The sequence below is a fragment of the Daldinia loculata genome (genome assembly GCF_022478755.1).
Source record: "Daldinia loculata strain CBS 113971 unplaced genomic scaffold F4817scaffold_6, whole genome shotgun sequence".
In the NCBI taxonomy this organism is placed as follows: domain Eukaryota; kingdom Fungi; phylum Ascomycota; class Sordariomycetes; order Xylariales; family Hypoxylaceae; genus Daldinia; species Daldinia loculata.
In genome coordinates, this window is record NW_026054860.1 from 1 (window position 1) to 260,282 (window position 260,282).

The 260,282-nt window shown below is 46.7% G+C and overlaps 80 protein-coding genes across 80 annotated transcripts in view; 45 read left to right on the forward strand and 35 right to left on the reverse strand.

Annotated features, from left to right (window-relative positions):
- Positions 1-3,447: 3,447 nt before the first annotated feature.
- F4817DRAFT_326674 (PLC-like phosphodiesterase) lies at positions 3,448-5,275 on the reverse strand. Its single transcript, XM_049301929.1, has one exon. It carries the CDS (start codon positions 5,043-5,045, stop codon positions 3,636-3,638), a length of 1,410 nt encoding a protein of 469 aa, XP_049162309.1. The 5' UTR covers positions 5,046-5,275; the 3' UTR covers positions 3,448-3,635.
- Positions 5,276-5,598: 323 nt separating this feature from the next.
- On the forward strand, positions 5,599-7,629 carry F4817DRAFT_326676 (uncharacterized protein). Its single transcript, XM_049301930.1, has 3 exons — positions 5,599-5,850; positions 5,901-6,831; positions 6,883-7,629. Exons 1-3 carry the CDS (start codon positions 5,725-5,727, stop codon positions 7,326-7,328), a joined length of 1,503 nt encoding a protein of 500 aa, XP_049162310.1. The 5' UTR covers positions 5,599-5,724; the 3' UTR covers positions 7,329-7,629.
- Positions 7,630-7,674: 45 nt separating this feature from the next.
- F4817DRAFT_326679 (RNA-binding domain-containing protein) lies at positions 7,675-9,389 on the forward strand. The gene is made up of 8 exons (XM_049301931.1): positions 7,675-7,819; positions 7,913-7,999; positions 8,218-8,249; positions 8,306-8,340; positions 8,395-8,443; positions 8,496-8,562; positions 8,619-8,766; positions 8,833-9,389. Exons 1-8 carry the CDS (start codon positions 7,781-7,783, stop codon positions 9,312-9,314), a joined length of 939 nt encoding a protein of 312 aa, XP_049162311.1. The 5' UTR covers positions 7,675-7,780; the 3' UTR covers positions 9,315-9,389.
- Positions 9,390-9,444: 55 nt separating this feature from the next.
- F4817DRAFT_236389 (6-phosphogluconate dehydrogenase C-terminal domain-like protein) lies at positions 9,445-10,790 on the reverse strand. Its single transcript, XM_049298973.1, has 2 exons — positions 10,498-10,790; positions 9,445-10,425 (listed from the first exon to the last, which is right to left on the reverse strand). The coding sequence occupies exons 1-2, from the start codon at positions 10,611-10,613 to the stop codon at positions 9,576-9,578; spliced, it is 966 nt and encodes a 321-aa protein (XP_049162312.1). The 5' UTR covers positions 10,614-10,790; the 3' UTR covers positions 9,445-9,575.
- A 1,518-nt stretch (positions 10,791-12,308) lies between these two features.
- On the forward strand, positions 12,309-14,391 carry F4817DRAFT_236408 (cytochrome P450). Its single transcript, XM_049298974.1, has 2 exons — positions 12,309-12,784; positions 12,838-14,391. Exons 1-2 carry the CDS (start codon positions 12,510-12,512, stop codon positions 14,234-14,236), a joined length of 1,674 nt encoding a protein of 557 aa, XP_049162313.1. The 5' UTR covers positions 12,309-12,509; the 3' UTR covers positions 14,237-14,391.
- An 88-nt stretch (positions 14,392-14,479) lies between these two features.
- F4817DRAFT_326683 (NAD(P)-binding protein) lies at positions 14,480-15,906 on the reverse strand. The gene is made up of 4 exons (XM_049301932.1): positions 15,835-15,906; positions 15,121-15,754; positions 14,828-15,050; positions 14,480-14,716 (listed from the first exon to the last, which is right to left on the reverse strand). Exons 2-4 carry the CDS (start codon positions 15,637-15,639, stop codon positions 14,547-14,549), a joined length of 912 nt encoding a protein of 303 aa, XP_049162314.1. The 5' UTR covers positions 15,640-15,754; positions 15,835-15,906; the 3' UTR covers positions 14,480-14,546.
- Positions 15,907-16,031: 125 nt separating this feature from the next.
- F4817DRAFT_326684 (uncharacterized protein) lies at positions 16,032-18,011 on the forward strand. The gene has a single exon (XM_049301933.1). It carries the CDS (start codon positions 16,204-16,206, stop codon positions 17,542-17,544), a length of 1,341 nt encoding a protein of 446 aa, XP_049162315.1. The 5' UTR covers positions 16,032-16,203; the 3' UTR covers positions 17,545-18,011.
- A 516-nt stretch (positions 18,012-18,527) lies between these two features.
- On the reverse strand, positions 18,528-20,433 carry F4817DRAFT_326685 (uncharacterized protein). The gene is made up of 2 exons (XM_049301934.1): positions 20,050-20,433; positions 18,528-19,990 (listed from the first exon to the last, which is right to left on the reverse strand). The coding sequence occupies exons 1-2, from the start codon at positions 20,176-20,178 to the stop codon at positions 19,055-19,057; spliced, it is 1,065 nt and encodes a 354-aa protein (XP_049162316.1). The 5' UTR covers positions 20,179-20,433; the 3' UTR covers positions 18,528-19,054.
- A 571-nt stretch (positions 20,434-21,004) lies between these two features.
- On the forward strand, positions 21,005-23,654 carry F4817DRAFT_356487 (S-adenosyl-L-methionine-dependent methyltransferase; the record flags this gene model as incomplete). Its single annotated transcript, XM_049305798.1, has 3 exons — positions 21,005-21,260; positions 21,313-22,061; positions 22,740-23,654. The coding sequence occupies 3 exons, from the start codon at positions 21,005-21,007 to the stop codon at positions 23,652-23,654; spliced, it is 1,920 nt and encodes a 639-aa protein (XP_049162317.1).
- Positions 23,655-23,891: 237 nt separating this feature from the next.
- On the forward strand, positions 23,892-25,708 carry F4817DRAFT_236493 (phosphoglycerate mutase-like protein). The gene is made up of 5 exons (XM_049298976.1): positions 23,892-24,071; positions 24,456-24,584; positions 24,650-25,117; positions 25,284-25,577; positions 25,646-25,708. The coding sequence occupies exons 2-4, from the start codon at positions 24,512-24,514 to the stop codon at positions 25,421-25,423; spliced, it is 681 nt and encodes a 226-aa protein (XP_049162318.1). The 5' UTR covers positions 23,892-24,071; positions 24,456-24,511; the 3' UTR covers positions 25,424-25,577; positions 25,646-25,708.
- On the forward strand, positions 25,462-27,090 carry F4817DRAFT_236490 (uncharacterized protein). Its single transcript, XM_049298975.1, has 2 exons — positions 25,462-25,577; positions 25,646-27,090. Exon 2 carries the CDS (start codon positions 25,926-25,928, stop codon positions 26,841-26,843), a length of 918 nt encoding a protein of 305 aa, XP_049162319.1. The 5' UTR covers positions 25,462-25,577; positions 25,646-25,925; the 3' UTR covers positions 26,844-27,090.
- A 1,400-nt stretch (positions 27,091-28,490) lies between these two features.
- On the reverse strand, positions 28,491-32,915 carry F4817DRAFT_326698 (uncharacterized protein). The gene is made up of 5 exons (XM_049301935.1): positions 31,152-32,915; positions 30,528-31,083; positions 30,191-30,472; positions 29,362-30,132; positions 28,491-29,245 (listed from the first exon to the last, which is right to left on the reverse strand). The coding sequence occupies exons 1-5, from the start codon at positions 32,583-32,585 to the stop codon at positions 28,653-28,655; spliced, it is 3,636 nt and encodes a 1,211-aa protein (XP_049162320.1). The 5' UTR covers positions 32,586-32,915; the 3' UTR covers positions 28,491-28,652.
- Positions 32,916-33,126: 211 nt separating this feature from the next.
- F4817DRAFT_326701 (DUF292-domain-containing protein) lies at positions 33,127-34,563 on the forward strand. The gene is made up of 2 exons (XM_049301936.1): positions 33,127-33,326; positions 33,417-34,563. Exons 1-2 carry the CDS (start codon positions 33,303-33,305, stop codon positions 34,281-34,283), a joined length of 891 nt encoding a protein of 296 aa, XP_049162321.1. The 5' UTR covers positions 33,127-33,302; the 3' UTR covers positions 34,284-34,563.
- A 729-nt stretch (positions 34,564-35,292) lies between these two features.
- On the forward strand, positions 35,293-37,210 carry F4817DRAFT_312448 (uncharacterized protein; the record flags this gene model as incomplete). Its single annotated transcript, XM_049300126.1, has 2 exons — positions 35,293-36,112; positions 36,165-37,210. 2 exons carry the CDS (start codon positions 35,293-35,295, stop codon positions 37,208-37,210), a joined length of 1,866 nt encoding a protein of 621 aa, XP_049162322.1.
- A 182-nt stretch (positions 37,211-37,392) lies between these two features.
- On the reverse strand, positions 37,393-38,705 carry F4817DRAFT_326706 (AP-2 complex subunit sigma). Its single transcript, XM_049301937.1, has 2 exons — positions 38,583-38,705; positions 37,393-38,516 (listed from the first exon to the last, which is right to left on the reverse strand). The coding sequence occupies exons 1-2, from the start codon at positions 38,612-38,614 to the stop codon at positions 38,117-38,119; spliced, it is 432 nt and encodes a 143-aa protein (XP_049162323.1). The 5' UTR covers positions 38,615-38,705; the 3' UTR covers positions 37,393-38,116.
- A 166-nt stretch (positions 38,706-38,871) lies between these two features.
- F4817DRAFT_326708 (NAD(P)-binding protein) lies at positions 38,872-40,751 on the reverse strand. The gene is made up of 2 exons (XM_049301938.1): positions 39,999-40,751; positions 38,872-39,945 (listed from the first exon to the last, which is right to left on the reverse strand). Exons 1-2 carry the CDS (start codon positions 40,072-40,074, stop codon positions 39,026-39,028), a joined length of 996 nt encoding a protein of 331 aa, XP_049162324.1. The 5' UTR covers positions 40,075-40,751; the 3' UTR covers positions 38,872-39,025.
- Positions 40,752-41,323: 572 nt separating this feature from the next.
- Positions 41,324-44,093, forward strand: F4817DRAFT_236573 (uncharacterized protein). The gene is made up of 3 exons (XM_049298977.1): positions 41,324-42,202; positions 42,253-42,315; positions 42,380-44,093. The coding sequence occupies exons 1-3, from the start codon at positions 42,013-42,015 to the stop codon at positions 43,870-43,872; spliced, it is 1,746 nt and encodes a 581-aa protein (XP_049162325.1). The 5' UTR covers positions 41,324-42,012; the 3' UTR covers positions 43,873-44,093.
- A 4,019-nt stretch (positions 44,094-48,112) lies between these two features.
- Positions 48,113-50,407, reverse strand: F4817DRAFT_326716 (uncharacterized protein; the record flags this gene model as incomplete). Its single annotated transcript, XM_049301939.1, has 3 exons — positions 49,558-50,407; positions 48,924-49,490; positions 48,113-48,872 (listed from the first exon to the last, which is right to left on the reverse strand). Coding segments are annotated over exons 1-3 (992 nt in total), but the record flags the coding sequence as incomplete, so codon positions are not given.
- A 5,907-nt stretch (positions 50,408-56,314) lies between these two features.
- Positions 56,315-58,363, forward strand: F4817DRAFT_326724 (FAD dependent oxidoreductase). The gene is made up of 4 exons (XM_049301940.1): positions 56,315-56,884; positions 56,945-57,082; positions 57,136-57,233; positions 57,285-58,363. The coding sequence occupies exons 1-4, from the start codon at positions 56,862-56,864 to the stop codon at positions 58,100-58,102; spliced, it is 1,077 nt and encodes a 358-aa protein (XP_049162327.1). The 5' UTR covers positions 56,315-56,861; the 3' UTR covers positions 58,103-58,363.
- Positions 58,364-58,522: 159 nt separating this feature from the next.
- On the forward strand, positions 58,523-59,942 carry F4817DRAFT_312454 (glycosyltransferase family 58 protein; the record flags this gene model as incomplete). Its single annotated transcript, XM_049300127.1, has 3 exons — positions 58,523-58,673; positions 58,739-58,983; positions 59,043-59,942. 3 exons carry the CDS (start codon positions 58,523-58,525, stop codon positions 59,940-59,942), a joined length of 1,296 nt encoding a protein of 431 aa, XP_049162328.1.
- A 13-nt stretch (positions 59,943-59,955) lies between these two features.
- On the reverse strand, positions 59,956-60,916 carry F4817DRAFT_236684 (nucleic acid-binding protein). Its single transcript, XM_049298978.1, has 3 exons — positions 60,675-60,916; positions 60,122-60,615; positions 59,956-60,065 (listed from the first exon to the last, which is right to left on the reverse strand). Exons 2-3 carry the CDS (start codon positions 60,430-60,432, stop codon positions 59,969-59,971), a joined length of 408 nt encoding a protein of 135 aa, XP_049162329.1. The 5' UTR covers positions 60,433-60,615; positions 60,675-60,916; the 3' UTR covers positions 59,956-59,968.
- Positions 60,917-60,927: 11 nt separating this feature from the next.
- Positions 60,928-63,709, forward strand: F4817DRAFT_326731 (ankyrin). The gene has a single exon (XM_049301941.1). It carries the CDS (start codon positions 61,201-61,203, stop codon positions 63,451-63,453), a length of 2,253 nt encoding a protein of 750 aa, XP_049162330.1. The 5' UTR covers positions 60,928-61,200; the 3' UTR covers positions 63,454-63,709.
- A 1,331-nt stretch (positions 63,710-65,040) lies between these two features.
- On the forward strand, positions 65,041-65,850 carry F4817DRAFT_236700 (uncharacterized protein). The gene is made up of 2 exons (XM_049298979.1): positions 65,041-65,585; positions 65,649-65,850. The coding sequence occupies exons 1-2, from the start codon at positions 65,215-65,217 to the stop codon at positions 65,749-65,751; spliced, it is 474 nt and encodes a 157-aa protein (XP_049162331.1). The 5' UTR covers positions 65,041-65,214; the 3' UTR covers positions 65,752-65,850.
- Positions 65,851-67,813: 1,963 nt separating this feature from the next.
- Positions 67,814-69,304, forward strand: F4817DRAFT_326733 (uncharacterized protein). The gene has a single exon (XM_049301942.1). The coding sequence runs from the start codon at positions 68,274-68,276 to the stop codon at positions 69,162-69,164; it is 891 nt and encodes a 296-aa protein (XP_049162332.1). The 5' UTR covers positions 67,814-68,273; the 3' UTR covers positions 69,165-69,304.
- Positions 69,305-69,351: 47 nt separating this feature from the next.
- F4817DRAFT_326734 (cytochrome P450) lies at positions 69,352-71,852 on the forward strand. The gene is made up of 6 exons (XM_049301943.1): positions 69,352-69,733; positions 69,816-70,293; positions 70,353-70,421; positions 70,488-71,155; positions 71,286-71,318; positions 71,390-71,852. The coding sequence occupies exons 1-6, from the start codon at positions 69,574-69,576 to the stop codon at positions 71,527-71,529; spliced, it is 1,548 nt and encodes a 515-aa protein (XP_049162333.1). The 5' UTR covers positions 69,352-69,573; the 3' UTR covers positions 71,530-71,852.
- Positions 71,853-72,048: 196 nt separating this feature from the next.
- F4817DRAFT_326738 (origin recognition complex subunit 4 C-terminus-domain-containing protein) lies at positions 72,049-75,076 on the forward strand. Its single transcript, XM_049301944.1, has 4 exons — positions 72,049-73,572; positions 73,628-73,789; positions 73,840-74,271; positions 74,329-75,076. Exons 1-4 carry the CDS (start codon positions 72,196-72,198, stop codon positions 74,902-74,904), a joined length of 2,547 nt encoding a protein of 848 aa, XP_049162334.1. The 5' UTR covers positions 72,049-72,195; the 3' UTR covers positions 74,905-75,076.
- Positions 75,077-75,924: 848 nt separating this feature from the next.
- F4817DRAFT_312461 (uncharacterized protein) lies at positions 75,925-76,939 on the forward strand (the record flags this gene model as incomplete). Its single annotated transcript, XM_049300128.1, has 2 exons — positions 75,925-76,341; positions 76,424-76,939. The coding sequence occupies 2 exons, from the start codon at positions 75,925-75,927 to the stop codon at positions 76,937-76,939; spliced, it is 933 nt and encodes a 310-aa protein (XP_049162335.1).
- Positions 76,940-89,198: 12,259 nt separating this feature from the next.
- On the forward strand, positions 89,199-92,058 carry F4817DRAFT_236881 (RGS-domain-containing protein). The gene is made up of 3 exons (XM_049298980.1): positions 89,199-90,167; positions 90,305-91,639; positions 91,693-92,058. Exons 1-3 carry the CDS (start codon positions 89,520-89,522, stop codon positions 91,816-91,818), a joined length of 2,109 nt encoding a protein of 702 aa, XP_049162336.1. The 5' UTR covers positions 89,199-89,519; the 3' UTR covers positions 91,819-92,058.
- A 653-nt stretch (positions 92,059-92,711) lies between these two features.
- On the forward strand, positions 92,712-94,428 carry F4817DRAFT_236899 (uncharacterized protein). The gene is made up of 2 exons (XM_049298981.1): positions 92,712-93,363; positions 93,449-94,428. Exons 1-2 carry the CDS (start codon positions 93,091-93,093, stop codon positions 93,953-93,955), a joined length of 780 nt encoding a protein of 259 aa, XP_049162337.1. The 5' UTR covers positions 92,712-93,090; the 3' UTR covers positions 93,956-94,428.
- Positions 94,429-95,191: 763 nt separating this feature from the next.
- On the reverse strand, positions 95,192-96,495 carry F4817DRAFT_312465 (CDC73-domain-containing protein; the record flags this gene model as incomplete). The annotated part of the gene is made up of 2 exons (XM_049300129.1): positions 95,192-95,857; positions 95,908-96,495. The coding sequence occupies 2 exons, from the start codon at positions 96,493-96,495 to the stop codon at positions 95,192-95,194; spliced, it is 1,254 nt and encodes a 417-aa protein (XP_049162338.1).
- Positions 96,496-96,799: 304 nt separating this feature from the next.
- Positions 96,800-98,653, reverse strand: F4817DRAFT_326763 (TAP42-like protein). The gene is made up of 2 exons (XM_049301945.1): positions 98,388-98,653; positions 96,800-98,260 (listed from the first exon to the last, which is right to left on the reverse strand). Exon 2 carries the CDS (start codon positions 98,011-98,013, stop codon positions 96,925-96,927), a length of 1,089 nt encoding a protein of 362 aa, XP_049162339.1. The 5' UTR covers positions 98,014-98,260; positions 98,388-98,653; the 3' UTR covers positions 96,800-96,924.
- Positions 98,654-98,818: 165 nt separating this feature from the next.
- On the forward strand, positions 98,819-103,981 carry F4817DRAFT_326766 (uncharacterized protein). Its single transcript, XM_049301946.1, has 5 exons — positions 98,819-99,289; positions 99,360-99,463; positions 99,516-100,487; positions 100,538-102,103; positions 102,156-103,981. Exons 1-5 carry the CDS (start codon positions 98,986-98,988, stop codon positions 103,761-103,763), a joined length of 4,554 nt encoding a protein of 1,517 aa, XP_049162340.1. The 5' UTR covers positions 98,819-98,985; the 3' UTR covers positions 103,764-103,981.
- Positions 103,982-104,201: 220 nt separating this feature from the next.
- Positions 104,202-107,861, reverse strand: F4817DRAFT_326767 (uncharacterized protein). Its single transcript, XM_049301947.1, has 3 exons — positions 107,267-107,861; positions 105,899-107,203; positions 104,202-105,836 (listed from the first exon to the last, which is right to left on the reverse strand). The coding sequence occupies exons 1-3, from the start codon at positions 107,370-107,372 to the stop codon at positions 104,728-104,730; spliced, it is 2,520 nt and encodes an 839-aa protein (XP_049162341.1). The 5' UTR covers positions 107,373-107,861; the 3' UTR covers positions 104,202-104,727.
- A 2,499-nt stretch (positions 107,862-110,360) lies between these two features.
- F4817DRAFT_326770 (uncharacterized protein) lies at positions 110,361-113,005 on the forward strand. Its single transcript, XM_049301948.1, has 3 exons — positions 110,361-111,208; positions 111,331-112,450; positions 112,527-113,005. Exons 1-3 carry the CDS (start codon positions 110,830-110,832, stop codon positions 112,843-112,845), a joined length of 1,818 nt encoding a protein of 605 aa, XP_049162342.1. The 5' UTR covers positions 110,361-110,829; the 3' UTR covers positions 112,846-113,005.
- A 28-nt stretch (positions 113,006-113,033) lies between these two features.
- Positions 113,034-114,443, reverse strand: F4817DRAFT_326774 (ubiquitin carboxyl-terminal hydrolase). Its single transcript, XM_049301949.1, has 2 exons — positions 113,838-114,443; positions 113,034-113,745 (listed from the first exon to the last, which is right to left on the reverse strand). Exons 1-2 carry the CDS (start codon positions 114,211-114,213, stop codon positions 113,375-113,377), a joined length of 747 nt encoding a protein of 248 aa, XP_049162343.1. The 5' UTR covers positions 114,214-114,443; the 3' UTR covers positions 113,034-113,374.
- Positions 114,444-114,636: 193 nt separating this feature from the next.
- F4817DRAFT_326775 (uncharacterized protein) lies at positions 114,637-116,414 on the reverse strand. Its single transcript, XM_049301950.1, has one exon. The coding sequence runs from the start codon at positions 115,902-115,904 to the stop codon at positions 114,903-114,905; it is 1,002 nt and encodes a 333-aa protein (XP_049162344.1). The 5' UTR covers positions 115,905-116,414; the 3' UTR covers positions 114,637-114,902.
- A 1,891-nt stretch (positions 116,415-118,305) lies between these two features.
- On the forward strand, positions 118,306-122,129 carry F4817DRAFT_326778 (alpha/beta-hydrolase). Its single transcript, XM_049301951.1, has 2 exons — positions 118,306-120,754; positions 120,811-122,129. The coding sequence occupies exons 1-2, from the start codon at positions 119,050-119,052 to the stop codon at positions 121,740-121,742; spliced, it is 2,637 nt and encodes an 878-aa protein (XP_049162345.1). The 5' UTR covers positions 118,306-119,049; the 3' UTR covers positions 121,743-122,129.
- A 475-nt stretch (positions 122,130-122,604) lies between these two features.
- F4817DRAFT_236992 (SNF5-domain-containing protein) lies at positions 122,605-124,790 on the forward strand. Its single transcript, XM_049298983.1, has 2 exons — positions 122,605-124,353; positions 124,411-124,790. Exons 1-2 carry the CDS (start codon positions 122,698-122,700, stop codon positions 124,504-124,506), a joined length of 1,752 nt encoding a protein of 583 aa, XP_049162346.1. The 5' UTR covers positions 122,605-122,697; the 3' UTR covers positions 124,507-124,790.
- On the reverse strand, positions 124,791-126,461 carry F4817DRAFT_236981 (DUF1295-domain-containing protein). The gene has a single exon (XM_049298982.1). The coding sequence runs from the start codon at positions 125,927-125,929 to the stop codon at positions 125,075-125,077; it is 855 nt and encodes a 284-aa protein (XP_049162347.1). The 5' UTR covers positions 125,930-126,461; the 3' UTR covers positions 124,791-125,074.
- Positions 126,462-127,815: 1,354 nt separating this feature from the next.
- On the forward strand, positions 127,816-129,036 carry F4817DRAFT_356514 (uncharacterized protein; the record flags this gene model as incomplete). The annotated part of the gene is made up of 1 exon (XM_049305799.1): positions 127,816-129,036. One exon carries the CDS (start codon positions 127,816-127,818, stop codon positions 129,034-129,036), a length of 1,221 nt encoding a protein of 406 aa, XP_049162348.1.
- A 674-nt stretch (positions 129,037-129,710) lies between these two features.
- Positions 129,711-130,976, forward strand: F4817DRAFT_356515 (uncharacterized protein; the record flags this gene model as incomplete). The annotated part of the gene is made up of 2 exons (XM_049305800.1): positions 129,711-130,314; positions 130,354-130,976. 2 exons carry the CDS (start codon positions 129,711-129,713, stop codon positions 130,974-130,976), a joined length of 1,227 nt encoding a protein of 408 aa, XP_049162349.1.
- A 160-nt stretch (positions 130,977-131,136) lies between these two features.
- F4817DRAFT_237079 (fungal-specific transcription factor domain-containing protein) lies at positions 131,137-133,993 on the reverse strand. The gene is made up of 6 exons (XM_049298984.1): positions 133,613-133,993; positions 133,526-133,545; positions 133,370-133,470; positions 133,083-133,310; positions 132,416-133,021; positions 131,137-132,361 (listed from the first exon to the last, which is right to left on the reverse strand). Exons 1-6 carry the CDS (start codon positions 133,680-133,682, stop codon positions 131,443-131,445), a joined length of 1,944 nt encoding a protein of 647 aa, XP_049162350.1. The 5' UTR covers positions 133,683-133,993; the 3' UTR covers positions 131,137-131,442.
- A 6,080-nt stretch (positions 133,994-140,073) lies between these two features.
- On the forward strand, positions 140,074-142,209 carry F4817DRAFT_237144 (general substrate transporter). The gene is made up of 6 exons (XM_049298985.1): positions 140,074-140,198; positions 140,343-140,384; positions 140,445-140,556; positions 140,628-140,714; positions 140,781-140,931; positions 140,999-142,209. Exons 2-6 carry the CDS (start codon positions 140,356-140,358, stop codon positions 142,159-142,161), a joined length of 1,542 nt encoding a protein of 513 aa, XP_049162351.1. The 5' UTR covers positions 140,074-140,198; positions 140,343-140,355; the 3' UTR covers positions 142,162-142,209.
- Positions 142,210-142,281: 72 nt separating this feature from the next.
- Positions 142,282-144,214, reverse strand: F4817DRAFT_312480 (MFS general substrate transporter; the record flags this gene model as incomplete). Its single annotated transcript, XM_049300130.1, has 6 exons — positions 142,282-142,305; positions 142,362-142,715; positions 142,832-142,906; positions 142,960-143,392; positions 143,513-143,843; positions 143,896-144,214. 6 exons carry the CDS (start codon positions 144,212-144,214, stop codon positions 142,282-142,284), a joined length of 1,536 nt encoding a protein of 511 aa, XP_049162352.1.
- A 410-nt stretch (positions 144,215-144,624) lies between these two features.
- Positions 144,625-146,697, forward strand: F4817DRAFT_326818 (uncharacterized protein). The gene is made up of 4 exons (XM_049301952.1): positions 144,625-145,256; positions 145,310-145,453; positions 145,548-145,706; positions 145,771-146,697. Exons 1-4 carry the CDS (start codon positions 144,935-144,937, stop codon positions 146,433-146,435), a joined length of 1,290 nt encoding a protein of 429 aa, XP_049162353.1. The 5' UTR covers positions 144,625-144,934; the 3' UTR covers positions 146,436-146,697.
- A 257-nt stretch (positions 146,698-146,954) lies between these two features.
- On the forward strand, positions 146,955-149,987 carry F4817DRAFT_237249 (uncharacterized protein). The gene is made up of 3 exons (XM_049298987.1): positions 146,955-147,365; positions 147,429-149,574; positions 149,630-149,987. Exons 1-2 carry the CDS (start codon positions 147,193-147,195, stop codon positions 149,434-149,436), a joined length of 2,181 nt encoding a protein of 726 aa, XP_049162354.1. The 5' UTR covers positions 146,955-147,192; the 3' UTR covers positions 149,437-149,574; positions 149,630-149,987.
- Positions 149,961-152,088, forward strand: F4817DRAFT_237237 (uncharacterized protein). Its single transcript, XM_049298986.1, has 3 exons — positions 149,961-150,223; positions 150,291-150,962; positions 151,019-152,088. The coding sequence occupies exons 2-3, from the start codon at positions 150,551-150,553 to the stop codon at positions 151,837-151,839; spliced, it is 1,233 nt and encodes a 410-aa protein (XP_049162355.1). The 5' UTR covers positions 149,961-150,223; positions 150,291-150,550; the 3' UTR covers positions 151,840-152,088.
- Positions 152,089-152,127: 39 nt separating this feature from the next.
- Positions 152,128-153,388, forward strand: F4817DRAFT_237264 (uncharacterized protein). The gene has a single exon (XM_049298988.1). The coding sequence runs from the start codon at positions 152,418-152,420 to the stop codon at positions 153,105-153,107; it is 690 nt and encodes a 229-aa protein (XP_049162356.1). The 5' UTR covers positions 152,128-152,417; the 3' UTR covers positions 153,108-153,388.
- Positions 153,389-153,669: 281 nt separating this feature from the next.
- Positions 153,670-157,942, reverse strand: F4817DRAFT_312485 (phospholipid-translocating P-type ATPase; the record flags this gene model as incomplete). Its single annotated transcript, XM_049300131.1, has 2 exons — positions 153,670-154,120; positions 154,173-157,942. 2 exons carry the CDS (start codon positions 157,940-157,942, stop codon positions 153,670-153,672), a joined length of 4,221 nt encoding a protein of 1,406 aa, XP_049162357.1.
- A 1,237-nt stretch (positions 157,943-159,179) lies between these two features.
- Positions 159,180-162,615, forward strand: F4817DRAFT_326827 (uncharacterized protein). The gene is made up of 5 exons (XM_049301953.1): positions 159,180-160,852; positions 160,903-160,980; positions 161,034-161,206; positions 161,263-161,888; positions 161,948-162,615. Exons 1-5 carry the CDS (start codon positions 159,394-159,396, stop codon positions 161,988-161,990), a joined length of 2,379 nt encoding a protein of 792 aa, XP_049162358.1. The 5' UTR covers positions 159,180-159,393; the 3' UTR covers positions 161,991-162,615.
- Positions 162,616-163,787: 1,172 nt separating this feature from the next.
- On the forward strand, positions 163,788-164,141 carry F4817DRAFT_312487 (uncharacterized protein; the record flags this gene model as incomplete). The annotated part of the gene is made up of 1 exon (XM_049300132.1): positions 163,788-164,141. One exon carries the CDS (start codon positions 163,788-163,790, stop codon positions 164,139-164,141), a length of 354 nt encoding a protein of 117 aa, XP_049162359.1.
- Positions 164,142-165,101: 960 nt separating this feature from the next.
- On the forward strand, positions 165,102-166,715 carry F4817DRAFT_368042 (FAD-binding domain-containing protein; the record flags this gene model as incomplete). Its single annotated transcript, XM_049307198.1, has 3 exons — positions 165,102-165,561; positions 165,624-166,167; positions 166,223-166,715. 3 exons carry the CDS (start codon positions 165,102-165,104, stop codon positions 166,713-166,715), a joined length of 1,497 nt encoding a protein of 498 aa, XP_049162360.1.
- Positions 166,716-166,720: 5 nt separating this feature from the next.
- On the reverse strand, positions 166,721-168,798 carry F4817DRAFT_326828 (ribonuclease M). The gene has a single exon (XM_049301954.1). The coding sequence runs from the start codon at positions 168,264-168,266 to the stop codon at positions 167,028-167,030; it is 1,239 nt and encodes a 412-aa protein (XP_049162361.1). The 5' UTR covers positions 168,267-168,798; the 3' UTR covers positions 166,721-167,027.
- A 588-nt stretch (positions 168,799-169,386) lies between these two features.
- On the reverse strand, positions 169,387-169,692 carry F4817DRAFT_312490 (uncharacterized protein; the record flags this gene model as incomplete). The annotated part of the gene is made up of 1 exon (XM_049300133.1): positions 169,387-169,692. The coding sequence occupies one exon, from the start codon at positions 169,690-169,692 to the stop codon at positions 169,387-169,389; it is 306 nt and encodes a 101-aa protein (XP_049162362.1).
- Positions 169,693-170,378: 686 nt separating this feature from the next.
- F4817DRAFT_326830 (uncharacterized protein) lies at positions 170,379-170,646 on the reverse strand. The gene has a single exon (XM_049301955.1). The coding sequence runs from the start codon at positions 170,634-170,636 to the stop codon at positions 170,388-170,390; it is 249 nt and encodes an 82-aa protein (XP_049162363.1). The 5' UTR covers positions 170,637-170,646; the 3' UTR covers positions 170,379-170,387.
- Positions 170,647-171,950: 1,304 nt separating this feature from the next.
- Positions 171,951-173,709, forward strand: F4817DRAFT_312492 (calcium-dependent phosphotriesterase; the record flags this gene model as incomplete). Its single annotated transcript, XM_049300134.1, has 8 exons — positions 171,951-172,226; positions 172,286-172,443; positions 172,502-172,692; positions 172,750-172,857; positions 172,912-173,121; positions 173,191-173,287; positions 173,342-173,421; positions 173,492-173,709. 8 exons carry the CDS (start codon positions 171,951-171,953, stop codon positions 173,707-173,709), a joined length of 1,338 nt encoding a protein of 445 aa, XP_049162364.1.
- Positions 173,710-173,777: 68 nt separating this feature from the next.
- Positions 173,778-175,182, reverse strand: F4817DRAFT_237362 (NAD(P)-binding protein). Its single transcript, XM_049298989.1, has 2 exons — positions 175,056-175,182; positions 173,778-174,980 (listed from the first exon to the last, which is right to left on the reverse strand). The coding sequence occupies exon 2, from the start codon at positions 174,793-174,795 to the stop codon at positions 173,815-173,817; it is 981 nt and encodes a 326-aa protein (XP_049162365.1). The 5' UTR covers positions 174,796-174,980; positions 175,056-175,182; the 3' UTR covers positions 173,778-173,814.
- A 1,118-nt stretch (positions 175,183-176,300) lies between these two features.
- F4817DRAFT_368043 (uncharacterized protein) lies at positions 176,301-177,521 on the reverse strand (the record flags this gene model as incomplete). The annotated part of the gene is made up of 1 exon (XM_049307199.1): positions 176,301-177,521. The coding sequence occupies one exon, from the start codon at positions 177,519-177,521 to the stop codon at positions 176,352-176,354; it is 1,170 nt and encodes a 389-aa protein (XP_049162366.1). The 3' UTR covers positions 176,301-176,351.
- A 1,161-nt stretch (positions 177,522-178,682) lies between these two features.
- Positions 178,683-181,326, forward strand: F4817DRAFT_326837 (permease for cytosine/purines, uracil, thiamine, allantoin-domain-containing protein). Its single transcript, XM_049301956.1, has 3 exons — positions 178,683-179,308; positions 179,410-179,799; positions 179,863-181,326. Exons 1-3 carry the CDS (start codon positions 179,219-179,221, stop codon positions 181,063-181,065), a joined length of 1,683 nt encoding a protein of 560 aa, XP_049162367.1. The 5' UTR covers positions 178,683-179,218; the 3' UTR covers positions 181,066-181,326.
- A 22-nt stretch (positions 181,327-181,348) lies between these two features.
- F4817DRAFT_326840 (uncharacterized protein) lies at positions 181,349-183,677 on the forward strand. The gene is made up of 3 exons (XM_049301957.1): positions 181,349-183,239; positions 183,332-183,427; positions 183,496-183,677. Exons 1-3 carry the CDS (start codon positions 181,850-181,852, stop codon positions 183,519-183,521), a joined length of 1,512 nt encoding a protein of 503 aa, XP_049162368.1. The 5' UTR covers positions 181,349-181,849; the 3' UTR covers positions 183,522-183,677.
- A 90-nt stretch (positions 183,678-183,767) lies between these two features.
- On the reverse strand, positions 183,768-186,755 carry F4817DRAFT_312497 (alpha/beta-hydrolase; the record flags this gene model as incomplete). Its single annotated transcript, XM_049300135.1, has 6 exons — positions 183,768-183,827; positions 183,884-184,020; positions 184,091-184,705; positions 186,155-186,270; positions 186,341-186,429; positions 186,537-186,755. The coding sequence occupies 6 exons, from the start codon at positions 186,753-186,755 to the stop codon at positions 183,768-183,770; spliced, it is 1,236 nt and encodes a 411-aa protein (XP_049162369.1).
- Positions 186,756-187,963: 1,208 nt separating this feature from the next.
- On the reverse strand, positions 187,964-190,209 carry F4817DRAFT_237444 (Cys/Met metabolism PLP-dependent enzyme-domain-containing protein). The gene has a single exon (XM_049298990.1). It carries the CDS (start codon positions 189,491-189,493, stop codon positions 188,228-188,230), a length of 1,266 nt encoding a protein of 421 aa, XP_049162370.1. The 5' UTR covers positions 189,494-190,209; the 3' UTR covers positions 187,964-188,227.
- A 242-nt stretch (positions 190,210-190,451) lies between these two features.
- Positions 190,452-192,516, reverse strand: F4817DRAFT_326847 (glycoside hydrolase family 61 protein; the record flags this gene model as incomplete). Its single annotated transcript, XM_049301958.1, has 4 exons — positions 191,967-192,516; positions 191,793-191,914; positions 191,658-191,735; positions 190,452-191,521 (listed from the first exon to the last, which is right to left on the reverse strand). Coding segments are annotated over exons 1-4 (1,147 nt in total), but the record flags the coding sequence as incomplete, so codon positions are not given.
- Positions 192,517-193,641: 1,125 nt separating this feature from the next.
- On the reverse strand, positions 193,642-194,703 carry F4817DRAFT_326849 (chaperonin Cpn10). Its single transcript, XM_049301959.1, has 4 exons — positions 194,533-194,703; positions 194,166-194,393; positions 194,011-194,069; positions 193,642-193,949 (listed from the first exon to the last, which is right to left on the reverse strand). Exons 1-4 carry the CDS (start codon positions 194,533-194,535, stop codon positions 193,925-193,927), a joined length of 315 nt encoding a protein of 104 aa, XP_049162372.1. The 5' UTR covers positions 194,536-194,703; the 3' UTR covers positions 193,642-193,924.
- A 517-nt stretch (positions 194,704-195,220) lies between these two features.
- Positions 195,221-198,111, reverse strand: F4817DRAFT_368048 (Pkinase-domain-containing protein; the record flags this gene model as incomplete). Its single annotated transcript, XM_049307200.1, has 4 exons — positions 197,793-198,111; positions 197,422-197,675; positions 195,856-197,179; positions 195,221-195,801 (listed from the first exon to the last, which is right to left on the reverse strand). The coding sequence occupies exons 1-4, from the start codon at positions 197,842-197,844 to the stop codon at positions 195,221-195,223; spliced, it is 2,211 nt and encodes a 736-aa protein (XP_049162373.1). The 5' UTR covers positions 197,845-198,111.
- Positions 198,112-199,788: 1,677 nt separating this feature from the next.
- F4817DRAFT_326857 (ribosomal protein L11) lies at positions 199,789-201,081 on the reverse strand. The gene is made up of 2 exons (XM_049301960.1): positions 200,861-201,081; positions 199,789-200,797 (listed from the first exon to the last, which is right to left on the reverse strand). Exons 1-2 carry the CDS (start codon positions 200,996-200,998, stop codon positions 200,462-200,464), a joined length of 474 nt encoding a protein of 157 aa, XP_049162374.1. The 5' UTR covers positions 200,999-201,081; the 3' UTR covers positions 199,789-200,461.
- Positions 201,082-201,253: 172 nt separating this feature from the next.
- F4817DRAFT_326860 (oxidative stress survival, Svf1-like protein) lies at positions 201,254-203,483 on the forward strand. Its single transcript, XM_049301961.1, has 4 exons — positions 201,254-201,464; positions 201,524-201,739; positions 201,794-202,592; positions 202,651-203,483. Exons 1-4 carry the CDS (start codon positions 201,442-201,444, stop codon positions 202,759-202,761), a joined length of 1,149 nt encoding a protein of 382 aa, XP_049162375.1. The 5' UTR covers positions 201,254-201,441; the 3' UTR covers positions 202,762-203,483.
- Positions 203,484-203,612: 129 nt separating this feature from the next.
- Positions 203,613-204,907, forward strand: F4817DRAFT_326864 (histone-fold-containing protein). Its single transcript, XM_049301962.1, has 7 exons — positions 203,613-203,842; positions 203,919-203,935; positions 203,995-204,026; positions 204,115-204,130; positions 204,257-204,344; positions 204,427-204,489; positions 204,564-204,907. Exons 1-7 carry the CDS (start codon positions 203,783-203,785, stop codon positions 204,642-204,644), a joined length of 357 nt encoding a protein of 118 aa, XP_049162376.1. The 5' UTR covers positions 203,613-203,782; the 3' UTR covers positions 204,645-204,907.
- Positions 204,908-205,002: 95 nt separating this feature from the next.
- F4817DRAFT_356538 (uncharacterized protein) lies at positions 205,003-206,265 on the reverse strand (the record flags this gene model as incomplete). The annotated part of the gene is made up of 2 exons (XM_049305801.1): positions 205,003-205,868; positions 206,166-206,265. 2 exons carry the CDS (start codon positions 206,263-206,265, stop codon positions 205,003-205,005), a joined length of 966 nt encoding a protein of 321 aa, XP_049162377.1.
- A 3,181-nt stretch (positions 206,266-209,446) lies between these two features.
- Positions 209,447-212,793, forward strand: F4817DRAFT_312505 (uncharacterized protein; the record flags this gene model as incomplete). Its single annotated transcript, XM_049300136.1, has 4 exons — positions 209,447-209,625; positions 209,677-211,490; positions 211,543-211,817; positions 211,954-212,793. The coding sequence occupies 4 exons, from the start codon at positions 209,447-209,449 to the stop codon at positions 212,791-212,793; spliced, it is 3,108 nt and encodes a 1,035-aa protein (XP_049162378.1).
- Positions 212,794-214,052: 1,259 nt separating this feature from the next.
- Positions 214,053-215,882, reverse strand: F4817DRAFT_237769 (uncharacterized protein). The gene is made up of 4 exons (XM_049298991.1): positions 215,879-215,882; positions 214,644-215,810; positions 214,484-214,583; positions 214,053-214,427 (listed from the first exon to the last, which is right to left on the reverse strand). The coding sequence occupies exons 2-4, from the start codon at positions 215,454-215,456 to the stop codon at positions 214,363-214,365; spliced, it is 978 nt and encodes a 325-aa protein (XP_049162379.1). The 5' UTR covers positions 215,457-215,810; positions 215,879-215,882; the 3' UTR covers positions 214,053-214,362.
- Positions 215,883-222,085: 6,203 nt separating this feature from the next.
- On the forward strand, positions 222,086-235,646 carry F4817DRAFT_237810 (cytoplasmic dynein heavy chain). The gene is made up of 3 exons (XM_049298992.1): positions 222,086-222,482; positions 222,548-234,849; positions 234,905-235,646. Exons 1-3 carry the CDS (start codon positions 222,185-222,187, stop codon positions 235,358-235,360), a joined length of 13,056 nt encoding a protein of 4,351 aa, XP_049162380.1. The 5' UTR covers positions 222,086-222,184; the 3' UTR covers positions 235,361-235,646.
- Positions 235,647-238,335: 2,689 nt separating this feature from the next.
- Positions 238,336-240,488, forward strand: F4817DRAFT_237831 (uncharacterized protein). Its single transcript, XM_049298993.1, has 3 exons — positions 238,336-238,781; positions 238,835-239,376; positions 239,426-240,488. Exons 1-3 carry the CDS (start codon positions 238,456-238,458, stop codon positions 240,244-240,246), a joined length of 1,689 nt encoding a protein of 562 aa, XP_049162381.1. The 5' UTR covers positions 238,336-238,455; the 3' UTR covers positions 240,247-240,488.
- A 178-nt stretch (positions 240,489-240,666) lies between these two features.
- On the reverse strand, positions 240,667-242,005 carry F4817DRAFT_326880 (COPI associated). The gene is made up of 3 exons (XM_049301963.1): positions 241,609-242,005; positions 241,416-241,487; positions 240,667-241,352 (listed from the first exon to the last, which is right to left on the reverse strand). Exons 1-3 carry the CDS (start codon positions 241,626-241,628, stop codon positions 241,052-241,054), a joined length of 393 nt encoding a protein of 130 aa, XP_049162382.1. The 5' UTR covers positions 241,629-242,005; the 3' UTR covers positions 240,667-241,051.
- A 1,556-nt stretch (positions 242,006-243,561) lies between these two features.
- Positions 243,562-244,233, forward strand: F4817DRAFT_312512 (uncharacterized protein; the record flags this gene model as incomplete). Its single annotated transcript, XM_049300137.1, has 1 exon — positions 243,562-244,233. The coding sequence occupies one exon, from the start codon at positions 243,562-243,564 to the stop codon at positions 244,231-244,233; it is 672 nt and encodes a 223-aa protein (XP_049162383.1).
- Positions 244,234-247,423: 3,190 nt separating this feature from the next.
- F4817DRAFT_368056 (uncharacterized protein) lies at positions 247,424-249,753 on the forward strand (the record flags this gene model as incomplete). The annotated part of the gene is made up of 2 exons (XM_049307201.1): positions 247,424-247,498; positions 247,572-249,753. The coding sequence occupies 2 exons, from the start codon at positions 247,424-247,426 to the stop codon at positions 249,378-249,380; spliced, it is 1,884 nt and encodes a 627-aa protein (XP_049162384.1). The 3' UTR covers positions 249,381-249,753.
- A 490-nt stretch (positions 249,754-250,243) lies between these two features.
- F4817DRAFT_356546 (serine/threonine-protein phosphatase pp2a catalytic subunit) lies at positions 250,244-254,651 on the reverse strand (the record flags this gene model as incomplete). The annotated part of the gene is made up of 10 exons (XM_049305802.1): positions 250,244-250,266; positions 250,325-250,374; positions 250,450-250,522; positions 250,575-251,108; positions 251,170-251,275; positions 251,328-251,369; positions 251,452-251,591; positions 252,525-252,844; positions 252,897-254,395; positions 254,454-254,651. 10 exons carry the CDS (start codon positions 254,649-254,651, stop codon positions 250,244-250,246), a joined length of 2,985 nt encoding a protein of 994 aa, XP_049162385.1.
- A 380-nt stretch (positions 254,652-255,031) lies between these two features.
- On the forward strand, positions 255,032-256,572 carry F4817DRAFT_326888 (mitochondrial import receptor subunit tom-20). The gene is made up of 4 exons (XM_049301964.1): positions 255,032-255,441; positions 255,539-255,784; positions 255,931-256,031; positions 256,102-256,572. The coding sequence occupies exons 1-4, from the start codon at positions 255,381-255,383 to the stop codon at positions 256,201-256,203; spliced, it is 510 nt and encodes a 169-aa protein (XP_049162386.1). The 5' UTR covers positions 255,032-255,380; the 3' UTR covers positions 256,204-256,572.
- Positions 256,573-259,140, reverse strand: F4817DRAFT_326891 (radical SAM superfamily-domain-containing protein). The gene is made up of 2 exons (XM_049301965.1): positions 259,017-259,140; positions 256,573-258,947 (listed from the first exon to the last, which is right to left on the reverse strand). The coding sequence occupies exons 1-2, from the start codon at positions 259,066-259,068 to the stop codon at positions 256,657-256,659; spliced, it is 2,343 nt and encodes a 780-aa protein (XP_049162387.1). The 5' UTR covers positions 259,069-259,140; the 3' UTR covers positions 256,573-256,656.
- Positions 259,141-259,591: 451 nt separating this feature from the next.
- The window catches only part of F4817DRAFT_237965 (uncharacterized protein), a 1,488-nt gene continuing 797 nt past the window's right edge, over positions 259,592-260,282 (reverse strand). The window contains exon 2 of the mRNA XM_049298994.1: positions 259,592-260,273. Coding sequence (XP_049162388.1) covers positions 259,684-260,273 — 590 coding nt within the window. The 3' untranslated portion in view covers positions 259,592-259,683. The remainder of the gene's footprint in view (positions 260,274-260,282) is intronic.

The following is a 260,282-nucleotide window of genomic DNA, read 5'->3' on the forward strand; positions in this document are numbered from 1 at the left end:
TTTATAAAAAATAATAAAATTATTTTTAATAAAAATATAATTTTAATTAATTATATTAAAATTTTTAATATTAATAATAAAATTTTTAATAATAATAATAAAATCTTTAATATTAATTATAAAATTTTTATTAATAATAATAATATTATTAATAATATTAAAACTTTTAATAATAATAATAATATTTTAATTAATAATATAATTAATTTATTTATTAATATTAATATTATATTTAATATATAATTTTATATAAAATCAAATATTTTATAAAATTTATATAAATTAATAACCCATTTAAAATTATAATTTTTTAAAAATTTAATAAAATTTTATATTTAATAATTATATAAAAGTTATTAAAAACGTTATTATTTAAAATATTAAAAGTTTTTTACGTATAAAAAAATTTGATATATATTATTTTATAATAATTTTTATACTATTAAAAAAAAAAATTTTCTTTTAAAAAAGCCATTATTTTAAAAACGTTATTTATATTTTTATTTATTTTTTAATTAAAATATAAAATAATTAAAATAAGATTTTTATAAAAAATATTTAAAAATTTTAAAATTTTTAAAAAAATATAATATATTTTCTTAATTTAATTAAAAAAATAATTTTTTAATTAAAATAAAAATACCATATAATAAAAATAAAAATAATATAAAATAAATTAATTTTAATTTTAATTAAAAATTTAATTAAAATATATAAATAATTTAAAAGTATAAATATATAAATGATTTAAAGGTATTAAATTTAAATAAATAATTATATTATATTTTATTATTATTATATTTTATTATTTTTAATAAAAGGTTATTTTCGATTTTTTAATAAAATTATTTTAAAGTTTTAATATATTTTTAATAATATTAAAATATTGTATAAAAATCTTGGCATTAATAATATAATTTTTAAAAAGGTAAGTTTATAATAATTTTTCATATTTTAACCGTTATAACAAATAAATTTAAAAAATAATAAAAAAAGAAATAAAAAAATAATATAATATTTTTTATTAAATATAAAATATTATATTAATAGCTTAAAAACTGTTTATTAAAGTAAAATTACTAATTAAAAAATTTTATTTAATATAAAATTTAATAAATTAAAAAAAAAAAGAAAATCTTTTTTATAAATTATTTTAATAATATAATTAACATATAAATAAAATAAATATAATAATTTATTTAATAATTTATATAAATTATTATAATAATGATGTTTATTAATTAATTAAATAAAAAAATCGGTAAAAATATAGTTTAAATTACACGCAATTAAACTTTAAATTAATAAAAATATTAAAAAAAAAATATATAATTATATATATAAAAAACATTAATATTTAAATAACTTTTTCGGTTATTTAAGTTATTTTTTTTATAAAAGTTTAAATTTAACCAATTAAACTTTTTTTTATTATAAATTTAAATATATAAATTTAACACTTTTATATACATTTAAATAACTTTATAATAATAATAATTTAAACATTATAATTAATATCATTTAATAATTTTAATTAATTTAAAATTAATAATTTAAATTACATTTAAATCGGTTTTTTCGTTATTATATTATAATAAAATTAAATAACGATTGTTTAAAAAAAAAAATAAACACGTGACATTTTTTATAAACATTTTTTATAAAGTTTTTTTAATTAAACTTTAAATATTTTAATAATAATATAATATTTAATATACATTATATAAACATATAATTTAAATTATTAATTTCGTATTAATTAAAATTTTTTAATAATATTAATTATAATGTTTTAATTATTAATTTTATAAAATTATTTAAATATATAATGTGTTAAATATATATAATAATAAAAAATTAAATTAATAATAAAGTTTTTTTATTTAATTAATTAAACTTAAGTTTTAATGGAAAAAAAAGCCCGGATATTAATATTTTTATAAGTATTTATATAATATACCGAAAATATATAATCGTTATATCCGTTCCCATTTAAAATAGGGTATACGCATCATTTATTTTAAAGTTTTATTACAGTTATCGCTTTAGTTAACCGTATAATACCTAACATTAATAAGGTTTATTTTAAGTGACTTTAAACCAGATATTTTTTTCAAAACGGGTTACGTTTACTTGCGTTACGCAACGCGTGTTTTATATGTTTATATTTATGGGTTATAAGTAAAACATTCGAAAATATTTAATTTAAAGTTATATAACGTTGTAAAAGTTTTTAACGGTTTTATTAATAATAAAAAAATCAAATATTATATTTATAATAATTTAATATATTATAATAATATACGAAATAGTTTTAATTTTAATAATTTAAAATTAATAATATATTTAATTTATTTTTTTAATTTTTTTATATATTTATACGGTATTATATTTTTATATATTAAGTTTTAACGTTTAAAAATTTTTAACATTTTAATTATTTAATATTAAGTTTTATATAAAGTATTTAAATATAATAATTTAATATTTTATAATTACGTATAAATTTTTTTTTTTTTAATAATTTAAAGTTAATAATATTATTTTTTAAACTTTTTAATTTTTTTTTAAATTTTAACGTTTATTATAATTATTATTACGCGTTACGGTTACCGTTATAATTAATATTACAATTAATACGTTATAACCGTTATTATAATTATTTTTAATATTTTAAAAAATTTAAAACGCATAAATTTAATTAATAAATTTAATAATAAAATTAATAATTATTATATAATTAATTATTATTTATTATAAACACGCGTTAATATTATTATTTTAATAATATTATTAATATTATTAATATTATTATTTTAAAACGTTAAACATATAATTTTAATATGTAAAATTTTAAACTTATTTTAAATTATAAATTCGATATTATTTTAAAAAGTTGTTCCGGGTTTTGATTGGTTGAAAAGTAGTGTGGCTAAAGGAGGTACAACCTTACGAACAATATCGAATTTATGGTCTGAGTTTACTGAGATAAAGTAAGGCAGCTGTAGGTATGTAATTTTAGTTGCAGTGGGGCTTAGCTTACAGCTCATCGGTCTAAGTATCAATATGACGTATCGCGCTAGCATGTGCAAAAGCATTGGCCGGAACCTCCGAAATGTTTCTCGAGGGCTGTAACACCGCAGAAATTAAAGCAAACAAGACATCATAAGCTTCCTCTCAGTAATTATCTTATCATTTCGGCTTATATTTCATATCATTTAATATAAATGACGCATGTTGTTTCGACGATAAGAATTATCTTCCTCGTTTTACTTCGGACCGAGTTAATATAAAGAAAATGGTTATTAGTTTAGTACTTTAGATCTTCCAGCTCAAATGTTAAAAGAGAAAGGAAAAGAAGTTTCGTCATTTAGATAACTAGACGATTTCACTTATACCAGTTACTTACATAGGTAAGTAAGCACTTTATCTTAGTTATAGTATTAGATGTTATCAATATAACATGGCGTGTATTTTAATATCTATAAGTAGCCGAGATATCTCTAAGTCATCCGAGTAGTTAATACCCAAGTCTATTCTATCTATATATTCTCTCCAAGTGTAGAGTGAATTTTCAAGACACATCAGTTACCAAACTCAAGAAAGCCACTGGGGGGTATAGTTTAGACCAAAGACTATTGCTTTAATTGCAATCTTGCGTTCCAACCGACAATGCATCTTATAAGGTCCCAGTCGCCATCTTGACCAACCCAATCCGTAACGACCACGCCAGTGCTCCCATCACCCACCTTCAGGCCTTTCGGCCCCTTTCCATCCACCCCGTGGCGTAAACATAGATACTCGATGATGGCTGGGTTTGCCTTGGCCGCAATCTTCTCGGGCCAACAGTTAGTATTGAAGAAATTGCTGGCACTTAAGAAATTCACATAGAAGGGCTGGGCCGGTGCGTTCTCATTATAGCCTTCACGTCCTGGAAGGGGGTACACTTGTTCGGCTGCTCGTTCAAGATGCTCTCGCGCGAATTCAATTTTCGTTTGAATGTTCTTATTCTGGTCAACCTCGTAAAAATCTTGTATACGAGCAATGCCACTTCCAAGCAGTCCATTTTCACAGTTGTCCGGCCAGACACTACCATCGAGTGCCCATCCTCGACCTCCCCATTCGCCATTCAGGCTTGGGTCGTTATGGTGCCGCCTAAGTAGCACGATTTTACCTCGTACTTCGCTAATCTTTGGAATACGCGGTTCTGTGTACCATCGTTTTCCATCCCCGTAGAAGCGCTCCTTGAGGATCTTGGACAGCTGCTGGTCGGTGCCTTTACCGGTACCTTCGCGCTTCACGCTCATGATAAGGGCCTCAGACGGATTAGAGTCTAAGAACGAGTAAATAACATCTAGCATATCCTTAAAGTATTTGCTTCCCGTTAATGAGATGGGGAACGCGCTATGCACAAGTGCCAGTTCCGAAGAATCTGCGCTGACGTTTACACGGATATCGAAGAACCGCACACCATTCTCTAGTTGTTCACGCACATTGACCGCTTGGCATCGGACTGAAGGCAGTGCGACGTGGCAAGTCGGGCTGTTGTGTGTACCCGGTATGGACAGAGCCGATAAAGGGTATTCGTCGCGTAGCTCACGCATCCAACTCGAGAGGTTAGTGGAACTGAATATGGCAAGACAACTGCTGGCCTGTACGTAGATAGTTGTGTATTCGTTGGTGGCATTATCTAGCTTCGTCATAACCGTGCTACGCTGCGAAGCACTTGGCACGTCTACTTGATATCGATGCCCCTCGGACTCGAAAGTCAAGCGAAGGACTTCTCGGCCCGGGTCGGCCGCACGAACATCCGTAACTTGGGTCTCAAAGCGTCCGATAGTGATAGAAACATCACGACGGTCCCTAGCCTCACCCTGGATGCGGACATTAGACGCAACGGATGTAGAGCTGAAAATACCGGTGATCCTGCTCGTGATATTACCGACGGGGGTATGACGACCGGATGAGGGTTGCCCTTCAAACCGCTCTACAAGCTTAAGCTCCAGCGGAGTGATTGTGAGGTTACGGATAGTCAGGTCCGCCATTGGATTATAAAATTGAATTGATGGGGTTCCAAAAAGACGGTTGTAGAGCTAGATAGGATGCGCCGACGCCGTCGAGGCGCATCAATACTTATGTATGTAGGGACATTGCTCAAGCTAAGTGTCAGTCCGTAGGTAGGTAGGCATTTGCCATAAGCGCAGTGTAAGGGACCACGACAGCCTAATTGGACCCTAATTAGACCCTAATTGGACAACAGGCAGTGGGGATCTCGTAGAAACGCAGCTGAAGTTTATTCCCTTTCCTCATTTTTCTTGGTAAAAGCAACGCCACAAAGTACCACTAATGGGAAATGCTTGACGCTTATCATTTAACAAAGAATGCGGTATCCCTAAAACTTGTTGACAACTTCTTAGTTTGGGTACTTTACCTTAGGTACCTACGTATAACACATTCCTCAATTGATGTCATAAGTTAAGTATTCAGGAAGCTGATGAAGGAGATGAATAGTTTAGGTACTTAACATATGATGAATTATGAGATACATGTATCAGCCACAACTTATGGATAAGGTGCAATTAGCAATTACATGTGATTGGCCAATACAAAACTCCGGGAATACAGTCGTTTAGACAGTCCAACCTACCTACCTACAAATTATTATAGCTCTCATATATCAACTAAAAAGACAGTCGAGAGCGATGATCCGGGAGTCTTAACAATATGCGGCCTCGTATATTTAACTGCCGTATTACGACTAGGTACCATGGTTTATATAAACGAAGCTTTGGAAGTCAACCTTGTACAGTTGAAAAGATTAGTCTTACGTTATCGACAAAGGTTACAAAAGTCAGTTTGATATATCCTAAAACTATAGAGCTTTATTGACATAGACATAGCAAACGGTCATAGATAGGTTATATAACCATTCTGTAGGTTCGCCTAAAGTATCTACAAGTGTACGGAGTGCAGAAAACTTCGGTCATGGGGCAGCTATTTTTGCTTCCCGCGACTTCGCAACCTGGTTAGAAGACGAGAACTTTGTACGTAGCGTGCTTGGGGGTCTCTTTAAGTCGACGATTAGCATGCAAGATAATTCAACCCCCATCAGTGTCTTGTGTGCGGTAACAGACGGACTTACTCCAACACGACTATTCAGCGAGCCTCGGACAGGTCTCTCGATATTATATGGCTCGAACGACATTCTCCCCGGCATATGGTCCGGCGACGAATTTGGATCAAACATCAGCCAGGATAGAGGGTCTTCCGTGTCGTTCCTATCAGATCCCCTACCTAAGGATACCAGGCCGCTCGAAATCACACTACCGCTAGCAAATACAATTTTCCAAAATGGGAGACGATCCACCCTAATTGCAAGCAGATGGCAGCGTGATGAGGAGGGTTCTATGGCGCGTACTAACATAGAGGAGAAACAACATCAAAGGATATGTCTCCGTGCTGCCTCGGAGGGTTATACAAAGCCATTCCTACCTTTGTTACCGTTGACTCCCCCTCGGAAGATTGTTGCTGGGTTAGGTAATATCGTTCGACAGGTCGAAGTCAACGGTACTACAACACCGGCATCAAAGGAGCTAGAGTCTCTAATACCGAAAGTTTTTGACACGAGGTCTGAACGAGACAAGTCATACTCACCCGGACCTATCGGAGTATGGTGTTGGGTCATACCTCCGGATGTTATGGAAAAGCATAACCTTCTTGGCCTAAAAGTCTTCGAAGCTAAATTATCCCAGTCGGAAGCGGAACTATCGCTTGAGGCCATGAATGTGTTTTCTGAGCTACTATCTTCTGGGTGCCGATTGCACAAAATTCGTACGTGACAGGTTTGTCTAAGGATGAACAATCAAGCTAACGAATACGCAGTTAGTGGAGGAGGAGGCTGGGGCCTCAAACAAGGACTACTCTCGCTCGACCCAGAGATAAGCTATTCGTTGCCAGATCAGGATGATGTTGAAATATTCATAAGAGCATTTCATGAACGTAACAATCCTAACTCATCTGAGGGCCTTGTAACACCTGGTTCATATCTCATGTTCTGCATCGAACCGCATTGGACGAAGAAAGAAATCGAGCTAAGCCAGAAGATTACACCAACAACGGCCATCGGCGTGGTTGAAAATAGCGACCAAGAGCCCGATTCCGCTAGCCTATCAGATAAAGTCGATATCATCGACAGTCACTTCGGGGTAGTATCGAAGACTGGAGTTTTCTTAAAGGCTACTAATTTGCCTCATGCGAGCGAAACCACTAAGCAGCCTCAATCATTCACCACAAAAGTCGACCTTCCACGAGCTTCTTTTCTCTTATGAACAAAAGCTTTGGTAGCAATTAAAGGAAGTACCTCAGCTAAATTAATACAAAGAGAAGGATAACAATACTGTACAACATGTGTGCATAGTTTCAAGGACTGGAGTATTGTTACGACAAGCCAATTGGAAGCTATCCTGGGAGCATGCAGAAGTAAAAGTCGTAAAGTTCGTAAAAGTTTGCCCCTATTTGGCGGTGACGTACAGTATCCATACAGTGCCTAATACACGTAGCCATTTATTTCTCAATTAGGCTAGACGTATGCAGCTTATCCACCTTAGCTTCTCACCAGCTCACTTATCGGTAAGAAAATAACGTCAAAGCTCTAGCGCTACAATGCTGTACGACCTAACACGTACCTACCTTATGTACTTCCTATATTCTTCAGTGCGAAGCCGCGTCTAACTTTATCGCTGACGTTTACCAAAACATCCATTTTTACAACAGCATTACAATGGATCGCAGTCTTGACGAGATCGTTGCTGAGTCTCAGGTACGAATGAAATTAATGCTATATTCATCAATGCCATCAATGCCATCAATTATATGCCATCAATTATATTTGGCCTGCTGACTTCAAGTGCAGCACAGAAAACGAGGTTCCAGACCTCGTAGAGGTGGCGGCGGCCGGCCTCGAGAGCGCGACTCTTATCCCCGCGACGGTGTAAGAAAGGTAATATACCAAACACAGATATATATAAAATATCTATTAAGCTAACTAGTATCCTATTATAGGTGGATTCTTCTTCCTCTCCCTTCTCGACCACCCACCTCCCTATCTCGAGCCTCCCGCAATGCAATCGACTTGCGCTCGATGTCACGGTCTTCGATCGGTGATGGTATATTCGTTCAGTGACAGCAGCTAACTAGCAATCTCGTTCTACGAGACAGTCAACCAGAGATGATTCGAGAAACTTGGATTCGTAAGTACACTGCTCTATATTTCATACATGGGCGACAAGCACTAACGTACATGCAGGGAGTGGGTTCACGATAAATTCGATGATCCTAGCTGTAAGTTGAGCTCTCAACCCAAGCGTCGAATTACGAGGATTAACAATTTCTCAGCTCGCAATCGCCCGCGACACCCGAGACGACGTTCTCCAGATCGATTCCAGTTAGTGTAAGCCCTTACGTTCAAAAAAGCAATATTCTAATATCAATGCTAGGGAGACTCGTGGAACCAAGGTCAAGGTAGAGAATTTGCACTACGAGCTCACCGAAGACGATCTCGATGTAAGGGAAATACCATGATTATAGCAGATTGGAGAGGTGTATTGACGTGGTTCTAGGGGTTGTTCAACAAGATCGGTCCAGTAGTCAAGCTGGAGCTGTTGTACGACCGTGCTGGACGCTCTGAGGGCACAGCCTTTATCACGTATGAGAATCGCGACGATGCGATGGAGGCAATCAAGCAGTACGATAATGCCAATGCCAAGGGTAAGAAGAGAAAGAAAGAAAAGGTTCCCACGATAAAAATATTGAAGATTGACCAATATCGTATAGGTCAGCCCATCCGTTTGTCAGTCTTGTCATCGGCACCACCCCGGCGCAACCCCTTCGACACTGCGCACATGCCTGGTCGATCATTGGCCGAGCGTATCACCCGCCCGCGCTCTCTCTCACCTAGACGGTATTCTGAGAGAGACCGAGGTGTCGATCGCTACGTGCCAGGTGGTGGTAGTCGATCCCGTAGCCCTCTTCCTCGCCGACGTGGCGGCGGCGGCGGCGGGAGACGACCTGGAGCACGACGTGAAGGACGAGAGGGTCGCGAAGGTCGCGAGGGACGTGAAGGGCGTGAAGGTGGCGGTACGCCAAATGGGCGAGAGCGGGTTGGCCGAAATGGGCGCCCAAAGAAGACACAGGAGGAGCTTGATGCCGAAATGGCTGATTATTTTAACCCGAGCGGCAGTAACGACGCAGCTCCAGCGGCCGAGACGGCTGGCGCCATTGTCTCGGCTATTGATGATGTGGATATGATCGAATAATCGGCTCCTAAAGAAACATCCCTCATATTTGTATACATGCTATAGCTTATCCCAACCGGCTAGAGAAATGAGAGTGTTTTGCGTTTCGGGTTATATAATGTACTCAACATAACCATTGTGATTTTTGTCCTCCTTATTTCTATTGGGGGTCTTACAGGGCTTTCCTATTGTACCTCTAAATTATCCAAGTAAGCACGTTTAGCTCTCTAAGTTGTAGCATGGCCTTCAGTAAATGCCATCGGACGTATCTTCCTACGTCCCTTAATCGTTCTTCTTCCGCTTCGTCTGCAACCCTTCCGCCACCGCCGCCGCCACATCCTCCACCGTCGTGCCCCTCTTCCGCTTCCCAATCTTCTCCTGTCCTAACACGGTATCGTCCGCCACGGTCCGATATACCTTCGCCGCACCGAGGAACGAGTCTGGCGCGAACCCGCCTTCTTCGGATAACGTATGCGCGATCTCCTCCATCTCGGTTACCCAGCGGTACGCCTTCGGCGCCATGCCTACTACCTCTTTCTCCGCTAGCTCGTAGTGCCGAGGCAGCACGGCTTGCAGCTCCCCTTGCAGATCGGAGAGCACGCCTAGCCGGTGCGCCGTGGTGAAGGATTGGATGGCGATGGACGTGAAGCCCTTGCTGAAGCTTGCGAAGCACATTTTCAGCCCGCTCGCGGCGCCGATCTCGGGCGAGACGTGGCGCGTGTTCAGCGTTGCCGCGAGCTTGGCTCCGAAGCCCGGGATCTCGGAGAGCTGGTGCGGGCCGGACGTTGGGATCCGGGGAAGTGACCATTCAGCGCTACTATCGGTGCTCTTGGGCGCCGGCGGCAGCCCGAGGATGGACCCGTCGATGAAGCGCACGGAGAGCCGCTGGTCGAATAGGGCGGCTATGCGCTTTACGCTGGACGGCGCCACGGCGTTCAAGTCCGCGAAGTACAGCGGGTTATCTTCGGCGCGGCGCAGGGGTCCCGAGACGGCGTCTACGATGCGCTGCGCGGTGGCGGCGGCGTCGCGGGGGGGCACGATGGATAGGATTACGGAGCATTGCTGGGTTAGGGCCTCGTCTGAGTTGAGGAGCTCGATCTGTGCGCTCTTGGCTCGGTCGAGGGTGTCGTTGCTGTTATAATATATTTTTAAGTATGAGGCTTAGGAGAGAGAGAGGGGGGGGAAGGGAGGAGGGGTAACTGACCTTCGACCTTTGACGTTGGTCGCTACTGAGAATCCATTGGCGACGAGCAGCTTGGCGATGCCCATGCCCATGTCTCCGATGGAGATTATGCCGATCTTGGCTATTGGAGACGACATCCTTGGATTACAGCCCGGCTACGAGTTAAAGAGATGTTACGTATAGAGGTACTCGAAATATCGTGAAGACGTCTAAGTACTTGTAATATTGACAAGTTTGCTGCTTATGTATCTAACCTAGGCTGCTGTGCGATGGCGAGCTTCCCGCACGAATGTTTGTCGGTGGCTCGCGCCCTTGTTCTACCATCTCGCCCAATAGGTAGGCTTGGAGAAAACATATTCCTGCATGTTGTCACGGTTGGGCGCATATGATCCAATGACGGTAGACGTTGTTCCGGCCGTTTGGAGTATTGCAGACTTGAAAATATAAATTAGATGGCTGTGGAATATAGCATTATTTTAATATTGTGGTATGTCAGCTTGTTGTTTGTTTGATGTTTCTTGTTAACTTTTGTATCGAACATCTACATATGTATACCGAGATGATGAAGTAGACGTATGGGTGAGCCAATAAAATCGATAATAATTTGTATTGATAGATCCCTGTTGATTTCGTTAGCTACCTAGTGTAAGTTGGTAGTATTATTTTATTAGATGTCACAATTTATTAGAATCCCACCCCCATCCTCCTACCCAAACATAATAGTTACTTTACTATCCAAACATCTATAAACGGTTATCCAATCGTAACAATTCCCATCTTCGAACATCCTTACCGACATGTCCGGGTCGGCGGGGCCTAGAGGGTTGGTTAGCCACATGGTAATATTAAATAACCTCGTGGAATCTATCCGAATAGAGAATGGACTTCGTCTTCAATTACACCGGGTCGGCCTATCCGCATATCATTCTCTCCGTAACAACCGACTAAAAAGCCCTATGTGGAAGCTTTTCTAGTGTACCTCGGCCGCCTAGCCTAATGAAGTATTCAAGTCATCATGACAGTACCTACCTACGTACGGTAGCCTTCTACATGTACTACCTATCAGGGTTTCAGGCCTTCTCCGGTCTCTTAATCGCTCAAATGTCCCCGGTTACGTATTGTCCAACTCCCAGGAATTTGCCCGACTCGTGAGTGAACTCCTTCGCCTTTGGCTTGTTAATTAAGCGATACGATACGATACAAGTCAGAAGATGATGAAGCACCTTACGCGTCCCCTCTGAGAATAGGTAGTCCTAGGCAGACGATTATCAAAAGCTCCCACCCTTTTTGTTTTTTGTCCAACTTATTCTGTAAAACATCAAGTAGAATTTATTAAAGAATCCCTGCAGCTTTACCCGCAGTTTCAAGTTCTAGTTGGTGGGCTGGCTAGTCTCGGTTTCGCTTCACCCCGTTTTCACTAGATCATCTGAGATCCTATTATGTACAGTATCCTTACCGCAGTAACGGGCTACAGTAATCAACTCTTGACGTTAAATAAAGAAGACCTCCACTCCACGGCTCCGGACATTTTTGATACTTTCCACTTCAGGTTACGAGGTCACGACAACTACACTGGCCAACACGGTCATTTCTATAAACTCCGCACTCCTATTACTTTGCTAGCGGCGTAGACTTCAAATCCTCCTAGCTGGGGGTTAAGTCTTAACTATTTAATCAGCCGCACGCTCTTTGTCAACTACGAAAATTGACTTACAACTTGCTTGAGTCCTATTAGTCAGTGCTAGGATTTTCGTACGACATTTTCAACATATAACCCGGCGGTACCAAGTTATTGTTATTATTTAACCCGTCGTCCAATACAATTTATTATTCTAGCCGCCGCTTGGACGTTCGTAGGATCGGCTTCGGTAGTGCATGGCTTTTGGTTCGGCTCGCCCCTGATCCGTCCATTTTAATAAAGACCTACGACCTGAGGTCACGTTCATCTTTATATACATCGTTGCACTCTATACTTTTCGAGGATCAGTCATCGCAACATCAACTACGCTATCTCGAATTATACGGTACCTAAGATGGCGTTCCCTTGGCGGGTTGTCGCTGCTATATCTCTTATTTCGACTTACTTTATTACATCTCGTCAGCCACCGTGGAGTATATCACAACTCCTTGGCACTTTCGTCTCCACATGGATCTTACAGTCTTTCTTCGTGGGTATCTGGAATATATTTCTGTACCCTTTTTACTTTTCCCCGCTACGTCACCTACCAGGACCGAAAGGTGGCTCTTGGATCAACGGGCATTTTAAAGAAATAAGAGAGAAGCCTACAGGTATACCCATGAGAGAGTGGTATGTATATACGCAATCGATTCGTTGTGATATCCAGCTAATGCATTATTAAGGGCTACTAATATTCCAAATGATGGCCTCATCTTATATCGTTTCATTTTCAACACAGAACGTCTCCTCGTGACAGGGCCAAAAGCCCTGGCAGACCTCTTAGTGGCGCGAAGTTATGATTTCCAGAAGCCATCAAACGTTCGATTTGGTCTTAGCCGTCTTCTAGGCGTAGGTATACTTCTAGCGGAGGGCGACGAGCATAAGTTTCAACGTAGAAACCTCCTCCCGGCCTTTGCATTCCGGCACATTAAGGAGCTTTACCCAAGCTTCTGGCAAAAGGGCCGCGAATGTGTTCAGGCTATGACAAGCAGCATTATCGCCGATGCGCAGAAAGAGACGTCTGTGGCAGACCCCGAGAAGGCTAAGAAGACTGGAGTCCTGGACGTCAGTGTTTGGGCATCTCGCGTGACCCTAGACATTATTGGCGCTTCAGGCCTCGGACGAGACTTTGGTGCAATCCAAGACCCAGAAAATGAACTCAATCAGACGTATCGAAGTGTCTTCAAGGTTTCCAGGCAAGGCCAGATCCTCTCTCTTCTAGCAATATTCATCCCAGAATGGATATTGTCTAAGCTTCCTGTCCAACGCAACACCAATGTATACACAGCATCAAGGAAAATTAGAAGTATATGTCGGGATCTGATTCGAGAAAAAAAGGAGAAGTTGGCACGTAACGAGCTCAAGGAACGTGACATACTTTCCGTCGCCTTAGAGTCCGGCGGTTTCACGGAAGAGAATCTTGTCGACCAGTTGATGACTTTTCTAGCCGCCGGCCACGAAACTACAGCCACTGCGATGACGTGGGGTATATACATGCTTGCTAAGAATCCGGATATCCAGAAGCGGCTCCGTGCCGAAATCCGTGAGAAGCTACCGCCGATCGACTCAGACCGAGAAGTCACCAGTCTTGATATCGACCACATGCCTTACCTCAACGCCGTCTGCAACGAAGTCTTGCGCTACTACTCTCCGGTGCCGCTTACGATTCGCGAGGCCACCGTGGACACTGTGCTTGCAGGGCAAAAGGTGCCTAAGGGAACCGTGATTGTTATATCGCCGTGGGCGACTAATTTCGATAAAGGCATGTGGGGACCCGACGCGCACGAGTTCAACCCGGAGCGGTGGGTGCCGAAGGGTCCCGATGACAAGAAAGCCGCCAGCGGCGGTGCTACAAGCAACTATGCTTTCCTGTCGTTCCTCCACGGGCCCAGGAGCTGCATCGGCCTATCCTTTGCAAAGGCCGAGTTCGCTTGCCTGTTGGCGTCTTGGGTCGGTCGTTTTGAGTTCTCGCTGAAGAATAAGGAGGAAGAGGACGAGAGGAATATAGAAATCAGGGGCGGCATCACTGCTAGACCGGTTAGAGGGATGCAAGTCTATGCTACGATTGTGGATGGATGGTGATGTGCATAGGGTGCGCTCTGGACGTGATCGCTAATGTATAATTCGATGTTTAGATTACGTGTTATGACATACAGTTTTACATGTTGATTCGCCTCATGTCATATTTGGTTTATTTTCTCAATGCGGATAGCCTTTACAGCCCCTATATTACAGAAGTAGCAAGCACGTAATACATCAGCAAGAGATTGGTAGAGGTAATCTAATTCAACTAAAAATTTTATCGCCTAGAATAAATAACTAATTCTGACTGAACTGAGATTTTGTCATGAAAGTACAAGATTGATTCTCCTTTCGTTCATCCCTGCCTCCCTTAGATGCCATTTACGCCGAATTTCAAGAAGTTTGGGTCCTCCTTGAGACGCTTCCCCAGCTCACCAGTCTTAAGCTCGTCGACGTCCCACCCGGCCCATACGAATCGGCCGTGGATGAACTCAGCTTCGGGAGTGGCCGCCCAGACGGCGAAGCCACCTGCGAGCGAGACTGTGATATATCAGGTTAGTTATATCGCTTCAGTCGCGCATTCTATATTGTTGATGACGCTTCTAGTAGGGGAAGGGGGAAGGGGTTGATATATATTTAGGCATGACATACCGTCTTCCCAAGGCAGGGAATCCTTAGTAAAGCCCTGACTCTCCGCGGCCTCGGTGAAGATGGCGCCAGGGTGAAAAATGATGACCTGCATATCCTCCGGAGGGATATCATACGCTACGAGTTGTAATGTAAGCGCGCCTGCATGCTTGGTCATGGAGTAAGTCGGCATTACCGCCGTGGCGTCGAAGTTATGGACCGCGCCAGTCGACACGTGGATAAGATACTATTTTCCCCCTTGAAGTTAACGTGACATGCTCCAACCCGGCTTTGAGAGGTATGCATATATGCCTTACCTTTTTGATACCGGCGCCTAGCTCCTGTTTATAGAACCGCTCCGTCATGTCAAACTGCGCGCGCACATTAAAGTCATACGCTTCCCAGACGCCCGCCAAGCCCTGTTCCATCAGAGGCTTTACGATACCCGTGTTCGCCGCATTGAGCACTAGGACATCGATGCGCGTGCCCTCGCCGGCAAGGCGACCCCAGAGCTCGGCGACGGCTGTAGGACTACCAACATCGCATGGGATAGCGACCACCTTAGTGCCCTGGCTCTCTGCGGATAGAGATTCGGCGGCGGCCTTGACTTTGTCTACTCGTCGGCCGAGGATGATGACTTTCTCTGCCTTGGCCTGTACGAAGGACTTGGCAACATGGTACCCGATGCCTGTCGAAGCGCCTGTGATTAAAACTGTTTTTCCTGCCTGAGAGAGCTCGGGGCGGGTGGGAGTGACAGCTGGATAAACACTCCTGTGGTAAGTCTTGGTTAGTTTCTTAATAAATGAATCCATAAACGAATCCACAAATGAATCCATATCAATGATTGCAAAAATTGGATTTAGTGCACAAATATATGTTTAATCCTTGTTTAGTGATAGAATTATACGAGGCTGTATTCTGTTTCGACTTGCTTTGACAAAGGCTTGAGTGCTGAGATGTAAGTCAGGAATGAATGTGAGGAACGCGACCTTATTATATATGCGTATTTTGAATTCAATGCCACCACTTACACACTCCCGACCGAGTTGAGTCACATTGGCTGATGCCATCATTATGCTGCTGAATGCTACATCGAATATCCCTTCAAAACTGACTGGATCTCGGGGTCGGTAGTGTTCCGTTCTACAGTTCACCCCTTCACCCCGTGGGATCAAGGCAGTTGCGGAAAGGGGAGCCCCCCTATTTTCCGCAACTTCCATTGGCTAAAGTCCGTAATACCTTTCCGTAGATGGTAATTGTATCCACATTTCTCCGCCGCTGCGGGCTGACAAATGAAGCTGAAGCCGCCTTGGATTTCTTGGACTTATTATCGTACTTATGTCAGATGTTTGGGGGGCCTTTTGGTTTAATATATATGGGTTTGCACGGAAAGGTTGCTAATGAAGGAATTTGCTATTCGACCAACTATGGCTTCTATCTGGCGAAGAGCTTGTGTCGGCTGCACTAAATCCAAACGGCAATGTACCAAAGCCGTGCCGGCGTGTCGGCGTTGTGCAACCAAAGGAATTCCTTGCGTATATCCACCGGCCCGACAAAGTAACAACCTCCACGTAGATGCGGATGCGGCCGCCGCAATACCTTCCGCAACTACCGGGGGCTCCGCAAACCCGCTTCCTATGATTTGTCATGATATCGACCGGATAGGGAACGATGACATGAACTTCTATCCGCTACAGCTGACGCAATCAGACTTTGTTGAAGATATGATTTCGCGAGCAACAGCATACCATTCACAGCCCTCAATAGGCAATAGTCCATCAGACGTTTCAACAGGTCTTTGGTTCCTGGCGCCGGAGTCATGGGTCACAGATCATTCTTCATGTCCGCTTGACCAGCCTGTGCTTACTCAGGATCGTATGCTCCAACGTTTCATCGACAGCGTTCAGGATTGGCTGCGGCGGTGGGTGACGGACGGCGGCAGCCCGCTGCACCACCACCAGTTGTACCGCGAGAAAATGCCGCGGTGCGTGCAAGACGCGCATTCAGCTATTGCTCTATATCATATGACAACGTGCAGCAATGCTGACACGAGGGCCACGATGGCCTGCGTGTTGGAGGACCGCGTTACGCAGTTGCTAGAGGATCAAACCTTCGAGGCCTCGCTAAGGGCGGGTCAGGGAATGGACACATTTGATCACATATGCAGGGTCCAGTCGCTACTAACGTACCAGGCTATTCGACTTCTCGATGGCGATATACGCATGAGAGCCCAAGCCGAGGCGCTGATTCCCACTCTCTTCCTCTGGACGCAACAGCTCCTCGACAACACAAAGAACAGCTTAACGCAGCCGGCACGCTTCCTCGCTAATATTGCAGCATCCTATCCTATCGTAGCCATTTCCGAGGATGCCGTCCTCTGGAAGGCCTGGATCCTCGTCGAGAGCACGCGGCGCACGTGGCTCGTCGCCAACTACCTTCAGGAGACATATCTCCACATGAAGCGTGGGTGGAGCGAGTGTCCGGGACGCGTACCCAACACGATGCATGGCCGCCTATGGGATGCGACGTCGGCGTATGCCTGGGCTAAGGGTTGTCGTGAAATTGATACCGTGCTCATCTCCACACAGCGGACAGAGAAGCTACTCTACGAGACAAACCCTGAGGATCTCGACGAGTTCAGCTTATTAATCGTGGAGCTAAGATACGGTACGGAGAGGATAGAGAAATGGATTGAGGACTCAAAAAGGCGAAAGCCACAACCGATGTTAGAGATAATCTAGCGAGCTCGTAATAGGAGATCGGAATAATATAACACAAGGTGAACGAAGCTAATACCCCTTAGATAATAGCGTACGAGGCATAGGCTGTGGTAGATAGATAGTTTGGTGGAAAACACGTCAATTCGTACCAAACAGCTGATGCTGAAATCTTGGACATCGAAAATGGCGAGTCCTCAATTTAACTTGGATCAACAAGCGATAACTATGTATAGCAGGAAGTAACGAGAAAAGAGATAGCTAACTATAAACTACGAAATAAAACTAGAGAAACACTTAACGAGATCTTCCTCATGGCGATGCAGCAAGGCATCGATCACAATGAAAATCAAAATATTTGAAAGAGAACAAAAATTGCGCCCACTACGATCCACGAGGGATAATAGAAGAGGGTCGACTCCGCGATGTGCAATGCAGGTCTCCCCCCTTAAGAGTCCTTATGCTTGAGCAAGGACTCTTCGGACAAGGTAAGTATGAAGAAGAAAAAGGGAAAGAAATCCTAGAAGACGAGGAGGGGAGGCCAGATATTTATGCACTTCTTAGGGCGGTCAAGGTTGTCTGAGAATCAGTCAAAGCGGCAGAATTCACTAAGGCAACAGCCACAAAGTTGGCCCACACAAAGCTGGAAGTCACAATGACGATGTAAACCTTAAATTAGGTCATAGCTTGAGCTTATCGGACAAAGAATGTTTGATTTGTTACGTTATGTACGTCAGAGCTTTAAAGCTTTAAGCAATTATTCGAAAAAGACTATGCACGTGTGCATCAAACAACCCGAACGTACCTAACGCTAGCGTGGATCGTGATAGTCTTTTAGCCAATCATTATTATGCGGCTCTTCAACATGGAAGGCAACCTTGGAAGTCGCTCAGCAAAAGGTACTATCTGTCAAAAGACACTTGGCTTCAATTCTCAAGCTTGAATAAACTCGGCCTTTTAGATAACTTTCAATGATTTTTTCAATGGATATCTAGAAAACTGACCATCTCGGCTGTTACCAGGTAATGTAGCCTTGCCGCACTCTAATTATACCATCTATAATAGACGCCTTACTTGGTATTTAATACGTAATACGTAATTGCCCATATAAAAATATTGGCGGATTTGGAAGATCACGGTGTCCCAATCAATGTATCACTTATTGCCATGAATATTAGACCAGTAAAGAACATCCTATCTGGTATGACCCGAGCCTTGTAAAAGAAACTAGAATCCACTGAGAAAATATAATTGAAAAGATACTGTTCTGGTGTATGGACGGTTCGACTGAACCCGAGATATAACCAACTCTTTTCGTTATCTCATAGTTCACTACCCAATTCTCGCGGATAGTATATAATACAATGCATTGCCTATTTTACCCGAAAATATGGTTCCAAGCTCTCCAACTACCAACCATGTCCCGAAACCACTAACAGTTGGCAGGTATAAACCTGCCAGAAGGACCGGCTAGATCAACACCGAAGCGAGTCGCGAAGTAGTCGTATATAATCATTTAGCTAATTGAATCGACTTACTCGATCTTCTTGCTGCGGCTCATGATAAGCAGCATCTCAGGAACAACAACGGCCATCCAGAGGAGACCAAGGACCAGGCCAGCTGCGAAGATCTTGACGTATAGCTTGACAAGTCGAATCCACGAGGCGCGAGGGAATGACTGCCACGCATCCTTAATCGTGACGAAACCCTTGCCGCCAACAATGGCAGGCTCCACCTTACCCTGGAACGAACGGTCGAAGGGCACGATGGTGTCATCCTCATCGGGAAGAAGGGAAGCCTGGACTCGGGTAAGGATGACCTGGGTAGGGATGACGAGGAAGATGTTCATGACAAGGGCTAGGAGAAGAACTAGGACCGCCTTCCAGATGTCGTTCTTGTCGCCCTCAGGAATAACACCGGGCTGCTTGGGGTTGGGCAAGTTCATGGACATGCCGTACGCAAGCATCTTCGGGACAAATGTAGAGAGCTCCTTGGCAAAGAAGAACATGACGACTGGGAGCGCAGTAGCCTGGAAGGCCTTCTTGAAGGGAGGCAGGCGCTGCCAGAAAGTCTTGGAGCTTGGCGTGGAGATGACGATATGTGTCCATGCCGTGTAGACCTGTACGAGAGCCAAGGCAGAAATCGGAGCGGCAATAAGAGAAGGCACAAATGTGCTAGATAGGATACCGAAGACGACGCTGCTTGCGAAAGTTAAGGCAAAGTAGCAGGCAAGACCGCGGAATAGAGAGCGGAAACCGCTGATCGCAGTTAGAGTGCGGTAGGTTGAACGGACGGACGAGGTGACGAGGCGGGCCTGGGAACCACCACGAGCAGCTTCATCGGCAACGGGGGCGTTCTCTTCGGCAAGGGATTGGGCGTCATCGTTTAGCGAGACGGGCTCGTAAGCCGGAGGGGACGGATCCTCAACGATGGCGAGTGTAGGGAACACATGCTGGAGGGTGTAATTGACCTAATGAAACACGTTAGCCGGGTTGCCTTTTCTCAAGTGATATGTCGTAGATAGCATACCGTCATAAACAAAGGCAAGAATACTATGATATCGAGCAGTATGAGACCCCAACCCCAACCGGGCATCTCGTAGCCTCCTATCGAGGATTCACCCCGCTTGTAAACCGCGTGCGCAATGTCGCGATACATTTTGATCGTCTGTATTTTGGATACTTCGTAGACAAGATAAAATAGAGACAGGAGAAAAGATAAAAACTACAAAATTGATAAAATAGAAGATGATTCAAAGAAAAGAGTGATAATAACAGGTATTGTAGAAAGTTGTATACGAAGGGGGGAAAGCGTATGAAACGAAGAATAAAGGGCTGAAAGCTCCCTGACAAGTCGAGTGAGAGATGCAAGTCCTAGAAGAGTATCTCAAGGCGGGATGAGGCGACGACAGTATATATTTATATTCGCACCGTCACAATTGACGAGTCCCAGGTTAGTGCTTGTTACCTTGAGGCTCAGGGTGCTAGGAGTATCTTGCGGTAACCAGAACTAGGTAGGTAACGTACAGTGCTTGTAACAATTGTTACCTTCGGAACGCCGGCTGCACAGTGGGCTGCTTACGTGCCTATCGCTAAGTAGTGCAGGTACTTTTGCATTCTTTACAGTACGATCTAGGCAACCGCCGCCCATATCGTAAGGTATTAGGCTCTGCACTGCCTCACTGCTTACATAGGTACCTATGTACTGTCCTATCGCGTCGCTTAGCTTCCCAAAATTTCCAAAAGCCGCGTATTCGATTCGAGCCCATCTATTCTATCTGCTGCGCGGGGCTGTTACACAGTTACAGTAGACGGATTGCGTATGATTCGACAAGGGCCCGATTCTTCAGTCCTGGAATCTCCTTTAGCGCCATTACATCACAACCAACAAGTTCTCAAAACCCGAATCAATCTGTCGCATCTACAGATTCTACATAGTAATATTATCTACACATTAGGTATAGCGACGATATAAACTGTTGTACATGTCTGCCCCGTATATCCCAAATCTCCTCTCCCTCCGAGGTTCAAGAGGAGGGCATCGTGGCCGTGGCCGAGGACGAGGGGGTCACTCACATTCTACCGGCCTCAGCCACGATACTACCATTCAAGGTACAGATACGGATGCTGCTGTGTCACGTATGAGCGCTGTTGATCTGGGTTACCTACAAGACCCTTTCGCACAATATTTCGTTCAGTCTGTTGGTGGCATTGTTAGGAGACTGCCTATTATAAATCGAGGTAAGAAGTCCGAAGGCCATTTCCGGTCTAGCGAGTGCTAAGGCTGTGTTAGGGACTTACACACGGACTACTGCATTGGATCGACTGATATCTTCCTTCTTGTCGGGCACCGCAACGCAAGAACGACAAATTATCTCACTCGGTGCGGGCACAGACACAAGGTGTTTTAAGCTCCTTTCTCAACCCAGCCAGGCTGGCCTTATCTATCATGAGATCGACTTCCCCGCAATTGCTTCTAAGAAGCTACAGCTTGTGAATGCTACCCCTCAACTCAGGTCCATTATCTCTAACCCACAGAATGAGAAGGACGGCTGGAGTAGTTCAAGCCTACCGAATGGTTGTCAATATTGGTGTCACGGATTGGATCTGAGAGCCCTGCTCAATAGTGGCACAGAAGCTCTCAGTGGCATCCGGACAGATATCCCAACACTGTTGGTGTCAGAATGTTGTCTATGCTACTTAGAAACTTCAGAGGCCCAAAGCGTAATCAAGTATTTCGCCGAAAAAACACCAGATCTTGCCATCATCGTCTACGAGCCAATTCACCCTAATGACTCTTTCGGCAAGCAGATGGTATCTAATTTGGCAGCGCGACGGATACATATGCCAACGCTGGACTCATATCAAGACTCTGCTAAGCAGCAGTCCCGATTAAAAGAAGCCGGGTTCCGGCTCGCGACAAGCTTGACCATAAGAGAAATATGGCGGAAATGGGTCACGGAGGAAGAAAAAGAAAGAGTCGATAGTCTGGAGGGGTTAGATGAGGTTGAAGAATGGAATCTTCTAGCGGACCATTACATCGTGGCTTGGGGCTGGAGAGGCACTGGGTTTGAAAGATGGGAAACTGACTTATGATGAATATGAGTTAATGAGTATGCCAATACGTCCTCAGCCATCAAAATATGCGATTAATGTGAAATAAAACACAGCTTACTTCTTTAGAACGAAAGCATTATAGAACTATTATGATGAATAGTTAGAATTCAAGGCTTAAATCAATTTTCACAGAAACATATAAGTAAGGTAAGTGTCTTTATAGAGACCAATAATACAATTCGGTTACGTTAAAAATAAATACCTAGACTTGAATGTACTTCGTACGTGGTGTAATTTTGAGTTTCCCCAGAGTTGAAGTTCTACATATTCACATTTAGCGTCTATTATTTAAGGTTAGTGGCTTGGCTTATTAAACTTTGGGAGCCTATCAGATCAAGTCGGCATTTCAACGTTAGCTCTCATCATTTGTGCATCGAACAACTTCAACTTTACCTAGCAGAACAACATTCATCCGCAAACATAATCGCATCTCTTGCGTCATCCGCAGATCAAGCCGTAGTATATTGCGGACCATTATATTCATTCGAGAATTATTTATATGCCCATAAAGACTGCCCATACGCCACGACTACTTTATCGTCGCTTTCAGTCAAAATGGCGGACAACAGCAAGCAGCACAAGTATAGGCAGGAGATTCAGCAGATGATGTATGTCTCTGGTGAGACGGGAGAGCCTTCTGTTGAGACTACTACTATAATCGAGGAGATTGTTCGGCAGCAAGTTATTGAAATGCTGCGAAGCTGTACTGAACTGGCTACGCGCCGTGGCTCCCGATCTATCACTATTAATGATCTAATATTTCAAATCCGCGACGATGCGCCTAAGGTATCACGTCTTAGGACCTTCTTATCATGGAAAGATGTTCGCAAGAGCGCCAAGGATTCCGACGACAAAGGCGGAGAAGCTGATTTGGGTGTTGCTGACGACCCTGGTGGAGCCGTTATGCCTGGTGGCCCCGCAGTAGAAGAGGCCGCCAAGAAAAATAAGAAGGCCAAAGTTAAGCTCCCTTGGGAACCTTCCTCGTTCTATGGCCAGGAAGTCCCGGAGCGCGACGACGAGGAAGATGAGGAGGAAGAGGAGATGAATTATATCACGCTTCAACGACTGCGCAAAGCCGACGAGCGGACAAAGGCGATGACTAGGGAGGAATACGTCACATGGTCCGAATATCGACAGGCATCATTCACATACCGAAAGGGCAAGCGATTTCGGGAGTGGGCCGGTTTTGGTATCGTAACAGACAGTAAACCCTCAGATGATATCGTGGATATCCTGGGTTTCTTGACCTTCGAGATGGTCCAGACGCTCACGGAGGAGGCGCTCAAGATCAAAGAGCAAGAAGACTTATGGAAGGAACGGAGCGGAGGCGATAACCCGGGCACCAAGAAGCGGAAGCTCACACAAGGGCTATTTGATCTACCCAGCGAAGGCAGGATCCCCGTTGAAGCGCGCCACGTTCAAGAGGCGTTTCGGAGACTCCAGACCCGACCGAAGAGATCTCGGGCTATGCTGAACGGGACGAACCTGCAGCAGAGAACCAACTTGAAGCTGTTCTAATGGATCCACGGAGGGGAGCAACATCCAGTTATGCTCCTAGTCCGAATCTTTGCCAGGTTTATCAGAGTTTACGGATTTATGAGTTTAATTCATAGCGAATACGGAAGACCAGCGACAACGGAAAAGTCCTTGTGAGGAATACCCAGGAGGAACGGCGTCTTAGGAGTTCCGGATTTTATTTATTACAGCTTTTTAATGCATTCAAATATACGCTTTTCTCTAACGGATTATAAGCGGTGAAATCATCATTACTCGATAGACTTGGAATAAATCTCCTTTTTACAGAACTATCGGCTATATTACTTCTGGTTCCGTGGCATGAGAGAGCTATTTAATAATTCACATACTACTCATATTAAACGAATCCCCAACGATCCCGGCCAGTAAACAATCCAGGTTATCAATTATAAAAATATGGTAATCTCTATTTCTTTTTTACTTTCAATTCAAGGTCGAACCGGCCAACATATAACTCTAGATACGCTATCTTGTTTAGCCCTTTATGCACTTCAACAATTCGAATGGGTCTTACGCCGACAACGGCGGGGAGCCACGGCACCCGGCATCGCCATCGCTAATATAGTGGAGATCGATGGTCCGGCAGAGTTCCGCTGCGGTTTTAAGTCCCGCAAATGCGGCGTAATTCATCCAACTACATCCCTCTTCTCATCCCTTTTTCTTTTCTTTTTTTCTTTTTCTCTCATTTCCCTTAAATCCCTGTTTTCACTTAGACTTCATAGAGAAAAAAAAGAAATAAAACCCCGACTACTGCGTACAGAAATAGACTAAAAATTAGAATAGCTACCTTACTCATATATTTCTACTTTTTTATTTACTTATTCACTCCCAACTACGTTATGGCGCCTAATTCCCGTCTCATCCTCACCCGCCACGCTCAGGCTGAGCACAACGTCGACCTAGACTACAGCAGTGAGTCGCGCTCCTCACACGACACGTCCGAATCCGAAGACTGATTTTAAAACTCTGCCGCAAAGTCCACGACGCACCACTTACGCCTCTTGGCAAGAAACAAGCCGCGTCACTAGCCCGTCTAATCCCAGACCTGCAAAAGGAGGCCGACGTAATCATCTCGTCGCCCCTACGGCGCACCCTGCAAACCACTTACCTTGGCTGGGCGCCGGCCGTCGAGCGTCTGGGTGGGTTGAAAAACGTGGTGCTCCTACCTCAAGCGCAGGAATGCAACGGTCTCCCGTGCGATACGGGCTCGGCAAAAGAGGTCCTCGAGGCGGACCCCGAGTTCGCGGTGTTTGATCTTACGCCATTGACGCCGGACTGGACTAGTAAGAAGGGCTTTTGGGCCCCGAGCGAGGAAGCGCTGACAGCGCGCGCTCGTTGGGTTCGTCAGTACTTGCGTGGTCGGAGTGAGAGGAATATCGTGCTTGTTGCGCATGGCGATATTCTTAGGCGGATTACGGCAGATCCGCTGACGGGGCCGAGTGATTGTATGTAAAGCGAAGTTTGTGGTCTTGTTTACCCTCTTTTAGGTCTATCTCGGGGGTCAGGATCTCCCTAGCAAAAATCGCTTTGAGGGGTTGAGTCCTGAGATGTGACTAACCAACTTTACCTATCGATTGATTGCGTCGAGTATTTGCTGATTTTATTTATTAGATCCCTGGAAAAATGCCGAGGTCCGAATCTTCGAGTTTGACCCGCAGTACGTCGATACCGAAGAGTGCTTCCTATACCAGAAGGAAAATGTCGCAGCTGCTGGTGGCTACGGGCCGACGAGCACGGAACTAGAGATTTAGCAAGCCGAGGGAAGGCTATAGAGGTTTCAACGATCAGACAGCTACGAAGAGTCGAGGTGGTTAGCTGTACTACTTCGATTTAGACTCCATTATTATTTATATTAGATGATAGAATATAGACGACTTTGTTGATTTCAATATGGGGCTACTCTACGTGAGTCACTGATTTTGAATTCAGATTGTGGTAAACACTCCCCCCCTACTGTACTGACTTTGTTGAAGCTCATTCTGCAAAATATCTTATTCGTGATTATGAGCTACCCTAGCAACGGAAGCAGCAGATTTCCTCCGAATAGTTTATTCAATCTCAAGTGAGTAACGGTAATATACCGACGAAAACACAGATTCAACCCAAGATAATCATTCAATAGCATTTACCGAAAGAAATATATAATTTATAAACGTCTACCATCATTCCAAACCGTCCTCGAAGTTTTCTCGCTACAGCAACTCCTCTTTTCGACTTCCCATCTCCGCTATTTTAGTTCGACTTACAACGATCATGGCTAGACGAAACCCATCAACATCGGTCCCCTACACAGGAATTATCAAAGTATACTCTACAGAAGATGACAGTCTCGTGGTCTGGACGAATCCGCGGCATATCCACCTGCACAAGAAGACCTCGTCGGGAAGGACCGCTTGCTGCGACCCCTTCACCGCAGGCGGTATCGTTGAGAACCCCGTCGGCACACTACATTTTCTAACATCCGACAGGTTCGTGCCCGCGGATGTAGAGCCGTATATGGACACGAACGATAAGACCTGTGCATGTGTTGGGTATGTCCAGCATACAAGCCGGAGGCTTCATTACACCCTAGTTGCTATCAGTGATGCCGTAGCGGACAGAGAAGCAGTTAGGCAAGCAAAGATACTTAGCTGCATACCTGCGTCAATGCAACAGATACACGAATTCACAATGCACCCTACCATGCTCAAGGATCTCCACAGGAAGTATGACCTAACCCTCCTTGCTCGCACCCGGCACAACCAGGTCATCAAGGGGCGCATTACAGTCCTACCGCGCAAAGCAATAGACCCATCATACCGAGGCTCCAGGCTAGTCCTAGCACAATTCGATCCTGCCCTCGTTTATATGGATGAAGGCATGTGGGTGTATGCCAGACAACCAAGCGCCGAGATGCTGGACAGTATGACGAACGAGATGCTCGCGAGGCTGGACAGTGGGCCGTACCATTCTGAGACTTTCCGTTACCGGTATAATTTCTCCCGCTCCAATCAGCCTTACTACACTCTCCGTATCGTAGGACATATCGTGGAAACCCGTGCCCGCGATCCGAATGGATGTGTGGAGGTGGCGATCCAGTGCTCACACGAGGTGTTGAGTGAGATCTCTCTCCTGCGAGACTGCTTGGATAACCCGGATGGTAGTAACCCCCCACCCACGTATTTCGGATGAATAGGTACTCGAAGCCGGGGGAAATTCGGATGAATAGGTACTCGAAGCTGGGGAAATAAGGCTGTGGGTTCGAAGGCAATGCTAGTTTCGTCTGGCGATGCTCAACTGCTAAGGGGGCACCACACATAAGACCTAAAATTTACCTAGGCATACATTTAGGGTAGAGATGTACTTTGATACGTGATACCTAATTATTTAGCGTGATTACATACCTCTAATTGACCATACATCTTAGACGCGTAAGTAAGTAAATTTAGTAAAGCCCCCTTTTCGAACTGTGTGATCGAAAATTGTGTAGGAAATCGAAACCTTCGATGTCACATAATAACCGTAAACTTGCATCATGAGCTCGAGGATCACAAGAACAACTCAACGGCCTTACAGACAACAATTGCGCCATCTTGGGTCTCGTCGCAGAATATTCGCAGCACCTCCGACATTTTATGGAGTTGTATTGTAACTCTTACCGCATGTATGTATTTATACATGGCTCCGCCTAGATATATCTACCAGATCCGGCTTCACCCAAGACCTACTAGACTTCTGACTTATTAAGGAGTAGGTCTGTCCGAAATTTGACCTTCGTTACGGGAGTTTTTCGTTGTCATGGGCGGCCTGCAGGTTTCAACCAGCGATTTTCTCAACGGAGATCACATCAATGCGACTCTATCAGCTGAAGCAGTGGTCTCTCTTGCTGAAAAAGACGAGTCCCTTTACGTAGCACGAAAGAGTATCGACGACAGGAGCAAAGCAGACGCAGTGGAGAAGACCCTGGTTGTCTTGCAAGTGTCATGGATGGTTACTAATACAGTGCATTTCTAGGAAAGCATACCGTCTACCGTTGACACTTTTAGAGATTCATACCATGGTACATGTTGTTTGTGCGTTTATATTGTATATATGTTGGTTCGAGGTAAGTGCTGCGTTATCCGTTCGCCTAGAACTCAATATTGAAGTGAAATAGTGACATATGATAATTTAGAAACCGCTAGACGTGTTGAGTCCCGATGTCCTAATCTGCTCAAATATTTCTAATCGTCGGGATACTCTTTTAAAACTTCTATTATCTGAAAACGAGGCTGCACTTGCGAGCTGGGCTAGATCTAAAAATGGGGTTATAATATATATATATCTCCCCAGGACGAACATTACAACCGAGGTTTACTGTTTAGAGACGGTATAAACTTATCGCTTGATAAAAATATACTTGCAGCGATTTTCTGCGCTTCTATTCTCGATAGTGTCGCTTCATGGCTCCTAAAGGTGGCAGTCTTTCTACTCCCGGCATTGTATGGGGGTATACATTTAACAGCCTACATTTTATGTCACTTAGTGCTCCAAGATTACCATGAGCTTGTAGTTACTAATAAGGAATACAGTGATACCCCATATTTAACGACGTCCTACAAGAGCTTGACTTTCTAGAAGGAGGAAACTTACGGCAGCGGTCTCTGTACGGTATATATATATCACCGCTTTGGACAATTAATATGATCGTAGCCCGCATTAGCTAGCAACAACATCGTTGTCTTGCGTCTCTATGTGGCGGTCACTAGATCAAATAACTAGCAAGCACGGGCAAATTGCATTACTATGGTAAAGGGGGCACGCACGCACAGTAATATATTTTGAAATCCACTAGCAAGATCATAAATAAATCCTACTGTCAATATTTGGAATATTACGAGTTATTAACTTGGTAGATATAGCTCCATCATTAACTGTCAACGTGGATGTGCCCATGAAGTCGTAAATCCGACCCGTCGCGTATTATACCTCGTCATTCAATGTGGTCACAACCAACCCCGACTACAGTGCCCAAGTCTGCACCGGCCTGACAAGTGGCCGCTTCCCCTTAGGATCATCCGTATTCCTCCTGTGCCTAGCCGACCTCTCGCGTTGCCTCCCCTCCATCCGCTTCGTCATGACCCGCTGCAAGCTCATCGGCAAATCCTCCGGCATATCGTCCCCTCCGTGGCCACCATTCGCAGTACCGTCACCGCCAGTTCCCCAGAGACTATTTGACCGGTGCCTCAATCCAATACCGTCACCGCCGCCTCCCCAGAGACTATTTGACCGCTGCCTTAACCCAATACCGTCGCCCATGTCTATGCCCGCAGCCGTGCCGGTAGCAGCGCCGTGAGAAGGCATCTTGCCGAGCGTGAAGCCCCGCCTCCTGCGCACGAAGCTGCTGCTCCTCCGGCTCTTGATCTTCTGGGCTTCCTGTGTCTCCGCTTCTGCGGCTTCTGCCGCGGCTTTATTCCGATCTGACTCGCGCTCCTTGATCTTCTTGACGTACTCGTGGAACTTGGGGCGTTCTAACATTCCGCTGCGGAACGCGTTAACCCCGACCAACAGCTTGGCAAGGTCTACCAGCTCTTCTAGATATTCAATGATCTCCACTATGACAAGGTTAATATATCTAGTTAAAAGCACTACAGGTTCATGTAGAGGCCGAGTAATTTGGCGCATAAGGCGATAGGAAAAGGGGTGACGGTGATTCCGAAGGACTACTTACTAACACCGGCGGAGCTGGCATTCCAGGCTAAGAAGCTTTGCCGAGTCATCGATTTCAAGACATGCGCCTGGAGAGGGATAGATCCACTCGCCAGACTAACCGGAGTCTGGACGCCGGAGTTATATGCTGACTTAATGTCTAGCTCAAGCAAGAGTTCGCGGACTCGGCTGATGTATCGTAATTGTGCCACACGACTAGATGGAAGAAATTGTGGGAGAGGTAATCGGGTCGTCAGGGCTTCGTGAACGGCGAAGAGAGTGAGCATTATGCTAGCCGCTACGTTACGACGGTAAGGTAGGACCTCCGTGTTTAGCTCCTCAAGTACGCTGCTCCCATAGGCCTTGCGAATATGCAGCATATTGTCCATGCGGTCGATTATTTGGAATAAGACGTAGATCATCTCGCCGTAGATCAACGCTTGCCCGTTAAAACTTCCCTTGACCCTCGGTTCCGTGAGACAAAAAGGTAAGAAAGTGCGGGCAGCAGCAAGGGCTTGTTCGGCCTTCTCCTTGGCGTCCTTGAAGTTCTCGTTGAGAGCGCTGGATTTGATATCGATATTTCGAGGTGAATCTACGCCCACAGCTATCGATGCTTCCATCTGCGATATCTGCTGGATGCTCGAAGCTAGGGACTCGACGAGCCTGTCTCGAGCTCGAACAGGGAAAAGGAACATTTCGACTAGAAGCGCAATCGTCCCACCGACGAGGAAGCATACCATTCGTTTAACAAATATCTCCCACGCACTTTCTCCGACCGGCTGAAGTATTGTTGCTAATAGCTTGTTAGAGTTATGGATAAGTTCGGATGTCATGTTAAAATAGCTACTTACCAAGCCCCACCACTGACATACTAACCATGGAAATTATGCCTGTTTTTACGTATGGTGTACCGAGATGGATGTAAGATGATGGTATAATGCCAAATACGAGAACAACCACACCGACAATTCGGTTTCCTTGTCCAATTTCGTAAGCAAGAAATCCAACAACACAGCCAAAGATGACCCCGAAAACCCTCAGAAAGAACCCCTGAAATGACGTCCCCACTGAGACTTCGAAGACGAGAACCAGCTGAAGAGACGCCCAGGATCCACGAACAGCATTATACCATGCTATTTGATTAGTTATTAGTTAACAGTTTGTTACGTTTGGAGATGGCATAATTACCATTCAATGATGGCACGAACGCCGGCCACGTAACGATAAATGCTGCTACACACATTTTAAGAGCAAAGGCGAGATCGTCGGAGTCGGCAAAGAACTCAACCATATCAGCAGCTAGTCCGCGTAGCCACATTATTCTGCTCGTTTCAGACTTCTGGGGACCTTTTCGTATCGGGATCTTGCCTTTCTCGGGAACAGTAGGTTGCTTCGAAATAGTGTGACCTGTTTCTTCATCTTCGGTACGTCTAAGCAGTTGTTCTTCACTGTCATCTGTGTCGTCACCGCGTCTTCCGGGATCTTCCTTAATACCGTGGCCAGTCCTTGCCTCCTTCCTCGCATCCTCCGGGAGAGCGTTTATGTCACGTTCGCCGCCACTTGTGAGCCACTTCTTCCAACCAATTTTAGGCCAGTAGAGCCGTCGACGGCCATGCCGTGCTTGTCTTTTCTCAACAAGAGCTCTAGAATGTCTCAACATCTCGCTAATCTGGGTAGCTGCATGCCGTACGCTAATTAGGAACGACGAGATTAAGTGTGTTTCCATCTTCGGCGTAATATCACTCTACGGTTACATAGGTAGTTAATATAAAATACGATCACTGAAATAATGGAGAATCATCGCGAACATACCCGTGATTTTCGACCATGCTGTATGGAGGCTGCGTGCTCAAGAGCCGCGGCGGAATCGTGGTCGAACTGCGTCAATGCTTCCACAAACATATTGATTCTAAGATCAATTTCTTCCATGCTAATCCCCTTAGGAGTTGGGGCACCCGATGGGAGATTTGGTACGTCGTAGCAATAAGCTAATGCGCAGATTATGAGATGAAGAGCAGCTTGTATCTGATGTTGGAGGCTCTTGGTCGGGCCACGAATCTGACTAAGAATATGCTCGAGGAATTCGATGTCGCCGGACTCTATTTCTCGAATTGGTTTAACAAGCTCGAGGTTTCGTGTATATTTGGATTTCCTCTGTGACTTTTTAGTCTCGCGCCCCGACTTATCGTCGCTATCGCTCTCAGACTCGCTGTCCGAGTCGGAATCGGAATCAGATTCGGAGTCTTCGTCGTCGGATGGGTTTTCGCTCGGCGCATCTTGCTCGTTCTCTTCATATTTATATCCTGCTAGTGCATATTTGCTCTCGCAAGCATTAATAAGACAGATAGTTACTTGAACGAGGCGTGACATCAGAGTCACACTAATAGGCTTCAAAGACCGCGGAGGGAGGACCGTATACACCAGCTCGAAGTTACTCTCCGCTTGAGCTTTCTTAGAGCTACCGAGCTGAGCCCTCAACTTTGCTTTCTTCTCGGTCAAGGCTATGAGCCTAGTACGTAAGGTTGTCCAGGCTTCTTTCTCCTTCTCAGCATCCCCGCCATCTGACTTTCTGGTATCGGACATGAACCAATCTCCAGACTCTTGGAAAGAATCGATGGTGGCGCATAATGATTCTATCGTAGATCTACCAAGGAACCCACTCGAGAATTCGGGGAAGATGGTAATGTTTACGAGCATGATAACACCAACCGCTGTAAGGATGGGGTACGCAATATGTGCAACGATACCAGCTGATACGGATGTGGTAGCACTTGTTAAGATAGTGATGTTGATGAGCAGGAAGAAAAACACAAACAAGAATAGCCTCGGCGCCCAAGAACGTAGGACACCATGAAGAATTAATGCTAAGGTGAAGAATATAGCCCTAATTGACCAAGCTCCTTGAATATTGGTATGATAGACAAGGCTCGAAAGATATAGGCCTAAGATACTCCAAGCGATCCCGACGAAAGTACCGAGGATAATGAGTATTAAGACTTCAGCCATCTGGCCAAACCGCTGCCCAGGATGTCCAAATACCGAGGCCATAGCGCCGAGATATGTCGCCTGGCCGTATACAGCAATTACTGCCGGGATAAGCCCAATGATCAAATTGATAGTGATGCATATGGTATTCTTGATCATTCTCTTCCAGAGATTGTTCTTCTGAAGATTCGACTTGACCGTACCCTTCCATTGCTGAAGTTGTCGCTGAAGCTTCCGCTTCCAAATCTGGATTATTGCCATGGTCCCTGCGATGATTCCAAGACGAAGCCCACCCGTAGAGGATATTTCGATCCAGGCATGGTAATGAAGCTAGAGCCGGTCAACTTAATTAAGTAAGGTATGTTACTAAATAGGTAGCTTAGGACCTATACTCGTGACTTGAGTAGTATAACGTATTGGCTGTGAAGGTGTGTGTAAAGGTGTGTGTCTAAAAGATGCAAATTGCATATCTTGACTGTATCTTGAATAATCTAGTGGTACAGAAAAATGACGGCGTGCTCCTAGCACCACTCATCATTCAAATTGAAGTAAATTGAAGTCGTCGTTAATAAAAAAGCTAAGGTAATGATTATCGGCCCCACTATACCCCCAACTGCTACTTTATTTGGCTTGGCACTCTACGAATGATATCATCCCGAAACAAGCGAAAACGTCCCATCTTGGTTATCGGCGGCTTGTGTTACTGTTGCACTTGCAGGGGTAGCTGAGCTCAAAATACATATGCACTAAGGGCATGTACAGTAACTAGAATAATAGCTTATATATAGTGCGCTAATAAGTACTCGATACTTCTTTGATCGCGGGGTTCGCGTAATAATGCGAGTATCAAAGAACAACTCCGAAGTTGCATGTTGCTTTGCTGCCAGTGAGATGTTTAGCGTCAACTTCTAGCGACTATCTTCAGTAATACCACCAATTTGTCAGAGTTCACGAGCCTTCGGGCTGTGTACCGTCGAAATGGCTCCATCAGCAAATCTGACTGTAAGGCTGTTCTTGTATTGCTTGATCCCATAGCTGGGAAGTCGTCCGTTTACAACACCTAGATAGCTAATGAACCACTTGAACCTGTAGGCGAAGCTGAAAGTCCAGCTGAAGCTATCCATTGCACGGCTGCGCATGGTGCAGAAACGCGATGAAGCTATGGGGAAGACCCAGAGAAGGGCAATGGCCCAATTACTAGAGGTTGGTAAGATCGATTCGGCGAAGATAAGAGTCGAGAATATCATTCGATCCGATATCACCACAGAACTCCATGAGATCCTTGAGTTGTATTGCGAGTTGCTACTAGCGCGGGCTGGCCTCTTAGAGGGCAGCATGTGCGATCCTGGACTGGAAGAGGCAGTGAAAAGCATCATATATGCTGCCCCCAAGACAGAGATCAAAGAATTACAGCAGGTACGCGCACTTTTGGGGGAGAAGTATGGCAAAGAGTTCGTATTGGCGGCTATGGAAAATTCAGATCAGAAGGTCTCCGAAAAGGTCGTCAAGAAGCTTAGCGTCACTCCACCTCGAGAAGAGCTTGTCCAGGGTTATCTGGAAGAGATCGCAAGGGCGTATGGGGTCAACTGGCCGAGGCGAGCTAAGGATTTGGGCGAACCACCGGAGTTCGTTGACGACGATACGAGCAATAGCCCAAGCGGTGGCCAAGCACAGAGGGCCTCGGGGGCAGCTCTTCCTGATGACAGCAAAGCCACGCTGGAAAGGGAAGCGCTGATCCGCGAAACACCTCCTCGATCCCTAGGACTAGATACCCCCGTACATGTTAATCCACCAAGTCCATCCACCGATAACCCTCGGCCTAGAGTCACGTTGAACTCGGTGGAACTGAAGCCCAGTCAGAAGATGATTGATGCTGGCATATCAAAGAACAGCGATAGTAAGAAGGATGGGACGAGTGTTGATGAACTAACAGCTCGCTTTGCTGCTCTAAAGCGTTAATATGTCTAAATGCCGGACTCTAGAGATCTTGAAATCCCGGGAAGACATTTCGCTCTTCGATCGAGCTGCCCTATTTCTCCTTGATTTTATCTTACGGTTCATCCCTTACCAAATGACATAGTTATCTTGTAGTAAACCTGCTAGCTACCTACATAACTACGTGTGCCTGAATACATCGACACTAGTTTTAAAAAGCATAATGTTATAAACGCTCAACCCAGTTTACACCACAGTTGCCATATAAGTTAATAGTCGAGTTAAAGCATTTAGGTAGCCAAGATCCAGACTTTAGAGTAAGATATCTACATAGGTGTTTGGGTGTGTGTTTTATGCACGGCGTAGGGGATACATCAGTACATACATACATGTAGGCATCGGCGGAGGGTAAAAGCCCAAAGATAGATACACGTACATGTAGGAGGTACATATTCAACTGCACACCTACATGCAGGCGGTTGCTGGAGATGCAGGTGCTGTTTCCAAGTTTATCAGTCGTTTATATGCGTGGAGTACCTGCTATAGTCTCCTAGGCAGTTACCCAGGTAGTTACACCAGACATATGTACGAATCGAACATAGTTCCTACCTCTTCTTCAGTTATATGGGGCTTAATTAGCATGCAGGACTTGCCCATAGTGACCCTGATCGGACTCTTAGTCTCCTTCCAACTTAATTTCTTATGGTATGTGTATGGGTCTTTCTTTCTTTGCACTTACACTCGCATCCTACCTTCTCGTCTTAGTCCCGTGAGGCTTGATTCTTACTCCCTGATTCATATTCTTGTTAATCTTTTCACTAGACGGGACACAAGTTGCCACTCTGAATCTAGGACTCCCCTTTTTACTACTTGCATCTCAAGAGCTGCAGCCTGGATTCATCGACAACAAACAGGAATCACATCGTTTTTGCAACCGTTCTTTTCAAAACACAAACCCAATCGTATCCATCTGATACAACACATTTACTCTCATCTCTCTCGTACTTTCGCGATCCTTGTTATTAAGATCATCATGGATCTTCTGCCTAGCCTGCAGACACTGGGTATAGATGACCTGGCTGATATTACTCTCAACGAACTCGAGGATAGAATTCAACATGTACACCCCGACCAACTATCCAAGCAGGACGTTCTCCAAGTATTCATGAGATGGCTCCATGAACGAATCAAAAAGGACATCCAACAGAAGTCTTTGTTGTCAGAATTTGCCAACCTGCTTTTGACAGGCGGGAAGCTGCAACAGGGGCCATTTAGTGAAGATGAGATCAAGGAAGCCCTCAAAGAATGGCAAAGTAAGGATGCTGTGGAAACCCCTGCAAACATACGTAGGTATCAGATGGTACAGCTAGATTTCCATGAGCTATTTGAGCAGGCTAGGCGTGGCTCCAAGCAAGAGAAGGATTCGTCCACGAGATCAACCTCAAATCAGGAGGGAAACTCCTTAGTCCGTCTGAACAAACTGATTAACTCTCAAGATATAGCTGAAATGGAAATAATGGAATCGACAGCTCCGTGGGTACCTGGCAGGGGAAAGCAAAAGACGGGTGCCAACGAAATTCCTCTAGGGCGAAAGGCCGGTCTACGGAGCAACTTCTACAACGAGATCGTCAAAATTAGGGAAGAGAACGAGAGGAAGAGCTCAACTAAGGTTAACAAAGCACCACCCGTAGAACAGACGGCAAGGTTGAGTTCGAGGGACGCAACTTCAATGGAGGCTAGCCCAATCAAAAGTTACGAGCCCGTCATATCAGACTATTCTTCGCTGAATATGCCTCCCTATTTAACTACATCTCCCCCATACGGGTATATTTGCAAGCGTTGCGATCAGCCAGGTAATGAGATCCGATAGAGAAGGAAAGCCCTCTCCGCTAACTTTAACCATAGGACACTGGATTCAGCTTTGCCCTACTAATTTGGACCCGAAATGGGACCAGCCACCTCCGCATTATTATCGATGTGAAATCTGCAAAGTATCTGGCAGGCATTTTGCAACGTTGTGCCCTCAAAACGAGTATGAGCTCTCCTTAACGCAGCAGCGTCTTCGTATTAAAGATCAACCAAAGACGCCTGCGCGAGAATATCCCCATTGCCGAGACCGTTCTCCTTTCACGCCATCTCCCCGAGGCCGCTCTCGAAGTCCCGCGTACCATGCACGACGTAAAAACCATGGTGCTTATAGACAAGACAAAAGCCCGAAGGAGCGATCCTATAATTCAGGCGGCCGATACCGATCGCACGACGACCGTAGAAGTGTCTCGCCTTGGACAGCGCGTGAGCGCATGACTCGGGGGTCATATCGTGGGGAAGAATCTCCTCGCGAATATTCTTTAAGTAGTTATCGTCAGAGACAGCGTTCGACTACTCCGCCTCGCGAACATCGAAAGCGAGTCAAAGCTCCTCCCCTCGAAGAACGACGCCGCCCGTTCTTAGATTTAAATAAGACCAAGAAAAGGGCGGATGAGGGGAGGCTTGGATATGATAATGATGAATTTATGGGTTCGCATATTTCTCTGATAACGCCAAAGGAAACTTCCCTTCCCGAGAATCGTCTCTCAGATATGGTTGAAAGTAAGGATGAACTGATGGTAGACGCAGCATCAGTCCCTAAAGACACGGCTGAAGAGGTTGAGAAAGCTAGAAAGGAAGCAAACGAATTCCTCGACGCTCTCGCGGTTGAAATTTTAGGCAAAATGCAAGCTCCTCTTCTTACAGACGATATGCCTACCAACGATTCCACATATCAATTAGACGAGATGAATATCGACGGAAGTAAGAAAGATGGTGGCCTTAGTAAGGGTAACCTTGCCCCAACGAAGGTCGCAGACCAGCACCTCCAGAGACTACCACTCCAACCTAAAGCCATCTCCCTCTTTAGCGGCCGTACAATTCCGATAGTTCATACCGCCAGGGAGATGATCGAGGAGGCCTAGGAGCCTGTGTACCTTCTAGGACAACAAGAACATCAGCCACAGGGCGAAGTATTTGAGATGAACGGGCTGTTCGCTCCCCGTTTTTTTCTCAAGGTGGTGTAGCGGATACACACATACCATATCATAAGCCACGGAAGAACTAAGACTATTCTCGAGATTTCGATCTGCGCTTCACAAACACCCCGATACTAAACGTATCTAACCTCCAAGCTGGACGATAAAGTGATAAACACCGATATGGTGGTGGTGGTTGCGGCTTGAGTTCTGTTCCTTTTCGTACTTGCGGGACCTTCCGAATATACATTATGCGTTGTCTTTATAGCATCAAGCTCTGCGACCATTTTTGTCCCCTTATCCCGTGCTTGCTATACATATTGCCAGGACGCCTACGCATTTATTAAGACAGGTGTTTATATGCAAAGGATGCTGATACTGAGCTTAGTTAATGTTTCCCGTTTCCATAATCATAGATCTTGCTGAGATAGCTGACGATTATATCTTAGCTATTCCCAGGACTTAAATGAGTCAGACGGAGAGCTATCTAAGTACCAGCAGCATAGCATTAGTTCATAGCATTAATTAATTTAATTTAATAAATGTTGCATTAACAAGACTCGGAGGTCGTTGAACCGTTCGTAGGATATCAAGCCACATTACGCGATGAATACGACGGCTGGTCCGGGATCCAGGAGGAAACAATGCTTAAATAGATATGCGTGCGTGCTCGCGAGAGTATGACCTGCTGCCCAATTCCAATTTTGCCAAAACGCCATACGCCTCTGCCTAGCAGAAGAGCTATTCGCAAGCTCAACCTATCCTATACACAGGAATTCTCTGCATGTTTATCTTCCTCTGGGCACCCCTCTAGAAACACTTCAGACTCTTTCCTCGGGTATCCGAAACGTGCTACTCGAGCTTATCGAGGTGCTCGAGGCGGGTGAGGACGACCTGCTTGCTGGTCTCTTCGATCTCGCCGGCGAGGAAGACCTCGTCGAGGATGGCGTAGACCTTGTAGAAGTTGAAGACGAGATCGAGCTCGCAGACGTTACCGAAAAAGGCGTCGAGGACCTCGACGAAGAAGTGGATGGCCTCGAGGTAGGCGAGCTCGTTATCGTTGGTGTCGACGCAGGCGCAGAAGAAGAGACCCGCGTACCGGCGGTATACGATCTTGTAGTTGCGGAACTCGACGAAGTTGGACTGGTATTTTTGGTCGCGCGGCGCAACTAGGCGGTGCACCTCGCCTTTCAGCTTGATCTTCTCCTCGTCGCTGTACGGCACGTACCACTTCGCTAGCCGCGTCTTGCCTCTGTTGTTGGGTGGTTAATATCGGAGGTAGGGGATTGGTAAATTGTTTGGTTGGGCGATTGCTTACTGTCGGTTCTGTATTAATATGAAGGACAACATCTTGGACCTCGACGCGGTATCGCTATCCGAGCGAGGATGGCAATGGATGTAAGTTCGAGGTGAAGGTTCTCCAGGGGTTCGTTTAGTGGTGGGGACTTGGAGTTTAGTGGACGTTTAAGAGCAACGCTTGGCTGCATAACAGGTATTATTTAGGTACCTAGGTACCTACGGGTGTGGCTTGTAAGGTCTTGTATGGCCCCTGAGATTTATTAAGAAGTACGGATGTACATACGATTCTCTCTTTTACTTTTGACAGTCGAGTTCGAAACAACTCCTAGATTTACTTTTACAAAACATTAACTAGTCAAGAATAGAAGCCATACTTATAGATATGCCATGTCTATATTTTCAACTATATCAATACAATTTCACATTCTACAATAACACTCCATCGTCTTGCACAGCTGGCCCTTAGATATCAAACTTCTCACCCACCAGCTCCTCGCTCAACTTCCACAACTTCTCCGCGAGCTCCGGGTCCGTCGCCCATTCCTTAACGTCCTTGGGATCAGTCGTCAGGTTAGTGTTCTGCAAGAAGACGCCCTCCTCCTTGACCAAATCCGGGTCTAGAGCTGCGCGGAGAGTCGTTCCGCAACCCTGCTGCAGCGTCTTGTACGGATCGACGACCCACTGCTCAGCGATCGTCCTGCCCGCGACCTTCTGCGCGGCATCGTCCAGGATCGACGTTAGGTGCGCGCTGTCCATCTGATTGAGGTAGTGCAGTAGGTTCGTCTGGATGTTGCCCGGGTGCACGGCGAAGGCGCGTATACCGCGCGAGGAGAGGCGCTTGTTCAGGCCCACCGTGTACAGGATGTTGGCGCTCTTGGATTGTCCGTAGGACGCGAATTCGCTGTATGAACCCGGCTGCGTGAAGTTCGGGTCTTCGAAACGCACACCCGCGATCCTATGCCCGGAACTAGTGAGGTTGACGAGCCTTGCGCCAGGTCCGGCCGCGATGATCTTAGGCATGATCTTATTGGTCAGGACGAAGTGGCCCAGATGATTAGACTGAAATTGCAGCTCTAGTTTGTCCTCCGTCAGCTCGAGAGGAGTCGCCATGACGGCCGCGTTGTTGATCACCACATCGATCTTGGTGATCTCGGGGTCGTCGAGGATAGCCTGCGCTGCCTTCCGGACGCTCTTGAGCGAGGTAAAGTCGGCTTGGACGAACTTGGTCTTAACACTAGGGTTGATATTTTTGATGGTGTCGATGACGGTTTGCGTCTTCTCTGGGGAGCGCCCCACGAGGATAAGTAGAGCTGGGGACTCTGTGGCAAGCGAGGTGACCGTCTCGGCACCAATGCCGCCGGGGCTTGGGCCAGTTAAGAGGACTAGATGATGTTGTCAGTCTATCATACTCCTAAAGGTGAGGGAGCATACTTACAAGTTTTTCCCTTCACCTGGTCAGCAAACTTGTGAACAAGTTCGAGACCTTCGGTATTTCTGTCGTAAGTGGCCATTATTGCTGATAAGTTTATCGCTGATAGCGTTGAGTAGATAAATGAGTAGATAGATCTAGTTGGTTTTAGATAGGGCTGTGTGGATTTATCCTTGGTGTAGTCTTGTGCCTTGGAATGAGTCCTGGGATATTCTGCTTCATCGTCGAGATCTATATAGTCGCCAGCTGGGGCGATTTGAAGATGTCGCCGATGCTTGCATTGAGACTCTAGATGCAATTCTTAGTTTTTTCACAGGCTGCCATCTGCATTAAGCGGTCTTAACCATGATAACCCCGGGATGACTTCATCTTCTACATACACGGAATTCATAGGAAAAGTCTCCGAAGATGCCCCTTTAAAGTCTCCGAGCAATTAGGCCGTGTAGTTGCCCGTTGAATATTGCAGTGTTCAATGATATGTATACAAATTACCTATGCTAGTGATTAGAATGTGGCTGGCGTCATTCAAAGGAGGCATAAACGCATGTCAGTATTTCTAATAGGAGAAAACCCGGTCCTGCTACGTTAACTCCAAACCCCGAAGACTTTGCAGATGATAAACCATTGATATAAAAGCAATAGAATATGATTGGCAAATAAGTAAGGATTTTAACCTAGAGGAACATGCGCCGCTCATATTATTTTAGCTTATAAGTCAAATGATGACAATTGCCCCCAGCTTAAACTTAGTAACAATATATTTATAAAAAGCCAGTAGTTTCCAGGTACATAACCTTTTGACGTTCGGGCAGGATATGGCGGGGAGAAAAGAATGACTGTTAATAACAGATAGTTAGTTAGTTACAAGAACTAAAGCCCGGATTTAAGGCTCTGCTCTGCAATTAGTGATCTCATAATAAATCAAAACGGACGTGTTTACTTGTAATACTGAAAATAATATTCAACATATAAGAGAAATTATTTTCGACATCATATTAGGCAATTTACTAGGTATCACCAAATTGTCTCGTTAACTCTTGTTCAACTCTTTCTACGTCAATTGTAGGCTTTCATCTACATCAATAGGTGTGTACCTACATAAGGTACCTATGTACAGATCCGTACCTCATATGTAAGCTATTGCAGGGGCTAGCCCTGTCAGGTACAGAGATACTTCGTACTTCATATGCACATGTATGAGCAGACGCGTAGTGTAAAGCCACAGTCGAATAACGATGAATGCTCTGTGGCGTAGCTTGCATCTGTAGATCTAGCTCTAAGCTTCCGATTGGTCAAAGCGGGTTTGTTGTTTTAAGATTCAAGATCCCATGTAAGAACTCAAGTCTACTATAACTGGCTTTCACAAGACAACATCTGCGTAAATCTTTTCTAAGCTAAAAGATTAATGCATCCGTGTTCTTATTGCGTTAATATCATCCATTCTAAGTATTATCACAAGTCGTCTCGAGATTTTATGACGCTTTGATGAGATAGTCATCTTTAATCTTTAACATTGCGTACTTGGTGGTTTAGCCTCTGTTCGTCCAGGCTTGGTTGTCGGTTGTCGGTTGTCAGTTGTCGACTTACACGGCGATTATACGTTCTAACGACTATACAACTTGGCAACTATACTATTGCCGTATGAACCTTTCGAATCGACAAGTACATGAATACAATGATACATGAGCTCTTTTCGAAAGCCTTAAACGACTAAGCCATCACTGAATTTACAGACTCTTTCCTCATTCTCTAGAGTGCTCTTCTCTTCTAAATTCACGATAACTACCTATTTACTTGACCTATCATTCCTACCCTAGGTACTTTACCTAATATTTTCTCATTTCTCTTTCCCCCAACCCTACGAGGAAGCAAAAGTTCTCTTTTCAGTCCGGACATCTTGATCGATGCGAGTGTTCCTGCCTAACGAATATACGGGCACTATTTTCCCTCTTCTACAAATACATTCGACTCGTCTTCTCGAACCACACATAGCCTTGTTCAACTCCTCTCTTCTACCGCAATGAATAACCCCTCCCCCTCATCCGCCATGGGTTCTGACGACGAAATTTCCACTTTTCGTATCGTGAAAAGTGATGGAGTAGTATTCTCTGAAGACCGCGTGGGACTCAAAAGAGCATATCCAAGTTCCGAAGATAACTGGCTACGTAAGCTCGGAGAGATGTTAGGCTCACAATTCTACCCTAAATCAAGTTCGTCAACCGCGTGGGATAAGATAATAGAGCATACTAACCTTCGTCAGACTACAAATTCGTCTTAGAGGCGTTCCCGAGGAACTACACTCTCCGACAGAAATTCCGAGAAGGTATGTCGACCTAGCCCTGTGTTTTATTATGTATAGGTATATGTACTTATGGAGACAATTCTAGCTAAAAGCACTTCCGACGCGGCCTCTTCAGATACAGCCGTAGGCAAAGGCGCTTCGGATTGCTACCTATATGGATATCCAGATCTCGGGACCAAAGGCCGTAGTAAGGCCACGCTCAAGAGCTACAGATCCCCAGCTGAATTCTTTGACCACTTGTTGTGGTTGGTAACTGATGGCGAAGACCGATCCAAGTGTTATTGCAAACATTGCAAGTCACACAACGGTTCTCAAACAAAGACACCGACTACAAAGGCTCAGGTTCCGGCTAGATCTGGCCCTGCCGCGAAACTGTCGGGACCACTCGGTGGTAATTCCCCAGCACAGTCCGCTACAACGTCTACCGCGTCCAGTCCGGCACCCAGCGGCCCCTCAGGAACCTCAGTAATCTCAGGAACATCGGGAACATCAGCCCAAAGAGTCGCCTCTGCCGCATTGACAACGCAAGCAGCGACAAGTCCTGCCCCAGTGGTGATTCAACATGACGAGCCTCCACTCTTTAGGGAGGGAGAAGTCGTGTGGTACATCTTACACCCTTCCTTCCGCTTGGGGCTTGTCATACAAAACCTGCCTAGCGACCCAACTACTTCAACTCCTGCTATGCATAAAATAAAGCCTTTGTCGCACTCGCTAAGAGCCCTTGGAGATGTTATACAGCCCGAGGCTGATATGAGGCCATTCCTGGCGTTTAGTGTCCCCGCTCCTCATCCAATCCTCGACAAGTTCGCCAATCACCCTATAGAAGCGATCCCGTGGGATGCACTGGAGGCCCAGGTCAGCAAGATAGACGGAGCACTAAGCGTTGAAGCCTCTAAAGTAGGCGCAAGTCGTGTCGACCACTCGTATTCTCTGTTCAACCCCCTCATGGACGCTACGCTCCAACCTAACCAACAGAGTTTCGGTGGTGTGTTCTTCGGCTGCGAAAAGATCTGCACATTCGAGGCCATCCGAGTACGGCTCGAGCAGGCTGAGCATCCGGAGTGGGATAATCCCGAGCTTCCTTTCGCTATGGTGGTTAGGAAAATCGTGCTGGAGGGAACAGATAAGGGAGAAGAGCTCTTCTTCCACGGCGACCTCTGGCTTCTGCAGGAGACCGACTCGCCGGTCCACGGAGATACACTGAAATACGTCACCCAGGCCATGGTCCGCGAGAAAATGTTTCGAGACAGAGTGAAGCACACATCGAACACACATTTCGAGTGGGTCCTGATCCAGAATCCCATCAAGAAGTCCGAGGCGTACGTCCGAGGACGGTTCCACGAGTCCGAGAAGCTAGGCCCGTTGCTCGATACAAACTGGACCGCAACAGTACAGCAGGGGCACTTCATGCCCGCCCATCACAAGTCTCTGAACAACCGCGGCGACTCCAAGAGCTTCAACGTCGGCCGAAAGGAGTCGCGTTCGGATACATTCGCCGGCATCTTCCCGCCAGGCACCGTCCTGTCTTTCGGACCTGACGTCGTGGAGCGGCCCGGAAACACATACTATCCTCATTAGGTAGTCATGCAGTACTGCGATAGATGAGACTGTGGTGATTGCATGGCCCTCGTTTAAGGTTACGATGGATTAGCTGGTTGGCGGCTTTGCATATCCAGCATAATACCGGCGCTGGCAATGAAGTTCGCCTTCTCGGGCGGTAGAGGCAAAGGCAGGGCACGATTAGGATAGGGGGAATGGTATTATCAATCATGTTTTTTTATTAGCTTTCTTTTTCTTTTTGGACTCATCCTCTAGTAGTAGAGTTCGTTACCTGCCGACGGGATAGTTTCCATGTTTATTTTGCAGTCTGTTGTCTACTAGGCCTTTTTTTTTCGCTTTAGTACTAGCAGTTGTGGTCTCGTAGGAGTTTGGTCTAACTCTCTTAATTACTCTAGAATCAATGCAAAATCTTAGAGTTAAACCTGTAGATGCCTTTATAAATATATCTTGGACGCAGGTTTAACTCATGTCGTTTAACTTCCTAGTGATACTACTTGAGAGAATATCCAGGGCGTCTAAGCTGGCCGTCTGAGTAAACGTGGCATATTGTTCCGCTATCCCGTGCCTTATCACACCAAAATTCTGATTTGAAAGGGTGTTTTCTATGTATACATCAAGGAAAGTCAACGTCATACGCGACATTTCTAACGGTGACTCGTCTCTTACGAGATACCTAGAATGGGTTACCTACATGGTTACCCTGTTGGTAATCCACATAATAAAAAGCAATATATCAATACCATAACAAATTAACAATACCACCTTCATCTGCACCAGGGTAAGCAATATCCCTACAGAAAAACTCGCCGACGGATAAGCATGTTAGCGACATGTCACTTTACAGTTCCTCGCTGACGATATGTAATATATGACGACCCGACAGGTTGGGTCCGAAAACACGTCGCTAATCTTAGGTAGTTTCCGATTAACTACCTAGAGCGTGTACATACATAGACGAACTCCACGAACCCGTTGCAGATATCTATGTAGAATACACTACGCATCAAATAGGGCGGACCATATGTAAGAGCCCGCACCCTGACGGCACGGAGTAGAACCGTACGCGCAAGAGTTATGGTCGTTTATTCTATCCGCCCGCCTGTCTATCCACCATGTGGTATATTATGTTTGTGTATATGTATTAACAAGCCTGAACCAACGCCCCCCAGACCCTCCCCCATACCGCTTCGCCTCTTAGCAAACACCCCCAGGAATTAGTAGGATAATGCTTGTACGTACATACGTATCTTAGTCCCCCTTACGGACGAAACTCGAACAGCCTTGCTCGCTCGCTCGCTACCTTGCATCGTATTTCGACTTGCGAGGCTGCTACTACATATGTAGGTTAGCGTCGAGCCTCGGTCGATCGTCCCCCGGGTGGATACGCAATAGTGTATGTATGTAGACCACATCCACCTAACCTAGTATGTATCCAGTTGCTATTACGTTGCGGATTCGAACGAAGGTGGTATACTATGATATGAAGCGAGCCGAGAGCAGTCCGGCATATTAGTATCGACGAAAAAAAAACATGGTCTAAAATATCTAAAAGCCGACCTTGTCGCGGAGAGGTCCGCGAGGCTCGGTCCGTCTCTCACTACCCAATCTACTACACTATGTAGGTTAACTAAGTGTACAATACGTTACATAGTGTATATCCCCAACCGCTCTAATCAAAGTCCAGAACGTACGCGAATTGCATGCATGCATACTATGTACCGGTATGCTCATTACCATCATTACATACATAGCCAAGTATATTCCAAGGCTACGTCACCTTTCTCCCTTCGCTTATTTTAATAATAACATCAGGTTATTTATTTTTATCAGCGAAATTTTCGGACTTATGTACATATCCTCGTCGTCCTTGAAATTCAAATCGGCCCGTGTCGTAGCAGTTTGTACGGGGATAAGTTACCTACAATAGCCCCGTGCGTACGTAGTAACATACACTAACTACCTACCTACATATGAAGAATCAATGCGCTTTTCATAGTGTTGCATACCTTACGGAATACATATCGACATACACACCACTCACGTCTAACATCGAGGTGGTTGTCTACCTTCCTTATATCATATATCATAGTAATAAGGATTGCCGCGATGGGAAGTTGGTGATAAAATAGCCACCCCGGATTGGACCGGGATATCACAATACCCAGAAGTAGTAAAAATTCTGGTCTTGGCATTTTCTATCACGCGAATGATGTAACATCCCATCAGACCCTTATCGATTTCGACATCTCCTCGGACACGTTTTTATGAGAAATGACGGCGGGAATAACGGGCGACTGGGGGGATGACGTTTCAGATGAGTTACTTGGCGGAAGGATGGCGGCAGTTTCCGTTCGCCGCCTCGTGACGGCCCTCGAGGAATACACTAAGGGCGATCAACGTGATTTGAACGTGGCCGGATCGGCAACGTGGGAAAGAAAAAGTCCCCCCCCTAAGATACATAGTGCGATATGTTGGAGATCTTGGCCGACGGCGTGCATAATATGTATATGTAAAGGTGTATATTGCATAAATGACAAATAACAATTCAACTGCTTTTGCACAAAACGACATGTTCAAATTAACATGTCCGCTAAACCCAATTGAAGAAAAAAAAAAGGGGACCGTAAAATCCCCGGAACTAACTCCTTTAAGGTTCTCGGTACCACAAACGACCATCGTAAGGCGCAAACGTTTACTAGCTCGGAAGTTCCGAAATTTGAACCTAGGCGAAACAGAGAATAGGCCATCCAGGCTACCGGGTCGCCAGCCAAAAAAAAAAAAAAAAAAATCTGGTCGGCGGGGTCCGGGTTACCCACGGTCGCTCCTATCAATTACACTGCCTACTGTACGTACCTAACTCCTCGTTTCGCGGGTAGGAAGCGGAAAGCTTGTCGCAGATCCGCATCGTCAAAGACTTGGAAACCATGGTACGGGCCAAGATGAACAATCGGTAGTCACGGAGCAGATTCCTAGATTTGTCCTTCTATTTTATCCACTTCCCACTTCGCCCAGCCAGCCAGTCCAGCCTTTCCCAGAACGGGGGTTCTACCCCCTCTCGCCCCTGTCAAGAAGGAAAACCCCGGACTATGTTATGTACCTGGGTTCGACGTCTTCTGTCTTCTTTGCCGTCCCCAACCGTCGGTATGTAAGGTACCTTCTAATATGTACATTAGGTATATAGGTACTTTCACAATACGCACTAGGTACTACATATGTATAATTTTGTCAGCAATTAGGCAGTTAGGTTAGGCGAGGATGAAAGCTAGCCAGGTTTCGTTGCAGCAAGAATCGCTAACTTCAACCGATGCGACGTATAGCGCGTAACGCCCAACAGTCGAGCGCTTAAACAGCGAGGGTAGCTAGCCTGTTAGCCTGCGATCGCCTTGCTCCTTTCGATTACCTACCTATTTATACTATGTACGTAAGCAAGGAGGGTGGCATACATCCATTTAGTTTTATTCCACCAAACTTCTCCAGGTACTAAGAAAAGCCACCCGGCCCGAACGGCTGGTTTAAGTTGATAACATCCTATTTTTCGGCGCTTTGTACATATGTGAACCCACAGGGACGGAATGCACCTCTACGCCCAAACGCCGAGGCTCATATCGGCGATACCAGACAGTTACGTCGACCGGATGCCGGAGTAAGCGAACCGAAGCCGAGGACTTTCTAATTTGATTAAATGGTGTATTGCATCTATGTAGAGTAATGAAAAGGATGATAGAAGTTGATGTATTTTTAGTGCGGCGCACAGGTGGATGGCTTGTTTATGTAGTCAGTCACGTTGACCGCAACTTGCTAGGTCATGCTTTGAGATAATAGACTAATTTGATATTGGTCCAACTACTCAGTCATGCAAGCAAGACTCTTTTCATGCGCTTTAGTAGGTAGGTTGTGCCCCAAGATTGCGTCACCTTATTTGGGGTGTACTTGAAAAGCTGCGGTTGTAGTTGTAAGAAACGCCGCATACCCTCCATTAGAGCGATACATAAGCATTTCTCGTTACTTTCTTATGCGAGTGATCGAAGGAACATGCGGTGCGACCAGCAATCCAGCAATCCAGCAGGACTTCAAAGTGGTTGGAGTGGGGAAACAGAGTAAGCTTAAACTTGTTAGGTACCTAACCTAGGTTGAGTGGAGATGCAATGTAACGAGAGCTGCGAGTCAGCATTATGGGCTTGAATTGCCCAATCCGAAGAGTTATGCTGCCATGCCCGAAATTGTCGGATCGAACGAAGACTGAGATTAGAAGTAGAGCTAGCTCAATGAGCATCAAAGAGAACGGACTTTTTTATATATGAACTATATGGTAAACGTATATTTCTCGTCTCGATATTGTAGTGCCGAGATCGACAAGAAAGGTAATTACATTGTCATTGCAACTCAGCAGTGAAACTATCAACTTAGTGCCAGTTGCCATGTGCGCCCATCTAACTCGCGCACAATAAACGTAGTTATTTATCTTCAGAGTACCAATGTATGTGTCTAATCAATCTTCGTAAGGATAGGAAGTTGGAATAAATTTAAATATCAACGCGTGCTTAAAGGTGGTATAATGCGGCTCATATCGTAATTCGTTGCACATAATGTTACCGTCGACAGATCCGATATATACACTTGGTCCGAATATGAAGGGTTGTGGAAATGTAGTCCAGTCTTAGGTACATGCTGTGAAGCAAAATCAAGTCGGGAGTAAGATTCGGTCGGGTCGGGATTCTCGTCCGGTTTCATTTAGGCTTATGAAGTATGCTCGAAATAGTTAACTATCCGCAGTCGACAGGGCCGCCACGCGGAGTCGGAGGGTTTCCAAAATATCGGGGTCTGGTTCGGGGTCGACTTTCCTAGGCTTAACTCGCGGGCAATCGGTGCACTTCTTGTGCGAACAGTTGCGACATTCGGTCCCATCGTCCGAGTTTGGCGGAAACTTCTTTCTACATTCGTGACAGGCGTGAACTCCTTTAAAGTTTGTGCCAGGTTCGTCATTAGGATATCCATATGGATACTTGTTTTTGTCATTCCTGTGCGAGGTTAGATTACTGGTAAACTGATACGCAGAGAAGGCAGCTTACGGTTCTCTCGGGCAGTCGGCACAACGTTTGTGACCGCAATTGTCGCAAACTCTTGCTTGCTTGGCATGGCCGGTGATCAGGTTATTACACTCGTGGCAATGCCTTCTGACACGCACGCGGGCCTTGCCCTTGTAGACCAGATCCTGCCCTGTCTTACGGGGACGCTTCAAGACAACTTTCTCCGCATAATCGTAGCTAGGGATAATAGGAGCATTCTGCTTGTTCCTTCGGATGGCTGCCTCCCTCTTTTCTCGCATAGCCTGTTTCTCTTCCTCCGTGCGTAGCTTGACAGGGTGCCGAGTACACAATTTACAACGCTTGTGCTTACAACTGGGACACTCATCGCCAGCAGCGAACGCGGAATGGCATTGATGGCACTCCCGGTGAATTCGCATGCGGACTGACTTCTCAATTCGGAGCACATCTCCCTCGGTAGAATGCCATTCACTTGGTTTTATCTCCAAGCCAAACCTAGTACCGAGTTTCTTCGCACGCTCCTCATGAATCTGTATCCGAGGAATCTTGGTGGCACCGTCATACTGCGGTTTCGAAGGCGCAGCAGGTTGGCTAAGGAATAGTCAATATCAGACGCTACAGTATCATATGTGAGTATATTGTATATATTAGAACTTACCTTACGACCGCGGCTGCGGCTGCGGGTGCGGCTGGTGGAGCCCCCTTCTTAGTTCGAGCACTCCATTTGAAAACGGTCTTCACATTATACAAGACCTTTCGTACGCCCTTCCTCTTCTTCGCCTCTCGCGATATGGACCCCGCTGGGTCGGCGGCTGTAGGTGAACTCATGATTCTCTTCTCCTTCCAACTACCTCGGTTGTTCTTGTTGACTAAATGCCGGGTTTGATATGTGAAGTTTCAAGCTGTCCAATCCTATCTAATTTAAGCCGTGCAATTATGTCTTTGCACTATAGATAGAGAATATAGACCAGGAGGGTGCCGGCCCCTATCCTTAATGAAGATCGGTTGACGACTGTGAGATCTGAAGCGAGTAGCTGTGAGGCGGAACGTGTGATGAGTTATAAGCGTTCTGGAATCTCGATATAAAATGTTGCGGCTCAGCTCAGGTAGTCAAGCCATGAAATAGAGCCGAGATCCAAGTGGCCTGTCTTCCTGTGATTACTGTCAAGAGAAATGACAGGAATCCTACATTCAATGGCAAGGCGATGCGATACGAAGAACGCAGAGGTGGCTATGAAAGCCAAAGATCAATTGAGGTTTGTTGTTAAGACCCGGGGTTGATAAACATGAGAAGGAGTTGCGAGGAAAGAAGTAGGAAAGGAAAGTAGAAGAGTCTGGAGAAATGTGGGAATAGCTGGTTTAGTTACAAGCCCATCTGTCCCGGCGCTAGGTCACCCCAGGTGAAGAAGCATTTACAAGGTTAGGTTCAAGGTCCAATCGATAATAAATAGAGAGACTGCTACCAGGACAGTTTTACCAAGACTGCAAGAGCAGTTACCAGGAGCAGCATAAACAGGCTTGCAGGCTTGCAGGCTTGCAGGCTTGCAGGCGTGGTACAACGAATTGCTCCGTACAGGTGGGCAGGTGGGTATCGCCTTTTCTTGGCAGTTTCCACTGACCTCTATGCAATGTAGTATTTTTAGTGGAGTGATACTCCAGTCTCTTGCGGTCCAATACCTCCTAATCGGGTACGATAGTGCTGCTTGCAAAGGTACCACATGTACATGCAGGGCCGCAGGTACTTCGGTCTACTCCATGTGGGTAATCGGAAAGAGTTGACATGAGGATGTACATGTAGATGTACATATCCGTTGCATTACATACACCTACATGTAAGTACCAAACAGTATAACTGCTTGGCTATAAAAGATAAATGTGTCTACATACGTATACGTTACGATCAGAGGGAAGAGTATAAAAAGACATCTTAGAGATGAACAAATGGGAATTAGAAATGGCTAGTGTATATTGCCCACTCTCGGTGTTAGGTCATTAAGTCGCATAGATGTGTAATCAGTAAGAAGGGGGGATCATTGCATTATGCCGGCTGCTAGGTCTAGTATCCCGTCTCGCTTATAGGTAGGTATTGTAAAGTGTTGTATGTCTATAGGGTACTTGATTAGGTACTCGATAGGGGTTGTTCGGGTTGTCTTAAACCCTGACTCCAACAGCCCGGCTTCTCCAATCACCGCTCAAGCCTCCAGCCTTTTTAAAGGAGGCAGACGCGGGAAATCATATACATAGTACCTTCAACCAGCATGCCGGGTCCGTCCCGGTACCTCTCCATTATGTACCTTTTAGGGATAGACAGTGTTAACCCCCGAAATAATATACTCAGTCACTGTAACGACGCGTTCGTTTTGCTAGCTGCTTTTGCTTTTTAGGTACGCCAATGTCAGCGAGGATTTTACTGGGAATCTAATCATCTATCATAATTATTCCAGTACCACGAGTCACCAACGGCGGCACGGAAATGATGATCTAACATGTCCATGACGGGCTATTAGCGAGTCATGTACCTAGGTAATGTACGATTTAGGGTGGACAAGAGAGGAGAAGGAAAAAGATTTAGAAGAAAGAGAAAAGTTTAATACAACGTTCCTCTGATTGTTGAAAATGAGATAGGCAAGATTAGGTAGGTACGATACCTAAGCAGGCAAGGCGCAGATGGTCCGTTGGTGCATTTGAAGTGATTTAATTGAATTGAGTTTATCCCCGCAGTTGCATCAAACCCGGGAGAATGTTGCTTTCACGCATTACGCCTTCACACCGGTAGACGAGGAACCTGATTCCCGAACGGCTGGGCATTGGATATTGTGTATATGTAAGTGCATGTAGGATGCGTGCCCGCTGCAACTGCACTGCCAACGGTGCGTTGCGCTGGGAGAGACGTAGCGGAGCGCGTGTGGATAGGCATATAAAATACCTAATGAGGTACATAAAGTATCGAGGTACGAGGCACATACATGCCTAGGTACTTGTGTACATATATGCAGCTAGGGACATCGAAACTTAATGGTATGGAGTTAGCACCTATCATTGCCCGCTACTTATTGATAGGAGGGTAAGTGCGGGTTATGTGGATTATGGATCCAACCAGATGGGACGGAAGCAAAATACCAATCTTCCTTTCTACTTCTCTCCACTACAATTCCAATATCGACTCTTACATAACGCGCAACCCCCAAAAGCAACCCAGCAACCTAGCACTCTATTAAACTTCGCAATATCCTATCTCATATGTCTGCCACCAGACCCGACTTAGACACTTCTGCAGCAACGTCAGGCTTTAGTTAGACATGTGGTCTCTTCGTCTTCGAATCAATATTAGCAACCTGTCTACCTTAATATATCATTAGTGGAGATCTCGTGGGTTGACTTACCAACAGCCAGCCTCCCCCTTCGAACCCCTAGCCAGCGCATGATGCTATGTACGAACCTGCTTGTCGGTCGAGAATCCGACAAGATGGGAACCATACCCGGGGCTCCTCTCCTCTACTCCATTTTCTACTAGGATCAAATTAGGTATTGTAGGTTAGGTACGTATACGCATACATCCAACCGATGCACGTAGAACGACAATTCAACTACCTCGTTGATCTTCCGTGCGGAGGACCGTACTTAACATACCGGTTGAGGTCATTTCGCCAGAGAACCATCTCCAGGGATAGCTGCGAGGCCTACATACATATTCGTAGCCCCGCACAACTACTACGGATGTCCCTTTCAAAAGTTTTTTCCATAGGGAGACCCCTGTCACCCCCGGCAAGCTTTGACCATGCTTGGCAGCAGCTGCTCACCTATTTAGCATGCGTATCTTATTTTACTCTATTATTTTAATAAACAGCTACTTTTTAAAAATAAATCGTAAAATTTTATAGAAAAATGAATTATAAACATAAAAAGACAATTTTTAATTAAATAATTTTCATTTTACTTTAAAAGTTTATTTAGGTATAAAATCCAGTATTAAACCTAAGGGATAATAATGTATACATTTTTAAATCATCCGACAGGTGTTAGCCAAGCATAAGACAGCTGTCGACAATCTTGACAGGGGTTCCCTATGGTAAAAACTTTTGAAAGGGACATCCGTATGTTCAGCTGTATTATCTTATTAGACAGGTATTTCGGCACCTTATGGGTAAACGGAAATCGGTAGTCAGTGATGACACGTTGTTCGATAACGTGTCTTCCTACTAACTTCGACATTACCAATCAGCCAATATGTTATGCGTTTCACCTCATAAAGTACACATTCTTACGATTTACACAACTTTCCGAGAGGGGTTAAACATTCGCAATTGGGGTTCTTTCTCATGCGCCGCCGCCATCGATAGATATTCCCCCCTCTTTACCACCGTATTTAGAAGGGAAGGTAATATGTCGATAGCTCTGTAGCGTAGTGCCCCGCCCACCATGTAACCCTACGTAGAGATTGTTCAATTCGTAGGAGGTACTCAGCTAGGTTAGGTGTTCAGAAGATATCTGTCATCCGTCCTACAGCAACTGCGGAAGAAAACCGGGAGGGCATCCTCAACATACGCCATCCACTGCGTCTCCGAACCCCGACTTTTATTAGCGGTCTCGTCCCTTCTTCGTTTAGCCAAGCCTATAATATTAATGGTTCCAGTCGATTAAAACTTGGTCCGAGGACTGCCCCAGATGAATAACTGTGGGTAGAATGGTAGAATGGTAGAATGGAAGCCTGAGGTTCCAGTCGGCAAACAATGATTTACGGTTTGTTGCATGATTTCTCGTCCAAGACACATCACCCCATACTATGTACGTCTTAGTGGCAAAGCCATCTGCGTTCTCCCAGGTTCCAACAAATTGGATTCTCGGCCCGTTGGTTGGTACATATGGGGCCACTCGTGCTCTGGCTGTCTGGTATCCCAATGCACTGGAACGCACCATCCCGGCTGGTCGTGAAACCACACTGTACTACCTATCTGCCTCCTTGGGACTTGGGAATTCAGCCACTGGACCATCCGCACGTACTATGTATGTGTCATCAAATATAATAATCTTTCATTCTCGCGTCAGTCCCGGCTGTTTGGCGCAGCAACGCCGCAGACTCGCATTTACCTTCTCCTCTTCCCGCCAGCCCGCATCCTTCTCTCGAGAAGGACCCAGCTGTTCGGTACGGCTTTGATCTCAATGGACAATATTTTTCTTCACCGCTCCCATCCTGCGAGGTACCCAGGTCACCTTAGTCGCTTTAGATTTAGTCACCAACTAGCAAGGGGATAGGTACTATCGGAATGCAGAATCCTTTCTTCCGTAGTTGAGCTGTCACTACTAGGCCTAGTCACAGTTCACTACGCATGATCCTGATTGAATCGAAAGCTACGGTACAGAGATAAAATCGACACGCTATTGTATTCGCTATAGTAATATCTATAAGCGCGTTTATAGGCCGAGGTAATGACGTGCATATGAATATAGTCAGATCGGATGTATCCCGGTATCCCGGAACGCCGAATAACCCAGGCTGCCAAGATACTCATCCGCTGCTATTTATTATTACCTATTTTCTCTAGATCCCGGTTGAGTTGAGATGCTCCAAACCGCCATCCGTCAAGGGACGGACGAGTGTTTGGATGCATCAAAATCGTACCATTTCCAACTACCTTCCTAACTACGTCACACTTTTATCCGCTGTCACATTGAGGGATAATACTCCGAATCCAGCTCAGAGACATACCTGACTTTTATAGGTCGGCTGATACTCTGCATAGTTATTATGGCTGCCACATTTACCGAGCTGCGTTGCTGATTTCCTAGGCGCCTCATCAGATCGTCAAATGATCAAGCCCCAATACTGACCCTCATATTCGGGACCCATCTGTCGGTGCCAGGGAAACCAGCAGATTCCGGTGTCAGATTGATGGGAACTGTCGTCGGGTTGTTGCATGAAGCCATGAGCCAGCCAAGCGGTATTATCCAAAGTATGACATATCCATGTTGCACTGCATTAAAAGCAATATCATCTATCTTGGAATGTCCTCCTTAACCCACACCGAAATGGCGTAAAAGATCTAGTTGGTGCTAGCTATGTACATGCTAGCCTAGAGGCGGCTTAGATAAGAAGAAATTGCTACCATACATAGTAGGCGGCGCGCTTATGCGTCTAAAGTACGCTTGACTATTCGACGACCTGCAGCAATTCCCTTCGGTTCTTCCGGGGTTATTGATACAATGCTCCTATTATTGTCATACGATCTACGGTATGCTTCCAGCTAGGGAGTACCGGGGTCGTCGTTACTTGTACAGGTCAACACCCTTATTATAGGGCTCTAGCGAATGCAGCTGTAGATAAAGTATAAGGGATGAGAGAACTTAATAGGGGTAATCATCACTTTACCCAATTAATATGCCTAATCTTGCTCGTAGCCACAAGGAGTCCTCCATTAACTCGGATTAGCCGGTAGACTACCAGTGACCAGCGTGGTCCTACTTACCTCGCATAAACGTTCCAAGTAGCACACTCTAGCTTTATATAAAGTATATTCTTAGAATTGCGGCTATCGTATATAGGGGTTACTTCAACACCAGATCCTTCAGGACGCTTTTGTGAGAATAGACGCAGTAGTTACCATGACCTGCCCATCAAAAAATAGCATGGAAGTTTAGACGTAGTGTCTGCTTGTTTAATGACTTTCACTTAACGCCACCTCTAGTTACAACACATCGTATTCATTCACAACCCAACGTTTTAGACTGAGCCTATTAGGATTCTAAAATACCGCCTCCGTTTATCTCCCCGATGTTTCACAAGCCTAGCAAGGCAATCCCAAAATGAAGCATTCATGACCTATAGAAGACATAAATGCCCAGGTACCCATCAATGGATGTATAAAGCCCAAGCCATCCGGATTACAACGTGTAACAACATCATAGGAAGATGTCGTTTTGATATCTATCGCGTTTGCTAGATTAGACGACGTTTCAAAGAGATGGTACACAGCATCCTCGTCGCCTAATAATGCCGAATAAGGATAGATCACAACGACCAAATGTTTTCTCTACAATGCTTCGCTAGAAACAAAATAGAGACCGCCCTTCTCCCGTCATGGTGAAGGCTAGGAGATCCTATTAGACCTAGGAATACTCTCGTATTCTACAGTAGTACCACATTCCAAACAGAGCATATTCCTTTTTGCCAGCTGTTCGTGGTAAACTATACTTGCTCCTTCTATGACAGGATAAAATTTGCCTTTGTGGCTTTTTATAAATAAGTGATCGAGATTCTTGGCATTATCCGTCGTATTGATAAGCGTTGATAGACCGGGCTCAAACCGGACTCGGGAGCCCCACGGCGGAACGAGATCGATGGCGGCATTGATCAAAAGCGGAGTGCCGATGCGGAGTTAGTACCACCTTGTCGAAGGATTTTCGTAATATTAACCAATACATCTAACTGCGGAAGGAATCGAGATGAAGCTGTAAGCTGCTAGTAGATTAGAGGACCTAAGATATTAGCAATAATTACAGAACGGGACGTATGAGAACCCATCATCTACTTGTACCCGGATACTTAACTATCTCCATATAACTACCTAGGTAACTACTAATAAGTTAACTTACGAAGCACGCCGAAAGCGGATCCGAGAAGTCATAACCAGATAACCTATCGTATGTTTACAAAAAGATTAACAGTAACCAGTTAAATTGACCCACGCAATAGCATCATAGCACTAGTTGCAAGTGTGCCTTGCTGTCTCGCATTGCGCGGAAGACGTTACCGGAAGTCCATTACCCCAGAATACTACCTAGGTACCTCTAAGGCCGGTATTCAATCGCTCGATAGTCCTGACTCATAGGCCGGACTCGATCAACCGTACCCGTACCCTTAATATACATCGGTACGGTGCTTTAATTAAACTTCAGATTATAGCGCAAACGAGCTAAGTGGATTATCCGTATTATAATATCAGTTCGAGATATTCCACCGCTAAGATGCCGAATATTGTGGTCGTCGGGTAAGCTCCGATAAGCTGTCTGTCTATATTTACCAGTTCCACTAATACGTCGGATGGCAGCGCGGGTGTGTCCGGTATCACAACAGCCTATCTGCTATCGAAGCAGGAAGGAAATGTAATAACTGTCATAGCGAAGCATATGCCAGGCGACTATGACATCGAGTATGCGTCACCATGGGCTGGCGCGAACGTTCTACCGTAAGAAAATATCATGTCGATCCACGTCGATGTCGAGACTTACTCAGGAGTAGCATGGCAACCGAGAAGCACAGCTCATGGGAGCGTCGCACGTGGCCGGAGATTAAGAGGCTCGCTACCGAGGTGCCCGAGGCCGGAATACACTTGCTGAGTGAGTAACCCGAGCACGAAGAGGTCTACCAAGCCTAAGTGACGAGTGCAGAATCTCGCGTGTACCGCCGCGAGAAGGACATTGAAAAAATCAGGCAAAAAGGTTACAACTTCGACGGGCTCTTCGAGGAGAACCCTTGGTACAAGACGCTGTTCGACGACTTTCGAGAGCTCTCCAGGGATGAACTCCCCAAGGGCATGGCGTCGGGCTGCGAGTTCGGGTCCGCGTGCATAAACGTCATGTTGTACCTACCGTGGCTTTTGGGGAAATGCCGGGCGAATGGCGTCGTATTCCGCCGCGGCCAGCTGAAGCACATTTCCGAAGCTGCGTCCCTGAGCCACGCCGGCGGGAAGGCCGACGTTGTAATCAACACGACGGGGTTAAGTGCTTCCAAGCTGGGCGGAGTGATGGACAAGAAACTAGTGCCGGTCCGCGGCCAGGTCGTCGTCGTCAGGAACGAGGCGCCGTACATGCTGACGAAATCCGGGACCGACGACGCCGACGACGAGCTCTGCTACATCATGACGCGGGCGGCGGGCGGCGGCACGATTCTCGGCGGGACCTACCAGAAGGGGCATTGGGAAAGCCAGCCGGACCCGAATATCGCGACGAGGATTATGCGGCGGGCGGTGGAGATGATGCCGGAGCTTGGGAACGGGAAGGGAGTCGACGGGCTGGATATTATCCGCCATGGAGTTGGCCTCCGGCCTTATAGGGAGGGAGGCGTCAGGATTGAGAAGGAGAAGATTGGCGATACGTGGGTTGTTCATAACTATGGGCATGCCGGCTGGGGATATCAAGGATCGTATGGTTGTGCAGAAGATGCGGTGGGACTTGTGAATGAGATACTTAGCCGCTCTCGACTGTGATATGGTTAGATCTGGCGATGTAATATTTTGTTGTGTTTACATAGTAAGATTCAAGAAAGGGGGGTTTGGTTATGAGGCCATCTTCTTTTCCCCTCCTTTTCGCCGTCAATAAGCTATGACACTGCAAGTTCAATTTTACATCCTGTGTTTATTCAAAGACCATTTGTATAGGATGTACCTAATAAACATGACCATAAGTATCTAAGATGTAATTATCGTGAAGTATGCCGGTTGAGAAGGCGCTATTAAGGAGGTATCTTAGGTAGGATGTAAAAGCCGGACCGCCGAATAATAACCGGCTGGCAGCACCTGTAAGCGGTATTCAAGCCATCTACCTGTCCACTTTACGTAATTGCACCTGCATGTCTTAGAAGCTTCATCGCGTCAACATTCCTCGAAGCAACAACGCCGACAACTACAATGGCGAGCAAAGACCCCGGCTTGGTCTCGCAGGCAGTGCGCCTGGTCTTCGACGTCGCCAATGGCCGCAGCGCCCTATCGAAATTCGTCCCGCCATGCCTGTTCCTCCTCGACGCGGTGCTTTGCGCGCTGATCATATGGAAAATCCCCTGTAAGTTGGTTCGGGGGGCCAATGTGCAGCTGGACACTGGTCGCTTACGGATTCTTTTTCTGCAGATACCGAGATCGACTGGACGACGTACATGGAACACATCAAGCTGTATGTGTCCGGCGAACACGACTATACTGCCCTTACGGGAGCTACGGGGCCCCTTGTCTACCCGGCAGCCCATGTCTACACGTATACTGCGCTGTACTACCTGACGAATGAGGGCAAGGATATCTTCCTCGCGCAGCAGATATTCGCGGTATTGTATATGGCAACACTGGCGCTGGTCATGGCTTGTTATTGGAAGGCAAAGGTAGGTTACAAGGCAGTTATGATTGCTATGAATATCTGCTAATTAGGTACCATGAATAGGTTCCGCCCTATGTTTTCCCCTTATTAATCCTCTCGAAACGACTCCATAGTGTCTTCGTTCTGCGCTGCTTCAACGACTGCTTCGCTACATTTTTCCTCTGGCTCGCCATATTCCTTTTCCAACGACGAGCATGGACTGCCGGTAGTATCGTGTACTCGTGGGGTCTGGGTATCAAAATGTCGTTACTTCTCGTGCTTCCGGCTGTGGGGATAGTTCTGTTCCTAGGACGGGGATTCTCGGGTAGTCTGAAATGTGCCGCGATTATGGCTCAGATGCAGATTGTCATCGCGACTCCGTTTCTGCAGGCAAATGCATGGGGTTATGCGAGCAAGGCCTTCGAGCTGACCAGGCAGTTCTTCTTCAAATGGACCGTGAACTGGCGTTTCGTTGGGGAGGAGACATTTCTCAGCCGACCGTTCTCATTGGTGCTCCTGGGTATGCACGCTGTGGTTATATCGGGTTTTATTGTCGGCAAGTGGCTGAAGCCAGCTGGTAAGCCTCTATCGGCAATAATCATGCCACTCCTGCAGTTCAGCTCGCCATTCAGTCCCCGAGAGGAGCCCCTAGTATCTTCACGGGTGACCCCCAACTATGTGATGACGACCATTCTTTCGGCAAACGTCATCGGGCTTCTCTTCGCGCGTACTTTACACTACCAGTTCTACTCATATCTCGCATGGTCCACCCCGTACCTCCTCTGGCGAAGCGGAGCCCACCCTGTCGTCCAATATGGGCTTTGGGCTCTCCAAGAGTGGGCATGGAACGTCTTCCCAAGTACCCCTATTAGTTCGGGCGTTGTAGTTGGTGTCCTAGCTATAACTGTCACCTTGATAGCTTTCCGGGAGGACGAAGATGCGGCGCAGATATCTGATTCTTCACGAGAACGCAAAAACGCTTGAGTCCAGCCGGATTAGTCGATATGCAGTCAGTTCTCATCTTCCGAATCCGACGGCGGCATCTTGCCAACAGTCGAGTCTTCATCCTCGTCGTCCTCATAGGTAAACCGTGCAAACTCTTTAGGCCTAGACATGGTGTTAGTTTCACTACCTATACTTACATCAATGCTGAGTTTACTAACCAGTAGCTCTGTTTGCGCCATTCCTTCTCGATGCCCACAACGTTCACAATCTCACCCTCCACTTTACCCTTTCGCTCCTCGGGGGGAGTCAGATGAACGAGGACAAATCCCCCACGTCTAATCCAGATGGTATTGCGGAAGCGCGCAGCGAGTTCGACAAGGATGGTGCGCTGGTCGGGTAGAGAACAGGTGTAAAGGTTGTTGCCCTCAGCTTTGATCACTCTTGCGAGCGACTGCGCTTCTTTGAGTTGGTCGGGAGGCGTAGTTGACTCCTCTACAGCTGCGCGCATTTCGCGCTTTGGTCGAGCCATCTTCAGATTATGTGGTTTTTGGTCACTACGTACTGGAGCTTTATCCAATGGTTTGGAGATGCGTCATCAAATTTGATTCAGATTGGTGCAGATTTGGTGAAAGACAAATATGTCTACTACCGGTGGGGCCCAGGTATTATATAGGCATAGCATGTTGCTTATCCGTAGTTCTCCCGATAATGCCTAGATAACGTTATTAGTTAAAGTTGAAGCTTTATAACTGCTTAAGTTTTTACTTAAACCTTGGGTGGTAGGCAAAGTGCTTTAGCTTGAGCATATATCAAGAGAAACTTTGACTAAGCTCTTTGCGCGTAAGAACTTGTCGAACAACCGCTATACCACCACTAAAAGGTTATTTGGTAACAGACTTTATTCTATGACATTTCATATGTATCGGACAGACATTTTTGTCTGACAGAACTTTATCCTGCAATTATTTCTAAAGTGGCCTTTTTTACATTATATTTCAACGCACGGATCAACGTGAGTTTTTATGAGTTGTTTCTTAAAAACCGAAACAAAATAATTGTACATGGAAGTACATGCATCTTGAGACAATAAACTTGGTCTATTCGCCTAATTTAAAAGATGACATAAGTGAAAGGTGTCTGTGCCAGTTGGTCCACTTTCCTCCAAAAAGCAATGCCGTAGCTGGGCTGGGCTGGGCTGTAACAGGTACCAATTTCTAGCGCCATCATTTCAACGAACTAAAACTTAACTTATATACATTATAATTAACTATACTCTCCTCTGAACGTATCAACAACTATGGCTGCGCTCGATCAACTACCCGCAGAAATATCGCATATGATAGCCGGCTTCCTTACGATTCGTACCGAAACCGGAGACATCGTAGCGGATCAAAAAGCGCTCGCATCTCTTACCCGTGTCAACACGCGACTACGCGACGCGTTTGATCCAATCCTATGGAAAACGAATGCAGTTTTCTCAGCCCCTGACGGCCCTGATGGTAGACGTTACCCAAGGTCTGCTGTTCACTGGGCTGCCACAAAAAACAGGATCGATATCCTAGAAAAAGCATACAAGTATAATTTAGCATTAGGCATAGCTTGTAATGGCGCTCCCCTGAATTCCGCCGCCCGTTTGGGACAAGACGCTGCTGTATGCTGGTTACTTGACCATGGAGTACCAACGGATCCTAGGACCTCCGGGGAAATCTCGTCTGGACATCATAGCAATGCCCGAAAGGCTGTTCCGTATTTTCACTCACCATTATACACGGCGATCAAAATGCGCCAGGAGTCTACGGCCTTGACTCTATTATCACGTGGTGCCAATATGTGGTTTAGGCGACGAGACGCTCCTGAAGACAAGTTCCGAGAAGCTGCCATACACAGTGCCGCCTTCTATGGCTTACCAGCCGTTGTAAAGCACCTCGTTCTAACAATGGGAATCGATGTCGATGAACTTGACCGCAAGCTCGAGACACCTCTGAATCACGCGATGAGACAATCTGATAACGAGAAGGCGACTAATATGATCAAAACCTTATTAGAGCTTGGTGCTGATATACACAAAGAACAGGATTCGGAACTTCCTCTAACTACAGCCATTCAATGCAGAAATTTCTCCAGTGCGATGTTATTTTTGGATGCTAGGCCAAGGGTGAACCTAAGCAACACAGGTCCAGGGAGCATGTCTCCATTGGCAGAATGTGCTTTGTGGGTAGGGGAAGATCATGTATTCCTGTCGGATGAGGATGATAAGGTAATACTATCCGAGCAAAGGCAATTATTCCAGAAGCTCATCATGCGCGGGGCCGATGTAGATGCACCTTGCAATGGACTAGATACACCCCTCGGCATTGCCATACGAAGAGGCACCAACACGGCAGTTCATGAACTCATCATAGGGGGAGCTGATATAGAGAAATGTACAGGGGGTCGTCAGCTTAAGCCAATCGATCTCATATGGGATATTGAAGACACTATAGATATTGCTATAAAGGGAGCTACCTTAGTTGCAGCAGGTGCTCGTCTAGATGTTCCTTCTAAGGCGGATTCTAAAACATCTCTAGAGAGGGCTGTTTCATATAATAGGTATGATGGCATAGAGGGTCAACCAATCCTCAGCGCTCTCCTCTGCTCAGCAGGCCGACAAAGTTTTCGGACCGGATATCTTGACGAGCTCTTTCAATATTGCCTGGAGCAACGCCTCTACGAGCCTGCAAAGATATTGATGCGTCACGGGGCATCCTCACAGGGAGCAAAGAAAGCTGCTTATGACTGGGCACATGAAATAATTTGCAGTCCCCCAGACGATTGCTCTCAACGGATTTTATCATTCTGCCTGGATTTCCAGTTTTCTAACGACGAAATTGAAAATCTCTTCACGGAGGCGCTGAATTCCGAGGGTGAGGAATATTGTCATTTTCTTATGGACCGTGGCCTACTGTCGTTTTCTAAAGAACCTAGGCCGTGGTTACATCTGGCCGTAAAATATGATAACTTTTCACTCACACGACGCCTATGCAGAGCTGGGATGGATATCAATGCACTCGACATCAGCTCTGAGACACCTATGATGGTAGCTCTGGAAGCTGAACATTATGCCATAGTTGATCTACTTTTCGACCTCGGGGCGGATCCATTTCATCCTCGGCCTGATGTAGAATGCCGACGGTCGCAGGATTGGTATTATTTTAGGAAAATCATATCACCTTTCGAGTATGCAGTGCGCCGTCCTAGGTACCACGAACTTGCGAGAAGATGGTGGCGAGATTCTCCGCTAGAGTTTATAACTCAGGAGGACTTATACACTCCCCGTGTTCTCACTACGAACGACTACTGTGAGAGATTTATCGATAGATTGCGCCAATATACTAGAAGCGGCTCGAAAGACACCGAGCGACCTACCAGCCGTCCGACCATGAGAAATGCAGAGGAACAGATAAGGTTTAAAGAAAAGATATCCATCGCACGGGAAGAGGTATGGGTCACTTGCAGGGACACTTTAGAGGACGATATACTAAAGGAGGACTGGGGCTGGACCGAGGACTAGGTATGCAGAAGGGGCAAATAGACGAGTGATAAGCCTCGTAGACGCTTACCAGTAAGGAGGCAATGGCACAACGCGCCGTATCAAGGGTCACTGAAGAGTGAGGGTATTGTATGACTAGGAGAGTAAGCTCTGACTATCTACCTATCTAATGAGTGTATAAAGAGTGTAGCATAGTTAGCCCTGTATTTATCCCTAACAAGGTAGCCCAGATGTCCTCAGGTTAAGGCCTGTCTAAATATATACAACTTTCCATATATATCGCGTATATATGATAGTACTCTTATATCTCAACACGGTGATCAGCAGTTTGTATCGCATCCCACCCTACTTACCGTCGATAGAACCGTCGGTTTCGGCTAGATTCGACCATGTACCTAGTGCGTTATATTATATATAAATTCCTTCCGCCTGTAGACTTATTTGAAATATTGTTGGCATATAGGCAAAACTGTAACGTCTCAGATTCTCCTCTCACGTTGGAGCACCCTTAATCTCACATGTCCTAGTGTTGTCGGTGCTTGTTGTTAGTAGTTCGGTGAAGAAGCGCTTCGGTACGCGGATAAAACACCACCGCCAACGCTTGCAATAAGACAATAAGGTATATGAACCATGTATTGCATTATAAACTATATCCGGATTTTATAAGCCAACGAGTAACCTCAGATGGTTGGTAGTTGTTAATGCTCTTAGATACGCATGTCATAGATATAAACGATGAACTTGTATATCTAAATGTATTTAGTGAGTGAGAGTTATAGATATGGCAACTTTGAACCCCCTTAAATGCTTGTCATTCAATCAAGTGTCAGTGATGCACTTCTCATCAATGTTGCGTCTTAAAAGGCCATCGTCCCGGTCTTCCTTCGAAGCCCACCCAATATCGTAGCTAATGATAGAAGTGATATGCTGAAGCTACGAGACATTACATCCTACGTAAACAAGTACCTTGCGTACGCGACACGTGTTTGCCCTCGCCCCTTATTGGCGTATCGTACCTCGCTGGCGTACTTGTACCAAATTACCCAACCTGCCTATCACCCGCACAACAACGTGCTATAGTCAAGTAGTTTCACTTGCAGACTTTAGACTAACATCAAGCTCATAGGCCATAAAAATACCAAAAAAAGGACCCAAGGAAATCGCTTACTATGTAAGCTTGCCGGATTAAAAAGGACCATAAAAACCCAGGATAAAAAAAGGTTAGTTCAAACCCCCTTCTTCTATCACACAAGACCATGGCCGTTGTTCTGCATCATTTTTTTTATCTTCTTTTTCTACCCTATTCTATCTCACCCCCTTTTTTTTGCCCCTTTTTATTTTTATCTTCCATTTTATTTCTTAAATGTCTATTTTCTAAAAACTCTTTTATCCTCAAATTTTATATGCGTTTTCTGGTGCTGTAACGTATGTACCCTTAAATACGATTGGCCGAAGTTGTTCTGAAAGGTATATAAGATCTTTATTAAGTTATATCACCCTTATGAATTCTGGATCTCTGATTGGATGAGTGGCACCATACTGATGCGGTCGCACTACTTTATTTGGCGTTTAAACCATTTGGGCAATTCCCTATTCTGGGTTGTCTATCGACGTCATCGACTAAAAGCTGTCTTTATTGCGTCGCGGAGCCAAGATTCAATATAATTCTTCACCTCACAATACACAACCTATCTATTACTATCTCGCCATCGTATACGATATACTTTAGATATATATAATACTAAATATTATAACGACACTAAACATCGGTTATTAGTCAAGATGAATCCTTCAGGACCTGCGCAGCCTCCTAAGGATACAGCATACAAGACGGAAGGAAATCCCGTTTCTTCAAACCCTTCAGAGCAGCACAGCGCGCAACACCACACACACGGAAAGCCCGTAGACAAGCGCTCACCGTCTGATCAACCTTCTGGCCTCGGTGATGCCGTACCTTCGAGCTTAGGGTACGGGATCCACGGTGCGCCCGCTGGAGAGGAAAAGTATGGCCGTACTTACGAGCAAGTCGGTCGAAACAAAGAGCTGGATGGCGACCAGATGCGCGCTCCGGGCGAGGGTGACGTAGCTAGTGCGGTTGAGCGCAAACCGGGTGCTAGTGGATCGCAACCAGATCTAGCCAGCGACCTTGATCGGTGAGTTTGGAGTGTGCCATTTTAGAAATAATAGAAGAGAGAGGTTGCTGATATTTCGAATAGCAAAAAGCAAGAGCAGGCTTCTAAGAGAGAAGCTGTTAAAGAAGAGAGGAGACAGGGTAGGGCCCCTGATGGTGGGGATGCTAGGGCTGGTGTTGCGACTTGATATAGAAAGTAGAGGATATCTCAACTGTGTATTGATATTGTAAAAGTTTACCTAATAGTTAAGAGTTTCTCGAGCTAAATAGATATAACGTGTTAAAAGCCTTTTTAAGTCCTTATAGCTTTTTCACAGGACTGAGCTCACACTAATGTTCAGTACAAGGACTTGCTTATTAAGATCATTCATGGTAAAATGCGATAAGGGAGAGTTATATCTTGTTTAATTTACCTAATATATAAGGACGATATATTTTCCATACTATCTGTCGGATCAGCGCCTTGTGTATTTTGTAATAGATTGTTGTTATCAAGAAGTATAAATTTGAATATATATAACATCACATGATCTAATGTGAAAGTAATATCAGGATTCTAGATGTCTCTTCCAGAAGAAAATATACTTTCAGCATGTATAGCCATCGGCTCCTATAGTTAGGTAGCTTAAAGTTCCTTACAGATCAACAAAGTTGTTTCCTTGCTTCTTGCTCCACCTCATGACAAATAGCAGGAAATCAATCATGACTATTGAGTATCTTCAAACATACCATACATAGAGCCATTAGCGCCTACATACATATGTACTATACAAGTCAAACCTTAAGAGATACGTGAAGATTAAGTTGTTCCTAATAGTTTTACCGGATGAAATAGATTGCCTTTGTCACTTGACTAAAATCTACTCCTCTATAAAGTTGATAGTGTATAATATAAGGTGCCTACTATATTCCTGTCCCTGGATGAGTATATCGGTAACAAATAATTACTGTATAGCTTCGCCGCTGTTCAACAACTACACGTTGCAGTGAAAATATGTCCTCCCTTGTCCTTTTTGTAACCAACTTCAGTAGTTTTTGTTGACAATCCCCCCTCCCCCTTTCGTTATTTCGCCACCCAAAATCGCAGCCCAACTATTATAAATTATGTCTCTCCATGTCACGAGATGGACCTCAAAGGCATGGATGGATGTAATTCGTTGTTTCGTAAGGAACTCCAAACCTAGACGGGGAAGCTTGAGCTATACATACTAGAGATATCCTTTGTTCTAGATGTCTCGTCAGCACCCTAACAGCTATGGAAACCAGCGATTAACATACCAAAGACATCCGTTTTCTTCTAGGAACCTCTCATAGAACCCTGGCACTTCCGTCAGATTCTTGCTGAACCAAGATTTTTCAACTGAGCTCCTAGTATATGATGATGATAACGTTTACGTCTATTGGTCTGCTATATGCTACCTACGTAGAGACAGCGGCGCATCTCTGGCGCTTTAGACGTCTAGAGTACTCCCTGAGCTCCTAGTATAGAAGGCCACAGTTACAATCCAGTCATCCTAGTGACGTAGGGCTGTACTGGCGAGCAGGCGTGTTGGTTTATTATGATTTACAGGATAAAAGAAACACCCATCCACACACACGGACGCAGAAGAAACCTCATAGTGGCCTCATTGCTATGGGGACAATGGAGATCCTTCCTTAGGAATTGCTGAACGTCCTGACGAATGCTGTTTGTTATAAGCGTGACAACCCTCAGCCGTTGCCAGGACTGCGACCATTATGAGTAGGTGAAGATTCCTTCTATGGCACGTCTGGTTCGCCTGGTACGTCAGGTACGTCTGGTTCGCCTGGTACGTCGGGTACGTCTGGTACGTCTGGTACGTCTGGTACGTCTGGTGGTACGTATTTGCGCTTGGTACCTTGTGGAAGCATTTCTTCTTTATACGTACCCGATGGCAAGCGTTGTCTCTTGCCATATACCTTACCTTGACTCATGCCATCTGCCTTATTAATAGAGGTCGTGTGCCGGTACGTATTGTGCATTGACGCATAATCTCTGAGAACGAATGCTCTCCACACGCAACAGCATACTCTTGGGGGATTATCGAGTCACTGCTATGCCTATGCATCAATAGGTTGACCCGGGAATCTGGAAACACATGACTGAGGGACCCTTAGCATACTCCACAGCTCACCCAAACACCCTGATGCAGGCAACAGACTGCCTGGCAATCAATGTGTGGTATATATACTCGTGTCACGTCTTTCCCAAGGAGAGAAGTCGCAGATAAGTTTTGAGAAGGCCCCTCTAAGCAAGAACTTTTATAAATACATACCCCCAGCACCCACAGAAAGCATTTCGATTTTCTCAACCAACAAGTTCACAACCCAACTTCACACCCCAACTTCTAAAGACTTGCCTCCCAAAACCAATCCTCCATCCATCCACCATCCTACCACAGCAAGTAAGACACACCCACAGACAAGGGGAATCATCTTCTTCATCCCATACCACTAACTACCTACTACCCAACACCAAGGGAAAATCAATCATCAAAAATGGCTGCTGCAGGATTTGCTGACCAGGTCCATGGCTTTGAGTAAGTAGAATGGATTTCTTATTATAACAATTGTAAGCATTTACTAACCTAGGCTTAGCAATGCTGGCCTTAACAATGTTTTCCGCTACAGCATCAATGACAATTCGAGAGACGAAGAACTCGGAATTATTTGGACCGAGGCCGACGAGGCGATGGTCAAGGCTAGAGTGGATACAGCCTATCTGCCAAAGTTTTGGAAGATGATGGTCCACCTCTTTAAGCGAAGCCCTTCCGACCTCTTCACCTGGGGATTGCGAATCGGTGACGATGAGGACGAGATTCTAAGAGACCTCTGTGAGATCTTACCTCACGACATCTGGTCTGCCAACTTGACACTATTCAGATACTGTCTACAGAAGGCGATCTGTCTTAGGGTCAAGAATCATGCACAGCCCTTCGGTTTCTTCAAGGGCATGTTCTTGGGGCCAATCCATAATCTCGAAAAGTGCCTAAGCAATGTCGAGGCACATAAGCGAGATACGGAAATCGCAGATGGCGTCTTTAACGCATGGGTGGCGACTGCGCAAGACATGGAGACATCGGTCGCAGCATTCATGTGGGAGCTCGACAACATCGTCAAAGGGACGGAAGTAATCGGAACTCTTAATGAAGAGAGGTTCTTCATTCTACAGAAGATCGATATCTTTAACGTCCGAAAAGCCCTCGACGCCCTCTACGACAAGGGTCTATATCCTCTTAGGGTCGATATGAGATACGTCAGCTATATACGGTCTTACGCTGGCCAGTGGCCTAAATTTGAGCCATTCACCCAGGAGATGCTGAAGATTTGCGAGAAGGTATCTATCCTGAACCGCCGACGTGCCCGTGCGATGGGCCTACCGGATATTCCTGTAGCCCGGCACGAAATCTTCACGCGCATCCCCTACTGGAAGAGCTCCAAGTGCGACGATAAGCGGTTTAAGGAGGTGATGTTCCAATACGGCGACGTGTGGACCGTATGTCCTGCAGCACCTATCCCCGAACAGCCCGTCCATGAAGAGGCGGCGGACAACATGGACGTGGAAAACCCCGATGGCCATTAAGGAAACAGGTCATCTCACACATGGAGGGATGTAGTGAGCCGATCTCATCTGAACAGTGGTGGACTTATTGGGCAACTGGTTGAGCAGTTACGTCACTTTGTATTATCTGCATAGACATGTACTATAAAAAGATGAGGTCAATTGAGGGGCTTGCATCGCATTAAATTCGTAATTGTTGACCAGGGACCCCCTAAGAGAGCCAATCGAGCTTAGACTTTTGTTCCGAACATAGATGGAGAAATCTGACATGCCGAGGTTCATGGAAGCCTCTTGAGTGACTTCGTATCTTTCCTCATCTTGAGGTTTTATAGACGATAGACTCTAGAAGATATATCTACAAAACAAAGAAGCATTTTCATCCACGTATATTGCGAGTATTACTAGATACTCATGACAGCATCAAGTCATAATGCTGACAGACGTGTCGTTTACTCATATCGCGGTGGCCAGTATATCGTCACTGGTTTTCATAGTAGTCTACTATGCAGTTCAATGGACAAGACACGAGATTAGGATTAGAAAGACAGGCGGCACGCGCGTGCATACTCTTGCAAATGACCCCATCACGGGTAAGCCCAGCTTCGGAGAGCCGCGCGAGGAAGACGGCGTCCGTTCAAATTTGAAAGTAGCTTTCCTGACTCATATACAAAGCGATGACGTGGTTCTATGCTGCGGCCAAAGCGCAGAGGAATCACCAGCTCTTGAAGCATTTCAATAGCTTTTTCGACTCGGCACCTCCCGAATGCCCGAATTGCGTGGAGATCCGATTCTTGCCGAGAGAGAGAAACATACTCACGAGGGACCCGGAGCATGTTAAGGCAGTACTTACGACCCAGTTCTCTGACTTCGGAAAGGGGGAAGAGTTCCACCATCTATGGCGGCCTTTCCTCGGTGATTCCATCTTCACAACTGACGGCCAGCTTTGGCACGATAGCCGCGGCCTGATCAGGCCAATGTTCATCAAGGACAGGGTTAGCGACTTAGCGACGTTCGAGAGATGGGTGTCCATACTCCTTATCACACTTCCCTCCTCAGGACAGACTGTGAATATTATGGACCTCCTTTACCGAATGACGCTCGATGTGACTACAGACTTCCTCCTCGGAGCGAGTGTTGACAGTCTGCGCAAGTATACAAGCCCCCCTTGCCAAATATCTCGTTAAGGCAATTGTTACTAACTTAGCCAAGTCCTAAGGGCGAGTTTGTAAAAGCATTCAACGATGTGCAAAGGATCCAGATGATGCTCACAACAGTTGGGTAATGACCAATATAAATCTTGAGCCCCCAGTTATCGTTTGCTATTCTACTAACGCGTCGATATAGACCATTCAAATCCTTAATTTCCCGTGGTGCCTATAACGATGGGATCAAGAAGATAGAACAATTCATCATGCCGTACATCGAGCATGCGTTGGCGCTGCCACAAGAGGAGTTAGAGAAGCTGTCGAACTCTGACAAGCACTTTACTTTCCTGCACAGTATTGCACGATACACTCGTAACCGTCAGGTAATCCGTGACCAGATCATCGCCGTGCTCCTAGCCGGGCGCGACACGACAGCCGCAACACTATCATGGGCGTTCTACGAATTATCCCACTATCCCGATAAGTACAATAGGCTTCGTAGCGAGATCATCGACTCCGTCGGTCGAACGCGAACTCCCACATATGAGGACCTGAAGAATATGTCGTATTTGCGACACACTCTAAACGAGACCTTGCGATTGTATCCCGCCGTGCCTTTCAACATACGTACCGCGTTGGAGGACACGACACTCCCGAACGGCCCGGGTATTCCGCCTGTTGCGGTTGTGAAAGGCGATTTCGTGGTTTATAGCTCCCTCTCGATGCACCGCCGAAAGGATCTATACCCCCCAGCGTCAGAGAAATTCGAAGACCCTTCCATATTCTCGCCTGAGAGGTGGGAGAACTGGACACCGAAACCGTGGCAATACTTGCCTTTCAACGGTGGTCCGCGTATTTGTGTAGGACGTATGTCACATCGAATTATCCCCCTTTTAGCCTCTTAGGAGTTATAATCCCCGATTGAGTTCACTAAGGAGTTCTTGTTCTCCGAGGCACAATCGACATCAGACATTTATACTGACTTCCTTTATTATAGAGAATTTTGCCATGACTGAAATGGCGTATTGCAGTAAGCATCTAGACGAGCTATACTCACTTAGCGTAAGGGGAAAGGGGAGATCGCTAATTAATCGACTCTAGTGGTACGAATCCTTCAGAAGTACGAGCGCATCGAATACCACGGAGACTGGCACGCGCAACAGATCGAGACGGAGATCGTTGGGAAGCCAAATAAAGGCGTTAACGTTAGGTTATATGAAGAGTCCGCAGAGGCGGTTTGAAATCCAGAACCACTTGGCGCTTAGATGTGCTTAAGCTAGGTTTTCTAAGACGCTGAGATCTCACGAGAAGATCTATTTTGTTTGTAGTACCTAGTACGTTGGTCATGATTGATAGCACACCTTGCTCCCTAAAGGATTGTAAGTAGTCACTTATTGTATGGATATTAAATCCCCTCGCCGAAATGAATGAATGAATGAATGAGATAATATGAGCTCAAGATTTTAAACTATTGAGAGGATGATTGTTGAATGGTAGCTATTTGATCAACAATTAATTAAAAATATTTGAGTTGAAAAATATGATTGGAGTGTGGTCGTGTTTTACTGATTTACTGTTTAGGTATTTTAGTGTTTTTATGCTTTAATGTTTTTTATGTTCAAGTGTTTTTATGTTTTAATGTCTTATGTTTTAGTGGTTTAGCGGGGTTAGCGGTTTTAGTCATATCGCGCACCCTAGATTAATACACGCGTAAATTGAAACAGGCGTGTCGCGTTTTATTGGGTCTTGCTTAGGGGCCATTTTTATCTGGAGCATCTTAAGTCATGACCAACATCGTACTATGTAATAATACAACTTGCGGAAGTGGAATACCTTAATATGGCCAAAGTTCCTTGTAGCTAATATTTAATATACGCTGTCGTCATATATGCACTCCCAATTGCACCATGACAACTGCTCAGACTCCTACCTCTCGCCGACGGAAGCGAAGTCGTCTTGAAGATGAAGATGAGCTAGACTCGTCACCCGCCGTCACACCAAGCGTATCCGCTTCTGTCAAGAGACGCCGCCTCGATAGTCTTGCGAACGCCTCGCCCTCCACCCCGAAAGGCTTCTCTGCCATTACTTCTGCCATTGGCGGTGCTCTCGGACTAAATCGAAAAGGGGGCGCGAAGGGTAGTACCCGCGCCAACCAGACGAAACCGACCACCGATACTTCCTACATAGTACCCGAATCTCAAAGCGATGGCGAAGCTATTAAAAAGATACAGAGCCTCCCCATCAAGCATAAGAAGCTCGGCCTCAGGCCACCAAATATTAGCCAACGTCTTCCTAGCAACATCTATGAGGTGCCCGATTCGGATGAAGAGGCAGGAGGTGCTCGAGGGACAGCAGATGAGAGTCACGATGAGATTCAATCTACACCGCCGGTAAAGAAGAGTACTGTAGGGACACCAAGCGCTTCCTCAAAGAAGAGTGTAAGCACACGCTTGTTGGAGTCCCGGAAAAAGGGGTCGGCTGTTCCAGTTCAGAATGAGACTGAACAGGTAGATACACCCAAAAAAAGGGGGAGGCCCCCGAAGGCTCAGATTGCGGTCGATGCGCTTGTCTCTAGCGCCAAACCGAATAAAGCTCAGCTCCCAAGGCGCAATGCGAATGCTTCACCTGACAAGCCACCACCCATTAAGGGGATACTGTCGCCGCAAAAGAAAAGGTTAGGGCGACCACGCAAGAATGTCGCTTTTAACGACGGAGATAGTGGGAAGGAGAATGAGGTTTTCTTTGAGGATATCCAGTCGAACCCCACGAAGCCGAAGGCCCGAGGAAAGGTCATGGAAGCCGTCACTATTAATAAGCCATCTCCTGAAGAAGAAGAAGCGAGTGAGACGCAAGATAGCGAGGACGATGAAGTATGCGCCATATGCTCGAAGCCGGATTCCGAGCCGCCGAATGAGATTATCTTTTGCGAGAATTGTGATATGGCGGTGCACCAGAAGTGCTACGATGTACCTGTCATTCCGGAAGGCGACTGGATCTGTAGGAATTGCTCGCAAGACGATATTCTACCAGGCGCGAAAGCGACTCCAAAGAAACAGATACATGTGACAAACGTGTCTGAAGTTCCCAGCATTCCCAATTTTGAGCAGCACCTACGACACATGCAGCGCGTGCTGTTAGATCGATGTTCTGGAAACCGTCTCATTAAGCTTTGTGGTCAGACCGAAGCTTACGACAAAGCGTTTCAACTAGTAGAACAGACGGTCTTAGCCGGCGAAGGCAATTCGATGATGGTTATTGGCGCGAGAGGGTCTGGAAAGACTACGGTATGCTTTATACAATTTTACCTCGAGTACTAGAGGTTGCTAATTATGTTACTAGTTGATGGAAGAAGTCATATCGAATCTCAGGGCTGAACATCAGGAGGAATTCCATGTAGTTCGCCTCAATGGTTTCATCCACACCGATGATAAGCTAGCTCTTAAGGAGATCTGGCGGCAACTCGGCAAGGAGATGAATCTTGAAGATGATCTGATAAATAAGGTATAAAGGCTTCATATATATTGAATAGTACAGCAGCTAACCCAACCCAGACAAACAACTATGCCGATACAATGGCTTCACTATTAGCTCTCCTGTCTCATCCCGCAGAAATTACGGGAGCCGAGGACGGTGTAACATCTAAGTCCGTCGTCTTCATTATTGACGAGTTTGACTTATTTGCGACACACGCACGCCAAACACTGTTATACAACCTATTCGATATTGCTCAGGCAAGGAAAGCCCCCATTGCAGTGGTAGGGTTAACTACAAGAATAGATGTGGTAGAGAGTTTGGAGAAGAGAGTAAAAAGTCGGTTTAGCCACCGATATGTCTACATGTCTCTTCCAAAAACATTACCAGCCTATTGGGATGTCTGTAAGCAGGGACTGTCTGTTGATGAGGAGGATCTTGGTCAAGAAGGGTTCGACACTAGTTTGGAAGGACTATACGAGTTCCGAGATTACTGGGAGAAGAAAATCGAGGTAAGACGTCGCTGGTATGCTTTTATCATACATATACACTCTACTAATACATTCTAGGCTCTACGCAAGAACCCGAGTTTCGAGGACCATTTAGAATACCACTACTATACGACAAAATCTGTACCGGCATTTCTTACATCGTGCATTCTACCTCTCTCAGTAGTTTCGACTTCCTCGCTGAATCTATCAATACCTTCGCCCTCATCAATCAGCATTTCGTTCGAACCTTCGGAATCAAAACTTCATCTTTTAGCAACACTGTCGGATCTAGAGCTGGCGCTACTCATTTCAGCAGCCCGTCTCGACATCGTCGCTCATACTGACACAGTAAATTTTGCCATGGCATATGACGAATATAGTTCCCAGATGGGAAAGCAACGAGTGCAGTCAGCTTCGTCTGGTATGCTAGCCCTGGGAGCGGGCGCAAGGACTTGGGGTCGAAGTGTCGCCGCAGTAGCCTGGGAACGGTTAGTGTCACTTGGCATACTAATACCGGCCGGTATAGGAGGCCGGAGTAACGCTGCGCATGGCGGTCTGGAGGGCAAGATGTGGAAGCTCGATGTTGTACTGGAAGAAATTCCTACGGCATGCGAGCTGCCGGGATTCCTTTCCCGGTGGTGCAGTCAGATCTAAGCTACCATGGAGCTACTATAGATGGCTTGCGGCGTCGGGATCTGAATAATGAATGACCATAAAACCGTTAGACCGGTCACCGCTCAGCCTGTCGGGGGCGAAGATAGCCGCGAACTAGGTGACAAGATATAAATACATTTATTTACACCAACTGTTGTACTAGTCTTTATCGTCTACCTCCTAGGCATTCTAGGATCGATAGCGTACGAACGAACCAACCAGGGTATTTTGTGATGGAGTACATAGCGCATAGGTATCTACCCGTAAGCCCGTTCTATTTTTGGGACGGAGTGGTCAAGCCCCAAGTCGAATAGCCATAGCCTCATGATGCAAGGAGAGGCGACCAGAAACGCCAACGCTGCACGCACCCTGCTAATCGCCTGACAAGCGGGACCAATCAATCGAAGGGACGATGATCCCTGTTTCGTCTTTATTTTAACCTTACCAGTGTAAGAGTTCAGCTTCTGCTTAATGAAACACTTTTTATGCAGTGCGGATGAGCCTTTATTATAGAACATTTTGGGTATTATTGAAATAACTATACCATTTGGGACCTTTTGAGACTTTTTCTTTATACTTATTTACTTCCCCTTAACTTTGATCCTGTCGTCGCTGTGTTGATCAGCTTACTATAGGACTTACTATAGTAGATCCCCCAGATCCCTTACATTCATTCGATATACCTAACCGCGAATTGTTTGTTTGTTCTAGGTTCGATCCCGCAGACTCGTTGCCGCGGCTAGCAACATAGGTACCTAACCTACCTCTTTAATACTCGTTTATCTAATCTCACGCTCATCCCGCTTTCGCAGCAGCCTATTACAAGCGGTCCCTCTCCGCGAGTCATTCCTACCTAGGTTTCCGGTTCCCAGGTCGCGTAAGGCTTGAGCCTAACCTAGTGTAATTCCTCCTTCTCTTGGCGCGTCCCCAACCTCGCCCTCGGGGGGTATCGTTCCGCCTCGTTTCTTTTTTTTTTTTTTAAAAAAAAAAATCGTCGTATGTGCGTGTAAGTGGTGCGCAATGGCCATGTCGAAGCGCAGCACGTTCACGACCATCTCGCCGCTGCCGGCGGGCATCACGCGCGAGGTCGTCGTCGACTTCCTGCACAACCACGTGGAGATGATCGACCTGAACCCGCTGGTCATCGAGCGGCACCCCATCGACCCGCCGCCGCACGCCCCCGCCGAGGAGCGCCGCTGCGCCTGGTGGAGCATGACCGACAAGATCTCGTATCTGCCCGGCGGCGTCGTCTCCGGAGATGTCACCTACACGGCTGCTTTTCATGACTTGCCGAGCGGCATCCAGACCCATGTGTATGCCCCCATGGGCACGGATATCCGCGAGCGCTGGAGCCTCGGCGGCACGCTGCCGGGAGAACCGCCTGAGCCGGTTGAGTTGGGGATTGGGGCGCCGAGACAGGGTCTTTATTTACGGGAGGTAAGCTAAGCTAGTATATATATATATATATATACTCTTAACTCTAATATTCTTGAGAGGTTGGAACTGATCTATGTATAAGGACGTCGAGCTAAGATGCAACTTCGTCATGTCCTCCTTCGTCAAGAAGACGCTGAAGAAAGCCCATGGTGTCTTGGTAGAGCGACTCGTAGCCAGCGCTTCTTCTACGGCGCAACGCCAGAGCGTGGGTCATCAACGCACGAGTTCGAGTATGCAGAGTGGGAGTGTCCATTCGAATCACTCGTCTATGAGCTATCCTCCATATCCCGCTCCTCAGGGACTACAGCCTGCAGCACCGTATTATCCACAGCAACAGCAACAGCAACAGCAACAGCAACAACCCAGACCGATGTCTACCCCTTTCGGCCACGTCACGCCACCGCCGCCAGGGAACTCAGCGCCGTACGGCCATACCCCGTCCCACAGCGTAGGGAGCAATAGCTACGTACCCGAGCCGCTGCGCGTGAACAAGAGTCGTCCGTCCAGCGGACAGTGCCACCGCCCCCAGGCTTCGGCGTCACACGCCGCGCAACCGCCAGGGGTAGGCAATAACAGCTTTCCGGCGGAGTTAGAGTGAAGAAATATACTAATAGGTGCTTTCAAAATTGCAACTTGCGTATGCATTGGCGTTGGGCTCCGGTATACTCGCATCTGAGCGTTTTTGTTGTGTTTAACCATCTCTATGGGCTGGGGAGTACTGGCTCAGGGGGGAGAGTATCTAGCATGGTCTGAGATGAGATGAGATGAGATGAGATGAGGTGGAGGAGGAGGAGTGGTATATACCCCTGGAGTTGTAGTCATGAATGCTAGAAATTTGAACTGTCTCGGCTTGATTTGATACGCCTGGTCTAGTGTATGGCCGATGCTATCTATATATACGTAAAGATACAACTCCATATCCAAAACTTCGGTCTCGCCTCGTACGCGTAAAAAACGAACGTTGGTTTAACATTCGTGGCTCTAGTTCTACCATCTCACCGTGTTGCTGCAGGGTCCGGTAGAGGTAGTACATTATCACAAGTTGTATCATGAGAATAGAAAGTTACCCCGTTCGCCATGTGTTTGGACATGCACCATTTCTTGTGGGTTAACCTCATTCATCAGTTAATCATAGCTGACTTTTTACTGTTTTTTTTGCAAGTCATTAGGATCTATTAGCTGGTAATCATAAGCCAAATCGTAAGGTCAGTCAGATACGTAAGGTACGACGACGGTTTGCGCTGGTAGAAACTAAGCATATTATGGACGCGCAATATTTTATTAAACAATTACTCTATATTAATTCATATTGGCATGTAGTGTGTGTGTGTGTGTGTGTGTGTGTGTGCATGCATCAGGCAAGTGTTCATTGAGGAGGTAAAAAGGCAGACAGACGGACAAAAGAAAAAAAGAAAAGCAAAAAAGCTCAGTCCCAGATTCGAATCCCCTCGGATAGGGGCAGAGGATTCGAACCCAAGACCTACGAAAAACCGGCTTCGTTTGGCATCTGCTGTCAAGTCACGTTCTTTTTTTTTTTGGGAAGAACGGTTCAGCATAAGACACCACAGTGGGGTTTTCTCTAACCTCAAGTCGCCCAGGCGAGGGGCGTCGGTTGAAAGTTGGTTTGCAATTGGGATATATAACCTTTACTTCGTGGGTAGGTACTTGGGCAGGTGTATCTCGTTGTCTGGTAGGTGTCTGCCACCTGAGTGATCAGGTGCTAGGCAACGAGGAGGGGTTGGTACGGGGGAACTGGCTTGAGGCTATTCGCAAGGCAACCGTGCATAATACCACTCTAAAAGGTACCTTTAAATTTTGACTTGGAGGTATGTTTCTTCGGATACTTGAGAGGGGACTCAAGGCCGTCTTAGCACTGATGGAGTTAGTTCCAAACGTGAACACACATGGCCCTTTCTACATACATACCTCCGCCGTCATGAACCCAGCCGACCTAACAAAGGGACTATTGACTACTATAAATAGCTTCACAGGGAGAAACCCCGTGTAACGTAAACTAGATCCCAACTAGCCACGTAGTATTCTTTATCGTCTGCAACCCTCATAATCCTAATATAGGACTTGAGAGCTCCCTTACTCAACACTAGTAACGTCGAGTTTACCTTGTTGATTTTTCTTGAAATTGATATGATGGTTTTGGCTTCTACGCTGGATTACTACTACCGTCCACTTGTATGTACCTTATGGCTTCTCTTAGACAAGAGAAAAGTGCGGTAGTCTATCAACATTTATGATAGGTCAGATGAAGAACTGGGAAGAACCGGGGATTCTCGCTCAGTCACAATGAGAGTAACCAAAGTACGTTTATATCAAGCCACCTATATTTATAAACCCAGATGTGATCTAGAAGTGACAGCTCGCTAGTAATGAAGAGATAGATATCGTAATATCGTATGGAGAAGTTGGCATGGCTAGGGGTTAAAGGTGTCCTAAGAATGCTGCTACAACTACATCCTAACTCGTTAGGAAAGACATCTAGTTCCAGCCTCAGGTATAAAATTAATCTATATCAACGGGCGTAGGTTCACGGAATACTACATAGTAACTTCAGTTATTTGTTTGTCTCGAGTATACGGAGTAATAATCGTAGTTGGTCCGATACGGGAACACTTTGACAAGCCCGTATGGCTAGAAAACAGCAGCTCGAAACCCGACATTGACCTATTACGTATAAGGGGAAGAATATTCGGAACGTAGAATAAGTTACACCATATTCTTTAATGTTATCTCCCAGATATCAGAATGACGCGTCTCCTTAGCCGCCAATTCGGTCTTCATCTTGTAGAATCTTTGGCAAATCTAACAGTAAATTTTACGTATTATCATCATCATCTATCACATAAAATATTTGCATAATCGCGTCTCACATTCGGTAAGAGAATCGCAAGCACGCTTGCCGGTCTGAAAAGGGCACAACCGAAGCTACCGGGGGATGCTCAAGTAATACGGCCGAAAGTCTCTTCAAGGGACTCAAATATCAGACCACTACGGACATGAATATTCACCGTAAGCCGTGTCAATAAATGGCCCGAGCACTCAGGTCGCAAAGCCGGGATGCGAACAAAGAGGCTGGGCTTGCCGAAGCTCGTATGCCTTCATGAAAGGCGGAAATGCTGGACGATATTGGAGTAATGGAGATCAATACCACATAGAAGGCAAACCTTGGAACCTAGATTAGGGGACAAGGTCGACGCGTGTGAAAATTGCTATCATCAGTCAGACACGCGAAGTTCACCGCTCCGGGGATGTCAGGTTATATCCAAGCGATACGGCCTGTTCGAGGCATAACAGCCTCGGCTTCAGTTGGCACTGTTCGCTGGATGGACAGGATCTGAACCGGGTAATAGACAACAGCGGACCTACGTGGCCAAAAAAAAAATCTAAAACGCGTCGAGTATCCAATAGGCAAAATGCCACTGCACATCCACAAGTCGGTGAATCCAAATAGGACGAACTTAATTGCCGCCATCCTCACTCTTAGAGTTGCGTCGTCATCGCCGTCCGAATTCGACCCGTTGGATAGTCGAACCTTATTCCAACCAAGACAGCAATATCCATGGCGGATGGCTCGGTCATTTCCTGAGTTGAAGGAAGACCTTGTAGCTCACGCGAGACCCTCATATGTACAGTATGTAGACATTCGTCGAATACATATGTAATCTCCTGAGCTCTGACCAAGGCTCGTAAACTCGTAAAGGTAGCAGCTGAGTATTCTTGGCTACGCCGCGGCTGATCCTGGCGACCTTTCTTCTAGAAGAACTCAGCTTAGAAGATCAGTGGAGATAACCATTGTCGGCGACACCGGTTACCTGGACAAAACGGGTTGTGAACTGTACCACGGTAACTCATCAATAAAACGCGTGTTAACCCCAGCCTTACCGGGTAAGGGGTTCAATGCGGTGTCGTGACTTAGGATTCACCCTGCGAAGATATGCAAGGGCTCACCTTGTTGAACGCACAAAAAGTTCCGAAACGCTGGGGTGGCCCGACCCAAGGGAAGACAACCTGGATTCAAGGGATAAGAAACCGTACACTACCTAGGCGTTGATTGTACGTATGGATGTGATATACCGTATACGTAGTGGTATGTGAAGCACTCCGATGCAAGGAGGAAAACCGGGGTTGTCATTGCATCCGCCAACTGCAGAACTTGCAGTCTTGCGCATGGTTTGGCTTGTACATAGACGGCATTTGGCTGCCGATGCACATAGGTAGGTCGTATACGGTATGTTAAGTAACGCAAGCGGCTTAAACAAGTTCAAGACTATGCGGACGTACTGTAAGTTTCACCACGTGGGATGTCTACCCGTCTGGAGGTTCAGCCGCAAGGGAATTTGGGTCTAGGGACCACAGAGACGGTTTCGGTTTCGGTACGACGGGCTCATTTTTGTCTATGTATGAGCACATCCCGAGCCAGAGAACCAATAGCCCGCGAGTATAAACGTAGATTGATCCACGAAGCACGCACGCATAAAAGTCTAAGGGGAAAAAAAAGGGAAAAAAAAATACTCGCCATCCTTGTTCGGTCCTTAGGGGTTCAAGGGTTCAAGGGTTCTTTTACCTACCTCGTTTCTAGAACTATCGAAGTAAACGAATGTATAATAAGCCATTTCGTGCAGTTGGAGGGGTATGTACCGAGTAGTTCGAGTTTCCGGCACAAGGTAGAGACAATCTCCCGTGTCTTGTCTTACTTACCCGCCACGTGTGAGATCGCCAAGTTTTAGGGCTTCTTTTCGTGTTGTTTAAGCCATGCCGTGCCGGGTTATGATACACACATGGCTAAAGTGAACGTGACTTGCTAAAGACGTTGGCCAAGAGCAGCTATCTGATAGTGCTGTTTTTTGAGCAGGGAATATGGGGGTTAGCTTAAAACAAGGCGTGGTCGACGTACGATATCTTATGCGATATCTTATGTAGTGGCGGTGAGATAAGATTGAGGTACAAATACGTAATACCCAACGTATAATGGTTCATTATACTCGTATTGTATACATGGTATACCATATTTTATATGATATAATCATGTATATGCGTGTGTATAGTAACCCGGTCACTACACTAGCCAGCAACACCTACATACCTAAGGTATAAAAAGTGAAACAAGCCCGTCAAAGTCGGTCCACGGGTATCCACCATGTAACTAAAATACGCCGATACGGTCATAAACCAGGCTGTGTTACAGAGGCACATGGTATATCCCGATCGATATCCGTAGCGTTGTGAGAAGTTTCTTATGTCGGCGCATGTAAGACGCTAGAAGCTAGGGAAATATGACATTGTAGCAGATGATTTGTGATGGCCAATCTGACTAAAGATCTCACGATCGTGGTGGCGATGGGAGTAACGGTTCCGACTGTAATCACGGGAAATGATAGCGTCGACCCCCGTCCCGTCTCATATTGATACCTAGGTACTTAGGTAGGTATGGTAAGATAAATATACATACCTACCTACATATCGATTCATCACCGTGCGATATGTACTGTGTTTTACTACGATTATTCAATTTACATAGATGGGTAGCGGTGCGCAATGGCATCGTGTGCTCATCGCGTTCGGGGCCGAACCGTACTCTGTTTTGACAAGTCTTATTCTTGCTGGAGCTAGTTCTTCGGCTTTGCACTTGCATATGCTCATGCCACTTGCACGGCATTAAAAGGAGAGATGGATACTTGACCGGGAGCGCAACGACCCTTGTGGTCGCTGATAGGATAAAATAACAGCGAGGCACAAATACAGATATTTCTGACATCGGTGAACTGGGATATTGCCGCATGCTGTGTAAGGACTGATCCGGAGAACACGGGCGCCCCCGTCCAACTCAAAGCCCGATTCCGTACGCTGCAGATGTTCGCTAAACCATTCCTTAGGAGAGTTGATGCGGCCATCGCCGTATACATATCGGTAGGGAAGGCTTGGCCTTGCTTGATGGCTCGGGATGTCTGAATACCTGGGAAAATGCTGCGAGACAGCCGCCCCCAAATTATCGGTCGCATAGGAATAAGTTTGCTTTTGCCAAGCTGTCCATTGGGACGGACTTGGAACTAAGCAACCTGGTGCAGCGGTGCTTCTCTATCCGGCACTAGACATTTTCAATGTGATAAAACCAGCTTAGCAACGGTGTCACCGCAAGACTATTTTGCCACAGATCCTCTCTGACCCACGCTCATTGTGATATTTGATACGGATGGACCCTCTGGTGCTAAGAAGACGGCGCAAACAACCTTGAGGCCATCTGGAAAACGAAACTAGATAGCGGTCAGCAGTAGCCAGTTTCAGAAAATTGAGCTGACCTAATCGTATGAGTTTTACAGCCTAGGAAGCTCTTCTCCATCGGGCGTTAGGATATTATAGTATATAATACTTCGTACTAGCAAAAAATGCTGACGAGCTCCATGCCAAAATTAGAAACCACTGCGGGTATAATTCCGCTAGGAAGGACAAAAGCCCATCTATTGACGGCGCTATTTGTTCAGAGCCGAGTATCACCGGATTAAAACCCATACAATAAAATAATCTGAGATTGTAGGATTAGCGTTGTCTTTGCTTTGATAATCGGTATCTAGCTGTGAAGTACGATATGATTAGCATCTTGTGTAATGGTTACTCAGATGCCTCCTCTACTTGAATTAATGGCAACTCGACTTGAATGGAAAGGTTCTTAACTTCTTGCAAGATATGGTCGTAAGTATGAGGGTGGTATTTCTCGGGCCATCGCGACAAGGGAGTCCACAGAGTTAGGGAGTCCACAGAGTTCTATGGGTATGTGAGGTCTATCAGATCCAGGCTAGTCTCCAGGCTAGTCTAGATCGTTATGCTCTCTTTGATATCCATATTTGGTATTTTGACCACAATAAACGTAGCAGTATGTAGACCTCGAAATTTGATACCTGCATATCCATACTCTCTTTTGCCTGTGGTTACGCGCCCCTAAATGTAGCGGTCCTAAAGAGGCGATGTCGATATGAACCCATCTCGCATGAATAAAAGAGATGAGACGTGAGTATGTAAGTAGGCTATACGCTGAATCCCATAGGCTCGTTGGAAGATGGTGCACCAGTGGGCTATTTGGCATTTGTTACCGGCGGATATGGACGGGACACGAGACTGATCACTTAAACATCCCGGGTTCCCGGGTTAGCTCAACACTGCCGCTAGTCGTATGTTTAATGCATCTAGCCGCGTCCAAAGTTTTGGTGAGACAATATTACAACGGAGTTCAATGCGATGACAGAATTGTTCCAGAACCAACAGGGTAGACCTAGTCATTTGCCATGTGGCCCAGCTGCAGGATCGGGATTTGAATACTTTTTTAGAGAATGACTGTAGATACGTATACGGATAGAAGAGGTGATTCAGCTTGAAGCTAGCAACGTGGTGTGCCTTTAGTTGGTGAGGCTGGATGATGGATAAACCAAGGGAGGCAATAAGGCGAGTCACGACAGCTATCTCAGGTGGTCCGTAACGACGAAAGGGGAATATCTGGTTGACCGGTTTGGTTAATTGTGGCAGCAATGCAATAAGTATCTAAGAAAGGCAGGCATGTTGATAATTGACATTGTATAAATGCTGCCTTTACACAGGGAGATGGGAAAGGTTCAAGGTTGGTTTAAGTCAGATACTGTTGCAGTCGGGCAGCACACGGGCCACTTAAAGTCCAGTTCTCTCCATTATGTTTTGGTTTATGTATGAAGTACACAGTACATTTGCAGATAGTATATAGTCCAGGTAGCCGCGTTTTAGATCTGCATGAGATACTGCCTGATAGGGCCGGCAATATCAAAAGGCACGCGAAATTGACCCATACTTTAGGTGGTGGCTTCCTTTTTCCACGTGGCAGACTCCATCCTATAGCGTGGGCAGGTTTCGGCAAAGATTTCTAATCGTATATTTAGCGATGTACCGGTACAAGGGTAAGTTGCTTTGGAGTAATGCAGGTATTTCCCTGGCTTTTACCTCCTTCCTTTTTCTATTTTCCGTTTCTCTTTCTCCGTGACATCCCGCAGTTCGGCGAAGTGTACATACCAAATATATATATATATTGAATGACGGCGCATGATACACTTGATATAACTTCCTTATAAAGTCTATTAAACGACGTGGCGCTGGATTGAAATGAAAGTCGGGGAATGAGCACAGTTCTTCGCGCTATCCGTGCAGAGTACTACAGCGCGTAGTAAGCGTAGGTACCTATGTACTATAATTATGTACTATAATGGGGGCTAAAGCACGGTCGAAGAATGACTTAATAGAATATCCATTAGAAAAAATATTACCCACTTCTATAACTACATCTCCTCATATACGCTTTAGCACCACTAAACATTCAAACGATGCAATTAATCTATTCAAGCGGTCAATAATGACGTATATTTCCAATACCACACTTATCGGCCTCCTTTAAGTCCTTCGTGCAGTCGTTACCTAGTCTATCCAGCCAATGGCGCTGTTTACATGGTTCGGGGGTCTCATCAAAAGCATACATAATTCGAAAAGGGTTGGACCCCATACACCCATACATGCGAGTTCCCTACTTTGACTTCTTACGAGATCCCGCGCGAAGTTAGGATCATCATTGTTGGGCGCGGGTAGCAAGCCAAGAATCGTGTAATTGTAGATCATTATAAGCAGGTGTATGTGTATGCCAATGTGTACTATGATGTAAGCTATAATGAAAGAACTACGAATTTCAATACGCGTAAAAGGATATTATATTGCTCTCCTATAACATATTCCCCTATGCGTCTACCAAATCCATCCCGTCGTCATGTTACAAATATGTCAGGTCTTAGCTTCTAAATTTAATTATTTAGTAGGAACCGACACTCTGGAACCGCAGTATCAAATGTCAAGGGATATGATTACTTGACGATCCATCGAGCCATCGAGCCATCGATCCTTTACGTTTGAACACGGTCTATCCGTACTTATTTCCAGGGATGAAGACCGTTCTATCATTCCATTCTAGAAACGCTAGAAGCAGTGGAGAGCCCATACCAATTAAGAGGATATAGGATTCCTAGCCTTGGTGAAATTGCGTATGACGGCAAGTCCGTAGTATTAGTTACTGCAGCATTATTAGATATGTGCATGGACGTGAGAGACGTCAAGGCATATACGGTCGCGGCGGCTGTTACCGGGTACTTGAATATGAAGCGCTGATAGGGGACTGAAACTATGGTGTAAACTATATTGTTTCCAAGAGCTGGACAACAGGTATGTTGACATATACATTCGTTACATTAATAACAACTGCCCTATTAAACTATTCCCGTTATATTGCTGATCGTAAAATCTACCTTAAATTCACTTGGTCAATCAAGCGTTGCATCACACTGATACGGTTCATAATATCGTGGGTGGTTTAAAGATAGTCTTTTGAGTGTGTCGTAAAAGCTTAAGTAAACGATGTAACAGATCCTGATGACTTTTACCGTAATAAGTCTTATGGAAGAACTCTTTGCCAAGGCCTTATTTACACATACCTGAGTCGGGTGTAGGCCGGGAATAATTAGGCATAAACAATCTAGTACAGATCGCGAACGTAAACCTGCGTTTTGCTATGTAGAGACATATAGAATTGGTAGGTATCATACATATGTCTATCACACGTCAAGTTAAATAGTATTGACGCTTAGATATTTAAATTTGCAGCAAATAGAAGAGGACATGAGATTACAGAGGCATGCAAATATCTAATGGGTCGGTAGATTGGGTTGCATACTACTTACGTTTTACGAAGAGTCTCCAACTTGCTGACATTACTGTATGTAGTTTGAACTTGACCTTGTGCAGCCTCACATCTACATAGACATGCAACGTGCGCACTGCCGTGGCCGTGCAATAAAAGGGCCAAACAGCAGGTGGCACAGTTCCGTTTTGGCAATCTAGAGTCAATGAACCACATGGCGATTGCACGTGGAACTAGAGCCTATTGGTCCTAGTATGCTTTCTCAACGTGCTATGCAGTATCGCGCATCGATAGTAGCCTGTGTGAATTATTACAGGTCGCTAATAGGACGTCTCAATTATCTTGGTGTCATCAATATCAGGGTGATAATGTAAGTGGGCGGGTCTTCGGATCTGGGTTATATTACAGGTTGTATATATACTTAACCGTACACTACACCGTGACTTGGCGGACACCTCAGGAAATGCTAGATTCCTCTGCTTGTAGCGCGGATAGGGTTGGCTGGCACGATGTCACGATGTCAGATCAGTCGTCGGGTTAAGGAGGATGGAAAGAAGTTAAAAGCCACCGGCTCGGATTTGATAGCGAGAACTCGGAGATGGTTCTATGTGCCGAGCTCGTCAGCTCTTCTTTTGTATTGATGGCTGACAAGAAGCGGATCATGTCGTCTATTAAGCAGTTTAATACAATGTGGCGGTGGTACGAACATTATGCGCTCTCTCTGTCTCTGCAGTGCAGCTCTCTGCGTCTGCATTCTAAAGCACACAGTGTTAGGAAAGGTGTTGCTCACGGTTCGTGTCGAGTTATTCTAAGCCTAAAGAAGGCTAGATCGTCAAAGGGAAAAAAAGAGTGTTGCTGCAGAAAGTCAACCATAGTAGATGAGGGGTGGAACGTACTGGTTGGTGGAAGCCATCCCTGGAAGCACGTGCAGATCTGTCGGTCTGCCAAATGTGTTGGACAAATCGGGCCACCTGGAGAAAAAACATGGTGGGCATAATTATGAGCGGAGTCAAGTAACATCTAGGTGGAGGCGGAAAAGGCCCCTAGCCATTAATGAATTAGCATGGCAAGCAAGGGTTAAGTGACTGGGGAGTGTCGTCAGGAGACCGGTGGGCGTTGCGTTTAAGGGAACATGGGTTTTTAAAAGAGGGCGAGAGAGAAAACGGTATTAACCTCGACATCATTCGGGGTCTTGCTATGTAGTTCGAAAATCCTTCATAGCCACTCCGTTTTGTGACCGCATACATTCGGTAGATATACGCACGTAGGGGCTCTTTCCTAAATGTTACAATGTTGTATAAAGCTGTCTTTTTACTGGGTATAACTATCATTTGCCTTTAGATATTAGCTCTAATGTCTGTCTCGTTCAAATTCGACTATGCTTTAGACAATCCTATGCCACCCTCCGTGTGCTACCGCACGAGGTCGAAGCATCATTTATTCTCATCCATAATAATGTTTCTAGGAGGAGAAGCCCCGCGGCAACGTGCTGTGGCCATGTAGTTTCGCTTTTATATATGTATGTCTTACCTGTATGCTCTTTGCACCTTGTGTAATTGAGATCAGGTTGCTGCTGATGTTTTGAGCTCTGCTGTGGATGGTTGCGTTCATATCCGACGATCCCCCCCCGTAAGGGTTTGCAAGTATGTATGATATAGACCGGACTAAGAGCTTAAGCAAATGAAGTTCTTTTTAAAAAGACACCTTTACATTAGGCGGATAGTATAATACTATAGTAACCCTTGTAATCACCACGTGATAAATGCTACCGCGTATTTAAGGACTATAAAATACTCGAGTAACCTTAGATCAATTATACTGCTGTACTTAGGTAAATACCTGGTAAGTAATATTAAAGCTTCTTTTGTTTTTAAAATGTATTAAAAACATTATTTGCCAAATTTTTAATCAACCTATAATTAAGTAATATAACTAAATGAACTTCAACTTTAACCAAACGTAAAAAAGGAGGAAACGTAAGTTACGGTCAAAAATAAAGGCGAAACTAATACTTTTGGACTAGGATCATTTAGTGCCTCGTGGCCGCCCCGGCAGTGTAACTAGTAAAACCGTGGCCTGGTTGTATATATGTACAGTCATATAAGTACATTTAATAAATGCGGTGGTCGTGTGTGGATGATGGATGGTGGATGGCGGATGCAGCTGCTATGGTACCTACTTGTAGGTATCTCTCCCCCAATCAGCATATATTGGCCCCTCTCCAACAAACGTGCTTATTCCTCCACCGCACATGGCGAGCATGGCAAGCCACAAATGACGGGGATTTGCAACTTCGAATGGCAGGTGGCAGCCCACTTGGCAGATGCACTAAAATATAATATCCACATCGTAAATGACCAATTGATTCCATCCCAAAATTCTTCACTAGGTTCATTAGACCCAGATCCGAAAGCGGGCATGTTCGGGTTTCAAATGCAGGTCGACCAAAACCGAAGATGCTACAAGCCGCCCAAGAAGTTTTAAAAGGGGATCGGGAAGTTTTCCAGAATAATTGACCACGTTTTAGGAGACTCGCAGCTATTAAGATTCGATACACGGACCGCGCTACTATTCCGAGAAAATTCTCTATCGTCCATGGTGTCAGGGGTTGAAATCTATCGTTGCGCCCAACGTACATACTATTAGTTAGGTACCTACTTGGGTAGCCCTTCACGGCATGGCAGCATGGGAACCTAGGATGTTGCTGTATCGCTGTACCGTAGTACATCGCGTGTACCGTTCTGTAAGTAAGCCAGCCGTACATAGCGGGGCACGCATGTGGCTCCCGCCTGCGCTATAGAGGTACCTCCTAACCTAGCATATACTTACAGCATCTAAGCAGCCTAGGGCAGGCTTCCCATGATAGTGGACCACTGACTTACAAGGGGGATACACTAGTAGACCCCTCTGCGCTAGAACGCTAGAACATTACTGACCCTCATAGCGCTATAATCTATTTTTGTACTGGGTACTTGACTCTCGCCACTCATCGCAAGCCGTTCGTAAGTTCCCTGCACCCTGTACATAAGGTATGTAACGCTGTCGCCCTACCCACCTAATCTGAACTGGGTACATAACGTGTGCGTCTATCCGTTAGGCAAATGGCTAGTAGGTTCAAAGTACCTAACGGGCCTGGGGCTTCCTTAAATGTGAACGTCTCTCCCAGGTACTGGTTTGATTTACATAGAGAGCTGATACCTCTGATAGGTACCTCTTAGACTAATACTTACATGTATCCTTCTACCTTCTCTACCCTCAACCACTTCTACCACCCCCGTCCCGCTTCTCAATCGTTCCCATTCTATGCCTTCAACTTGAACTCCACTCCCTCCTTCTCCTCTCTGCCTTATTTCAGTTTCCTCTGTTGGATCCGAGCCGTTATATCATCCTCATGCTATTATTTGGCCCGCTTATGCAAACGTAAAAGGACTCGTCTGCTTTCCCCCGTCTCGATGGTAAGTATAGGTTGATGGCTGCAATCTCCCAAACCTCTCAAACGACATCGCTTCCTATACACGACCACGAGCCTCGCCAGCTACGATCCCACTCAACTTCGAATAGTAACGCCGCAGTCCCTGCTGGAAACCAGAATCTCTCCCCCGCTACTATTAGAAGAGTACATTCGAACACTCCTGTTGAAACTGCTACTACTGGCGATCCGATTACTTCCTCGAACAATTTTCGTCACCACCAAGTCACTGCATCGATCAGCTCCATTCCCGGCGTTACAAAAAATCCCAAGCCTGGAGGGTTGTTTGCTCGTGCTGCCGCAGCAATTGACAAGATATCAGAGCCTACTATTCGCAGTCGATCGTCTGCGTCTACTCTGAGTCGCTTGTCTGTGGTGCTAGACTCTCCGAGCAGCGAGAATTCAAATTCAGACAAGCCAAGAATCCGTAGTTTCTCGGGCAACTCGTCCGGTCCTTCTACCCCGTCTCTTCTGAGCCCGGTCAAGCGGTCAAGTCAGTTGTCGTTGAAAGATCCCATCTCGAAGCCATATTCTGAGACAGACGCAACTCGACCCCCTCCGATTATATTGTCTGGCACGAAGAACAAAATGCATCAAACATCTTCGAGACTGCTCCGCATGACGGACGACGACCGCCCGTTCACTAAAGTAAGTCAAACTTGTTCCGTTAAGTATTCATAGTATACCACTAGTAGACGCTGCCGATCTGGGATTTGCTTGTAGTCTGCTCATAAAATTTATCATGCAATGGTTGCTTTCTACTGTTATACTAATAATATCTTAAGGATTTCAAAGATCTTTTCTCAACACTAATCGTCAGCTTGCTTCCATTATCTGCTCATCGAGTACGGTTAACTCGCGTTGAGCATACCTTCCTGTCTGAAGATGCGATAAATAATCTGGGCTCATTGAAGTTTTCCCAATCAAACCGCATGCCCGATCCTAAGGATCCGTCACGTATCGTAACGACGACTACAACGACTACCTTCTCCATGGCAAAGGATATGGCCAGGTCAATATGTCAACGGTTTCTTGATGCTCGCTTCATTGAATCAGCCGACGGCAAAATGCAACAAGTCTATACGATGAAGGGCTCTGTATGGCAGCTGACGCCGAAGGGTGTATGCGTTTTGGATCGTTTCTGTTCAAGGAACGGTATACAGCAAAGACAGATCAGCGACCTCATTGCTTTGGGAATGAGCTATCTATGTATCCTCGAAAGGGATACCCAAACCGATAAGTTGGTGATGGATAGGGGAACGATGGAAGTCATCTTTAGGAGGATGATAGGTACGAATGGTCTGAACATTAAGTCAAGTGTTGGTGCGGCCGATTCAGACTCGCTGAGCGATTACCGAGATGGACTCACTGGTGTGAAGATGGCTAGCGAACGCAAAATTAATGGTAGGACATTCAAAGATACGTTCACTGGGAAATCATGTTCGGATTGGTTGATGGATTGTTGTACTACGGTTGACCGCCGCGAGACGTTTGAAATGGGCACTCTGTTCGTTCAATATGACCTCATGGAGCCTGTCCAGCAAGACCGAGTTTATATGGCTTCTCAACCTGGCGCTGTTTCATTCCAACCTACGAAGACTGCCGTCTACCAACTCAGCGCCAAGGGAAGAGATATTGTTACCGGTGGTGGAGGGAGAGGGCGCACATCCGAAAGCGAAGGGGTCGTGTCATCGCGTATAGGTATTGCCAGAGACTCGAATACCCAACGTCTCGATAAGATCTTGAGCGATGCTGCTTTGCGACTACTGTTTCGGGAAAACCTGCGAGAGACTCACTGCGAAGAGAACCTGTCGTTCTATTTGGACGTGGATGACTTCGTAAAGTCTTGCCGTAACGCGATCAAGCAGGCCACGAAGACCCCTAGCGCAACGACTATGGATGGGATTAAGGAAATCATGGCTCAAGCATATGGTATTTACAATGCATTTCTGGCACCAGGCTCGCCCTGCGAGTTAAATATCGATCATCAATTGCGGAATAATCTTGCTACTCGCATGACTAAGGCAGTAGGGCAAGACGTAACAATGATTGACACTCTTCACGAGGTTAATACCCTTTTTGAAGATGCCCAGAATGCTGTCTTCAAGTTGATGGCCAGTGTAAGTACTAGTCGAGCGCAACTATATTTCATCGATAGCTAACCTATCTACAGGACTCTGTCCCCAAATTCTTACGCAATGCGAAATACGAACATACATTAAAGAACTACGACTTTGATGCGATTGTTGTTGGAGGTCGCGCGCCGGAACGCAGCCGAAGTCAATCCAACCGCAAGTAAAAAAAAAAAGACGATGATTCGGGCCATTTTCGAATCGCCCCACGTTGAGCAGACGGCGTATTCCGGTTTTACGAAAACGGTGCTCATATATTCGATCCCGATCATCTACCATCTATTATCTTTTTCTTGCCTTAGCGACGTCACTACTTGGTGGCGTTTGATCGCAAAGACGTTAATAGCAATCTCTACGACATATGTTTCTCGGTTAAGACTTTCTTTGTTTACTTGGGCGGCGTTGAGGATAAACTAGCATAGACACCATCGGCGTTCTGAACCGCACCTTATCGAGTGGCTCATCTGAATTTTAACCGCGAAGCGCAAAAGGGGAAGGAAAATTCACCAGAGTATATAAGGAGGCTTTTGGTACGAGAAATGGACTGGCTACTGCAAGACGATCCCCATGGGCAATCCATCTACACAACGGAAAGCTCGAGGTGCGTCAATGAGTAAGTGAGCTGAAGTCGACGATGCTTGGAATTATTACGTCGCGGCTTTAGAGTTTATAATGATCACAGCGTTTACTAGGGATATAGAGAGTGTGGTCTTGGGTTTTCGTAACCCTGCATCACCGGAGCATTTGCAATCCGCAGCTATGAGCGGCGACTGAGCAGTGGAGGGCGCATTTTCGGCCAAACTGCTGGCTGGCAATCTGTACATACAATTGGCTAGACTAAAGCTGGCAAGCTTTCCGCTGCGGTCCTCAAAAATGGAAATCAAAATTTGAATCAGGGAGACAGACTCATATTCGGCAGTGAAACCAATTGGAACGTGAATCACTATGTGTATTAAGCCGTTGTCATCTTCAATCATCTTCCGAGCCTAGGTAAGGGTGGAATGGAGTCGACGAGACCGGAGTAGGTTGATCGAGGTGTCGGATGCATTCCAAGACGCGAGGGGGGAGGGAATACGACATCTAGTTTTGTTTTTGTCTCTAGTTCTACAACAAACCTATTGGTGGCTGTCGAGTATTGCCTGTCTAATTGCAGATTCTCCCGAGCTAAGTCAGCGCCCTTTGTTCCCCTTCTCCCTGGGTTCTTTAAAGATCGCTTCGTCCCCCCTCCTCTGCCACCGATTTCTTTTACACCATCCACACACGCTCGCTCGTTTCCTCGTCGTTCGTTAACTGTTGCGCTAGACATTTGCTCTTAGTCTTCGTTTTAAGAGATTCATTACTTCTCTCTCGTCAAAGACTATTACTACTACTACTACTACTACTAATAACTATATCTTACAACAACACACATTTACCGCAACAGAACCTACGAAACGAAAATGTTCCACAAGACTGCCGCTGCCTTGGGCCTGGTTGCCGTCTCCGGCGCCGCTGCTGGTACTGCTGGGAGCTACCCTGCTTATCCCGTCAACAACACGGCTCCCTCCTCCGTCTGGCAGTACTACAATACTACTGTCCCCACGACGGTCGTAGTGCCCCAGTTCACTACGGTCTGTCCCGAGGCGACGACCCTGAGCTACAATGGTGTTCAGTACACTGTTACTAAGGGCGAGACTGTCACTGTTACCAACTGCCCTTGCACTATCTCTACGGTAAGTCCCTAAGCTTATTGCTATATATATATATATATATATTCCGCTATATGTATATACCATTCTCTAACTCTTATCCACAAAGGCCGTCCACACTCTCACCTCGTCTCTCTGCCCACCTGGCGTCACGCCCACCGCCGTCGTCCCTGCGGTCCCAACCGGTATTCCTCACCCTGCTGAGACGCCTGCTCCCGGCACTCCGGGCGTTCCCGCCCCTCCCGGCAACCCAGGCGCACCTGCGGCTGGTACTCCCGGCGTCCCCGCTCCTCCTGGTAACCCTGGCGCACCTGGCACACCTGCGGTTGGTACTCCTGCTGTTCCTGCGGCTGGTACTCCTGCCGTTCCTTCCCCAGCCGGCACTACACCGGCCCCTGGTGCCCCCGCCGAAGGCGGTTCTCCTCCTGCGGGCGCCGCCCCAGCCGTCGGCACCAGCGGCGCTGCCCCCGTTGCTAATACTCCCAACCCGCCTGCTGGCACCACGGGGTACGCACCGTCTGCCGTCCCATCTGGTATCGCGGTCTCGGGCGCGGGCAGCAACTCTGGCTTCGCGGCGGCGCTGTTCGCTGCGTTCTTGGGAGTTGTTGCTTTGTAAGAGCTGGGCTGGTACTCTCGTCTAGACGATAGCTACTTGACAACGTGGCATACCTAAAGCAAAAAGAAAACAAAACTAGAGGAAAATGAAACGAATGGACCCAGCGTCCGCTGTGTATGTGCGATACACGTACACCAATCCCGTGGTTAGAAGGATATAATGTCTATTTTTCCTATCCCGTCTATCTATCTATCTGTCGATCGACTGATCAAAACTTTTCCTTTGTCATCAACATCCGTTCCTTCTCTCCTGTTGGTTATTTCCGGAAAAGTAGAGGGAGATTGGGGATGGGGATAGGTATGGGTTGGATTTGGACTTGGCAAAGGGGGCGTTGCTAATTTTTCATTTTTACTTTCTCGCTCTCATCTCTAGACGTGTAACGTACACCCGAACTCTCCTTAACGCGGGTAGCTGGTTCAATAAATTACACCTACATTCCTTCAGGTATCCGTGTCTTGGTTTCATTGTGTCTTGGTGTGTGTCTTGTGTCATATTCTCCCTTGAGTGTGTTCTCTTGCAGATCCCCGCCCTTTTCTCGCTTTCTGAGTCTTGTAGTTCAATAAATTTCTTTTAGCCTTGTCAATCCATGGTCAATGATGTATTGTAATTTCTCCATTCTGCTTTGCACCTTCGTCATCTTTGTTGCTCGAATAGGTTGAGCAACGATTCCAATGGTGCTCGAATCGGTTATTATCTACATCAATAGGACACTTCAAAAATAACTGGCCTTAGACCACGTTCGTTAGACACCTATTGATTGAAAATATCCTCTCATTTAGCATTTGCGAAGTGCCTGTTCGACACATCGTCCATATCCCATAATTGCAATCAATATGTGGAGGATTGGGCAACGGGCTGTATACACTCATAGAATCGTTTTCATTAAGCCTTTCCAGCTCTGTGCTACCAAGGCCTCGCTATACTCAAGCAAACAACTTTTGTCCATATGCTTTGCTGTGCAACTCTCGCCCTAACGCCGTCAATTTATAATAAACCTTTCCATAGTCATCTGGGTATGAAGCAATGCCACTCCTTGAGTCTAATAATACAAAAACTGGCAAAATACAATGCCGATGTATGCGACTCATGGGGTTCATGTCTTGAACTGGACATTACGAGTATTAAGGGCCATCCTAAGCTCCGGCTGTAGCTAAAGCATTGATTTTGGCCTCGTTTGGTCGCTTGATGTAAAAGGGACAAGATACATTTATCGATGTGATCAGCGGAGACTCGTACTCATATCGATGAGGGAGCCTGATCTCGTCTCCAGCCCTTGCTTCTCATGTTCCCCTCGATAGCCTTCCAAATATGCTCAACGATCTCATGATCCCTCCACCGGCTCGAATCTATCGTATTATGAACCGACTCCTTCCAGGGATCTATGCCGACGCTCATTACTCTGTGCCCCCAGTTACGTACGGCCTCGGGGGGCTTTTCGTTTCGCCAGCCGACGTAGATACCGGGAATGTGGCGGAATAACTCGCTAGGGTTGCTCCACTTGTAGTTCTTGAACTGCCAACTCTGGCCAGTCGTGAAGACTGCGACCACCCGATTCCAATATTCTGGCTTGAACTGCTCAGGGCCTTCGACCAAGATAAACCTCATAGGTCGATTCGGGTCGATGTCCTTCAGTAGGCGGTTGATGTGCAGCATACTCGCACCTGTGCTGGAACTAGCAGACAGCGAGTTAGGCGGAACATATTGGCCATTCTCGAGGAAAGACTTGACATTCGTCATGCGGAGGAGAGAGGAGGCGGAAGGCGAAAGTAGGATAATAGGATCGGGTCGTCTAGGTTTCTTGTGTGTGGCCAGCGCCGGATTATTAGATATGGCAGTAGGTGGAGCTTGTTGCGACTTCTTGGACATGAGGGGCGCAGCTAGCTTTCGAACGTGCGAGAAGTCCTGTAGAATATTAGTTTCAATCTAACCGGAGGGAAGATAGCGGATCATACCGTTGGCTTGATGCCTCTAAGTACACTGTTTCGATCGCCCATCTTGCGCTCGCTGTTATAGATAACCGCAAGTCTTGGATCCAAGGTACCCTTCCCAGATCTCCCTAGCTTCGCACCGATTGCGGGAGCTGCTGCACCCTTGGAAGCAAGAGCTGCAGCTGCAGTAGAAGTTGAGCCATCCTTATCTCCGGCCAGCGGCTTGATGTACTCGCATTCTTCGCTAGCTCCCTCGAGCCATGTGATAAGATCTAGCCGCTCGACAAAGGCAAGCATGCGGACTTGTCCCTTGTCCCCGAGCTCCTCATTAAGCTTCGATACAGAGGCATTGTACTCGGGAATTGCGACTTCTCGCTTCAACCAGGCGATGTAGATACTGCGCAGATCTACAGGGGTATCGTTCGAGGTGAATCGGGTTTGGATATCGATAGGGAGGGATATGTGGGAGGGGGTGGAGAAGGTGAGGTGCGTCGCTTGCGAAAGGGGAACTTCTTGCGCTGAGACGTCGCTAGACGCGGTCGGTAGAATTGCGCCTCCAGACGCGATGGACTGGCGAAGCAGGAGGAGGGGGTCTTGCTCGGTGGAAGCCATTGTCACAGGCAACAGGTATTCAGGCGTATTACCGTTGAAAAGTAGCTGCTGAGATGACGGGATGACGAAAGCTTGAACTCGAGATCCGGAAGTTGAAAAAGAGTTGAATGAAGCTCAGCCTCGGGCGGTTTGGAATTGAACGCGAACAAGGCTGGTCTTAGCGCGAATTTAAAGTGCTTACAGTGATATTTCTTTACGTACACTTCTTTAATGTATTTGTATGCACATATACGATATACGGTACCCACAGTCCTTAACTGAACCTTTTTCAATGAACTTTTGTACCTTGTGTACCTTTTCTTATGCTTTTGACAAAAATTCTGATTCACCGTGATAGCTCTAACGATAATATCTAGGTAACTTAGAAGGTTTGAGTGCAGGGTTGTGTATATTTCACTGCTATACCCTCACTTCGTCGTTAATATCTACCTAGCCCCTATTCAAGGTGTTGCCGCTCCCTTTAGGATTGGCCTCTGTGAATTCATCCCATTCCCTAGCCTTCATAGTCTCAGCATCTGCCTTCTCGATATTATCCTCATCTGGTTCAGGCCTATTAAAGCTAGCTTCTCCACCACCTTCAATGATATTCCCTTGCCTTCGTTCCTCTTCTAGGTACTCATCAATAGTCATGGTTGGAAGATTGTGGCCCGGACGAAACACGCCCCTCTGAAGCTCTGCCCGATTAGACGTGAGCGTGAATGGCCTTAAAGGCTTTCCCTCTCTACTGAGAAGTGGGCCATTACTCGAGGATAGGAGAGTGCTCAAAGGGAGGTCTAATCTGTCCGAATAACCATCGTTATCATGCGATACTCCACGCCGCCGCTCGTCATCTTCAACTGTTGCTGCTTGCGACATTGGAGGAGCTGGTGCTTGCGCTAATATTTCCGCCTCTCGATTGATTCCCTCCAAGCCCTGAAATGCCATGTGCGTATAGAAAGCGACGTTCGTGAGATACAGTTCCCGAACAGCTTCTTCATCTCCACCATCCTCTAGATATCGTGGAGAGTTTCGCATATACTCTAGCTTCTTCTTCAACTCCTTCTCTGCTTTGAAATTGGCAATCTTGGCATTGCGCCGAGCTGCTGGATCTGAGGTAGATATGGTAGAGAAGGCTGATGGATCTTCATTATATTCGGTGAACAGCTTACTGTCTGATGGGGATAATATCGAATAGCTGTCAAGAAGGTGTAGAAACCTCTCATATGCTTCCCGGGTCGCGTTCAAGGCAGCTTTTCTTTCCGAGGGTGACTGTGTTGAGACCTTCTGAAGAAGTTCGGCTATGCGATAGTTGACCAATAGGTAAGGGAGGTCAGATGTAGCAATATCCTCAAGCCCTTCATTAGGACTAAATAGTGAGACCTTGTTAATAATCTGAATGCATTCCTGGTATAATTTCAAGGCTTCAGCAAGATCCTGGCCATAGGTGGGCGAGTTTGCCTCATAAGTGCCTTCTAAAGCTATCCGCTTTCGTTCGGCAGCCTGGAACACAGACTTTAGGGTCCTTGGCTCCTCACTCATTGCGACTAGGTCATCAACGGAGTATGAAAGACGAGGTGGAAGTTGACAACAAATGCAAATTTACTACTCAGGTACCTAGCAAAAAATGTAAGCATTTGGCGGCGATAAATGGCATAGAAGTGAAGACCCTTTACCGTTTAATGGGTATATTCAATAACTCACAGCTTTATTAAATGCAGGCAAGGTGCTGGTGAACTGGTGAAAGCAAGACGTCAGTGTTATCGACTGCTTGGGCGCTAATTTTAGACTAAAAGTGGAGTCATTAGTCTACTATGTTTAAACGCATGGAGATATTCTTTTATAGAGTGTATCCTTAAAAGGTATCGTAACTGGAATAAATGCATCAGACATCAACATCAACAGACTAAACCTACCTTCTCCTTAACATAGTGGAAATGAACAAGAATCAATGAAAGAGCAAACCGTCAGATACTATGCTATTTGTATTATGAGGTACATATAAGCAGGTAAAAGCGAGAAAATGCCCATTGCCTAGGTACATGTATGAGTATCGTGACTAAGGTAAGATTGTCTACCAGTACAATTACGGTAGGTACCTGCCGAATCTCGAATTGTAGGCTTGGAAGGTACGATATCGTGTTTGATATGTGCGCAACTGTTATTCCAATCACACAGCCCGTTCAATGTTGTATGTTACGGAAAGTACAAACAGCGTTGTTGCGCCACCTGCACTCTGCATAGGCAAGTTGATAAGTACCTTCTTTATTTCATTCGCTAGAGCTGCTTCCTTGGCACTACCTAAGAGGTAAATGGGTAGATAATAGAGGAAATCACGATTTACGTCGAAGGCGATTACTTGTGGTTCGTCGCAATTTTTTCCGTAGTCCTTCTCCTTTACCACACAAGTACAACTCCTTAACATCCCTAGTTACTACACACAAAGATTATTGTGTAGATTATTCTACAAAACCCGAACCCCTAAGCCCTCTTTAACTCAATCCTCACAGCAGCATGTCTTCGTCGGACTCTGGGGCTGATTCTGGCTCAGAAGATGATAACCCTTCCCCGTCAGATATTCAACCCAAAGCGACGGCTAAGGTGTTTGACAGCTTGCAGTTTTCCCAGTTTATGAGAGATCACCAGGAAAAGATCTACAGCTCTATACCAAGCTCAGTTATCAGGGATGAAGATAAATCCACCAATTTGCTTGTAAGAGAGGCAGAGAGCGAAAGGATTATCTCAAGTCCAAGAGAATATCAAACCGAATTATTTGAGAGGGCCAAGCAGAAAAACATAATCGCTGTTCTAGATACTGGTACGCCTTTTTTTTCTCTCGCTATAGATATATCCTGTAGTGTTGGAATACTTGCTAAAAAGTGACCTAGGAACTGGAAAAACGCTTATTGCCGCTCTCCTCCTTCGTCATACCGTCGAGCAGGAACTAGAAGACAGAAGCGCTGGCAAGCCGCCAAGGATATCCTTCTTTTTAGTATCTTAATCCCACAATGACTTTCTTCCACACTGTACTGATACGTACGTAGGTCGATAAAGTTGCCCTAGTTCTTCAGCAATATGAAGTTCTCAAGGCAAACCTGGACCATTCTGTCCAGCGATTTCATGGTGACCACGGGGGCTCCATCCTAAACTACGATTTCTGGAAGCAGAAGATCGAGGAAAGTATGGTTATAGTTTGCACCGCCGAGATACTTCTCTCGTGCCTTCATCACTCCTTCATTAAGATGGAGGGTATTAACCTTTTAATATTTGATGAGGCCCACCATACCAAGAAGAACCATCCGTACGCCAGGATCATCAAAGACTTTTATGCACCATTAGAGCGAGAACAGCAGCGGCAGCCCCGAATCCTAGGCATGACCGCATCACCCGTTGATGCAAAAACAGATCCAACTTCTGCGGCCGCGAAATTAGAGGGGCTTCTGCATAGCGAGATAGCGACTGTAGCGGATATCTCAGTCTTCACGAAATCTTCAATCAACCGACCTATCGAGGATTTCATCGAGTTCAGCGTGACCCCAGAGCCCTTTGAGACGCTACTTTGGCAGAAGTTATATAAGTTGGTCGGGCATAATGATGCTCTAAGAAAGCTCTTCACCTATTCCAGAGCTTGTACTGCAGAGATGGGCCGCTGGTGCGCAGACCGGGTTTGGAAAATATGCTTGACCGAACAGGAAGCTCATAAGCTGGAAGCGAAGACAGAGAGGAATTTCATGTCTAGCAAAACGCATCTCCCTATAGCCGCTCTCGACGCCGAGAGATTGGCTGTTCGAGACGCGTATAAGATAGTAGCTGACCATTCATTTCCCCAACCTCAGCGGAACCCCTTTTATCTATCCGACAAAGTCGAAGCCCTTATTGGAGCCCTCCAGAAGCATTTAGATCCACTTAAGGATAAGTGCATCGTGTTCGTAGAACAACGCCTTACTGCATTATTGTTGGCAGATCTTGTGAAGCAGCCGAGCTTAAACATGCCTCAGATCAAGGCCGGCGTACTGGTAAGTCTATTCGTTATTCACTACGACCGAATTAACTAACAATGCTGAAGTTGGGAGCGGGTAGCGACACTGGCGACTTGGGAATGACTTTGAAGGAGCAGTTTATGACCATGCACCAATTCAGGAACGGTGATCTAAATTGTATCTTTGCCACCAGCGTTGGCGAAGAAGGTATTGACATGCCTGACTGCAATATTATCATTCGATTTGATCTTTGCAAGACGATGATCCAGTACATCCAGTCGAGGGGCAGAGCTCGGCGCAAGGACTCCAAATTCTTCCATATGGTCGAATACACCAATTCTACTCAGCTACAGTCTATCTTTGAGCACGAAGACAGCGAAGCAAGGCTCCGCAGATTTTACAATACACTGTCTGAAGACCGGCTCATTACTGGAAACGATTATAAAATTGACTATTTCCTATCTCAAGAGAGGAGCCACCGTGTCTACGTTGTGCCTTCAACCCAAGCCAAGTTGACATATAAAAGCAGTCTAGTAATCCTAGCCAACTTCGTCTCAACGCTACCACGTCCTTTGGATACCATTTATACTCCGGATTATATAATAAGAGGCATCGGCCGAGAATTCGAATGCGAAGTTCTCTTACCAGACACTTCTCCAATCAAAGGTGCGCTTGGGCGACGCGCAGATTCCAAGCAAGTTGCCAAGTGCTCCGCCGCTTTCGAGATGTGTCTGCAATTAAAGAAAAAGAAGTACCTTGACGATTACTTACAATCTACTTTTACTAAAAAGCTCCCGACTATGCGTAATGCTCACTTGGCTATTAGCTCGAAGAAGCGATCTGAGTATCCTATGCGCATAAAGCCTGAAATCTGGGATAAACGAGGCCATCCGGAGAGCTTATACGTGACGGTCCTGAAACTGACCTCTCCAGAAGCAATGGCGAGATTTTCGAAACCGCTAGCTATTCTCACGAGGCACCCACTTCCACGAACAGCCAAATTTCCCCTATTTTTCGATCATCAGCGTACCTCAGATGTAGAATGTATACCTCTTCCACGCGCCTTCAAGACAACGCCAGAGGAGATCGATCAAGTCAATACGTTCACACTTAAAGTGTTCGATGATGTGTTCAGTAAAGAGTACCGTTCGGAACCGGAAAAAATGCCTTACTTCTTTGCGCCCCTTATACACCCTCACGGCTTCAATTTTGCTAGTGCATCTGACGACGTTCGTGTCTTAATTGACTGGGGGTGTCTTTCTATGATCCAAAGCGCAGCAAGATCCCTTGAATGGGAAAATAAACCAGATGAGTTTTTCAAGGACAAGTTCGTCATTGACCCTCACGATGGGTCACGTAAATTCTATACGGTTCGCCGCCGTTCCGATCTCAAGCCAACTGATCCGGAGCCGCCGGGGATTTCCAAGAACCAGGCCGGTAAAAAATCCACCCGGGAAGCACCGAACGACATTTGGAATTTTAGTATTAGCTTGTGGTCAAAGTCGCGTTCTAAATTGACAGTTCGGCATGAACTACCTGTCGTGGAGGCCGAGTATATTCCACTACGACGGAATCTTCTTGATGAACTCGACAAATCCTATGATGTGGAACGAAAGTGTTTTCTTGTCTTTGAAACCTTGAAATTCTCACCTGTAAGTTCCTCTGGCCGCCTACATTCATATTCTTAAAGTCTAACCAATTTAGTTACCGGTCGATATGGTTGCCATGGCCTACAATCTACCTGCAATAATATATCGACTCGAAACTAGTCTTATAGTGCTAGAAGCTTGCAAGTCTCTATCCCTAGACATACGTCCCGATCTCGCCCTAGAGGCAATGACTAAAGACAGTGATAACACCGAAGAACATTCCGAAGAACAAATAAATCTTCAGCGAGGCATGGGGACGAACTACGAGCGTCTTGAATTTCTTGGCGATGCATTCTTGAAGATGAGCACAACAATTGCCCTGTTCTCTCAGATCCCCGATAGCGACGAATTCCAGTACCACGTCGATCGCATGCTACTAATTTGTAATAAGAACCTCTTCAACAACGCGCTAGACCTAGAGCTGCAAGAGTCAATTCGATCGAGGGGCTTCAGCCGACGGACATGGTATCCGGATGGCCTCGATCTATTGAGAGGCAAGCAGAATACTAGCATCAAGGGAAAGAAGGGTGTCAGGGAAGTTCATACACTCGGAGACAAATCAATAGCTGATGTTTGTGAGGCGCTCATCGGGGCAGCTTATCTGACGAGCTATGAACAGCACAGCTTTGACATGGCCATTCAGGCCGTTACTAAGTTCGTCAATCACCAAAACCATAAGATGACGACATATGGAGACTATTATGCAGCATATAATATCCCGGAGTGGCAAAGCGCCGACGCCACGGCAGTTCAACGTGAAGTAGCCAGGAAGATCGAAAAGAAGCTTGGCTATAGATTCACGTATCCCCGTTTGCTACGCAGCGCATTCATGCATCCATCGTATGGTACCATTTACGAGCGTATCCCACATTATCAGCGACTAGAGTTTCTCGGGGATGCACTACTCGACATGGTCTGTGTCGACTTTCTGTTCCATCGGTATCCAAATGCGGATCCCCAATGGCTGACGGAGCACAAGATGGCGATGGTATCAAATCAATTTCTGGGCTGCCTTTGTGTCTCCCTTGGTTTTCAGACGCATATGCTGTCTATGTATAGCGGGTTACAAAGAGACATTACGGAATACGTAGCCGCTATAACAGAAGCTCAGCGAGCAGCAGAAGAAGAAGCTGAATCAGCCAATCTTGGACGTGCTTCATATGCAAAGAATTTTTGGGTTGGAGTTCAGAGACCGCCTAAGGCACTCCCTGATATCGTGGAGGCGTACATCGGTGCTCTCTTCGTCGATAGCAAGTATGACTATAGCCAAGTGCAACAATTCTTCGACACGCACATGCGACCTTATTTCGAGGATATGCACATCTACGATACGTTCGCTAACCGACATCCGGTCACCTTTCTAGCCAATATGCTGCAGTTGCACTTCCACTGCGCCAACTGGCGCCTCATGATCCAAGAAATCGCCGTTGAGGGTGGTCCGTTGGGTCAGGCGCAGGTACTCTGCGGCGTCATGATCCACGGTCAAGTCCGAGAGCACGCCGTCGCAGCTAGCGGCCGGTATGCCAAGATTGCGGCGGCTAAGAAGATTATGAGTACACTGCGGGAGATGGGCGTTGAGCAGTATAAGGCGACGTATGGATGCCGCTGCTCGCCTGAGGAGGCCGAGGCTTCGGATCCCCTCGCGGAAGTTACGGCTATTTGAGAAGAAGTTTAGGGGGCGTAATCTTCGGGGGTGTTTTTCGAGGCTGGTTACTAATTCGCATGCTTACTATCTCAGGATACATGTATATTAAGCTTGAGTCGCAGCTTTTCTCTAAATTCGATGATTTCAGATGAGTTAATACGGCTTTCATCACCACATTATGAGTGTCGAGTAAGCACCTTTGCGGTAAATCTTGTAGAATATCTGACGACGACGACCATGCATTCCTTTTAATATCTAAAAACCGGCAAATACCTACTCCTAAACTCGTCTCTCAACAAGATTGTCTAGCCCCATGAAAGTTTCATCCTTGGAACATAGGTAGCTGTGCTCTACTGTCTCGATGTATGTATATTCAAGTCAAGCATTCAATCTCCAGCCAGAATAAACGCAATATGATAGCTCATTACGTTCTACAGGGGTAAGAAGGTATCAATTATTTCGTTTATTATCATCATTGTAGGTACCTACCTACCTATCTAGTCTCCCACCAGCATCTTAGTTTACCCATCCACACCACGCGAACTTCCACGTAAGCTTGCACAAGTAAACCAAGAAGGAATCATGTATTGTCTTTAGCCAAACAGGGGTTCCCCGTGACAGGTACCTGACCTAACCTAACCTAACCTAACCCAGGTATTGCAATCAGATCCTACCTCTTTAGCTATGACAACCATGTAAACACAACTCCCTATTAGGGCCGACTATTAGTAGGGCCTATCCTACCTACGGCACTGGGGGTATAAAATAGGCGCGAGCCTCGCCGGGCATCAGTGCCAACTCATCGCCATACGCCAAATCGTTCTAAATCATGATAAATACCATTACAATCATATGCATAATGAGGGAAAGTATGCTGCTGCCTCGAGGCCTCCGTGGTGATGATGGATGAAAAGGAGGTATTGCAAATATGTTTTTGCCGCATGGTTTCTAGTTAAACCCTTAGTTTTAGGTGCTCGCAGTTTCATAACTTGGTATCCGCGTAACTAGGCTGATCGTCAAACTCGATCCTAGGAATGCAGAAATCGGGTGCTTTCCCTTTTCCCTTGGCCTTCCGCAATGAGGCACTACTTGCACGCTGTTTTGACTTGGCCTCCCTTCGAAGCCGCGCAACTACGGCCATGTCGGGTAAATCTAAGTCATCATCCTCGAATAGTCGGGCAGTAGTTTCGTACTGTCGCATATTACCACAGGAATGGTATCGGTAATCACTTGAGCGCTTGAAAGGAATATCGAAATTCAAGTCTTCCTCAGAGTCGTTTTCAGGCTCTAAATCATCATTGCCTTCAGAATCAGTATAATCAAACTTTGGTACCTGCAAGCGAGATGACCTAGATCGGGACTTATGCTTTAGGGACGGAGCCGAGTATTGGGAACCGAGAGTAGAAGAAAGTGCATCCTCGAACTTTGTAGAGCTGAAGGTGGCTAGATGAAGTGGATCCTTGGGTGTACAGGATATTCGTCGTGGCTGGGATCGTTTCGGCTTATTAGGCTTCGCCGTTATGTCAAACGAGGCCGAAAGTCCTGGTAGTTGAGAGCCTTCCATCCCGTAGCCTTGAAAGAGAAGATCCTTCTCAAATTCACCTGCAGAACGCTTAGGAGCATCAAAGGAATCGACCGATGAGGCATCCTCATCGATAACGAAATCCATCGAAGGCTCCCGTCGACTAGAATTGAGAAGAGATCCTGCCAACAATTCAGGGTCGACATCATGATACGAGGGCTCCGGCGCATCAAGTTCCATATAATTCCTCATTGCTCCGCGATTTTCACTAGGTGAAAAAGACGCTTCATCCAACTCAGTAGCCTTAGGTAGCGGTACGCGAGGGGCAAGATCCACTGAAGTATTAGTGGTATGACCAGATTGAGGGCTGAACGGATTCGAGCTCAATGTTGAGCCTCCCGTCTCGGAAGTTAGTGACCAACGGCGAATACTGCTGCCTCGTCCCGGAACTACGTCTTCAGTCTCCGACCGTTTGAGACTCTTCACAGACCCGGAGACGGTACTTCCATTTCCATAACGACGGTTTAATTCGTCTTGGCCACTAGAGCGACTGAAGATTGTTTTCGGGTCTGTGGACAACTTGTTAGCAAATAGGTTACATAGTTCAAAAAGTCAAAACTGGGCCACTAACTATTCGGCTCCGGGGGTTGCAACGATGTCAATTCGTGCAATGAGCCGTCGAAGTCGGGTATAGGTCCGCGGCGGCGCTTCGGAGAACCACGGCTCTTTTTTCTGTATAGATCCTCTTCAGCACTTGGCAAGTTACTCTCGGTAACTAATTCGCCACGATAGGGCAAATGGAGAGTTCTCAGGCTCCCCGTCTTCAATGGTGGCTTAATGCTGGTTGAAGATATGTGTGACATGGTTCTGCGCTGAGGAGAGTTATTGAGAGACCGAGATTGATCTACTTGAGTAAGTCGGATCCGGTTAAAATCGCTGCGCGCATGGTAGGAAAGATCGCTGTCAGAATCCTGCCTGTGAATAGATATTTCCTGAGATAGGTTTGGTTGCGTCGCGTTGCCCCTCAAGGCTAAATCCACAGATGGATCATATTCAAAATCTTCCCAAATCGCCGCGCGAGCCAACTCTCGTAGGGACTCGGGAAAATAGTCAGAGTCTTGCCCCTTGACTCTTCTTCCCGTAGAAGCACTCACCGGTCGCTCTGATGAAGAGGCGACATACGAATGCAAGGACATTCGACGAAGAGCCTTTTCGGTTAGTGTTGTTTCGTTCGCTGGGTCATCTTGATATGCGTGCAAAGCCAACATCGCAGGTGATGCGGCCCGAAAGATAGAATTGCTTGACTTGGTCTGCAACCCATATCCCATAGATTGCCTTTTCCTCGACGAACGCGGTCGGTCAAGCTCCTCGTCGTCACTCCGAATGCTTGGGGCTAGATTCTTTCCATAGAACTCCTTGAACTCCTTGGCTTGTGGAGAGTTGAGGCTTGAGCCATTCTCGCTAATGTTGCGATCCGCAACGTCTTCATCGTAATCTTTAGTGCCGGTAGCCTTTACGCGACCGTAAAAATCAGATGGCTTGATGAACGATTGGGCTTCTAGCAAGTCGACGAATCCACGTGTTGATTCCGAATCGCCGCTAAAAATTGAAGAATTACGGCCGCGGGTGAAAGTTGGGGATGGCACGCTGTGAATGGATTCATTTCTCTCGGTTGGTATCTTCGATGGAAGTTTGTAGGGTCCGTGTCGCTTCTTAGGTGGCTCTCGTAACGACTTTACTGGAGTTCCTACTTGGGATTTTGGCCGGGATAATCCTTCGGGTGACTGGGTAGGGGCCGTATTGGGACGTTCGAGTAGACGAGGAACTATAGGAGGCGGTGCGGAATTATCATTGAAATGTCCATCTCTCAGATATGGATGCGATTTCTGGAATTTCTCCAAAATGCTAGGTCCGTTACCAGCAACCGGATAGGTGCCTTAAGTGAGATAGGTCAGCTCGGAGATTTACCAGATTCCTGGGATGAAGACTCGGCTCATACCGCGGATTGGAGGATTGGCGGCCACAGTCTCATCGTAAGCTTGTGCCTTAAGATCATTGTTCAAGTTACCGGTAGATTTTCTAGATAGGAAACTGAACCAACCCATCTTGAAGGTCGAGTCGAGTATTCGTATTCGTATGAAAGGTAACTAAGCCCATAAATATTCTCTTATCTCCGTAATTATCTTTCAAGGACGCGGGCCTCCATTAGGATCAAGCAGAAGAGAGCCGCTATTTCCGCCATATAACACGAGCTAAAGTAGTAAAAGAAACACGGGGAACAAAGGGAAAAAAGTAACAAATGCTCGGAGGGAAGAGAATGTATGTGGGAGAGAATTGTAAGAGAATTGTACCGTAGAATTAACGCGGTAGATGAGACGCATTAAACGGGGTGGTGCAAGGATACCCAGATAAGTTTAAAGGCTGAATGGAGACGACACTTCAGTTTATTGTATGTAGTGTATTTCGCAAATGAGTGTGTATGTGCTGCTGTAGTAGTAAACTTCGTTTATTAAGCCAAGGTAGTAGCTACCTAGTTATCTACACTAAAATGTTTAGGGGAGGAAACATTGAGAATCTGCAGCTAAATAATTTACACGTCGTACCTTGCGTTTGTATTGCTTCCTTCTTTTTTTTTTCACGATGGTCCGTGGTGGCCCACTTTACTCCTTGAAGAAACCCCCACACGCCCCCCTTTCGATCATTCATTCGAGACCTCATTGGTTCCTGAGACACGGTTGGTTGCGAAACCACGGATTACATATAGACAATCCCGGTGCCATAAACCGGTGCAACTAGCCGTTTATCACACGGGTATGCTTTATGTGTTGTTTGCAAATACAGAGCATACTACATACTTATTATTATGTAGTTATGCTCTACACATAAGTACTTGTTAGTTCATTGCCTTATAGCCGAAAGGAAGTAGTATGCATATTAACCATACTATATACGCGTAGCCAACCTAATTTAGGAAGTACTTCCTTGTATTACAGGACCCGATTCGATTAGGTACCGTTCCAACAACGATCTAGCCAAAGTATCAGTGGGGTGCTTACGTACGGAACACCTCCTTGATCTATTATGCTTTAAAAAGTCTACCTTTACCTACTATATAAAAAGTATTTTTTCATATAAAATGGGAGTTAAGTAATGGTCATATATGGATGAACTGATACTACAACAGAACATATGATTTAAGTATATCCTATTTTGCTATTATTCCGGGACAAGGGTATTCCTATGTACGGTAGATGCATATTAAAGAGGTATGACATCAAATTTCAAGATCCAAAATGCTGGGATATAAAATCGGAGAAGGGAGAATCTGTAGCGCGTCATCATCCTTGCAAGCCCTCACGCTTCTGGGTATTGTGGTGGTCCTACCTCTACATATCGGGCTAGCTACCCGAAATCCTCTTCGCTTTCTTATTTGCCAACACTATCCGACTTTAGCGTTTGCTAGTGTGATTATCAAAATGATTATCAAAAATGGGCGAAGGACTTGTAGGTTTCGTATATGCCGACAATTAAATCATATCATCATGGTGTACATCGCGTTGCCGCAAGAACCGCCCAGCTTCATGGATCACAAGCCAAGTGGATGATGATAATGGATAGAAACCTAATCATAGCACAACACCAAGAGACATCTTACCACTACATTGTTCTAGTCTGTACCTAGATAGGTTCGGTGAGCCCGAGGTGTACTACAGTCTCTAGTGTAGAACAATGGATTATGTTCTTTACTTACTAGTCACCGTTAGCGAGAATAGCTGAAGACTAAATCCACTCAATAGGTAGTAACTACTAAAGTGCTACCTAGTAAATCTAAGCGAATATTCATGGGCCAATGGGGGGCCTAGGCAAGCATCGATGACCCCCCCCCCAAATCGAAATGTCTAAGATGTCTTAAGATGCCATGTCCTTGAATCACTTTACTCAAACAGGCTGTTCCGAATGACTGCTGTCGACTTGGAATGTCTCAATTTCAAACCGATGGCTTCGAGTAATTGCCGAAACGCCACTTAGTTGAAGGATGAGACACAACAGATTAGCATCGGATCAACGAGTGAGATCGCAGAGTTGCCCGTTTGCTATAACCCCGAGCTAGGGATATCTACTATAGGCTATAGCTTCCACGTGGACTGCAACGTTCGGCACGTTGTAGGCTTCTAGCGCGTAGTCACATTAGACTCCTCTTGGCCTCGGGGAACCACGTATACGATCCGAGTCTTTAGCAAGAATTGTTTATTTTTTATGGATCCGACTTTATACATAGTCGCATCAATCATTGGGTAAACACTACCGACTAATTCCCAGGAAGTCCTCGACCTAGATGTGGTTTAACATACGATACGAGCACAACAAAAGCCTGTACCGCAACAGAGTTTCCTAGTACAAGGGAAATCTCTTGTATATCAAACGATCTAGGTACCTAGACATTGCATACCAAATTTATATTAGTTGGAGGTAGTCATTGGTCGTTTGCGTCTTAGTGACACGGTAGCAGATGGATCAAGGTTCCTGCTCTGTCTTTCTCTCCTCTGGTGGTGGGTGTAAGAATACATGTAGTTCTCATAAACACATGGCATGTTTCCTTGGAGTAGCATAATACGCACAAGTAAGCCAGGTGTTTAAGATATTTGGTTCATAAATGCTATTTATGATAATCAACCGACGAGCGCTCAGGCTTCCGGCATCCTTCGGGGTTTCGAGGACTTACTCAGATCAATCCATCCACACATTCGTGGGCTCAACTTTGGTTATGGCCCCAATGTTGCAATGGGCACGATGTCGTCACAGTTCAACTACATGCATGAATAGGGAGACCAGGTAGCTAGAAAAGCGTGATGTATGCTGAGCCAAGGTAGGATAATGCGGCATGCGGTATAGGTATGCTATAAATATTCTAAATTATTTAAATCTACTAAGTTAGTTATCTACAGAAACATCTTATATTGCCAATGCGACCATCTAGAATCTAAATACTATGTAGTACGAAACATCATTTTCGGAGAAAACATAAACCAATAGGCCAAGAGAACTATCAGAGGTACCATTGAGTCACATGGCTCGAGAGTATCATATACTTCACTCGCCCTTTTTTCTATAATGTATTGAACCGAGACGGTCATTTCTAAGGAATAAGTATCTAGGCTGGCCTTGCCTTGGATTTTCGGGGTAGCGATGTTATGCTTATACTATTTTCTCTTCAACAGGCCATTTCCTAAATAATGTATGGCAAGTCCTAAGAACCGATTGCAACTACCCATGAAGGTTAAGATTAAAAGAACTCGTAGCCCATAGAACTTACCTTATATATATACTCAGAAGTAAAGGGAATTGCATAATTCCCCAAGGTTAAGCACCCGAAGTTGGTAGCGTTGTCTTGGACGTCGGAATGCCATCTTCACCTACTATCCCAAACTCTTCATAGCCTTCAGATCCCCCCCTAGACAAATATAACCTATACAGAACACTTAAATGTAACGCCAATAGTGCGAATGACTCAATTGCCCATCCCTGGGCCAAACTCAATCTCAGAATCAGAGTGCGCGCTACATGAGCTCCAAATACATCGACGCCATCCAGTCTGGCCCAGAAGGAAACACAATGACCGAAGGAAAACATAAACGCAAGGCAGACAAGGCCGAGGCCGCTGAGAACTGCAGCTGGCGAGGTGACAGTCCTGAGCCAGAGCTAGATGATCTTGCACACAAAGAGGAGCCCCATCGACCTCGCCCGCCCGATGAGATCTGTAGTTGGCAGGGTAATCCTCCTGAACCCGGGTTCGATTACCGAGCCCGCAGTCCCAAGTTATCACCTAGGTCTCAGATAAATACACCTGTTGAACCACTGCTAACGGAGATTGAGCCAACGCCACTGGATGCCTCCCCCGAGCAGGAAAATCACAATAAAGCTTCGCAGGCGCACTCTGAAGGTTAGTTACCATCTCATATCATCATTTCTATACCTGCGGGAAAGCTCTAGGGACTCCTAAGACTAGGTGGTTACATCGAAGTCTTATAACACCATAAACCAGCTAACAGCTTGATTTATCAGATGAGCAGCCTGGAGAACAAGAGCAAGGCGCCACGGAAGAAACCTTGCAAGGGAGGATTACGCACGGAGTGCAGCACGTATTGACTGTCTTCCACAATATCGTCAATCCTTCCAGTTCCCAGGCACACGAAGAAGCGCCAGAAGATAGCGCAGAGCCTCCTGGTGAAGAGAATAATGCTCCCTTGAGGCCTTCTCGAATTCCGCCGATCCTCACCATAGTTGAGCCGCAGCATCCTAAAGGTAAAACCCCTAAAGAAGAAAAGGAAAAGGCGAAGAGAGAGAAGAGGGAAGCCAGGAAGGTCGAAAAGGAAAGAAAGGCTATAGAGAAGGAGGAAAAGAAAAGACTCAAGGTAGAAAAGAGAAAAGAGTACAAAGAACGGCGCCACCAGGAGAAGGAAAAGAAGAAAAACAAGGGGAAGGAGAAAGAGACTGCTTCACCTCCCGATCTACCTCCTGGAGCTGATGGCCTCGCTGCCACCGAGTCGCACTGCCATCCCGGATGTCAAATATGTGAACATCCTGAAGATCAGAGAACGCATGACTTCATGAAGAGCTTGCAAGAAAGTTGGGAGGGATTACCATCTCTCAACGACCTTACCGAAGCTGCCAAGAAACTGCTCGGATTGAAAGCCACAGATGACACTCCTGATGCGCCGCAGAGTTGCCAGAACCTTTCCTTGAACGAGCAGGAGTTGATCGAGCATATTGCGGCGCACATCAACAGACATATACACCAACATATAGACCACAACCCATCCGGAGAAGGCAACGCATCGATCGGAAAATCCTCGTCCAACAAACCTTCCTATCAGGACCCCTGTCAGGGACCAGATACACCTAGCCAGCAACAACAAGCTAGCTGCGAGGATGGGCGCCCTACCAGCCACGGCTTGGACGGTAATAGGGACTGGCCTATGACTATTATGCAAGGTCACATCTTTCGCAGCATCGAGCCAATGTCTGCCCCTGACGTCGCTACGACGCAACCTCCCCCTCGGGATTGTTCGCCCTTTCGCACCCCAACGAGTCGTTGCGTCTCTCCGTGGTGCGAAAAACTCGGTCTCAAGTTGGATGACCCGCCCCTTGTCCAGAAGCCAACGGTGCCGTGGTCGAGAAGAGGGTAAGACAACACATATAACATCCGCTCTTTAAAGACAACGTATCAATAGCGTATGCTAACCCAAATCCGTGTCCAGATTCAACTCCAGCCCGAGCCGCATGAGGACCGTCGCCACCTCTTCCTGCCTCAACGCGCCACTATGCTCACACCCGGTCTATCATGAACACGGCTTATACGCTTGCGTCCCCGTCTCGCTGATACCGGCTCTCAGCCTTGAATCTTCCTGCTGTGGCCATAGTAACTGTCACTACGCTTCGCCAATGATGACACCTATGCCAGTTTCGCACACCCCATGCCCACTGTTCAATTTCGAACCGTTCGGCACCGCCGAAACGATTCCTCCCAGCACACCTCGCAGAAGTCTGTCGGCTAACGAGACACAGATCGTGTTTTGATACTTCTAAAGGTTGAAACGTGGGTTTGGTAGGAGCTTAGATTAGGTAGGTTATGACGGAGCGCGTTAGCTAGAAGATTGTTCATGGGGGGTTGATATGCAGGAAATGGAGTGTGGAATAAGGAGGTTTTGACAGACTGAACAATTAGTCTGAAGATTGCTAAAAAAAGAATTGTTCCTAGAATGTAACGAAGATTACTGAAGTCGATTATAAATGGTATCATTAGAGTATTCATATTGCTCGTGTTGCTTCTATCGAAACCAGGACTAGAGCGGTATATTGACCGTTCTAAAATAAACAGCCCTATAGGCCTTCCCCCTTATAACTCTAAGTGTATTATTGTTTATCTGTACGCCTATGAAAAGCAGCCTGGCTTTCACGAAAAACATGACGATGGATACAGCATCGTACACTACGGCTTAACTTATACAGACATCCCCAATCGCCCACCCCTAGAGAAAGCATACCCAGGCAGGTAGGTAGTCGCAGACCAGCCACCCCCATCATCATCATCATCACCATCACCACCCTAATCCAACGACCCAGCCAACGCAACGCAGCTAAAGCGCATATCGCCACCCCCTCGCTCGAGGAACTTCAGCGGCCCCCACAGCAGCGCCTTGTCGGACAGCACGTCCTCGCCGTCGGCCAGCTGGCCGCGGGCAATAGGGCCCTTGCGGCGGCCGTCGAGCTCCCACAGGGTGCCGTCCTCCGCCTTCACGAAACACACGTAGTGCAGGTCCACGTCGTCTTGGGCGTCGGGCGCGGCTGTCGCGCCCCGGCTCGCGGCTTCTTGGTGCGCGGCGGCGAGCTCGGGGGTGCGTTCTAGAAGGGCGGAGCGCTGGGCGGGGGGGAGGGGTGTGGAGGCGGTTAGGAGGCGGTGGAGGGGGGTGTTGGGTTCTGTTTTTGGGGGGGGGGGGGTTAGTACGTGGAACGTAGGTAGGGAAGAAGAAGAAGAAGAAGTGGAGGGAGGGAGGGGGGAAGGGACTCACCAATGAAGCCCCGCGCGGGCCCGTTCGACACGGCATGCAGCAGGCCCATCAGCCCGCACGCGTTGCGGATCGTCTGCTTGTACCAGAGCACGGGCTCTTCGTCGCCGCTGCCGGTGTACTCTGGAACGCCTGCGTCTTCGGCCATCCGGTGCGATTCGTATGTTGCCGAGACGGGGAACACGAGGAGCAGAGCGAGGGCGGGTCGCGGCACAAAGGCGAGTAGTTCGGGCTCGGTAATGGAGTATACGTCGTGGATCTGGAGGGCTTGGCTTAGGCCTAGTTTGTGCAGAAGGGAGGTCATGAGCTCGGGGTTCGCTTCGAGGGGGACGAAGGCTAGGGAGCCGGGGGATGGGTCGGGGTTGGTTGTTGTTGACATGGTGCCTGGCTTGCTTGCTTGTGGTAGTGTTGGGTTGGTTGGTTGGCTGGTTGGTTAGATAGTGGATAGGGAATGTATGAACGGATCGAACCGAGTAGTAGCTCAGATCTGTTATAAGAATTATGGGTTCTTGAAGGAAGTCTTGTCTCTTGCAAGAGTCTATCTAATCTAATCCGAGGAAAGGTTTGGTATTTAGTATCAGTCTGAATAATCGTTGTACATATTGCCCCGCCACGACAGGGGTTTAGAGGCAGCTACTAAGTAATATGACGCCACTCATCTGGCATTTTACAGTTGAAGCTTTATCGATTAGAGTGGGGTATACGGATAAGGATCTTTACATTATATTAGTTATACTGTATTAGTGCTTGGAAAGGACTGGAGTTATAGACTCACATTCGGTACGACAAAGAAACATAAATAGTAGATAGCTTCACGAAATATTAAGAGTTGTCATTCTTGTGTTAGACCTTTTATTTCTCATCACTAAATATCTCATTTATATCATCACATCTCTTATCTCATAGTCATACAAGCATAGGCGTATGCACAGATATCTCTTGGCCCAGTTGCTCCTTGCGCCAAACTCCAACAAGCCATTTCCCAGTATTTATTCTCCCCAAATGTCGTAATCCATAGCATCGTTGTCTATTGCCTTTTCAGTTTCCCAAAAATAAAAGTTCAGATTATCACCAGTCCGAGCTCTTCTTCCGGCTCTTGCGACCCTTCTTTAAGCCATTGATGCTGTCTTGTACTATGCTGCCTGTGTCGCTTGCAGCTTTCTGGCCGCGCTCCTTAACTTGGTGCTTTTCTGCTTCATCATGAATATCCTTTACTACATCTTTGCCCACGCTCGTGCCGCTAGCCCAGTCCAGCAGTCCCCAAGCGCCGAAGTTACCACGCCCGCCGCTTGCGTAGTGCGTTGCAGTACGTCGTGTAATGCCGCCCATGATAATACCCGGTACAATGTTGTAGCCAGACATGGACAGCGTCTCCTCTAACGTCGTCAAGATAGTAAATAAGAAGTACGTGAGTAGATGCGGTTGGATGACCATGGCTGATAGGTATACCGGCAATGTGCGATTAAAAAGGAGCGGCAGCGGATGATCCGTATACAGCATCAGCGCATACGGAGCGGCGTGCTTGCGCGAGTGCGCGTATGCGCTATGTAGTCTTGCCACTCTCCCCCGAGAGTGCAACACAAATCGGTGGAGGTAATACGTCAGAATTTCGCGCGCGGTATATAGCATCAAGATATGCTTCACGATCTGCCAGGGGAGTGGCAGTGCCGTACTGGTCTTAAAGAGCGGACGGCGCAGTAGCGTTCCAGCGCCTATGGATATACCGGCTTGCATAGCGGTGCTGAGCGCAAGGTTGAAGATAGCGAGCGGGATCTGCCGAAGTAAGGAGGCAGCACTTCGCCGAGGTAATGATGTAGAACCATAAAACTTAATAGATTCCGCTAAGCTGGGAACCAGTGTGTCGAATAGCAGAAAGAAGAGCGACGGCACCAGCCAGAATACTATTCGCACTGCTAGGGTGCCGACCAACTCGATCCTCAGAGGCGAATGGGATAGGACAAGTGTCGTCCAAGTCATATAGAAGAATAGGAGATTTAGCGAACCCGACCACGACGACAGCATCGGCCCACCGAAATATGAGACTATCGGAAGGGATAGTAGGAGATCCATTTTGTTGGTATTACCGTTTATTCTTCTTGAGTATACAAACCCGCTAGATGAAGAGATATGGGATGTATTTGGTAAGTAGGTATGTATATCTGTATGTCTGCCTATTTAACGACACAAGTATACTTAGGGACGTAAGACGATGATGCCTTAGGATTTAGTTTCTTAGGACTTCGTTGTTCATCTAGAAGCAAAGATACCTCAATCATGCAAAAAAAAAAATCATAAAATTCCTACGTGTCTTAGGCCTCACCTTGTCTTGAGTCCTTGATTTGATGCGCACCTGCTGTTGAACAGCTCAATGACGTATGTTGTGCTGTCATTTGGTATCCAACTTCTTGATTGGTCGCGCCGTTGATGAGTTCTCGTCTCCCCTGTCGGCTTAGGCGGGGCCGTAATTATTTGGTTGACTGTCGACGTGAAGCCCAAACTGCTGGGCTTCGATGCCAAGAAATACTTGCAGCAGCCGTGGGAGCGGCTTCGATTTGCGGGGCATCTTCTTAACTAAGCCTGCTAAACTGTTATGTAAGCTGCTAGGGTGTTCTAGGCCAGGTACAAGGCACGGGAAAACTCCACTGATAGCCCGATGGGTTCGGGTCCTGAATTACCTACATGTAGGTACCTTATTCAATTGTTAACAATTCAGGTCGCACGCAACATTACCTAAATAATATCTTTTAGGCGTCTTTTCCAAATGGCCGAGCAAAGATGAGCTTAGCACCACGTGTAATTGTCACATAAGATCTATAACTGCCGTCTCAAAGTTATTCCTTGCAGATGACGAATCGTTGCAAACATTAGTCCTGGCCTGTTGCGACATCATCATCTTACAAAAGATGTGACAGCACAATTTTCGACATGGATCCATGGCATATAACCCCAAGAAAACGACGTGACGATTAGCTATTTGGGCAGATCCTACTCATCAGTTTTTGTTTTAATCTTCAATAACCAGATATGAACTGTTGGAAGAAGCTCCGCCAGATCGCTATGTTCCGATCACGGATTCATGGGAGTCCCTTGCTGAAGGACAATAGCGATATTGCTTTGGGTTGCTCGGCATGCGTATCAACTTCGTCATTCACGTGGCGTTTGCAGCTTGTCAATATTCTCGGCGCATGAACCCACCGAAATTGAGAAGCTCTGTGCGGCTTTCTTAGACCGAACATAATCCAGGGGGGAAATTCCGAGACCAGGTCGTCCACAAAAATAATTTCCGGTCTTTCACTGGTGACAGAAAATAAAATCCAAGACAAAAAAGTTGCGACTCAACAGAGCACGAAAAATGTGTTTTCGTCCCTACGCTCGGCGAGATCGTCGTTAGGCATTTTCGTCATGATATAAGCCTAGGTATTGATACACGATACGGGACTGACATATCACCTGTAAGACTTTGTACGTTATACTATAACTGCAAGTGATCTGATGGTTTTCGTTAATGATCTGGTCGAATAAAATAGGTTATTAAACTTACCTAATGATAGCGAAGCAGCAAGTTCAACAAGTAGAGAAATACTTCATACTACCAATGAGAACGATTCATCCTCTCTCCACACCCCTCCGCGTTTCCGTATAGGCGGATCTTATCGTCTTAAGATTCTTTCGAGACCTAAGTTCCACCCGCTCGTAGAATTGGCTTGTTATTTTACCTCTGTGCGTATACGAAAAGATTGCCTTACATCATACGTTTTCTTATAATGGTTCCCTTCCCGCTTACTACCAAATGCTGTACAAATAAACATTAACCGTTGCAGCTGTAACCCAATCCGGCACTACTACTCGACGCGCATATTCTGAAACGGAGTCGCACATTTCAATATATTTTATGTGTTCAAATATGTAACCTTTCAATGTATTAGATGTAACTAGGTGTGGTATAAGATATGTTTAAGTGTTCCTGTATGTATGTATACTATGTACGGAATATACACTAGGTAGTAAAAAGAGACAGCTAGCTAGGTAACTTTTCAGGGGCATGCCATGTTAATTCCGACGATTGGAGAAGTTCAAGACTCGCGTTAATCTAAATTAGGCCCAGCCTCTCAATCTTGTCACTTTCTGGGCTCGACCTGTGGGCAAGGGAAAATGTCGATCTAAAAGTAAAGTTCAGACTAATAAGACCAACATACATTTTATGATATAGTTAACATATTATTACATTGAGAAAAGAATTCAAATACGATAGTTGGAAACGTATAGAGTGAACATACTAGGTTTTGTAAAATTCGCCCGCTCAGAATACCAAATGCAGCTATGATGTAGCATCTGTAGATACAAGTATGTATCACCTGCAGAAACCGCAAGGCACATGCATGATGCCAGGGGGTAGATTACTACATGTATATATGTATATGGGGTACTTACCTGTGCTCGGTGCTGCAATACATAACACTACAAGAGGGACCCGAACTTGCACACAGACTTTCCGATCAAAGTAAACTACAACCATATGAAGCTTGTTTTCAGTACCTAATTAGACCTAGGTACCTAATTATTCGATCGCCGAGATGTCCACTTCCATTTTCCCCTGAGTCTAAAATCGACCAAAGTTTTGCTTCCGCAAATTACAGTACACGCTACAATCGCGGTAATCTATTCTTCAAAAACTTTTAGCCAAAGTTCTGTTTTCGATACCCTCCATTTCTCAATTTATCCTATATACATACCTACTTCGTACCATACCCCTTGTATGTAGTAGACGGATCTACACTACGAGACGGCCAACCGTCGTGCCCTAGTTGCGATTGGCATTATTGTACATACATACGGGACCTAGCCTATGTACAATTTAAGCGCCTCTTCTAATTCTGGGACCTTGGGGCCTTGGGGACCTGCAGCGAATCCCTCTCGGTATTGACCCGGCATCCTGCATCTCGCACCTGCATCTCGCAGCTACCTACTCGCAGCCACATCCCATCCAGTTCGTCCAGTTCGACCTTCCCTTCTCTGACCTCCACATCGGCTGCATACTCTACCGAGTTGGAGTTGGGTGTTGGACTTGGAAGTTGGAGTTGTACACCGCTTCTGTACGCTACAGCAATCGGAGACACACAAGTACACAGGTGAGACCAGTCGCAATTAGGCAAAAACATTATCAGCCCTAGCCTTGATCGCTGTGGTTCATTCCCTCTCCTTGCGTCTAACCGCTATGGACTACGGTGCCGCATCCAAGTCAACCGCTGCCGGACAACTACCCCCTATTCCCCGTCAGAGTCGCCACCAATCCCGGAGGAAGGCAATTGATCCTTCCATGCACTTACATCTTCGTGACGGTGACATAGATCGCGCCGGCCTACCGCCAGGCTCTCCCGAAGTAATTTCGTCTCTAATTACCAGTCTATCTGTCATCTCAAAGCCCGCGAATAAGCATTTCGAGGGTCAAAGCCTGTCTATGCCAAACTCGCCACGCGACGGTAGCTTCGGTGTTGAATACGGGGCATTCCCTGCTTCTAAGCTCGGCCGGCTACAAGAGGAGGATCTTGACCTCAACGAGTTGGCTGCCAGTTCCCCTACCATTCGAACAGCAAAACCGCCATCTGGCTTCTCCCCATTGACTGCCCCAAAGTCACCACGTCGTGAGTCTTCGGGTGGTGGGTTGAAGTCTCTCTTGCGCAGCTCGTCTAGACCATCGTCAAAAGGTTCCGTCTCGTCGCACGATGATACACGTAGCATAGGCAATCTTTCGATCGAACGTGGATTACCGCCCACACCCGAATTGCGCAGACAACGATCGCACGACAGCTGGGGAAAAAAGCAATCCCGCAGTCACAGGGGTTTAATGTATATGAGCTCGAAAGAACGATTACGTGCCAGTGAGACAGAAAGGAAGCGCGCAAGCTTAGGGTCCATTGGTACATCTAACAGTTTAAGTGCATTGTCACCTAGGACTGACACTATTCTTGCCGAAATCCCGATTCGCGAAGAACCGAACGATTCACCAACAAAAGAAAGCATGTACGATTTAAGTCCATCCATCGATACCAACAACGTCCATATGTCAATTCCAGCTCGCGACTCTTCTTTACGCAAGACGGGAACCAACGCCAAAAGATCCTCGCATAGGTCTTCACGGTCGAGAAGAGAAGGCGACGGCGGCTTCAGCGACACTATTCCGGAAGGATCTGAACATACTACGTCGCGCGACCCATCCGATACAAGACGACGACACATAAGCCGAGCAAACTCGGAGGCTGGTGCTCGGAGAAGAGACGATTCTCTACCACCCGAAATGCCACACTCAGCAAGAGCAAGCACATCTTCTGCTAAGAAACCCCAGGAAACCAATTATACGCATCAGCGCTCGAGATCATATTCAACTGATACAAACGGATTTGAGGATGGCGCTCCATTTCCGGCGGTAGCTCAGAGTAGAAGACGTAGTGCTCATGGAAGTGATCGCAAAACATCAGGGCGCACGACTCCGGATTTGGGCGAGATAATTAGACCTAAACGAAGCAGCTCACGGTTAAAGCGTCTTTCGGCAGCAGGGCCTAAAAGCCCGGAGCTAGAGAGGAAAAAGGAGGTGGCTACTCCGGAGCCCATGGTGGGTTACGAGCGACCTCAAAGCGCTGATTCCATTGACGATGCTGTCGAGTCCTATTTGTGCTCGCCGAGGCTGTCGCAGAAGATCCGGCATCCGCAGACTGGCCGTGTCATATCATTTTCTGAAGTTGGCGATGCTGAAGGCTCAGCAGTATTTTGCTGCGTTGGCATGGGTTTGACTAGATATATCACCGCGTTTTATGATGAGCTGGCGCTGACACTGAAGTTACGTCTGATCACTCCCGATCGGCCTGGCGTGGGTGATAGTGAGCCGTATGCTGACGGGACGGCGACACCGCTCGGTTGGCCTGGTATGTCTATGCTCTTGTTTGATATCTCATCTTACGCGAATATTAACAGATTATAGATGATGTTTATGCGATCTGCCAGGCGCTCAAAATCAACAAGTTTTCTATCCTTGCGCATTCTGCTGGCGCTATTTACGCTCTTGCTACCGCGCTTCGCATGCCACAGCACATCCGTGGCCGTATTCATCTTCTAGCCCCTTGGATCCCTCCGTCGCAGATGAATGTGTTCGGTACATCTCAAGCCTTACCTCCTACCAATGCAATACCTACATCCCAACGGATTCTCCGAGCTTTGCCAACTCCTTTCCTTAAAGCAGCTAATAGCTCCTTTATGACGGCTACCAGCAGTTCTATTACTAGCTCATTACCTAAAACTAACACGCGTCGTGGGAAGCGGAAGTCCTCTGCCCCTGCTGGCTCAAACAATCGCCGAGATATAGCACCTAGCTTGGATAAGGAGAATTTAGTGCAGGACACTGCAGACGGGAAACCCCTCCCGCTCTCTGCCAGCGAAAATATGGATCAGTATCGTCCCAATGACAACGAATTTAATCCCCAAAATACTATTATTACTGCGGCCAACGACGCTATTGCGGATAAAGAAAGACAAATGACATACGACATGCGGCTCACTCACGCGATTTGGGAACTCGCTACTACAGGAGCTAATCCTGCCGTGGACTTGCTTGTCTGCCTAGAGCGAAGGCACACAATTGGCTTTCGTTATGTAGACATTACCCGCCCAGTCACTATTCATCATGGAAGCAGGGATACACGTGTCCCGGTCGAAAACGTTAAATGGCTTGGAAAGACGATGCGGCGTTGCGAGGTCCGCGTTCTCGAGGGTGAAGGACATGGACTGATGGCTAGCGCTACGGTTATGGGCTCCGTATTGATGGAGATAAGTAAGGAGTGGGATGACTGGATGCTGCTCACAAATTCGAAGCGGACCGACGAGAGAGGCCGAAGCATACGGGCCGGCGCCCGGTGAAAAAGCATAATTACCTACTTATGGTATAGAGATGTGTTTTCTGGAGGAACATGATATCGTAATATTTGCGATTTAGATCATACCCGGCGCATGGGAGTTTTGCTGAATCACGGCTTAATGGTAATAGGGTTTCTCATTCGAAGGAATGTTTTTGTTTTGTTGCTTTATATACCATGACAAGCTTGACAGCGCTCTACGGCCATTAAGCACCTATCAAGCTTAACAGAATCAAGCGTTGGAGACCAAAGCTGGGCGTTGTTGGATAATGAGTATTAGAGAAACGAGGGACAATACCGTGTACAAGTAGATTTTAAGTCATAAAAGCGACTCGGCCGAGAGTCTGCATAGTAACTAATGTCTAACTCGAATCTCTTTTTTGAACTGGGCTGTAATACATATTCCGTAGCCATAGATGCATAGGTCATCCTTGATATATTAAGTACTTAGGTACTCTAGCTTACCTAAGATTTTCGTGATTACCTAATGTATGTAGCTAAACGCACGGGCCCATTGCAGTATTACGGGGATAAACTTCGGCGACCCACGTGATCTATTCCTTCCCTAGCTTAGGGTCTTTCCCATGCGATCAACCAGTCAACCGGTCAACTCGATTTCGCTGTGGAAATTTTACGAGACGAGACGCGTTGCGTTGCGCTGCGACAAGACGAACGGCCCCCGGCAAGCTCATGCAAGCCATAAACATATTTTGATATTTTGATCTTTTAATCCACCCTAACTCCAAAACTTCATTCCACTGGGTACGATACATACATACATACAATACCCATTCATATTTAATCAAGTCTTAACCCAAGTGTCTGACTTTCTAGTTCTAAATATTGTTTGGCGCGTTGCCAGCCTTCAATTATTCCTTCCAACTTGTACTATCAGCATGAGATGACATAGAAAGACTTAATTGCGAAAACTGCGAAAACTGCGAAAACTGCGACACAAAATGGAGGCTAGAAGTACTCCGCAGGCGTTTCTCTCGTCCTACGCGCCGCGATTGCGCGTTTACAATAATTCTCTCCTCACTCCCATAATTCATTCCACCGCACCCACCGGCCCGGTATCGCGAACGACGAAACGTGGCACCACGGTAATTAATTATGCCGAGGACGGATATGACTACGATGACGACGATGACGATGACTCGAGACGGCGACCTACGGGCTTGCGTAGTCTGAGAAGAGAAGACAGCGCATCACGGATAGATCCGAGCGATAAGTTTGGGAAGGAGACGAATACCCCTGTTGCAGTTCAGGGTATCTGGAGGGATTGGATGCTGAAGACCAAGAATCGATCAGATCTGAACAACCAGGCCCAAGCTGCGATGCCTGTCACTCTTATTCCTATTCGTATCGACGTCGATATTCCCGCCTTCATGCCCTCCGCGGCGTACCCTCTGCCTCGGGGTCTTAACCAGCCACCTCCTCAGATGGACCCTGCGTTATACAGGACAGGCGACATGACAGTTCCCTATAAGCTAAGGGATATTTTCTTATGGAACTTACACGAGACTGTCATGACCACAGATCAATTCGCGCTCAGCCTCGTTCAAGATCTAGATCTTCCCAACCAAGGCGCTATTGCTGCCGAGATTAGCAGACAGATCAGAACCCAACTAGAAGAGTACGCGGGTGTTGCGCTCCATCCACTTTTCCATTCGGAAGATAAGGCGCCTACGAATGGCGCCGGGCTAGCTCCTCAGTTGAGCTTCCGCGATACCCCGGCAACTCCAGCTACTCCTCTCCCTAATTCAACACGCGCTCCTGAAACTCCGTTCCGAAATGGTCTCGATACCGGATTTGATACTCCAAAGGGTGCTCGTTCGCAGGTCCCGGAAATAACAGCCAGTGCCACACCAATTCCCGCCGACTCGGATGAGCTGAACCCCGACGACACCTACCGATGTATAGTTTCCCTCAACGTAAATCTTTCTTCCCAACTCTACACGGACAGGTTCGAATGGTCGTTACTCCATCCTCCTGGCACAGCAGAGGCATTTGCTAAAGTTACGTGTGCGGATCTGGGCCTCGCTGGTGAATGGGTTCCTGCTTTAACGCATGCAATATATGAGGCAGTATTACGTCTTAAAAAGGAAGCTTGCGAAGCCGGCGGTCTCGTGGCGGGATGGGGTGGTATGGGAACCGAGTTTCCCAATGACGCTGCTCACGGTGCGGATGCCGGTTGGCGGTATGATCCTGAGCATCTCGCGGACGAGTGGGAGCCCAAGATCGAAGTGCTGTCGAAGGAAGAGATAGAGAAGCGAGAAGTCGACCGAGAACGACAGATCCGACGTCTTCGCCGAGAAACTGCTAGATTTAGCAGTAATGCCGGCATGATAGGTGGCGTACCAGGCTTGGGCTTCGAAGTTGAAGAGGAGAGGATGGGACGTGGAGAGAGATCGAAGAAAAAGAGGAGATTCCGTAGTTTGAGTCCCCTCGGGCGATCTGGTACTCCGGGTGGCAGGAACACGCCAGATGTTGGATACGGCGGAGGAGGGGGCGGAACGCTCACCGACCAAGAAAGGCTTAACTGGCGCTGTACGCATTGCCGTATCTGGGGCACGAGCGTCTGGGCAGTCAGAGATGGACCTTGGGGTCCTAGGGTAAGTTACATTACGATCTTTTACGTGGGGATATTTACTGACAGCCGGCTCGTTTAGTCCCTCTGTGCCAATTGTGGTCGATTCTATGAGCAAACCAAGAAGCTGCCTCGGTGGACAAAGAATTTACACTTGGTGGACTTGCGTCCATTTTAGGGTGATGGAGCTCGTGACCAGGCTCGTGAGCCTCCCAAAGAGATGGACGTGCCTGAAACTAGAGTTCGAAGGAGGAGAAGAACCGGAAAGTGATTTTAGTACCAGGGGGTGTGTTTACGAGAAAAAGGCGTTTCTGGTCGGAAACTTGCAATATAGCATGGGGAGTTTTTCTTTTTTTAAATCACCTGCCAGGAGTCGTTGGCTATGGTCTATACCACTGACATGTCTGCGCGCGTGAAAACGCAGACAGTTAATCAAGGATCACTTCGCTTGTCGCTTGGGCTGTCTCAGGGGCAAATATTGCATTTTCTTTCTGTTGGCTCTATCATCGCTGCCCCCCCATTTGTATACTAGATTACAGGTGCGCGCGAAGGCTGCAAGGAGACACTATCGAGAGAACTCCGCCACGTTAGGGAAATGCCCAATACCAAAGCACTAATTGCTGTTGCACCTGTTGTACTAATCCCGATGAATATCTCGCATTGCTACATATCCAAACCCTTCCCACAAACACACATACTACATGCCACCTTTTGCATACGATTAGGTCCCTAATTACCTAGTCATCCTAATAGATTCCCGGAAGGATCTTGTACGGCACCTCGCGCTTGAACTGAGCCCACTGCTCCTTATACTTGTTGGTGCAGTAGCCGTCGAGCACGCCCGCAGCACGGTAGCTCAGATCCCACATCTGCCAGGCCGTCATAAGGAGCCCGCCGATCCAGCCGGTAGCCACCATGGTGTACCCGCCGCGCCAGAGCGAGTAGCCGAGGTAATTAACGTGGCGGGCCCAGCGCCACACGCCGACCTTGCACACCTTGCCCTTGTTCTCGGGCGCGTCCTTGAAGGCCTTGCGCTGTGCCTCGGAGACGGTTTCGAGGGTCAGGCCGAAGATGTACATAGCTAGGCCGAAGAGCGTGCTGAGGGGGATGCTGACGGGGGAGGTTAGGAAGGGCAGCGAGATGGTGATTTGCGGCTGGGAGAATAGCGACGAGGTGGATGCTGCTTGGGATAGGATGCCGTTGGCGCTGTTCATCACGGTGTTGTACAGGGCGACGGCGGCCGCGGCACCCGCCGGGAAGGATTCGTACGAGAGCACCGTCTGCCAGTAGATCTGCTTGGCGGCGGAGCCGCATGCGAAGACGAAGAGCAGAGCGCTGGTCGGGTGGCCTAGGGCGTCGACGAATGGGATTCCGGTGTGCAGGACGGCGGTGGATGCGGTTACGGCGCGGGTGATGCCGGCGCGGGCTAGGAGGGCGCTGCCGAGACCGGCGGGTGCGAGAAGAGCATGTTGGAGAGGGAGATCCAGTAGGCGCAGACCGACGAATGTTAGGGTGCCCCAGGGCGTGGGGGAGCGGTCGCCGCGCTGGATGAGGTCGATTTTTTTGTGCCAGGGCTTGGAGTCGGGGTTAGAGTCGGCCATGGTTGCCTCAATATAATATGTTTAATGCTATATCACCAAGATTTTGACTTGTGCAAGAGGGATGATTGGATTATAATTGATAGAGTTAATGATGATGTATTAGACGAGTTTGGTAGGTAAATAAAATACTAACTACGAGCTGTGGACGTCCGAAGGCATCATGTTGTGCAACCACCGCGCGTCATACGGATTCCAGCTCGGATTTGGCGAGGGAGAGATTAGAGAGGCGTTTTTAGTGCAGTGCCATACATACCTAGGTACATAGATAGATCGAGAACGCCGCCTTTCTTAGATGTTGCACGACTGACAATCAGATCTGAGTATGTAATGTAGTAATGTGTATTTTCGTCGTACATCAATAGACAGGCGATAATTACCTAATTATCGACAGTAGACCTTACAGCTAGCTACCTCTAGGTAGGTAAGGTGCGGCGAGAAGCTCATGTGGAGCTCCGTCGATCGATGACGGCATAGCTTTGAAATCGCGGGTTTAAGGTTTGCATAGTGATAAGAGTTATCGGTCTACGTAGTATGTACCTAGGAACCTTGGAATAAGAACGGAGGCTTGCGAACGGGATGAAAGGTTATAAACTCTTACTCTTAATAGATCACTTTGACCCATTACTCGTTGCTGGGTATGTGTGAGTATGAGGGGGCCGGGGTTCAATTATTAGTTTATCATCCTCGAGCTCTTATTATGTCTTATATGCAAATATAGGCATCAGATCTGCATATCAATTTTTAGTCTCTCTGTTATCCGATTCATATCGCGATTTGCGGGAACGTAAACGTGCCGCCATTTCGGGATAGAGCTCGGTGGAGCAAAGTGTGCCTTAAGCCGGCGATGGCGCCTTGGCTATATACTGTACTGTATCTTAAAAGATTTTTATAGCCCATGTTCTCGCAGGTGGACTTATACATCGAGTATAGACAGAAAGTCGAGACCAAGCCGTCAAAGCCAACGTAGACCCGACCCCTCCCCTGCTATCTCAACAGAACAAAAGAAATATAACAAACTTGTGACAGAAGCCCCGCGTTAAGTAAAGTGACTCCTCCTACATCGCAGAGTGGCATCGCAACATCCTTATGCTACATAATCTATGCACCTACGGGCCCGCTCGGCCGTCTTCTATACGACCGCGAACAGTATACTTCGTAAACACCTCGAATCGGTGTTATATCCCGTCTTAGTCAGAAATTGTATGGTTACATAGCTATACCGGTTAGGAATAGTCGAGGTTCGTTGCTTCTTTCTGCAAGCCTTTAAAGCCACAGCCAGAGCTAGCTATCACGTACTTTTTGTTAGAAGTTTACCTAAGGGTAACTAGGTAAAGGCGTGGAGTACGCTACTGTTCGTTATCCCGGCGACTTGTCTAACTTAGTAACCTTCTCTATCTTGACCCGTAGCTAAATCTTATACATCAAGTATTTGACGGACTGCGTAAAAGGATTGTGGGAGATGTAGGTATATTTTGAAGAATTCAACTGAGAGTTACTTGCGGGTTAAATATTAAGGCGCGGCGGGAACGGAGGTGATTGTCATCCCAACAACCTGGATGGAGCTTATAATGTGACATCTTGACAACCACAGATCGTTGCTATTTGCAAACTACCCTGCATGTAAAACATATCCTACCTAGTGTCTCCATAATAGCTCTTGTTGGGTTCCCGGGAAGAGGGTCAGACGGCTCGGCGGGCTCCAGCTGTAACCTTCTCTAATGCAGAGCAAATGCGACGGTGGCGGGTTGATATATTGCACCGCCAGCCAGTCCCTCGTTTATATAAACAACCTCCAAGTTCAATCGGGGCAGTAGACTGCCAAGCAATTCTCGCTGTCCCCTTTCCCCTTTTCAGCCTCCAAAAATAAACCCCAGAAGTACTCCAAGATGGCCGAAGTTCCTGTTATCCAGATCCTCAACAAGAAGGATTACTTCAAACAGGCCTTGGTGCCTATTCCGGACCCCCTACCACCTCTAGGGGAGTCGTCCCTACGGATTCGGACGGAGGTCATTTCTCTAACCTCTAACAACTTTACCTACTGCAAATTGGCTGACATGGCCGATTGGTGGGGTATCCACCGAATCCCGCCCACGGCCCCGGCACCATACAACGATGATTCCGTCTACGGCCGTATCAGCGCCTGGGGCTACGCCAAGGTCGTCGACTCTACATTTCCCAGCGTGCCCAAGGGAAGCTACGTCTGGGGATACCTCCCTATCGGTACCTTGCCCCTAGACTTCCAAGTCAGGGAGACCGGCGCCCCCGGCCAATTCTTCGTCACGGAGCCTTACCGGAAAAAGCACTTGAACTTGTACAACCACTACTTCGTCTTCCCGGAGTCGACATCTAAGGAGATCCAGGCCAAGACCGACGCCATCGCCTACGATGCCTTGTTCCGCGTAATGCACCTGACCGCGTTCCTCATGGCCGAGTTCATGTTCTCTCAGGACCCTAAGCAGTCCGTCAATCTAACCCCGGAGCAGGCCGATCTGACGGACGCCACCGTCATTAACTTTGCGCCCGGCTCCAAGGTCGGCCTGTCATTCGCCCGCGCCTTGAGAACGAACCGTACGGCGTCGAAGCCGGCGCGCATCGTGGGTGCCGCAAGCGAGTACTCACAGGCGTTCGTCAAGAGCACAGGCCTATACGATGCAGTGGAGGCGACGAGCGCGGACCCTCTCGAGGTAGCGTCACGACTAGGCATCTCCAAGGACAGCAAGATCGTGATCGTAGACTTCGGTGGCCGTAACCACGTCCAGTGGAAGTGGGCGGCAGCCCTGGTATCCGCGTACCCGCGCGTGCAGTTCATCATCGTAGGCGCCGAGGTTTCGGAGCCGTCAGCCGCAGTGGCACCCGACGGCAAGCCCCCGACCGGCCTCGACATCTCGCAGGTCATGGCCGATACTCAGCAAAACCAGGCCATTGCCAAGTTTGGCGAGAAGGAGTACTACGCGCGTGCGGACGCAGCGTGGGAGAGCCTCCGGAAGGAGGGCATTCCCGGTGTGAAGCTCGTCTGGGGCGAGGGCATGGAATCGGTTAAGGATGCGTGGGATAGGTTTGCCAAGGGTGAGGTCTCTTCGGAGGAGGGGCTTGTCTTTAAGGTATGAGGGGATAGGAAGCTTAGGTATTAATAAGCTATGATCATTATCGAAGCTACAACCTTGGTGAGGGTGAATATACCTTTACGCCTATCGAATTCTAGAGGTACGTCCTAGAGCTTAAGTACGTATCAATCGAATAACGTAAAAGAGTCTTCCTTTATATGTACCTAAGGCGCTAACTAATAGTGTTACTGCGTCATAGGTGCCTCTTAAGATATAATTTATGTTAAATATGTGCATGTATGTACCTTGTATTGATGGATATTGCCGATCGAAAGTGCACATATAGACTTTAATATCGTTGTGGAAGGCACGAAACTTATTGAGCTTCAATGTTCTTTAGGCAGGTATTTTGAAGGTACGGGTGCTTAAACTTTGCTAATTTTAGGTAGGTAATAGCTACCTCTTAACGTACCTGGTTTTATCCCATACATCATACCCGTTTGCTTAGACGTTTATGTAATAGGTACGATCCAGGTGTTACGACCCCATCGTCGTTGCCGTTTGAATTGCATACTAGATACACCTTGAAGGAAGGCGTGAGTTGCTTGCAAAGTGTATATATAAGATCTATCTATTGCTTAGGTACCTACCTAGGTCCTAGGAGTTAACATCTATTAACTTTTATACAACATCAACTTCTCCATCAAACTTCTAATATTCCTTAATCGCATAGCACAATGGATAGAATTCCAGAGGATATTATCGTAATCATTGCTTCTCTCCTTCCATCCAGAAACCTCGCACTCTTCGCCACGTTGTCACGGCCGTGGCAGCGAGCTATCGAGCGCCGCACATTTTCGACATTATACATTAACAGCACGACTAATGACCTATATGTGTTCGAGCGTATCGTCTGGGCTAATTGTATGCGCCGCAAGTTCCCGCAGAGCCTCACGTTCAGCGTCCAGCCATACATTGACAAGAGGAGGGTGAAACCTCCACAGCACTGGCAGCACTTTAGCGCATCCCTGACATGGGATTTGCGGCGACTCTTCCTCATCCTAGCAGAGAGCGACGATGAGAATAAAATGACCCTGAAGCTGGTTGGAAACATCCGTGACGACGAGAAAGACGATGGGCCTGAGTATCTTCGCCCGCGCCTTGCGTTGATTGACAACGCCGACCATTTCCCAGTAGTGAAGTGTGTGTCAAAACTAGTGTGTAGCATAGCTAATCCAAGGCCACGAATAGCGCTGCGCGCTGCCATCAACATCGCAAAACTGTTACCAAGTCTAGGATGCATCGAAATTACAGCACGAGAAGTAGGGTTTTACAAGGCAGGTGAGATAGTAACGTACGAGGAAGATATGGAAGCTCAAGCGGTGCGTCGGGAGGATGAGCATGGCTTAGCTGATGCTCTAGTCGAGGCCAACTTCCTCTCCGGCACGGAGTGCCGAGAAGTGTCTCTGTGTCTGGATTGGAATGATCCGTATTCGTTCGAAAAATATGATGGATGGGTCGTTCCTGACAGAAGGAATTCGCCATCATACGACCCTCTCGGAGCAGCTGTGCGTACGTGGTCGTACAATCTCGTCTCCCTCAAAGTCTGTGGCGTCTTTGACGGTTCGCTTTTCTGGCCGAGTGAAAGCGAGCGGCTGGAGATGCCTGTATTACCCTGGCCTTGCCTAAGAGAATTCTATGTGAACTTAGGAATAGTGACGCCGGCGGGAGGCTGGTACTTTATAAATCAACCCGACAGTCACAAGCGAAACGTACCCTGCGAAGAAACGATGCAGCCGTTATTCGTGGCCTGGGCCAAGGCGCTCGAATCTATGCCTGTCCTACAACAAGCCGCACTCCGCTTCCGTGTAATTGACGACTCGGAACAATACATGTATAACTGGTTAGTCGGCATTCGGGCACCTGGCACCGGTCCTCGGAGGGGGAAATTAGAGGGCTATTCGCATAAATCAAGGCTCATCTTTAAGAATACTAAGGGCTAGAGGCCCGAGGAACCGATCATGGTGAAGCTGAAAGCGATGCTTAAAGATAGGTTTCCAAGCAGGGAGATGGTCATGGTGGAAATCAGCACTAAATCCTCTTTCCGAGGATCCACTTTACACCGCATTCACACATGATGTATACATTTGTACGAACTATGGGCAAAAGATGAAGCTTTTGTGGATTAGTAATCTTAGTACTAAATGCTAGACAATCCAGTTCCGTGCCGGATCATGATACACGCAAGAGTAAGAAGACTTAAACAGTATTATAAATCATAAATGCCTACCTAGGTAATACCGAATATCCTCTTCCCTCCCGTTCCTATAATAGAATGCCCGAAGCCAGACACCATGCTAATTACGGACCGTCTCAACGCCCTTCCATGCAGACATGCCTCGATAGACTAATAAGATCTCTATGCCGTTGAGGTCATTTATATTTCAAGGAAACCACAGTTCCTTTACACTACTCAAACTTAGCTCCCCTCGACCCTCCCGAACTCCCCCTCATCAGAGCCTCAACATCAACATCTACCCACTTCATCTCCCTACCCATTGGCGGCGCCGATACGTTTTGGGGCGGTGCCGAGCGTTGTTTTATATGCTTTCTTACGCGCAGGCGGTCTACCAATTCGCCCGAGATCATCTCGAAGCTCTGCTTCAGTGCCACGGACGTCTCCCAGCGCTCGCCGTACTTCCCGAGCGTCCGTGTGGTTTTCTCTAAGCACGCCAAGCTTCTCTCTACATTGTCTACGCCAGGGCCACCGGGGCGCGGCGGTAAAGGGGGTGGCTGCGGTTTACCGACTTCGATGAAGGGCATTGGCGGAGTGACGCCTGCGAGGAGCAGGTCTTCCGCGTCGCGGAGGACGGCAACAAACTGGCTCGCCATGAAGAAAACGCGTAAGGCGTCGTGATATGTATAAAAGGCGGTTTTCATCTCGCGATGCGATATATCATATATGCGGTCGAGGTACGCAATGGTATGCTCAAAAATGAGTAGCCGGCCATAATCAGTTATATGAGGTGCTCTCGCCGACGGGGCTATGCAATAGACGAAACTGTATCGCAGCTCAAGGTCGAATAGCTCTCTCATGCCAATTGGCAGGGTAGTAGGGAGCGTCTCGGCCCATTCTCTCATATCTTGGCACATCTGCCAAATGAATGAGGATGCATTGTGTAATGGAGTTGGTTCCGCTTGGAAAAGTGCCTGGTACCAATGCGATTGAGCTCGTCGTAGTTGGAAGAGGAGGAATGCAGGCTCAGAACCGGAAAGGATTTTGCCAGTGATCGATGCTCGACGGCTGAATGATGAAGGCCGAGGCCAGCCAACATTTGTTGATGCGTCAGTGAAGGAGAAGGCGCGTGCATGAACCATACTGATGGACCTTGCTCAAAAAATTAGCATCTCTTATACTACGAGCAGGGGCGGAATTACATACCTATCCAATGAATAAACGCAGTAGAAGGTCTTACGCCTCATATCTAGCACTGCTTTGTCCGAGAGCTGTTCCGGCGGAGGATCCTGGTGAAATCCCAGGTCGATTACTGCTCTAGAGGTGAAGCCGATCAAGTGCCAGCTATCGAAATGAGCCGGATCTAGCATAGAATATTGAGTGAGAAGAATCAAAGATTGTATCTGTGTCGTGTAGCCTGGCATCAACGCTCTGTCTGCGTGTTGCAAGGCTTGAGCCACAAAGCGTAGTCCATTACGATAGTAATTATCGTTCTTCGCTCGACTCTGGGCGGCGGACCCTACGGCTAGCACCATATATACGAGCCAATAGTCAACATCTTTGATTGCTCGCTCTTGAAATGAGTACATTTGCTCAAGGATGGTGTAAAGTGTTGTTTCGGGGAATGCAGGAAACAAGGAATAAATATTTGTCATGTAATATTGAACAAGCGCAACGGCGTCCTGCTTAGGAGGCAGAGTTAAGTCCACGACGTTTGGAAGCGGGTCGTTAGAAGCGGCAGCTAACACGAGGCGCGCAAATGTCATGTTGCTCATCGTGGGTTCGAAATCCCTTGTCGTAGCATTAATCGACCTTGCCATTCATTATTAATACATCACCGGTGTAACCCAATGCTCGGCAGCAAGCGACTTACAAGAAGCCAAAGTCAGACATCAACGAATTGACATCGGATATTTCTCGTTTCCTAGCAGCTTTACGGTATATAGCCGCTTTGATAAGAGCAAGCGAATCTTTCCGGTCAGGCTCCGGCTGTGCTGGTGATACCTCGGACTCATGCTGAGCGACGGACGCCTTTCTTGATCGAGCGTACGCAAGTCGCTTTTCCAGCTTCTCTATGCGGAGTTCGAGCGCAGCGACGTAGCTGAACAGGCCGTGTTAGGAGTGATAAGGGCGCCTACATATAGAGCTGAGATCTCTTACCTCCGTTCCTTGCCCCTAGCGAATTGATCGTTGGCAGCCGAGCACTCTTTCTCCCGGCCGGCCTTCTCGCAGGCAGTACATGCCGGCAATTTCCCATCGCACTGGCAATATCGTCATCAGCACCGGGATTAATATATTGAACGACAGCTGGACTACCTTGACTTTAGCACTTCGACCTATTGATATCTTAGTCTTGACAATCTTTAACTACCTAATGTATAGGTTCGATGCGATAGTACTGACATCTAGAGCAGGCTGACACTGGTCGTGACACCCGTAATAACGGGTTATCCGAGAAACTTGATCGCGGCATACTGCCTGTCTTCAAGCGAGAGCTTAGGCGTGTATAGCTTCCCGGTTGTGGTCCCTGACGTCCAGGGTCTTCAGGGTTTTTAATAGTATGAGATAGCGCCAATTCAAGTGGAGATCGTTTCCACAGTCGTGATAGCTACGTGGGTAGATTGGCGGTTTTAGGTTAATTAATATATGTACGTGTTATTGGTAGCAGGCGACATGCGGCGTAAGAGTCGTTAAATTTAACTTCTTATCCCGCTGAAGAAGCGTTATTGCTGTTTGGGAAAAAGGTTATGACTATCGAAAGTGATAGTGGCGGTAGTAAGAATGAAAGATTCTAAGCTTGCACGTGGATATACCGCCTTCAGAGCCTTGGGGCTCAAGTAACGAGTCGAGAGAGGCGGCTTATTACTTTTAGTGGCGTTAGTAATACGTCTAGAGAAACTGGAACTAACAACCTCTGTACAAGCTGACAAGAAGCCTGTACAAGAAGCCTGTACAAGGTGTGCAGTGTTCCGAAGATGGGCTAGACCGTCACCACTACCACAGAAAATTGGGAGAGGGTGCGGTGGTATGTGTACCACAAACTGTGGGGGTTTCCGCCGATTTACAATTTAAGAATGATGGACCATTGCATAACCCATGGTTTGGCGGCTCCTCCTGGAAGCTTGGTGCGGCTTAGGATCTAATCGTCAACGATTCGCGGGGTTCCTTTCTTTCTTTGGTTCATCGAAGGAGCCGAAAGACATTTGTTTGAACTTTTGCTATTTCTGTCGTAAAACATCCGCTTTCCCGTGGAGCTGGGGTCATGTCGATGCCGGACGAGGAGTACATATGCTCTGCACAAATTATAAGGCTTGCTCATGTATCGAGTGCCAAACTACATGGGTTGCCGTCGTAGCGGGAGCTCCCTGCATCAGGGGGAAGAATTTCAACCCAGCTCGCTCCTCAACAATTTGTATTAGCCTTGTAACCACGAGGCATTCTAGTAGAGACCACGCGGGAAACCGCCCGAGAATGAGATCATGCCCGCTCCTTTCGTTCTCTTGCGCCTCGTCCAGGACCGATAGTTAATACCAGAACACCCGACTTCCCCACGCCCTCCCCTGCACGCAATAGACATGCGGTAAGGCTGGGTTCTTTCTGAATCTAGTTGGTGGTACAACTATTTGGGGGTATGCTTTGCGGACAAGTGACGTGATTGCCTCGCGAGGCGCCATGGCAGCCTGCATAATAATACATATATTTTCTTGATTCTGGCGCGGCCGTCTCATAGATGCATGGATAGGTGGTACCAAACCGTTGGTCGGGTGTAAGAATTTTTTTTTAAATAGAGAAGTCCGGTTGTATCAATAATCGTCGGTCAGCACGTTATTGACACCCTTAAAACCGATGCTACTGTTCCAGGATAAGCTCGATTAGGAAATGTGCCTAGTAAAAGCAGAGGAAGGGTATCTAAGAATAGAAACGGATTCTTGTAGTTGTACCAGGAAGAAATCCTAGGCACTTTTGCCGCACGCGTGTAAGTTAAAGTCGTAGCGGCCGGGATCTCATAGAAACTATAAGTTTATATTGTAAAGCGAGATGACATGCACGAATGAACGAAACGGAATTGTATCCGGTAATAGCGTTCATCGACCCTCCATCGACTACTATGTAGCTATTGACCCAGCCCGATGTGAAGCCGATAAAGGAACAGAAAGGTGAAACGAAACGGATGACAGGAGAAACTTTAGGAGTCGGGTGATTCGGACGACTCAAAGGCTAAAGCTAAAGATTAGATTAACTAACTAGTGAAGGTTTACTACATCATGGGGACTAATAACCTTGTTATGTAGAGTTTGATTCCCGTGAAATTGATCTATGGAAGTTGCTATTCAACTGTATACCTACCTCCTAGCCTAACATAATTAATTACATTGATGTACTATACGAACCTTCTATAATCGCGGGGCCAATCGGTGCTCCATTATATATACTCCGCGTTCTACGGTCGCTCCCCTCTCTTTAGCCTTGTAGCTACAAGTAGTGGCTAGGTACTATCTTATCGGGTATTATCAATCTGACAGTACATCATTGTTAGCGTATCAGACAAGCTAATATAGAGGTAGTTGATGCTAGGTAGATACGAGATATACATGTATATGCACAAGGCATTTCGTACGAATTGATAGGTACGGGTACGTAAGAATGTGTTCTCAAACTGAGAGCGGATATTACAAGCTCGACGGCGACGACTCTCCCTTCTACAGCCACATTTACGAAGCATTCTGCGGCGGCGTCTCCAAAAATCGAAATCATGATAAAATAAAACTCGAACTGCAGCAGCAGCAGCAGCAGCAACAACAGCAACATCAGCAATATAATCGCTTTGTTCAATTCGCTCGCCCCGCTTTCATTCCCGACGCTTCGAGTCCTCGAAGTTGCGTGCGACCACCGATTGATCTCCCCCACGTGCCTGGGGGCCAGATCAAAAAGCCCAAGGCTCTATCCCACAACAAGAGCGACCAGAAACAACACGAATCTATACCAGAGTCGCTCATGGATGCCTCAAATGTCTTTCGTCAGGTCCAAGGGTTTACGTCCCATGCTCCGAGACCGCCGCAACAATGGCAACAAAAGAAGCCTATCAAGACCGAGGAGAACGGCGACGGCGAAGCCTCTCACCGTATTGCGCATACGCTAACAGCTTGCTGCCGGTGTCGCCAGGTGAGTACCTGTCTCGCACATGCTCCGGTGAAAGAGACTTGGGGCTCCCTCTCTTTCGAGACTATTTCAGTTGACTTGGCCGTTTCTTAGAGGAAAACACGCTGTGACCCCACGCTGCCTCGTTGTTTGCCGTGCGAGCGATCCGGCTCTGCCTGCGAGTACTTTGATACGACAAAGGGAAAGAGGATTAGTCGGTATTATGTTGTCAAACTCCAAGAGAAAGTTAGACAACTTGAGGCCGAACTTGGCCAGTATACCGACGATGATGACTTCCCCAAAAACCATGAAGATTTCATCCGGCCAGGTGGTTTAGTCCGCCTGAATGAAACCGATGAGACCCCGCGGTATCTCGGGCCCTCCAGTGGTATCGCCATGACGCGTATACTCATGGAAGAGGCTAAACGATACACCGACTCGAAGCGTATATCAGAGCTGATACCAGATTTACGGGACCGCCGCCAAACCGCGGCGCCCGGCGCGAGTTTTTCAGGGACACGGTCGCAATCCTTCACTATACCGCCCCCAATGTCGGCAAGGAAGAAAAGCTATCCCATCATCAGTGCCGTTCCGGCGCAAAACCTTCCGAGCAGAGGCATCGCTGATAGATTGGTAGAGGTTTTTAATCAACGGGGTGAGTTATTCACTCGTGCCCCTTAAGCAGCAGAGAAGGCTTAGGCTAACTGCCCACTCTAGCTCAAGTATTTACTCCAACTCTTCATGAGAAGGTATTGGAGAGGACCGTTGAAGACGTTTACGCCGGGAGCAGAGATCCGTACCAAAACTTTGTTGTGCGATTAGTCATGGCGACGAGCATGCAGAAATTAGACACGACATATGCAGGACTTGCTGATAGCTATTATCAGGCTGCAATGAAATACTTTGAAGATGTCGTCCGGCCTAAGGATCTCAAGACTCTTCAATGCCTCATCTTGATCGGTCAATATTCAATGCTGACACCCACCCGAACTGCTGTTTACTACGTAATCGGCTTAGCAACGAGGATCTGTCAGCAACTAGGCCTAGCTGACGAGAAGACCATTTCCCTAGGCGTCAGTGACCCGCTGACTCTGGACATGCGACGACGACTAAGTTGGATTGTTAGCAACCTAGAACAAGGCATGGCCTACGTTATGGGCCGTCCGAATGGGTTTGCTAAAAGTGATGACATAAATGATGTCAGGTTCTTCGAGACCGTAAGCGACGCAAACATTCGTGAAGACGGAATCATCCCTGGACCCCCGGATGAGAAGAAACTAGTTGCTATACACTTCTGTAAGATGCGACAGCTCCAGTCTGAGATTCGACGGATCTTGTACGAAAAGAAGTACCTAGAACCTAAGGACGACCGCCATCCGTGGTTTAGGGGAATGGAGGCCAAGATGGACCAGTGGCTTAAAAAATCCCCAGAAAATCCAGCATGGTGCAAGCCCTGGTACGTATTTGATTCCAGCATCCAGATCAAGTTCTAGTAGTCTCATTAAAATAATTATAGGTTTTCAGGGCGATTTCACGTTATGATGATGACACTTCATCGACCATCTCCTCAAGTGCCGAAGCCATCCGTACGTTCGGCCACGAAGTGCTTCGATTCGGCTGCATTTGTTATTCAGATCTCCAGTAAACAGATGATGGCAGCAGCTGTCGATATCACATGGGTTTTTATACTGACCCTTTACATGTCTCTTAACACTATTTTATGGACTGTTACCTACCCCGAGGTTCGAGCGTTGCACACTCGTGACGAAGTACAGGAACTAGTCAATATATCACTAGATATAATTGACCAATGCGTTGAAAGATGGCCAGGAACCGCAGCAGCATCTCAACTATACTCTACTTTTACGAAAGCATGCCTTCAAAGTTACGATTCGAACGAAACGCCAATACAGTCAAACTCAAGTGCTTTTAATACCCCACCATCTCAAACAGATACGAACTCGCCTTCTGCATCTGATATTTCAAGTGGGACGACAGTATCCAATACTGGTGTTTCTCCTTTCAACCCACCACAATTTGGCTACGTTTTTGGCTCCGGTCCAGAAGAGATGAATAATTATGGGGCCGAGAACAACTACATCATACACCCCACGTTTAGATCAAATTCCATCTTCCTGAACCCGGCCTCTAGTGACCATACCGGACGTCGTTTCAGTTATTTCCCTCCCGACTTCACTCAGGGAGACTTGACGCTCATGGAAGAGCACAGCCCACCAGATACCGATGCGACAGTGTCACCGCCATTCTCATCTCCTACACAGCATATCCCGACTTCTCCGGAATCAGTGTCTACAAGCACTGCTACTTCAGCTATGGGAACACCACTTCCTGTTACACCCATGCTCTCGACTTCGAGTTTAGCTCAGACCCCCTCTGATATCGCGACGCCTAATACGGTGCCTCCACCGCAATCGCGTACGGCCCCGCCAGCTTTTACTATTCCTCCTTTACCACAACATCAATTACAAGGTCAACGACCTCTGCCTCAGCCAACTACAGTTACGGATTGGTTTAATCCCCCGCCGCCGTTCATCTCACCATACGCCTTCGGTAACGGATTAGGTGGTAATTTCTGGAACGATTCCGGCGCAAACGGCCTTGGCGATATTAACATGGGCAATATGCCGTTTTCTAACGGGCTCCCGCCGGAGCGGCAAGGGAGCTTAAGCCAACAGCAACAAATCGAGCTCATGGACGTTTTGGAGAATGAAGGAATGACAGATATAGACACGTACTTGAACATGGGAATGGCGTATCCAAATCTCATGGGCAACGGGAATCAGGGTTTCAACTGGGGCGGGCAGTCATAAGTTATGCAGGGTTAGACTGGAGTTTCTTTTTTGTTTATTGCATTCTTTATTTCCAGGTTGGGAGGATTACCTTGAAGCTTTTATGCCATTATGAGAAGGTATACTTCGTATATGTGGGAAATATTCGCCGGTAGATACCATTGCTTTTTTTTTTTTTGGAGTTTAGATATTACTGTGCGGACAGATGACGGAATGGGTGAATGGATGACAGGCAATCTGCGTTTTCTTTATATTTTTAGCATTGCTCATTGCTATTGGTACTGGTCGTACTGGATGATTAAAATGTCTATCAACTTCCTGTCAATGTAAAATCAATATATTATTTTATACTCCATCTGATGACAAGCCTTAACATAATTATCAATAAGCTAGTAATTCATTTTGTTTAGGACCTTGCCTGACTCTAACAGGTGCTATAAATTCTAACACAACCACAAGTCTACCTACCTATTATAGAGCATCGATCTAATCCGACTATACAGAATACAAGATCCCACCTCCTACAGCGCGAACCGAGAAACAATGCCAATCTCAATCAAGCTTTTACCGCAGGGAGCTAGTGATAACAGGGTTGCGGCCGCCGCACATGGAAAAACTGTGAGTGGTGGAATTTCAGCAACGGACATGTTCCCCATACTAATTGCAACCACCCCGGCCATGGCCCATGGGGTCTGGGGTAGTAGCCGTGTACATACCCCAGCCCAACCACCTGGGAAGCTCGCTGCTAGATGTATGTATAAGAGAATGAAGTATTAGTGGCGGATAGATATACGATTGGTGGATATAACGTGTGATCCCGTCGCTTGGGGCGAGGTCTCCCCACTGGGTTCAGCTGAATAGGCGAGGTGCTGTTTAGCGAATCCATCCTGTCCTGTCGAGTATCGCCGACGGAAAAGAGGAGAAGGGCCTGTAAGGCGAGAGAAATATCCTGGCTTGCGTAGGTGAATCCGGTGGGTTAGCTGTTCTCGGCTGATCGGACCTCGACCATTGGGCTTATATACCTATATATACATACCTAGGTGGGTATATAAAGACTAATTGCTCTCCTGGCCGTTAAATATACCTTTTGTTATTCGCCAACTCTCCCCCTTTACCACAACCTCATTATCACGGGGTATCGTGAGGACAAGAGCGGAGACACATAAGAATAACGCTCTCACTAGCACCAGTGTCAAAATGGTGAGCTCAAAGAGGCTCTACAACTGGTGAGTTTCTAGGTTCATAGCTAACCAACCAACAAGGAATACAAAACTAAGACTGAGCAGGTACATCGCCCTCGTGGCGGCCATGTGCATGGTTCTCTACGGCTACGATGCCTCGGTCTTCAACGCGGCGCAGGGCTCCGACAACTGGCTTGAGTGGTTCGACCTCGATACTGTAAGATCCTTATACGATAGACTGTTTTATCCTACGATATCTGAAGTTAAGCTAACACGTCCGGCTTGAAGAAGAGAGACGCAAACCTGATAGGGCTGATCAATACGGCCTATACTATCGGTGCTATCGTTGCGGGTTGGTTCTTTGGCGGTCCAACTGTAGGCTTCCATATGCATTGGCGTATAATTCAAGTTGTATACGTCTCAACACTAACAAGTATCTAGGCGGACTATTTCGGTCGACGAGTCGGCATGGGTATAGGCTGTCTCCTAACCATAGCTGCTACATTCATGCAAGCCTTCGCTCCATGGCATAATCTCGGGTGCTTCATCGGCGGCCGCGTGCTCATCGGCATCGGGCAGGGCATGGCTCTCAGTGCGTAAAAACCCACCCACACACACATATATACTCGCACCATTATCCCGAACTAACACCCCACCAGCCGCTGGACCCATCTACATCGGCGAAGTCTCGCCCCCGGAGATCCGCGGGCAGATCATGACGTTCTGGCAGATGTTCTACAGCGTGGGGTCCTTCATCGCGTACTGGATCGCATACGCGTGCAACGCGAACAAAGAGAAGCTCGGCCACTGGGACTGGCGCATGGTCGTCATCTTCCAGATGCTAGTGCCAATCATCATCATCGTGCTCCTGCCCTTCCAACCCGAGTCCCCGCGCTGGTGGATCAAGCGCCACAACAACGTCGAGGAGGCTAAGAAAGCGCTGCGCAAGATCCGGGACACGGAGCAGGATGTCGAATTCGAGGTCTTGAGCATACGGGAGGCCATTGAGTTTGAGAACGAGGCTATGAGCAGCTCGTATACGGCTCTCTTCAAGGACCCGTCCGTACGCAAGCGGCTTTACCTCGCCTTCATCCTAAACGTTGGACAGCAGCTTTCTGGCCAGGGCACATTGAACTCGTACTCGAGCGCCATATACAAGACGATCTGGCCTTCGACGCAGACGATAAACTTGATTAACGCCTTAAATGCAACATGCGGTATACTATTCACCCTCAATGCCGTCTGGATCGCAGATAGATTTGGACGGCGATGGCTGTTCATCGTGGGTGCGATCGGGATGGGGATTTGCATGTTAATTGTTCCTATTGTCGGTATGACGACCCCCTACGTGGTCGGAGCCAAAGGCGCAGCTACAAAGACCGAACCTGTTGGCATAGCCATCGTCTTCCTCCTATTCCTTTTCATATTCTTCTACAAGCCTTCATGGGGAGCGACGACATGGATATGGACCTCGGAGGTGTTCAGTATGAACGTTAGGGCACAGGCGGTCGGAATGTGCTCCCAAATGCAGAATGTTGCCAACACCATCTTCCAGCAATTCTTTCCTATTTTCCTTGCTAGGGAGGGTTTAAAATGTTTGTTCTTCTTCATGGCAACTAACTTCATCTTGGCTGTCTTCGTATGGTTCTGCATCCCCGAGACAATGAAGGTTCCACTGGAAGAAATCGACGCGCTGTTCGGCGGTCAGAATCACGTAGAGAAGGGTGGACAGATGCTCAGCATTACGGATGCACACAACATAGAGGAGAAAACCAGCGCCTCTGTGCAGCAGCGAGAGACTACTAAAGACGCGAATGTTTGATGTGAATTAATTACACGTAGTTGAGGAGAAATGCAACAGCTACATACTTTGGCTCTAGTACTAGAGTAGGCTGACACAGATTTTCTCTATGCAATCTAGGCTTGGCAACTAGGTAATTGACTATAACGTATAACGAAACATGGCCTGCTTGATATTAGATTTCTGATTGTCTTGCTTAGGTAGACGTAGGGGGAACTTACGTTGTTTTTATCAGAGACGTCTTCGAAACCCTGCAGATTACTCTCCTTTTCCATCGCCTCAAGCTCATCCTCTGATTTGCCCTCTAACATCTTATCTCGCTTCTTGTTTTCGAGTACGTAAAGTAAGCGCAGAACTTGATTCAGGACCAGATTCAGAATGAAGCCGCAGAGCATAGCTACAATACCACCACGGTAGGCTGGGGCTTCCCTGCTCACGAAGAACTGTGGCCCGGCGATTTGACCAATGCAGTAGCAGACGAAGACCCAGCCTGAGGCTACAGATCTCTTAGTGCTACCTGCAATGTTGGTTGCGAGTAGGCCAAGAATTATCATAAACCCCACAGGATAAGAGCCCTATTTTTTACAAATTAGAAAGGAACGCATGAGAAGACCTAGGTATAAATCCAAATTTGGATCGGGCACGTAACTGCGCATTTCAATACTCGTAGGCTGAAGGTCGCGGTACTTACCAGTAACCAAGCTCCTACAAGACGTCCCCATTTGTTCGTTGGCTGGAGTTGGTTGATCAAGACTGTCCCTATGATCTTATACATGGTTAGTTAAACATCCTGTCGTCATAGCGTATAATTGTACATACCGGCGGGATCATAGCTAGAGATGCAATGTGTAGACGAAAACCACCGACGTAAGAAGTGAGAACTCCAGAGCCGAGTTGCGCTACAAGTTGGACTGCAGAACCAGGTAGGTTCAACAGGGTGGTTTGCAATGGATCAAATCCCAAGCCGGAGATTATCAGGGAGCCAAAACTTAGCCCACCAGACGCAATGGCATTGACGAAGGATATCAAACCTAGGACAACTACTTTAGGGTCGGTAATCGCCTCTATGACCTGATCTCCGACGATACGACGAGATTTGGTGCCAGTTTTGTTTTCGATTACTCGTTGAATGGCGATGACCTTTTCGTCCTCATCCAGCCACTGGACACTTGCTGGGCTATCAGGTACAAAGAGCGTGAAGACTACACCCCATACGATGGTAAGGCTTCCTAGAATAAGATAGATGTACTTCCTAGAGTAAAGTTAGCATCAATGACTACACTAGGGCAAACACAAGTTTTGATATAGGAGCAGGGATGCTATATGGGCGGAAATTCTCTTAAGATATACAGAAGTAGGTGAAATCTCATACCAAGTAGACAGAGAGCCTTGGATATGGCCGATGCCATAGGCTAGGAGTGTTCCGACGAAATTGCCAACCCCAAGGAAAGAGATCCAGAGGGCCGATCGGCCTGCTTGCTCTTGCCTAGTCCACCACATTCCGGTGACGGAGACGAAGCCGGGTGAAACCGTCGCTTCGACCACGCCCAAGAAGAATCGTACGGTAGCAAGGCTGGCAAAGGAAGAGCATGCTGCTGTTGTCATGAGAATAGCTCCCCACAGTACTATATTAACTCCGAGGAACTTGGCTACTGGGAACCTCTGAATGATTGCGATGCCGGGGTATTCGGCGACAAGATATCCTATCATTATTATTAGCATCCGTTATCTGTATAAACACCAGTAAAGACTTACCGAAATAGAAGATAGAACTAGCCCAAGAGTAATCCTGGCCTTGAAGCTTATTATCAGGTATGATACCATACACCGAAGAGTAGCCCAAGGAGGTCTTGTCGATGAACATCAAAGCGTAGGTGACGCATAGGAAAGGTAAGATGCGAATGTCAATCTTTCGTCGAACTTTCCGAGAGGTTTCCTCGTCCACGGCATCGCTCGTCAACGCTCTTGCAGCCAAAGATCCAGCCTCATCTTTGATATCCAGTTCTACCGCTTCTACATCGCGAATACCAGAAGTGGTAATAGTCTGTTGACCTGTTGGTTTTTCTGAGGCCATTTTGATTGCAATCGGCTTACTGTTGTGGTATGTATGTAGTCTTCAAATTCCGATTCTGCTTCTAGAAGTGTTTTCAGCAGACCGACTGACTGCAATATCCTGCAGTTACCCTTATCAAGTTTACGAAGAAACGAAACTTGGTCTTTTCATACTGATTTAAGTAGGCCATCCCCTAAGTAGGTAGATATTCATCGGACGACTCCGATGTGTAACAAAAAAAAAAACTAAGAGATAAGTAAGGGAAAGTATTTTTGTATTATCTCGTAGCCTGTAGGTGATTGCTTCGCGACTTCCAAGTTAATAGTCTGATCTAGATAGGAAGTACATATGTACCTAGCAAGCAGCACTCACTGAACGCTGCATGTGTGGGGTAAGCTACAGGGTAGCTACATGCATTACCCCCCCCCCCCCCCCCCCTCTGCCCCTATGAGGTACTGTAGATATGTACCCTGTAATCCGTATAGATAAGTGATACTGATCCTGATGAACCTTGATCGTTACATTGAATGCATCAACCTATGTAACTTAGAAGTTAGCGGATGATAGGATAGGCTAATTGGAACTTCGAAGTCTGGAGACCTCAAGGTTCACGGATTCATCTATTTAATAGCTTCGGCTTATGCTCACAAATACTTACTCAATATACCTTATCCATCATATTTCTTATGTATGTGTATTCTCACAGGCGACGACTAGGCTTCTAAGGATTTTTCTGGCAAGATGGATCAACAGTTCGACGACGATTTTGTCTTCGTTACCCACGAGGACGCCGACCTCGCTCAGTCCAAGCTGTGCTATCTTGGCGAGATTAGCGAATTCATCGACAGCATTGCAGATGACTTGTGGCCAGTCAACAAGAAGATACATGATAACCCAGAGCTTGGCTATGAAGAATTCATTGCTCATGAGACACTGACAAAATTCATGGCCAGTAGGCCAGGATGGAAGGTGACGCCATCTGCATATGGTTTAGCTACAGCTTGGGTTGCTGTGTTTGATAGCGGGAAGAAGGGCCCAGTTGTATCCTTCAACGTTGAAATGGGTGTGTCAAGCCGAATTAATTAGTGATACGAAGAAGTCTAACTAAGTGTGTAGACGCGTTGGATGGCATTGGACATGCGTGTGGTCACAACCTCATTGCTACCGCATCTGTAGCAGGTGGATTGGCGACAGCTAAAATAATGGAGGAACATCAATTGAGTGGGAAAGTCGTCGTGTTCGGAACCCCCGCGGAAGAAGGTAAGGAAGACTTGGGCGACTGATATCATCTCCTCGACCCGGACCTCTGAAATAAATATCACTCGTATAAAAGATATATTCTGATCTTTTACAGGAGGTGGCGGCAAGATCAAGTTGTTGAAAGCCGGGGCTTATCGAGATTACAAGGTCGATATCAATTTGATATCTCATCCTGGCATTACCAAAGACACTGCCCTGATGCGGACATCTGCGTATACCGCATTCAAGGTCGAATACTTCGGCCGCGAGGCTCGTAAGCTGATTCGAACTGTCTTCCTATACACTTGGGAATGGTAATATTGATTTAAGTATCTTAGACGCAGCAGCAAGTCCCTGGCTGGGCATCAACGCTCTTGACGCGTTGATCACATCTTACAATGCATTATCCGTCCTCCGTCAGCAAACAATGCCTGGTGATGTCATCCAGGGGAATATTACGGATGGTGGGGTGCGGCCGAATGTGATCCATGCATATACGGCCGGTAATTTCGTAACCCGCGCAAACACACAGGGGAGGGTGAAAGAACTGAAGCAGAAGGTTGATGCCTGCTTTGAAGCTGGAGCGACAGCAACGGGTGCCAGGCTTCAGATGACTCATGTGCAGTCTTACGCCGACCACGTCCCTAACCGGGTGCTAGGTGCTTCCTATCGAAAGTATTTCAATGCACTTTCGCCTCCGCAGCCCATTCCGGGGAACGACAGCGTGGATGAGGCCGAAGGCCGAACAATGGCTAGTACAGACCAAGGCGATATAAGTTACGCTATGCCTAGCTTGAATGCAGGGTTTGCGATTCCACCGGGACCGGGAGGGAACGGACCTCATAATCCGGAATTCGCCAAGGCAGCCGGAACAAGGGTTGCATTTGAGCGATGTCTGCGTGTAGGTAAGGCGCTCGCAGGTACTGCTGTGGACGTCTTGACGCAGGATGGTCTCCTAGAAGAAGTAAAGAAGGCGTGGAAAAGAGAGATCAAAGGAAATTAACATTATAAAGTTGTGGTACAACATGTTTTCAACTTACACACCCTTCGCGATCTTAGGTTTTAAGGGGGAGTTAACTAGAATATCTCTTGAAAGTACACTCTCAATTATTACCTAAGAGCGAACATGCAAGGAACTCTTTTTTCGGGGCTAGTTCTCTATATAGTATAGGTATATGTATAGGTACCTAATATAGATATTGATACTATTAACAGCGGGTACCATCGCTTATACTTCTAGTCGTCATTTTAGTTGACTGACAGGGAGAGTAATTAAGATTAGTTATGAGAAGCTTTTGAAAAATGAAGAATCCTAAGCTCTTTGTCCTTGCTATGCTATAGTACCTAACTTACGTCTATGATTGATTAATATACTTGCTACCTCTATACACCAGGTGGTAAAGACAAAGAAGGGAATAAAACGGTCATCACGTGGCGATAAAGGTATGTAATAGGCTTTATTAGCTTTTAGATAAGAAAATAGACGCGCCACGCCGAATCGCCGACGCAATTGAGCTTTTCTGTTCTGCTTTCGTAGTTAATTCAACTTCAGAAGCAAATAGCTGTAAGTTGCCGAGACTTTGCTATTTGCGACTTTGCTATTTGCGACGGTATATATTATCGTCGTATTTCGCCCGCCTGTCCAGTACTGTCTGGTCTTCTTGTGTAAATACTGCAGCGATTCGAATATCAATCACACCTCATATACTACGTCTACATTTCTATTGGGAGTACCTAAACAAGTTTACCACCAATGCGCAATGGGTAAAAAGAACAAGAAGCCCACAGCGGGCGAATCTCCTACTATAGAGGCACAAGCTACTGCAGCGTCCTCGACAGCGCCTTCGACAGCGAATAAAAAGAAGCCAACTTCTCCTGCGCCTCAGTCGTCGTCGTCGTCTTCCTCATCTGCGCTTGTAATTTGCCGGAATAAGTGAGTTGTACCTTATTGACTATAAGTGTGTATATATTGGTAGCTTATAATTCGCTACCGCAGACACTGGCGTTACATATCCTCGTTCCATGGACCATGGCTGCAGCTACCGCTCGAAGTCCTCGAGACCTTGGCTAATGCGAACTACTACATGCCGTTACCGCGCCCTGTCGACCCAGCAGTATTTTACGACCTGGTGAAGATAAGACAGCTCGTGGACGGCGCTACGGATCTGGCTGTACGAGCTGCGAATGGCATCGCATCCTCGACATTATCTAATTCGCTGGCGGGAGGAGCTGCGCATCATATGCAAGCCTTGGGTCTTGGGTTTGGGAATAATGCCGGCGCAAAACTTAGCCCAGAGCGGAAATTCCGAATGCGGGAGCAAGCTACCCAGAAGTTGTCGCGCGCCTATCATTTGGATGAGATAGCGTCGAGCGTGGCGACGATGCAATCTACTTCGACTTTGGAAAATGTCGCCAGTCTTGTTTTACTAAGAGCACCTGATGATCCTGACGCTAACTATGTTCATTTCTTCCACGAAAAGATCCCGTCGAGGCAACTGGCTGAATGTACAGACTTTCGCGCACTGGATCTTATAATAGGACAACGGCCGTCTGATTGCGAGCCCCTGAGGACTCGTGCCATCGTCCGAATGTTCAAGGATGATTTCGAAGGTGCCGTTCGTGATCTTACGTCTGCGCTGGGAGTGTACCGTCTTCAACAACCGCGGCACAAACCAGCATCAGACGAGTCTATGCAACTCGAACAGAAAACTCGGCGGCGGCGAGATAATCCCCCTCTTGACGAAAGAGACCAACCAAGTAGTATAGAAGTACAGCTTTTATTTCAGCGGGCTGGCTGCTACCTCACCCTGGCTTGTGATAACGTTGCGCTTGCACTCCCTGATTCACCTATTGAGCAGAATGCGAATTCACAGAACGGTACGAACGGGGCCAGTAATGGCACTACCAATGGCGATTCGGCGCCACCACAAGCGGGGGAGGATCCGGAGAACAAAGGTCCGTCCAAGAAGTTGTTAGAAGTGCGCAAGGCGGTACGTGTTTACGCGAAGCGCGCGCTACGAGATTACATGGAGTATCTCAAGCATTTTCACTATTCGCCCAACCTACCTATCGAGGTATCGGATGACTTTAGTCGCCAGGTAAATCAGGCGACTCATCGTAGCAAAAGGTACTACAGCCAATCCCGCCACGCATCTCAGGACCCGAGTAGCCCTACGGGAACCTCGCCTAGCCATACGGTATACGAGCTGTCCTCCCTTTTCTCAGCCACACCTCCCGCAGACCTGCCGCCGTATCCCTCGACGGTCCTCGTATCTCCAGGCAGTGCTACTACGGAGTCGATTCAGACAACTACCGAGGTGGTTACTTACCATCCCTTACTGACTGACGCGCTACATTCGCTGCTACTATGTCATACCCTTATCCAAACCTCGGCAAAAGAGCTCCAGCGCCATGCGCACATGGTCGCGCGGCTTGCTCGTCTTGCCGATGGCTATCCGGTTTTCCAGGCAAGTAGGTCTCCCGCTCGAGCGGATTGGATTGAGGTCCTCCGAAGAGCGGAGAACTGGATCGAACTCTCATCGAGTTGGGAGGCTCTCTGCGCCCCGGCCCCGCTGCCGATCCCCGTGTCGACAAACGGGGTATCTACCGCGACCGCAAGCGTCAACGCCCTATCAATCACCGGAGGCACACCCTCCGCCGAAACTGAGGAGCAGCGAAAGGAGCGGATGCGGCAACAAGCTATCATTGAGGCTCTAGAGGACGAGCGTGTCAACGACGAGGCGAGCTTCAAAGCAGCGATTCTTGCTCGACAGCGAAGAGCCGAAGCCGACCACGCAAATTTCACCAACGGCGGCGTTCCTAGTCCGCATGCCGGCCCTAAGCGCTGGGCTGTAGATGACGGAAGGGAGTACCCTATCCTGACAGAACGCGCGGAGGCGGTCGCGAGGTGGATACGCGAGGCGCCGATGGGATCCGGCACCGGGAGTAGCAAGCGCAAAAAGAAGCCGAGAGCCGCGAAGCCAGCCGCCGAATGCGATAGCTAGAGGCTACAGATGAAGTCTGAACTGGCGCTCAAGCTAGGGAGTAAGCGAAAAAGCTGTTTGAATAACACGAAGCGGCTAGTGTATATCGAACATATGTACTTCGTAGTAAATATTCCAAAAGCAATGCTTTGTGAATCCGTATGTACTGTCGTTGTTTAAAGCGACGGACGTACGGTCTAACTTCGAGTGGTAGTGATTAGCCGATGTGCCATACTTGATGGCCTCTTTAACTTTGCGCTTCCTACTAGTTGCTTAGATTCTACCTATCACGACTCCCCGGATTCCGGAATTTTGTCGAAGCCTCTTGGCTCGTCTAACCCTAGTCTCTATTTATAGCGTAGCCGCAGTCTACCACCTGTCATGACGTCATTGAAGTTCGTGCGTTGCAGAATGCAATCATCATACTAGTGTAAATGCTCGACCCCCCTTTTTTTTCTTCTTTTCTGCCCCTCGTCTGCGGTAGCCGGACCACGGCGGGTTTTTGTCTAGGCTGACGGTATTACATCACATGCTGTTCTGTTGGACGGTTTGGATTTAAAAGGCGTTTTATCATCCGATGTTTGAAGCACATGGTGCAGAAAAGACGTCAAAATAAGTGCCCTTTTTTAATCCTTTAATAAGTTACCTTGCACAATTGTATTTCACATAACTTTGCCGTTTTTCAATGAAAATTCCTCATTTCTTTAAAAGATTAAAATTTAATTAATAGAATGAATTCCTTAAGATAAATTTTTAGGAGTTTATTTACTCCTTGTGGTTGTTGAAAAAATACGTGTATAAAAAAAGAGTATGTCGCTAACCTAGACTTAAAATCGGCAACTTATTTTTGACGTCTTTCTGATCGTGGTTTTTAGTACGGCGATTTTCGGTAGATCCCGAAGGGGAATATGCAATGTGCCCCCTTTACGGTTCTGGCTACCTACCTAGGTTAATACCGTCTGCGCCGGAGCTTATGGTCCTCGCCCCAATTGCTGCATAGTCGGATGTGTGCACTTACTTAGATCTGCGGGGGGGGAACCCGGGCGTCCTGCTTTTAAACTACGGATAGTTCTATTCACGGCGGATGACTCTTGTAGTTATACTCTTGACGATTGATACGTTTTAGAGTTCCATCATGCCGCCAACGCGCGGTCATGATTACTTCCTCGGTCTCCCCTTGGAGATCCATTGGTGGATATTGCGATATCTTGGCGTTCGTGATCAGGCCTCGGCCTTGCAGACGTGTCGAAAAGCGCGGGGGATTGTAGAGCCGCTACTTTACCGTAGAGTGTTCACCAAGGCCGGCACGGATCATGATACCGGTGGGCTGGTTGAGTTTCTGCTTAAGCGGCCTTATATCGTCGGCGCGGTACGCTTTCTCGTCCTCGACGAGTTCGACCCGGTTGCGTACCGGCAGCTCATGGGCATCAAGTTCCCAAATCTCGAAAGCATCATTGTGCAGCACGGCGGTGAACCCCCGAGTATCGAGGACGAGAAGAGGTGGTCCTTGAACCAGCTCGTTAAGGAGCAGCCCAATTTGAAGAGTTGTGAGTTTTGCTGGTGATCAAATGCAAGGAAAATGGATACTAATAAACGATGACAGTGACCTTCTCGATTGAGAGGGGGAATTGGGCAGCTTTCAAACTCGAGGAGGATGACGCTGTGTTGTTTCGGCATAGAAAACTGCGGCGTGTGCGGTTTTCTTATATCGACTTCTCCGCATTTGGTAAGCTGGATGTGGACTATTTCCAGCATGCCGATTTAAAGGGGCTATTCATCGAATTATGTTGGTATGACCACGAAGCGTTGAATCAACTTTTATCTCCGACGACCAGACTACAGAATCTCTTGATTAGCCATAACGATCAATTGCCATTCTCAGAGAGGCTCTATCCTAGCTTATTAGCCCCGGCTCAGGAGAGCTTGCGGATACTGGACTTTACTTGGCGATGGAAGCTTCCTCTCGAGGATCAAGGCGTGGATTTGACTCGGTTCCAAAACCTGCATTTCCTTCGAATCCCCCCTATTTATCTCCTCGGCAGCGCATACATGGACGATTCCGCATTGCCGGAGCTCATCCCGACGAGATTCCCCCCGAATTTAAAGATGCTTCTCCTCGAGAATATCGTGCCCCGTTCCATCCGAGTCATGAACGAACGGGGCATCGTTTTCCCCGGATACCCACCGCCGGGGAATACTCTGGAGTTAACACTCCGGCCGCGGGATTACCAACTCGTCCGGTTCCTAATCGCCGAGAAGCACCGTGTATTACCCCGACTCAAGTACGTTCTCATGTACTATATGGAATTCATGCAGGATTTCTTGGACTTCTATCCGTTGGTTAAGGAGAACGGGGCCGGGCCGGGTCCTGTGTTGACTACCGATTACCTGAACCCCTTGTTAGATTGGTTAGACGAGCTCTGAGAGGCGGAGGATACGAGGGTAGCGAGGACCGAACCGAGAAAGTAGATTGTTCAACGTTTATACTGTAATTAGTATTCATATGTAAATATGTGATGGATTCAAGTATTTAGTTCTCCGTGGAGCCGGTTAGCTTGGAATTATGTAAGGACATTACTATTTAAACCTTGTCTTGTTCACAATTGACTCCTATCCGTGGGTACCTTAGATATACTATACCTCGGAATAATTAGTAATCATTAGACTCTGAATATAGGTAGTGTTTAATAGAAATGATAAATCCTATCTATTGCTCCATTGCAAGCTAAATTCTCTAAATCCCCCTAATTTGCCTTATTACCTGAAACGACGCAACCACCATTACGGCCCCCTTATCGACTTAATCTGCGATCATCCGGAGTTCCGGCCGCATACATATATATAACCCCTCACTTCGCCCTCATTTATGAACTCACCCGCATAGCCTACCTCCTAGTTTACATCACATTTGCTTTTCGTAAACATTCCCTGCTGCAGCATCGGAACAAGCCCACGCATAAGATCGATCCAACACAAACATAAAAAAAAAAGTAAACGCAGCCATGGCGCCCGTCACAGAACTCATCTCCCTAACCCTCAAGCCGGACCTCCCCGCCGCCGAAGCCACCTCCATCCTCGAGACGACCGCCGCCACCCTAGCCGCGCAGCCGGGGTGCCTGCGCGTGCGCACGTCCCGTCTGCACGAAGACGTCAACGCGGTGCGCATCTTCGCCGACTGGGAGTCCGTCACCGCGCACCGCGCCTTCGAAAAGACGGAAGCGTACGCCCCGTTCAAAGCGCGCGTGTTCGGGGCCGTCACCGCCCCGCCCCAACGCCCGTACCACGTCGAGTTTGCGCCGTTCCCGGTCGCCGCGCTGGACAACGCGGGGCCCAGCAGCAGGACCCCCGTCGCTGAGGTCTTGCATATCTGGTTTGCGGGGGACTACCCCGAGGACGCGCGCAAGCGCACGACCGACGCGGTGGTGGAGTTTACGCGGCGGATGACGCTGTTTGCGGAGGGGTTGACGGGCGAGACGGCGCTGGGGTGGTCGGTGGAGCGGGATATTGACCGTGAGGGTGTGCCGAGTAGTGCGTTGGTTTTGATCCTGGGGTGGACGAGTGTTGAGGCGCATATGAAGGCGCGTGATCACCCTGAGTTCGCCAAGATTATTCCGCTGTTGAAGGATCTAGAGGGATTGAAGGGTCTGGAGATGAACCATGTGAGCAACACTACGGTTGAGGCGAGTAGCTAGATGCGCTGATTGTGGGATGAGACGGCGGGGTGTAAGATGGACGTGAAGAATACCCCGATGGTGGAGGGGATTTTTGCTAAGTACCTCCTATTGCGGATAGACTGTCTCGTTTCTTGACGAAATCGACGTGTGCATCGCTCTTTACATACGATATGATATTCCATGAAATATAAAAAATGCTCAATATGACATTCAACTGAGACTCTAGTACTCGTTTCTGAACGTTTCTAGGTTTCGTTGTGGCTAGTACAAGTTTCCCCCTTTCTTACCGTACGTCTTATATCCGAATAAATTACCAATATACACATATTGCACACACATAAGGACTTAGAAGACGGGATTTGAAATGAATCATACATATGAGAATTAGTACTTTATATACATATAAGAATATGGATCTATATATCCGTGGGAACAGCGCGATGGGTATATATGCCTATTTAACCCCTGAGATGTCTTAAAAAAAATCCAATGGAAACCTGATCTAAACCGCTGTTAGCAGATAGGTATACATGTGCGTATAAATTTGAAGATCCGTAAAACGCCAATATATGCTTTCCCTTCAAATGATCTTAATGATGTCGTCCGGGTCAATGCTATCCTGTTCCCCATCTTCGACCTCGCCCTCTTCCATGCATGCCATTCGCAGCCGCTCGCGCATAGCCGGGTCCTTTTCCAATTCCTGCCAAATCTCCAAACCCCATTCCTCCAAGCTGTCGTCGGGGCTCCTTTGTTTCCATGGCGGCCATTGCCAGGTACCTGTGATGATCATGTTGCGTTTCACTGTCTTGTAAACCAGCTCTATCGAGATGAGTACAAGCAACATGACTATTAGTGTCAGCCACCAAAGGGGGTCTTGGCCAAAAGTGTCTTCGAATCCGTGCCTGGCTGGGTAGGGGCTTGGCTGCGCTGCATAGACTCCTGAGAGGAATGCCTGCCAAGCCCACCACCCAGCCAGAGTAAGACCAAAAGCACCCATAACAACCGCCGACTTATAATGCGTCTCGAGAATACTACGGGTCTTGTCAGTAGGATGCCACAGCGCGCAGATGTATATAGACTTACAAGATTTTCCAGTTAATCCATATTACTCCAATCGTAAATACCAAGTCGCCTAAAGCAAAAAGTGCATCGTCGCGGGCCTGACCATAGACGCTATAGGCGGCCCATACCCCAAGCCACACTAGTACACCTTCTGTAGCCGCGGCACCCATCCAACGTACGAACCTAGGGATGTTTAACTCCTTATTCTTCTGTCCGTGTACGTATAGTTCAGGTACAGCAAGAAGCGTCTCCGCGCTGAGGTCCTGCTCCCAAATACCCAAACATAAGACGCACAGACTCGTAAACAGTGCGTTGAATATAGTTAAGCTCCAGTTCTCATAAAGACTGGTTCCGCTGTATCCATTGTAGCGCTGGTACATCGCTGTTGGTAGGTAGAAGAACATCTCCTTCCAAAAAGTTGTGAGGATAAACTTCGCCGTGCGGACATAATTCCAACGGCCATGAACAAGGAGTAGGCGCTGAAGAAAGCGGAATTGCGCAATGGCATAGTCGGCTACACGAGCAGCCTGCAGTCCCTCTTTACCAGAGATTCCGACTCCGACATGAGAGGCAGAAATCATGGCCAAGTCATTTGCGCCATCACCAATAGCGAGTGTTAAAGCACTTGGCAGTCGCTGCCGAATGGCTTTCACAATCAGCGATTTCTGAGCAGGTGACGCACGACAGCAGATGACGGAGTCGATTAAAGGGATAAGAGTGTAGAAGAGGTCTGTAAGTCGCATCGACTGCTCGATAACCGCTAGGGTCTGGCCGTCAACAACAACTACGCTATGAGTGCAGCCAATTGCAATTTCCTCAGATATATCGTTAATCTGTGTCTCCAACGAGCCCTTAGAGGAATCAAGAATGAATATATCGGACCCTGGCCGACAGATTCGTGCCGAATGAGCAATGTTAATTGCTGTTTCGCGCTTATCCCCTGTCAACATCCAGATCTTGATATTGGCACGACGGAGCTTGTCGATGGTTTCTGGCACGCCAACTTGGAGTTTATCCTCAATCGCTGTCGCCCCCACAAGGTCGAGCGACTGCTCAATCAACTCGCCCGCCGCCTCGATCATTTCCTGACGATCTACTAAACTTGTCGTTGCTTCATTATAAACCTTTTTCCATGTCTCATACTCACTTTCAGGTATGAATTTTTGCGTAAACAGAAGAGTACGTAGACCCTCGGAAGCAAAGTCATCCAAGTGTTTAAAGCATCGACTGAAGACTATTGATTCATCATGTATGGAGGGATCATCAAGGAACCCAAACTTATCGGGTGGTGGTTTGGGGGTTGATGGGCTTAGTCTTGATAGCGTCTTGGTTACGTCGAGAGACGTGGTTCGTATGCCTAAAGACGGGCGAAGTCTGTCTTCGGAGTGCCGCGTTTTGGATCCTTCAACGGACCTGCTCCGTACGATCGTCGGGATATTGACCGGTGTAGTGAGCTGTGCAACGGTAATGCTATTTCGATTACCTGTGATATTCCGTCGTAAAGTTATGCTTGGACGCCCCCCGAAGCTATTTCTCACGTCTAACTGCTCGCTCCTTCGAAGTAATTCACGTTCCACCTCGACGCTCTTGCGAACTTCTGTTGCCTTTTGCATCGCTAAATGAGCCAATTTAAGTCTAGGCATGATTATTGAATCGGCACCCTTGCAGATGAGACAAATTCTCCCGTCGGGAAAGCGTACAATAATCGACATGCGTTTCCGCTTGCTACTAAACTCGATGACATCTAAAATCTGGTAAACCTCTGTCTTCTGGCTACCATCTCCGTTGTCAATTTGTAAGGTCACAGCCTGAGAGGACCGGTGGGCAACTAAATATCCAAGTTCGTGTGCAGCACGGACAAGCGCCAGTTCGTCCGGAGATGAAGCTTGAAAGTCGACTACCCCATCTTTGACCTCTGGTAAGCATGTGTGGCATAGAGCCATGCATAGTATGTAATCCTTGGCTCGTCTCGCAAAAGGCGATGTCGGCCTCGACCTGATATACTCCAGCAAATCCGAGGTTGTAACATCGGGTTGCATATGGTCTGGGCGAGCACTTGATCTCCACTGCGACGACGACCTCCTTTCTGACCGAGGTGTGACACTTGATGCTGCTGGCGATAGGGGATAGAGTTCGATATCTTCGTGAATCACACTGGCAACCTCTCTGGACTTGCGCGGCATCGCAACTCCTGCATCAACGGTAAGACCAAGACCTGTCGCCACTGTATCTTCTTCAGACTGAATATCTGCTTCGTGTAACCAAGAGGTCCCTGCAATACTCATTTTGCGAAACTTCATGACATTTTCCGTGAGCGTGCCTGTCTTGTCAGAGAATATGTAGCTAACTTGACCAAGATTCTCCAAAATAGTATTCGTATTGCATCGAGCTGGAGTATCAGTTACCTCATCATACATTTCCACGTCATTATTTAACATAAGCATCTGGCCAATCCTCGTTATCTCGAGAGTGACGTAGAGCGCGAGGGGGATGACATTGTTGAACATGATTGCATAGCCAATAATGATTTGCTTGAACTCGACTGTGGCCATGGAGATATACCAAGAGGCTCGCTCGGTAGACCTCCGCCAGATGATGTAACCCATGGAGCACCCGACCGTCAGAATAATAACGTAGAGGGCGAGAGTAATGACAATCTTGTTAGCAATAGCTTCTAGTGCCGGCTTCTTGGCACGAGGATGCTGGTTCGCATTCATGCGAATTTTACACTCCTCTCCAGTGTTAATCGCTATTCCAATGGCGCAGGTAGTATTTCTGAGTGTACTGCCTCGATATATGACTTCATTAGACGTTAAAGGGAGCGTTCGGCCGCGTACTGTGACACGTCCATCGAAACGGTATAAATCAGGATTCGGGTCCTCGAGGACGAACTCAGCCAGACAGCTGCGAATGCCAGAAATAGTCTGGCAATCTTTGAAATCCGGAAGTGATTCCCTACTCTTAAGATTGGTTTCACCGTCCAAGTCCATAGTATCGATGTAAGCTAGTCCATTCTCTCCTGTGGCGTATAAAAGAACTAGGTCGGCTGGCACAGCTTCATCGCGAACTAGCTTAACGACATCACCAACTTTGACATCCTGCCACTCAACTCGTCTCCATCCGTAGTCTCCATCGGTATCGTCCTCGTCCTCGTCCTCGTCGTCCCAATAATTTATATCTGCGCTTTTACTTTTAAATATACTTGTCAACCATTTTTGAACTGGCGAAACGACATCTATGCTTAGAGATTTCCGCCTTAGAACCCTTGTAGAATTCGCATTCTCTAGATTATCTAACCGATGGCGCTTATAATCATCGTAGCCCTCTTTAACGATCGTGAGGAGAACAAAGAATAGTAAAGGTAGGATAGTTGTGTAACTTCCTGTTGTACTCAAGCCCGGGATCGCCTGGGGAATGCCGACGCAGAGGAAATAGAAATTCGCTAGCCGTGTGAACTGAAATATCAACTGTTTCGGTATAAAATCGATTAAGGTGTATCTCGAAGTTCGGATCGCATTCGATATGTACGGTTGGCCGCGTCGTTCATCAATTAAAACTTGTTCTTGCTCGACTTGCAGCGGGACGTGTCGCCCATCTTTTGAAGGGTTTAAAGGCTTCTGTCGTAAGATTATCTCTAGCAAATATCTCTTGTACCATTGCGCGGCGCATTCTTGTACGGTTTCTCCAATTGCTTCCAATCGCATCCGAGTCTGCCGAGCTACCTTCGGGATTGTGTCTACGCCTTGCTTCTTTTTTACGTCAAAATCTACATTTATAGACGTTTGAGGCATTATGCGCAGTTTTAAGCGAATGTAACCACATTGCAAAACGTTTCGAAAGCATCGACGGAAATCTTCTCACGGAGAGCCTATGTCAGCAACGGCAGAGGATGTAGTGTTTCGAGCCATAGGATATTAAAAACGAGTGTGTAGCAAGTGTATAGAGGATTCGGAACGAATGGAAGGCCGCAAGAACCTGGCTCTCTAACCTGAATAAGGCTTCAAAGTGCCTTCTGAAGCCAAATATTCCTCCGAGAGTAACGAGACAAGATTTGTGATTATTCTTTGTACATGGCGGACTATTGTAACTTGCCTGTTTTACTGTACAATGCCATAATGCCGGACGAATCTGAATTAGCGGCCGGGACTCCCGCTACAGTTGGCTTGGCGTCGATCTTAGGTGTCATTTGTCATCGTCTTACAACCTAGAGTGGATGTCTTTCTACCCCGGTACACAAGGTGCATAACGTGCATACCAGGTAGTATACTAGGATGACGTTTGGCCAATCTCATGTGCTTATTTGCCCATGAAAGTGCATATCATATGTACTTCTGCGCTACTACACGTGTAAGACTTGATTTGGCTTAAAAGACTTATTCGAATAGATTCCTCACTTACCTCACCACGTAGGTACTTATAAGATTTGATGTGAACTTATTATTAGGTATTGTCTTAAATTTCAGTTGGGTTAAGTACATGTATAAGTCAGGTAGTTTAGGTATTCACTTCAAAAACATTCTTGTCGGATAATTTTACTTTACTACGTACGCCAAGGCTTTAGAACTTGGCGATATCTCCGCTTCCTCAGCTTAAACGGTACCGAGCTTAAAGATTTTATACAGACATATGATATGGTTGTTGGTTATTAAATTGATTTCATAGCCATGAATAAGCTACTTATTATTAAAGATCTTAATAGCCTCTTTGTAAATGTATATGATGCAGTTAAATAAGTCCATACTTAAACACACAACCTAGAAGATAAAATAAACTATATTAACCATAGCTTGTTTAATAAACTATAGCATAAATATAGATTACTTGAACCACCAGTGTTTGTTGAATTCATTACCTTTCACTGGTGCAGATCAGATATGTACCTTAGGTACTTGTATGAGTCGGTAGGTGCCTCTAGTGGCTTAGCTTCTGGCGTTCGTTAGCGTCTAAATAACCTGTGGCGGTATCCAACTCTAATTCTCGGAACTTGGCGCCAGGGCGTTAGTCGGCATTAATTAGAGCAACCTAATGCAAGTCTCCAGCGTTCACAGTTTCACGCGTTTCTAGGAAAGCGATAACGATAAAACTTATCCCAGCACATGCACATACTATTACCTGGCTCTGCCTGCTGTACCTGCCGCCTATCTAATTACATAAAGTTGCTGCAACATTTCTTATCTCCACCTCACAACTAAAAACATCTCTATATCCTAAACCACCGATTAAGCAACTCGACCTTTCATGCATGCCTCCTCCTGAACAGTCCCTACCAGAGTCTGCAAGCCCTCTTGTCAGACCAGAGGTTGCCATCACCTCCGACCATGACCCCGCCATGAGGGATCAAAAGCCTGCCGATCCGCCAGATACTTTACCGACCGTCACGGCTACTCCGTCAGAGTCAGGACAGGTTGAGGCTCCAAGCAAATCTAAAGATGGCGAGACGAAAGAAAGCATACAGGAGCCCAAAGCCCTAGACAACCAAGCCATCTTAATAGACCCTGCCGAGGATAAGTCCCTAGCCGACCACGCTATCCCCGAGAAAGATACTAAGGTCGAAGATGTATCGGTGGATAAGACTGGTCAAGAATCTACATCTGACGTTCCAGTTGACCCTATGGAATCCTCAGTCGCGACTCTCAAACCCAAGAAGCCGCAATACTTAACTATTACAACTGCCCCATATGTCGACCCGACGCCTCCCACTCCCGAAGGGTCCCAGCCGCCGTCCAGAGCCAACTCCTCCCATCGACCCAAGGGGCATGGTCTAGAGCCCTCCCCAACTCGATCCGATGCCGGATATGACGAGAGACGTTATCCAAGCGAGGATGAGCAAGAAGGCGCATCTCGTTCGGAAATTCAGAGTATCATGGAACAGTTTCCCGAAGATGGCGGTGGCCCAGGAGCAGATGAAGTGATGAGCCCGCGGCTTGAGATTGCTTCGCCTCTTTTAGGTAGCCCCCCGGTACAGCATCCGCCGAGGAAGTCTAGCCTTGAACCCCTTGTGCCGAGTATTGCTCAGCAGCTACAGGACGTGCAAGGTCCAAGGATCTCCAACACCTCGCCGATAAATGCCCGGTCAAGGGATAAGCTAAAGGAGCCTGATGACTACGGTCCGCCTGTTCCGCCCAAGGACGGGCTGTCAGATGAGACTTCGTCTGTGGCGCCCCTGCATAGACCTCCACCTCCAGATCCGGAGCCAGAACCAGCTCTACCGTTTGACTTCCACCGATTTTTAGAACAGCTCAAACATAAGAAGGCCGATCCCGTTGCAAGATATCTCAAGTCTTTCTTGTCAGAGTTTGCAAAGCGTCAGTGGATGGTTCACGAGCAAGTTAAAATTATCAGCGATTTCCTTACGTTCATAGCCAATAAAATGGCTCAATGTGAGGTATGGAGCGAGGTGTCGGACGCGGAATTCGACAACGCCCGAGAAGGAATGGAGAAGCTTGTCATGAACAGGCTCTACACGCAGACCTTTTCACCCGCAATACCTCCGCCCCAACCTATCCCAGGCGCAAAACCGAAACGCCGAGGGGGTGATCTGCCACTGGGGCCAGGGCGACGTGGGCAGCACCAAGAGGATGTAGAGAGGGACGAAATACTAGCGCAGAAGATCAATATCTACAGCTGGGTCCGAGAAGAGCACTTAGATATTCCGCCTGCCAGTGATAGCGGCAAAAGATTTCTCGTTCTAGCTCAGCAGGGTACGTTTTCCACGCTCTTATAACCGAGGCTTAGTCGCTAATGATTCTAGAACTTTTAAAAATCAAATCCTACAGAGCACCTCGAGACAAGATCATTTGCGTTCTTAACTGCTGCAAAGTCATATTTGGTATAAAGATCGATATGTCAACATGTCATAGCATTAACTAATTGGGAGTTTAGGCCTTCTTAAACATAATAAGTCCGACTCTTCCGCTGACTCCCTCATGCCGCTTTTGATATACGTCGTTTTACGGTCTAATCCCGACCACCTGGTCTCTAATGTCCATTACATTTTGCGATTCCGGAACCAGGAAAAACTCGGCGGGGAAGCTGGATACTATCTTTCATCTTTGGTAAGCCTCGAAGTAAAATCTGTTTAATAATTTTGTCTGCTTACCTTGCAAACTAGATGGGTGCTATACAGTTCATCGAGAGCATGGACCGTACTTCTCTGACGATATCCGATGAGGAATTCGACAAAAACGTAGAAGCAGCCGTCTCTGCTATTGCAGAGAAACATCGAGCGGAAGAACCGCCTGCTGTAGCACAGCCGCGGCAGTCCGAAAAGACTGGACTGTATCCCCCGGGTACCTCTTCGGCGCGCCCATCGCTCGATATGGATGGGTCAGCTACACCACGCCAATCTTTGTCATCCAACGATGATGACTCCGGTGAAGACAGTCCAGCAATATCCGGTTTACTTCGTTCGATTCAAAAGCCCTTGTCGTCTATCGGTCGTATGTTTTCAGAGGATCCAAGCGGTGCTGGTCCTAGTTCGCCTGCCCGTATGCCTCAACCAGATACTACGTCACGACTTAGTCCTCGGCCCAGCGTTGATGGGCAGCCCCCTTCGATAGACACGCGCCAGCGATTGTCAGCTGAAGAAGCTGCAGCAAGGCAGGCTAGCGCTGAGGTTGCCGAAGCTCAAAGGATCCACCGAGCGGAGCATAACAATGTTGTAGAAACTCTGGCTAGTATGTTTCCGGATTTGGACCGAGATATCATTAGCGATGTTGTCTATCAGAAAGAGGGAAGGTTAGTTTGCTCACCACATCGTCTGGATATTTTAATTTGCTAATACTTGTGTCCTATAGGGTTGGTCTTGCAGTGGATGCTTGTCTTGCATTGAGCGCATAATTTTGGTCAAAGTAACGTCCCCTATCATACGGTGTTAAAGGGCATTCATAGATAGAGCCACAATAGGTGAAACTAGGGGAAGGGCGTCAACCAGAGGTCCTTCATAGGCTGAAATTATTCCTCTGGTCTTCAAGGTTCTCTTCATTTATCCATATAAGCTCAATAATACCCTGTCTTCGAATATTACTCTATCCCTGACTATTTAGTCGCGGTAGAGTAGTATATTACAATTGAATCTTTGGAATACTACTCGAGTGTCTATAAGTGGACGTCCTTCCCCTTTCTTTTCTAGGGATTGACCTCAATATCTCGCTCGTGTTGCCTTCTAATAAGTATCGAGAGATTATTTCTCCGGATACGTGAAGATTAGATATCTTGTAGGGACGACTAGAAAAACATCGCGATTTGATTTGCATACTTAATCCACGAGTCGAGACGATAGAACTACTCATTACGGGAGTATTAATGAATCCTAGGTGAGTTGGTGACGTACAGAGGTTAGCACTATACAGCTCGGACTCTTACTTGTGGTACCTAAGTCAGTATTCTAAGGAAGTCAGCAAGATATCTGCGCGACGATGCGTCAACCATTGTAGATAGTTACCAGTCATCATCTTAGTCCAAGATCTATTTAAACTCGAAAAGACCCCCTTGACTGTGCATGGACTTTTAGGTCATCATCAAATCAACAGAACCGAAAGTGTCTCAACCAACACGATATCTTGCGATCTTTCTCGATTTCCGAACTCTTATCCGCATAACTTGATCCACGGCTACCCTCGTTGTTACAGCTTCGGCAGTTTATCCTCCTCAATGGCGGGCGAATCTCTAGGGAATCACTCGAAAGGCGAAGTTAACCCTCCCAAGCCTCCACCAAGGCCGCCGACCCCGGATCCGCCTTATAAACAGGACCCGCCTCTCTATGCAACCCATCTTTGGAAATGGTAAGCATCTCTTTATCATCTTGTCATTCCGGCTGCTATGTGGTTGAGCTGGTAGTTATTTTGGCGTGAGCGGCAAGGGGGAGCCTTTCCGAGACACTATGTTGTAGCCCTACTCATCCTGGCGTCTTCTATCTATTTACGGTTGGCTAACGTAACTTGTAGTTGCAAGTGTAAGCACTCATTTGCACCTCAGGAGATTATGTGCACTACGAATGGATGTAGACACGGTCGATGCAAGAATTGCACGTGGGAGAGGATTCCGTCTATACCACAGTGATTTCAGTTTTGACGGTGGTAGATGTTATGGTTTACCTCCACCCATGTATTCTATCACCACGGTAGTTTAGGTATTCTGTATCTTAGATGATAGTAGGTAAAAACTATCACCCATTTATTAACTGTCGAACACGAAAAACGACGCCGTAATCGCTGACTAGCAATTACGCCTGATATATGATGCGACATTAAGATATTCGAATTCCAGCTTATACCTACCTAAGAGTGATAAGTTGAGCCCTCGTTTTTTAGGCTGACCAGTAATATCTATAAACCTGACTAAGGATCAAATTTATAGGCATCTCTTGATATTGGTGCCAAAAGAGATACTGTAAAGCAAGAGATGGTATAATTATAACGTTGGAATAAAGGGCTGAAGAAACCTGATGTGCATCCGACTTTCTCTACTGAAGGCAAGGGATAGGATTTATCAAGATTTATATATTGCTCAAGTTTCTTATACGAAGTAAAATCTCAATATTTTAAGTGATTTCGCAAAATTCCATTCCTAGCCCATCTGAGTACCCAACTTACAAAGCCGACAACTTCAACTTCGTCGATAATATCTCTGCTCAAAATGTCCCTTAAAGGCTCCGTCTTGATTACCGGCTGCAGCAATGGCATGGCAGGTTCTGCTATGGCAAAAGGCTTCCAGAAGCAAGGCTATCAAATATTCGCGGCCTCCCACAGCTTGGAAACAATGTCTGAAGTTGAGAGTTTGCCCAACGTCAAGCTGCATCAGCTTGACGTTACTAAGTCTACAGACATCCGTGATGCAGTAGGCGACATAAGCAAAGAAATCGATAGCAAACTGACGTATCTTGTCAACTGTGCTGCTCGCATTCACTTTATGCCGTTGCTAGACGAAGATATAGAAGCTGGGAAAGCGCTGCATGATCTCAATGTTTGGGGACCACTGGCAGTAACTTAGGCATTCGCGCCTCTGTTGATTAAGTCCAAAGGGACCGTCGTATTCATCACGTCGTTGTTTAGGTATCTCAACGTACCTTATCAAGGTCTAGTTTTCTGTTACTATAGCAATACCTACAATATTATCTCTCAATTTCACTACGCTTGTTTAATAGTTAGGTTGACAGTTTGCTAGGTACCTACATTTGCCGTATCCAAGCGGTCTGAGGAAATCATGGAGGAAACTCTACGGCTTGAACTCGCGCCGTTTGATGTTAAAGTCCTTTTAGCTGTGACGGGAGCTCTCAACCATGGGACAAACTCATTTTGACGACTGGAAACTGCTAGAGAATTCGCTGTATGCACCGGTTGAATCAATCATTCGTGGTAGAGCACGCGGCCAAGAAGGTGCGCCTAGAATGGTGTCCATGGGTTATGCCCAGCGTGTCGTATCCGAAATCATCAAGCGTCGAACTGCTTACTTTACAATATGATAGTGGTGTGCAGATCAAGACCGGTCTGGATGTGTTGGCGAAGCTAAACAAGTAGAACTGTATGCCGGTTCGGCGTTAATGAATTATATGTGCTACATAGGTACGGAGGCATTTTTAGACTTATTATTCCGATAGTTTACTCACATGATGAGGCGCTACATAGTTAACATACTCAAATATTTGACAAACTATGCGCGCCTAGCCAGGGCAAAGGCATCTCCAACATCATGGGAGTGTAGTTTTCGTAACAAACACCGGCAAGAAGCCACTAGCTTGCATAAGGCAATCATATGGAGGATATTATAAAAGACGAAACCTTGACCACGGGGATATTACTTCCTTCATAGATGAACGATTATCCTGGCAATACCAAAGTGTAGTTCATTCTACTCCATCATTGTCCTAACCCCTTACCCCTTAGTTCCGATAGATTTGGTGTCCAAGTCCTCTGAAGTTCGCTCTACGCTTTCTTCCTCTGAGTCGCCATCATGACTAGCTCGAAAACCCCCCAGATTTTGAACGCGTTGACCAGCGTTCTTGGAGACTCGGTCTTACAGCCCGGCAGCACCGAATATGAGAAAGACAACGGCTCATACTTCAGTGCCTTCGAGAACGAAGTTAAGCCCTCATTCATCGCCAAACCAAATAATGTCGAGCAGGTACAGGGTATAGTCCGGGCTCTTCGTCCGTATGTTCTCTCGGGAGACTGCGAACTGGCTATCCGAGGCGCTGGCCATTCTCCAATTGCTGGCAGCGCAAACGTCCAGGATGGCGTCACGATAGACATGCGAGGCCTTAAAGGCATCAAGTTAAGTGATGACCAGTCAGTAGTGGAGATTGCTGCCGGGGAGATTTGGACTCCTGTCTACGCTGAGCTGGAGAAGTATGGCTTGACAGTAGCTGGTGCTCGTGTTGGCCGTATCGGTGTTGCCGGCTTCCTCTTAGGAGGTAATATTGAGTCATAATACATTTATACTAGATCACTACCTATCTTACTAACTTAATGATAGGGGGCTTGTCTATATTCTCAACGCGGAAAGGGTTCGCATGCGACTCGGTCGTCGAGTTCCAGGTCGTCCTCGCATCTGGCGAGGTTGTCCGCGCAAATGCGGAAGAAAACGCCGATCTCTGGCGCAGCTTGAGAGGCGGTATGAATAACTTTGGAATTGTTACCTCTTTCAAGATGAAGACCTTCAAGTCAGGACCTATATGGGGCGGGATAACATACTACCATCCCGAGGTAATCGAAGAAGTTTTTCCGCTTATCGACAGCATTTGCGGATTCCCTCACGATGGCTACCCCTACGTTGGTGAGCATGACAAAGACACTCATCTCATGTATAGCGTTGGTTACGGCTTTGGACAGAAAGTTGTGGCGTGTGTCATGTATCACACCCAAGGCGAAGAAAACCCACGTGCACTACGAGAATATACAGGTGTAGAGAGCCCTATAGATTTTGGGTATCGTCGGATTAAAGAAATGTGCACTATGCGGACGTCGACGCAACTGGAGTTCTGTGAGGAATTGTCAAAATTTTCAAGTGATGGATCACGGTTAGACCCCCTATAAAATGTGACTTCGTCTTAACCTTTGCTAAACTTTCGATAGGCAATTCTGGGCTTCGATAACTATCAAGGCCAACGATACCGGATTACTAGAGGACATCTGTGAAGAATGGGATAAGACACTTGAGAAACTAAAAGATGCCGAGGGGTTCACCTTTACTCTCGGATTCCAGTTTTTGACTGTGTCTATGTTAGAGAACTCAGCAAAGGCAGGCGGCAATGCTATGGCTATTCCGCCTTCGGATGGACCGCTGATCATAGTAGTAATTAACCCAACCTGGTCGCTGCCGGAAGATGACGATCGCATATTCAAGGCAGTAGAAAATCTCGTGGCAGAGTCCAGAGAGCGGGCGGTTACTAGGTATAGATCATCATTGCACCCTTATATCTTTGCGAATTACGCCTACAAGGAGGACGATGTCATTGCGGGATATGGAAAGGAGAGTGTATCGATGCTTAGAGAGACCAGCAAGAAATACGACCCAGAGGGTTTATTTCAGAAAGGCACTCCTGGCGGTTTCAAACTCCCAAAGTAGTTACTCCGCTATGATTCGGGGTTCTTCGTGTAATTTAGATTCTACCTAGTGATCTCTAGAGACAGCAATGCCAATAGATGGAAGATGTACCAAATATTGGTCTTCAGTTCTCTCGGTATTAAGTTTACCAGTATTGCCCTTGTAATACTCGTGCTTTGATGATCTAAGATTCCTCTGCTATAGCTGACTCCTATTAACATATCTTGACTTTAGTATTCGAACAACACTATACTGCACAGAGAACGGCGAGTTTCATTTATACAAAATATATTTCACATCTCTATGACGCTCCATACTTCTAGTCTGTGTTTATCAGATGCTTTCCCACTGTATCTGCAACGTCGTCGTATGCGACCCCTTCTCAGAATACACAGCACCCTGTGTAGAACCGCTGGGAACCGAATCGGCATACCAGTCGTTGCCACCGGAATTCGCCAGATTTGTTCCATCTGCGGCGAAGACGTCAGCGTCAGCACTGCTGATGCCAGAGGCGCAGGTCAGCGAGCCACCTGACGCGGAGCAGTAGCCCTTGCTGGACTTGAGTGTAAATCCGCTCCCGGAAGAAGCGGCTGTGAATGTCGCACAGGTTCCTGTCGTGTACCAGGAGCCACTCCCGATGATACACCCTGTTTCAGAGCCACCGACTACGGCGTTTAGATAACCCTTCCCTGAGAATGATCCAGTTGGCGTTGGTGAAGATCCACCCGATGTCGTGCTCGTTGGTTTGGAAGTAGTCGTGGTCGTCGATCCACCCCCGTTACCCCCGCTCTTGGGGAGATACTTGACACCCGTGCTAGGACAGCCGCCATCGTCGCCGTTGTCCGGACTCGCCGGTACGAACTCGCCATTGGCAACTGAGCCCCTTACGTTAAAGTAGTAATAAACTTGCTCGATGGCGCTCCCGCTACAACCAACGTAGACGGTCTCGCCATTGTGATTCTTAGATAGCGCGGCCTGGATGTCAGAGAGCTTGTAGGTCTTGCTTGAGCTTGGCGTGATACCCGCGTCCGCGAGCCACTTATACGTCGTTAGGGTCTTAAATAGGCTAACCGTCGTGTTAAAAAAGTAGGGGACTTCTTCGGTGGCTTTGTAGTCGGTGAAGCAGCTCGGGTTCAGCGTTGAGACACACGTGCCGTGTTTTCCCCATTCGTGTTCCCAGAATGTCTCCCCTGTCCCATCATTCGGCAGCCAATACGTCTCCATGTAACTAAGGAGATCGTTATTACCAGCCGCCGTTAGGATATCTGATATGTTTGTATAGGCACGCTTGCTGTCGCATGTGGCGTCGTACGTGCCATCGCAGTGGTCGGGCCAGAGACCGTGAATAGTCCAGGAATCATCAGGCCCAACTGCAGGGTCCGTATCCCAGAATTGAGTCTGCAATAGCGATCCTCCTGGGTAGTTGAAGCAACAGGTATCGGCGACTTTGGTGTCGTTATGGCATGACAACTCCAGCGTACCGGTACATTGCTTGAGAGTACCGCCGAGGACTGACTGAGCTAGGCACAGCACAGTCAAGGATCCGGCACCGAACATGCGAGTAGATAACATATTGTCGTGACCTATGATGCCTCCATTTCCAGTCAATGCTAGGCGGTCACTACCTCCTTTTTAAGCTTTTCATCGCCGTCCGGCGCCTAGGTCAGGGGGAAGACGTGCCCGTTATCATGCGCGCTCTTCTCCACTGATCAGCGTTACATTGCAACGCCCCAGGCCAAGACCTTCTTATTCAGGCGAAAAGCGATCAGTCTTCGCACTAGCGGCCGTCGAATCATGTGTTAGAGATAGCCATCATGCTCTCTGTTTTTCGGTCCGTAAACATCTCAATTACCTAGCTTGTTCAATCAAAAGCCTAGTAAGACGTTTCATTAAAATTGCTTTTAAGTGGGCAGTTAATGGCTTCGACATTGTTAGTCTCACAGCTTACTTGCTGGACTAGGAAGCTGTCGGGTCGGATTAATTGTATGGGTACTATGTAAGTCGCCGAAACAGGTTTTAAAGCGATGAAGGGCTTGTGACATGGGATACTCCATTTCAGGATCCTTGAACTCGATATCTTAGAGGCTTACATATCTTATAAAGCTACATTTCAACGTGGATTGGAATGCAAATCATGTAAAATTCGGTAAATATAAATTAAAGCCAGCTTGTAGATTTAAATCTATGAGAGGTAGGGAATTTCAAGCCTTTCTTGTAAAGTAGGCCGTTAAGTTCCATGGGCCAGATAGGCAAGTTCTCCGTATAAAATAGGAGTGAATTATTCGTCATACAGTGAGCAATCGAATAGAATTACACTTTCACAACGAGATCTCATTAATTGAAGTATATCTAATATATTATCTACTGTGCGTAGTATCTATTTTGCCAAACAGAAACCCCTATTATCCCATTGCTTGTCTTGCGGTATGTCATAATATTCCCAATTGCAAAGTTTATTATAAAAGCGAAAGATGTAAAGAGTATTAAAGGTAGACATCAATATACTTAGAGATACGATAATTATGCTTTAATAATAATATTTTATTTATTTAGATGTCTATCTTTTACGCCCCCCGGTACCATCCCCATTGAGCTTACAGCTATGGAGGTTCCCGAGAGTGTTATGCTAAAATTAGGTATCTACTGAATTATCATCTAACTAGTAGTATCATTGGGCATCAAATCGCTTTCATTACTTCCCTGGAGAAAAGGTAACCGCAATCGGTATTCCATCAATCCCCATACCCAAGAGAAGCTGGGCGAAGGCCATGCTAGCTTTATCCATCTCTAATGTTTTAGTCTCGAGGGCACGTTTGATGCCATCGGATAGGAGCTTCCATTCTTCGTCTGTTCCAGGTTTGATACATTTGCACCTCTCCGTATGCTCAAAGCCAGTAGGTTTCAGTTCAGCGCCCAGCTGGACGGTACACCCTGTGTCAGGATTGCGAACTGTAGGACCCTGGTTACGGGTGGGGAAACTGGATTGTTGGTCGGACATATTGAATATTTATGTTTCGGTCACTGTAGGGTAGCTTACTTTCTTATTGGGATAAAGAGCTTGATGACTAGGTAAAATGAATGATTGTGGGGATTTTGGTGGTATATATATTTGCTAGTCCCATAGTTTGAACGATTACAACTGAGTTGTGAGGAAATCAAAGACGTTGTACTTGAATTTGCAAACAAAGGTTATATTATGAGTTGTTGATAACGTTATGGGAACATACATTGTAAATTTATGTTTGAAATTTGCTGGCTTTTCTGTTTAGTGTTACTGACAAATCTATGAAGTTGTTCGTAATATGAGACATGAGAGTGACTTAAATTAAGAACCAGGTTATATGATTAAATTCGGAGGGACCATCATTTACTCGACATATTACAATCTCATCCATATAATAGTGCATATGGTCTGTGACACATTCGTACTTGTACATTATGATATAAATAAGTAGTACTTAGATGACGTATGAATGTAAGGATCACTTTGAGTGAGCATTTATTAGTCAAGACCGTCCAGTTTACAAATTTGAACTTGCAATACCACTTAACCTGATTGCTCCTCTTTCACCTCGATAAACAGCTCCATGAGATCCATCGGATCCGGCGTTGAGTCCAGGCGGTGTTTTCTTTGGACAATAAATATTGGCACTCCGGCGTTAGCCATTTCTTTACTCTCCTTGGCTTGTCGGTCTACAACGTCGGCCCCTTCATCCGAGTCCAGCCACGCATCCACCTCCGGACATGGACCAGGGTGTCTTTTTCGACGCTGTAGGGATGCGGGTTATAGTTGAGGTAGTACGGGGTCCAGACGATGGAGAAGGTGTCTGATTCACCTCCTGGGTATGTCTTTCGGTAGAGAGAGATGGCCGTGTCGAGGTTGCGCTTGGCAATGTAGCACCACTTCCCAAAGGTGAGATAAAAGAAATAGAGCAGGGACATTAATAGCTAGAACTTGCTGCGCAAACGATGTCAGAGATGACTTGCATCTCTATAACCGCCATGATTTGCACCGAGGTATTCTCCCGTGATAAAGAAATATAAAGATGTAAACTTGTAATTGCAATACTTCCAGTGTTAAATATAGGTACGGTACCTAACCTAACCAACACTGTGCGCTTTCATATTTGCCCAAACGCCTCTTCTCAGAGCCTCTCCCCTACTTACTTACGTACAAGATTATACGTCAACTTATCGTCAACTCAGATACAGGTAACTTCAGATGGAGGACCTCCCTCACTATAATTCGATTTCGATATTACGTTAGTAGGCATCGACTATCTTCTAGCTCAGGTCGCTGCCACGGTTTCCTCCGCAGTGCTATCCTCACTGACGGATCAGCTCTCAAATTGAAATCGTAGCACACGTCAGCTGGCCTCTGTTGGATGCCGTCGTCCTCCCACCTGACCTCGTACCTAGGTAGTCATCAGCAAGGTCATGACCAGTTTGATAATCAAGGCGGTAATAAACCTCCCCGGGCATGAATGTGCACCCGCCCCGAAGTTCTCCAAACCTACAACAGGATCTTCTCGCTACTTCATACCGCGCTTGTATCCGAAGCATATCTTAGTTCTTGTTAAACACCCATGTACGGATATAAGAGAGCCCATTAATAACCTCAATTTGCTAGGATTTACAATGAAATTAGGGATTTTTATGTAGAAGACTTCATTTGTTAATACATAATAGCGGAGTTTAAGCTGAGGGTACAACATTATCTCGGCATACCTTCCCCTATGGTACTCAGCTTTTAAAGATATAGATAGTATGTTAGTCCTATAGTAAGTCTAACAAGTACATACGTCTTTCTTCGACGTAAAACCAAAACCATCTAATGAAAAGGATGTCTTTCAGTACAAGCGGACTAATCAGCTACTTTCCCCGCATCCCCGCTTCCCCGCTCCGATCTCTGCATCGTATCTCCGCATCGTATCTCCGCATCGCATCCCGAACTACCGGAACCGGGGTCCCCATTCATTCATCTGGTTCTAAACCTTTCCTAGACGAACCTTGCTATTTCGAAGACTTATATCGAATAGGAGTAGTTAAGTAAGGTGGAGCATATGTCGGTATAATACCTTGACATAAAGCGGTGAAAAATTGGTGAGGTCAGTTCCCCGCATAACCAACCTCGTCAATTAAAACAATCAAGCTTTCCGGGAGTTGGCCTAGGCATATCGTTAGCCAATGACTTAGCTAGACCCTTACCGTTCCTGGAACTGCATGTACGCTTTCGGGGGATTGGGGGTGTACAAAATGACAGGTCCCGTGCCGACAACAGCCTCTCAAGACCCCAAACACAGGAATACCGAAATAGCATACGGTGTGAGTTTTCACAGGATGACATCTTTCTCAGCGGCGCTAGTTCTTCTAGCAGCAGGAATTCTCGTTCAAGCCTATAGTAGCTCTTCAACATTTAACTACGAACGACTATTGAAACGTGAGGTCCCAGGACAGGCTCAGGTCATTGACTGGAAATCATTCAATGTTCTGCCAACCGTTTCGCCCCCATCAGTAGCTAATGCTACCACGGTAAATTCTACCACATCTTCGTGCATCGCTTCGGAGCCTGAGAAGCTAATTTAGAACAGTTTTTCTTCATACCGCCGGGACATGATTTAGAGTCATTGAAGGAAAAGCCTTTCCACATTTATGACGATGAGTTCTACGATGTGATTGGGCCCAACCCTACATTAACACTCATCGCCAACGCGGGAACAAATCCCATGTTTCACGAGGCCCCCGTCTGGTATGCTTGTAGGGAACATATAAGTTTACACAAATAAGTCTAACACGGTCGACGCTAGGTATCCGCCTACAGATGAGATGTTCTTTGTGCAAAATGCTGGAGCTGCAGCCGCGGGCACAGGCCTAAACAAGTCTAATATCATCCTTAAAATCGCGCTTTCAGAAGCTGCGGCCGTATCGAATATTCGTAACGCAACAGGATCCGTTAACGTTCAGACTGTTGACGCACCCGCCATTATCAACTCGAATGGTAGGACCAACTAGTTCCAGATCCGGGTTACTTTGTCGGCTTACGAATCTACTTTAGGTGGAACAAACTATAAGGGCGAAATTGTATTCGCCGCGGAGGGCCAGGGAGATGATGCTACGTCCCAGCTGGTCGTGATGAATCCGAGGGAACCGTATAATACAACTAGTAAGTACAGGAGTCTAATCGGCGAAGAGAGCTAGCTAATATTTCGCAATAAAGTACTCCTCAACAATTATTTCGGACGCCAGTTCAATTCCCTAAATGATGCCGCGGTCAACCCTCGCAATAAGGAACTATATTTCAGCGATAGTCTCTACGGATATCTACAGGATTTCCGACCCGCACCGGGACTCCGGACTCAGATATATAGATATAACCCCGAGACTGGTGCAGTCGCTGCAGTCGCAGATGGGTTCGGTGTTAATAACGGTAAGATGTATTATATGGGGTTATCATATATATTAAGCATTCATATTCTAATGCGTGTCCACTCCCTAGGATTAACATTCTCTCCCAACGGCTCACATGCGTACGTCACTGATACTGGGGTCAATAAGGTAGTATTGGGTTGGAATTTTAGTGAGCCTGCCAGCATGTATGCGATCGTGGCCGATAAACCCGAATTGAACAGCAGCTAATATGTTCGCAGTTATCGTTTCGATGTACAGGAAGATGGGACCTGGGATAATCGTAAGCTCTTTGCATACGTCGACACCGGTGTTCCAGACGGTACGTTATTATGAACCACTTACCCCCCCTAAGAGGTCCCAAGACTAATGAAGTACACTCAATCATGTAGGTATTCACTGCGATAGTAATGGCAATGTCTACTCTGGTTGCGGCGACGGTGTGCAGGTGTGGAACCCATCCGGAAAGCTCATCGGAAAGATCTTTCTTGGAAAGACGTCTGCAAACTTCAACTTCGCCGGTGACGGGCGAATGGTCATTCTCGCGGAGGAGGATCTCTACTATGCTACTCTTGGGGCTTCAGGGGGCGGATACATTGGAGATGTCTGATCGCAGCGTAATCCATCACAAGTTTTGCTAATTAGACTCCATTTTGAAACCTGTAAGAATAACATATTTATGAGTATTCGTAGTATCTGAAATTACAGGTAAATACTACGACTTTAGAGAATCGATATACTGCTTGACGAGTGTTTCCGCGCTCTCATCCTTCGCCAGCCCAAGCTTCAGCGGCGTAGTTGTGTCAAGCTCCGGTGCCCAGCTTCGCAATATCCGTTCGAGGTCTGGATTAGTCTCCTCCTTGAGGTACTTCAACTTGTCCTCCCCTCCGTACTTAGCAAGCGCATCTATCAGTTCCTGTATCGAGACCGAGATCCCGGGAATATTAATATGGCGGATGTGCTTCGGTAGCTTCGAGCTGTCCATGTTCAACACTCTAATAAGGTTTTCCTGCAGGGTTCCCGGGGAAGTAAGAAACGATTTGAACGATCGGTCTTTCAACGGAATGACACTCTCCTCGCCCTTCATCGGCTCCCGGATCATGCCGGACAGGAACGACGATGCGGCGTTGGTAGGCCGGCCCGGCCGCACCGAGACCGTCGGGAACCGCAGGCTGAAGGCGTCGATAAAGCCCCGTCGATGCATATCGTTGATGAAGACCTCCGTCATCAACTTATGCGCACCATACGTGCCCTCGGGCGTCGGCGTGACACTATCCGAGATAGGGCCGTCCGGCAGCGGCTGCCCGTACACGGCCTGGGAGCTAGAGTAAACCACGCGAACACCGGGGTCCTTCGCTCGCAGCGCCAACAGCAAGTCCCTGACGCTGTTCACATTGACGCGCATCGAGAGGTCCCAGTCAGCTTCCGACCCGGCCGACATGATGCCGTGGAAGATGAATATAGCTGAGAGCGGGGCGGCGGCATCTAGCAGGGACGCCACGAACGCCGGGTCGCAGATGTCGCCTTTGAGCGCCGTCGCGTTCTGCGGGTATTTGACCCCCGAGGGAACGACCGGCTCGACTAGGTCCGTCAGGACCACCCGGTACCCCGGGTCGTTGAGCAGACGGGCCGCGAGCAGGGGGCCGATGAAACCGCCGGCGCCGGTGACGATGATGTTCTTGGGGATCGGCGGCATGGTTATGTCTAGACGGGATTGCTTTGCTTGGTGGTGGTGTTAATAGAGACAATTAATTAATTAATTAATTAAGATAGGTACGAGTAGATTGCCAAGGGGGTGGCATGGGATTGTCTCTTAAGCTACCGGGTTAAAACCCTCGGTATATGTAGGTGTGGATATCGGGTATCGGGGGGAAATAGTTCCTAGCATTCGTTAGAAAGCGAGGAGAGAGATTGCGGGGTCAAGCTACGGCGCGATGGAGGGTGAGGAGTACATACGATCTTGGTCCACTTTCGGCTTCTTGGAATTGCGGAGTGCATCTCCTGTGAACCCTGTACCGTACGTCGTACCCTGGAGCCCAAAAGCGTTAGATAAGGTTCTAAATAGCTTCTTTAATTCTTGGCAGGACTTTGAAAATTACTAGAGTTACGGTTGATCAGACAAGGTACTGTGCCAAAATGAAAAAAAAAATTACGCATTAAATTAAAGTTGGTAAAAGGTCACGGGTTATAATTTAATATATATTTTTAAACTTTGTACGGTTATTATTATAATGTAAATATTTAATTAAAGTAATTAAATTAATAATATATATTTTAAAATGTTTTTTTATAAAATGCGTTTTATTTTATTGGTTAAATTTTATACCGCGTATTTAATAATATTTTTATTTTATAATTTTTTTATATAATTTTTTATTTAATTTAATTAAGTTAATTTAATTTAATTAAGTTAATTTAATTTAATTAAATCGATTTAATTTAATCGAGTTAATTTAATTTAATTAAATTAATTTAATTTAATTAATTTAATTTAATTATATTGTTTTTATTTAATTACATATAATTATTTCGAGGAAAAAGTTAACGAGGTTTTTTTAAATGATTTTTAATATATATGTAAAATTAAATAATTAATTAATTAATTAAAAAACGTGTATTTTAAAAAAATAAATATTACGTGTAATTAGTATAAAAAGTATATATATATATTAATAAAATTATATTTAAATATATGTAATATTTATGTAATTTTTACGTAATACCCGTTTATGGTTAAATTATATAATTAAATTATGTGGTTATTATTTATATATAAAATTATAAAATATATATTTAAAAAAAAATAAAGCTTTTTTTTATTTAAAAGTATAAAATATTAAATTAATTAAATAAATTTATGGTTAATTATTTATTTAAGTTTAATTTGCGTATTTTTTTTCATTTTAACATAATACCTTGTTTGGTCAACCGTAAAAGTGGGTAAACTTAAGCCTTTTTTTTATAAAAGTAAAAGTGACTTTAAAGCCGTTGTTTATTAACTGGGTATAACAAAGCTTTAAACATTATATAAGTTTAAATCCCAGTTATTTAATGATATTACGGTGTTAAAAATTTAACATAAAACTACTTTAAAATAAATCACATGAGCTTAAGGCTGTTTTAGGTACCCCTTTTTTATTTATTTATTTATAGTTAGCAACTACTTTATACTTTTAGATAGTTAACTATACTAATACATATTACGTCGACCCATGTTAAGGGAAAGCTGTAATCGGCTGTGCATCAGCCAGGCTACTTGGCCGGGTTAGATAAACTATCCCAAACAGCATCCTGGGTCTCAGCATCTTCTTCGGGACCCGGAACGTATTCAACGTTCTGGCATTGGTCGTGGTCTGGTATACCCTCAAGAGAATCACCTTCTATCAACTCGTCCTCATCTACGTCTTCGCCCGGTTCCACATCTTTCTCAGCGGGTGGGTCGTTTTGGGACTCGTTCAGTGCCGGTGGGAGTACATATGACTCGTTAAGGAAGACTCTCTTCTCATACATAGATTTTGAGCCGGGACACCAATGCACTGGTATACCAAGCTTAGCCAGGCTCTTAAGCCCCGCGATGAACTTTGATATTAGGCGACGTCGCTCCTCGGTAGCAGGATACATTCTTTTGACAACTCCAAACCTATTTTTCTCATAGTAAGCCTGTCTCTTCTGGCTATATTTCAAGGTCTGTACTTTGTCCAAGAAATTGAGAAGAGTTTCACTAAGAGTAGTGATCACTATCAATTGGAATCGTCGAGCTTGCCCAGCGAAGTAGGCGCTATTCGTGTAGACATGTTCGTCAACAAGATCTCGCCTGTGGGGGAAAATATCCTTTTCCACGTGTAGTAGCAATTCGATTAGAGTCCCCAGCTCAGAATTGTCAAGGTTCCATTCTGCACTTCTAGTATCAATCTTTCCTATACACTGGTAATGGACGTTCGAGGGGGATTTGTGTCCGAAAAAGAAGGATCCATGGCATACAGTCTTCCCTGAGTCGCAGGTAAACTTTGATACAGATAGTCTAGCTATCAAATATCGTTGTCCATCCGAGCAAACATGAGAGGGATGTGCAGCAAAAGACCCAGGCCCACCACCTGCGAGGAAAGTAAGACCACATGCATTGCAGTCGTAATACGGATGACCATTATTGATGGCCTTTAGCAGATCAATACGAGGCAGCTTTCTCTCTTTGTCTGGGTATAAGCCATCTACATATCCCAATCTATCAATATCATGTGTGTGGGCAAGTTGAAATCGTGGTCTAACCACGTAAACCCCATGAAGACGGGGTAGGCCAGATGCATTCTTTGGGATTGTACCGTCGTTGGCTACGTTGACACTATGCAAACATACCTTACAAGTCATGAGCATGTGCTTCTCACAGTACAACCGTGACTCGTCGATATCCTTCATGACGCTCATTGCAATTATCAATGAAACTTTGGTAAATTGCCAAGTAAAGCTAATTGTGGGATGCTTTTGCGGTTTTGAGATATGAATATGTGATTAGTTGAGAATGTTTGGTTCACGCAGAAGAAAATATTTTTTACAAGGGAATTCATCAAGAATATATCCTCGTTTCAAATAATGATACAGAGCAGATGTAGCAGAACACAGTGGCTGTATCAAGAACAATATGGTAGTTTCTAATCGGTTTGATTGTTGCTAATCTAAATGTCTGTTTCGAGTATAATAATCTCATTGACGAGGTAAGTAAAGTTGCCATATCTATTAAGTTAACATGGATAATATTATGTGGTTAGGAATATGATGTTAAGATTCAAGACGAGATATCTAGAAATAAGGGTGCTTTTAGTATGTAGAGTCACTGGTCTCCATACTCTAGGGTTAGAGTTCTTTACAGGACAACGAAGTTATTTCCGTGCCTCCTAAGTTTACCTTGCGATATAGGGATAGAGGGTAGAAAATATAAACTTGACTGCCTGGGACCATGGTTATATATATGTGACCCCTCTTTTTTTAATGGTGTCTTAGGATGGTCTCAAGGTAAGCCTCTTGTCCATCCTAGATATTATGCGGACATATCTGGAGACACCAGGGTTCTTAACATCGGGTTGTGTGAGATATCCTAGCCTTGTAATTGTATTAGTTACTCCTCATTTATAACCCAACTATCGAACCGGAAGTTAAAAATCTAGAACGAAGAGCTTCTAGAACAACAAGTATAAACGTTTGTATCCGACAATGCTGAGGCTGGTGGGGCTGTCGCGCGAGGTGATTGGACGATAAAAAGAGCTAGGAAAGCCAAGAAGGTTAGGCGGGGTTTTTGGAAAGAATTGCTCGATGAGATGAGATAATTTGCAGATTGCAGATAGCAGATAATTAGCGGGACGCATGGGGTTTCAGCGGGGCTGATCCATTGCAGACCAGGGTGACCCTTAAGCCCCGGCTACCGCTAAACCTGAAACGACCATATCAAGTACGATCGAGTGTCCAATCAACGCCATTCCAATCGTCTTTGGCCAATCAGCTGCTTATCTTCAACTGGCTTATCTCTATTGGCGGCGACACCGAAGTAAGTAAATGGATTCGTTATGTCTACCAAAGGAATGTACCTAGCCGGACAGCCACATGCACACGGGACGATACCAGGAGGGTAATGAGATGAGCATTTGGAGGCTTGTACATAGTGTGGGGGAGTCTTCCTGGTCTGGAGACGTACATAACGTACTTTACGTGTATGTACTATGTCAGATATCGCAAGTACTGTAGGGATTAGTTGCCTACCTAGGTAATCGTGGTGGCTTGACGGATGTAATACTTATTACTCTTCCTCCCTTTCCAATCTCGTTTATCTTGGAAGTGAATATATATCCGTTTCTACTTCCCACGTTGAAGTTGAAGTTGAAGTTGGGGTTAGCATCGCATACTCAAGGTTCAAAAACCTAGAGTTTCGACGTATAGTTAACTAATGCTTAATACTACAACTTAATACGACACCTTACTGCTTACCTAGGTACCCGTCCCGGCTGGGTTTGCGCGTCATACATGTGAGAAATCGACACACGTGCGTTTAGTTACCATTACTCGACAATTACCTAAACGCAGCGGAACCCCTTCGACCATTTAATCCAGGGTCTGCTGGATTGGTCGTCGCGATGGCCAGGCTTTATAATTCGAGGATTGATAGTTGGATGGACAAGGCCGCTGTAGATAACGAAGATGGTCTCACAGTCGCCCAGTTGATGGTAAGGCTGAATCCGCACACCCATCTTATTCTCAGCATCCGATATCGTACCATGAAAAAGTAGCCAGTCGAAACAATCGCAGCACTAACCAACCCAATCAGTTAACAAATCATGATCTTAAACCTGTTGAGCCCGAGCGTCGCCAATGGGGAGCGTGGAACTTCGTTGGCTTTTGGGTTGCCGATTCCTTCAACATCAACACGTGGATGATTAGCTCGTCCATGATCGTGGGCGGACTCTCGTGGTGGCAGTCATGGCTCTGCGTATGGATTGGATACGCAATCGCTGGATGCTTCATCTGCATGACCGGTCGCATCGGAGCTATGTACCATATCGGCTTCCCGGTTGTGAACCGATCGAGTTTTGGAATATGGGGCTGCCTCTGGCCCGTATTTAATCGTGCTGCCATGGCGTGTATTTGGTACGGTGTGCAGTCGTATATTGGTGGACACTGCGTATATCTCATGATTCGATCTATCTGGCTTAGTTGGGTAAGTTTGGCTGGATTTGCTGTACTCGTATTAAAGAGAAGTTGAATTGTTAACACCTTTTAGGACCGCAAAACTATCCCGAACTCGTTCTCGGAGGACTCGGGGACTACAACCGCCGATTATGTCTCCTTTTTCCTCTTCTGGCTCCTGTCGCTACCGGCAATCTGGTTCCCCGTGCATCAAATTCGACATCTTTTCACCGTCAAAGCTTACTTCGTTCCTTGTGCCGGCATCGCTTTCCTGATATGGGCACTTGTTCGCGCCGGGGGCCCGGGTCCTATTGTTCGACAACGAGCAAAGATAGAAGGTAGCGACCTTGCATGGCAGTTTATCAAGGGTGTTATGAGTTCGATTGCCAACTTCGCAACACTCATTGTAAATGACCCTGACTTCTCTCGCTTCTCCACTAAGCCCCGTGATGCTCTTTGGTCGCAGCTTTTTACTATCCCTATTGGTTTCGCCTTCACCTCCTTGATCGGCATATTGGTCTCATCTAGCTCGGTCATCATCTACCCTGGGAGCGAGCCGATCTGGGACCCCCTTGACCTACTGGAGAGATTTGTCGACGATGGCAGTTCCGGCCAACGTTTCGGCGTCTTCGTTATCTCTTTCGCTTTTGCCTTGGCTCAGTTGGGTACCAATATCGCAGCGAATTCAGTTTCAGCGGGAACTGATATGACGGCACTACTTCCGCGGTTCATCAACATTCGCCGTGGTGGCTATATCTGTGCTGTTGTTGGCTTAGCCATGTGCCCCTACAACTTGCTCACATCGAGTAATCAGTTCACGACCTATCTTTCATCTTATTCGGTCTTTCTTAGCTCAATAGCGGGCGTTATGTGTAGCGATTACTACTTGGTCCGAAGAGGCTATCTCGAAATCAGGGAACTTTACGACGCTCGCAAGACAGGACCGTACTACTTTACTTATGGCTTTCATTGGAGAGCTTATGCTGCATATATCAGTGGCATTCTCATCAACGTGGTTGGATTCGCCGGGGCGGTGAATGGCGGCAACGTTCCTATGGGAGCAACTTACATCTATAATTTCAACTTCTTCTGTGGATTTATTATTTCTGGGGGGATGTACTGGGCTTTATGCAAGGTGTTCCCCGTACCAGCCTGCAGCAATACATGGATGGAAGTGGGTGACCAGATTGATGAGGTCAGACTTGCCTACGACCACAGTAGTAGTCAACAAGAAGAGTTTGATGAGGAGGCAGATATTGGTAACAAGTACGACAAGAATCATCAAAAAACGGTATGATAGGGTTATCGGGGAGGGTTATCGGGGAGGGTTATGAAGCTTTGATTTTTTGGACATAAAAGGGATTGGTAGTTAGCAATATCACAGCGGTCATCTACGGATACCGCTTCAGGGGAAATAAATTACTTACCCCTCTGGAAAAGTTTGCACATAATATTTCGGCCTTCACATCCGTCGGAACCATATCCAGATAATTCACACGGTCCCAAGTTTCCTGTACGTGAGGTTAGTTATTACATTACATGTATCTGTGCAGGTGGTTGGCGAAGTCTTTTGTGCTTTTGAGAAAAATAACCGCTACATGTAAGTGCATATTATGCACGGATCGCATACGGCCGTTCCCCTTTCAAGACACTTGGACCAATCGTAACCGTCTGCATTCTTCTGCGCTTAGGCAGGTACAGTGCTGCCTCACCTTCCAGCTAGCTGACTAGGTAGGTACGTTCCTAACCTAGCAGCTGCCTAGACGCCTACCTACCTCTACAGAGGTATCAACCCCCATTCTGCCTGGAAGCTGGAAGTGACGAAGGTGCAAACAACTTAAAAACAACCCGGGTTCATTTCTGAATTCATTCTCGTTCTTCCCGTCTTTCTCAAATATCAATTCAGGCAAGCAATTCAAGCAAGCCATCTACATACTTGTTCAGTTGTTCTACCCCTCTCGCCTGCCCAATTACCACCACCGGTACCTATCGATCATATCGATCATTAATTCATCCCGCCCCCAATTTCCTAATTTCCCAATTTGTCAACACTACGACATCACGGCCATAGGTTTCAGACTATGGAGGTTGACAATATGAGTCCCTTCTTAGATATTCCTCTTGAAGTGCTTCTCCAAATATCTTCCTACCTTACAACTTCGGATTATGGAAATCTTCGCCATGTCTGTCGGCGACTGGAGGTGTCTCTCCTCCAGTCATTCACCCACGAGTTCTTCACGAAGAGGCAGTTCATGATTAGCGAGTTCAGTCTTGGCGCGCTCGTAGACATCTCTAAGTCTAGATTCGCGCCTAGTCTGTCCCATCTAATCATTAGCATTGAGCGTCCGCCTATACCACCTAGTCTACCAGTTCACATGCAGGTCTTTTCCGATGTTGAACAAGCACTGCGGTATAATAGGATGCGTGAAGAACACATGAGCCATCAAGCCTTAATCACCACAGGTCGGGACCTCCAACTTCTCACTGAAGCTCTTTGCAATCTACCCAACCTTAAAACAATCGGACTACGTGACTTCAACTCTTCTGGCCGATATCGCGATGGGGCAGACAATACCTGGCACGCTTACGGTGCCCCAACCTTCCTCTGGGAGACAAACTTTCCCCTTGATCAACCACGATTCGGCGGCCGCCATCTTGACTCTAGCTTGGTAGAATCTCGTATACAATACGTTTCCTACGTGTTCTTGACGATGCTCCGAGCCCTAGGCAAGGCCAAAGAGACACATAGCCCTACTCAGCTGGAGGTAATCCTTAGAAATTGTCATCTCCCGAGTCTAGCATTCAACGTGCCTCATTATCTTGAATCGACGATTACGCCCTTTCTCAAAGACCTCAAGACGCTCTTCCTAGATTTGGGACCTGCATCATTTTCTACCCTGGTTATCAATAACGGGGGAAATTTCCAGGGTTATCTTGGCCTCACTCTAGTGACATTCCTGTCGAAAACGACATCTCTAGAACACCTGAGATTGAATTTCCGGAGCTGCGCTAAAGATGAAACGAGGGACCTCCTTCAGTGGTTGATCCGTACGCCTGAGTCTCCGAGTGGCTCAAAACACCAAGGGATTGAAGTAAATAAGATGCAAGAAAAACTACCACGGATACCGCAGACCCCTGCATTTCAGCATCTGGAGGAGCTTGAAATTGGAATGATAACTATCGAGCCATCTCTCCTTCTCAACATTTACAAGAGGTTTAAGTCAAGTCTACGCATAATCTCTCTGCACAAGGTCACCTTCTCTATTGAATCGCAAAATCAGGTCGCGGACAGGGTCAACCTCTGGGCTTCATTCTTCGGGCAGATGGCGAAACTCAAATTCAATCTCTCCGTCATACGACTCTCCTTCTTAAAACAGATACATTCCATGTCCGCGTATTCGATAGAATTCAAAGATAAGAACCAAACTTCAAGCGTTCCGAATTATGGTACGGAATGGGCAGGCAATGACTGTATGTTTATTATCCCTTACGCTTCAAGTATCCATAAGACTGTTTACGGGAATACTAAAAAGGCAAGCAATGGCTAACTCTAAATCTCATAGTCGAGCGTTCTTCGGGAGAATTGATTGCCTCAATGTTTATCAATTGGCCTCCTGACCAGGATATGCAAGAGGACAGCGATACTTCACCATCCGAAGGTATGTACTAATATCACCAATTCACTAAGAATCGTAGGCATTGGCATTTTGCTAATTTCAAAGCACAGATGACGATGATATTGATGATGAGTAGAGCTCTTTCGATAGTATCGACAATTTCTAGGAGTCTGAGACAGTGGGGTATCTAATAATGGACTTCAAGATATTTTCTTTGTTCTAGTTTGCGATGCCTTGTCTGTACGTTTGGACTCAGAAGCAATCCCTGGATTACCGAATGGAGAAAATGGACGTGGTAGCATATTTGCTTAATTGAACTCTCTATGACTCTATATAGACAATAAAATCCCCCATGGGATGCTAAAGCGACATGTATCTGACTCTAGACGCTCTTGTCAAAAAAGTCAAGGATTTTCGCGTATGTCGCCTGCGCGGTATACTCCTATTCATAGTTAACACCAATCCGGCGACATTTCATAGTAGAGAATGAATGCTTACCAAGTTTAGGCCGTGACCAGCACCGAGAACAACGAAAGCCTCGAAAGAACTTGTATTGGTGAAGGATTTCCCTGTCTGTTCAGGGATGCTGGGCTCGGACACGTAACAGTTGCCTCCGCAGAATGCACCGTCGCGCTCTACAATAGAAAGTTAGCTTTTCAACTCCATCATGACCGAGCAGACTCGGTTAATAAGGGTTCATCTCACCTCCCGTGATAACAAGAACAGGCCCCGTAAAACTATTATTCGTAGTCGTCAGGCTACCAATAGTCAACAGCTCACCGACGGCGATTGGCGCACTCGTCGCATAGGTTGCTTCCAGGATCTTCGGGTCGAAGTTATCCGGGGCGAAGAAATTGGACTGCACGGCCGAGACGTCGCCGCACGTAATGTACCCGGGCCCGTAGCCAGCTCCCGCTAGCACGAAGTTGCCCCCGAGCAGGAAGTTCCCTACATACGTCCCTAGCCCCTGACTAAACCCCGTCAAGGCGATGGCATCGGAGATGCCGTCGTCGGGGTGCGCGGCTGTGAGACCGTAGGTCTGCGCGGACCCGTAGCTGTGGCCGACGTGGACGACGCGCTCGTAGCGAGCGCTGATGCCGCGGATGCTGCCGCGGCGGAGCTTCGTGGTTAGTGCGTACAGGGCAGCCAGCTCGAGGTTGGATTGGATTTCGGCGACGGGGTTGCCGTGGGTGGATTGTCCGATGCCCGGACGGTCGAAGAAGAATACGCTGTAGTTCCGCGCTAGGGCCGCGTTCGCGTAGCTGTAGTTGAAGGCGTGGGCGGGGAAGTCCCAGTATGTCTGGTTGAAGGCGGCGCCGTCTGGGGGTGGGGGTGTTAGTATAGTAACTTGAAAAAATAAACGTCAAATGTTTTTTTACCCTGTTATTTCGAAAATATTATACTATTACCTTTTTATTTTAATAATTAATTATATAATTAATTTGTATTTAATTTTTTAATAAAAATAAAAATAAATAGTTTAAAAATAAAGTTTTAATATAATATATATATTATGTAATTAATATTTAATATACCAGTTATTTGTTTTAATGATTACGGTTAATTTTTTAGTTATAATAAAAGTTAAATTATTTAATATCTTTTTTTTAAATTTATTTTATACCTTTAATGTTATATGTATAAATAATTTTAAAAAAGTAATATTAAAAAACATTAACGTTAATTTAAAATGTTTAATATAAATTTTATTTTTAAGCATTTTTTATAAATTTTTAATAAAGTTAAAATCGGGTAAATAAAAAGGCCAATTTATTAAAATAATTTTTTTTTGTTTTGTTTATTTACGTAATTAATTTATAATTATACGGGTTTTGTAAATAAATGCGTTATTTATAACAAATATATTATTTTATTAATAAATTTATAAAAAAATTTCTTGTAAAATTTTTAAAATAATAAAGTTTATAACGCCGGTATGTTTAATATTAAGGTTTTTGTATAAATTAATTAATAAAACTTGTTTTTTTTATTTAAATAAACTTTAAAATATTTGCAAATGTTTTATTGGTTTTACCTTTAATTAAACGTGTTTTTTAAATAATTTTTCGTTTTAAAATTTACGTTTTATTAAATTATGTATAAGTTAAATTAAATGTAAAATTTTAAAAAATGGTTTATTTTTTAACAAAATACTTACGTTTGTTACTTGTTTTTTTTTTAAATTACTGTTAATTCGTTTAAAAAAAGTTAACGTTTTTAATATAAAAAAGGTTTTTTTACATGTTTCCGGATAAAAGTTAAATGTTTATTAACGTATTTTTATAATAATTTCGGTTTACGAAACGTTTTATAATACATTATACTTTATTTTTAAAATTACGTTATAATAATGTGGTTATATATTTATAAACCAATTTCGAAAAAAAGTTAAAAAAATAAAATAAAAAGGTTTTAATTAATAAGTCGAATAATATGTTTTTTATTCCGTAATTTAAGTTTATAATAACGTTTTTAATTAAAACATAAAACGGTTAATTTTTAAACTTTATATCGGATATTAATTTAATAAAAATTTTAAATTAAAATGCTTTTAATTACTTTAATTTAATTAGTTAAAAAGCTTGTTTCAAATATAGATTTAATTTTCGTTTTTTTATAAAAAAATAAATGTTTTTTAAGTTTTTTAAAATTTAATAATGGTGTAAAAGCCATTATTAAAAAAATAAAGTATATTAAAATTAAATAACGCAACTTTTCGCGTTTATACTTTTAACGTTTATTTTTTCGCCCCATTATATATACATACACATATATACATATATATATATATATAGATTGGTTTAGGGTTGGGTTTGGAGCTCTTGTCTGCTGGAGGAGGATCTGGTATGGCTCTCTGGGAAGAAAGGTCTAAGGGGTTTTGCTTACTGCGAAGTGTTAGATATTGCGGATAAGGAGGTTTCAGGGGTAGGTTTTTGCGTATATTAATATACATACCGAGTGAGAATCTGCAGCGTGCGGCCTGGACCCGCGTCAGGCTCGCAGTAGGTTGCGGCGATGGAGTAGTTGCCCGTCACGGTTCGGTACTAATAGGGAGTAGTTAGTTAGAGATTACTCATTTCACTTACACTTGTAATAGGAGCGTGTGGTGTCTAGGCAAGGGTGATGTTGAAGAGATAGAGCCGACACTCACCTTGGTTTCGCTTAGTATCTCGTCAGCGTAGTTCACACCCGCCTGACCGGAGTTCAAGACGAAGTTCGTCACTTCGATATCGTTAGTCGGCGCCTTAAACGTAAAGTCCATATTCTGCGAGGAGAGCGAGAGCGGGATCTTCAGGTTCTTGCAGTTGCGCGCCGAGACCACGGCCGCGAGGCTCGCTAGAAGGAGGCTGGATAGGATTGCTGGGGCCATTTTGAATTCGACTGTTGTATTATTGAACTTGAAGATGAAGACTTTGCTGGTGAAGCTATGTCGTTCGTCATAAGAGAGAGAAAGAGAGGTGAACCAGCCCGTTCTTATACAGCTACGCCAAAGACCCGATATCTCGTTTGAAAAAGAAATATCAATGCAATTCCAAATACACCATCGTGGCGCGGTGACCCTAATTCCCCCCACCAAACCAACGTGATGATATTCCCGTCCTCTAATCATTGTAGTCCGTCAGATATCTAACGTGGAGCCCCTTAACAGACAACGGCTAGGTCAGCCCTAACCGGAGCTGCGCCGCCGCAAGTGGCGCGGGTAATCAATCATCGTCGTCACCCCTGGCAGAAGAGCAATTCCAAATCTTTTCTCATGGACAGTGGAGAATAACGTTTTACATGTCCTAAGCGAAGTCAGATCAGAGCCTTGTTTTCCTGCCACTCTTAACGTATCGTATCACCATACTCCGTTGTTGTGTGTTCAAGTCTTGTATTACCCGGGGCAGTACTAGGTCTCCTCCCGTGCTGAACCTCAGCCAACGGATTTACATAGTCCGATCGGAAATTTAGTCGAAGGTGCAACGCTGACACGGATGAAAGAGAGCAGATGTCAACTTGACCGTACGTAGAAAATCAATGTCACATGTGCTGACTTTCCAATATGTGCAGACTGTTCATTCATTCAGTGCCAAGACTAATAATCTTAGGAGTCCCGTTCTCCGATCCGCGAATACGGAGGATAATGAAGATCGTTTCTAATAAGGCGGCAGAGCACAGTAGTATGGGCGTGATATTGATCTTGCGGTTTGCTCGGTATACGAGGTCGTCTACATCGTTCCTCTCCCTATTGTGCCCCTAATTAGGGGGATATCGTTTACTCTCGGTTCCCCGGTTTAGCCTTTTAGCTTCGGGTGTGTTTCTATTCCTCTATTAGCCAGTTAAGATCCTAAGATTCAAGGGGGTTAGTAGTTCAGAGTATTAATTGTTTTGTCGCTTCACCTATATCTCAGTCTAAATATACTGACTGTAGTACAGCCTGCTCTAGATTAATCGCTGCCTACCTGTTTAACACCTACATATTCCAATTAGCGTGATGGTATTACAACACAGACGTGGATGACTTTATCACAAGTATAAGGAGAGATCATTATCAGTCTATAGCAAGATGAGATTTGCGTAAGCTAGACATATACTATCCTGCGCTATTCTAGCCAGTTGTCCATAAAAACTCAAAACGATCTATTTTGCACACCGAGGTGCTGACACGTTGTTGATCCCACTATAAAATGCAGTTGTCTATTGGTTGTGCTGTCGACTCCCCTATGGGCCTGGAACACACCATATGCTACCGACCAGATACGAGCATAACGCCAAACAGATAATAACATCGGTTTCGATATATCGCTTCGTCATTTCGACGATGGCGGGTTGGATAATCATCTACCGCTCTCTAGCCAGCGTCTAATTTGATTCGTGTCCGTTAACGCCATTAATCCCATTGCTCGAAGCAGCTGTCTCGGACACCGCCTTCTCCAACGCCTGCTGCACATCACGAAGCAGATCTTCCGGCTCCTCTATACCGCAGCTCACACGCACGAGGTCGTCGAAAACGCCCACGGCCTCTCGCTGTTCTCGGGGGATGCCGGCGTGCGTCATTGCGCTCGGCAGTTCGACTAGACTCTCGATGCCACCTAAGCTCTCAGCCAGCGTGAAGATCTTGGTCAGCTGGCAGAACCGTTCAGCTGCGGCTCGGCCTCCCTTGATACGGAACGAAAGCATACCGCCGCCCATACCCTCTCGGTGCTGTTTCAGAGCAATATGTCTGTGCGGGTGAGAGTCTAGACCAGGGTAATTTACAGAAATGACGTGGGGGCTAGCCTCGAGGGCTCTCGCAACAGTCGTGGCATTGCCACTGGACTGCCTCACTCGCAAATGCAGTGTCTTGACTCCTCGATGGGCAAGCCAGGAGTCGAAGGCCGACGGTACAGCGCCGCCGGCATTCTGTAGGAAGGATATACGTTCACGTAATTCATCCGAGTTGAAAGCAGCCAGTCCCATAACAACATCGCTGTGTCCATTGATGTACTTAGTAACACTGTGGACGACGATATCGGCGCCATGGTCGAGGGGATTCTGGACGTAGGGGCTAAGGAAGGTATTGTCAACGACAACCGCGACACCCCGCGAGTGAGCTGCGTTGACGACGGCCCTAATATCTACAAGGCGCAATGTAGGATTGCTAGGCGACTCAATCCATACTAATTTGGTGTTGTCGCGGATGTGCTCTGCAATATCAACCTCGATCTGCGGAGTGAAGGTAACAGTAACACCATGGGCCTTAGCGACTCGGGTGAAATACCGGTGAGTACCGCCGTAGACATCGCTAACGCTGATGACGTGGGAACCCTGAGCCAAGCTCTGGAGAATGGTAGCAGTGGCAGCGCTTCCGCTACTGAAGGCGAGCGCGTATTTGGCATGCTCCAACGCGGCCACGGCTTGCTCGAAGTTATCGCGATTGGGATTGGAGCTGCGCGAGTACTCGTATAAGCCGACAGGCTTTCCGGCAGCAGTCTGCGCGAAAGTAGTGGATAGAGAGATGGGCTCGATGACGGCGCCGGTTGTAGGATCGTGGGGGGCACCGGCATGGACAGCAAGGGTTCCGAAGCCGTGGACAGGGGACGGTGCCCGCGGAGGGGTCTCGATGATGTGATCGATAGGAACCGTCATTGTTGCGTTTTTGTGCGTTTTGTGCTGAGTGGGATATATAAATGATTCGTCAATATCGTCGCTATCCAGCCAATTGTTTCTTTCTCCAAGTAACACTTCCCAAAGAAATAAAATCTTTTTTTTTTTTGCGACAAGTCTAGTCTAACAACTTTTTTTTTTCTCTCTTTCCCTTTTTTGATGAGCTTCTTGTGAGGTCCTTAATGGTCGAGACCCGAAGCGAAAAAGAGTGGAAATGGCTAATTTAGGCCCTGTTTTTTCTATTTCTATTTTTGGGGATGGTGTACCTGGGACTACTTTGGGATTGATGGTAAGAAAAAATAAAGGAGAAGACTTTGTCTACCAACTACCGCTTGAGCAGAGTACCTGCATTTTATAAGAAATTAAAGTTTGGATTAGGACCGGGCTTGGACAATTAGTGTGAATATTAAGCTTAGACATTGTTAGCTACAAGTGACGGTGAAGAAGGCTCTGTTACGGCATTTGACCCTTAGTTTAGACCATTTGTTTTGTCATCATCATTATTCTATTCCGAACTTCGTCATTTGACAGCGGCATGATGAGATCCACCCGGCTCGGAGTCTTTATTAATCAACTGCCCTGGCTGCTTGCTTCCGACTGCCGAAGGGCCCCGTTTGTTTACCATAGGAGGTATTTGTTAGGTATTTGTTAGGTATTAGTTACGTACCTAACACTCTCCTACTCCACCGAGTTTATACACTACATATATCTTTTATACCTTTTTTTTTGAACCAGTATCTTTATATCAAAACATACGGCATAATGTTAATAGCAATCCATACAATCTCAGTTTGTGTCCAAAGCTCTAGATCAGCTTATACATCAATCACATAGTGAACCAGAGCTACTTGACTTACCAGCTTACTCAGTACAACGCCACCATCAACTAGCACAGGCCGACAGCCGTCTTATCAATGCCACCTTCTTTACAAATCCCATAGTACTGACAATGTAACAATAACCATTGGAAAAGACCATTCTAGAAATACTTTGAAATACGGGGAACCCGGGGTGACTAACTACCTATACCTAATAGCAAGAAAATATAAGCTATCTTATATGGCGCAATCACCTGGGAATGAGTTTGCGCCGTTCAGGTACATGTTGCAACAGACGCAAGCAGAGTGTAATAATTCTCCCCCTTTCTACCACATAGGTACTTAGAAATATCCCGCAAACTTCTACGTTATGTCGTCAAACCCAGCCAGGGGTTCTCAACTGTAGAAATATTGGGTTGGTATGATAAACCCCCTATTTCAAGAGTGCACGGCGTGCCCGCATTTTTCTAGAGCCACTACCATCTGCGGCTCCTGGAATATTCTCCGGGGGTGTCGGGTCCTCGTTTTGGAGTTTCTGGCCCTTATTCGGAGGGCCGTTGAAGTCCCCAGCACTGCAAGCATCACTGATGCCATCGCACTTGCTCTCCCAGATTCGGCAGTTAGCACTCCCCGTCGGGGGTGCCGAGTCGTAGCAATCCTTAGCCTGGTTCCAACATTCCTCGGATGCCTTCCAGCACCCGTCCTCAGTCGAGTAGGAGGATACTTCCACTCCAACCCAGTTTGCGTTCTTGATGAGGTAGTTCGAAGGGATATTGCCCTCGGTCTGCTTTAGTGCCTTGGACGAGGTTGAGGTCGAGGTAAAACCCGCCATGCCTTTGGATTTTGCGGGCTTGTAGACCTTTGGTCCGGGCATTGGATACGGGAATTGCGGCTGGTAGATGTTAAAAGATACCGCAGGCTCGCCAACCTGGACGTAGCCTGGTATACTAACACTGTACTCTTTAGGCACATCAAGAGCTGCCGTGTTTCCGCTGTCGATGAACACCTGTGCACATCCTGTGTAAAATTGCGGATCGCCCTTATCTGCATCGTGAAGGGCTAGGAGTTCGGGCCTGAAGAGCCACGAACCACCGGGAAGTGACTTTGGAATGTCAACGGACATTAAGCCATTGTTATCGATCAGCTTCTCCGTGCACCACTTGCCACTCGACTCATCGTAGCCTTCTTCCCACTACGTATAGAGTTAGTAGAGAACCATATCTAAAGAGAATGGGGTAATTTTGAGCTCTAAACCTCATAAAAATATTAAGGCGGGGAGTTACTGGAACTCTGCGGTAGTGTATAGAATATTTTAAGAAAACGCTTACGAGTTTGATCCAGCCAGGACCAGCAGCGGAGTCTGTTACTATGTCTTTCACTTGCTTAGCATATACGGCACAAGGCCCCTAAATTCCCAGAGTAAGCATAGTTCAACATCATCGGTCATTCCAGATGCGATATACCTTGTGTGATTTATCTATAGATCCGGGTTGCTCAGCATCGGCCCATGTGCGCCACTCGAAGGTAAGTTTCCCACCGGCCGGCGCGGGGCAGGTGAAAGCAACAGGCTTCTCGCCATCGACGCCTAATAGATAGTTAGCCGGGTGTTGTGGTTATGTGGGAGGTCAATAACCTACCGCAGGCCATATCATCGCTGTCTAAGCCGGCTATTGGGGAGGTGCAGTGTTGGGGATCCATGCTCATTCTGACGCAGGTCCCATCTCCTTGAGAGACATCGTTGATAAAAAGCGTCGTGAATATGGTGTGCGCGTCTACTGCCGTAGGGAGAACAGTGGCTATAGCCACAAGAAAGGAGGGTGAGCACTTCATCTTGAAGAATAAATCAACGACACTGAGGTTTTCTTTTTTTCTTCTTAAATAAAGGGAGGCGATACTCAAGCTCCAGGCGAATCGAAGAGAAATAGACTAGCTCAGCTAAGAAAACGAATGTATATAATGCCCCTTTGGACTTTAGGTATATTTGGGTCAGAGAATGAACATATCGACGAGAATTGAAGAATGAGCGAATGGAGCGAATAAGTCACCGATAGAAAACGAGTATCCCTAGGTGCTCATATATAGATACCCAGCATCAGACGGAAGTAGGAGACAATACAGATATCTTCCTATCTTGTAAAGCAAACAAACTGAGAGAAAGGCTCTAAATTACCTATAAATTACCTATACACCGAGGGAAAATTTTACAATATGACACATCAAATCACATCTAAGCAATTATACCTTCGCAAAAAAGCATGATTCGAGGATAATTCGACAGCTTCCCTTTCAGCTACACACCCAGCCAAGTGTCCGCTCCAAAGGCGCTTTGCATCCAACAACAGATAAGAGCGCTAGAGCGGGTGTTTGTAAGTGGCCATGATCTCCCTCAGGGGTGAGACCTAAGCTACCATAGACCCTGATCCCTTGGTCTTAGATATATTGCAACGGTACCACGCGAAATGACGTTGTTGGAATCCGGGGAATTGGTCGAATAGGTAGACGAGGTACGGCTTGATGCAAGGGGTGGGAGGCTGCATTAATATATACACCACCTTGGGTATACAGCAGCCAATCACCCGGGACGCACCGAATGAAGCTGAAACGTGTTCGCCCCAACCCTTTAGTCTTCTCGTGGAAAATTTAAATGGTGGAAGAAACGAAACATGCCGAAAATGCACCCGAACGTAAGCCCCTGGCGTTTGCATGCGGGCTTCTCCGAGGCGCTTGTGCGTCGTGGTTTGCGTCTTGGCTTTCGGTTAAGTTGACAATATCATCTGCTTGGCTATCTGGCTGTCCTACCCGTCTCTATGCAATTTATATATCTCAGAAATGCCATGGTTCAATCTGTCTAACGAGGGATCGCTGTTTGATGACTGGGTAGACGTAGATTAAATATGTAATTAAGTAATAGCCACCCCATTTACACTTTGAAATCTAAGATTGCGTGAGCTCTAGCCTCGAAAGGTATTTGTCATGTCAAAGACGAGGACACTAAACTTGGTGTTTGTTTTCAAGGACCCAAACCACTACCATTTCAACTGTTACTATTCCCTCTTGCCTGTGACCTCTCGTTTTAGACTCATTGTTACCCCCCTAAGCTGGCCCAACGAGTCTCACAATCATAATGGCTTTATGACAGGCACGGACGTATACTAGACAGTATGTCGATGGAGTTTCTACAGACAGGTCAGATAGCCTCTTGAAGAGCAATCTTCCTGTCAGGGGCAAGGAGCCCTATCGCTCATCCGTGCCTATTTCAATCACAGATAGAGAACTAGACTAATCACATCGAATGGTCGGTACCAGGGGAAACACTTGCAATTGTCATTCATATTATTTCATGAATAGAAAGTCACTAGTTCCTAAAGAACATATTTCGGAGGGAAGAGTGGAGATTAACTGCACCTCAAAACCGCAAAAGTTGAACCTCTTAGACTAGGCACTACCCTACGGTCCGCGAAGACGCCTTTCCCACCCAGCCGCCAAATCACGTTGCGCTATGCAAAGCTTGACCCGACCCGAGTTCTTTTTATGCCTCCTGTTGTACATACATGCTATGGTACATCGGTGTCATCAATCGTGGGTATCGTTATAATTACTCGTTGATCTTGGCCAGGATCCTAGAAAGTATTGTTAGTATTGGTGCGTCGCCTTCGAGGATGAGTGCGCGCTGGGACTTACTCGCTGTCGCGGAAGATGTGGAATTCCTCCTCGCCGACCTTAACGGGGGAACCGCCGTACTGGATATACATGTTAGTTTAAAATTTCTATAGATATGTAGAGGGGGGCGCAAAAATTCTCCTATCGACCCGAGCACATAGACTAGCCTAACTTACCTGAGGGATCAACACCCGGTCTCCCTTCTGCACACCCATAGCCAAACGTTGGCCGTCCTTGTTCAATGCGCCGGGTCCGACAGCTAGAACTCTGCCTTCGTTGAGCTCCTTCACGCTGGACTCGGGCAGAAAGATGCCGCTGGCGGTCTTAGTTTCAGCCTTGATTCGCTGGACCAGCACACGGTCCAGGAGAGGGACGAGGGACTTAATCGATCGAATAGCGGTGGCCTGTGATGTTTACATGTTAGCTAAGCTTCGTAGGAATAAACGAGCGGAGCGAAAAATTTAAGACGAGCGTGGGGTGACGGGTGCGAGATTGCAAAGCGCACGTCATAGCATGATGCAATAATTTAGAAATCGAGCATACCATTGTGAAGTATATACAGGGAGAAATTCGTGAATTCAAAAGGATAGAATTTTTCTGGACGAACTGCAACGAATTGGGAGCTCGAAGATCTAAATTTGAAGCTATCGCAAGTGGTGAATGGATCTTTGGATGGATCTTTGGAAGGCTTTGGAAGCTTCAAGTGACCAATAGACCTAAACTTTTTATTCCTCGGTTTTTCCGAATGCCGGGGCTACCTTTGCCTAGAACCCGCCTATCCGGGGCCAGCCGGATCCTTGCGTACATCATCCCGATCGATTCGTTATGTAAGCCGCATTAGGTATATGCACCTCTTATAAAATTGTATTTGTACGTTCTTTGTACACATATAAAATACATATGTAAACACCAAACAATTAAAGAAGCGTTCTAATAGGAATAGAATTGAATTTACATCTATTAAGTACCTAAGCTATGCCGCGGTCCGCCAACGGCACGGTCGTAAAATGGACAAGAATCTTATCTACCCAAACCTCTATACGCAATAGCATATACTCTAAGTTCTATACCGCTATGAACCTGAATGGTTTGCACCCTCCCGCTTTGCCGTTGATGACCCCGAAGCTATATTACCCCGTAAACGCCGCGTTTGGGAACTTACTGTTCCGCTCCTACGCCTAAAATATCGCAATATGCGCTCAATACGCCGCCGAAACTCCCCCTGGCGTTTCTACTTACTTGGTGGTGCTGGCGGCTCAAGGACATGTGTATGATCGTCCGCATGGATGACTTGTCCATGGTCAACCTGCCTGCAGATAACCGTGTCTGAAACCCAAGGTTCATCGAGTATCTCTGGCATTTGAGCGCGTTTTTTGGGATCGATCGTCAACATCCTCCCAATAATATGTCTGCTCTCCCTAGGAAGTAGCCTCAACAGACGCCACGGACCCTTAATGACCTCTTTCTTTTCCTGGGTGCTAGTGCCGTTACTACTAGGAGTAGAGGGCTCGCTGGCCTTGGAACTTTGCTGCCTCGCATCGTCTTCCGCAAAAATGTCACGTTGTGGGATATTCGAGAGATCGTTCGTGGACCTCGAAGGAAGGATTAACTTCTTGGGATCGTGGCCGGGAGACGGATCTGCTGCAAAAAGCTTATACGAATTATCCGACAAGCGCGGGATCTTCCAGGGAAACCTTCTAAGTGACATGCAGCAGAAGATGATCGCAAGGGACCAGATATCCACCGCCTGAGGGTCATATTTGCGCTCATCGTAAACTTCTGGAGCAAGGTAGGGATCCGACCCAACAACACCTGGCGACTTATTAGAGATCCACGAATAATCAACTGTGGCGACATCTGACTTACCAGAAGCAAGGACGATTTCGGTCTCGAATGGATATCTGAAAACATGAGCACTACCAAAATCAATGATTTTCATGATACCATGCTGGCTAACAACAACATTATCCAATTTCAAATCCCGATGGGCAAGACCGGAACTGTGAAGGTAGGTTACTCCACTCAGTATTTGTAGAAAACAGCATGTTATCTCCGCCTTAGACATCTTTCCAGTCATAACAATGGCAAAGAGATCGAATGGGGCATATTCCATGACTTCGTACCATTTCCCCTTTTCTTGGACAATGTCGAGCGTCTCAATAATGTTACCATGATGCAAAGCAGATCCGATACAGAATTCGGCTGTCAATTTCTTGACATATTCCTTTTCAGTTTCGTACGAATGCCGAGGGCGAAATTCTTTCACCGCAAATACGGTATTGTCTTCGGTTCTCTTCATAAGTTTGACAGAGCCTCCAGCGCCAGATCCAAGCACTCGGCCCAGCTTCCCATACTTGGATGATAGGCCATGATCATCGGCGAATGGGACCTGGTAGGCTGGCTTAGACCCCAAAGGAGATGGTGATGCGGGCTTCTTGGGCTTGAGATTGACGCCCACTTTAAAAAACCGCTTGAGATCGGACATAGATCCGTGTGTACTATGTGTTGTTGAACTAGATCCTGTCGGATGAAGATCAACCGACTTATTTTTATTTGCGAATAGTCCAGAGTGTCTTTTTTCTTGCTTATCTGTCCTCGTTAGGTTTGTTGATGATGCAGAGGGGGAGCCAAGTTTCTTCTTCCTGGAGAAAACAAATCGCTGGTCAATGTTGCCACCTGCTTTGTTCTGCATCGGTCGTTTACTTGCAGCATACGGATCATTGATATCCCCTTGAGGAGTAAAGGGCCGCGAATAATACTGAGATGCGGCATTTCTCGAGGGACTCGATTCCCTGGACACAGGTAGAGATTGGCCTCCGGGCCCGATGCTAAAAATCCCCTTTCGATGCGAGCGGACACCACCATCGTGCTCGTCTACAGCAGTCGACCGTTGAGATATGTTGTCGGTGGAGGCAGGTCGGTGCGGTAGACCCATTCGAGGCGAAACTGGTCTCGAATCTTGTCCCGATGCTTGTGGTGTTATCGCCTGAGAATCGTACCCGCCATCAGAACTGGCAATTCGCACAGACTTTGCGTTCCGTGTAGAAGATTCCGCTGCGGAAGTCCCAGCTGGCGTAAGTGGTGGTGATACCAACTCGGGAGCTTTAGGGCTCAATCGGGGCGACGGATGGCCCATGGGGCTATGGCTATGCTGCGGAGTTGCGCCGGGAGTAGTCTCGTTAGACGCAACCTAAATGAAGGCATACTGTTAGTTATAAGAGGACCCCATAGAGCCAGATCTAATAAAACCGTATGATTGCTATCGGGACCACATGTATACTAAGGCGCCAGCCCTTGCTTTAGTCTGGGACGGGAAATGAGGCGCGGCGGTGAATAATATAAAGGAGAATTTCATCCGAATTTTGCAACCATTGTTGGGGGCGAGCGAATATCATATAAAAATAAATTGAGAGCAAATGGTAAATAGCGTACCCTAGAAGGCGGAAGGGAGACTGGATCAAACGAATATTTCATCAATCGCTGCTCTTGAAGCTGGGCGCCATGGATAGAATTGGTCAGAGCTCGTATTATATCAGGATTAGCAAAGCTCTCCCTTCGGGCTTCCGGACTACCGAAGGTTGAGACTGGAGGATCGATTTCGTCAACTATCGATGAGAAGCGTACCGATGCGCGCTCTGAGGGCTTTACGATGGCATCGGTACGTTCGGATACATCGTTGGAGCTGTCTAGTAGGTTGGAAATATACATAGTTAGCTATTAAGCTATTGAAACTTGATTTTAAAGGTAAGACATGATAAAGAACGTCTATTGGCCGGTTTATAAAGAGAAAATATCGTGATTACCTTGCGACGGCTCCAGTTGGTGGCGATCATCAGCATCGCTCGGGGTTGTCATGGCAATCGAGATACCGAGAGGCTAGATAACAATAGAATCTAAATGTTAACTAAGATATAAAGAGGTACTAGCAAGCTGGGCCGAGGGATGGCCCCCAAGAGGTAATGCGAATTAATAGCGAAGAGAGCGAGCAGAGCAAATGAAAAAAAGTAAAAAGAAAAAGGAAGAAAAAAAGAAGCTAAGTGATGATGATATGATGTGCCAGACCTTGTAAAAGGTCTAAAAGATCTCTCTCAAAACTTGTGGGAGAACTGACTTATGTCCATCATGGTGGGGCAATTTCTAAAGTACGTAGGAAGTTGCACGTAAGTAAGTGTATGTAGGTATTGTATGTAGAAGGTAGCTGCTCTCCGCTCTCCGCTGCCCACTTGCCTGCTTGCCCACTTGCTCGGCAAGAACGAACTTTTGATCCAATTTTTACCTAAGAATCTGAGATATGGGGACGTGATATGACTTTGTGCGACTTGGAATGATTAAAGTGACCAAAGTGACTAAAGTAGGTAACCATAACTAAGTGAATTAAATCGTTAGGTATGGATCTTATTGATATGATGTACTGTACATGCGCAGAGTAGACAGCCGTCTCAACCGGGCTGAGCTATAGAGGATTTGAGGTATCTTACGGCTCGAATTGTATATACTAATCCGGCTATTTGGTAACGAGTTTGAAGTAAACCTGGTACAGTACTTTCAAGTACTTTGCTTTAAGTACTTTTGGGCTCTCTTACCTCGGCGCTTTACCCGGAGTGCACCAGACGCAGTTCCGGGTTGGTAGAAAAGAAAGATTGAAGAGTCACTAGAGTCGCTAGAGGTTTGAGAGTGGACCATGTGGGGTCACTCATGAATCCCTGTTGGGTGGGGACCAAAAAGGTTTCCATCCGTTTGCGTCTAGATGTCGTAGAGAGATTTAGCAACATAATAGGTCGGGACGCAGGCTGACAAATGACAAACGATCCCATAATCGCCAGGATATCCCAAAATGGCCAACAGGAAAAAAAGATGAAAAATTATTCAACACTCTCGACTCTCTCTCCGCTCTTCAATCACACATAAATGATAAATCCCCGCCCGGTTGGTTAGTTACATAGTAGCTTTCTCGTACCTAAGCGATCTAAGCGGTCTAATAATAGTTCATGACTCAAACCCGATCCGTTGTCACAAAATTTCTTCTTCCTATTACACCCATTACACCCATTACACCCATTACACCCATTACACCCATTACACCCATTACACCCATTACACCCATTATACACAAATAAATGCGGTGCTCGTGTACCGGGTTGACCAGGCTGCCAGGGTTGTCCTAAACTTTCAGTAACATCGACCTTGCATTATATGTACCCAATAACACCGATATAAAGCTATGTGTGCCTGGAATTGATTAGCTTGCAGCATCCCGTCCGCGGCGGGACTGTGATCTGCCATGCATTATCAGGGCCAAGATTTCTGCCAATTGCTCAAACGGTATACCCATAGCTTTGGGTCCCGACCAATATAGGTACTCTTGTTGTCTATGACCTATCAGAATGTCAAATTTTGAAGACGAATCCGTTTGAGACATCTGTCCGAGCAGCACTCTGATGGGTACCTATGGCTACCACATGTTCCACGAGCCGGCAGCGCGGTTTACTTTAGATCGTTGTTTCTCCTGAAGAAATATAGCGTGTTTAACATTGACCGTTCAGCGCGATCCAAAATTCAGTGAGGTCTAAATAGCCAACTTAAATAAACCCCTCAGACCAAGCTTTTCTTCGTACGAATACGGGATTTAAGTATGCGCGGTGCGACTGACATGTTGCGCAAAGTTTGTGATATCGTTGTTACCTGTGTTAGCTTAGTTATTGCTCACATGTAAAGCTTGGCTGGCCAGGCTATTCCACGACCCACGTCGTTCTAGACATTCTAGAAGATATTTGGAAGCCAACCACTATGCCCGTAAAAGTATCTCGAGGATGTACACATTGATAATTGCTTCGATTCTTTTTTAACTAACATTTATATATCCAATAGGATAAATACTTCTTCAATTGGTACATCATTCGATGAGATTTCTCTAAACCTGAAGATCTGGACTTTTCGCCTCATCGATGCCTCTTCAAGTTTGTGTAAGCCAAACCGAGATCGCTTTATAGCTTAGGTAGGTAGCACATTGACAACTGTCTTGGAGCACCAATACTACCCTCATACATAGAGAGGTAGGTAATTCTAACTACTTTTCACCTAATAAGCAACCAACGATATAATTTCCATGTAGCCCTTTTTATAGATTGTCAATTCTGGTATAGACTATTACAAAATTTTCCTGAGGGAGCGACATATTAGTAGACGCCAGAGTGCAGCAATACCTTATCTTTCTGCGGAAGTCTCTAAGACTCCCGATCGTCGCAAGATTCGGGGAGGCAATTTCCAACGTTTCCGTCGCATTAGGCACCACATGCAGGCGCACATCAGGAACTCTGCGTTTGATCCGTATATTTCGTGCAGTTTTGGTGATACATGCCAAAAGCTCGCTTGTACAAGCATAACAGAGGGTCCGAACTCGATAATCAACCCCGTCCCGTTCGCTCTAACGCATGATGTTACAAAAGGCGACTAAATCGGGATCGCCCTCCGTTTATGCGACAACAGCGATACCCATTGACTTGGCCTGGTAAATAACGGCCCTGCAAAGACCCTCTAGCGGAAGACCGGAGAGCCGTAGTTCGGTCTGCTTTATCTTGGCAATTTCGTAAATATGTTTTAGAGTAACCGTGCCTACTATTTCGTGTCCCGGCTGGCTCGCAGCTTTTTTCTTCCCCTTCTTACTGACTGGTAGATCTGCCGCATTCTTGAGGAGCCACGAAGTCTGTGGTGTTCGAACGTCGAAATGGAATGATCTGTCTGCTCGTACCGTTACTCGGGTCGGCATAGGCGTCCCTTGTATGATGTGTGCCGTTCGCGCATTGAATTCCTATATAGGTACGCATGGTTATCAATTACGGCGCATCACATTAGCGACTGAATCTGTCTTTACCTTGCAGAAATCCATAGACTTAACACCTTTACTTCCAAGCGCAGGACCAACTGGAGGACTAGGGGAAGCTTTTCCAGCTTCCACTATGAGCCTAACCATCTGGTCAGCGCCAGCGGCAGCCGAGCGCGCCTTCGACATCTTGGAACTGTCGGGCGTGAGTTATGTGAAGAGGAAATGGGCGGGTTGATCGTTAATGTTCTAGATCAAAAAAATTCCCCCAATTTCGTTGGTGGAAGTTCAAGAATTCTACATAGTACATCAGCCACAATTGAGTTTTGAGAGCGCCTCAACCTTAATTCAAATCCGGTTTACGGGCCTACTGTGTACATAGGCACATGTATGTAAATAGTGGAGTGTCAGGTACAGAGATACCTAGTGTAAACTCTATTCGAGGACCCCGCCAAATGTCGAACAGCTTGAGCTACTTCCGGTCCTCTCTCTACAACATATCTTCCTAAAGAACCACCACTATCACCGCTCTTTTCTCCTTCTTTTCCTACCCCCCTTAGTCAGCCTATATTATCTCCTTTTTCCATTTATCTATCATCAACACCTAGACAGATTATCCCGTTTTCTACATCATGTTCAACTGGGCAAAACAAACGTCAGCAGCAAATTTCTCTAGTCTCCGTACCTAGAGTACTCAGCTAACCGGTTACCTAGTTTGGCTAATGTCGTGGGCACGGAAGAGCCCATCTATGGCGCTTCGGCCATAAGATCAGTCGCCGAAGATGCCAAAACGACGCCGTATACGGAATTAACCAGGGATGACATGAAATGGGAGGCTATGGAATCGACCTGTGTCGAGAGCCAAACCTTCTATTTCATGGCGGACAGTGGCCATTTAACTTTTGCTCAGGTCATTTACAGCAATGTGGCGTATGACTTTTCAACCGCCCAGCTGCCTCTCGAACTAGCTGACATTCCTTGAAGCGGCATCCGCACCACTTGCCAGTTCAACTGCAAGGTCTTCTACACAGACGGCTCGAAACCCCTATGGAGCTCTTCGCCCTTGAGCCACGCCGAGTTCAGCGAAGATAAAACATGCTTTTTTGCCACCGATTGCGCCGTAGAACTATCCGAGGATGGTAACTCCTATACAATCAAGTCGATGAACGATCCTCAGTGTATCGTCAACCTTAAAATAACAAAGGTGGCGCCTGGCTTCGTTGTCGGCAAGAATGGCAAATCCTTGTTCGGTACAGACCTATCTCACCCGTGGGGCTCCATGCGACATGCGTTCTGGCCAAGGTGTTCAGCTGAGGGGAGCGTCATGACGAAGAATGGACCCATCGACTTCAAAGGGAAGGCGTTCTTTTCCCACGCTCTGCAGGGTATGAAGCCTCACCATCTGGCAGCCCGGTGGAATTTCCTCAACTATCAAGGACCGACATATTCCGCAATCCTGATGGAGTTCACCACGCCACCATCGTATGGGACGACCGTCATAGGCGTCGGCGGGATTGCCAAGGAAGGGGAGATTATCACTGCTGGACCCAACTGTGGCGCCACACACCTTAAGACGAAGCAGGACACCGAGAACGACTGGCCCGAGCCCACCGATATCAGATTTACCTGGTCCGGCACTACAAAAGACGGAAAACCCGTCGAGGCCGTTATCGAATGCGCTATGGGCGAGAGAGTTGATAGGATTGACGTCATGGCTGAAGTTCCTGGTTTCGTCAAGAAAATCGTCGCCAATGCGGCGGGAACTAAGCCATACATTTACCAAGTAAGTTTACAGAGGTGTAACCATTTAGAATGCGTTTCATTTCTAACTTCGTGTGCAGTTTTTCCCCCACAATATCCCTACTGTGCTAAAGCTCAAGATCGGGGATCAAGAGATTACCGAAGAGGGACAGTTGTTCAGCGAAGCAACTTTCATATCCGCAACGGAGTAATTCACTAGGGCTTAAAATGAAGCATAATGCAGAGCAGCAACTAGCATTGCTTTTAGAATGCGGATGCTTGGTTTAAGCGCTCCGTTCCAGCAGAGAGGTTTGGCTACGCTATATTCGCTTGCCTCCAGTTAGCATACGTTCAGGATATTGCATCAGAACAAGTTAGGGATACTAGAGTTCATAGAAGTACATGATGACTCGTTGAGATACCAAGGTGTAAACTATATTCGGATTCCACCATTCGAAATCATGTACTATCTATAGGTTTTAGGTTGCATTAATAAGGATTCCTCATAAATACAATCGTTGTTCTTGGGAGTCTTGCATAGGACAAAAGAACGTAGCATTAAAATGGACTCTGCTAACTGCGAGTAAGGTAGGTAGGACATGTAGTATTGAAATATTAGTTTATTAAGGAGTATAACCCAAGTCAAGATGTAAGCTTGCGGTAGACATATATCTCTACCTTATTATCAACCTTGATCATTCTCTGATATATGAACTGAATGAGATATTTAATGAAGAGAATAAGAATCGAATGCTTTCTATGTCCATAAGCTACCTACGTACTGTTTTACATACTCGAGTTGGAATCGACAACCGTATGCGGCATTACTTGAACGACAGTTAGGTAGGGAAATTACATGTAGTGACAAAGAGCTGGAGGAATATCTGCCAAGTTTAATATTTGAGACGTTAAAGTGTCATACCTTCCGTTACATTAAGGTAGGAGGTAGTTACCCCGCTCTATATTGATATATCATTTTAAGGCGATGGTTGAGGCAACAGCTACAATGTACATATAGTGGAAGGCAGCAGCGTCTTATCGATACGTACAGCTTCAGCGCTAAGATTCAAAATATCCTTACGGTTGTCGGTTGGTTTTCCCCACGCCCAACTCCACATCCTACATGTATTGTCTCACGCGCCGTAACTCGTAACTCACATAGCCATAGCGCGTGCCATTCCTATTTCTACGTCGATTTCAATCCCGGTGCAGCCATTCTGACTTCCATCTAGTATGCCGGGCAAAGATATCACTAGGGGAGGGAAAGGCGGAAAGGGCCTCGGCGGGAAGGGAGTAAATTACCCTAGTTCTAATCTTTTAGACGCGATGGCGTGGACGTGCGTGCCGTGCTAACTCGCTGTGCTTGCAGGGGATCAAGCGGCACCGGTATTTTAGACCATGCGTATAAGCAAGTGAGCGCTTTGTCGTGGCTAACCTTCGCATAGTAAGATACTTCGCGACAATATCCAGGGAATTAGTAAGTGGCTTATCCGTCGGGGAAATGTTCAATTCAATGGTCAACGGTCAACGGTCAACTGGTCGCTAACGTGTAATCCGATTTCCAGCCAAGCCCGCTATCAGGTACGTCTCTAACTCACATCCAAACGCCTCAAATCCACTCCCGTCTCATTCTTCCATCTTACTACACTTCTCCTACGGCATTCGTCCTTATGATGAATTGAATCTAATTTTCTAATTTCATGGCAGACGACTAGCCCGTAGAGGTGGTGTCAAGCGGATATCAGCACAGATCTACGATGAAGTGCGAGTGGCCTTGAAAGCGAGGCTCGAAGAGGTATGCATGCAATAATTCGTGTGACGTAACCCCCGATTTGTTTGCTTGCTTGCATTGTACTAAACGCCGCGTCCGAGGACAGATCATACGGGATTGCGTGATATACACTGAATACCGTCAAAGGAAAACGGTCACCATCAACGATGTGAGTTACTCGTCATCTTCCAAATCAGGTACCCTGCCATCTTGTGATATTGACCTCAACCTTTTTCATCGCAGGTCTTACATTCTTTGAAACGAATAGGCCGGCCCATATACGGTTTCGACGATGTAAGCAGCGGTCCACCCAAAAAGCGGTAAACTTCTGAAGATTGGCTTTTGTATCAGGGGCATGTCCAAGTTAAGATACAACATAGTGGAAGGAACGAATAAAATTGACTTTTTTAACGGTCTGATCGGGACTATTGGCGTATGGATGGCTATGGCTTGAGTTTATTCCTGCTCTTTGAACGCAGCTAGTTGGAACATTAGCTCTCAACTAAGAGGTTATGGAATGTGACAGTACACGGTTACTCGGAACATAGAATTCAAGTCTCAAAGAAAGTCTCTAACTAGAAGAAACGATTGATTATCTATAAGACTGAGACACTCTAAACGAACGGGGGGTATATTGTAACCAGATAACCGCCAAACGCCAACCGACCGTTCCTGCGATCCTCTATAGTTTCCGTCTTCGCTTACTGCCTTCCCATTCGTTCAAAACTTTTTCTAAAGCCTTTGCGGCTCTTTGTTCCTCTTTTCTAAACGGCCCATTGAAAGCTTCGGGCAGTACCATAGTGCTGTTAGCGTGTTCCTTCGCGAATCCAACCTCGGCGTCCTTGCCGCACCTTTCCCTCGTCACTTTAACGGCTTCATGAAGCATATCGGAACCGACACCCTTGTGTCGATACTTCAACTTGACCGTCCAGGCTCGGATCACGCCCTTCCCACCTTTAAGCATCGAATTTCGGTTCCGCTTCTTCCCGGCTAGACTCGGATTTGGCTCGAGTCGTAATACCAGAGCACCAATCAGATCATTCCCAAATCGCACGCCGATGACGGTGTCCTCCTCGCCATCCTCGGATACCATCCAATTCCATTTCACGCTCTCGGCTACTTGTATGTACTGGCCCGTAAAATACCGAATGGTCATTAAATAAGTCATGATCACCCCGGAATGCAACATCAGCGCCGTACCGAGGTCCCGTTTTATGCGCCAGGAGTATTGATAAGCGATACCGAGGCCCACGGCTAGAATAGCTAGTAAGTACGGGTGGAAAATTAAATGGTACGAGGATGACTGCCGCTGCTGGGCTATCGAGTCCGTTACTAGATTCAGCGCATCTAGCTTGTTGGTTTCACCGTCTATAATGCCGACAGATAGCGGGGGTAGATCTTGCGGTATTGGGTTGGTAGGCGGATCAACTGTCACAAGTAGTGACGGCGAAGGCGGCGGAAGCGTACTTGACGGTGCCGGCTCCATATCCGGGGTTGATATTGCTGAAGGGTTGACGACGAGATTCGCCCGTAGGAAGAAGAAGAATGCTGTTGGCCGAAGGTGCTGATCAGCTTTGCCGATGCTAATAACTCTACTCTCCTTGTCTTACGCCCGAGCCGAATAATTGAGTTTTGCTTCCAACCTCGTCCAACCCATGCGATGCTTTGCGACTTACGGATGCAAGGTGAAGGTTACACCATGTCACTCATGAAAAAACATGGAATGAGACGGCGGAGATTGAACTTTCAATTCGAGACAAACGGAAGACGAAGCAGCAAGGAACCAACATCGAGGACAATTATACAATCGAGGGTATTTAAAGGAAAAGACTATCGTCTACTGACCTGTACTAGTCTTTAAGCCCGGCACCGCATTCATTCTGTCCATGACGGTGCCGGGCCCATAGTAGGCATTCAGGTCTAACTCTCGTGCCACGTGCGCCATCTCGACGTTGTGTGTGGTTAGCCCAGCTTTGAGGCGGACAATAAAAATTTTTGTGGCCTGCTTTGGGAGTAAATATAAACAAATAATATTTTTTTGGCACAGTAATTAAAAATGTAGTTTTTAATTACCAGCTGCTTGGGACTCCAAGGGTCTTAGACCCTGAAAAAAATAAACATAAAAACAAATGACGACAAGCTCTAATAAGCGACGGGCCCAAGACGAGGTGGAGGGGAGGTAATTTGGGGTTATTAATATCGACGATGTCAAGAAATAATAGGTTACGGATAAGTTGAGATGATTTGAGAATTAAACAATGAAGAGACGAAACGACAAGAAATATGATTGACAAAGAGGTGCAGTATTGGCTGGAATGCTTATATGTTTGGGGCTGTCGCAAAATATTTCGCAGATAAACCAAAAGCCGTTTCCGTTTCCCTATAAGGACTGCTGCACTGATGACATCGTCCCGCGGGGAACGCTCGTTACCAGTCGATCACCCGGTGGTTATCTGATAAGAGTTAAGTAGGCGAATGAGATGGTCGAATAGGAGTTATAGACGACGCCACTATATCGATTGTCGCAAGCACGAAATCCTGCCTATTCCATTATCGTTCGTCTTGGGTGGCAGTCCTCGTGAGATAAAGTGCACCAGAGCCATGGGTCGCGAGAGGGTTTTCTCATGTTATACAGCAGTACAGCTCTTTTGAGACAAAACTTGACGAAACTAGAGGGGCCTAGAACATCCCTAGCTAAGTTTTAAGATGGTTCGTTGTGTGGCACGTTGTCGTATACCATGTCCACTCAGTCCCCTAAGTCCCCTAAGTCCCCTAGCTGAGTTTAGGGTCCCTCGTCTACTTGGAGCATTCAGACATATTGTCGATCACACTCCAGATCGTAGATGGGGATGATGGGGATGATGGGGAGTCCCTTGCTAGTTGGGAAGATCAATGGCTGTCTAGCCGTCCCCGGTGTGTCCGGCGTTCAAATTTGAAGCCAACGAGAGCTGTCAAAACTCGCTCTTCCTCGTGGGGTGGAATGGTGAATCCCATGATTCTCATCGGGCAGTGCCAAGATCCATTCAGAGGATAGCCATTGATAAGAAACGGGTTGACCCCAGCACAAAAAGCGCGGGGGGACCAGACGAGAAGCAGATGTCAGACTTGGGTTGCGTCTCTTGAAACGTTGAACGCGTAATATTTGGTAGCGAATTAACTCGAGACCAACAATCCCCATTTTCCCCGTGAGAGCCCCAATAGATGCGTCATGATCAGCAAGGTCGGCCCTCTATAAAATACAAAAAATTGCGCAACTGGAGTTGCAAACTAGTCGATGCCGGACGGGGAATACTACATACATAGTAGACAGGTCCAATGACACGGCACACATCTCTACGACTGCATACCTACTAATAAATGAGACGGACCCGCTTGCATATGCGCTCGGTATTGCGACGTAGAAAAGATGCAACATAAGAAGCCGACCTTTCGGTTACGCTATAAAGACCACGGATCCGTACCTACGACCGAATTAAGGCTCGGTAAGTATAACTTCAATAATGTAGGAGACGGGAATTCCAATATTAAAGCCACCAAATCCTTCTCTTCGTGTGGCTTGTGAATACCCCGAGGTTTATATATATCAAGACGGGATAGAATTGGCCAGTATTCGAGTAAGTATGTTTGTCGTGGAAAGGAGAAGTTGAAAGGTGACGATGCATCGGATATGGATACATCTATTGAATCAGCTAATGTATCAATAATACACTAGGTTAGTTAAAATATAGTTATCGGATACCGAATAACTTTGCCGATGCTCACTTATGGAATTTACTCTTCAATAAAATATCAATATTATGCTATGCTAATATCCATCTCTACTGATCAAGTGAAGTTGCATAATGATGTAGGTCTAAAACTTGTAAGTCCTACCTACCCCTTATGTAAACAAGACCTTATGTCCTCAATGCTTACCTAGGTATATGTACCTACCTCTCAAGGACCTGATCCTTCATGACTTCTGGAAGGAAGGGCTTTCTGCTGCGGAATCAGCCGTCTCAGCCACTGACTAGCCACATCACGCCACATATCTCGTAAGAAACAAAACAAGTCCGGGGCATGGCCTAAGCTCCACGACAAGTTCCTAAAATGTTCCTAAAATGTTCCTAAAATGTTCCTTATCCCCGTCAACCCCATGTCGCTTTTGTCATCTTTTCCCAGCCCTACAAGGCGGTGATGGATCACCATCTCACCATATCAAGCCACCCCCGGACACTGCATCCGTTAGTTCTCCTCTAGAATACCTATAGTGATGCAATAAACATGGCTCATGTTGAGTTCGGTTGCCGTTTTCTCACCTATCTAACTGGAACTGAGGCATCGTGCATGGCCGAAAGCTATTGATCATGGGATCCCCGAGATACCCTAAACCGATTGAGAACACAAGTTCATGTCCCGGAAATGCAGAATATTCGCAATAGCTTCCCGGTAGGTTGTGCTACCACGATTCCGTGGTCTTGGGTTGCCTTTCGAGAACTCTTCCCGTTCATCAAGATAATTGCCAAGGAGCTCCCGATATTTACTAAAGCACCCATACGTCTAAACCCGAGAGGTTTGATGAAACGACTCGCATTAGAGCTTCCAAGCTCGAATAGCGTCGCGTTCTGGCTTTATCCTTAAGCAATTATGTCTTTTCACGCTGTGCTTTTAATTGGGCCACGCCCGAGTCCTGCAGTCAGCAAGCAATTCCCACTCAGCTGGCTTTTGCATCTGAGTACAAGGCGTAATTTGGGGTCCATTCTGCCTTGTTGCCTGCGTACTTCACCGAGTCGGATTTTGGACCCCAACTCCATCGCTTGCACTCTCATGCAGCCCTGTGAGCCGCGAACGGTAAGATAAACGCACTGCCGATAGTAAATACAAGGGGAGGTCCTGAGGGAGCCTGCTAGTGGTCACCAATGGCTAGATCTGTTCTTATTAGTCGGTCTTCGTTACCGCTGGTCCTAGGGTACAAGTACTGCTGCACCTGCACCAGTACCAAAAAGTCCTACATCGTCATATTCAGGGTAGTAGACAATTTTCTAGATCCTTCAAAATAAAGTCATGGATCGGTGGCGATCCGCTTGGCCCCGACCTCTCTCATTCCGTCCAAGTGTTAGTCTATAGATCAGACCTCTGTTGCAGCAATGGATCCGAAAAAGAGCTTTGCCACTACTGAGTCGGCCTCTATTGATGATGCTTTGTTCGATTTAGACCCGCCGGTCGGGCACGATGCCACGGTACGATCCCCTTCTCTCGACTCGAGGCGACGGTCGAACTCGAGCCTGCGATCGGAATCTAACCCACAGGCACCATCGCCATGCGCGTGAGTAGCGATGGGATATTACCATGGTTCTGAATATACTAACCTCTCAAGGACTCGAGAGATTCCAGGGGAGGAATGTGCATTACAGAGATTTATCGTATGGGCAGCCGTCAAGCGAAACAAATCGGTTCGAATGGCAGCAAGCGAACGTCTAAAATGTCCTCTCCTCTTGTGCGGAGAGCGATTCGACAACCATGAAGCGATGCTAAGACATCTGACTAAATGCCAACACCTCAAAACTGGTGAATACGTATGCTACGACTGCATGAAAATCGAACGATATAACGATGGGAAATGTCGGTGTTGTGTAGGCCACCCGACCAAACGAAGACGTATTATCAACATAGCCAGGAACTTCTTCTCGAATATAGGCAATAAGACACGAAAGGTACCACATTCTGACTTCCAGGAAGATATTACAGTACCTCCCCCCAGCTACGATTCTCTCGTAATCGACCTAGAAGAGCAAAGTGAACGGCAACAGCTGCTGCAGCGTCAGCAGTACCAAGACCAGTCCCAGCACCAGCGACCCCAGCCTCATCCCCAGATAGAACTAAATGGTACAGAAATACATGAGTTAGACTCTAGACAGATGCTGCCGACAGCTGAACTCGATCCTATCAACTATGCCACACAACCCGTAGATTTCCCCACGACCCCAGATCAACAGCATAATGCTACACCGGGGATTATAGTACCCTCCCAAACAACCATACTTCCGAGGCACAGTGAGCCTTTAGCGCCCTACTCAACGCAACAACTTCATCAAGACGGATCCATGCCTCCGCCTAATTTAACACATACAAATCTAGGGGGTAATCGACCGTCATTAGCCCTAGATACTCACATAGACCGTTACAGGAACGTTCCCCGTATGAAACACCTTTCTCCGAGTTCATCGCTTCGATCAACAAAAAGCTCGCATAACATTTCACCAGTTACTCCATGGAGCGCAGGTTCAAACAGTTCTGGAGCCTGGACCATGGGCTCAAGTATTGATACCGCGATGACATCCCCAATAACACCTTTGAGTCCAAGTGACTTTCTACCAGCATCCCGGCCTGAAGACATCTTAAATACAGCAAAGCCCACATCCCCATGCCCGCACGACAGGTGTGACTACATGGTCGACGACATGTCTGAACTACCAGGTGATGATTTGTTATCCATACCCCGTGGACTCTCTGATCCGTTGATGTTCTCTTTTGAGCCTAAGGATAACTACTCATGGATACAGTCTGTAAATACAGAGATCTCGCTTTCGCCTTCCGTCAATATGATGTTTACGGGACCTAATACCAAGCCCACGAGTATGCCGTCCGGATTCCTCGAGCCATCAGATCGCAGCCTAGATACTAGGACCCTTGTTGAGTCAGTATGGGACGCCCTACAGGAACATATCGCATCTTCAAGGTATAAACTGTCGCACGTCGAAGGAAATCCGTTAGTCGAGCAACTTCAAACACAGTCACCAAAAGCCGTGGCATTAAATGGTCTCTCGAGCCTGAGGAGAATGCTGCAGGGAGGTAATCCTACAGACCCGTTTGATTACATCTGCTTTATACATCTTATTTACGCCCTCTCCCTCGTAATCCACGAAAGCGAACTTGCAACTCGTTGTAACGCACTGTACCAACAAGCTCTTACTTACCGACGCTTCCTTGGGCCGACCCATCGCGAATATTATATGCAGATCGTAGTAGCAATCTGGCAGCCGATACTAGAGGAACAATCGCATGTCTTTAGAGGAGCCCGTACAGATGGATCGTCAAGTTCCAAGGGTAAAGAACCCGAGTATCGAACAGGCTCGAGGATCGATTTGGAAGCCGATCCTCTTGTTGCCGTAGGACAGAACTTCCTTGATGGTAAGTCACATCTATGGTGCTATCTACACAATCCCGCTAACCGCACCAATAGACCTCGAAAATTCCGTCATAACCAATGGCCCGCCAAAATCAGATGAGGTTTTCACATCTCACCTTTATTCCACCCATGTAGCGGAAACCCACCCAGGCTCTTTAGACGACAGTCCTTTTTCAATAACGGCCAACTATATTATTCAAAGCTTAAGTTCGGGATTCGGGCATTCTGAAATACTACTACCAAGACTCGGCGAAATTGGGCAAAAGGTTCGTGTTGGGGAGATCACCACCATTCGCAAATTCGAACTTGCGATGTTACAAGCCGGCAAAGTAAGTTTCCCTCATGCTAGATAAAAATGACAGATGGATTGGCTCGAGCCAGTCGGAATGGTTGCTCTCGTTATAAAAAAGCTCGAAATATGCCACGAGTTACTCTTCGTGTACTAGCTAACAATAAGGACGACAGAACTCTTTAGGCTCTTCCGACCTCTTCAACGAATTCATCCCACGAGTCAGGAGACTTTGTGACCCGATTTACTCTGAACAGGGACTCCAATCAAGAACAAGATATCAGACTCTGGGAATATCGTTGGTGGAAGCTCTTGTTCAAACAATTGCGTCTAACACCCAACATATTCAAGGAAATCCTACCGGGTTTTCATTAGAGCTACCTGAATCAACGTACGACCAATTTCTCGATACATTTCCTTTTGATAACACCACTGGTATTGAAGGGGAATTCCTCGTGAATCTTGGCACAGGTCCTTCTCAGCAAAGTCAAACGGGGCTCACTGGTACTCCGAATTTTAATCCGGAGCTTGGCCCCATCGACCTTCAAGACATTAGTACCAGTGTTCCACCCCCGACGATTGCCACCGAAGCTTTCGCTGAAACCACCTCACACACCGGGACCCCCGACAATTCGTTTGCGACTTCGACTGGCTTCTCACCGCCGATTACTGTTCCCACTCGACCGAAGCCTCTGTCGCCGGCCCACGTCGAACTACCACTGAAGCCGATATCCTCCTCGGCTCAGAAAGTGGAAGCAAATGACCCCTGTGACATCTGTGGGTACCGCCCGAAGGGAGACCCGCAGTGGTTCAAAGGCAGTATGGCAAAGCACAAGAAGATGCAGCATTCAACTGGACCGCCAGTAATCTATAAATGCCCTTTCCCTGGATGTAATAGTCAATACAAGAACCGCCAGGATAACCTACGCCAGCACCAAATCGACAAGAATCACTTCGTTGGCGACGAGACAGGCCGGAGACCCAGTAAGAGAAAGAAGTACTCTCCAGCAGAGTAGATACACCAAGGACGTGAGAGATGATACATGAAAGGCAATAAATCTATCATTTGATTCTGCATTAGTTAGGCGTCCAGGTTCACGATCCATTTGGGTGGCTCTTCGTCGTTTTCCTTCTCCCCTAAACCCTACGCTTGTTACCTTTTTTTTCGCCGTTAGCTAGGTGCTTTAGGACAGGATTTTTAGAGATACCACTGCGTATATAGAAGATAGATCTAGGCCAAAAGGCACTCTACACCAGCAGGATGTGATTACAGCTGGGCTGGATATACACGATTACGAAGTTCATACTCTACAATGCCCATGTTTAACCAAGTAGCGCGTTTGGTTTATTCTGCACAATATCTGTTATATTGACTGCTGTGTGAAATAAATGTACACATTCGAAAGGCCAATGAATAACTTGATTCCTTCGCAAATTTTTTATAGATAGTAGCACTATTCGGAATACGCGTCCGAACGGGATTGAGATTAGACCCAGTTGCTGTGCTCAGCAGAATAAGGGGTTAGGGGGTTAGGGGGGAAACGCCACACCTTAGTCTCTCAGCGCACGGCATAATCATCCCTTACTAAGCGAGGTGCATACCTACCTCATAGGGTTAGGGTCTGGCGGTCCCGCTATCAGATCAGATTAGGTAGTATCGCGAGGGAGGGAGGGGGGGGTGAATGTGGTACCTAGGCGCTTGCTTCCTTTAGGAATCCATGCTTTGCTTTGCTTTCGTAAGGCTGACCGGAGATATTTAATCCCAGCACCGCCCAATTACACGCCGTCTAGCGGGGAAACCCAGGCCATGGCGTTGGGGGGAGACAGGGCTTACGTACGCGGGATCGCTTCCTTCGGGGACCGGAAACGGTATGTTAGGGGTGCGGTGTACGCGCAGTGTTACATGCCCGCTCGGCGTCGTCCGAGGAGCGCGGGGCAGGGTTGGACGAGACGGGATGGGGATGGGATGGGATAAGACTGGGTTTCCTTGCGGGGGATGAAAGGCTATTGGCGATGTTGTGGTCTTGGCTACCTATCTACCTACGTAGGGTCTGCGGCTGAAGGGGTAGGGACTTGGAGGGATCGCTCGGGAGGAACGAGATCTTTTCTTAGATGGATGGACAGGAGAAGCTGGGTGCTGTTGGTAAGTTGGTCGTTACACAGGAATATGCGACTTTGGGTTGTAGGTAGGTAGCTGGCTTTAAAAGGTCCGGGTTAGAATTTAGCATTTTCTACGATATGATTAAGCCGCTAGACCTATAGTAGACGTATTGTGATATTTCCATAGGTTCTCCAATATCAATATTAAACCATATACGTCAGCGTAGTGTAAAGTAAATCATTCTTAATTATGGAATCTCATCGAGATAATATTATAAGATTACTTGGAGAAGAGAAAAACTCTCCGTAAAAACCAAATCGTAACCTGGGTATATGCCTTCCAAACGCCGTATGGTTGTGCGGATATGTCTGTAAAATCCACTCGTTCTTGCCTTTACCCCGTTTCGTGATGTTCGTATTCCTCTTGATAACGAGGGACTTCATTATGGGCTATATAGCCGTAGTTTTAAGCGTCTGATACTTGCTTAGAGCCATTCGATAACGCTCCCTTGCCATATGTATGGGTCAGGATGTACTCGAACCAAGGGATCTACGATCAGTTAGCTACCTACGAGTCTGTAAAGGGTGATCATTTCTACGACTTACTTCTATGCCCGACTCGGTAAGCATAGTCGAAATCTATAACCCAATGTTCCCAACGAATCAAGCCTGGTTTTGATCCGTGTTTGAACTCGAAGTAACTAAGCTAGAGAATCGTAAGCCCACGTCAGAGATGTTGTCATTACTGGGGCACGGGGGCACTTGCCTTGTCCACAAGCCTTTCGTAATCGTCCAGTTCGTAGATCCACATGTTATGCCTGGTAACATGCGAGAGCTTGAACATGACTTCTAATCGAACGAGGGAATTGCGTTCCGACCAGGCTTCCAGTATGTCGTCCAGTAGCCTAAGCCAGACCTTCCCGCTTCCGAACTCACTACTATCACCGAGCGAGATTTTGATTTGGACGAATCGGAGATTTTGCAATGTTGCTCTGCTGATGAAGTTGACTATGGAGAGGGGTGATGAGTTGCCCATGATCCAGGGCGGGATGCGGTCGATGACGAAGGGCTGGAAACACAGAAGGCTGAGTGCTTCTCTTGTTATCTGCCTGCAGAGAAGGAGGATGGTAGGCGTCCGAAGAATGATCTTGGAGTGGCGCGATACTTTGGTGTTAGCAGAGCGCGGTCGTAGCTCAATCTTAGACTTAGCCTTTTCCTTCTGGTCGTAGTAGTAGTCGTATAGACTTCGACATGTAGGGTAGCCGATAGCGTAGTAGTACATAATATTCCGGACCTCGGCGGGAAAAGTGGCAAGGAAAGAGTGATGCCCTTGACTAGTGATCTGGGATCGTCCGGGATCTACTGCGGGGCCGTTGAAGAGAAATGCCGGAAGGGACGTCAAGGCCGAAATTCGATCCGACTCTGAAATGTGGAGTCCTGCGGATTTCGGGGACGGGATCTCGGCATAGAGCCGGGCTCGTGCGATAGGATCCTTTGATGCCTTTAGGACTTTATTACGGCCTCGATATTGCATGATTCTCCACTCATGAAGTTTCTTGCGGCTCTCCCACCCGGCCATTGTAAAAGAGTGAGGGGGGCCGAGGGATAGGATGGGATAGGCGAGATTAAAGAAAGTCTAGAATTAAAGTTGGCTATGACGACCATGCCGTATTACACAATGGGGAAAACCCGGATGAGCTTAAACGACATCTAACCCTTGTCGTATTGTGTATTGTTTGTGTTTATGCTGTTTATGCCCAACTACGGGAAGGAATACCGGAGTTTGAGGTCTTGAGAGTTAAGGCTGGCGCCCAATAGCGGAGGCAGCTTGAGTTTGAAGGCGACAATAGCAAGCCTCAGCCTAGCCACTAACGCACGCATATGCAATACCTTTTTAAGTTTTACTTGGGCTAATTTGAGGGCCTTTCTTTTACTGCAAATGCATAAGACAAATGCATAAGCACTGTTTCGAATCAGATGGTCCTAGCTGTAGAAACTTACATAGTAAGAGAAGGATATCCGAAGCAAACTATCCCCGAGGCGATTTCAATTCGACACCAACAAACATGTCAAAAATACACCCTCGAAATTGCTCACCTTAGCCTCGAAATGATTGATAGATACAACGATACTTTCATTCGGTCCCAAGTCGATTCCTTGATTTCTTAACTGCGTCGGTCGAGAATGTTCGATTCCCCACAAGGCTGGGAGGGAGAAATGTTCAATGCGGAGCTGGAAAATGAGCCTATGGAGAAAAGGAAGGAAAGAGCAATGATAAAATCTAGAACAATTGTTATGTATTTCTGGAAGTGTCATCACCTATTTTTCTATGGTAGTATCTTCTAATAAGGTAGCGATGTAGCATGCGGGTACGCGCAGGACAGATGTGTGTGGACGTGATTAGGCACGTTGATGGGATGTTGACAAGTCGCTTTTTTTTTCTTTTCCGACTGTTGTCACTGTATCCATCTTGCCATCTAGCCCATCCCGGAATACATCATGTATGTACAGCGACCTTATGCGCACCGCTTGATGTTTCACCTAAACTGGATTGGATGGAATCGACTATTTGGGGCCAATGGTATCGACGTGTACTAACCAGACAGCAGCAAACAACAGACCGCACATGTGGTAGGTATTCTAGGTAGAAGAGGAGAGAGCGGACACATCAGCTAGCTGAGCTACCTTGCCGTATGCCTATGCAGAAGGGTCTGATAGGAAAAGATATTCGTGATCACTTATGAATGGATGCTAAGAATAACATCAGTTGGGGCTGGTAAGAAATCAGAATTGATTGAGGTTGAAATTGAAAATTATATTGATTCGAGATGGAGGTTTTTTACGTATTGTTTTGCACGTTTGAGGTTGTCTTGTGCACGTTGAATTAATAATTAATACATGTATATAGCAGACATAACCGTTGCCCATGCAAGACAAAAGGGTAAAGTGCAATTTTGTGCATAAACGTTCAGCATGTACCTTGTATTAGCTTTGTATTATTATTAGCCCTGTCTCGCCTGTATTAGCGTTAGGTTAGGTAGGGTCGCATTAGCATTTCATTGCCTATTATAGATTAGACGACAGTTTTAATCAACGGTCAAAGTGCAAGTAGTATTGCACGTCTCAATTTTTAGGCTTTGCAAACGCATGTACATATTATATTAGTACCCGCTGTTTAAAAATACCTACCAGTGAAGTCGACCTATGACAATCGGGGACCCAAATCTTACGTGTACCTAACATTCGTAAGGTAGGGCCCTAAGGTAGGTAGGTATTTTAAGGTACTCGGGCTGCTGCTATTTTATTTATTTATTAGCTTCGCGTGAGGTAGTTTTGAATAGTCTGTTCATTCAATGTCGGAGCCTCGGGTCCTTTAAATTTTAGTAGCAAAAACAAAAACAAAAGCGAAAATAAATAACAACAAAGTACAAGAAATACAGAAATTACAAAATTGCAGAATTACAGAATTGCAGAAATTTGTGTTGTCCTTTTCCTTGGCGAGGGCTGTTGCATTTTTCTCATTTTTCTCACCCTCTCTCTCACACACCCCCCGTTTCGCCGTTTCCTCGATTTCTCCTTCCTTGTTTTAACTCGGTTCAGCTTAGTGCGCCTCGAACAAGAACAAGTACTAGATCGATCTTTCACCCACTCCCACTACTCCCACTACTCCCACCACCAAAAGTCTCTCTTTCCCGCTTATGAGACTAAGAAAAATTCACTGGAAATCCACCACCAATTCTCTTCAACCACACCCGTGCTTACAACTACCTGCCCTCCCCCCCTCTACCCCCTCTACCCCCTGCTAAGCCCTGCTAAGCCTTGAGCCTTATCATGTTGATCGTGTCGTGATATTTCCACACCCGCCATATTTTTCTTTCCCCCTACCTTACCTTACATACCATACCATACATTACATATTGTATCTGCCAAACGGCCAGGGTTGACATCACATCGTTCCTATCCTAGTTCGTTAGTGCTAGGCTCGTTGTCGGTTGTCGTTATCGGTTGTCGTTGTATTCTGGGCCCTTTTGGTCCTCCCGAATCTTCCTTTCGCCTTCCTGTCTTTTAGTCTGGAGCGTTTGTAGTGGTTTTTTGTTCCCACGTCTTTCCTCCCCTCCGTCATGTCCGCCTTGGGCCAGCCCGGGTCCAGCTCCCATACCCATCCGGGCCTGACCTTCCCGCAGGTCAACGGACTCAACAGACGCGGAGGATATCCATCTTCACACTCGTCCACGCCGCCGAAACCTTCTCCCACGCCTCAGCAACACCAATCCCCGTACCAAGCCGCTCAATATACTCCCCAGCAACCCCCGCAGGCCGCCTACCCGCAACATCTCTTCCAGAGCACCACCCCGTCTCCGGTACCCAACGTCGCCAGTCTACCTAACTTACCAAATGGCAACTCGAGACACGTTTCGGCTCAGGCTGCTCAGGCTGCTCAGCATGCCCAAGCTGCTGTGCAGGCCGTTCGCCAGCATCAACACCAGCACCAGCACTCTCAGCACCAACGGAGTAGCCAACAGCGTCAGATGCAATCACAGCCGGGACCCCCAACCACAATGGCATATCTCCAGCAAGCCATGAACCAGCCTGTCCAATCCGTCCAACAGGTATCCCAGTCAGTGCCCCAGCCGGTTCTACAGATGCCGCACCCTCAGTCGATTCCACAGCAAGTTCAGCCGCAACCTGTTCAACAGGTCCAGCCAACCCCACCGGTTCAACCGAACGACAGCAATCTGATATCTCCGAACCCTCCGCATCATCAACCTCACCCGCAAGCCCATCCGCAAACACATCCGCAAACCCATCCGCAAGCTCACCCCCAAGCCCATCCCCAGGCACATCCACAGGCACATTCGCAAGTACACCAGCAGGCGCTCCCCCAGCCTCTGCCTCAAGTTCATCAGCAACCTCCGCCGCCATTGCAGCCTCAGCCGACCCCTCAAACGCAGAGCCAACCGCCGCCAGCCCCTCGGCCAGAGCCAAGCATCCCGCCGCAGGAAGCTCAGCACCATGATGATATGGATATGGACAGTCAAGGGGAGGAGGGAGAGGGAGATAGTCACATTTCGCCTAAGCTCATCGAAGGAACACCCTTCGTACCGAGGACGCCGATGGGCACGATGATGTCCGCTCCGCCTGAAGGGGGTAGTTTTCCTAGTCTTGATGCTGTTCACAAGCACGTGCTCGCGTATTGCACATCGGTGGGATATGCTGTAGTTATCGGACGGTCGAAAAAGACCGTCCCGGGTCTAAAGAAGGTTCTCTTCGTATGTGACCGTGCTGGAAAGCCTCCAAGCCGGGTAAGCCCTGAAAATAGGAAACGGAAGACGTCTTCTCGCAAGTGTAACTGCCAATTTGGGTTCTTCGCTATCGAACAGAGAACGCAGTGGACAATTCGCTACCGTCCCGACCAAACCCACCTCCATCATAATCACGGTCCTAGTGAGAGCCCGCTTCTCCACCCAGCTGCGAGGAAATTAGATAGCGAGATGGTTGCTGCCGTTAAAAACTTAAAGGAATCTGGTAAGTCTGGGCTTCGAGTCGTCGTACCTATCGTATTGACTCATTTTAGGTATTGGCGTTACTCAAACTCTCGAAATTCTACAACAGCAGAACCCGCATGTACCTCTCCTCCCTAGAGATATTTACAATGCGCGTGCTGCGATAAATCGAAACCCGCAAAAAGTGGAGGCAGGTATCGCAGAACAGCGGCCGGCAATATATAGTAAGCCTGCCCCATCCGCCGAGGAACGCATACGATCCGACCTCAGGCGAGAGCTCGCTCGGGCCAAGGAGGAACTATCCCGGGTTAAAGAAGACAGCAGAAAAGAAGTAGAAGAGCTGAAGGAGAAGCTACGGGAGAAAGATAAAATGATCGAGAAGTTCGAGATGTTTATCGACATATGTAACGAACGGGTTATGGTACAGAGGGAGAGACTAAACGATACCGGCGGGGTCAACGGCGGAGCAGGAGGCTCAAATAACTAAAGGGACATGACTAAAAGGGTTTTTAAAATGAGACACGCATGGATGGGATCTGGTTTATTTCGAGGGAAGCATCGGCGTCATGAGGGCTACGACTGGCACGGATGGCATATAGCGGGGTTCTGGAGTTATACGGGGTTTGCGGTTTATTCGCGAGGGAATACAACGGGATGTCAACTTTGCATCTGACTTGATGATTAGGAACCGCAAGGTATGCCAGTACTGGACATGGAAAATATAGACTTGGGGGTATTGATACGGAAATCGGATTCAGTGAAAAAATATGGACGAGGGTGGTTCTATCATGATTTATCATTTATCATGTATTCCGCCCCGTTCCTTGAATTTATAGATGCCTTTAGCAATGCCATTTTGTATTGGTATAATACGATGTGGTGATATGCATACAATATTGCTAAGTAATGTGATGAGATAATTTCTACGGTCAGGTAAGGAATCGTGGATTTCGCGTGTTTAGTTTAGCAAGATGTAGATGTATAGGTCTACACCCTCGGGCCTATGGGATGGTGTAGAGAACTTACCTATATAAACTCGGACGTAGTCTGATAGTCTAGACTAAGAAGCTACGGCTTGGAAGTTAGTATAAATTGAGCTTACCGGCAATGCATTTGAATTTATTAGGGACTTTGAGGATCTCTTAACCGGAGCTTTGGGATTCGAATTAAGTTTATCTATGTAACTAAAATTGCCAATACATTCCGCGCGTAAACAGAGGAAACCACGATGCTACACGGAAGCCTTCCCGTAGTCACAGTCGGAGATCCGTCTTGGCAAAGTGGATCCCCGGTTTGTTGGGGAAAGCGGAGGAGTAGGTACCTACCTTTAATCAACTGGCCTTTTCTGTAAGTCATCTATCTGCAATGCTGCCTACTGCATCGATGGTCTTGAAAATTATTAGGTAGTTCAAGTAACTTTAAGGAGTTCAACTGAGGAAAAGGGGTGTAAGATAAAAGAAAGCTAGGGCTTATCCTGGAAAGAGGTTTAAGGCGACGGGATTATGTTAGTAACTTGTGGTTGGATTTATCGGGGGACTTTTTACTAAGTGCTTTATGTTAGGTAGTTTTTTTCCGTAATGTTTCTTGTAACTTGGTGGCTTTTGCTGGCTTGCTGAACATATAGAATATGTACTTATATGATATGACAGGCATCTTTTGGCTTTACTAGTTGCTTCTTTTAAATCTAATGACAGCATCTTTTTTACTGTAGCTGTTGCAATCATATTTATGACTTCCTCGCTTTTACTGCTTCTGATAGGCACACAAGGAAATGCGTAGTATTGTACCGTTAAGTTCTTGAAAGGGTATAAAGAACCGGCATTATAATAACATAGAAGCTTTAGTGTAACTAGTTTAACATAGTTAGGGCGACAAGTTGTTAAGTTGAGAAACGTCTCGTATCCTATATAAGGTTTCAATTTCTGGAGTTGAAATTCGAAATATTTGTGTCGCAAACCCAGGACTTTCCTTGTGACGGGGGTATCTTTTAGGATCGTGTCTTTTATGCATCCTGAAAGTCGACTCTATAAACTATTTCAACGTAGTCTACGTCGTCTTAAATTTCTTATCTGATTTGTTGCGATGCTCGTATTACACTTATCAACATAGATATCTTATGAAAAGGTAGTAGAGCTGTACGAAATAAATTAAACATGGTTTTCTCTACGGCTTGAATGAAAACGAAACATCTTTAACCTAGTCGTATGTTGAGCACACTTTCAAGTTGCCTGCCTGGTGAAACAGGGGCTACATTTGGAAAAGATACTTGGTCCCGAATGTCTCAGGGGTTTTATGTACGTGTGTACTTCGTACATGCATATGTACGGCTGGTCCAGTAGCCCCACGCCACGGGGGACGAACGGCCCAATCAAAAACGGCACCGATTAGATAGGTGGGAATTATCCCCCCATATTCTGCATCTGTACCTGTGTATGAAGTAGTCGCGACCCCGTTTGCCGTAGTTCGCGTAAAATGTAAAATGATTAATGTAAAATGATTAATGACTGGTAACAACTTCAAAATATCCCTTCTTTTTGCAGCTGTATCACCACCCAATAAAACAAATTCGACCACGATACAGGTCGGACAAAACGGCAAAGACATTCTCTACAGACCCTACGCTCTTTTCGCCTCTGTCCTTTTTCTATAACCTACCTAATCTAATCCGCATAGATATCTTTTAATTTCTATTCGGAGCCTGTGCCTCTCTCCTAAGACCGAAAACCGAACACGTCCCCTAATATATCGAGAGATGCCACCGGCTCTGAACAAGTCGATCGATCGCTAAACTGTTATTGCCACGATGGAGGCTGTGGCTTCTCCTTTGGGCCTACAAGGTCCTGGCGCGAACGGCTTGTCGCCTTCCCCCTTTGTCATGGTAGATCCGGCGTTGGTGGTAGATTATTTGGCTTCCGTAGTCACTATTGCCCTCGGGGCTACCCGCAGTGAGCTAGAGCGGCCCGGCAACCTTCTGTCGAAAGAAAACTACGACGATACGGTCCAAAGGTGTACTCGCTTTGCGACCGATGCCCAGGTGGCCCTGTATATCCAGAAAGATGTGAAGCCGTCGGACGATATCCCTGATGGTCCTACCGATAATGGTATGAAGGTCTATCATAATCGCTTACATAGTTCCGGAATAGTATTGCTAACACTTTTGCTCTAGTTCCAGTCACGTATACGTACACAATCGCATCCGAGATATCTTCTTCGCCGACGACGATAGCCTATCTCGCACTCCTCAAACGCCCTCAAGCGCTCGATTCTTCGCTACCGTTATCATCGCAGATCCAGATACAAACGCTGCCCGGAACCGCCTCGCTTGCTAATCTCGTTAGTGAACAAGGTCCTACTGCTTCTCCTTTTGAAATACTTCACTCTATTCTTCATAATGCGCTGGCGCCCTACTTCGATGCCAATACCAAGACCTCGCAAACTGCAAATGGAGCTAGGAACCGGGCGGACGTCGACGCGAAAACGGGAATTCCTGTAACCAAGAAGCGTATGACGGAGCTTGAATTGAGCTTGCTCCATCTGCAGCAGAATGTCGAGATCCCAGAATTATCACTCTCCTTTCACCCGATTGTTCAGGGGGTATTGGACGACGCTGCTTCACGCAGTATGCGACCGACTACTGATATGATAGATGCTAAGCTTCTCTCAGAAAGTACCTTTATGAATAACTTGCAGTCGACAGTAAATAGTTGGATTAAATCAATACAGACTATCACGAAACTCACCCGAGACCCCGTAACGAGGACGGCGACGCAGGAGATCAATTTCTGGTTGTCTATGGAGTCCGCGTTAGAAGGAATTGAAGCTCAGCTGAGGAGTGAAGGTGTTACGTTGACTTTAGAGATCCTGAAGCATGCAAAGCGTTTCCAGGCGACTGTTAGTTTTACCGCTGATACTGGCCTGAAGGAGGCTATGGAGATGGTTCAGAAGTACAATCAACTTATGCGAGATTTCCCTCTCGATGAACTACTCTCTGCGACTTCGTTGCCCAAGGTTCAGGACGCCATTGGCCAAATCTTCAACCATATGAACAAGAAGATGAGGTTCAGTAATTACCCCATAGCGCGAACTTTGCATTTGGTCGAAGCCATCTCAGCGGATCTTGAGGACGTTATGCATCGCCTTCTTCCGGGCTCCGAACTAGTCGATCTGGATTATAAGGATTTTAAAACGCTCATGACTACTGCTGACGAGATCTTCAAGTCTTGGGACGCTCAGATCAAAGACTTCACTAACATTGCTCGAGAGACGACTCGAAGAAGGCAAGAGAGGTTTATTCCGATCAAAGTCAACCCGAAGCATAACGAGTTACAGGCTCGACTGAAGTATATTGATAACTTCCGAGATAATCATGAGCAGCTGCAGAAGACGATCATTAATGTCCTCGGCCCGAGGACAACTGCCAATGGTGTTCCCGAAGAGACAACGACCAACGGCGTTGCCCTCGTTGAGGAGATAGGCGATGTAGACGCCGTAGAAGAGGTCCAGCAAGCTTGGGAAGCATTGAAGAATGTTGATCTGCTCGATGTTTCTCCCGAAGGTACCCAACGATGGGTCAAGGCTGAGAACACTTACAATGAACGCACCTCGCGGGTAGAAAACTCGATCATTGCCAGATTGCGTGATCGCCTTGCAACAGCAAAGAATGCGAATGAAATGTTTCGTGTTTTCTCTCAGTTCAACGCTCTCTTCGTGCGACCCAAGATCCGGGGTGCTATCGCCGAGTATCAAAATCAACTCATCGATAATGTGAAACAAGCCATCTCGGGGCTTCACGAGCGCTTCAAACAGCAATATGGCCACTCAGAGGCCCATGCTATGGCTCAGCTACACGATTTACCACCCGTCTCCGGTGCCATTATTTGGGCACGCCAGATCGAGCGCCAACTTGATAATTATATGAAGAAGGTCGAGAACATTCTGGGTACCGACTGGGCCCTTCATACCGAGGGCCAAAAATTGCAGACTGAGAGCGAGCTCTTTAGAAAGAAACTGAATACGCAAGCGATTTATAAAGCCTGGATTGAGGATGTTCAGCGCAGGCATATCTCGATATCTGGTCGGCTCTTCAACATCAATAAGATCAGAGCCGCGAACAATGCGCTAGACCTTTCGGTGAACTTCGATGCACAAATCATCGCGCTATTTAAAGAGACTCGCAACCTTGGTTGGCAAAACTTCAACGTTCCTCATGCCGTAAATAATACTGCGAAGGATGCTAAAAGGGTGTACCCGTACGCCGTTAGTTTGATGGAAAGCGTCAGAACTTTTACTCAGACGACTCGGCAGATATCGGAACTACCCGAGGTTTCTATTCTACTAAGTGGTTACCAGAATGAAGTTCATGCCCTGATCGCCAAGGGCGTACCTTTGAGGTGGGAAACATTTGTGAACACTTGGGAATCATACCAGAAGCCGACGCTCGCTAATGGCACCCTCGATCATACGGTTGGTCGTAGCGGTGAGACCAAGCATGTCTTATTTGTCAGGGAATTTGCTGCGGCTGCTTCTCTTCTTCAGGCAAAAACAGCCACTCTCGCAACCATACACTTGAATGTTCAAAAGGCTCTGACAGAGCTAGCCACTTGCCCGTACGAGGCGTCGGAGTTCGAATCGCGTCTGCAGGTTATCCAGGCGGCTGTTGATCAACTAAACCTTGAGCAATATGTCAACCTCGGCTTTTGGGTGGAGAGGATGAATGAACGGATCAAGCTGACTCTGCTTACCCGTCTTCAGCATGCTGTCTCAACGTGGATTGAGGCATTTGAAGACGACACTCCTATCGATCGAATCGAGAACAGTCGGAGAAAGCAGCTTGCTGCGTCAGGGGAGCCTCTCAAGTCGGACGCGCCTCTCATGAAGCACCTGATCCATGAAATCACTATGAGGAACCAGGTCATCTACCTTGATCCACCACTCGAATTTGCGAGAGCTAGCTGGTTCTTGCACTTGCACAGCTGGATTGGTATTGTCTGTAACCTCCCCAAGATCAAGGCCTCTAGATACCAAATGAGCTTGACCTTAAGTACCGTTGTCCAAGAGGAAGCCCGTTTCAACGATATTCCTAGTGATTGTACCGACATACTTGGTAGAGTTTATACCTCAGTGGAGACGAAGCTACAGGGTATTGGTGAGTATGTTGATAAATGGCTTCAGTTCCAATCTCTTTGGGACTTGCAATCCGAACAGGTATACGAACTCTTGGGCGATGAGCTCTCCAAATGGCTACAGTTGCTGCAAGAGATTCGGAAGTCTCGTGCGACATTCGACACCACCGAAGTTAGCCGTTCATTTGGTCATATTACAATCGACTATGAGCAAGTACAGATGAAGGTCAACTCTAAGTATGACCAGTGGCAACAGGAGATATTGGTGAAATTTGCTGCGCGGCTTGGAACTCGTATGAGAGAAGTCAATGCCGAGATAGAAAAGGCCCGGAGAGACTTGGAAGGTCAGAGCCTTGAAGCCACGTCCACCGCACAAGCAGTCCAGTTCATCACGATCGTCCAAAGCTGTAAGCGTAGAGTCAAGGCTTGGGCTCCTGAAGTCGAGACCTTCCGCCAAGGACAGTCTACCCTCGTCCGAAACCGGTACAATTTCCCGCACGACTGGGTAGACGTCCAACAGGTCGATTCAACATGGGAGGCACTCAACGAACTCTTGAACAGAAAAGCGAAGATCGTCCAAGACCAGACCGATGCCCTCAAGGCGAAGATAGTAGCAGAGGACAAGGTTGTAATGGATAAGATAACAGACATCGCCACGGAATGGAACGATGAGAAACCGGTTTCGGGGACAATCGCACCTGATGTTGCGTCCGCAACACTCGCTTCCTTCGAATCTCGCATCACGAAACTGCAGGATGAGTTCGACATGGTTTCTAAAGCTAAGGAAGCACTTGATCTCCCAGCCAGTCCCGAATCGTCTCTTTCAATTATCCTAGAAGAGGTCCAGGATTTCAAATCCGTATGGGCTGGCTTATCAACAATCTGGAAGAGTTTGAATGAACTCCGTGAGATTTTATGGAGTAGTGTTCAACCTAGGAAAATCCGAAGTAGCATTGATGGTCTCATCAAGATGACGAAGGAAATGCCGAGTAGAATGCGACAGTATGCTGCTTTTGAGCATGTTCAGACCATTCTCCGTCAGCTTTTGAAGGTGAATAGTCTACTGAACGACTTAAAGTCAGAGGCTATTCGAGATAGACACTGGACTAAGATATGGAAAGAGATTAAACCCGGACGGCGGTATTCGCCTGTGTCTATGACACTAGGAGATGTCTGGGACCTCAACCTTGTCGCCACAGAAGTGATCGTCCGAGACATTATCACCCAAGCTCAGGGTGAAATGGCACTGGAGGAGTTTTTGAAGCAAGTGAAAGAGACCTGGAACAACTATCAACTAGATCTCGTACCCTATCAGAACAAATGCCGTCTCATTCGCGGTTGGGATGACCTCTTTGCTAAGTGTAGTGAGAATCTTAACTCTCTACAGGCGATGAAACATTCGCCGTACTACAAAGAGTTCGAAGAGGAGGCATCTTCTTGGGAAGACAAGCTGAATCGTGTCCATGTACTGTTCGATGTTTGGATCGATGTCCAACGCCAATGGGTCTACTTGGAAGGTGTCTTTACCGGAAATGCCGATATCAAACATCTATTACCCATCGAGTCCTCAAGATTCCAGAACATCAACAGCGAATTTATGACCGTAATGAAGAAAGTCTACAAGCAGCCGATGGTAATGGACGTTTTGGGCATCACTGGAGTCCAAAAGTCTCTGGAACGTCTTGCTGAGCTACTCAACAAGATACAGAAGGCACTTGGTGAATATCTTGAGAAAGAAAGAGTGTCGTTTCCTCGCTTCTATTTTGTCGGTGATGAAGATCTTCTGGAAATGATCGGTAATAGTAACGACACTTTGCGCATTGCTAAACACTTCAAAAAGATGTTTGCCGGCTTGACGGGGCTTGTCATGGACGAGGAATCGATCATTTCTGGCTTCACCTCCAAGGAGGGTGAAGTTGTACGCCTGAAGAAAGAGATTTCACTTGTCAAAGTCCCCAAGATCAATGATTGGCTTGCTCTGCTCGAGAACGGCATGAAAGCTACCCTAGCTGAACTTCTCGCTGAAGCTGTCGAGGTATATACACCGATATTCGAGTCGGATGAGATCAGCCAGAATGCGATGAATGATTTTATGAGCAACTTCCCCAGTCAAATCGTAGTACTTGCTACCCAGGTGGTTTGGACTACAGCAGTTGAGCAGTCGCTGAATAATGGAGGCAGCACGCTGCAATCTCTCTTCGAGCGAGAAGTCGGGGTTTTGAGGCTTCTTGCGGAGACTGTTCTTGGTGACCTAGAGGTAATACAGAGGAAGAAGTGCGAAGCCCTTATTACAGAGTGCGTACACCAGCGAGATGTAATAGAAAAACTGGTAAAATTCAACGCAACTACCCCGACACATTACTTCTGGCTGCTACAGATGCGATACGTATACACCCCTGAAGGGGATTTCCTACAGCGGCTACTTATCAGGATGGCAAATGCAAAGCTCAACTACGGTTTCGAATATCTGGGTGTTCCCGACAGGTTGGTTCGAACTCCTCTTACCGATCGCTGCTTTGGAACCCTTACCCAAGCTCTTTGTCAACGACTTGGTGGCTCGCCTTACGGACCTGCCGGTACTGGAAAGACAGAATCAGTCAAAGCACTTGGTGTTCAGTTGGGTCGCTTCACTCTTGTGTTTTGCTGTGACGACACCTTTGATTTCCAGGCAATGGGTAGAATTTTCCTCGGTATTTGCCAAGTTGGAGCTTGGGGCTGTTTCGACGAGTTTAATCGTCTGGAGGAGAGGATTCTCTCTGCCGTCTCACAGCAGATTCAGAACATTCAGCTCGGTCTCAAGCAAGGTGTCGAAGATGATAAGGCTCAGATCGAACTAGTTGGGCGGCAGCTTCATGTCAACGCTAATACGGGTATCTTCATTACCATGAACCCTGGCTATGCCGGCCGTTCCAACTTGCCCGATAACTTGAAGAAGCTATTCCGCAGTGTCGCCATGTCGAAACCGGATAAAGAACTTATTGCCGAAGTCATGCTTTACTCCCAAGGATTCAATCAAGCGAAGCAACTCTCGAAACAGACAGTTCCATTCTTTGACCAGTGTTCAGCAAGGCTGTCTAAGCAAGCGCACTACGATTTTGGTCTGCGTGCCCTGAAAAGTGTCCTTGTCAGTTCTGGTGGCCTCAAACGTGCCCGACTCACTAGCAGTGAAGGCGGCATTGGTGCTGAGGAAGTTGTGGAACCTGAGATTATTGTGCAGAGTGTCCGAGAAACTATCGCCCCGAAGCTGATCCGAAACGATGTTGAGATCATGATGTCTATTGAAAGCGAATGCTTCCCTGGTGTCCAGTATGTCCCGGCCAATCTGGTAGAACTAGAGGCTGCAATTCGTCGCCTAGCAGCGGAGAGACACCTCGTGGTCAACGATATTTGGATGACCAAGGTTCTGCAGCTTTACCAAATTCAAAATATCCACCATGGTGTAATGATGGTAGGCAACTCGGGAACCGGAAAATCTGCCGCATGGAGGCTCCTTTTAGACGCGCTCCAGCAAGTTGAGAGTGTTGAAGGCGTCTCTCATGTCATTGACTCGAAGGTTATGTCGAAGGAGGCTTTATACGGAAACTTAGATTCGACCACTCGAGAATGGACTGACGGTCTGTTCACGAGCATACTACGGAAGATTGTTGATAACCTTCGCGGTGAAGACTCCAAGCGTCATTGGATTGTCTTCGACGGTGATGTCGATCCAGAATGGGTTGAAAATTTGAACAGTGTACTCGACGATAATAAGCTACTCACACTTCCCAATGGTGAGCGTCTCAATCTACCCCCTAACGTCCGAATCATGTTCGAAGTCGAGACGCTGAAGTATGCTACTCTGGCAACTGTGAGTCGATGCGGTATGGTTTGGTTCAGCGAAGATACCGTTACGCCAAGCATGATGGTCGCCAATTACCTTGAGAGACTGAGGGCAGTAGCCTTTGAAGACTTGGACGAGGATGCTGCTGCTGCCGGCCAGAGTCCCGCAAAAACCCTTCAAATCCAAGGTCAAGTTGCGGATCTACTACACGCCTATTTGACTACGGACAACTTCATCATTGATGCCCTCAAGCAGGCGGAAACCTACAATCATATCATGGAGTTTACTATCGCCCGTGTACTCTCAACTCTATTCTCTTTACTAAACAAGTCTGTTCGGGACATGATCGAATACAACGCAGCACATGTCGATTTCCCCTTAGATCCAGAGCAGATCGAAGCATATGTTTCGAAGAAGTTATTACTTGCTCTAGTCTGGGCGTTGACAGGTGATTGTCCACTCAATGATCGAAAGGCTTTTGGAGACAACGTCGGAGCTCTTGCTAGCTTTGGATCACCACCTCTTGATGGTACAAGCTCCCTTATAGACTTCGATGTTACTCTTCCTGGGGCCGAGTGGACACCATGGCAGAATCAAGTCCCTACAATCGAGGTCAACACACACTCTATCACGCAAACAGATGTCGTCATTCCCACATTGGATACTGTTCGCCACGAAGATGTGCTCTATTCTTGGCTCGCAGAACACAAGCCCCTTCTGCTGTGTGGTCCTCCTGGTTCCGGTAAAACAATGACTCTGTTCAGCGCACTTCGAAAATTGCCAAATATGGAAGTTGTCGGTCTGAACTTTTCTAGTGCCACTACCCCTGATCTCCTCATCAAAACTTTTGAGCAGTACTGCGAATACAAGAAGACACTAAACGGCGTGATGCTATCACCAACTCAAATTGGACGATGGCTCGTGATCTTCTGCGACGAGATCAATTTACCAGCACCAGACAAGTACGGTACTCAGCGGGCAATTTCATTCCTTCGTCAGCTAGTAGAACATAATGGTTTCTGGCGAACATCAGACAAATCTTGGGTGACACTTGATCGAATCCAATTTGTGGGAGCTTGCAATCCTCCAACTGATGCTGGTCGTACGCCTATGGGCGCCAGATTCCTTAGACATGCTCCTCTTATTATGGTGGATTATCCAGGCGAGTTGTCTCTGCTTCAAATCTATGGTACTTTCAACTCTGCTATTCTCAAAATCATTCCGGCGCTTCGTGGATACTCCGAGCCGCTTACTCAATCGATGGTTCGGTTCTACTTGGAGTCGCAGCAACGATTCACGCCTAAGATCCAACCTCATTATGTCTACAGTCCTCGTGAGTTGACGAGATGGGTTCGTGGTGTATACGAGGCCATCCGTCCATTGGAAACTCTGTCTATTGAAGGATTGATCCGCATCTGGGCGCACGAGGCGCTACGACTTTTCCAGGATCGTCTTGTTGCAGAGGATGAGCGACAATGGACTGATGAAGCTGTGCGACGAATTGCATTAGAGTTTTTCCCTACTATCGATGAGCAGAAAGCTTTGGGCGGACCAATTCTGTTCTCCAACTGGCTGTCAAAGAATTACGTCCCTGTTGACCGAGAACAGTTACGAGACTTCGTCAAGGCCCGCCTGAAGACATTCTGCGAAGAGGAAGTGGATGTTCCGCTCATTTTGTTCAACGATGTACTTGAACACGTCCTTCGTATTGATCGTGTCTTCAGACAACCGCAAGGTCATCTGATCTTGATCGGTGTTAGTGGAAGTGGAAAGACCACACTTTCCAGGTTTGTTGCATGGATGAATGGCCTAAAAGTCTTCCAGATCAAGGTCCATGGGAAGTACTCTGCCGAGGACTTTGACGAAGATCTCCGAGAAGTTCTGCGTCGTTGCGGTTGCAAAGGCGAGAAGATGTGCTTCATCATGGACGAATCTAATGTTCTTGACTCGGGTTTCCTAGAGCGCATGAATACTCTACTTGCCAACGCTGAAGTTCCTGGTCTCTTTGAAGGAGACGAGTTCGCCTCTCTAATGACAGCCTGCAAAGAAGGTGCACAACGGCAGGGCCTACTACTGGATTCTCAAGAAGAGCTCTATAAGTGGTTCACGCAACAAATCGTTAAGAACTTGCATGTCGTCTTCACTATGAATCCACCTGAAGATGGACTATCCTCGAAGGCTGCTACTAGTCCGGCCTTGTTCAATCGTTGCGTATTGAATTGGTTTGGTGACTGGTCTGACCAAGCGCTCTTCCAAGTTGCTAACGAGTTGACACACTCTATCGACTTGGACAAGCCTAACTTCTTAGCCCCTGATTCGATTCCCGTTGCTTATCGCGGTCTCAACTTGCCTCCTTCTCACAGAGAAACGATCGTGAACTCCATGGTCTACATCCACTATTCTCTCCAACAGTTTAATGCGAAGCTCCAAAAGCAACAGGGCAAGGTCACGTTCCTCACCCCACGTCACTTCCTTGACTTTGTTGCTCAATATGTCAAGTTGTATAATGAAAAGCGGGAAGATTTAGAAGAGCAACAGCGCCACTTGAACGTTGGTCTAGACAAACTGAGAGACACGGTCGAGAAAGTCCGCGACTTAAGGGTTAGCTTGGCCGAGAAAAAGACCCAACTTGAAGCAAAAGATGCCGAAGCCAATGAGAAATTGCAACGCATGGTTGCGGATCAACGTGAGGCTGAACAGCGCAAGAATACTTCTCTAGAGATCCAGGCAGCTCTTGAAAAGCAAGAAGCCGAAGTCGCATCTCGCCGGGAGGTTGTGTTGAATGACCTAGCAAGGGCCGAACCGGCCGTCGAAGAAGCAAAGGCTAGTGTCAGCAACATCAAGCGACAGCACTTGACCGAAGTTCGTTCTATGGGTTCTCCGCCCCAGGGCGTCCGACTCGCAATGGAGTCTGTATGCGCACTACTAGGCCACAAGATCACGGAGTGGAAGAACGTCCAAGCTATAGTTCGACAAGATAATTTTATTGCGAGCATCGTCAACTTCGATAACGAGAAACAGATGACCAAATCCTTACGGACCCTTATGCGAACCAAATTCTTAAACCACGTGGATTTCACATACGAAAAGGTAAATCGTGCTAGCAAGGCTTGTGGTCCTCTGGTCCAATGGGTAGAAGCCCAAGTTAACTATTCTGAAATCCTCGACCGAGTCGGCCCTCTGCGGGACGAAGTGGGCCAACTTGAGGAACAAGCTCTTCAGACAAAGGCTGAGGCAAAGGCTGTTGAGAATACTATCACTAGTCTAGAGCAGAGCATCGCAACTTACAAGACCGAATATGCAGCCCTCATCAGTGAGACCCAAGCTATCAAGGCTGAGATGTCTCGTGTCCAATTCAAGGTCGACCGAAGCGTAAGGCTTCTCGATAGTCTTTCCTCGGAGCGTGTTCGTTGGGAGGATGGAAGCAAGTCGTTTGAAACACAAATCAGCACCTTGGTCGGAGATGTTCTAGTTGCTGCGGCTTTCTTGGCATACAGTGGTCTCTACGACCAGACCTTCCGAAAATCAATGATGGAAGACTGGTTGCACCAACTTCACCTTTCCGGAATCAACTTCAAACCCCATAATCCCGTCACGGAATACTTGTCGACTGCGGATGAACGACTCAGCTGGCAGGAGAATACCCTACCCGTCGATGATCTCTGTACAGAAAACGCTATTATTCTCAAGCGCTTTAACCGCTACCCACTTATTATCGATCCCTCAGGCAGGGCTACCGAGTTCCTTCAACGCGAATGCAAAGATCGTCGTCTTACTGTGACAAGTTTCTTGGATGACTCCTTCACTAAGCAGCTAGAAAGTTCTCTCAGATTCGGCAACCCAATTCTTATCCAAGATGCCGAACATTTAGACCCTATCCTCAACCACGTTCTCAACAAGGAGTACCAGAAGACCGGCGGTCGTGTGCTCATCCAACTCGGCAAGCAGGAAATTGACTTTTCACCTGCGTTTAAGATTTATTTATCTACAAGAGATCCATCGGCGACATTCCCACCGGATATTTGCAGTCGAACCACATTCGTCAACTTTACAGTTACACAGAGCAGTCTCCAGACTCAGTCCCTTAATGATGTTCTGAAGTCTGAGAGACCAGACGTTGACGAGAGAAGATCCAATCTCATCAAGCTTCAAGGCGAATTCAAGGTTCATCTTCGACAACTTGAGAAGCGTCTCCTGCAAGCCCTCAACGAATCTCGTGGTAACATCCTGGATGACGACAATGTCATCGAGACTCTTGAGACCCTTAAGACCGAAGCCGGCGAGATTGCGGTTAAGATGAGTAACACCGAAGGAGTAATGGCTGAAGTCGAAGAGATCACATTGCAGTACAGCATCATTGCGCGATCATGCAGTGCCGTATTTGCTGTTCTCGAGCAACTGCATTATCTCAACCATTTCTATCAGTTCTCTCTGCAATACTTCCTTGACATTTTCCATTCTGTCCTCCACGGTAATAAGAACCTAGCAGGCGAAAGAGATTTCAATAAACGCCGAGATGTCATCATTAAGGACTTGTTCGTGACAACTTTCAAGAGGACTGCCCTAGGTCTCCTCCAGAAGGACCGAATTGCTCTTGCCATGCTCCTCGCCCAAGCCTCACCTTACAAGATGGATAAGAGCCTGATCGATGTGATCCTCGACGATCGTATCGAAGGCAAGGATCTCTCCACCGAAATCGACGCCAAGGATGAGACCTTTAATCGTGCCAAGAGACTCGCCGTATTGAAGGATAAGCTCGACCAAGTACCGGCCAATGTATGGGATGCGTTCTTATCAGAAGAGCTTGCGGAGAACTTTATCCCCCAGATCTGGGACGCAAACACGGAGCCGTTTGATCAAGGATTGCTTTCGTTACTTTTAGTCAAACTCTTCCGCCTCGACCGTTTTGTCCCAACTGCGGAAAGATTCGTAACTTCGGTCTTCGGGGCTGAGCTACTTGACATTGTGGATGATCTCAAAGAAACCATTAGCCAAGTCCCTTCAACTCGTCCCATTTCATTGGTCTCAACCCCTGGTTTTGACGCCAGTTACAAGGTGGACAACTTGGTTGAGCGAATGCGTGTTAGGTGCACCAATATCGCTATGGGATCAAATGAAAGTCTTGCAAGTGCCGACAAAGCAGTTAGCAATGCAGCGCAGGTTGGGTCTTGGGTTCTCGTCAAGAATGTTCATCTTGCGCCTACTTGGTTACAATCTCTCGAGAAGCGTATGGAATCTCTCAACCCACATTCTGATTTCAGGCTGTTCCTATCGATGGAATCCAGCCCAAAGATTCCTGTAAACTTACTACGCGCATCTCGCGTACTCATGTACGAACAGCCGGCCGGTGTGCGTGCCAATATGAAGGACTCGATGTCCTCTCTATCCAACCGAGCTACCAAGAGCCCCGTGGAGCGCAGCAGGCTTTACTTGCTTCTCTCTTTCTTACATGCAGTGGTACAAGAACGTCTACGATACGCACCAAATCTAGGATGGAAGGGCTTCTGGGAGTTTAACGACAGCGATGTAAGTAACACCACAACTTATATGATTGATAGCAGCTAACCTTACATTCTCGTAGTACGAATGTTCAGCCTTCATTGTCGATACATGGATCGAGTCCGTGGCACAAAGCCGTACCAACATTAATCCGCAAAACATCCCCTGGGATATGATCCGCTACCTAGTCCGTGAGACTTACGGTGGTAAGATTGATGATGAAGGCGATTTCAAACGCCTTACAGAATTAGTGGATCAATCCCTTACACCATCCGCTTTCGACATTGGTCATAAATTAGTCGAGGGATCTGAGAAGGATGGACAAGAGACGAGCCTCGTAGTACCCTCGGGTACTTCACTGGAAGAGTTCATGGGGTGGATCCAGAAACTCCCCGAGCGCGAGCCGCCAACTTATCTTGGACTGCCCGCAAACGCAGAGAAGCTACTTTTGGTCGGACTTGGCAGGAGTCTAATACAAAACCTGAAGAAAGTGACGGAATTATTAGACGAGGGAGAGCAGCTTATGGCTGAGGCTTAGGTGCAATATGTAAATCTGTGGATGTTGATTTCTTGGAGTGTTTGATCGTTGGTCCGCAAGTTTCTTCGAGATTACAGCCCTTCATACCCGATACCCCTATTCAGTTTTAGATTACTATCAGTTTTTCTTCTTTGTGGAAGGCATGTGTATTAGCTATTAGCTATTAGTTACATTATGCTAAGAAATCAGATTGAGCAAATGAAATTCATAATCATAATCCTTCTAACTTTCGCACTCGCAGTTCACAAGTGAGCACAATATAGAGGAATATTACTTTTTGTATTAGTCTAACCTAGTCCTTATTTTCGAGTAGTTATCACCGAGCGCCTCGGTTTAAGGCCACAAGGAAAAGAAGAAAAATGTCTACTCAGCTTCTCGTCAAAATAAAGAAACCTGTCGGGTACTGACATCATTTCCCACGTACTGTACGGAGCACTATGTATGATCTATCATAGAGTAGCATTGCTTTAGCGGCCAGGCGGCTCCAATGATGCAAGCTTCCATGACCCTACTATCCAATCAAAAAGATGGTATTTCCAAGCGTGTTGTCTAGAATATACTTCCCTCCACATAGGCCGGAAGAGATTTCTGTCAATTTATGGAGGTATATAATTGTCACGTTGGGCAGAATACCAACGGCTTGGACCTCTTAGGATTTTACGAAATCATGAAATATTCCGAGCTATTAAAATAAAAAATAAAAAATAAAAAGTAAGAGTAAGCGAATATTCAAGTACGCGTAAATCTAAGACAAGACAAGCCAGGATTTCGTGATTGATGATTGATCAATTATGATAAGAGATAATGCTGCATCTTATCTACGGAGTTCCCCTCCTCCCAAACCTTAAAGCGGTGGTACGTACCACGGTAGCTCGCGACTTGCAGCATGCAAGGAGATGGGACAAGGTTAGATAAAAAAGCTTGGCATAGGTGAGAGATGATTGAACCATTAGTGTGCGTATGTAGGCGTTGTTTTTAGCGTTTCTGCTGGTGTTCCGTATTCCGTAGTGTAAGTCTCCCTTGTACTTGTACATAGTACCTAAGTTAAGTACCTAACTTATACCTATTCCCTCGCTCCCCTGCACCTTTCGAAACACGCAAGTAAGCGACACACCATTTAAACAAATAATATATATGTAGGTACATATAGTTATATGACTCTTAATAGGAGGTTTTACGGTATTTATTAAACGGATACGCACAGCTCATCAAGCAAGCGATGCCGGGAGTAGGTAAGACTAGAACACGACCGGAGGTTGGAGGCAAAACTAATCAAGGAGAAAAAAAAAAAGGATGCACCTAGACCGCCGCATAGCATAGGTAGCTAGTACGCATTACCGGCGCTGTGCAACTGGTACTAGGGCAGATTTCCAACCACCTCAAAATGTAAGTTATGATTTACTAGGTACTGTATGTATGATGGTTGATATCAGAATGGCAGATATCACCTAATCAGATGACGATGATGCGGATGCGGATGCGTACACGAAATAGACCAAGTACCTCACATTAGGTAGGTATACGGAATACATACACTACGAAATTGATTAATGCGATGTCGAATTGGCAGACCGCCTTCCGACGTGCCATCACCCCATTAGCCAATAGTCAGGTGAACATTACAAAAAGAAGTTGTTGAGCAAGGTCTCTCTTGTCATATTAGCAAATCCAATCAACAGTTGAGCCAATGAGACGAGGTTTAATAATAATCTGCTCGATCCTCATTCAGCCGGCATGCCGAGGGTCGGGACTCTAGGGGACCCATTATCTTTTTTGGAAAAGGGTAGATCCCATGTTAGTACTGCTCTAGCAAGTCTAGTCGGTAGTAGTTTTACACTAGCCTTGTGGGGAATAGGAACCTCCCTACTCGATGCATCGGGTACAATGTATAATGATACTGTATTGGCAATTACGATAGGCAAGTACAGGCAAGTACAGGGCTCTTGCCTAGGCTGTTAAGGTGCTAAAGTTGCTAGGCCAAGTTACCTGTCATGTGTTAACTGCTGACTGCGCAGCTTCTACATACCTCTCCCCTTTCCATACCCCTTCCATCTTCCATGTGGCATTCCTAAACCCCCATCCACCGCCTCAATCAGATCAAGATTATCTTTCCTCGAATCTCCGAGATTTATCTCGGACTCAGGCGAGCACTCCGTCAACAACAACGTTGGGTCGCTGACCTACGCCTTCATCTGGTTTTTCCGATCTTATCTCCACGGTACACGATACAGGGTCCAATCCCGACGTGGCGGAGTTTGTAGGCTCTTGACAGCGAGGGTGAAGGTGATGCATGCGGTACAGATTACACGGTACAGATACTACATACTACTACAGATACAAGGAAGAAGCCCTGCAGTTACTCCGTAACGTACATACATACCACATACCATATCATACCATACCATATATACCTCTTACTTACCTACCTAACCTAAGCACACAACCTGCGCTGCCAGGCTGCGTACACGGGTTTCGTCCTCGTGATCTGGGCATGCCCTATTCCATAAGCAAAAAAAAAAAAAAAAGGACAAGACCATACCCTCAGGTCGAACCTTGATCTCTCCACCCTCCAGCGTCTAACGCTCACCTGTCTTGATCCAGACCTGTTAGAAATCCCCACGAGCCTCTAGGAACATTGCCCCTTGCATCCGAGGCCCCCATAGTCCCCGTCTCTGACCACCTAGCTTCGCAGTCAATTGCGGTCGAACCCATCGCCATATCTCCCTTCACTTACATCCCCATGCAGCCCAGTTTGGAGCAACAGAGATCTTGTCACTGACTGCTGATCCGCCACTGTTCGAGCTAGCAAGTAACACGAGCCTGTCACGATATAGTGGCACTTGTAACGGTTCATTGGTCCAAAGTTGTTAGTTGGTCTGCAATAGCCTTCATTGAACTGTTGATACTTTGAACATTAACAGTTCTTGTTGTCGAGCATCGGTATCCCATCAACTGCCCCTCTGAATTGTCTCCTCTTTTTTTTTTGTTCGGGCCTAGATTCCCATGTTATCATAGAACAAAGGAAGAAACCGAAGCGACGATCGCCGCAGCTTTCACAGTCAGACGAATTTCTAAAGGATTCAACGACGGAGAGTATGATGGAAGTGGCCCTTCACTCATACGCAAAACCGGCCAGGTCAGAACCAAACTCTACCAGGACGGCACTCCCTACTCGTCCCACCGTTTCTAGAGAAAGCACTCAACCGTCCGAAACTATGTCCATTCGAATCGCCTCCTCTGTTGGTTCGAGGAGTCCTGCGGCTCAAAGTCAGAGTGACTTTTCGGAGGCACCCAGCCCGTCGATACAGGGATCCGAGCGAGTCAACTCAAAAAGTCCTTCTCCATTTGATCCTGTGCATCAAGAGAATTGGGCAACTACGAAATCAAATTCCACGTCTAACCAGGGCGGACAGGTGTGCAGGTAAGTCGATCAGTTTCTTGGTGAGTTTCCGGTCGGTTTTAACTCCATTCTAGTAATTGTGGTACTACGAGAACGCCATTATGGAGGCGTTCGCCCCAGGGTGCTACAATTTGTAACGCATGTGGACTTTATCTGAAGGCGCGCAATTCGTCGCGCCCAACGAATCTAAAACGGCCGCCATCGACAGTATCTACTGCTCCGAAAAGGACACCCGAGAGGACTTCTTCTAGCTCATGTTCTCAAGGCAACTCCGCAAATATTCCCGGGGCCACATACGTCGCTGCGGATCAAATGCCTAATGGATCATGTCCAGGTGGGGGACGATGCAATGGTACCGGCGGCGCAGAGGGATGTAGTGGCTGCCCGGCGTATAATAACCGAGTAGCGAAGAGTGCTCAGCTCCAGAACCAAAATCGGGCATCTGGCAATGCAAGCGGGCCCCCTCCAGACGATGGGCCAACTCCGATAGACATAAATGCGCAGCAAGCCGCGGCTCAGAATACGACCGTGGTAATAGCCTGCCAAAATTGTGGTACTACAATAACTCCGTTGTGGCGTCGTGATGAATCAGGTCATACCATATGCAATGCCTGCGGTATGTGTATACTTTGACTTTTATGATCAGTGTTGGCTAATCGCAGTAGGGTTATATTACAAACTTCACGGAGTTCACCGGCCAGTTACTATGAAGAAATCTGTTATTAAGAGGAGAAAGCGTGTAATACCAGCGAATCAAATGGACAGTGGGTCGGAGGATGCAATGACGATTGATTCTATTGAACAGCAGAGCCAGTATACCGAACTCGAGATGGAGCGTGGCAGCGTCAACGAGGACGGGTCTATTAATCTCGGTTTACGTCGAAAGACCGAACATCCACTCACATTACTCCCTGATCCGGTCCGGTCCGGTCCCGCGTCGGCTCCGATATCCTCGAACGATCTCACAGCGTATCACACTACTAATGCACCTCCTCATCAATTCGATATTCGGGATTCTCTCACTGATGACAATCGACTAGCCCCGTTGAAATCACTCGCGGCATTGAGTGATCGTCAGTCGTCTCTATCCCCCGCGTCGTTCCTCTCGCCGTCGAGGAAACGCTCCTTCTCGGGGACTGATTCGGAATATGCGTCGAGCGAACCCGGATATGATAGCTGCAAAAGGTTATCATCTATCAAGTCTCTTCTTAACCCGGCGTCGGAATTGAATCCTAACCTTTACCCGGCCGATAACCCTGCCGAGGCGCTGCGTCTTCGATCACCGGCTACTACAATCATGTCAGCACCAAGCCCCAGCCCGCAGGGGATGATGTCGAACGTATTGCCCGCGATCCAATCTAGAGAAAGCACGGCCGAGGATGAGAAATCGAAGGCTGATAGACTAGCGGCGCTTCAACAAGAAGCTGAACGAATACGTCAGATGCTCGCGGCGAAAGAACGTGAGATGGCCGCGCTGCAGAAGTAGGGAGCATTCTTTGCTATCTGAATTTGCGTTGATTTCTTTTATTTTGATGACCAAAATTACGACTGGGAGCTACGGGAGTTAATCTAAGGGAACAAAGCGAAAACGCAAAAGGACGAGTCAAACACTACGGGGCGTCACAGGGTCGAGTTCTTCATCAGCGGCCTTTGCTTTTCGGCAGCATAGCATATGTGCTCGGCGTATCGTGAGCTCGCAAAATACATGCGAGGGTTAGGAGGCATGATATTATGAATTGCGGAGCATTGTTACAATATTCCCTTGGCATGGGCAATCCAACTGATTTTTAATGGTATCCCGCACAACAAACCATATAGAAGGAGGCACGGAAAGGATGGGACCGGGTAGGGGATAACTTCAACCAAAGTATCTAGTTCAAGAGGATCAAGGCGTAAATCACGAGCTTCATAAATAATATTCTACCAGCGCAAGAAATACAAAGACGTATAGGAAGAACAGTGTTTTAACATGTTTACCTCGTTTTCACTAATCATCTCCTACCAGGTAAATATCCAGTCTTGCGTAACACATGACTTGGTTGTACATGACAGAACTCATTCCCCGCCGTTGTTCGTACATATAAGTTATCATTACCGGCCCAGCCACCCCCTTTACCGAACGAATTTATTTTCTAAGCGTTTTCATTCCAATAGAATTCCTCACTTCAAATTCTACATGATCAACCTCCACCAAGAAATTGGCAAGATGGACACCTTACGACTAGAGGATAACACCCACCCCCTGCCCGTCCAGGCGAGAGGACAGGGGTCCTAGAAATCATCTGTGTCTATTATACCTGCTCGGCACCCCAACCAGCATCGGCCTCGCGCATGTTGGCAGGGGGCTCAATAGACGGGACGAACTCGAGCGCGATATAACCGAGACCGACGATACCGACGATAGAACCGGCGATGATGCGCAAAACACCGTTGTTCAGGAGGATGGAGCCGACGAAGACGTAGAAGATGCCGCGGCCGATGAAGGAGAACATAAACGAGGCGTAGCGCGAGACTTGCGGGGGGATCTGGAATTCGAGGAGGGCGACGGCCAAGCCGAAGATGAGGACGTAGGCGCCGATTATGATGGATTGGCTGGGGGGCGGGGGTTAGTGAGACGGAGGGAGGGAGGGGGAAGAGAGGAGTGAAGGTACGTACAAGCCGAGGTTGAAGAACTGCGATATTCCGCCCAGCACCATAATCACGCCCACCGCGAGGTTGACGATTCGACTAAAAAGGGGGGGGAGAGAGTCCGTGTTAGCTAGCGCATCCATACATTTTCTTGGACGGGACGGGACGGGACAGGACGTGGGGAATGGAAGTTTGGTAGGGCGTAGCAGTTGGTGCATACAATGAGTCGGAGAAATCCATCTTTGCGATTTGAGGAGGTGGACAGATAGCTAGCTAGCTGTAGATTGATTTGGTATGATAGAGGTATGTTAGGTAGTCTTGGTTGTCTGCTTGTGCTTTTTTAAATAAAGAACACGCGAGATGGGGGTGTCTGTTATAGCTTTCGAAGGAGGTGGAAAAATACGATGCGGAGATGGCCCTCGTGCTTCGTCCAGGCAGACGCTTTGTCGATAAGTAGGTAGGTAGGTTATTGGATTTGAGCGGTCGTAGGTTTGCGTCAGGAGGCTGGAGCTAGGTAGTTTATTTTTAAATTTTTATTTTTTCCTACTTTCCCAGGTTGGCGGTCATGCCCTTTGATAGGAGAGCTTCCGGGCGTGTTGTTGTTGTTGCAGCTTGCGTCTGCTAGCGTCGACAGGGGGGGGTCTGTTTCTTCCAGGGGTTGTCGTCATCTAGGTACACCAGCCACGAACCTAAGCCGCATTATCTGTGCACTAGCCACATGTGGTGGAAAAGGGGGGAGTGGTACCTACATACCTACATACCTACTCGGATGGCTATACCTACCTAGTCCTAAGTTTGTATTGAAGCCTTTTGAATATCTTAACGCAGTGCATTGGACATGTCTTTGAGTGTAAACACGCTTCATACGAAAATTCTAGAAAACACATAGACAGTACTTACCCCTTCAACAAGAGCGCCCACTCGGGCTATGTACACATGAGTGTGCTATAGCAGTTGAACTTGTTGCTGAATAAATAAATAAAATGTCAAGGATATGTGTTTATAGAAATTAACAGTTTGCATTTTTTAGGTAAGATGATCCCGTAACTAAAAACATGCACGGTTCCTAGATTATTCACTAGGTTACCTGTCATCCCGCCTTCTTAACTCTTGAAAATGTTAAAGCAGTCAGTCAAACACGGTCTTAATATTGTGTATATTCTTGATTGGCATATTGTTCTTATTATTAGCGAAGTTACTTTACGCATTGGCGTTTTTGTTTACATTTTGCTAGTATACCTAGGAATACTGTTGCCATCAACGGGATACTTGACGTATAATATACAAACGATATTCTCAAACGATACGAGCTGATATAAAACAAATTCGATATTAAATAGGGTCTTGTTCTAATATATCTTCTAATTACCTCTATATAATATGTTAGTTTATTATCGCGTTACCTAAGTTTATAAGGTAGGTAGAGCACAACGATACTCAGTTATATTCCCTAAGTTTGGTTCTTCGATACCATAGAAAGGATTCCTAATAATAATAATTCTGCCAATCAGGCCCCTGCTTAAGTCAAGTGACCTCTAAGTAGCTTTGTGGCTGCTAGGAAGCTTTTCCAAAAAGACCCAGCACAGAACTAGCAAAGTATACGACCGCTACCGCAGTCGACGCACTGTCATTGTCAACCGGAGATAGGTTATAGGAGCAGGCAGAGTAGGGGAATCAGACGTTGGGGATAGGTTTATTAGATTTTAACGGCGTCTACATCTAGCATTCTGGTATAGAGATGGCATTAGTCACCTATAGGTGACTGGCCCGTTGCTAATGGTATAGCTTATTTTCATCGTATAGCAGTCCTCGTGTATTTAAAACCTTGCACAACTAGTCGAATCTAAACACAGACCTTTCCGTTTGTTTACATTTGGTCTGTTTACTTTGATTCTATTCGAATAGTATAAATATCTAGGCTGCTCTCCTATAACTCCGTCCTCTGTCTTCGCAATACTTGCTTCATACCGAAATTTGACCTTCAAGTACCGCTCGAAAGCGATTCACCACGAAAGGCATCGCCCAAAATACATCTAGCGTATAATTGAAAGCAAAGAACGATATATTCTTGGAACTCCATCTGTACTACTTTAGACATATATTTCCGAAGACTCGTCCTCTTTTATCATCACGCTAAGTCTTCTACGGGATCTATACGGTCAATAGATTCATCATGCCTGGCAATCCCAACAGAAACCGAAGGGGAAACCATGGGGGAAGCCCCAAAAATCCCCTTAACCGAAGTGCGAACATCGACGAGTCCCAGAATACCTCAGTATGGGTGTCCAACCTCCCAGGGGATTGTACCATCCAGCAGCTGCTCGCCCCTATAAGACGAGTCGGCAAGATATTCTTTACCCACATCAACCCTCCCAACGATAAGTTCACCACATCAGCAGCAAAGATCACCTTCTGGGATCGCCGAGCAACCGACAACTTCCTCGAGCTTATCAGAGACGGCAAGATTACCATCGGAGGGCTCCAACCAGCGGTCCGAATGCACCGGATCCGAGCAGCGCCACAGCCAGCATCCGACCGCAGCCGGGTCCTCGTCGTCTGGGGCTCACCTCACGTAGTCAGCATGGAGGTTCTAGCGCCCCTTTTCCGCTCGGAGATAGAATTCCAAATCGACGAGGTCGAGGAGATGATGTGGCGCGGCGAGAGAAGACTCGAAATCCGCTTCGGCTCTCATCGGGCCCAGGCTAGTCGCGCAGAACAGATGCTGCAAGTATTAAAGGCGGGGAAAGCGACCGAATACGCCGTCGCGAACCTGACGCCAGAGCAGCGCATCTTTCTGTGCTTTATTGAAATACTATGGGGCGGTGATCCTTGCGAACTGCCATAGATATATATACTCGCGCCTTTCTTTCGGCTCAGAAACGGCTGAGCTAGGAGACACATATCCCCTATTGCACGACACATTCTACCATTCCTGGTATATAACCGGGCTTGGTGGTCACTAGAGATTGCTCATTACAACCATCACGGCCTTCAGCATTAGCCTTTTCATCACTATACAACAACAACATCACGCTATCTTTACCGGCACAGCATAGCGGCAGCGGCAAAAGTTTTTATATACCTAAATCATGATAACCCGAGGGAGAGCAAGGCTTCACCGAAGCAGCAATAGTCAATATATATATTGGCTAGTAGCAGCGGGAGCAGAAGCAACTTTGATTCTTCTAGGTAGGATATGGGGGGGGGTTTCGTAGTGTTTATTTTCTGGGGATGGGATCAGCTCAGCGTTATAAGACTGACTGATATATGTACTGGTGTCGTTTGAATAGGATATCTTATGGTTGTTGTGTAATAAATTAGGTCAACACATTTCAACCACCATGTCGCAACAATTTGTCTCATGCAGTTAGTCTATAAATTACAATATAGGACTTACACACGGCGAATACTTATTTTCGTGTGAACTGAGATTGTATTATTTATAATCAACTTGCGTTATCTGCCTCGGTTAGGAGAAGAGTGTCGTTCTAACTGCTGTATAAAACTTGATATATATGGATGTGGCTTTTTAGTATGGGGAACATTTATAATAATTATTACCAAAACCTTGTTCAGGGCCATCTCCATACACGAACTGATGCCTTATTACTACCCACATCTTCCTATGGACTATTTATTTACCTTCTACACCCTATTAAATTAGCTAAGTTGATCTTAAATTGTAGTGTCGTATGTCCTCAGGTGCCAGCGAGAAACGGGTACACACTCCGTACATATCACGGGGTGGAACTCGAAAACTAAGTAAGTAGCTTAGAAGCCAGTAGCCACACCTACTAAAAGAATCCCTTGTTCTAGATGTCTCGTCTGGAAGCCTAACAACCCTAACACTCCACTTATACCACCAACTCAAGACGCTAAAAAGGCTAACAAAAAGATAATGGAAAAAAAGAAAAACATACAACACTGGGGATTCGCTGGTCGTCACCGACCCAACTACTAATCCAGCGGTATCTGGCTTATCTATGGGAGAGCGGACGGGATCCCGAGTTTTCCAGATCCTATGGTCGTATGTGAAAGAATGGTGACTTGTTGGCGTCTATATACCTGGGTGGGAACTTGGTTGACCACTTGAGTTCTGATACCTTGACGTCGTCTTAGAACAACCATAGTACTCTTAAATGGTTATAGATTTAAGGTATACCACCTTAGTAATGGTGCAAAAGACTTAAATAAATACATTTATATTAATATATCTTTACATGATTTATTAACATCACGTGAGTATCTGTTTTGCCCCTTTCTTCGCGATCTTATACAACTAGAGATGTCTTGACCATAATATCACATCACTTCTAACTGTGAGGTTCTAAATAATCACTAGGTAATCAATTGATGTATAGGAATAATTAAATATGGTGTAAAAGAGAATAAAAAACCTCGTAAAACATTGTAGTATATCACACACACACACAAGAAGGATATTTATGTAAGTCGAGCAACTCGAGGAACGAAATAAAAATAAACTACGAATATCTCTCCCTATATTTTTAAAGCATATATAAAATTAATATCAATCAATCCACGGTACAACAAAACATGTATCCCAAGATGAGAGCAACCTACTCATAAAACCGGCTACAATAAATCCCAGGAGAAATGCCGTAGCAACCACCCGTGCAGACGACATAAGCATTCTTGGCTTCATTCCGGCATCTTGGGACAACACTCTTAGCACTCCCCATTTTCTAGAAAGGCGACCGGTCTTATACCTAGCCGCTACCGCTAGACTTCTAGTCTCGGCACAGCGACGATGATGTTTCCAGCTGGCCAAGCGTGCCGGGCCCCTCCCTCCCCTGAGAAGCGAAACTTTATAATTCTATACCTAGACAGACCAGACACATTAGAGCCGGCTAGCTCGACGCCCGTAGATTAATCGCCAAGCGTTCGCGGGTAATTAAATTAACAGCCCTATGGCATTAGTCGCGAATAGCTCGTTTGAGAACCATCCCCGTTGAAACTAGAGCGGCTTAAAGCGTCACAACGGGTTGTGCTATAAGGCCTGGTAGGTAGGTAGTCTGTAAGGGGCTGGTGGTTCACCGCGATAATAAGAACATGACCCAACTTCCAGGTGATGAACTCTAATGTTGCCGGGCATATGCTCAACTGTCCCTCCTCGCGGTTAGTCATGACGGTTACGACCTCTACGAGCAACGGCTCGGGTCCGAGAAGAGACGTTTCTGCTCCAAGACTGATGGATAGCACCTCATCGTTGCCGTTGCTCAGACTACCTAATCATCTCAATACAATCCGACGATGAATTCGTAAAAAAAAGGAACATCGCGGAATCAGAGATGTGTACCTGAACCTGGGCTGGGCGAATCCAGCAACGCGGCGGCAAGACTAAGTTGCAGCATCATCTACCCAGCGAGTAACAGCGCCGAGCCATTTTCTATGACCATTCGATCTCGACCCTGTTTCGTATTAGACCCAATACCTACCTAACGACGCACGGCCACACGTTTGGGATAGAAACTCTATCTCGGGCCTGGCTGCTCTACCGATGCTGCTGCAATTAACTCGGGAGGGGTAAGGGGGTAAGGGGGTTAAGGGGGGGACACGAGATCGGGATAGGCTTCTTGTTGTTGCAACAAACCCCCCCGACCCCTATTCCGTCTCTAGCACGATAGACTCCAGGTCCAAACGCTACGAGGTCGCACGCTGTGGCGTATACTGCAGCCGGTCTAGGTTTCTAGATGGTACGTGGAGGGTCGCAGGGAAGCCGATATAAGGTCGCAATCCCGATTACGGGATACGCGTTATCTCGCACCTCTTTTTGCTCCTTTAGAACCGCCAACCGAGTTCGCCTGCACCTATTTTTCTACCTGTCTTCTCCACCATGATATCTCGACGCTCCGCGATACAAATGTAACGCCCTACGACCGCTAATCCGGCATCTCTCTATTTAGTGGTTGGGCATAAGAGAGGACGAGACCCGTAGTCGAGATAGCTTAGGTAGTCTTGTAATTTCAAGGCTCAGGCTGTGTCCTCGGGACTGAGGACATCGCCGCTTCGCAATGCTTAGGAGAGACAATGCTGCTGCTTTGTCCGGGAACTGGACGGCCCCGGGTCCCCATGGGAATGGGACTGGAGTAAGTCAAGTATTCCATGGCGAAAATGCTACTCCTATGAGAACTTGCCAGCGCTAATGACATCCAACTCCAGCTATCCAAGCTCCAGGGCCCCCCGTACCCATCTACCATGGCCATCGTAGGCGGCGAGCCCACCCCCGCAGTCGACGACCCCATCGCCGTCGTCCTACTCCTACTATTCCTCCTCTCGGCAGCAGCGCACATGGTCATCCTACGCATCAACAAGCAGCGTAACCTCAAGTTCGTCTTCTCAGGCATGCTATTCGCGCTGTGTCTTCTCCGCAGCATCTCGCTCGTCGCCCGCATGATCTGGGCCTCGTACCCCAAGACCGTCAACGCCGTCATCGCCGCCAGCGTCATGACCCAGTGCGGCTCCGTGCTCATCTTCATCATCAACTTATTTTTCGCCCAGCGTGTCCTCCGCGCCTATCACCCCCGCCTCGGCTGGCACCGCGGCACCTGCGGCTTCGTCTGGTTTCTCATCGCTTGTGTTATGTGCTGCCTCGTCATGGCTATCGTCGCTACCATCCACAGCTTCTTCACCCTGGACTCCCGTGCCCTCCACGCCGACCGTGCTGTCCAGCTTTTCGCCGGCTCGTATCTGGCCTTCCTGGCTTTCCTGCCCGTACCTGTCGTTGGACTGGCTGCTGCAGCACAACACGCGAGGCGTTTCCGCCTCCACCGTGTTGAGAAGTTCGGCGCAGGTCGGTGGCGTGCCAAAGTCGGGCTGCTAGTATTCGCATCGCTCGTGGCTACCGTGGGCGCCGCGTTTCGGGTAGGAGTCAACTTCGACGGTCGTCCTAGCTCCAAACCGGCTTGGTTCCACAGCCGGGCTTGCTACTACAGCTTCAACTTCGTCACCGACCTCGTCGTGTCTACCGCATACCTACTAGCTCGTTTTGACCGGCGCTTCATCGTACCAGATGGCGCTCAAGGTCCCGGAGACTACTCCCCTATCTCCCCATCCATGCACTGCACCTCTAACAGCGACCTCGTCGGCAAGCTGCCCATCATGGGGGCCAGCAAAACCACTACCACGATACGATCCCCTCTTATCCCAACTCCCACTCCCACTCCCGCTCCATCACCACCTACTCCCACCCCTCCTCCCCAATCCACAACGCCATCCCCATCGTCCTCGCAGTCACACCGCAACGTCGGCACCACCGCATCCGCCTACAACACCGACTCGTCCAACACAGCCGTACGGACGAGTAGCAGCTTCGAACGGAACCAGCACTCCCTCTCCCCTATCCCTCTGCCCCTCCTATTCACACCTCCACCCCCACCCCAACCCCAACCCCAACCGCGCAGACCCGCGCTTCGCACCCGCACCCGCACCCGCCGCGCCGTCATGCTGCGCATGCGCATCAACAGCGAAGCCGACGCGTACGGGCCCGACTGCGGCACGGAGCCCCTAGTCGGAAATGGGGACGAGTTAGGGCAGCAAGAGAGGTCGACGTCGCGGTTACGCACCCCGGCTCCCGCGCACCTCGGCCCGCCGATCCTGCCCGCGCTAGATCTAGATCTGGAGCTGCTGAGCGCGACGTTGTTGGCGCCGTGGGCGCTGGATAGTTGGGGCTTCGAGATGGGGGCGTTTAGGCGGGGGTCGCGGAGCGGGTCGCCGGGGAGTGTGGGTGGGAATAGTAGTCGTAGTTGTTACAGTGGCAGTGGCGGTGGCGGTGGAAGCAGCAGCAGCAGCAGCAGCAGCAGTAGAAGTAATAGTGTCAGTGGTAATGTCGGAAATAGTGAAAATGGAAGCAGAGATATAGTTATAAGTGCTGGGAACAGCGAGAGGAATAGTAGCGAGAGGAGTATTAGGAGCGGTGGTGGCCGAAGTTATACTTCTAGTCAGCGGTGGGTGCGGGCGAGGACTCTGTAAGGTATTCTGCTGACCGGACAATTGGCTGGAGGTGGGAAGAAGTTGAGCGGGGAGAGAGAGGGGAGAGAGGAGGGAAGGAATATATTGTATACTGGGAGCGAGAGAAGCATTGTTTTGTTACCAATATCACTGGCGTCAAGGAGCTGCTATAATGAGGGAAATACTGGTGGAGGATATGTTGATGTTGATGTTGTTGATGTTGTTGTTGCATAAAGATGAATTAGAAGATGCGTGCATATGTATACTACTTAACAATACGATATTTAATGATTACCTATACCTGAATAGTTGGTTTCTAGACAATAAGATTATCGAATAACGGTGATAGTGTCTACCTCAGATGCGACGAACGAGGTTTAATTCCCACTTGGGATACTTATAGGGGTTCAATCATTATAATTCCTTCTGTTACTTCTTGTATCTACTTCTTATTAACTGCAAAAAAGTCACGTTCGAGTAAAGCGAGCTCGTCTCACAATCGAACCCAAAGTCTCTCTTTTCTTCATTCATGAAATACAATGTTTGGGTAGCTACTCTGCAGTGGGCTGCTCATAATGCTTTGCCCACCAAAAATGGGCTCCAAATGTGGTATCGTAACTAGGGACGCCATAGTCTCGCGTCAGATCCCTTCCTTCGCTATACCAACCACATCGGCACCGGCCTAGTTAAGACCGCCCGCACTCGAGGTTGTTGGCGGCTTACATACTGGAAGATGCTACTTGTGGCGCGGGCACATTCGTACGTCGCCTTCTGACTTTCGGCATGGCAGGGGTATAGCGATCTAGGCTCAACGTAACTCCCGGACACCTTCAAACCTTGTACCCACGCTTGTCCAACGCGTGGCACTAAGATTTGCTGGACGCTTAGAGGAAGTAGTCTGGTGTGCCTATAGGTGAAGTTAGCATTGATGTCACCAGGGAAATGAAATGGCCTGTGAAGCTTACGTCGGGAAACCATCGGCTCGCCAGCCCGCGGGCACGGGTCGAACTGTAAGCTATACGAAGTGGTAAGCATATATTTCCAAGTCAAAGCTCCAACGTCTCGTCGAGCTTCAATATAGACCACTTACAAGGTATACTTCAGATGTTCGTCAATTTCCATGATGGCTGCTTGGTTACCGCATCGGTAGCAGTAGTTGGGTGCTAGGAATAATTAGTAGACTGCCCTCGAAGCACAAAAATTATAGCGACTCACCAGAGAAGATGGTTACCACATTTCTATCTTGCGACCAATTATATCCTTCCATAACCAGTTGGTGGGCTCGGGCAATCAAAGTCAGACCGTTGTTATGATTGAATGCTTCCGAAATATCTTGCCCAAAGGTGTAACCGGCGCCGCGAGGGCTAATACCCCAGCCGCATCGGTCATCCGGGTCAGACCAGAGCAGGTCGCACATAGGGCCCTCATGCGGAACTTCTTGGATTCGGTCAAGCGCTCTAATATTATCAAGGGTATCGATGCTAGGCGAGAGACCACCGTGGAGACAGAAGATTTGGTTGTCGATGAGGGCAGTCAGAGGGAGGTAGTCGAAAAGATCGGTAAAGAATTTCCAAACGTTGGCGTTGCCGTATTTCCGAAGACACTCGTCGTAGAAACCGTACACTTGGGTGATCTGACGGGACTCGTGGTTACCGCGCAGAATGGTGATGCGTTGGGGGTATCGGATCTTAAGGGCAACTAGTAGCGTTACAGTCTCGACAGAGTAGTATCCTCGATCGACGTAGTCACCTATACCAATAATTAATAACCATATTTCCCATAACTCTCGACCGGTTATTGAATAACATACCCATGAACAGGTAGTTGGTATCGGGGTTGGGACCGCCAATCTTGAATAGTTCCATCAAATCATGAAATTGACCGTGGATGTCACCACAGACCGTCACCGGGCATTTCTACAAAGATGTGAGCAGAAGCGGGTCAACACAAGAGTACAGAGCAACATACCACCGGCTGAACATTAGACTCGTCCTGCAGGACCTCCCTCGCCTAGAATACAACGATATTAGTATGGTATTTTATGGTGAGACATGACACAGCTGCAAATGATATGCGATGGAGAGGCTCTCACCTTCTCGCAGAGTCTCTGGACATCAGCTTCTGCAAGCTGCTTGCAGTTCATCAGGCCCTCGATCCAACCGTCTAGAGTGGGGATCGTCGTGGGCTCTGAGGGGGGCATCGGTGCCAATTCAGCAGGTACTCGCCCGACGTCTTCCATATTGGTATCCATGTTGATAGACGGGAGCCAAAGTCAGGTCGCACGATGGTAACTAGGGTATATTCTATCCGTTTTATCTAGCGATAAGATCGCGGGTTCCTTCGCGAGGTCCGAGCGAGATGGTTGAATCGATAGAGTCAAGGGGACAGTTGACTCGGGATGACGTTTAGGGCACCGGTAACGGGAACGCAGCGCCTCTTCGTTGATGCGTATGATTTGGAGTGGGGTTTGGAAAGGGTATCGTCGCAGGAGAAAGAGGAGAAGAAGAAGAGAAGAAGAAAAATACAAAGAGTTATTAATGGTAAACTCGCTCGATAATTCTTTTGGGAATTTGGGAATTTAGTGGTCGTTCTTGAAGTATCCTGTCGCGTGTCAGTGGGATTGAAGGGGGTATTGTGGGAGTTGTCACGGGCGATTACGAAAGTAGGATTTTTCCCTGTTTGATGAATAGCACAGGATGGGTAGAAGACCACCCAGTTGGACCTTACAAAGGGATGTTAGGTACCAAAAAGTACCTTATCCAAGGGCTACAAGGGTAGCCACTATGTACTACGTACCTCCGCATTGTGTACTTGAATGTACGTCAGTTGCCACTTAAATTGCGGCTCTTTTCTCACCCCACCCCCTCAACCCCATTACGCCCCCTATATGCCCTATATGCCCTATATTTGTAGGTAGTCTTATAAGGCCGCAATTATCTACTACCTAGGTAGTCAAGCATCTAATAGTTAGAAACCCCCCAATCAAATGAATTGTTTCTAATTTATGTATATGTATATATGTATAGATCGCATTCAATAATACTAGAAGATCGATCGGGATTATGTTCAAAGTGCGCGGGAGTTGCCTTTAACAGCGAGACCAAGCGCAAGGTTACTTCATCTAGCAATACATCAGAGCCTATGCCAACCCAAGCCCAACGGGACCGTTAGCTTTCGCGCCCTGAGGTTCTCTGCCCACTAGATCTCCAAAGTCCAACTGCACTTCCGAGAGCATCTCGGCATGGATTTTGGCTCTCTCCATACACTGTTTCCATACGGCGCCATCCCTCTCCGTGCTGCTCAGCTGCCTGGCTAGAAGTACGTTGAAAGCATCCACTACTTCCTTGGCCCATTTCACACAAGCACTCATCATCGTCTGAGGGAAGCAACTTTGGAAGCAGCTTACGGTATTTTTGATTATGCTGAAATAGACGAATGAGATTTGCCAGATGTAGAGGTGAAGATCGCCTTGGAAGATGCATTGTCTATGTCGAGTTAGTATATGAAAAACTTCTTCAGTACCTTCTAGAAACCTGCCTTGAACGCTTCTGAATTAAGTCACCACGAGCCTTGAGATATGCATCTCGGGCGCGATCCTCGAATCCTAGCCTATTAAGCCATTCGACGTTACGTTTCGTTTTAAGCGGCTGACTGTGCGAGTCGACAACTTCTCGTATAATTAGACCGGCTAGCTTTGTGCATCTCTCCTCGATTTTGAAGTCGATAAAGTCTTGCGCAATAATATTATTCTTCAACCCACGAGAAAGCTTCTGCATCTTCTCAACGCGATCGACTGCTAGATCAAACTTCTGAAGGGCGATATCGATGTCAAGCTCGTCCATCTGACCCTCCACCCAGCGGAGATTTTGCTGTTTCCCATCCACCTCGATTAGCATGTCCTTAATGTCAGAAAGCGTCTCAAGTAGTTCCGTTTTCTGTAATAAACCTGGATCTCGGGAAGCGAAGTAATTAATGGTCTCTTTGGCCTTATTATTCGCTTCCATCTCGGACTGTAGGTTCTTTCGTAATTCCTCAACCGCTTTTCGAATATTTAATATTAAGGCCGATTTCTCGGGATCTTCTTGCTTTTCTGTTCTATAAATGAACGATTCCTGGCCGACGCCTCGAACCATGATAGCATCTGCTAGCTTGTTCCTGCCGCTGAACGATTCGGTGGTTGCTGCCATGTCAACAATCTCGACATCCAGAAGCGGCCAACAGCGATCCGCAACTAACTTAGTCGCCGGGCCGCGCGTGTCGTTCGGGTTGTCCGTCTTACGTTTTTTCCGCGAAGCGACAAGAAGGTGATCATTGAGGAGGAATATTTGCATGGATCGCCTTGATTTGTACGTCGCATTGTCGAGCTCGATCCAAGGTCCGGCATCTTGGATAACATGCCTCCCCATCGAATTGGGTAGGAACTTCTGAGAACCCTCGACATTCTTGTAGAGAACTTGCATTTGAGTATTCCAAAGGACTGTTCTATCCGCCACCGAGCTGCGTCTATCTTTTTTACTTAAGCCAGTCGAGAACTCTCCACTCATAGGAGTGCCGTGGTTATTAGATGCAGCCCTGAGCGCATTCGTATTCGTGGCCAACTCTTTAAACAAATTGCGCAAGGTGCGCATTTCCGACTTCAATTTTTCCGCCTCCTTGCTAATCTTTATGAACTGTGCCCGGTTTTGGTAGACACTTTGCTGTAAATCCGCTGCTGCTCTGCTCTTTAACTTGCGCAAGGCAGTCTCGTAGTCCCTAATCTCATCTTCAGTAGCCTCGCTAAGGATATTGGCGACGTATTGATCGGGGACGAGTCTCGGGTCTCTTAGTGCCTTCGGGTCTAAGGTTGGAGGCACACCCCTAGATAAACCGGCACCCGGACCATCACGCGACGAGGGTGGTCGAGGCCGCGATGCCTGCTGATCGTATTTGGAGATATCGAAAGTGGGCATAGAAGGGACCGGGGGAGCACTTGGGTCGAAATCACTGGGGAGATTATTAAACCGGGTTGAATATCGTCGCTTGACAAGGTCGCCAGTCTGAGGATTACAATTAGTAAGCAGAACAAAGCTATAATATAGGAGCACTTCAGCTTACTTTTCCACCAGTTGCGGGAGGTTGTCGCTGTCGGGGTGGCGGTGGGTCGTTAGTCCCAACTCTCCCTCCGGTGCTACGAGGAACTGGAACGCCATCATTCGGAATAGGATCTGAGATTTGACGAGGCGCGCTGATAGTAGGACGACCCTTCCTCTTAGGACCGCTTCGGAGCGAGATCTTACTCCTTTCTTCAGACATGGTGGGCGCTTAGGTCAAGATGGAATAGGGAGGAAATGAAGGGAGTAACGTAATTAGTTAGGAATCATTCGGCGTTATAGGTATTACATATATCATTCAATGCAGTAGCTAGCGATCCATCAAGGACCAGCTTGAAATGAGGAATGAGCGACAAATGTGATGAGTTGAAGTTATTCTTAAAGCATTCTCATAAGCAGTTGAAACTTGAAGTTCGAGGGGGGGGTGGACGCGGCTGAGGCTGAGCACAGACATTCATTCAATTGCTTCATAGGTATGTACCTAATGGCATATGCAACTATATGCAACTATGCGACATGTCTAATCGGCCGGATTTATTTGACGGCGGGATGCACTAACCCCTGTTCATACTTAGCGCCATACTCGATAATCGATAACAAGGATCCGAGGCTGAACCGCGATTGCACGTCACGGTATCGAACTTAGGTACGGAATACAAGGTGCATTGAAAAAAATTACAGAAGAGGCTGCTTTACTTTTAAGTCCCAGCTTTAAGTCCATTGCACTCAACGATCTCTCCTGCGAAGCAACTCTACCGAGCTTCAGCAATTTGCGTCGCATAATTAGACAGGAGAAAATTAGCTAACTCTTTGGCCTATATTCATATTAATACTATTCAGTTCCTATCATCACCCACCAGTCGAGCTAATTGGTGCCCTCCCCCCCCCTCCAAATCTGTTTCTCGACCCTCAAATCGTCACATCCATCAAAATGGTCCAAACGAGTACCGCATTAACGATATCCGCCGCCACGGCCGCGACAGGCCTCCTAGGTAAATTATTATATGCTAATTTCTATCTCTTCATGGCCGACTATAGAATCATACCGGCTACTTTCTCGTTGGGCTCAAAACTAATAATGTCTAACAGCCTATGCGATCTACTTCGACTACCAACGTCGTGCAGACCCCAACTTCCGACGAAACTTGCGGCGGGAAGAACGACGACAAGCGCGCGCGGAGAAGGAAGAGGCTGTATTTCAGACTAAGCAGAAGCGCAAAGACATTCAGAAGGCCATCGACCAAGCCACGGAAGAGGGCTTCCCCACCGGCGTCAATGAGAAGGAACAGTTCTTCATGGACCATGTCCAGAAGGGTGAACTACTCGCTGCCGATCGTAAGTCACATGCGCATCGCATATAACCTCAGTCTACGTTATTGTATTAGGAATAGCGAAGGGGGCAGGATATTGTTGTTGCATCGAGAAGGCTTGGGGGAAGCTATTCCCAAGACAAAGAGTGCTAACCCATCGCGAACCTATAGCATCCAACACACTAGAAGCCGCACTAGCCTTCTACAAGGCTCTCAAGGTATACCCGACTCCCGGGGACCTAATTTCTATCTACGACAAGACTGTCGACAAGGTAAGAAGACTTCACTTATACGAGCGCACCCCGCATCGAACCGCGAACACCCTGCTAACCCTCCCACCAGCGTGTCCTAGACGTCCTAGCCGAAATGATCGCATACGACAAGAACCTCGACCTAGGCGGGGGCATCAACCTCTCCGATCTGCCCAGCGCCGGTCTGGACTAGTATTCCATCTCTAGGCTTCAGCGCTCTAGCCCTCCACTCTCCACCAACTTCAAATATATATTTGGAAATGGCCCGGTTTCGCTCCTTGCTGCAGACGGGGTTGATTAAAAATAATAAAACACCGTCCGCCAACGAGAAAGCCCTGAGCATCGGATTAAAAAGACGACCCAGGTACTATACACAAACAAACACACACACAAACACACATGGATACCTTGTATGATATATGATCCGGCGCGGCCGGCTGGGTGGCTGCTGGCCGTAGGCTGCCGGTTATTCCGCTTTAGAATAAGGGTGGCTACGTTGTACATTTTCATGATAATGTCTGGTGGCCGGTATAGACAAATTATGGATCATGATTCTTTCTATTGTGCGATTGCTCAAGCCCCCGTGTATAAATAAGTACTGTACTACTTCAACTGTGATGATAAATATCTACCCATCTACCCTAGGTTAGGAGACCTCGATCTTCCTGCCCTTGCGATCGACTCTCACGTCCCGTGGGTCGAAACCACCATTACCCCAGGTAGCCCACTTGGGCGTCTCGGGTCCCATATACTCTTCCGGCATCCAGTCGCCATCTGCGCCCCTCTCCTCGAGTAGCTCGAAGAAGCGCTGATAGTCAATCCTAGTATGCCATTTTCCATCCACCCTGAAGCGCTCGCTAGCAATGAGCACGCAGCAGCTATGCGCATGCTCAGCCGCAATACCGTACTCCAGCCCGCGCTCGCGGAGCTTCTTGTCTAGGGCCGTGACGAACTCGGTGACCTCAGCATAGAAGGGTACATTGGCCATGCTCAGACCCGCGCCGGCGCTGCTAGAGGTGCCACAGTATGTAACACCCTTAATCTCGACGAAGCAGGGCAAGCCCTTCTCAACAAGATCCGCATAGCCCTCGACCTCATCCTCGACGTTGAAGCCCTTGACGAGGGTCAGCCGGAACACGGTGCGCTGGCGGAAGCGTTTCTCGCGCAAGATATCGAGGCAGCGCTGGAAGCGCTCCCAGAAGTCGCGGTGCAGCGGCCGGTCGATTTTGCGCAGAGATTCCTTGTTGCTGGCGTCGATGGACACGTATAGCTGCGTGACGGCCTTGAGGGCCGCGAGTTGCTCCGGGTGCTGAGCATTGCAGACGAGGAATGAGGAGATGCGCTCGCCGTGCAGTAATGCTAGAAATTCATTGATGTGCGGGTAGAAGATAGGTTCGCCGACCAAGCTCAGCGCGCAGTGCCGTATGCGCATCGCTTCAGCGAACCGCTCTGCCCTGACGCCGGGGATGCCGCGCAGCATTTTTATTTTCTTGTAGTGCCCGGCTTTGACGCCGTCGAAGATCATCTCGGGCGGGTCGACAACCCAGCGCCAAGTAGTTCCAACGGGATTCGTCCCATGTCGCCAGCAGAAGACGCACTTGTTGGAGCATGATAGCGATGGTGTAGTCTCCATGCATTGATGCGACGCGATGCCATAGAACGAAAATTTATAGCAAGAGCCGCGTCCACGTAGCGCCGACTTGGTCCACCTGCAGATCTTGACCCCTGAGTGCGAACCTACGATGGAATAACCCTGCTTAGTCAAAGAGGCGTACGTAGGCGAGTTCTTAGGTACCATCTCCTTGATAGTTTGGGGTGGTCTCTTCGATTTTGGTTTGGTATATGTAGTGAAGTCCACGGCGATTGGTGCAGAGTTGTTGGATACTTCTGGATCGTTTCGAGAAGTCTTCATGATCCTCCCGAGGTCTTCGACATCGTCAATGTTTCCCGGGCGCCCCTTTTTCGGTTTCTTTGCCGTCACTGTTTGGTCGATTTCGACTTCTCCATCGTCATCCCCAGAGCCGTATTCGTCTTCGCTTTCCACATCATTTCCGCTACCGGGTACTCCGTCTCCCAAAGATCCCGTACGGGCGACGTGTTTCAAGATGTCTACCACACCATCGGTCCATTCGCTAAGTCTTTCCTTAAGATCTCGTTTCGTATCTGCCATCCCTAAGGGGTAGGCCCTCTTACGACTCGTAAGCCTAGCCATCCATTTATCGACCTCCTTAGCTTGAAAGCAAAACCCTTCTTCTTCAGTCGGCCATCCCTCTCGATCACCTAGACCGAAGACAGAGTAGCCAAGTAAACCAGATAGTGGCGCGGTATCGATTCTGAAGTCATGATGCGTTTCTGTTAGATGCTCAAGCAAATTGTCGTTGATGGAATCGATATTGTAGCTGGGTACCAAAAAGAGGTAGAAGTAATCTATGGGCGTGTTGCTGTCTGCTGGTTTCGGTGGACTGATGAAATATTCGTCGTAATCCACTTGGGCTAAATCTAGGACGAGAGGATCTAAGAAAGACCTCTCGGAGCCATCAACCTTCTCTCCCAACAAGGACCCGAGAGTCTGGGCGATCCCACTGGCAGTCCTCTCCGTACTTCCGGTCAAAGATGAGTAGAATACGAGAGTTTGTACTGGTGTTTTAGGCTCTTCATTCTTGCGCGCAGTATCCGCTCTTCGTAGCTCGCCTTTGATACGTCGCGGTCCGGTCGTAGATTCTTTCGCCTTTTCTCTCGGCAAGCTAACCCTTTCTTCTTCTGGAACTTTACTATCGCCGCCTGTGGTAGGTTTTATGATTTGTTGATCAAGTTTGAAAGTGTCGGTAGGGATCTTTGGTTTATGTCGCAACTCTATGTATAGCCAAAGTACTGCTAAAATACCAGTTGTCGCAAAGAGTATCGCGGGTCGGTGATCATGCCATACTTCAAGAATACCTAATGAAATGTAATGTAAGCAGAAATTTACATAAATATGTAGTTCTAAATCAATACGCTCATTCTTACCCTGTACCGACCCATTGACATCTGACCCAAACTCCCCTATTCTGCTCGTCATCTTTGGCCGCAGTTATCACGAAATTTCCCTTTTCAACATCGAAGTTTGAAAAGTTCGCGGGGCAAACGTCGCAAATTCGCAATTGCATAGAATTTTGGAGGGGCCATTAGCCAAGTCGATAGCCCCGCAGTACCCCAGATTTCCGAACGTACTTGTAACTTGTACATATCCCTAACCAATGATACCTAGTATCGATAACGATTTCAATAACAGGTACAAGGTACCTAACCTACTTGAATGCCATCGAAGAGACGGGACGAAATATCATATCTGATGATCAAACGTAAAATAGTATTTTTAAGCTATCTTGGTAGTTGAGAGCACACATAGTCAATTCATTGGCTGCAAGTAATGTATCTTACAAGAACAAGGAAAATTCCAATGCGATTTTCGACTTGAATAGCTTCAGTTGTTTTTATTCGAGCATATGAAAACATAACGCCACCCCTTTGCTATTTCTGGTATCTTGTGATCAAACCTCAACATACCTTCCCTAAAACAACAACAATAACAAAAAGGTATCTTATCGAGTACCTAGCCTCAGTATTTCTCATTTCGTTCGTAAAATCTGTCAGACACACACGGAGATGTCTCTGTGCTTTTAGCTCGGACCTATTAAGCATCTGGGTCGCTCGAATGCTTGCCTTCGTCATAGTCCACGTCCACTAGTAAACGGTCCATCGTATCTATATAAAGGTCTCTGGCCCAGCAGATGGTAGCCATAATTGCTAAGGCGTTCCATTGATACTGGTTCTCTTCCGACAGGTTCAGCTGGCACGGAATATGACAGACAGCATCCGGGTTCTGGGCGTCCATTGTGACGATGAACACAATATGCTTGAAAATAACGAAACAAAAGAGTACGGGCGCCTCTGGCCGTACTTCTCCGGGCATAAGGGCTAGTTTATCTCGCCACCACGTAGCTAGCTTCGTCATTTCGGTTTGGATGACTACGTCCATATCCGACTTGTTTTCGTCATTCATCTCTAGTATCACAATGTTGGGCTCGAAATCACGGCGATATTTTCTGATATTTCCGTCGGTTACAGACCATCGTAAGGCCTGCGCGAGCGTCTGCTTAATATGATTGACAAGACTGCGTCCACATCTACTCTTATGTTGTTCGTCTGAATGTGACCTTTGTGCCCTTCGGAGATCGCGAACTCGTCCATGAATATCCATCAGCTTGCGGAGTGCTGTAGCACCTGTAAAGT

What these genes read in the sequence shown, in the direction of transcription:
- F4817DRAFT_236389 (XM_049298973.1), bottom strand. Translation starts at nt 10,613, where the DNA reads ATGTCGTCTCCAATAGCCAAGATCGGCATAATCTCCATCGGAGACATG. An exon ending in ACCAACGTCAAAGGTCGAAG is followed by an intron (nt 10,426 to 10,497) that starts GTCAGTTACCCC and finishes ATATTATAACAG; the next exon opens with CAACGACACCCTCGACCGAG.
- F4817DRAFT_237362 (XM_049298989.1), bottom strand. Translation starts at nt 174,795, where the DNA reads ATGCCGCCGATCCCCAAGAACATCATCGTCACCGGCGCCGGCGGTTTC.
- F4817DRAFT_326731 (XM_049301941.1), top strand. Translation starts at nt 61,201, where the DNA reads ATGGCTGCGCTCGATCAACTACCCGCAGAAATATCGCATATGATAGCC.
- F4817DRAFT_237444 (XM_049298990.1), bottom strand. Translation starts at nt 189,493, where the DNA reads ATGACGGTTCCTATCGATCACATCATCGAGACCCCTCCGCGGGCACCG.
- F4817DRAFT_326708 (XM_049301938.1), bottom strand. Translation starts at nt 40,074, where the DNA reads ATGGCCACTTACGACAGAAATACCGAAGGTCTCGAACTTGTTCACAAG. An exon ending in CCAGGTGAAGGGAAAAACTT is followed by an intron (nt 39,946 to 39,998) that starts GTAAGTATGCTC and finishes AACATCATCTAG; the next exon opens with TCCTCTTAACTGGCCCAAGC.
- F4817DRAFT_236490 (XM_049298975.1), top strand. Translation starts at nt 25,926, where the DNA reads ATGGCTAGACGAAACCCATCAACATCGGTCCCCTACACAGGAATTATC.
- F4817DRAFT_326860 (XM_049301961.1), top strand. Translation starts at nt 201,442, where the DNA reads ATGTTCAACTGGGCAAAACAAAC. An exon ending in GTCATTTACAGCAATGTGGC is followed by an intron (nt 201,740 to 201,793) that starts GTATGACTTTTC and finishes CATTCCTTGAAG; the next exon opens with CGGCATCCGCACCACTTGCC. An exon ending in CTAAGCCATACATTTACCAA is followed by an intron (nt 202,593 to 202,650) that starts GTAAGTTTACAG and finishes CTTCGTGTGCAG; the next exon opens with TTTTTCCCCCACAATATCCC.
- F4817DRAFT_326701 (XM_049301936.1), top strand. Translation starts at nt 33,303, where the DNA reads ATGGCTCCATCAGCAAATCTGACT. An exon ending in CTCCATCAGCAAATCTGACT is followed by an intron (nt 33,327 to 33,416) that starts GTAAGGCTGTTC and finishes TTGAACCTGTAG; the next exon opens with GCGAAGCTGAAAGTCCAGCT.
- F4817DRAFT_237249 (XM_049298987.1), top strand. Translation starts at nt 147,193, where the DNA reads ATGGGTAAAAAGAACAAGAAGCCCACAGCGGGCGAATCTCCTACTATA. An exon ending in CTTGTAATTTGCCGGAATAA is followed by an intron (nt 147,366 to 147,428) that starts GTGAGTTGTACC and finishes TCGCTACCGCAG; the next exon opens with ACACTGGCGTTACATATCCT.
- F4817DRAFT_237079 (XM_049298984.1), bottom strand. Translation starts at nt 133,682, where the DNA reads ATGCCGCGATCAAGTTTCTCGGATAACCCGTTATTACGGGTGTCACGA. An exon ending in AGTGTCAGCCTGCTCTAGAT is followed by an intron (nt 133,546 to 133,612) that starts GTCAGTACTATC and finishes AGATATCAATAG; the next exon opens with GTCGAAGTGCTAAAGTCAAG. An exon ending in GTCGAAGTGCTAAAGTCAAG is followed by an intron (nt 133,471 to 133,525) that starts GTAGTCCAGCTG and finishes CGATATTGCCAG; the next exon opens with TGCGATGGGAAATTGCCGGC.
- F4817DRAFT_326770 (XM_049301948.1), top strand. Translation starts at nt 110,830, where the DNA reads ATGAGCTCCAAATACATCGACGCCATCCAGTCTGGCCCAGAAGGAAAC. An exon ending in TTCGCAGGCGCACTCTGAAG is followed by an intron (nt 111,209 to 111,330) that starts GTTAGTTACCAT and finishes TTGATTTATCAG; the next exon opens with ATGAGCAGCCTGGAGAACAA. An exon ending in GTGCCGTGGTCGAGAAGAGG is followed by an intron (nt 112,451 to 112,526) that starts GTAAGACAACAC and finishes ATCCGTGTCCAG; the next exon opens with ATTCAACTCCAGCCCGAGCC.
- F4817DRAFT_326698 (XM_049301935.1), bottom strand. Translation starts at nt 32,585, where the DNA reads ATGGCAATAATCCAGATTTGGAAGCGGAAGCTTCAGCGACAACTTCAG. An exon ending in AGCATGGTCGAAAATCACGG is followed by an intron (nt 31,084 to 31,151) that starts GTATGTTCGCGA and finishes ATGTAACCGTAG; the next exon opens with AGTGATATTACGCCGAAGAT. An exon ending in TATGTCAGTGGTGGGGCTTG is followed by an intron (nt 30,133 to 30,190) that starts GTAAGTAGCTAT and finishes ACAAGCTATTAG; the next exon opens with CAACAATACTTCAGCCGGTC.
- F4817DRAFT_236700 (XM_049298979.1), top strand. Translation starts at nt 65,215, where the DNA reads ATGAATCCTTCAGGACCTGCGCAGCCTCCTAAGGATACAGCATACAAG. An exon ending in CTAGCCAGCGACCTTGATCG is followed by an intron (nt 65,586 to 65,648) that starts GTGAGTTTGGAG and finishes TATTTCGAATAG; the next exon opens with CAAAAAGCAAGAGCAGGCTT.
- F4817DRAFT_236899 (XM_049298981.1), top strand. Translation starts at nt 93,091, where the DNA reads ATGTTCCACAAGACTGCCGCTGCCTTGGGCCTGGTTGCCGTCTCCGGC. An exon ending in GCCCTTGCACTATCTCTACG is followed by an intron (nt 93,364 to 93,448) that starts GTAAGTCCCTAA and finishes TTATCCACAAAG; the next exon opens with GCCGTCCACACTCTCACCTC.
- F4817DRAFT_236573 (XM_049298977.1), top strand. Translation starts at nt 42,013, where the DNA reads ATGAATAACCCCTCCCCCTCATCCGCCATGGGTTCTGACGACGAAATT. An exon ending in ACAATTCTACCCTAAATCAA is followed by an intron (nt 42,203 to 42,252) that starts GTTCGTCAACCG and finishes AACCTTCGTCAG; the next exon opens with ACTACAAATTCGTCTTAGAG. An exon ending in CCGACAGAAATTCCGAGAAG is followed by an intron (nt 42,316 to 42,379) that starts GTATGTCGACCT and finishes AGACAATTCTAG; the next exon opens with CTAAAAGCACTTCCGACGCG.
- F4817DRAFT_326775 (XM_049301950.1), bottom strand. Translation starts at nt 115,904, where the DNA reads ATGGATCTCCTACTATCCCTTCCGATAGTCTCATATTTCGGTGGGCCG.
- F4817DRAFT_326734 (XM_049301943.1), top strand. Translation starts at nt 69,574, where the DNA reads ATGCTGACAGACGTGTCGTTTACTCATATCGCGGTGGCCAGTATATCG. An exon ending in TGCAAATGACCCCATCACGG is followed by an intron (nt 69,734 to 69,815) that starts GTAAGCCCAGCT and finishes TCATATACAAAG; the next exon opens with CGATGACGTGGTTCTATGCT. An exon ending in TCCGCGTATTTGTGTAGGAC is followed by an intron (nt 71,156 to 71,285) that starts GTATGTCACATC and finishes CCTTTATTATAG; the next exon opens with AGAATTTTGCCATGACTGAA.
- F4817DRAFT_236684 (XM_049298978.1), bottom strand. Translation starts at nt 60,432, where the DNA reads ATGGCTCGACCAAAGCGCGAAATGCGCGCAGCTGTAGAGGAGTCAACT. An exon ending in TGGCGCAAACAGAGCTACTG is followed by an intron (nt 60,066 to 60,121) that starts GTTAGTAAACTC and finishes CACCATGTCTAG; the next exon opens with GCCTAAAGAGTTTGCACGGT.
- F4817DRAFT_326891 (XM_049301965.1), bottom strand. Translation starts at nt 259,068, where the DNA reads ATGACGAGCAGAATAGGGGAGTTTGGGTCAGATGTCAATGGGTCGGTA. An exon ending in TGTCAATGGGTCGGTACAGG is followed by an intron (nt 258,948 to 259,016) that starts GTAAGAATGAGC and finishes ACATTTCATTAG; the next exon opens with GTATTCTTGAAGTATGGCAT.
- F4817DRAFT_326763 (XM_049301945.1), bottom strand. Translation starts at nt 98,013, where the DNA reads ATGAGTGAGGAGCCAAGGACCCTAAAGTCTGTGTTCCAGGCTGCCGAA.
- F4817DRAFT_326684 (XM_049301933.1), top strand. Translation starts at nt 16,204, where the DNA reads ATGAAGGAATTTGCTATTCGACCAACTATGGCTTCTATCTGGCGAAGA.
- F4817DRAFT_236408 (XM_049298974.1), top strand. Translation starts at nt 12,510, where the DNA reads ATGGCGTTCCCTTGGCGGGTTGTCGCTGCTATATCTCTTATTTCGACT. An exon ending in GGTATACCCATGAGAGAGTG is followed by an intron (nt 12,785 to 12,837) that starts GTATGTATATAC and finishes TGCATTATTAAG; the next exon opens with GGCTACTAATATTCCAAATG.
- F4817DRAFT_237237 (XM_049298986.1), top strand. Translation starts at nt 150,551, where the DNA reads ATGCCGCCAACGCGCGGTCATGATTACTTCCTCGGTCTCCCCTTGGAG. An exon ending in GCAGCCCAATTTGAAGAGTT is followed by an intron (nt 150,963 to 151,018) that starts GTGAGTTTTGCT and finishes AAACGATGACAG; the next exon opens with TGACCTTCTCGATTGAGAGG.
- F4817DRAFT_236981 (XM_049298982.1), bottom strand. Translation starts at nt 125,929, where the DNA reads ATGGCCGACTCTAACCCCGACTCCAAGCCCTGGCACAAAAAAATCGAC.
- F4817DRAFT_326724 (XM_049301940.1), top strand. Translation starts at nt 56,862, where the DNA reads ATGCCGAATATTGTGGTCGTCGG. An exon ending in CCGAATATTGTGGTCGTCGG is followed by an intron (nt 56,885 to 56,944) that starts GTAAGCTCCGAT and finishes GTCGGATGGCAG; the next exon opens with CGCGGGTGTGTCCGGTATCA. An exon ending in GGCCGGAATACACTTGCTGA is followed by an intron (nt 57,234 to 57,284) that starts GTGAGTAACCCG and finishes TGACGAGTGCAG; the next exon opens with AATCTCGCGTGTACCGCCGC.
- F4817DRAFT_326827 (XM_049301953.1), top strand. Translation starts at nt 159,394, where the DNA reads ATGCCTCCTCCTGAACAGTCCCTACCAGAGTCTGCAAGCCCTCTTGTC. An exon ending in TCTCGTTCTAGCTCAGCAGG is followed by an intron (nt 160,853 to 160,902) that starts GTACGTTTTCCA and finishes TAATGATTCTAG; the next exon opens with AACTTTTAAAAATCAAATCC. An exon ending in GATACTATCTTTCATCTTTG is followed by an intron (nt 161,207 to 161,262) that starts GTAAGCCTCGAA and finishes CTTGCAAACTAG; the next exon opens with ATGGGTGCTATACAGTTCAT.
- F4817DRAFT_326888 (XM_049301964.1), top strand. Translation starts at nt 255,381, where the DNA reads ATGGTCCAAACGAGTACCGCATTAACGATATCCGCCGCCACGGCCGCG. An exon ending in GGCCGCGACAGGCCTCCTAG is followed by an intron (nt 255,442 to 255,538) that starts GTAAATTATTAT and finishes AATGTCTAACAG; the next exon opens with CCTATGCGATCTACTTCGAC. An exon ending in ACGACAAGACTGTCGACAAG is followed by an intron (nt 256,032 to 256,101) that starts GTAAGAAGACTT and finishes CCCTCCCACCAG; the next exon opens with CGTGTCCTAGACGTCCTAGC.
- F4817DRAFT_326880 (XM_049301963.1), bottom strand. Translation starts at nt 241,628, where the DNA reads ATGGATTTCTCCGACTCATT. An exon ending in ATGGATTTCTCCGACTCATT is followed by an intron (nt 241,488 to 241,608) that starts GTATGCACCAAC and finishes CCCCCTTTTTAG; the next exon opens with TCGAATCGTCAACCTCGCGG. An exon ending in CAGTTCTTCAACCTCGGCTT is followed by an intron (nt 241,353 to 241,415) that starts GTACGTACCTTC and finishes CCCGCCCCCCAG; the next exon opens with CCAATCCATCATAATCGGCG.
- F4817DRAFT_326840 (XM_049301957.1), top strand. Translation starts at nt 181,850, where the DNA reads ATGGAGGTTGACAATATGAGTCCCTTCTTAGATATTCCTCTTGAAGTG. An exon ending in GGAATGGGCAGGCAATGACT is followed by an intron (nt 183,240 to 183,331) that starts GTATGTTTATTA and finishes TAAATCTCATAG; the next exon opens with TCGAGCGTTCTTCGGGAGAA. An exon ending in CGATACTTCACCATCCGAAG is followed by an intron (nt 183,428 to 183,495) that starts GTATGTACTAAT and finishes TTCAAAGCACAG; the next exon opens with ATGACGATGATATTGATGAT.
- F4817DRAFT_326774 (XM_049301949.1), bottom strand. Translation starts at nt 114,213, where the DNA reads ATGTCAACAACAACCAACCCCGACCCATCCCCCGGCTCCCTAGCCTTC. An exon ending in GCCCGCGCGGGGCTTCATTG is followed by an intron (nt 113,746 to 113,837) that starts GTGAGTCCCTTC and finishes CCCCAAAAACAG; the next exon opens with AACCCAACACCCCCCTCCAC.
- F4817DRAFT_326679 (XM_049301931.1), top strand. Translation starts at nt 7,781, where the DNA reads ATGGATCGCAGTCTTGACGAGATCGTTGCTGAGTCTCAG. An exon ending in TAAATTCGATGATCCTAGCT is followed by an intron (nt 8,341 to 8,394) that starts GTAAGTTGAGCT and finishes ACAATTTCTCAG; the next exon opens with CTCGCAATCGCCCGCGACAC. An exon ending in CGATAATGCCAATGCCAAGG is followed by an intron (nt 8,767 to 8,832) that starts GTAAGAAGAGAA and finishes AATATCGTATAG; the next exon opens with GTCAGCCCATCCGTTTGTCA.
- F4817DRAFT_326685 (XM_049301934.1), bottom strand. Translation starts at nt 20,178, where the DNA reads ATGTATCGCGACATTGCGCACGCGGTTTACAAGCGGGGTGAATCCTCG. An exon ending in TCTTGCCTTTGTTTATGACG is followed by an intron (nt 19,991 to 20,049) that starts GTATGCTATCTA and finishes GTGTTTCATTAG; the next exon opens with GTCAATTACACCCTCCAGCA.
- F4817DRAFT_326778 (XM_049301951.1), top strand. Translation starts at nt 119,050, where the DNA reads ATGGACTACGGTGCCGCATCCAAGTCAACCGCTGCCGGACAACTACCC. An exon ending in GACACCGCTCGGTTGGCCTG is followed by an intron (nt 120,755 to 120,810) that starts GTATGTCTATGC and finishes AACAGATTATAG; the next exon opens with ATGATGTTTATGCGATCTGC.
- F4817DRAFT_326849 (XM_049301959.1), bottom strand. An exon ending in ACCGGGTGTTGATCCCTCAG is followed by an intron (nt 194,070 to 194,165) that starts GTAAGTTAGGCT and finishes ATGTATATCCAG; the next exon opens with TACGGCGGTTCCCCCGTTAA. An exon ending in CACATCTTCCGCGACAGCGA is followed by an intron (nt 193,950 to 194,010) that starts GTAAGTCCCAGC and finishes AATACTTTCTAG; the next exon opens with GATCCTGGCCAAGATCAACG.
- F4817DRAFT_326766 (XM_049301946.1), top strand. Translation starts at nt 98,986, where the DNA reads ATGTCTTCGTCGGACTCTGGGGCTGATTCTGGCTCAGAAGATGATAAC. An exon ending in CAAGGATATCCTTCTTTTTA is followed by an intron (nt 99,464 to 99,515) that starts GTATCTTAATCC and finishes ATACGTACGTAG; the next exon opens with GTCGATAAAGTTGCCCTAGT. An exon ending in AGATCAAGGCCGGCGTACTG is followed by an intron (nt 100,488 to 100,537) that starts GTAAGTCTATTC and finishes ACAATGCTGAAG; the next exon opens with TTGGGAGCGGGTAGCGACAC.
- F4817DRAFT_326857 (XM_049301960.1), bottom strand. Translation starts at nt 200,998, where the DNA reads ATGTCGAAGGCGCGCTCGGCTGCCGCTGGCGCTGACCAGATGGTTAGG. An exon ending in AGTCTATGGATTTCTGCAAG is followed by an intron (nt 200,798 to 200,860) that starts GTAAAGACAGAT and finishes GTACCTATATAG; the next exon opens with GAATTCAATGCGCGAACGGC.
- F4817DRAFT_237264 (XM_049298988.1), top strand. Translation starts at nt 152,418, where the DNA reads ATGGCGCCCGTCACAGAACTCATCTCCCTAACCCTCAAGCCGGACCTC.
- F4817DRAFT_237144 (XM_049298985.1), top strand. Translation starts at nt 140,356, where the DNA reads ATGGTGAGCTCAAAGAGGCTCTACAACTG. An exon ending in AGTGGTTCGACCTCGATACT is followed by an intron (nt 140,557 to 140,627) that starts GTAAGATCCTTA and finishes TCCGGCTTGAAG; the next exon opens with AAGAGAGACGCAAACCTGAT. An exon ending in CGGGCAGGGCATGGCTCTCA is followed by an intron (nt 140,932 to 140,998) that starts GTGCGTAAAAAC and finishes ACACCCCACCAG; the next exon opens with CCGCTGGACCCATCTACATC.
- F4817DRAFT_237831 (XM_049298993.1), top strand. Translation starts at nt 238,456, where the DNA reads ATGATGGAAGTGGCCCTTCACTCATACGCAAAACCGGCCAGGTCAGAA. An exon ending in CAGGGCGGACAGGTGTGCAG is followed by an intron (nt 238,782 to 238,834) that starts GTAAGTCGATCA and finishes ACTCCATTCTAG; the next exon opens with TAATTGTGGTACTACGAGAA. An exon ending in TACCATATGCAATGCCTGCG is followed by an intron (nt 239,377 to 239,425) that starts GTATGTGTATAC and finishes TAATCGCAGTAG; the next exon opens with GGTTATATTACAAACTTCAC.
- F4817DRAFT_326706 (XM_049301937.1), bottom strand. Translation starts at nt 38,614, where the DNA reads ATGTTGTCCTTCATATTAATACAGAACCGACA. An exon ending in ATATTAATACAGAACCGACA is followed by an intron (nt 38,517 to 38,582) that starts GTAAGCAATCGC and finishes ACCCAACAACAG; the next exon opens with AGGCAAGACGCGGCTAGCGA.
- F4817DRAFT_326683 (XM_049301932.1), bottom strand. Translation starts at nt 15,639, where the DNA reads ATGGATTCATTTGTGGATTCGTTTATGGATTCATTTATTAAGAAACTA. An exon ending in TAGGCGCCGGTATCAAAAAG is followed by an intron (nt 15,051 to 15,120) that starts GTAAGGCATATA and finishes GGGGGAAAATAG; the next exon opens with TATCTTATCCACGTGTCGAC. An exon ending in TTCCCTGCCTTGGGAAGACG is followed by an intron (nt 14,717 to 14,827) that starts GTATGTCATGCC and finishes GATATATCACAG; the next exon opens with TCTCGCTCGCAGGTGGCTTC.
- F4817DRAFT_237769 (XM_049298991.1), bottom strand. Translation starts at nt 215,456, where the DNA reads ATGGCCGGGTGGGAGAGCCGCAAGAAACTTCATGAGTGGAGAATCATG. An exon ending in ACGAAAGGCTTGTGGACAAG is followed by an intron (nt 214,584 to 214,643) that starts GCAAGTGCCCCC and finishes ACGATTCTCTAG; the next exon opens with CTTAGTTACTTCGAGTTCAA. An exon ending in TTACCGAGTCGGGCATAGAA is followed by an intron (nt 214,428 to 214,483) that starts GTAAGTCGTAGA and finishes AACTGATCGTAG; the next exon opens with ATCCCTTGGTTCGAGTACAT.
- F4817DRAFT_236881 (XM_049298980.1), top strand. Translation starts at nt 89,520, where the DNA reads ATGGCTGCAATCTCCCAAACCTCTCAAACGACATCGCTTCCTATACAC. An exon ending in ACGACCGCCCGTTCACTAAA is followed by an intron (nt 90,168 to 90,304) that starts GTAAGTCAAACT and finishes TAATATCTTAAG; the next exon opens with GATTTCAAAGATCTTTTCTC. An exon ending in TCTTCAAGTTGATGGCCAGT is followed by an intron (nt 91,640 to 91,692) that starts GTAAGTACTAGT and finishes ACCTATCTACAG; the next exon opens with GACTCTGTCCCCAAATTCTT.
- F4817DRAFT_326674 (XM_049301929.1), bottom strand. Translation starts at nt 5,045, where the DNA reads ATGGCGGACCTGACTATCCGTAACCTCACAATCACTCCGCTGGAGCTT.
- F4817DRAFT_326738 (XM_049301944.1), top strand. Translation starts at nt 72,196, where the DNA reads ATGACAACTGCTCAGACTCCTACCTCTCGCCGACGGAAGCGAAGTCGT. An exon ending in AAGATGATCTGATAAATAAG is followed by an intron (nt 73,790 to 73,839) that starts GTATAAAGGCTT and finishes AACCCAACCCAG; the next exon opens with ACAAACAACTATGCCGATAC. An exon ending in ACTGGGAGAAGAAAATCGAG is followed by an intron (nt 74,272 to 74,328) that starts GTAAGACGTCGC and finishes AATACATTCTAG; the next exon opens with GCTCTACGCAAGAACCCGAG.
- F4817DRAFT_326733 (XM_049301942.1), top strand. Translation starts at nt 68,274, where the DNA reads ATGGTCAAGGCTAGAGTGGATACAGCCTATCTGCCAAAGTTTTGGAAG.
- F4817DRAFT_236493 (XM_049298976.1), top strand. Translation starts at nt 24,512, where the DNA reads ATGGCGCCTAATTCCCGTCTCATCCTCACCCGCCACGCTCAGGCTGAG. An exon ending in CGTCGACCTAGACTACAGCA is followed by an intron (nt 24,585 to 24,649) that starts GTGAGTCGCGCT and finishes TCTGCCGCAAAG; the next exon opens with TCCACGACGCACCACTTACG. An exon ending in GCTGACGGGGCCGAGTGATT is followed by an intron (nt 25,118 to 25,283) that starts GTATGTAAAGCG and finishes TTTATTTATTAG; the next exon opens with ATCCCTGGAAAAATGCCGAG.
- F4817DRAFT_326676 (XM_049301930.1), top strand. Translation starts at nt 5,725, where the DNA reads ATGCGGCCTCGTATATTTAACTGCCGTATTACGACTAGGTACCATGGT. An exon ending in TATCGACAAAGGTTACAAAA is followed by an intron (nt 5,851 to 5,900) that starts GTCAGTTTGATA and finishes ACATAGACATAG; the next exon opens with CAAACGGTCATAGATAGGTT. An exon ending in GTGCCGATTGCACAAAATTC is followed by an intron (nt 6,832 to 6,882) that starts GTACGTGACAGG and finishes ACGAATACGCAG; the next exon opens with TTAGTGGAGGAGGAGGCTGG.
- F4817DRAFT_237810 (XM_049298992.1), top strand. Translation starts at nt 222,185, where the DNA reads ATGGAGGCTGTGGCTTCTCCTTTGGGCCTACAAGGTCCTGGCGCGAAC. An exon ending in TGATGGTCCTACCGATAATG is followed by an intron (nt 222,483 to 222,547) that starts GTATGAAGGTCT and finishes CTTTTGCTCTAG; the next exon opens with TTCCAGTCACGTATACGTAC. An exon ending in GGGAGTTTAACGACAGCGAT is followed by an intron (nt 234,850 to 234,904) that starts GTAAGTAACACC and finishes ACATTCTCGTAG; the next exon opens with TACGAATGTTCAGCCTTCAT.
- F4817DRAFT_326864 (XM_049301962.1), top strand. Translation starts at nt 203,783, where the DNA reads ATGCCGGGCAAAGATATCACTAGGGGAGGGAAAGGCGGAAAGGGCCTC. An exon ending in TGAAAGCGAGGCTCGAAGAG is followed by an intron (nt 204,345 to 204,426) that starts GTATGCATGCAA and finishes GTCCGAGGACAG; the next exon opens with ATCATACGGGATTGCGTGAT. An exon ending in AAACGGTCACCATCAACGAT is followed by an intron (nt 204,490 to 204,563) that starts GTGAGTTACTCG and finishes TTTTCATCGCAG; the next exon opens with GTCTTACATTCTTTGAAACG.
- F4817DRAFT_326828 (XM_049301954.1), bottom strand. Translation starts at nt 168,266, where the DNA reads ATGTTATCTACTCGCATGTTCGGTGCCGGATCCTTGACTGTGCTGTGC.
- F4817DRAFT_236992 (XM_049298983.1), top strand. Translation starts at nt 122,698, where the DNA reads ATGGAGGCTAGAAGTACTCCGCAGGCGTTTCTCTCGTCCTACGCGCCG. An exon ending in ATGGACCTTGGGGTCCTAGG is followed by an intron (nt 124,354 to 124,410) that starts GTAAGTTACATT and finishes CGGCTCGTTTAG; the next exon opens with TCCCTCTGTGCCAATTGTGG.
- F4817DRAFT_326818 (XM_049301952.1), top strand. Translation starts at nt 144,935, where the DNA reads ATGGATCAACAGTTCGACGACGATTTTGTCTTCGTTACCCACGAGGAC. An exon ending in ATCCTTCAACGTTGAAATGG is followed by an intron (nt 145,257 to 145,309) that starts GTGTGTCAAGCC and finishes CTAAGTGTGTAG; the next exon opens with ACGCGTTGGATGGCATTGGA. An exon ending in CGGAACCCCCGCGGAAGAAG is followed by an intron (nt 145,454 to 145,547) that starts GTAAGGAAGACT and finishes GATCTTTTACAG; the next exon opens with GAGGTGGCGGCAAGATCAAG.
- F4817DRAFT_326837 (XM_049301956.1), top strand. Translation starts at nt 179,219, where the DNA reads ATGGCCAGGCTTTATAATTCGAGGATTGATAGTTGGATGGACAAGGCC. An exon ending in TCACAGTCGCCCAGTTGATG is followed by an intron (nt 179,309 to 179,409) that starts GTAAGGCTGAAT and finishes CAACCCAATCAG; the next exon opens with TTAACAAATCATGATCTTAA. An exon ending in GATCTATCTGGCTTAGTTGG is followed by an intron (nt 179,800 to 179,862) that starts GTAAGTTTGGCT and finishes AACACCTTTTAG; the next exon opens with GACCGCAAAACTATCCCGAA.
- F4817DRAFT_326830 (XM_049301955.1), bottom strand. Translation starts at nt 170,636, where the DNA reads ATGTCCCTGCTCTATTTCTTTTATCTCACCTTTGGGAAGTGGTGCTAC.
- F4817DRAFT_326767 (XM_049301947.1), bottom strand. Translation starts at nt 107,372, where the DNA reads ATGGGTTGGTTCAGTTTCCTATCTAGAAAATCTACCGGTAACTTGAAC. An exon ending in CGCCAATCCTCCAATCCGCG is followed by an intron (nt 107,204 to 107,266) that starts GTATGAGCCGAG and finishes ATCTCACTTAAG; the next exon opens with GCACCTATCCGGTTGCTGGT. An exon ending in GCAACCCCCGGAGCCGAATA is followed by an intron (nt 105,837 to 105,898) that starts GTTAGTGGCCCA and finishes AGTTGTCCACAG; the next exon opens with ACCCGAAAACAATCTTCAGT.